Source organism: Capra hircus, unplaced genomic scaffold, assembly GCF_001704415.2.
Source record: "Capra hircus breed San Clemente unplaced genomic scaffold, ASM170441v1, whole genome shotgun sequence".
Lineage (NCBI taxonomy): Eukaryota > Metazoa > Chordata > Mammalia > Artiodactyla > Bovidae > Capra > Capra hircus.
In genome coordinates this window covers 277,818-519,723 of record NW_017189585.1, presented here as the reverse complement: position 1 = coordinate 519,723, position 241,906 = coordinate 277,818, and the positions used below count along the sequence as shown (strand labels likewise).

General features: G+C 38.3%; 1 protein-coding gene, 1 long non-coding RNA gene and 1 other non-coding gene across 6 annotated transcripts; 1 reads left to right on the top strand and 2 right to left on the bottom strand.

Moving 5' to 3' along the window:
- Positions 1-26,362: 26,362 nt before the first annotated feature.
- On the bottom strand, positions 26,363-32,688 carry LOC108634549. Its single transcript, XR_001917649.1, has 3 exons — positions 32,148-32,688; positions 27,932-28,068; positions 26,363-26,474 (listed from the first exon to the last, which is right to left on the bottom strand). It is a non-coding gene; the product is annotated as an uncharacterized LOC108634549 (long non-coding RNA).
- A 22,063-nt stretch (positions 32,689-54,751) lies between these two features.
- On the top strand, positions 54,752-197,457 carry LOC108634550 (probable ubiquitin carboxyl-terminal hydrolase FAF-X). Of its 4 annotated transcripts, none has more exons than XM_018044516.1 (45): positions 54,752-55,160; positions 80,056-80,307; positions 89,564-89,709; positions 93,217-93,296; positions 95,742-95,854; positions 97,309-97,527; positions 100,237-100,352; positions 100,552-100,803; positions 100,879-101,017; positions 104,292-104,444; positions 105,641-105,745; positions 113,701-113,907; positions 114,981-115,117; positions 116,887-117,020; positions 124,609-124,696; positions 132,252-132,594; positions 133,779-133,874; positions 134,308-134,519; positions 135,687-135,927; positions 136,246-136,395; positions 137,171-137,291; positions 146,598-146,728; positions 146,903-147,181; positions 150,544-150,669; positions 151,891-152,016; positions 153,284-153,453; positions 156,573-156,681; positions 157,015-157,161; positions 158,244-158,390; positions 160,305-160,527; positions 163,954-164,174; positions 165,902-166,092; positions 171,520-171,693; positions 174,116-174,257; positions 175,447-176,194; positions 176,479-176,602; positions 177,324-177,549; positions 178,047-178,176; positions 189,189-189,374; positions 189,780-190,000; positions 190,084-190,172; positions 193,364-193,520; positions 193,671-193,931; positions 194,267-194,362; positions 195,853-197,457. In XM_018044516.1, exons 2-45 carry the CDS (start codon positions 80,215-80,217, stop codon positions 195,988-195,990), a joined length of 7,707 nt encoding a protein of 2,568 aa, XP_017900005.1. In that variant the 5' UTR covers positions 54,752-55,160; positions 80,056-80,214; the 3' UTR covers positions 195,991-197,457. The 4 variants fall into 4 exon arrangements, with proteins under 4 accessions (XP_017900005.1, XP_017900004.1, XP_017900007.1 ...); XM_018044515.1 differs by having other exon boundaries at positions 116,872-117,020; XM_018044518.1 differs by having other exon boundaries at positions 54,753-55,160; positions 193,671-193,883.
- TRNAS-GGA lies at positions 70,491-70,562 on the bottom strand. The gene has a single exon. It is a non-coding gene; the product is annotated as a tRNA-Ser (tRNA).
- Positions 197,458-241,906: the final 44,449 nt, after the last annotated feature.

Genomic DNA, 241,906 nt, shown 5'->3' with positions numbered 1-241,906 from the left:
AAGAGAGAGATTTCATCCTCTCATGTTGTCCCCTTCTCCTCCTGCCCATCATCCCAGCAATGTATCTGAATTAAAGTTAATAAGTTCTTCCAGTGAGTCAGTTCTTCAATTCGAGGTGGCCAAAGTATTGGATTTAGCTTTAGCAATTCATTCCCTCCAAAGAAATCCCATGGCTGATCTTCAGAATGGACTGGTTGGATCTCCTTGCAGTCCAAGGACTCTCAAGAGTCCTCCCAGCACCACAGTTCAAAAGCATCATTCTTTGGTGCTCAGCCTTCTTCACAGTCCAACTCTCACATCCATACATGACCACAGGAAAAAACCATAGCCTTGACTAGACGGACCTTAGTCGGCAAAGTAATGTCTCTGCTTTTGAATATCCTGTCTAGGTTGGTCATAGCTTTTCTTTCAAGGAGTAAGCGTCTTTTAATTTCATGGCTGCAGTCACCCTCTGCAGTGATTTTGGAGCCCCCCAGAATAAAGTCTGACACTGTTTCCACTGTTTCCCCATCTATTTCCCATGAAGTGATGAGACCAAATGCCATGATCTTTGTTTTCTGAACGTTTAGCTTTAAGCCAACTTTTTCACTCTCCTCTTTCACTTTCATCAAGAGGCTTTTTAGTTCCTCTTCACTTTCTGCCATAAGGGTGGTGTCATCTGCAAATCTGAGGTTATTGATATTTCTCCCGGCAATCTTGATTCCAGCTTGTGTTTCTTCCAGCCCAGCGTTTTTCATGATGCACTCTGCATATAAGTTAAATAAGCAGGGTGATGATATACAGCCTTGACGTACTCCTTTTCCTGTTTGGAACCAGTCCGTTGTTCCATGTCCAGTTCTAACTGTTGCTTCCTGACCTGCATACAGATTTCTCAAGAGGTAGGTCAGGTGGTCTGGTATTCCCATTTCTCTCAGAATTTCCACAGTTTATTTTGATCCACACAGTCAAAGGCTTTGCATAGTCAATAAAGCAGAAGTAGGTGTTTTTCTGGAACTCTCTTCCTTTTTCCATGATCCAGTGGATGTTGGCAATTTGAGTTGTTTCCTCTACCTTTTCTAAAAACCAGCTTGAGCATCAGGAAGTTCACGGTTCATGTATTGCTGATGCCTGGCTTGGAGAAGTTTGAGCATTACTTTACTAGCATGTGAGATGAGTGCAATTGTGCAGTAGTTTGAGCATTCTTTGGCATTACCTTTCTTTGGGATTGGAATGAAAACTGACCTTTTTGAGTCCTGTGGCCACTGCTGAGTTTTTCAAATTTGCTGGCATATTGAGTGCAGCACTTTCACAGCATCATCTTTCAGGATTTGAAATAGCTCAAACTGGAATTCCATCACCTCCACTAGCTTTGTTCGTAGTGATGCTTTCTAAGGCCCACTTGACTTCACATTCCAGGATGTCTGGCTCTAGATAAGTGATCACACCATCATAATTATCCGGGAATGAGAAGTAATGTCATGTAATTGACAGTGGTGGAAGCAATTGTTGCTTTGGAGAGTGAGACTTTGTAACCCCAGTTGCCTAGGGCATTTCATACTCTCGCAGTGTGGAGTACACAGTTATGGCAAGAGGAACTACATAACAATAGATTATGTACATTTTGGAGTAAGGTAGTAGAGCCTAGGTCTAAAGTTTGTAGGTCTCTTTGAAGGGCTTGACCAAAAAATGAGGGCTATCTCTAAACCCTTGTGCTAAAACTGTCCAAGTTAATTGTGAGATTGATATGTGTCTGGATCTGTCCAGGTGAGGGCAGATAGGGGCGGTCAGGAGTGGTATAGAGGTATAGTAAACAAAGCATTTTTGAGGTCTAATATAGTGTGTCGGGGAATATGTGAGAGAAGGGTGTAGGGATTAGTAACCACAGGTTGTACAGGTATTATGGCCTCATTGATCTTGCAAAGATCTTGGACTAGACACCAGAAGTTGGGGTCCCTTTTTGAGTGCCAATATAGGGGTATTATAAAGAGAACAGATAGGCCGCAAAAGGCCAGCTTTGAGCAGTCTGGAGATTATTGGTTCAAGTCCTTGTCAGGATTCTGTGGTCAGGGTATACTGAGTTTGGGTTATTACTTGAGAGGGATTTTTAAGAAAGACCTGAATGGGGGAATGGGGTCTGGCTACTTATGGGGCTTCGGTATCCCAGAACTGAGGATCTATCGGGGGAAGGTCAGGGGGCAGGTTTTGGGAGTGAGGGCAGGCCAGGAGTTCAGGTGCCATTTGGGTGCAAAGAATTGATATGGGATCTAAGAATGAGAGGTTTATAAAAGTTTGTAGCTTAGCCAGAAGATCACACCCCATCAATGCCAGTGGGCATTGAGGAACTACTATAAAAGAATGTGTTAGTGTTGTTTTGCCAAAGGAACAAAGGAGAAGAGGGGTTATTTTGGGATGCCTGAGACCCCTTCAGTTGCCACTTCTGAAGGTTGTAGAGGACCGTTAAAGGAGGTTAAAAGTGGAAAGGCAGCTACAGTGTCTATTACGAACAAGACTTTGTGTTCAGCCACCATGCCAATTCCCCGAAACTCCAAATCTATCTGTATGGGGCAGACTTGGGGTCTGGAGCTTAGGCTCCATCCCGGGAATAACTCAGGCACAATTGGATCATCTCTCATCTCATCCAAGGAACCATGGTCTGGAATACCAGGGCCTCCCTGAATCTGGTTCTTGGCCCATTGTTGTTGGGCCTGGGGTGAGCCCCAAGATTTGGTGGGTAGTGTCTGAGGACAGTCCATTTCCCAGTGGCCCATTGTTTGCAGGTGGGCCAGGGTTTGGTGGGTGGCCGGGGGTTTGGGCAGGACTTAGTCCAGTGTCCTCTTTGGTTACATCTGAAGCAGGGGCCTGGAGGGTTAGCTCCCATATGGGTGGGCCAAGGTTGATGGGCCAAAGGGGTTGAAATTTTTCTGTTTCTTTTTGAATTATTTCTTTGGATAGCTGCAGCGAATAAAGCATATTTGGGCTTTCTTTCCTTTTCTTTTTCTTTTTTTCACTTCTTCCTCCCTATTGTTGAAAACTTTAAAGGCTATTTCTAGAAGATCTCTCTGAGGGGTTTCAGGGCACTTCTCTAACTGGTGTAGTTTTTGGCAAATATCAGGGGCTGACTGGCTTATGAACTGGACATGTAGGTACACAAGTCTGGTGGGGAATGGAAATATCTAGACTAGTTTATTTTTGGACTGCCTCAGTAAGCTGTGAAAGAAAAAGGGCAGGATTTTCATCTTTTTGTTGTCACTTCCCTAATCTTATCGTAGTTAACATGAATGTGAGAGCTTTATAGCATTCCTTCTAGTAAACAGTTGATCATCTGATGTAGGTACAGCATTGTCGGCATCTCCTGCTTGATATGTCCACCGTGGCTCACATCATCAGCCACCAGATTAGTCCTATCATGGTTATGGAGCTGATCAGCACGAGTCCGGGCTGCCTGCCCAGCATGAGACTGGGCAAAGAGAGAGAGAAAGACTCTGAAGGAGGGAGGGACATCCCTCAAGTACCTCCCTGGAGGGCCTTTTGGCCAGGGGTTTCCCCCAGAACCCAGAAAGGATGATAGTCTATGGCACACTAGAGATCACCTGAGCTTACTTGGGCTGCTGGGTCAGGCGAGAATTCGTGGTGGATGGATGGAGATCAAATGGCAAAAGGCCTCTGTCCTAGAGTTGGTCGGTCTTGAGGAAAAGAAACTGTAGAGAAAACAGGAAGAAATACAGAGAGACCAATATTCCTCGGGGTACATGGAAAACCAATAAAGCCCTTACACAGGACTTGTATCACTCACGAAGGCTCAGGGCATCCTCTCTAGGAAGTATTGAAAGTCTGGGTGGAAAAGTGAGCTTGACAGGCTTCCACGCTCTGAAGAGCTGGCTGTGGAGAAGAAGGAACCTCACCTTCCGTGGTTTCAGCACCAAAAAATGTAGGGTAACAGAGTTAGAGAAGCCAAGATTCGAAAGAAGAATGAGACCAGTGAAGGAGTCTTTTGGGCCTAGAAAAGAAAACAGTTTCAAAGGCCCTTGCTGAATCATCTGACTTCGGAGAAAACAAAACAGAGCTTTAGATCCTGCCATGATGCCCCAGGCCAGTTGGATCTATCTGGGACTTATCACCCCCTGTCCAGAAACCTTCAACCCCCTACACCTGCCCAGAAGACTTATCATCCCCTGCCCAACTACAAATGCCATCTCAACTAAAGAATACCCAAAACATCCTGCCTGATTAACATTTTCCTTATCACTTCCACAAACCTCCTTATAAATATGGAGCCTCCCTGATCCCTCTCTGTTGGGAGCCGTGTTAGGCATTACTGACAAAATGGAGGAACGGCCCCAGCCCCTTCTTGTTCCACAGGCATGGACCCGGGATAAAGGAGTTAGCTCTTGTGATTCTGACTTGTTTCCTCCTTTCTTCGGTTGAGTTGGCTGGAAAGAACGTTAAGGAGCTTATTGTTCTTGAGAGAAGCATGAGAAGGCCCAAAGCCTTCTGCAGTTGTGCCCAGAAAATAATCTATAAAGTAACCCTTGACATTTGTTCAAGGATTTTTACAAAGACTGTCCCAGGATGAGCACATAGGCCACAGCTTGAGGCATGGGAAGGATTGTTATCTGAGACCTGTTTGTGAGGGATATGTTTATGGCAAAGAAAGTTTGCTGAGCTTAGGGATGAGGAATAATTAAGAATAGCTAGAAGCCTTTTTAGGAGATAGTGAGCTTAAGACACTAGGGGCAAGCAGAATTTAGAAAGATAAGAAATAAACTGAGGAATGTGATATGCAGCACAGACATAAGCATGAGTTACAATGTAATCACAAGTAAACACGATTCTGAGAATATCTGAAGCAGAAACTCTGAAGGGCAACAATGAGACAATAATATGGGTGAGGGGGAACTGAAAATGTTAAACCTCTGACCTAATGTATTTGAAAAAGTATAAAAGAGAACCTGATGCTTGAAATAAACATGTAGTCCCATACCCTGAGTCAGAGGCTACATCATTCCCTGCCGACATCCCTCATCTTTCAGGCTGATCCCCTGGCTGCTGGACCTGGACCCCGACACCACTCTGCTGTCAGCGTGGTCATTAGGCTGACTGTCGCCCCTCCTTGCCTGAATAAAGGACTTGTGTTGAGGTCGTCTTTCCTCTTTCTGCCTCAGCCCGAACTATACCTTAACATTGCTCGAACATCCTCAGAGCTCACTTTTCTGCCAGGACTCAAGTTCCCCTCAGGGACGCCCAGTGGCTTCGTGAGCAGTGCAAGCCTTATGTTGAGGCTGTATTGATGCTTTGTGTACCCCCAGGCCTCGGCTCTACCCCCATTCCCTCTCTCTCTTTCTGACGACCTCCGAATAGATAACTCTTGCCATTTGACTGCTCTATATCCAGCACTCCACTCAAGCCCACCCCTAGATTACGGTAAGATCCAGATGGTATTCTAGAGGTGCCCTAGAACTTAGTCCTCTCTGGATCTTGGGGACCCCCTGCCCAGGGCCACTCTAGGCGGCAGTCGGGGGACAGTCCACCTCGACACAGAGCTCTCTTTTCATCAATCCTATTGCAACCACGGGTGATGACTCAAGCTCTCAAAGGGAGCCTCTGCTTGCCTTTCAATTATGGGGTCTGGCCAGTCTGTCCCAAAAGATTCCCCTCTGACCTGTGTTCTCAAAAATCTCAAACCACTGTCACTCACTGAACTCAAAGCTAACCGTTTAAAACAACTCTGTACACAGATTGGAGAAGGCAATGGCACCCCACTCCAGTACTCTTGCCTGGAAAATCCCATGGACATGAGAGCCTGGTGGGCTGCATCCATGGTGTTGCTAAGAGTCGGACACAACTGAGCAACTTCACTTTCACTTTTCACTTTCATGCATTGGAAAAGAAAATAGCAACCCACTCCAGTGTTCTTGCCTGGAGAATCCCAGGGATGGGGGAGCCTGGTGGGCTGCCATCTATGGGGTTGCACAGAGTTGGAAACGACTGAAGCAACTTAGCAGCAGCAGCACTACACAGATTTGGCCTCAATACCAATTAGACAGACAAGACTGCTGGCTTGAAGTCGGCACATTTGACTTTACCATTCTTCAAAATCTCACAGACTTCCTTAAATAGAATGGCAAGTGGTTGGAGGTCCCCTATTCCCAAGCCTTTTGGGCCCTTCGGAGCAGGCCCTCCCTATACAAGGCCTGCTCCACGCATGAGGTCCTTCTATGCACCATGCCTCCCAAGCAAAAGGGCTCCTCTTTCTCAGCCACAGACCGCAGCCTTCTGCACCCCCAGAGTTCGACCCCGCGGATGAGCCCCCTCCCTACCTGCCACCCTGCCACCCCTTTCTTTCCCCTTCATCCAACTGACCTATTGGCCTGGAAACTTCTCCTGACTCCCACTCAACCCTGCTATCCCATCTCCCCAACTCCCCCTCCCCACCTTCCTTCCCCCCCTGCCACGTATCCAATACGTTTCCCCTGAGAGAGGTGGCAGGACCAGAGGGCCCAACCCAAGTCCATGTGCCATTTTCATTGTCAGATATGAGCCAGATAGAAGAAAAGTTAGGATCATTTTCTGAAAATCCTACCAGATACAGAAAAGAATTCCTGAGATTCTCCCAGGTCTGTAACCTCACGTGGAGTGATGTATTTTATATCCTAAATGTGACTGCCATCCCTGATGAAAAAGACCATGTCTGGCAAGTGGCAAAAGCCCATGCTGATCATTTACATAACCAAGACTGGGATAGCCCAGTTGCTGATGAGGCAGTGCCTCAGTTAGATCTAGACTTAACCAGCCCAGTGACCCAGGTATCAGAAGACTCAATCATATGATATACCTATGCAGAAAAATACTCATACCCATGTCAATTATGATAAAGTCAGAGAAATCACCCAAGGGGCAAATGAAAATCCAGCCTTATTCTTGGCACGCCTCACAGAGGCAGTCCAGAAGTATACCAACCTAGATGCCACCCCTGCTGGGTTACTATACCTTCATGTTCAGTTCATTACCCAGTCTGCCCCTGACATCAGACGCAAGCTTGGACAACTAGAAAAGGGCCCTGAAACCCTCCAAAGAGACCTTCTAGAAGTAGCCTTTGAGGTGATCAATAATAGGGAGGAGGAGGCTAAGAGAGAAAAAAAACGTGAGAGAAAAGCTAAATATGCCTTTTTGGCAGCAGCAATTAAGGGAAGAGATCAGCCTGGCCCAAGCCATCCCAGAACGGGGCTTAAGACTCCACCCTGGACCCTGCTTCCAATGCAACCAGTCAGGACACTGGGCAAAGGCATGCCGAAACCTGCAGCCCCCCACAAAAGCATGCTCTACCTGTGGCCAGTGGGGACACTGTAAGATGGACTGTCCCCAGGGATGCCCTGGCACCCCTGGGGAGGTCCCCACCTCCCAGACCTGGAGAGTGGAATGTCCAGAGGGGCCCCCTGGTGCCTCTGGGGAAATCCCCACTTCTCCCAGAACCCCAGCCCAACCCTACGAGAGTTGTTCCAATGATGGGGCCCGGGTTCCAGTCCCCCGGCCCATGTCCTGAGCACGAGCTCGGAACTTAGGTAGATGGAGTAGTGGCTGGAAAAAAAGACCTCTTTTATAGTAGGCACGAACCACTTTCTCAAATTCCTACTCTGGCCCAACTCAAGACTCAGAACTCACAATCAAGGGCATCTCTGGAGTTCCCCTAAGGCCAAAAATCATCCCTCCATTACTCTGTCAATTTGGAAAATTGACCCTTACACACTCATTCTTCATAATGCCTCAGTGCCCGATGGCACTCCTAGGGAGAGACTTGTTATCCAAGTTGAGGGTCTTTATTACCATACCCACCCCCCCGCCCCCAATACAGTCTCTATATTCTGCATGCAGATGGCACCTGGAAGGTCCCTATCCCTCACACCTGACCTTCCCTCAAGTCTGGGACACTGATCACCCATCCATAGCCAAACATCATCCCTCAGTCCACATTACCCTAAAAGACCCCTCGACTATAATCACCCAACAACAGTACTCTCTCACCCCGGAGGCCCACAAGGGACTTAAGCCTATCATAGACAGGCTTCTTCAAGCCTCCATCCTAATTCCTACCCATTCACCACACAACACCCCTATTCTGGCAGTAAGGAAGGGACCAAAATCTTGCAGAGTGGTCCAGGATCTGCAAAAAGTCAATGAGGCCATCACAGCGACATTCCCAGTAGTCCCTAACCCTTACACCCTTCTGTCTACCATACCCCCGACTGCAACCCACTTCACTGTATTAGATTTCAAAGATGCCTTTTTCACTGTCCCTCTCCACGCCCTCTCCCAACCCCTTTTTGCAGGGGTTCAGAGACAGTCCTCACTTTTTTGGACAGGCTTTACAAAAGGACCTACAGACACTCGACCTAGCCCAAGTCATCTCCTTCAATATGTAGATGACCTTCTTTGTAGCCCAACCCAAAAACTCTGCCTCCAGCATACAGCCTATCTCCTTGGGGCCCTGAGATCTTGGGGTTATCGGGCATCCCAATCTAAGGCCCAAATAGCCCAGACAGATGTCACCTACCTGGGGCTCTCCATATCCCATCAACAAAGAACTATTTCCCCAGATAGAATCCAGGCCTTAATTAATGGTCCACTTCCAAAAACGAAAAGGGAGCTCTTGTCTATCCTCGACCTCCTAAACATTTTCTGTATCTGGGTTCCTAACTTCTCCCTCCTTGCAAAGCCTCTATGAGGCAACTAAAGGATGTCTGGGTGAGCCCCTCTTTAACCCCTCCTCACTGGCCAATCTTCTTTGCCAGCTCACTCAGAGCCTCATCCAAGTGCCAACTCTCCACCTGCCAGATCATGCCAGACCATTCTTTCTCTTTGCCCATTCCAACCAAAGACAGGCCCTGGGACTTCTGTGTCAGCGGGCCAGAGACACCTGGGCTCCCATAGCCTATCTATCAAAACAGCTGGACATGGTGACCAAGGGGTGGCCTCCCTGCATACAGGCCATGGCTGCTATTGCAGCCCTCATACCCGAAGCAAATCAACTCTTGGCATGCCCCTTTAACAGTCTGTTCTCCACACGCCTTCCGAGACTGACTATCACATCGGGCTTTCCTTTCTCTGTTTCCAGGCTACAGGTCCTACAATCCTTTCTCCTCGACCCTCACCTCTCATTCTCCCCCTGCTCTCCCCTTACACCCGCCACCTTATTACCCACGTCCTCTACCACAGACCCCCTCCTACATAGCTGCAGCCTGACAGTAGATCTTTCCCCAAACCCCTTCCAACATTTAACAGATCAGCCCATCCTAGACCCAGATGCCCCACACTGGTTCATTGATGGCAGCTCTCAAAAATCCCCACCCTTCGCAGCAGGATATGCCATCATCCAGGGGGACCTTTGTCATAGTCACGGGACCCAGAGAACTGAGGCTTCACCTCTGCCACCTCACACCACCTCCCAACTGGCAGAAATGATAGCTCTCACCAGAGCTTTAACTCTGGCTAAAATTCTAAGGGTTAACATCCACACAGACTCCAAATATGCCTCTAACATACTTCATTCAAACATCCTAATATGGAGAGAAAGAGGTTTCCTAACCCAAAAAGGATCCCCCATTATTAATTCAGACCTGATCCACAAACTTCTAGAGACAGCACTCTTACCAAACAAAGCCGCCATCCTCCACTGTAGGGGACATCAAAAGGGAAGTCTCCTATCAGCCTGCAACAATGCTGCAGACCAGAAGGCAAAGGAGACAGCCCTGTCCCATCCTTCCCTCCAGTCCCGTCATCTTAGCTGACTCCTCCAGACCCCCACCACCAGAGAAATCCTCTCTTATATACACTCACTTTTTCATCCCTTATCCTAGATACTCCAACAGTTCCTCTGTAACCACTTCCCCATATCCAATGCTGACCAACAGTATTCAGATAACTTTACTCACTCCTGTCAAACATGTCAACATACTAACCCCAATTCTAACCTTAAACCAACATCCTTTCCAACCCATCAAATGCTAGGCAGCCTCCCAACACAGGACTGGACAACAACTTGTCCAATTCTTACAGATACTCTGGAAATTTCACATTCCATACCATCCCCAGTCCTCAAAAAAGGTAGAAAGGATGAATAGAATAATCAAAGAAACCATTACCAAACTAACTCTTGAAGTATATCTGGATTGGACTAAACTTTTGCCAATTGTTCTCAGAATATGGGCTTTGCCCAGAAAGCCCCTGGGGCTGAGCCCCTTTGAGGTGATGTATGGAAGGCCCATGCTCCCTCCTGGACTACCCCCTTAAACTCCTTCCATACCAAGCTTCCTACACTCCCCTCTGCTGGCAGAACTCCATAATGCCCTCTGGAAATACGTCATCCACAACTTGCCTGCCCCTCACCGCCAAGCCTTCCTGCTCTCTTTAAAATCTGGTGACATGGTCTATCTGTCTGATAATCACCAGGGTGACCTAACCCCAGAATGGCAGGGACCATTCAAAATCATCCTCCTTACCCCAACTCCAGCTAAACTTGAGAAGGTCACCTTCTGGGTACACCTCTCTTGCCTAAAATGGGTCACCTCTGACCCTGCACTGCCGTCCTTAACTGACACCTCTCAGGTCTCCCTCACAGGACCTACCTCCTTAAAATTCACCCGGCGACAACCTCTGTCAACAATGCAAGAAGACACTGAATGATGTGGCCTCTCTTCAACCTGCAACTCTTCCTGACCCAACTACTACAAGACCTCTGGACCAGCGCCCCGACAGGAACCTCCTTCAAAGACCTGACTACACTAGTGTGTCAACTGTGGCTCCAGGGAACCTTCTACAACCTAACTCCAGTATGCTACTGTAGAAAGTTTTTTTAAGTGGCTTTTTGTTTGTTTTTGATTTGTCCATGGGATTCTCCAAGCAAGAACAGTGGAATTGGTAGTCATTCCCTTCTCCAGGGGATCTTCCTGACACGGGAAATGAACCCAAGTCACTTGAGTCTCCAACATTGCAGCCAGACTCTACCATTTGAGCCACCAGAAAGCCCTCAAATCACAGCAAACTATAAATTTTTAGAATCTTATGTTTAACTGTGTATGGAGATTACAGTGTTTAAAATAAGTGCTTTAGTTTTATAGTCTGTTTCATTCTTCAGAAAAGGCATTTCTTACTTCATTCTGGTATCTAAGATAAAATAATCTTAAATTTCTCACTTGATAGCCCTATTCAAATGCTTAATTAAAATGAGAACAGTAAGAATGGAAATAACTTATCTCCATAACATTGGGATTGGACGCTGGACATATTTTGGCAGTAAACTAGTTTGAGCATCTTTGAATTTTCCGTTTGATGTTAATTTGTTTAATCCAGACTTAAGTTTGAAGTCCAGACATAAACATGAATTATATAGTACTTCTCCATTCATAATAAAATACGATTCATGCTTCATTATAAAATACACATAGAACTTTTGGACTTCACTGGTGTATAAGAATCTGCTTGCTGATGCAGGAGGTTTGATCCATGATCTGTGATGATCCCACATACCTCAGGGCAACTAAGCCTGTGTGCCCCAGCTACTGAGTCCATATGATGAAAACACTGAAAGCCGGTGAGCCCTAGAGATGGAGCTCCACAACAAGAAAAGCCACCACAATAGAAGCCTGTGTACTGCAGTGAAGAGTAGCCTCTGCTTGCTGCAACTAGAGGAAGCCCATGCACAGTAACCAAGAATCAGCACAAGAAAAAGTAAATGCTGAAGAAAAATTTTAAGTGTATACTTTAAATAGCTTCAGTATATTATAAAGCCAAAATTTAACAAAGCATAAAATACAATAAACTGAAATATACTGAAACCATATTACCAAACTGTAACACATTACCAAAGCAGGAAAAAATATTTAGGTTTAAACTGATGAAGGTTTTTAATATTTAAAATGAGCATTAGCACTTCTAAAGGGTTACTTACTAAACAACAAATACTGTACAAAGTATTTTTCTTACATAGTTGTCACATCTTAAAGACACATTGATACTAGATATATAGCACAAACATGACTCAATAACAGACATTCATAATTCTTCAGTTCCTTAACTGTTCAACTTAAAGATTACATAATGGTACAAATTAATTTTACAAATACATTATCTCCACATACACTTTAGTGACAAAAGTAGGCTATTCATTACAACGTATATACAGAACATAATTATACTGTGTTTTAATTTTCTTGAATGTATCAACATTTGTAGACAAAATCACTTGGCTGATAACAACACTGCTTCTGCTAAGGCCTGATTTCAGCTTTATTTTCTTCAGTAAACATTTTAACTGCAGGTTTTATGCTTAATAAGATTTATCACACTTCATTGGTGATAAAATTAATGCTGCTGCTTCTTAAAAGATACATGTACTTAAGATGAAATATTGGTTCATAGGTCTAATTTTTTTTTTAAGTGGGAGGATTAAGCTATATCATCATGTATAGGACTCCCTTGATGGTCAACTGTAGGGAAGCAGATACCGTATGTGCTCTGGGAAGTGTGTCATGCCACAGGCGTGGCCAAAAATAATTCACACACAGAACAAAAATTGTTTATAGGATTAAAACTGCAGACTGGAAAATAAAAAACTGTAAGATTCCTGATTTTTCACCAAGCTGGGAAGTGTTTTGTGTGTGTGTGTGTTTTTAATAAATATGTCAGGTGTTTATTTTTTTCTATTATATGAGTTTCATAGTACTCAAGGACATTGAAGTATTCATAAAATGGAAATACTCTGAACTGATACAAAGATTTCTAAACATTTTGTTCACAGTGAAACAAAAAAAATTTCAGATTTCTTATAAGATTAAATATTCAGTTCAGTTCAGTTCAGTCACTCAGTCATGTCCGACTCTTTATGACCCCATAAATCTCAGCATGCCTGGCCTCCCTGTCCATCACCAACTCCCGGAGTTCACTCAGACTCACGTCCATCGAGTCAGTGATGCCATCCAGCCATCTCATCCTCTGTCATCCCCTTCTCCTCCTACCCCCAATCCCTCCCAGCATCAGAGTCTTTTCCAATGAGTCAACTCTTCACATGAGGTGGCCAAAGTATTGGAGTTTCAGCTTCAGCATCATTCCTTCCAAAGAAATCCCAGGGCAGATCTCCTTCAGAATGGACTGGTTGGATCTCCTTGCAGTCCAAGGGACCCTCAAGAGTCTTCTCCAACACCACAGTTCAAAAGCATCAATTCTTTGGCGCTCAGCTTTCTTCACAGTCCAACTCTCAAATCCATACATGACCACTGGGAAAACCATAGCCTTGACTAGACTGACCACTGTTGGCAAAGTAATGTCTCTGCTTTTGAATATACTATATAGGTTGGTCATAACTTTCCTTCCAAGGAGTAAGCGCTTTTTAATTTCATGGCTGCAATCATCATCTGCAGTGATTTTGGAGCCCCAAAAAATAAAGTCTGACACTGTTTCCACTGTTTCCTCATCTTTTTCCTATGAAGTGATGAGACCAAATGCCATGATCTTCGTTTTCTGAATGTTGAACTTTAAGCCAACTTTTTCACTCTCCTCTTTCACTTTGATAAAGAGGCTTTTTCATTCCTCTTCACTTTCTGCCATAAGGGTGGTGTCATCTGCATATCTGAGGTTATTGATATTTCTCTCAGCAATCTTGATTCCAGCTTGTGCTTCTTCCAGCCCAGGGTTTCTCATGATGTTCTCTGCATGTAAGGGAAATAACCAGGGTGACAATATACAGTCTTGACATACTCCTTTTCCTATTTGGAACCAGTCTGCTGTTCCATGTACAGTTCTAACTGTTGCTTCATGAACTGCATATAGGTTTCTCAAGAGGCAGGTCAGGTGGTCTGGTATTCCCATCTCTTTTCCACAGTTTATTTTGATCCACACCGTCAAAGGCTTTGGCATAGTCAGTAAAGCAGAAATGGATGTTTTTCTGGAACTCTTGCTTTTTCGATGATCCAGCGGATGTTGGCAATTTGAGCTCTGGTTCCTCTGCCTTTTCTAAAACCAGCTTGAACATCTGGAAGTTCATGGTTCACGTATTGCTGAAGCCTGGCTTGGAGAATTTTGAGCGTTATTTTGCTAGTGTGTGAGATGACTGCAATTGTGCGGTAGTTTAAGCATTTTCTGGCATTGCCTTTCTTTGGGATTGGAATGAAAACACCTTTTCCAGTCCTGTGGCCACTGCTGAGTTTTCCAAATTTGCTGGCATGTTGAGTGCAGCACTTTCACAGCACCATCTTTCAGGATTTGAAAGAGCTCAACTGGAATTCCACCACCTCCACTAGCTTTGTTCGTAGTGATGCTTTCTAAGGCCCACTTGACTTCACATGCCAGGATGTCTGGCTGTAGGTGAGTGATCACACCATCGTGATTATCTTGGTCATGAAGATCTTTTTTGTACAGTTCTGTGTATTCTTGCCACCTCTTCTTAATATCTTCTGCTTCTGTTAGGTCCATAGCATTTCTGTTCTTTATTGAGCCCATCTTTGCATGAAATGTTCCCTTGGTATCTCTAATTTTCTTGAAGAGATCTCTAGTCTTCCCATTCTGTTGTTTTCCTCTATTTCTTTGCATTGATTGCTGAAGAAGGCTTTCTTATCTTTTCTTGCTATTCTTTGGAACTCTGCATTCAGATGTTTATATTTTTCCTTCTCTCCTTTGCTTTTCACTTCTCTTCTTTTCACAGCTATTTGTAAGGCCTCTTCAGACAGCCATTTTGCTTTATTACATTTCTTTTCCATGGGGATGATCTTAAATATTACTTACCTTATAAGAGTGCCCAGGAGATGAGAGTCACCTCTTATAATTCTACTTTATTGTATGTAATGGTAACATTATTCTAAATGATAATTCTATATCCTATAAAATCCTAAAGGACTGTATTTATTAATACTGTGACAGATTTTCAGTATGAATTATCTGTTGAATAGAGTTTAACAGAAGCTTAAATGGAATAGTACATCCTGCCCATTCATAAGGATTAAACTCAGGACAATCTTAGTACAAGAATTAAGGAAATTCAGTCCCTTCATGAAAATTATTATAGCCTAAAGTAAATTAAAATCTTCCATTTACAGATCACAGAGGAAATCTCTCCCAAGAAAAAGTACAAAAGTAACCCCCTCAAAAAAGAAAAAGTGGAAAAAGAGAAAACAATTTTTAATGGGGAAAAAAAGGCCAAATAATGTCATTTGGCATTTTATATAGATAAGGAGATCAACCCTGGGATTTCTTTGGAAGGAATGATGCTAAAGCTGAAACTCCAGTACTTTGGCCACCTCATGCGAAGAGTTGACTCATTGTAAAACACTCTGATGCTGGAGGGATTGGTGGCAGGAGGAGAAGGTGACGACCAAGAATGGAATGGCTGGATGGCATCACTGACTCAAAGGACGTGAGTCTGAGTGAACTCTGGGAGTTAGTGATGGACAGGGAGGCCTGGCGTGCTGCGATTCATGGGGTTGCAAGGAGTCAGACACAGCTGAGCAACTGAACTGTACTGAACTGAACTGAAGAAATTTTGAATTATTTGTTGTTGCTGTTCAGACACTATGTTGTGTGTGATTCTGTGACACCATGGACTGCAGACAGGCTTTCCTGTCCTTCACTGTCTCCTGGCGTTTGCTCAAACACACATCCTTTGTCGATTATGCCATCCAACTATCTCACCCCTGTCAATCCCTTCACCTCCTGCCTTCAGTCTTCCCCAGCATCAGGGTCTTTCTAATTAGTTGTCTGTTCATATCAGGTGGCCAAAATAATTGGTGCTTCAACTTCACCATCTGTCCTTCCAATCAGTAGAAACTAAAATGAAGTTGCTCAGTTGTGTCTAACTCTTTGTGACCTATATACTGCAGTCTACCAGGCTCCTTTGTCCATGGATTCTCCAGGAAAGAATAATGGAGTTGGTTGCCATATCCTTCACCAGGCAATCTTTCCAACCAAGAGATTGAACCCAAGTCTCCCACTTTGCAGGCAGACTCTTTACCATCTGAGCCACCAGAGAAGCCCTCAGTATTCAAATATTCAGTATTCCAAACAGAATGTGGGGTTAATTTCCTTTAGGAGTGACTGGTTTGATCTTCTTGCTGTTCAGAGGACTCCAAGAGTCTTCTCCAACACCACAGTTTGAAAGAATCGATTCTGTACTCAGACTTTATTGTCCAGCTCTCACATCCCTTTATGACTAGTGGAAAAACCGTACTTTTGAATATACGGACATTTGTTGCCGAAGTGATATCTCCGCTTTTTAATATGCTGTCTAGGTTTGTCATAGCTTTTCTCTCAAGGAGCAAGTGTCTTTCAATTTCAGGACTGCAGTCACCATCCACAGTGATTTCAGACCCCAAGAATATAAAATCTGTCACTGTTTCACTTTTTTCTCAACTATTTGTCATGGATTGATGGGACCAGATGCCGTGATCTAAATTTTTTAAATATTGAGCTTGAAGGCAGCTTTTTCATTGTCCTCTTTTATCTTCACCAAGAGGCTCTTTGGTTCCTCTTTGCTTCCTGCCATTATAGTGGTGTCATCTGCACATCTGAGGTTATTGGTATTCTCCCAGCAATCTTGATTGCAGCTGCTATTTATCCACCCTGACATTTCCCACAATGTACTCTACATATAAGTTAAATAAGCAGAGTGACAATACACAGCCTTGAAGTACTCCTTTTCCAATTCTGAACCAGTCTCTTTTTCCATGTCCAGTTTTAAATGTTGCTTCTTGACCTGCATACAGATTTTCCAGGAGGCAGATTAGGTGTCTGGTATTCCCTTCTCTTAAAGAATTTCCCATAGTTTGTTGTGATTCACACAATCAAATGCTTTAGTGTAGTCAGAAAAGCAGATATTTTTCTGGAATTCCCTTGCTTTTTTTGAGTATACAATGGATGTTGAAAATTTGATCTCTGATTCTTCTGGCTTTTCTGAATTCAACTTGTACATCTGGAAGTTCTAAGTTCACATACTGTCAAAGCCTATCTTAAAGGATTTTGAGCATTATCTTGCTAACATAAAAATGAAAACAACTGTACAATAGTTTGAGCATTCTTTTACTTCAGTCGCTCCGTCGTGTCTGATCTTTGTGACCCCATGGACTGCAGCATGCCAGGCCTCCCTGTCTATCACCAGTTCCCAGAGTTTACCCAGACTCATGGCCATGGAGTTGGTGATGCCATCCAACCATCTTATCCTCTGTCATCCCCTTCTCCTCCCTCCTTCAATCTTTCCCAGCATCAGGGTCTTCTCCAATGAGTCAGTTCTTCCCATCAGGTGGCCAAAGAATTGGGAGTTTCAGCTTCAACATCAATCCTTCCAGTGAACACTCAGGACTGGTCTCCTTTAGGATGGACTGGTTGGATCTCCTTGCAGTCCAAGGGACTCTCAGTCTTCTTAAACACCACAGTTCAAAGCATCAGTTCTTCAGTGCTGAGCTTTCTTCACACTCCAACTCACATGACTACTGGAAAAATCATAGCCTTGACTAGATGGACCTTTGCTGGCAAAGTAATGTCTCTGCTTTTTAATATGATATCTAGATTCGTCATAACTTTCCTTCCAAGGAGCAAGCATCTTTAATTTCATGGCTGCGATCCCCATCTGCAGTGATTTTGGAGCCCCCAAAAATAAAGTCAGCCACCGTTTCCACTGTTTCCCCATGTATTTGCCATAAAGTGATGAGACCAGATGCCATGATCTTCATTTTCTGAATTTTGAGCTTTAAGCCGACTTTTTGACTCTCCTCTTTCACTTTCCTCACGAGGCTTTTTGGTTCTTCTTCACTTTCTGCCATAAGGGTGCTGTCATCTTCATATCTGAGATTATTGATATTTCTCCCAGCAATCTTGATTGCAGCTTGTGCTTCCTCCAGCCCAGCATTTCTCATGATGTACACTGCATAGAAGTTAAATAAGCAGGGTGACAATATGCAGCCTGGACGTATCCTTTTCCTATTTGGAAACAGTCTGTTCCATGTCCAGTTCTAGCTTTGATTCCTGACCTGCATACAGATTTCTGAGGAGGCAGGTCAGGCGGTCTGGTATTCCCATCTCTTTCAGAATTTTCCACAGTTTATTGTGATCCACACAGTCAAAGGCTTTGGCATAGTCAATAAAGCAGAAATAGATGTTTCTCTGGAATTTGCTTTTTTTTTTCCTATGATCCAGCAGATGTTGGCAATTTGATCTCTGGTTCCTCTGCCTTTTCTAAAACCAGCTTGAACATCTGGAAGTTCATGGGTCATGTATTGCTGAAGCCTGGCTTGGAGAATTTTGATCATCACTTTACTAGTTTGTGAGATGAGGGCAATTGTTGGTAGTTTCACATTCTTTGGGATTCCCTTTCTTTAGAATTGGAATGAGAATTCATGTTTTCCAGTCTGGCCACTGCTTAATTTTCTGAGTATATTGAGTATAGTACATTAAAAGCAGTATCTTTTACGATTTGAAATAGGTAAACTGGAATTCCACTAACCTTGTTCATACTAATGCTTCCTAAGGCCCATATGACTTCACACCCCAGAAAATCTGGCTATAGGGGAGAAACATACGATACTAATTATCAGATCATTAATGCTTTTCTTGAATAGTTATCCTATGTATTCTTGTCAGCTCTAGGAATCTCCTACTTCTGTTAGGTCCTTGTTGTTTCTGTACTTTATTGTGCTCATCTTTGCATGAAATATTCTCTTGCTATCTCTAAAGCTTCTTGAATAGACCTCTAGTCTTTCCTAGTCCATGATTTTTTTCTATTTCACTGTAGTGTTCATTTAAAACAGGCTTTCTTATCTCTCCTTGCTATTTTCTTGAAGTCTGCAATCAGTTATGTGTATCTTTCTGTTTCTTTCTTGCCTTTTGATTCTCTTTCCTCAGCTATTTGTAAGGCCTCCTCAGATGACCACGTTTCCTTCTTACATTTTTTTTTCCCTTCAGCATGGTTTTGTTCATTGCATTTTGTACAATATGTTGAACCTCTTTCCATAGTTCTTCAGGTGCCATGTTTACCAGATCTAACACTACAAATGTATTTGTCACTTCTACTGTATAATGATAATGGATTTGATTTAGTTCATATCTGAAGCTCCAGGTCTTGTTTTTTGTACATCTTTGGCTGCCAAGAATATAATCAATCTGATTTCAGTTTTAATTTTAGACAAAGGTTTATATCCAGTAATCTATCTTATTGTTTTTAAACAAGAAATTGACATTAATCAATTCTGAAGATCATTCTTAGAGAAAATCCCTCATCACTGGATTGTTGTTGCCATGTCCTGTCTTTGTAACCCGATGGACTGCAGCACTCCAGGCTTCTCTATTCCTCACCATCTCATTTCCACTGAAAGAGTGATGCCATCCAACCATCTCATCTTCTGTCCCACTCTTTTCCTTCTACCTTTAATCCTTCCCAGCATCAGGGTCTTTTCCAGTGAGTCAGCTGTTTGCATCAGATGGCCAAAGTATTGGAGCTTCAGCTTCAGCATCAATCCTTCCAAAGATTATTCTGGGTTTATTTCCTTTAAGATGACTGGTTTGATCTTCTTGCTGTGCAAGGGACTTTCAAGAGTCTTCTCCAACACCGCAGTTTGAAAGCATCAATTCTTTGGTGTTCTGCCTTCTTTGCTTTCCAGCACTCATATCTGCTTGACTATATGCACTATACTCATAGCCTTGACTATATGCACTGTTTTTGCTTTTTAAAACACTGTCTAGATTTGTCATAGCTTTTCTTTCAAGAAGCAGTTGTCTTCTAATGCCATGCCTGCAGTCACTGTCTTAGTGACATTAGAGCCTGAGAAGAGGAAATCTATCACAACTTCCACTTTTTCCCCTTTTATTTGCCATGAAGTGATGGGACCAGATACTGGATACCATGATCTTAATTTTCTGAATGTTGAATTTTAAGCCAGCTTTTTTACTTTCCCCCTTCACACTCTTCAAGAGACTGCTTAGTTCATCTTTGCTTTCTATCATTTGAGTTGTTTCATATTCATATGTGAAGCTGTTGATATTTCTCCCAGCAATCTTGATTCCAGTTTATAACTCATTGAGCCCCACATTTTGCATGATGTACTCTGCATATAATATAAATAAACAGGGTGACAATAAACAGCCTTCTCATAGTAATTTCTCAATTAGAAACCAGTCTGTTATGTCATGTTAGGTTTGAACCTTTGTGTCTTGACCCGCATATAGGTTTCTCAGGAGAAAGGTAAGATGGCCTGGTATTTCCATCTCTTTAAGCATTTTCCACTCTTTGTTATGACCCACACAGTCAACGGCATTAGCACAGTCAGTGAAACAGAGGTAGATATTTTTTAGAAATTCCCTTGCTTTCTCTGTGATCCAGAAAATGTTGGAAATTAGATCTCTGGTTCCCCTGCCTTTTCTAAACCCAGTTTGTACATCTGGACGTTCTCCATTAATATAATGCTGAAGCCTAACTTGAAGGATTTTGAGCATTATCTTACTAGTATAGGAAATGAGTGCAATTGTCTTGTGGTTTGAACATTCTTTAGTACTGCCCTTTTTGGGAACTGGAATGAGAACTGATCTTTTCCATTCCTCTGGCCATTGCTAGGTTTCCAGATTTGCTGACATATTGCATGCAGCACTTTAATAGCATCATCTTTTAGGATTTTAAATAGCTCTGCTAGATTCTATCACCTCCACTAGATTTATTGGTAGGAACACTTTCTAAGGCCCACTAAATGTCACACTCCAGAATGTCTGGCTCTGAATAAGAGACTATGCCATCATGGTTATCCAGGTCATTAAGATCTTTTTTATAGAGTTCTTCTGTGTATTCTTGCCGTCTCTTCTTGATCTCTTCTGCTTGTTCTAACATTCTAATGTTTTTCTCTGTTTCTTTGCATTGTTCACTTAGAAAGGCTTTCTTATCTCTTCTTGCTATTCTTTGGAACTCTGCATTCAGATGGATATATCTTTCCTTTCCTCGCTTGCCTTTCACTTTTCTTCTTTTCTGAGCTATTTGTAAAGCCTCCTCAGACAACCATTTTGCCTTTTTGTGTTTCTTTTTCTTGGGGATGCTTTTGATCACCGCCTCCTGCACAATGTTATGAACCTCTGTCCATAGTTCTTCAGGCACTCTGTCTGTCAGATCTAATCCCTTGAATCTGTTTGTCACTCCCTATATAATCATAAGGGATTTAATGCTTACTAAATGGCCTAGTGTTATTCCTACTTTCTTCAATTTAAGTCTGAATTTGGCAGTAAGGAGTTTATGATCTGAGCCACAGTCAGCCTCTGTTCTTGTTTTTGCTGACTGTATAGAACATCTCCATCTTCAGCTGCAAAGAATATAATCAATCTGGTTTCATTGTTGGCCATCTGATGATATCCCTGTGTAGAACTTTATGTTGTGTTGTTGAAAGAGGGTGTTTGCTATGACCAGTGAGTTCTCTTGAAGAAAACTTTGTTAGTCTTTGCCCTGCTTCACTTTGTTCTCCAAGGCCAAACTTGCCTGTTAACTCCTGATTTGGATGTCTCCTGACTTCCTCCTTCTGCATTCCAGTCCCCTATGATGAAAAGGACATCTTTTTTTAATTGTTACTTCTTGAAGATATTCATAGAACCGATCAGTTTTAGCTTCTTTGGCATTAGTGTTTAGGGTTAGACTTGGATTACTATGATTTTGAATGATTTGCCTTAGAAACAAACAGAGATCATTCTGTCATTTTTGAGACTGTGCCCAAGTATTACATTTCAGACTGTTGTTGACTGAGTGCCAGTCCATTTTTTTCTAAGGAATTCTTCCCCACAGTAGTAGATCTGAATTAAATTCACCCATTCCCATCCATTTTATTTCACTGATTCCTAAAATATCAATGTTTACTCTTGGCATTTCCTGCTTATATACATCTATTATACTGTATAGTATAGTATAGCTTGTATACAGCTAGTAGAGTGGCTTGCCATTTCCTTTGGTGGACCATGTTTTGTTAGAACTGTCCACTGCGATGCCTTCACGCAGCCCTACATGACCATGGCTCATAGCTCCACTGGATTATACAGCCCCTTTTCCAAGGCAGTGATCCACAAAGGGACTTTATTGGGGAAAATCTTAAAAAAGAGATCTGGAAATCTACCAAAATAAATATATTCTTTCACCAATTTTAAGCTGCTCCCCACATTTTGAATAATTAGATGACTCTAGTATGAAAGAGGCTATGAAAATATAGCTTAATGATATTTTATATTTTAGACTAGTGTTTGAAAGTTTCAGACTGATATTAATTACAGAAGCCCATAATAAATGATCTTACTTTGTTCTCTCAGAATTATAACAAATTGAATATGTATTCAGTATTCACAAAATCAGTACAACTTTTGAGTTACAAAGAATCAGGAAGTGATACAAGCAAAATGGCAGAGTAAACATCATCAAAGTCTCATTTATCCATAAAAACAACAAGAAGAACACAGAATTGTCAAAATCAATTCTGACAGGACTCTAGAAACCTGTTACACTCAGGAATTAAGAAAAATATATGAAGAAAGAGACAACTTGAAAATACTACAGAAGCTTTGTACTATCTTACATGCCCTTTACCCACCCATTCGATGGCACATTGGTAGTTTTAAGGTGGCAGCAGCTGAGTTCTTAGTGTAGGACCCTGATCTGATTCTGGAAGGAGGAATGCAGAACTTGTTTGTAAATTATTGTCTATATTTGTTGTAAATTGTAGGTTATCTGAGGAACTGATGGAGGGCAATCATCTTTGTTTCATGTGGGTTAATGGGGGAGGGCCCTAGGCAAAAACAATATAAAGCAAGTGCAGGTTACTTAGGAGAAAGTATGACCTATAGCTCACTACTAGGAAGGAAAACCTACAGAAGATTTCTTTGGAAATTAGGACTCTTGCAAAAATGGAAGAGAATAGAACATTTCTTAACTCACATTATGAAGCCAGCCTATTCTGATCCAAACCAGATAAAGACATCACAAGAGAAGGACAAAGATAAAAACAACAAAACTAAGTATTTGTTGTCCCATGAATACATCAATTACTACAGACCAGGTTAGCACTGAAACCTATAAAAACAGCAATTAGGAAGCTGGAACAACAAAGTAAACAAGAAAAAGCTGGATTCAAATGGTAGGGATAGGAAATTCCATGGTATCTTTGCTTACCCGTACCCAGCAAAACTAGAAACAGTAGGATGGAAGCCAACCAATTGCTGGCTCCTGCCTTGGAGAGAGAGAGAGAAAAAAAAAAAAAAAAAGAAAAAAAAGGATGAAACTTCCCTGCAACATCCTGACTTAAATAGGGCTGCCCAAGGGAATGGTATCTATTTCACAGCACTTGGAATGATGATGAGAATAATAAAACTTGGATATCAGGCTGGAAGTTACTGAAAGTAGTGCTAAGTGCCAGAGTTTGTGAAGGAGCTTCATGGGACACTGCAAATTCCATGAATGCCTGGAGACCAGAGGTTACATGCAAAAACAAACAAACAAAAGAAAACAACCAGAACTTCAATACAGAACTGCAGGTAAAACTTCCTGAGGAAACTAAAACAGTTAAAATCAGCAATGCATATGTGGTTTCAATAACTGTACCATTTATTTTGTTTATTTTTCCAACTTGCATGCCTCTCTGTAGTATTTCCTAAGGCGAGGTATAGTTAATGAACTCCCTTGCTTTTGGTATTCTGTGTTAATTTCTTCCTCATTTACAAAAATTGTGTTGTTAGATATGGAATTGATACTGAGCCATTACACCCATTAACTGGTTAAGAGTCAGTTCATGAAAAGTAAAGAGAGAAGGCTTTTCATCAGATGCCAAGTTTTGAACAAAAGATTACAAAGTATGTCAAGAGATAGGAAAACATGGCAAAGTCAAAGCAACAAAATACATTTCCAGAAACTGGCCAAAGGAAACAGAGTGCTTTGTCTTAAACGTGATAGACTTTAAAACAACTGTCTTAAATATGCTTGGAGACCTAAAAGAGAACACAGATGAGTAAAGAACTGATGAAATGATCTACAACAAAATGAGAATATCAACAGACACATAAAATTGATAGAAGAATATAAAAAATAAATATTGGGTCTGAAAATACAAGTGAGTTGAAAAATTTACTTCTCTGTTCAAGTGCAGCTTAAACAGCTGAAGAATCAGACCTGAGGACAACACATTTGAAGTTACATGGGCAATGTCATCAACCCAACCAACGTATCATAGGGGTCTCAAGAAAAAGAGAGAAAGAAAGCAGGAGAGAGTCTTTTTTAAGAATAGTGACCAAATTTCTCAAAATCTGAGAGCAGACATGGCTGTGCAAATAACAAGACAAACACATAACTATACTCAAAAACGAGGACAAAGAATATTATATTCAGTGAGGAAATGTGGCTTTTCCCATCAAGAAGTTTCTGTAAGATTACCAGTGGACTTTTTTCAGCAGAAATTGTGGATGAGAAGGCAATATGATGATATATTTAAAGGGTTCAAGAAAAATTTGTTCATCATGATTCCGTAACTAACAACACAGTTTTTGTAAATGAGGCAGAAATTAATACAGAACACCAAAAACAAGGGCATTCATTATGCTACACCTCACCTTAGGAAATACTACAGAGAAGCATACAAGTTGAAACAAACAAACGAAATAAATACTGAAGTCAGTAACTTGAAGTCATATGAAAATAGTGAGCTGTCCATTAGGGAAAATACGAAAATGAATGTATTTTGTAATATCTGTATTATAGTGAGTTTGTATAATTTTGATAACTTCATGATAACTGTTGGCGTTTTAATTGATTTTAAGTGTATAAATTCCACTTATAATGTATTTTAAAGAGATAAAACAAAACATTAAAAACAACTGAGAAATCTGTATTAATGGACAAACAGTGAATAGTCAACCAAACACATGAAACAGGAAAAATGAAGTGAGGAACAAAAATACTGTAAGGCATACAAAAATAAATAACAAAATGGCAACAATAAACAAGAGATACAGACTGGCAAAATAGACTGAAAAAACAAAACAGGCCTGACTTGTGCTGTCTACAAAAAACTCATCTTACATCTGACAATCTAAACAGGGTCAATGTGGAAGGACTGAAAAAGATATTCCATGCAAAGAATAACTGTAAGACAATAGGAATGGCTATAAGAATATAAGAAAAATAGACTCTAAGTAAAAAACTCTCACAAGGAGCAAAAAACAAACAAACAAACAAACAAAACCCAAAACCATTCAATATTTATATATATTGACATAATGAGAAAGGAAGATACAACAACTATAAGTATGTATGGACCAAACAGTGTGTTATGCCCGCAGTCCAAGTCCCCACAGCTGAGAGAACAAGACATCCACGGCAATGCAAATGCAAAAAGGGAATTTATTACTAGCTCAAGTCAGGGCCCTGGCTACATCCAACACAGTGGAATAAGGCCAGAGCCCCGAGCCCCATATTACAGTAGTATTTATAGGTTTAGGACAAAGACAGGGAATTGGTGAGACTGGATTGGTTACAAGGGTTTCTTTGCATCTACTAATTGGCTAGATTTTCACATGCGTGGGCTTTCTTAGGAGATTTCTATCCCCATTCTGACTGGCACAGACCAGGCTACAGGGAGCATACTGATTGGTCGAGTTCTGGTGCCAGCGGAGGATGATCTCAGCTCCTCCTTGGCAATAACTCAGCCCCTCTGTAAAGGAGACTTAGGCCTACCTTGGCCCCCTGAAGCCTGTCATGGCGCCTGTTTGGTCCTAACAAGTGCTCCTAAATACATGCAGCAAACACTGACAGAATGAAGAAAGAAACAGTCCTATTATGATGGGAGAACACTTCAAGATCCTGCATTCAACAATGGTTAAAGCAATCAGGTTAAAGATCAATTAGTAGATTCAAGGCTTAAAATAAACACTCTAGGCCATTAGGCTATTCTTCATTACAGAATATTATGTTAGATTACCAAAAAACCGTCTTATATTAAAATGTCAAAATCATGCAACATAATGTTTCCTATCAAAATGAATCAAAACTAAAATCAACAGCAGAAGAAAATAAAAATAATCCTAAAAATACAGGAATTAAGGGACAGCCTCTTAAACAGCTAGCAAATCAAATGGGAAATCACAAGTTTAGTAGTCTCTCAGTTGTGCCCAACTCTTTGTGACCCCATGAACCACAGCACGCCAGGCCACCATGTTCCTCACCAACTCCTGAAGTTTCCCCAAACTCATGTCTGTTGAGTTGGTGATGCCATCCAGCCATCTCATCCTCTGTCATCTCCTTCTCCTCCTGCCCTCAATGTTTCCCAGCATCAAGGTCTATTCAAATGAGTCAGCTGTTTGCATCAGGTGGCCAAAGTATTGGAGTTTCAGCTTCAACATCAGTCCTTCCAATGAACACTTAGGACTGATCTCCTTTAGAATGGACGGTTGGATCTTCTTGCAGTCCAGGGGGCTCTCAAGAGTCTCCTCCACCACCACAGATTACAGGAGAAACTAAAAAATATCTTGAAAAAGTAAAAATACAACATTAAGAAAACTTATGGGTTGTAATAAAAAGAATACCAACATTCAAATTAATAGCTGTAAATATTTTTATGAAAGAAAAATGGAAATTAAAAAACCTCCAATCTAAATATACTTTAAAGAACAAAGAAAAGAACAAACTTAAAGTCATAATTGAGTGTATGGAGAAAATATAAAAGGTAGACTCAGAGGAGAAAATACTTCCAAGTGTTCTGTTAGGTCAGTATTTTGCTAATTCCACAGCAAACAGAGAACAGAAAATCAATGAAATCAAGAGTTGGTTCTTTTACAAGATCAACACTGACAAATATTTGCCTATACTGATTAAGAAAAAATAAAAAAAGATTCAAATAACTAAAATCAGAATTGAAAAGGACATTACACAACTGTTAATCAGAAATGAAAAAGCACTGTAAAAGAACAGTATGAATAAATTGTCAACAAATTGGATAATGAAGTGAGATGGATATATTCCTTGAAACACACAATCTGTTAATACTGAATCCTAAAGAAAAAAAAATTGAACAGAGGTAGCTAGTAAGAAGACAAAATCAGTAGTCTAAACTTCCCAGCTGAGATAAGTCAAGTACCTGCTGTCTTCACTGGTAAGTTCAACTGAAAATTAAATAAAAGTATTCCTCAAACTCTTCAAAAAAATTGAGGAGGAGAAAATATTTCCAAAAGCAGTCTGTAGGTCAGTATTTCATTAATACCAAAGAGACAATACTATAAAAAATTACAGACCATTATCCTTGCAAATACTGACTTTGAAATCCTTGACAAATACTTTCAAACATAATTCAACAGCAAATTACAATAGTCCCTTTTCTGAAGCTTTGTTTTCTGCACCTTCAGTTACCTGTGGACAACCACAGTTCAAATATAATTAAATGAAAAATTCCCAAAATAAGTAATTCACAATTTTCTAATTACACGCAACTTTGAGCAGTGAGCCAATGAATTCTGGGGATATCCAATGTGGGACCTAATCATTCCTTTATTCAGTTTGGCCACATTCACACTTACTAGATAGTGAAAATATGAACTACTTTTAAGTGAAATGCCATTATTCCATGGTCAAAGTCTTCAGTATCTACACTAAGAAAAAAATATTTTTTCTTAAGTGAATATACAGCAATGGACACAGTTTTTGAAGTAGTCTGCCTACTATAATTTAAATTGTTATTGCTTTCTGGAGTGCTAAAAACAAGCAAAAGAATAGAAACTTACTGATACATCATCTTCAAAATATATAACCTATAGATAACTGTGTTGATGCGAATGAACATATATTACACTAAGTAAATAACCTGGACCTGAATACTCCATGGGAAGTATGCTTCTGTGTAGTATATGAAACTATGAGAATGATAACTATGACTTTTCTAAAAAGAGCAAAACATGTTAGTCCTGCTAATGAAAACCAATAGCAGCTTACCTCTTGCAGTAGATATGCCAGGTCAACTGCTTGTAGGACATTTTTCTTCGATTTCCTGAACTTCCTCTCTGCAAAAGAAACTCATCCAAAATAAAATAAGCCTCCTCAAAATTAGAGATGGCATCAAATTCACATACCTGAAAAGAATAATAATGATTATATTTATAATTATATTTAAACTAAAGGAGGCAAACAAATGGTTATCCAATATCAGGTGGTGAATAAAATCTAAGAAGGGTAAATCAACCTTAACTCTTTGTTAAAAATAGCATTACATTACTAATAAGTCATTGATTTAATACATTTCATTTTCAAAACAAGTACCTAAAAACACAATGCTTATAAAGTAAATGTCATGTCTGACTCTGTGACCCCATGTACTGTAGACCGCCAGACTGCTCTGTCCATGGGGATTCTCCAGGCAACAATGCTGGAGTGAGGATGCTAGAGTAGGGAAGAATGCTTTTCCAGGGGATCTTCCAAACCCAGAGATTGAACCTAGGGCTTCACATTGCAGGTGGATTCTTTACTGTCTGAGCCATCAGAGAAGCCCCAAATTGCAGGAGTGGGTAGCCTATCCCTTCTCCAGGGAGTCTTCCCAACTTAGGAATTGAATCAGGGTTTCCTCCATTGCAGCCAGATTCTATACCAGCTGAGTTACCAGGGAAGCCCATAAAAAAGAGGAATAAATCTTCCTAACAGGAAATTTTGAAAAGCATCAGTTCAGTTCAGTCTCTCAATCGTGTCTGACTCTTTGCAACCCCATGGACTGTGGCACACCAGGCCTCCCTGTCCATCACCAACTCCAAGAGTTTACTCAAACTCATGTCCATTGAATCAGTGATGCCATCTAAACATCTTACCTCTATCATCCCCTTCTCCTCCCACCTTCAATCTTTCCCAGCATCAGAGTCTTTTCCAGTGAATCAGCTCTTCACATCAGGTGGCCAGTGTATTGTAGTTTCAGCTTGAACATCAGTCCTTCTGATGAATATTCAGGACTGGTTTCTTTTAGGATGGACTGGTTGGATCTCCTTGCAGTCCAAGGGACTCCCAGAGTCTTCCCCAAGAAGTTCAAATGCATTAATTCTTCACCGCTCAGCTTTCTTTATGGTCCAACTCTCATATCCATACATGACTACTGGAAAAATCATAGCTTTGACTGGATGGACCTTTGTTGGCAAATTTTCTTTCTAGGTTGATCATAGCTTTTCTTCCAAGGAGCAAGTGTCTTTTAATTTCATGGCTACAGGCATCTTCTGCAGTGATTTGGAGCCCCTCAAAATAAAGTCTGTCACTGTTTCCACTGTTCCCCCATCTATTAGCCATGAAGTGGTGGGACCAGATGCCAGGATCTTCATTTTCTCCATGTTGAGTTTTAAGCCAGTTTTTTTTCACTCTCCTCTTACACTTTCATCAAGAGGCTGTTCAGTTCCTCTTCACTTCTGCAATAAGGGTGCTGTTTTCTGCCTATCTGAAGTTATTGATATTTTCTCTTGTCAGTCTTGATTCCAGCTTGTGCTTCATCCAGCTCAGCGTTTCTCATGATGTACTCTGTATATAAATTAAATAAGCAGGGTGACAACATACAGCCTTGATGTACTACTTTCCCAATTTGTTTCATGTCTGTTTCTAACTGTTGCTTCTTGCCCTGCATACTGATTTCTCAGGAGGCATATAAGGTGATCTGGTATTCCCATCTCTTTAAGAATTTTCCACAGTTTATTGTGATCCACAGAGTCAAAGGCTTTGGCATAGTCAATAAAGCAGAAATGGATGTTTATCTGGAGCTCTCTTGCTTTTTCAGTGATCTAGGGGATGTTGGCAATTTGATCTCTGATTCCTCTGCCTTTTCTAAATCCAGCTTATACATCTGGAAGTTCTTGGTTCATGTGCTGTTGAAGCCTGGCTTGGAGAAGTTTGAGTATTACTTTACTAGCATGTGAGATGAGTGCAATTGTGTGGTAGTTTGAACATTCTCTGGCATTGCCTTTCTTTGGGATTGGAATAAAAACTGACCTTTTCCAGTCCTGTGTCCACTGCTGAGTTTTCAAATTTGCTGGTATATTGAGTTGCAGCACATTAATATAATCTTTTAGGATCTGAAATAACTCAGCAGTAATTCCATCACCTCCACTAGCTTTGTTCCTAGTGATGCTTCCTAAGGCCTACTTGGCTTCTGACTCCAGGGTGTCTGGCTCTGTTAGCGGAAGCACACTGATTGAAACCGCCCACCCTGGCCAGGCACCATAGTAAACATTTGCATGAGTTTTTTATGACAGGAGATCCTGATAAGGAATATGGAACTAATATGCTACCACCAACTGGAAGAATTCAGGAAAGGTCAAAAGGAGACACTGGTTGTCTGTCTACTTCCCCGAATCCCTCTCGCTATTATCCATCTTGGCTGAGCAATGTGTGCGCCACCAGGAAAGACCCTGAATTAGAATGATTGGCCAAAGACCACCCGGAAACTAATCCCTTCACCAAGAAACCCGAGACTGCGACCCACGCAGCAGAGCAGTTCTGTTAGGTTCCCTTACCGTACTGCTCTCCACCCGGGTGCCCTTTCCCAATAAAATTTCTTGCTTTGTCAGCACATGTGTCTCCTCAGACAATTCATTTCCTAGTGTTAGACAAGAGCCCAGTTTCAGGCCCTGGAATGGGTCCTCCTTCTTGCAACAGCTCTAGGTGAGTGATCACACCATTGTGGTTATCTGGGTCATGAATGTCTTTTTTGTACAGGTCTTCCATGTATTCTTGCTATCTTTTAAAAATCTCTTCTTAATTACAATTTTAAATTTACAAATATTATTTAATGATAAAATTTAAGTATTCTTTTTAAAAAAAACTTAGGTTTCTCATAACTATATGCTGCTGCTAAGTTGCTTCAGTCGTGTTCGACTCTGTGTGACTCCATAGATAGCAGCCCATCCAGCTCCCCCACCCCTGGGATTCTCTAGGCAAGAACACTGGAGTGGGTTACCATTTCCTTCTCCAATGCATGAAAGTGAAAAGTGAAAGTGAAGTCACTCACTTCTCTCTGACTCTTAGTGACCTCATGGACCACAACCCACCAGGCTCCTCCATCCATGGGATTCTCCAGGCAAGAGTACTGGGGTGGGGTGCCATTGCCTTCTCTGTCATAACTATATAAAAGTTTCTTTAAATGTGGTATTGCCAGCAAACCTTTAGCCTAACATTTGTATTCATCAGATTACCTTATATTTGAACAAGGGGAGGAAAGATTTACAACTTACATAGACTGAAATGAGTCCTAAACCTGTAGAGTCACAAAGAAATTGCCGCAGTTATTAGAACAATCCAAAAATATTAACAGGATACTTGGAAATGTTATGATTTGACAATTTAGCTTTATTAAAATTGCCTTAAGGATGTTAATTGTATCTCACTTAAAACGATTAAGCGGCAGAAAATACGCTTTTTTTTTGGTTTGAAGTGCTGCACAGCATGTGTTTTGAAAGAGTTGGTAAAAAGTATAGGAGCCAAGATGCAAATGAAAGCAGTTAGCAGAATTTGGAAAAGAAGAGATTCCGAATTTCTAGATATTAAGATGCTGCAACCAGCAAGGTATCAAAAAAACCAGGAAAAGAGAAATGTGGAAGGGCATGGAGAGGGAAGAAGAATGAAGGGGGAAGGGAGAAAGGTGGTGTGTGTTAGTCACTCGGTAGTGTCCCATTCTTTGCCACCCTATGGACTTTAGCCCACCAGGCTCCTCTGTCTTGCCTATTCTCCAGGCAAGAATACTGGAGTGGGTTGCCCCAAGGGGTGTTCTCCGTGGAGGGATCGATCCTGTGTCTCCTGCATTGCAGGTGGATTCTTTACTGTCTGAGCCACCTGGGAGGAGATGGGAAAGGGGGAGGATTCAGATTTGCTTAGGCAAAGTAGGATATGGAACTAAGCACAGCAGAGTTCTGTATTCACCGAGACCCACAACAGACAAACTTTATAGGAGGAATAGTTTACTTTCTGTAACATAAATTTTTTACTTGCATGGAAGTTTCGCTACTGTAAGGAATATTTATCCCAACAATCCGATTTTGTTGCAAATGTCAACGCACCTCAATTCCTGGAGATTGGTATTAAAAATAACGGGCTCAGCCGCGCAGCGGCCAGGGTTCAGGGCCAGATTTCCTTGGTCAGACCTTGGCTGATGCCTGCCCGCCGCCCCATGGGGCCTCACTCCATCACTTACCTATGGAGCCTAATCGTCGTGGCAGGGAAATAGCGGGGCAGACAGTGGCCAAAAGTCCTCCCGCCCCCAAATGCCTGGTGAAACTTAAGGCGATTCTCAAACCACAGGTGCCACGGGGCTGTCGCACCCCGGGGTGCGGCGCAGAATGGAAAGGTGTGCGGACACGAAGAGAAGTGAGTTTCGGGCCGTGGTGCCCCAGTGGCGGGATGGCTGGCAGGCGTGGGGGGTGGGGTCGTCCCAGTGCTCGCGGGGCAGTGTCGGGCTAGGGCGACCGTCCCTCGTTGTTCTCCGTTCTCTGTGCTTCAGCTCTCTTCCCAGGACTTAACCGCTGTCTGAGGCTTGGGGACGGCAGGACTCGGCGGACAGAGGGTCTGAAGGGAAGCCCCTGTCTCGAGAGTGTTATGCACCGAGCCCGTATCTCCGAACCGACCGAGAGAAAGCAAGTCCTCCACAGTAATGCAAAAAGGCAGGAAGGGAGTTTATTTCTAGCGCGCTAGGGTCCGAGTCTCATCCGACACAGCGGAATCCGACAGGGACCCCTAATAAAGGGATATGGCGGTTTATATACAGTCAGTTCTTTGTCTCAGTTACAGGAGTAGCTGGCGTTACATGATTGGCTAGACAGGATGAGTGCATGTCCTGTCTCTTTCTGGTTGGTGTGTACGGGAAGTCTTCTAATTTGGTCAAGGATTGCTGTTTTTTCTTCCCAGCTAACAGGAAATATGACTCAGGTCCCTGGTGCTATGCACCTCACCGAGCTGTCCGGCCTGCCTGACAAGAGCTGAGGAAGACAAGCCGCGTTGTTGTGGTACAGGGACAGGGCTAGCCAAGGGAAGGCTTAATGCGGAGAGGGCAGGGGCACGGTGGGCGGCTTGCTAAAAGCCTCCTTCTAGTCCCAAGCCTGCAGCGGGATCAGTTCAGGTCTCCATTCACTGCAAGAACCTGATTGGCCTGCTGTCTATGCAAAGTGAAAGTGAAAGTAAAGTGAAGTCACTCTCCTTTCAACTGCTCGAGAGCCTGGAAGGATCCCTGGGTTGGGGAGACGCCCCTGAAGAAGGAAATGGCAACTCACTCCAGTATTCTTGCCTGGAGAATCCCCATGGACAGAAGAGCCTGAGGGGCTACAGTCCATGGGGTTGCAAAGAGTTGGACACGACTGAGTGACTAAAGAATTGATGCTTTTGAGCTGTGGTGTTGGAGAAGACTCTTGAGAGTCCCTTGGACTGTAAGGAGATCCAACCAGTCCATTCTGAGGGAGATCAGCCCTGGGATTTCTTTGGAAGGAATGATGCAAAGCTGAAAGTCTGATACTTTGGCCACCTCATGCAAAGAGTTGACTCATTGGAAGAGACTGATGCTGCGAGTGATTGGGGGCAGGAGGAGAACGGGATGACAGAGGATGAGATGGCTGGATGGTTATCACTGACTCGATGGAGGTGAGTCTGAGTGAACTCCGGGAGTCGGTGATGGACAGGCCTGGCTGCAATTCAAGGGGTAGCAGAGAGTCGGACACGACTGAGCAACTGAACTGAACTGAACTGAGTGACTAAAGATTAGACAAGACACAACTGTACTGAAAGTCACAGCGGTGAGAGCTGGAATCCAGACCACTTGAGCTGGAAATGGTTTCTTCCAACAATAGTGAGCCCTTAAGAGATCCCCTTTTAATGGTGAACTACATGGGGTAGAGTAGCCCTGGCTATTCTAATAGATACAGTATAAAACAAATATGAGTTGATTAACAAGTACTATAAAATTATAGTCTGATTAAACAATATGCCTATGCACCAAGTCACTTAGATTCTGTCTCACTGTTTGCCACCTAATGAATTGTAGACCATTAGGCTCCTCTGTTCCTTGGATTCTCTGGGCAAGAATACTGGAGTGGGCATTATCAGACAAATGTATATCAAAACCACAATGAGGTACCCTCTCATGCTGGTCAGAATGGCTGCTGTTGAAAAGTATATAAACGATAAACACTGGAGGGGAGAAAAGGGAAAGGAGTGGAGAAAAGGGAACTCTCGTACACTGTTGGTGGCAATGCGAACTAGTACAGCCACTGTGCAGAAAGAACAGTGTGGAGATTCCTTGAAAAACTGGAAATAAAACTGCCATGCAAGCCAGCAGTACCACTGCTGGTCATATACACTGAGGAAACCAGAACTGAAAGACACATGTGTACCCTGATGTTTATTGTAGCACTGTTTACAATAGCTAGGACATGGAAGCAATCTCTTGATGAAAGTGAAAGTGGAGAGTGAAAATTTGGCCTAAAGCTCAGCATTCAGAAATCAAAGATCATGGCATCCGGTCCCATCACTTCATGTCAAATAGATGGGGAAACAGTGGAAACAGTGTCAGACTTTATTTTGGGGGGCTCCAAAATCACTGCAGGTGGTGATTGCAGCCATGAAATTAAAAGACGCTTACTCCTTGGAAGGAAAGTTATGACCAAACTAGATAGCATATTCAAAAGCAGAGACATTACTTTGCTGACTAACGTCAAGGCTATGGTTTTTCCTGTGGTCATGTATGGATGTGAGAGTTGGACTGTGAAGAAGGCTGAGCGCCAAAGAATTGATGCTTTTGAACTGTGGTGTTGGAGGGGACTCTTGAGAGTCCCTTGGACTGCAAGGAGATCCAACCAGTCCATTTCTTTGGAAGAAATGATGCTAAAGCTGAAACTCTAGTATTTTGGCCACCTCATGCGAAGAGTTGACTCATTGGAAAAGACTCTGATGCTGGGAGGGATTGAGGGCAGGAGGAGAAGGGGACGACAGAGGATGAGATGGCTGGATGGCATCACTGAGTTGATGGACGTAAGTCTGAGAGAACTCCGGGAGTTGGTGATGGACAGGGAGGCCTGGTGTGCTGCAATTCATGGGGTTGCAAAGAGTCGGACACGACTGAGTGACTGAATTGAACTGAACTGAACTGGAAGCAACCTAGATGTCTATTGGCAGACAAATAGATAAGAAAGTTGTGGTACCTATACACAATGGACTATTACTCAGCTATTAAGAAAAATGCATTTCATCAGCTCTAATGGGATAGATAAAACTGGAGCCTATTATCGAAAGTGAAGCAAGTCAGAAAGAAAAACAGTATATTAACCAATATAGCATATTAATGCAAATATATGGAATTTAGAAAGAGTAATAACCCCTACATGTGAGATAGCAAAAGCGACACAGATATAAAGAACAGATGTTTGGATGCTGTGGGAGAAGGCAAGGGTGGGATGATTTGAGAGAATAGCATTGGAATGTGTTTTACCATATGTGAAGTAGATGACCGGTCCAAGTTTAATCCATGAAATAGGGCACTCAAAGCTGGTGTACTGGATGACCCTGAAGGATGGGATAGGGAGGGAGGTGGGTGGGGGTTTCAGGATGGGGAACACATGTACACCCATGGCTGATTCATGTCAATGTATGGCAAAAACCACCGCAACATTGTAAAGTAATTAGCCTCCAATTAAAAAAAGAAAAAAGAATACTGGACTGGGTTGCCATGCCTTCCTCCAGGGGATCTTCCCAACCCAGGGATTGAACCCCAGTCTGTTTTAAGTCTCCTGCATTGGCAGGTGGATTCTTTACCACTAGCGCCACCTGGGAAGCCCCAGTTAAAAGCTATAATGCTGAGCATAATGCCTAGAAAGGTCTTGTAGGTCTTCACAGAACTACTCAGCTTCAGCTTCTTCAGCATTACTGGTTGGGGCATAGACTTAGATTACTGTGATGTTCAATGGCTTACCTTGGAAACAAACAAAGATCATTCTGTTGTTTTTGAGATTGCATCCAAGTACTACATTTCAGACTCTCTTGTTGACTATAATGGCTACTCCGTTTCTCCTATGTGATTCCTGCCCACAGTAGTAGATATAATGGTCATCTGAGTTAAATTGAACCATTCCAGTCCATCTTAGTTCACGGATTCCTAGAATGTCGACGTTCACTCTTGCCATCTCCTGTTTGACCACTTTCAACTTGCCCTGATTCATGGACCTAACTTTCCAGGTTCCTATGAAATAGTGCCCATTATATCATTGGACCTTGCTTCTATCACCAGTCCCATCCACAACTGAGTGCTGTTTTTGCTTTGGCTCCATCCCTTCATTTTTTCTGGAGTTATTTCTCCACCAATCTTCAGTAGCATATTGGGCCCCTACCAACCTCGGGATTTCGTCTTTCAGTGTTCTATCTTTTTGCTTTTTCATACTGTTCATGGGGTTCTCAAGGCAGGAATACTGAAGTGGTTTGCCATTCCCTTCTCCAGTGGACAATATTTTGTCAGACCTCTCCATCATGACCCATCCATCTCGGATGGCCCCACACAGCATGGCTTAGTTCCATTGAGTTAGGCAAGACTGTGGTCGTGTGATCGGATTGGCTAGTTGTTTGTGATTGTGGTCTCAGTCTGTCTGCCCACTGATGCCCTCTCTCAGCACCTACCATCTTACTTGGGTTTCTCTTACCTTGGACGTGGGATGTCTTTTCATGACTGCTCCAGCAAAGCACAGCTGAGGTAGGAAGTCAAGAAACATCTGGAGTAACAGGCAAATTTGGGCTTGGAGTACAGAATGAAGCAGGACAAAGGCTAATATAGTTTTGCCAAGAGAACACACTCATCATAGCAAACACCCTCTTCCAACAACACAACAGAAAACTCTACACATGGATATCACCAGATAGCCAACACCTATTGGGAGCCGCGTTAGGCATTACAGAATGGAGTCTCGGCCCCAACTCCCTCTCCTCATCTAGCAGGCACGGCCCTGGGATGAGGGAATTAGGCCTTGTAACTCTGAGTTGTTCTTTCCTTTCTTTGGTTGAGTTGGCTGGAAAGAATATTAAGGTGCTTGAGAGAAGCATGAGAAAGCACAAAGCCTTCAGCAGTTGTGCCCAGAAAATAACCTATAAAGTAGCCATTGACATTTGTTCAAGGATCTTTACAAACAATGTCCCAGGATGAGCACATAGGCCGCAGCTTGAGGCCATGGGAAGGACTGTTTTCTGAGACCTGTTTGTGAGGTAAATATTTATGGCAAAAGAAGTTTGCTGAGTTTAGGGTTTAGGAATAATTAAGAATAGTTAGAAGCCTTTTTAGGAGATAGTGATCTTAAGATGCTAGGGGCAAACAGGATTTTTTTTTTTTTTTTTTTTTTAAATTTTAAAATCTTTAATTCTTACATGCGTTCCCAAACATGAACCCCCCTCCTACCTCCCTCCCCATAACATCTCTCTGGGTCAGAGAAGAACTAAACTGAGGAATGTGGCATGAGTTACAATGTAATCACAAGTTAAGTATAGGACACATACTGAGAGACAGTAGATAATAGATAGTAAAGCCGATCCTGAGAGAATCTCTGAGGCAGGAACTCTGTTTGTAGGGCAAGAATGATTTCTGGAGACAATAAATCTGGGTGGGGAAACTGAAAATGTCAAATTTCTGACCTAATGCTTTTGTCAAAGTATAAAAGATAACCTGAAGCTTGAAATAAACGTAGTTCCCTACTGTGTGTCAGAGGCTATATCATCATCCATCTACACTGCTCACCCCTTCTGGCTGATTCCTGGCTGCCAGAGCTGGACTCTGGCAAACACCAAAATCAGATTGATTATATCCTTTGCAGCCAAAGATGGAGAAGCTTGACACTGTCAGCAAAAACAATACCGGGAGCTGCCTGTGGCTCAGATCATGAATTCCTTATTGCCAAATTCAGACTTAAATTGAAGAAAGTGGGGTTTGAAACCACTATGCCATTCAGGTATGACCTAAATCAAATGCTTTATGATTATACAGTAGAAGTGAGAAATAGATTTAAGGGACTAGATCTGATAGACACAGTGCCTGATGAACTACGGATGGAGGTTCAGGACATTGTACAGGAGACAGGGATCAAGACTATCCCCAAGAAATAGAAATGCAAAAAGGCAAAATGACTGTCTGAGGAGGCCTTACAAATAGCTGTGAAAAGATGAGAAGCGAAAAGCAAAGGAGAAAAGAAAAGATATAAACATCTGAATGCAGAGTTCCAAAGAATAGTAAGGAGAGATAAGAAAGCCTTCCTCAGTGATCAATGCAAAGAAATAGGGGGAAACAATAGAATGGGAAAGACTAGTGATCTCTTCAAGAAAATGAAAAATACTAGGGGAATATTTCATGCAAAGATGGGCTCAATAAAGGACAGAAATGGTCTGGACCTAACAGAAGTAGAAAATATTAAGAAAAGGTGGCAAGTATACACAGAAGAGCTATACAAAAAAGATCTTCAGGACCCAGATAATCATGATGGTGTGATCACTCATCTAGAGCCAGACATCCTGGAATGTGAAGTCAAGTGGGCCTTAGGAAGCATCACTATGAACAAAGCTAGTGGAGGTGATAGAATTCCAGTAGAGCTATTTCAAATCCTTAAAGGTGATGCTGTGAAAGTGTTGCACTCAATATGCCAGCAAATTGGGAAAGCTCAGCAGTGGCCGCAGGACTGGAAAAGGTCAGTTTTCATTCCAATCCCAAAGAAAGGCAATGCAAAAGAATGCTCAAACTACCACACAATTGCACTCATCTCACGTGCTTGTAAAGTAATGCTCAAAATTCTCCAAGCCAGGCTTCAGCAATATGTAAACCATGAACTTCCTGATCAAGCTGGTTTTCGAAAAGGCAGAGGAACCAGAGATCAAATTGCCAACATCACTGGATCATTGAAAAAGCAAGAGTTCCAGAAAAATATCTATTTCTGCTTTATTGACTATGCCAAAGCCTCTGACTGCATGGATCACAATCAACTGTGGAAAATTCTGAAAGAGAAAGAGATGGGAATACCAGACTACCGACCTGCCTCTTGAGAAATCTGTGTGCAGGTCAGGAATCAACAATTAGAACTGGACATGGTACAACATACTGGCTCCAAATAAGAAAAGGAGTATGTCAAGGCTGTATGTTGTCACCCTAATTATTTAACTTTTATGCAGAGTACATCATGAGAAACGCTGGGCTGGAAGAAGCACAAGCTGGAATCAAGATTGCTGGGAGAAATATCAATAACCTCAGATATGCGGATGACACCACCTTTATGGCAGAAGGTGAAGAAGAGCTAAAAAGCCTCTTGATGAAAGTGAAAGAGGAGAGTGAAAAAATTAGCTTAAAGCTCAACATTTAGAAAACAAAGGTTAGGGCATCCAGTCCCATCACATTATGGCAAATAGATGGGGAAACAGTGGAAACAGGGGCTGACTTTATTTTTTGGGGCTCCAAATTCACTGCAGATGGTGATTGCAGCCATGAAATTGAAAGATGTTTACTCCTTGGGAAGAAAGTTATGACCAACCTAGACAGAAATTTAAAAAGCAGAGACATTACTTTGCCAACAAAGGTCCATCTAGTCAAGGCTATAGTTTTTCCAGTAGTCATTTATGGATGTGATAATTGAACTATAAAGAAAGCGAGTGCTGAAGAATTGATGGTTTTGAACTGTGGTATTGGGGCAAACACTTGAGAGTCCCTTGGACTGCAAGGAGATCCAACCAGTCCATCATAAAGAAGATCAGTTCTGGGTGTTCATTGGAAGGACTGATATTGAAGGTGAAACTCCTGTATGTTGGCCACCTGATGTGAAGAGCTGACTCACTGCAAAGGAACCTGATGCTGGGAAAGATTGGGGGCAGGGGGAAAAGGGGACAACAGAGGGTAAGATGGTTGGATGGCATCACCAACTCAATGGAAATGGGTTTGGGTGGACTCCAGGAGTTGATGATGGATAGGGAGGCCTTGTGTGCTGTGGTTCATGGAGTTGCAAAGAGTTGGACATGACTGAGCAACTGAACTGAACTGAACTGAATGCCTAGAATATAATTTTTTTTTGGATGGAAGAATGGATGAATTATGTTGTCCAAGTTGCAAAGAATAAGCTGGGGAAAGTTGCACCCCATGGCCTTTCAACAGTTGATAGTTTTCATGTCAGATGCTCTTATGCAGCCACTAAAGTTCCTACAAAGGACACAAAAAATGTGTTTGTATGTCATAGTGTTATTGTCAAAATCTTGGCTTTTTAACCCATCAAAGGAAATGAAAAATGAGAGAAAATGTTTGGAGGAAATAGAAAGATGGCTTTAATGCTCAACCAGCAGAGAGGAGAACACAGCAAGTTAGTGCATGAAGAAACATTTCCCCACTTCCCTTGCCAGGGGAACCAAGGGACTTTATAGATGGTGCTCCCAGACTAGGATATGTGATAAGGAACAGAGAAGTAAGAATCTTGCAGTCATCTTCTTGCATTGTTTCAAAACAGTCAAGAAGCAGAAGGTAGTTGGGCCCCCTAGTTCAGTTCAGTCGTTCAGTCCAACTCTTTGTGACCCCATGGACTGAAGCATGCCAGGCCTCCCTGACCATCACCAACTCCTGGAGTTTACTCAAACTCATGTCCATCGAGCTGGTGATGCCAGGAAACCATCTCATCCTTTGTTGTCCCCTTCTGCTCCTGCCTTCAATCTTTCCCAGCATTAGGGTCTTTTCCAGTGAGTCAGTTCTTTGCTTCAGGTGGACAAAGTATTGAAGCTTCATTTTCACCCTTGGTCCTTCTGATGAATATTCAGGGCTGATTTCTTTTAGGATGAACTGTTTGGATCTCTTTGCAGTTCAAGCGACTCTCAAGAGTCTTCTCCAATACTGCAGTTCAAATGCATCAGTTCTTCACTGCTCAGCTTTATTTATAGTTCAATTTTCACATCCATACATGACTACTGGAAAAGTTGGGGCACCCAGGGTAGAGCAATTGGAGATTCATTCTCTATTGCCCAGAAGTCCAAGCCACGAACAGCAGGGCAATTAAGAAAGGAGGCTGTTCCCTGCATAGACCACTTGACCGTGAAGTCAAAAGACCCCTTGACCAAAATGCACAGAAAATGCTCCTTGGAGGCCAAAGGAGAATCAAGGCAAGGGATATTCTACCCAGACACCTTTGTGGTAAAATCCATCTTGGCTAAGAGATGCCTGTACTTACATGGGAGGATCCTCAGATATAGCAAATGGGGACTGTGAACCAGGCAAATCATAATGTCTGGCCAAAGGAAAACCAAAAGAAATGCAACTTTTAAATGATTTAACCTGCCACACTGATGCAAATCAGGGACTCACCCTCTGAATCTGCCCATATGCTGCCTGTGTGCATGTGCTATACTCTTTTTCCTCCTAATAAATACTTTACTTGCTTCTTTACATTCTGTCTTAATGGAAATTCTTTTCTGTTAAGTGAAAGGGTCAGGACCCTTGTCACTGATGACTGATATACTGCTTAGGATCTGGTGCTTTTACTGCTATGACCCAACCTCAGTCTCTGGCTAGGAACCAAGCCCCACTGAAGACTTTGCTGGCCAAGGGCACTAGAGATCAGTCATAAGTAGCCCAGTAACTAGGTCCATTTGTGTTTGGTCTATTGTACTGCAGCCTTCTTTCTGAAATTAAAATAAATTACAAGGACTGGCTGCAAAGGCAACTTGGTAAAGGTAAATGCCAGGTATAGGAAGTAATTAGCATAGAGTTAAGAATAGTAGGTGTAGAGTATAGCTCATACAGAGTTAGAAGGTGAAAGATGCAGGATTTAAATTATCTAGTGTCAGATTAGTTTTGAGAAAAGTAAACTTAGTTATAGATGTTTTTAATTGCTAAGTTGTGTCTAACTCTGCAATCCCCTCCAGCATGCAGAGCCTCTTCTATTTTCTACAGTCTTCTGGAGTTTGCTCAAATTCATGTCCTTTGAGTCAGCGATGCTATCTAATTGATTTGTCCTCTGCCACCCTTTTATACCTCTTTTTTAAAAAATAATAAGCTTTAAAAATATGTTTATATATTAAATTTTAAAATTTATTTTAATTGGAAGATAATTGCTTCTCAATGTTGTGTTGGTTTTTCCATATATCCATATGAATCTGCCATGTTGATTGAATAAATCAGGCAGCAGTTATACATGCATCCTCTTCTTGAACCTCCCTTCCTCCTTTCACCTCCCCTCCCATCCCACTCTCTAGTTTGTCACAGAGCATGAAGTTTGAGCTCCCTGCATCATACAGCACATTCCCACTAGCTATCTCTTTTACACATGATACTGTATGTTTCAATATTTTTCTCTGCATTTATCCCACCCTCTGCTTCTCCTGTGTCCACAAGTGTGTTCTGTATGTCTGCATTTCCATTGCTGCCCTGCAGACAGGTTCATCAGTACTATCTGTTTAGATTTCGCATATATGTGCTAATATACGACATTTGTTTTTCTCCTTCTGACTTCTCTCTGTGTAATAGCCTCTAGGTTTGTCTACCTTATTAGAACTGAGTCAAATGTGTCCATTTTATGTTCTGTACCATAACTTCATTATCCATTCATCTGTCGATGGACATCTAGGTTACTTCCATGTCCTGGCTATTGTAAATAGTGCTGCAGTGAACACTGGGGTGCATGTGTCTTTTTCAATTTATAGTTTCCTTAGGTATATGGCCAGTAGTGGGACAACCCTCAGAATGGGAGAAAAGAATAGCAAACAAAATAACTGTTTAGGGATTAATCTCCAAAATATACAAGCAGCTCATTCAGCTCAATACCAGAAAAACAACAACCCAATCAAAAACTAGGCAGAAGATCCAAAGAGACATTTTCCCGAAGAAGACATACAGATGTATAATAAACACATGAAAAGATGCTCTCCATTGTTCATTATTAGTGAAATGCAAATCAAAAGTAGGGTATCAAAATCCATTATCAAAAAATCTACAAACAATAAATGCTGGGGAGCATGTACAGAAAAGGAAACCCTCTTGCGCTGATGGTGGGAATGCAAATTGATACAGCCACTATGGAGAAATTAAAACTAGGAATATAACTACCTCTTCTTTTGGGCTTCCCAGGTGGCACTAGTGGTAAAAAAACCCCTGCATTCCACTGCAGGAGACATCAGAGAGGTGGGTTCAAACCTCTGGGTTGGGAAGATCCTCTGGAGGAGGAAATGGCAAACTACTCTGGTGTCTTTGCCTGGAAAATCCCATGAACAGAGGCAGCTGGCAGGCTAGAGTCCACAGGGTTGCAGAGAGTCGGATATGATTGAAGCGACATAGCACTTCTCCTTTTGCCTTTAGTCTTTCCCAGCATCAGGATCTTTTTTGGTGAGTTGGCTCTTTGCATCTGTTGACAAAGCAAGAGACTTTATTGGGAAGGGGTATGGGCAGAGAGAAGGAAGGTAAGAGAACCCACGCAAAAGGCAAAAGAAGAAGGAGGTGACCAATGATGTGATGGTTGAATGGCATCACCAGCTCAATGGGCTCATGCCCATTGAGCAAACTCTGGGAGAAAGTGGAGGACAGAGGAGCCTGGCATGCTATAGTTCACAGGTCACTAAGAGTCAGATCTGACTTAGTTACCAAACAACAACAACAACAAATACTTTAAAAACTCTTTCCTTAAGGTCTGACTCCCAGACAGCCTGAAACTATGTGCTGGCTGAGATCTTCCCTTTTGGGATAGTGGCCTTGGCATACTCTCAGTTATGGGCAGCTATGAAAAATAAAATAGGCTACTTGAACATCACAAATGTCTGCGAGCCAAACAAGAGTTAGTGTAAGTTTAAACAATGAATTTTCAACTCCCATACAAGGACATTCTCTGTAGACCAGGAGTGGTAATTGATTTATCTAATGTATAAAAACTAACACAAAGAGTTAAGGAAAAGAAATGAAGGTACAGAGAAATATGTTCCAAACAAAGTGAGGCAAAAAATCCTTAGTGAAACAGAGACAAGAAATTTACCTGACAAAGACTTTGGGAAGATCATGTACAGATTTCTATATTTAAAATGGATAACTAACAAGGACCTACTGTATAGCACAGGGAACTCTGCTCAGTGTTATGTGGCAGCCTGAATGAGAGAAGAGTTTGGGGGAGAAGGGATGCATGTATATATATGGCTGAGTCCTTTCACTGTCTACCTGACATTATCATTTTTAACAATGAACATTGTTAATTGACTGTCAGTTCAATTCAGTTCATTTCATTTCAGTCGCTCAGTCATGTCCGACTCTGCGACCGACGCCAGGCCTCCCTGTCCATCACCAGCTCCCGGAGTTTATCCAAACTCATGTCCATCAAGTTGGTGATGCCATCCAACCATGTTATCCTCTGTTGTCCCCTTCTGTTCCTGCCCCCAATCCCTCCCAGCATCAGAGTCTTTTACAATGAGTCAACTCTTGGCATGAGGTGGCCAAAGTATTGGAGTTTCAGCTTCAGCATCAGTCCTTTCAATGAACACCCAGGACTGATCTCCTTTAGGAAATACTTAAAGCTCAACATTCAGAAAACGAAGATCATAGCATCCAGTCCCATCACTTCATGGCAAATAGATGGGGAAACAGTGGAAACAGTGTCACACTTTATTTTGGGGGGCTCTAAAATCACTGCAGATGATAATTGCAGCCATGAAATTAAAAGACGGTTACTCCTTGGAAGTTATGACCAACCTAGTTAGCATATTCAAAAGCAGAGACATAACTTTGCCAACAAAGGTCCATCTAGTCAAGGCTATGGTTTTCCAGTGGTCATGTATGGATGTGAGAGTTGGGCTATGAAGCTGAGCAGATAATGGTTTTGAACTGTGGTATTAGGGAAGACTCTTGAGAGTCCCTTGGACTGCAAGGAGAGCCAACCAGTACGCCAATACAAAATAAAAAGTTTAAAATTTGAAAAAAAGAAAAGCTATAATTTAAAAAAGCACTTCAAAATAATGATTATGAAGATGTTCAGTGAACTTAGGAGAAGAGTGGGAAAACACAATAAGAACTATAGTGGAGAGACAGATAATACAAAAAATAAAAGTACCAGTAGAGCTTCCCTGGTAGCTCAGTGATAAAGAGTCTGTCTGCTGATGCAGGAGACACAGGACTATCCCTAGTCCAGGAAGATTCAACATACCTCAGGGAGCAACTAAACAAGCGTACCACAGCTATCAAGCCAGTGTACCCAGAGCCCATTTCAGCAACAGGAGAAGCCCAATGGTATTAGGGAAAAGAATTATATAGTGCCTTCACTGTTTTACCTTTTACAAAAGTCTCCTAGAACCCTGTGAGTCTGCTTTATGAAAAACATGTTTATTTCAGCTTTGCATATAGTTGTCAAAAGTGCCTTGTTTCATTTTATAGTATGAAGTTACTAATTTTATTTTTTATTTCTACCGTTTTGCGTATTGCTGTTAATAAGCATTGTAATCATTCTAGTATTTTGAAATCCCAGCTGGTATATTGAACTGCATATGCTTTCTAAAAACTGAAGGAAACTTATTGGGGAATTAGAATAACAATCTCCATTTTTTCCCTTCTCTATCTAAAAGTTTATCAGCATATTAAGATACAGTTGTTTAAAATTCTACTTACATAGATATACAGATACAATGGCTGTTAGTCTTTGACCTAACAGAGTACCAAAGTACCCAAGTACCAAAACTTTTTTCAAGTTTTTCTCAAAATGGACAGGTATGCTTTATCTCAGAATATTTTCCACAAATTATATTAGAAATATGGTTGCTATCCTGGGAAACCGAAAGAGTATAGTAAAATGGTCCACTTGTTCATTTCAAAATGTTTAAAAAGGCTTAAAGAGAATAATCATTTAAATTAATATCATTTTTAGTCTACTAAAACATGATAATAAAAAAAGAGAAGCCTACACACAATTTGAGAGTAGCCCTCACCCACTGCAGCTAGAGAAACTCCACACATAGCAATGAATACCCAGCATAGTAAAAAATAAATAAATAAAAATTTATATAACAATAGAAATCACGGAGTTCAAGAATATAAGAATTGAACTAAAAAAATACACTTGACAGATTCAAAGCAGATAAGTGGAAGAAATAATCAATACCTCGAAGACAGTGTTATAGGAAAAAAGAATGTGAAGAGTGAGCTAGCTTATGAGACTTACGGCACAATATTAAGCAAGTATACCAATATTTAAATCACAGGAGTCTCATAGTAGAAGAAAAGAAGAATGGAACAGAAAGATTATCTGATGAAATAATAGCTAAAAACCTGAGGAAGAAGAAAATCACCCGGATTCAGGAGGCCCAGAGTTTCAAATGAAGTGAAAAAGTGAAGTGGCTCAGTCGTGTCCTGCCGGGGTCCAGCCCTGGTGGATCCAGGGAATTCGAACGGTGGACGGCCTTGGCGTGGAAAGACTTGTTTATTTATTAATATAAGATTAGATTAAGAAACTGTAGCATAGTAGGAAGATTAAGTGGAGGAAGAGGGCTGAATAGCTTGGTTTACGCGGAAGGCCAATAAAATTCCAGACAAGGAATTTGCACCATCTACGTTGGGCCACCGGCGCCCGCTTGAATATCTAAGGGTGCCTCGCCTTAAGCTCCCTTTCGTGTGGGTCTTAACAGCCAGGGCAAGTAAGTAGACCTGGTGAGCCTCAGCGCCCCAGGTGGAGATTCAGCCTAAAGTTAAAGTAAAGAGCAGAGAGAGGGAAGGGAGAGAAGAGAGAGAGAAAGACACGGGGGGAGCCAGAGTCCCAAGAAACCAGGCCGAGAGACTAGTTCAAGAAGCTGGCCTGAGAAACTGGCCCCCGGCCCCTGGCCCCTGGCCCCATCCTTTATTGTTCAGAAGGCCTTTTATACTTTTGATAAAACATGGAGATCAATGGATAACACAAAATTATGTAGCGTTCGCAGCCCAGACTCTTTCTATACATCATTTTGTATACAAAAGGTCTCAGGTGATTTACATTATCTTCTGGCCAAGAGGCTTGTTAACACTTTTTGGCTCTCTTCCTTAATGAATGTTAATTTTGTTTCCCCTGAAGTGTTTTTCTTTGATCTGCATCTCCTTAAAGCACTAAAGTTGCATCTCTATAGAACAAAGGTGCAGTGGGTTATAACAAAGAAGGTACTTAACTCAAAGATCTAATGTTGCTAATACCAGGTCTACTACTTGTTTTTCTATATACCAACTATATCTAAAAATAAAGGATATGAAAATTTGGCAGCAAGCATTGACTCAACAAATGAAACGTTTAATCAGTCCTATTCTAAAGATTTTGACTCCTCGGAAGCTCCTACATTCCTAGGATGTTTTAAGCTTCCTGTGCCTCCTGCGGTCAGGAGGCCTCAAACAATCACAAGCGCAGCTGTACGAGTCCTGCAGGCAGGCTAGAAAGCCATCGGAGGGGTTTTTGGATTGAAACACTCTTTCAAATGCAGAAGACTAAAGCCCTGAATTGACTTTTTCCAGAAAATGTCAGAAGAGTGGAAAAGCAGAGCACAAAAGCCGGCAGATTTTTGTTGGGGTACATGCTTAGGAATTTCCAGAGGGGTCCCTGAAGTCTGAGCACGCCTTGCGTATGTCAGCTTCCTTCCTCATGACCTTGTCACGGGCGGGATTCCTCACACTGGCTCCCGGCAGTGTCCGACTCTTTGCAACCCTATGGACTGTACCCTACCATGCTTCTCCGTCCATGGGATTTTCCAGGCAAGACTACTGGAGTGGGTTGCTGAAGTATATCTTTTTAATTTTTATTTCTTCAGTAACTTGTTTTTATTTAACTTTGTTTTATTGTTTAAGCTCCATATGTTTGAGATTTTACAGTGTTTTCTCTGTAATTGATATGTACTCTCATAGCATTCTGGTCAAAAAGGATACTTGACATGATTTCAATTTTCTTAAATGTACTGAGATTCTATCTGTAACCCAAGTTGTGGTCTGTTGTGCAGAATGTTCTGCATATACTTGGGAAGAAAGTGTATTCTTTTGCATTTGGACAGATTGTCCTGAAAATATCAGTTAGGTTCATTGGCCTAATGTGTCACTTTACACATTAAAACTTAAAAAAAAATTTATTATTTTTGGCTGTGCTTGGTCTTTATTGTGATTGGTTTTCTGTAGTTTTGGCAAGTACAGACTACTTTCTAGTTTCAGTGTATGGGCTTCTCATTGTGGTGGCTTCTTTTGTTGTGAAGCATAGGCTCTAGGTATGTCAGCTTCTGTAGTGGTGATTTCTCGACCCTAGATCACAGGGTGAGTTGTTATGGTGCACAGGTTTAGTTGCCTCCAAGTCATGTGGGATCCTGGGTTTCCTGCATTGGCAGACAGAATCTTAACTACTGGATCAGTAGGGAAGATGACTAGTCCATTTTTTGATGTTTGTATGTGTGTGTGTTAGTTGCACAGTCGTGTCCAGCTGTTTGTGACCCCACGGACGGTAGCCCACCAGGCTCGTCTGTACATGGGATTCTCCAGGCAAGAATCTTGGAGCAGGTAGCCATTTCTTGCTCCAGGGGATTTTCTTGACCCAGTGATCCAGCCCAGGTCTCCTGCACTGCATACAGATTGCTGACCATCTGAACCACCACAAAAGTCTTGCTGTGTTTTTGTTTTGCTTTTTTAAAATGTTTGCCTGCTGACAATTTATAGACTCATCTCTCCTTTGTGTCTCTTCTGGGTGTATTGAAGCAATTTACTACCTCCTTTGATATCAGCAAATCCCTACCATGCAAATCCCATCAGCCTCCCTCCCTAAACACAGTAAAACCCCAACGAGTGTCCTTTACTTGGGTCCTAGACATATTTTTAAACCAATTTCAGAAGGCTGCACCCCCAAAGTTTCACTATGCAAGTGTGAATCTTTTTATACCCTCTAGGTACTTGTGTGGTAACATCAGTCTCAAAATGTACTGCATTTTGGAATCCTGCCTCTTTCAGTGTGAAAAACCTTTTAGAAAGCTAATAAATCCTCTGGTGATAACAGTTTTGAAGGATGCTCCACTTTAATATTCATGAGACTTGGAAAACAAGAGAAAATACAAAGATTTTGTTGCCTGTTCTGATGTGAGTGGGCAAAAAAATATTTTTGAATAAGAAGTGCTCCATGTGTGTCTCATATCTTCATCTGAGATTCATGCAACAGTAATAAGTAAATTTCATGGGTTGCAAAAAGCATAAAATTGCAGTCTTGAGAGTTTTTGATAATTAATTATGATTGAACAAGGTTTCTGCTCTCATAGAGTTTACACTGTAGTACACTGTGGTGTAGGTGGAACCACTGGTGTAGGTGCTACAGGTGTACACTGTAGGGGGTAAAGGTGGTAAAGGTAATGTACATATAATAAATGGTGAAGAAATAAATCATTCAGGCAACTGTGGTTATGAAAAGGGATTGTGATTATGGGGCACTTTCGATTCTATTGTTAGAAATAAATCTCTTGAAACAGTGATGAATGAACAGATAATTCAGTTATAATAAGGATACAACCACCATTGGAAACACTGGTGGAAATACATCCACTATTGAGAGAATACTCGAATCAAAAGCCCTGAAATAGGAACTTGTGATCTTCGAGAAACTTAATGGAAGCAAACAAAGGTTGCTATAACTCGAGTCTGGTAACATGATCTTAAATGAGATAATAGATCATATGAGACATTGTAGGCCTCATTTGAGAGTTTGGATTTTATTATGGTGACAATAGAAATTTCCTGGAGAGTGCAGCTGTTCATGAGTATAACATCTGATTTACATTTTAAAAGTTAACAGAGTTTGCTTCATGAAAGATAAATACATAAAGTACTTTGAAAAACAAATAAACCTGTAATGGACTTTGATGTAGATGCAAACTTAGGTGAGGTTTTAGAGTTTAAGAGGACAGACACAACTGAAACATGAAGTTTATGATTTAGTTTCTGGAATAAAGTGGGAACAGGACAGAAAATAACTGAAGTACTACAAGCTTCATGCATGTTGCTTCACTGAAAAAAAATTTAAAGAAGATAAAGTTGAACTAATAGTAATCTGTATATTTCAACAATATAATTTATTTGCTGTGGAGAGAGTTTATGAAACTCCTCTTGCTATCAAATTCTCCTTGCATTTATTTTATAAGATTCAGTTCAGTTCAGTTTAGTTCAGTTCAGTTCAGTTCAGTAGAGTTGCTCAGTTGTATCTGACTCTTTGTGACCTCATGAATCACAGCATGCCAGGCCTCCCTGTCCATCACCAACTCCCGGAGTTCACTGAGATTCATGTCCTTCGAAGCAGTGATGCCATCCAGCCATCTCATCCTCTGTCATCCCCTTCTTCTGCCCCCAATCCCTCCCAGCATCAGAGTCTTTTCCAATGAGTCAACTCTTCTCATGAGGTGGCCAAAGTACTGGAGTTTCAGCTTCAGCATCATTCCCTCCAAAGAAATCCCAGGGCTGATCTCCTTCAGAATGGACTGGTTGTGATTAGATTGACTAGTTTTCTGTGATTCTGGTTTCAGTGTGTCTGCCCTCTGATGCCCTTTTGCAACACCTACCATCTTACTTGGGTTTCTCTTACCTTGGACATGGGGTATCTCTCCAGCAAATTGCAGCCCCTGCTCCTTACCGTGGACGAGGGGTATCTCCTCACCGCTGTCCCTCCTGACCTTGTATGTGGAATAGCTCCTCTAGGCCCTCCTGTGCCCGCAGCCACTGCTCCTTGGACGTGGGGTTGCTCCTCCCCGTTGCAGCCGCTGCCCTTGGACATTGGGTAGCTCCTCTCGGCTGCTCCTGCGCTGTTGCAGCGTGGCACTCTTGGCCACTGCCCCTGACCTCTGACGTGGGGTAGCTCCTCTCTGCTGCTCCTGCGCGGTCGCAGCTTATCACTCTCGGCTGCTGCCCCTGATCTTGGACGTGGGGTAAGATTAGTTTCATAATAAGTGTACTTATGAGTGTTTTGGGGGAAAAAAGTGCAATGGGTAGTTCTGATTAGAAATACAATGTAGTAACAGTTTTTCTCTAATAAGGGAGAACAAAGCGATAGGACTGTGTTGCTGCTGCTGCTGCTAAGTTGCTTCAGTCGTGTCTGACTCTGTGCGACCCCATAGATGGCACCCCACCAGGCTCCCCTGTCTCTGGGACTCTCCAGGCCAGAACTGGAGTGGGTTGCCATTTTCTTCTTCAATGCATGAAAGTGAAAAGTGAGAGTAAAGTTGCTCAGTCGTGTCTGACTCTTAGTGACTCCATGGACTGCAGCTCACCAGGCTCCCCTGTCCATGGGATTTTCCATGCAAGAGTACTGGAGTGGGGTGCCATTGCTTATTACTTTAATATAGAACTATTATTCTCCCATGGGATTAAGTGTATAGAAAATGTGAAAATTGGAAAGCTATATTTTCCAGACTCATTCTGAAGCCAAGATGCTTAATGGTGCCCTGGAGCATAGGAAGAAGGTTGTTTGTGATCTCATTTTGATTTGATACAAGTATAGGGGACTGCTAGTAGGTATATCATTTACAGATTCTACCACAGAAACTGTCAACCTGTGACATCATTTGGTTCCTTTTGACATACAGAAAATGGCAAGTTTATATTTGAATAAACACAATTATTTGATAAATTTTTGGCACTTTTTATTAAAGATAAACACAAAAATACTCAAAAAATCCCACTTACAGATTTGTAGCTAATAAAAACAATGAAATACATCCCCTAAAAGACAGGGCTTAAAACTTACTCATTCATAGCAAGTTTTTTTATGAAAGTTCCAACCCAGAGATGACTCACATGTATTAACAACTAATAAGAGACATTTGTATAAAGTTATATCACTGCAACACCAATTAAGCTGTTAGACACAATGTTAAGGAAAAAGCAAAAGATAAGTTTACATTTTGTATGATTCCATTTATATAAAGCTCTGCATCAGGTAAAACAGTTAGGTCAATAGAAGTCAGAATAGCTACTTTAGAGGATGGAGGGTGGACAATGAGGTGAAAAGTTTGTTTTTGGAGTACTGTCAGTATTTGTTGGGACAGATGATCTACCATCCGTTTTGCATTGTATGCCAAAATGCATCTATATTGTTTACCTATGCCCATGACCTAAGTAATTTCTGTTCAGTTCAGTTCAGTCGCTCGGTCGTGTCCAACTCTTTGCCACCCCATGAATCGCAGCACGCCAGGCCTCCCTGTCCTTCACCCAACTCCCGGAGCTCACTCAGTCTCACCTCCATCAAGTCAGTGATAACCATCCAGCCATCTCGTCCTCTGTTGTCCCCTTCTCCTCCTGCCCCCAATCCCTCGCAGCATCAGAGTCTTTTCCAATGAGTCAACTCTTCGCATGAGGTGGCCAAAGTACTGGAGTTTCAGCTTTAGCATCATTCCTTCCAAAGAAAGCCAGGGCTGATCTCCTTCAGAATGGACTGGTTGGATCTCCTTGCAGTCCAAGGGACTCTCAAGAGTTTTCTCCAACACCACAGTTCAAATGCATCCATTCTTTGGCGCTATCTATGTTGGTCATAACTTTTCTTCCAAAGAGTAAGTGTCTTTTAATTTCATGGCTGTAGTCACCATCTGCAGTGATTTTGGAGCCCCTCAAAATAAAGTCTGACACTGTTTCCACTGTTTCCCCATCTATTTCCCATGAAGTGATGGGACCGGATGCCATGATCTTCATTTTCTGAATGTTGAACTTTAAGCCAAATTTTTCACCCTCCTCTTTCACTTTCATCAAGAGGTTTTTTAGTTCCTCTTCACTTTTTGCCATAAGGGTGGTGTCATCTGCATATCTGAGGTTATTGATATTTCTCCCGGCAATCTTGATTCCAGCTTGTGCTTCTTCCAGCCCAGCGTTTCTCATGATGTACTCTGCATATAAGTTAAATAAGCAGGGATCTCCAAATCACAAGTGTTAACAATCACCATAATTGGCACACTTGCAATTGTATATAGATGGATGCTTGCAGACAGATCCAGAAGAGGAACAAATAATACTGAACTATATCAAAGCTAAGTGGGATAGTTAAAAACTATCCATAAAAACTTTTTTTAAAACATACAAAATTAATTAAGAAAATATATGCTATTAATAAAGGGCACAATTTACACGGTCACCTTAATACATTTCTCAAGAGATAACCAACAGGCTTTCATATTAGTCTCTCAAAGAGGTATTTCACTCAGGGGATCCTGCCAAATCGACAATTCTTTCTGACTCTGTGACACTGACTCTATAGTGGGTTTAGTTTAGCAGAGCTAGGAGGTCGAAACAAGTGGTGGCCAAAGTGAAGCCTCGGAGACTGTAGGCAAGGAATGCAAATCATTGAGCAGTCTCAGTATTTCATTAAAGTCCACAGTCTCTCTCGCATTTCGATTCTCGGGGAAAAAAACAAACAAACAAACGTGAGACTTAATAATGCATTCATCCGGGTTTGTTGGAAGAGGAGAAATTCACACTGCAACAAAACCTAGCGATGGAAGTGTGAATGTTACGGGTCACCACAGCCGGTTAAGCTCTGGAATTAACACCTTCTTCGAATTCTTTGGGAGTCACTGCCTTTCCTGTTCAGCCTACATACCTTGGGGTTTGACTCCCAATCTCAATACTGTATTTTTTTATTCTGGCCGCTTACCGATCCAGCTTTTCCGTTAAGACGCTCCAGAACGAAAGGGGTGGGATACTTGAGCCCCTCCGCGATGCCTGGAAGGGTAGGTCACACAGCCAGTCACCAGGCGGAGTGTGTTTAGTTAGTGAGTTTTACCACCACTTTTAACTTCAGCACAGGACGACTTCTTGCTGGGGCTAGAACTTCTTTCCAGTTCCAGTGGAATAAGGCCATTGCTGGAGGTCAGTTAGTTCAGTTGCTCAATCGTGTGCGACTGTTTGCGATCCCCTGGACTGCAGCACGTCAAGCCTCCCTATCCATCACTAACTCCCAGAGTTTACTCAAACTTATGTCCATTGAGTCAGTGATGCCATCCAGCCATCGCATCCTCTGTCGTCCCCTTCTCCTCCTGGCCCCAATCCCTTCCATCATCAGAGTCTTTTCCAATGAGTCAACTCTTGGCATGAGGTGGCCAAAGTATTGGTGTTTCAGCTTCAACAGCAGTCCTTCCAATGAACACGCAGGACTGATCTGCTTTAGAATGGACTGGTTGGATCTCCTTGCAGTCCAAAGGGCTCTCAAGGGTCTTCTCCAACACCATAGTTCAAAAGCATCCATCTTCAGCGCTCAGCTTTCTTTATAGTCCAACTCTCACTTCCATACATGAATACTGGAAAAACCATAGCCTTGACTAGACACACCTTTGTTGACAAAGTGATGTCTGCTTTTTAATATGCTGTCTATCCTGGTCATAACTTTTCTTCCAAGGAGCAAGAGTCTTTTAATTTCATCGGGGAGGGGAATGGGCTAAAGTAAGTTCCCGAGGATTGATCAGATATTAGGCAGGATTAGGCGGAGAAGGCAATGGCAACCCACTCCAGTACTCTTGCCTGGAAAATCCCATGGACGGAGAAGCCTGCTGGGCTGCAGTCCATGGGGTCGTGAAGAGTAGGGCACGACGGAGCGACTTCCCTTTCACTTTTCACTTTAACACATTGGAGAAGGAAATGGCAGCCCACTCCAGCGTTCTTGCCTGGAGGAGCCCAGGGACGGGGGAGCCTGGTGGGCTGCCGTCTATGGGGTCGCACAGAGTCGGACACGACTGAAGCGATTTAGCAGCAGCCGCAGGCAGGATAAGGAGGCGGAGTCGAGAGGGGGGACTTCGAGGGGGCGGAGCGGCGTGGCGCGGCGTCATATTGGAGGCTCCGACTGGCGCTGAGGCTGGTGGGAGTTTGCGCCGTCGCGGTTGCCGGTGGTTCGGCCGTTTTTTTTTGGCTTGCTGAATCCGCCATATTGAAGAGGGCCGGGGCAAGCGATTTCTGGAACTCCAGCGGCCTCGTATCCCGCCCTGAAGGGGTTTTGTGGAGCCCAGCCCCTTCAAGCGTCACTCAGCTCCCAGGCCTTTCAGGAGCTTGACTGCTTGTGTTGCCTTCTCCTTTACGGGAGACTACCGCGTTAGCGGCTCATTTTAGTATTGGTGTTGGCAGCTAGGACAGATTCGGGGTGAAGAGACCAGGCCCTAAAAGGTGAAACCGCAGCTGCGGGAGCACTAAGCGGACGTTAAACAGGAGAAACGGTCCACCTGGAGCCCATCTAACGACAGAGAAACGCCACCGCGCGGAAGAAAAGAGGTAAGAGGGCCGCAACGTGTGGAGTTGGGAGCAGGGCCTTTTTCCCTCAGGCTACAGGCCGGAGCTCGGCCGTGGCAGTTTTTTTTCCGGTACTGGGGGTTGAGCTTTGTATTTCCTTTCGCTGTCGCGTAGTTTGTTTTTGAGGTAAAAGGCCCTACATTAAACAGTGAGGAGCCACCCCTCCGCACCTCCTCAGGGATTCAGCGGCTGGAGCTTGTTAAGTATATCTTCGTCCTTTTGTTGGGGTGGGGGCTGTTAGGCCCTCTTTTGTCCACCACCACCCGGGTGGAGTGTCTCTAACCCGGCTAATGGGTGCGGATCCGGCGCTCTATAAAAGTGCCTGTGTTTTGAACTGTAAAGGAAAATGGCTCTTGTTTCTGTCTCCACCCCCCGTCCCCCCCCCGCCTTTTTTTTCCTCCGGTAAGCTTTTTTTTTTTTTCCTGTGCCGGGAGGCTAACCGCCCCACCTTCGGGAATTGTGGCACAATCCTCAGAGGAGATTGGTCTCCTCGTTGCACTTAACGGCAAACGCCGTCACTGAGACTGAGCGATTTGAAGTGGAGTTGGGCTCCAGCTCCGCATGTCTGTCAGATTTTGACGTTTGTGCACTTCCCGAATACTACACCAAAGTGATTATGGCTGAGGGTTAATGGAAGGTGTGGTGGTGAAGATAATCTGTTCCACATTTGCTTTTACCTTTTTCTTTCTTTGCTACAGAAGTAGTAGCTTCACTCAGTTTCTTAAGTAGTACAATTTCATTTTTGTTATGTGATCCATTACGTTTCAAATATTGAAAATTTTTCGTTATTATGAAATATTACAGTTCTGTAGCACATACTTACGAAATTCTGCTAAAATGTTACTTGAATATGCCACTGTGCACATTCTCCTACAGGTGTTTTAAGTAATGTAAGAGCTTTTTAAACCTTATTGAGCTTTAGCTTTTAGATGTGGATTAAATTTGCATTCTGTATTTTTTAAATGATATACGCCCTGTAACATTTTCTTACCAGGGAACGCAGGCATTCGTTCGTTAAAGCTGCATGACATTTGTGTACATAAAAAACAGTTTGGTGTGCTCTTAGGAAAGTTTTTTTTTTTTTCCCTAGTCTTATTAAAGATTATATCCTATAAGTAAGATTATATCCTGACAATAACTTTCGGTGCCTAGTTTAAATTTTCGTTCTGCTCATTCGGAAATTAAAGCGTGTAGCTTAAGTGTCTTACTATTTAGGAGCTATTTGCCGTAATTATTTCAAAGGACGCCTTTTTATATGTTATATTTGATAAATTTCAAGATACGTTACGTAGATTGTAACTATTTTTCTTAGATTTTTCCCATATATAAAATTTTAAGGTATATCATCTTGATATTTTAAATGTTATTCCTTTTTTTGGTTGGACTTAATCATATTGAATGTTTCTTATGAATTTAGAGAGAATTTCGGTGGCGACTGCATAACAGCAAAACATTAATTACATTTAAGACTAAGTTCTAAAGTAATTTTTTTAAGAGCAGATTTTACTGTAAATCATATTAGTGGGTAGAAGTGGGTCTTTTTTCTGGTTACCTTGAAATGCATTTTCAATATTAAAGTAAGATAAAGCAGTTTTCATGGATAATTTTTTTTTGATGCAGCTTACTGTGTTTGAAATTGGATATTTTTCAAGCGTTGGTGTGGGAACAATGTGGTTTTGGGTTGGCTAGTACCTAGGAGCAGAATTACTGGATTGTATTTAAATTTAAGATTAATTTAAACTGTACAATCTTGTTCCCCACAAGATTGCCCCATTTTACATTCTTACCAACAGTTTATGAGATTTCCAGTCCATTTTGACTAATTTTGATTTTCTGGTTATACTGATTCTAGTGGACTTGTGGTGGTATCTTACTGTGGTTAATTTGCATTTCCTACTGACTAGTCATATTGAGCATAATCTTACCTACTTGTTGGTTGTTTGTATATCTTTACTTGGAGAAATATCTATTTAAACTCTCATTAAAATTTTTTTTTTCTGTTTATATTGTATCTTTTTTCTGGTATGTGAATTGCAGTATTACTCTTAATCTGTGTTCTTTATGGTGTCTTTAGAAATACAGTAGTTTCTAATTGTCATTAAGTTCAGTTTATTAGTGTTTTTCTTTTTATCACTTTTCATGTCTAGCCACAGAATCTTTGCTTAGCTGAAGGTCATAAAGGTTCATATTTCTTATGGATTTTACAAAGTATTTATGTTTGGTCTGCTGTCCTTGTTAACTTTTGTGTATTGTGTGATTAAGGGATCCAAATTCATCTTTTGCATGTGGATATCCAGTTGATTTGTGGAAGGTTGTTCAAATATTTTTCTTTCACCCTCCGGTAGTCTTGGCACCTTTGTTGAAAATCATTTGACATATTAAAAAAGGTTTTATAAATAAGGGCTTATTTCTGAACTACACTTGATATGTTGATGTGTCTTGTGTATTCTCACAGTAGCATTGCATAAGTTATATTCTAATGACAGTGACAGTTAAATTGTTAAAAAAAATTGTGGTGGTGATGGTGGTTTAGTTGCTAAGTCATGTCATAAGAGTCATAAAACTCTTTTGTGACCCCATGGACTGTATCCCACCAGGTTCTTCTGTCTATGGGATTCCCCAGGGGCTCTTCCCAGCCCAGGAATTGAAGCTGCATTTCCTGCTTGACAGGCAGATTTTTACTCCTGGGCCATCTGAAAATCTCCAGTGGTATTAAGTACAGTTGTTGGGCAGCCATTGTGAGAGTGACACTTTAATATTGCCTTTGCATTTTACTTCTACCTTATGTTTACTGAATCTTGATGTATTTCCTTATTTCAGTACTCAAGAAATAAAACTTTAGCTTCCATTTTGCTCTGTTAGAAGTTGTGTCCTTAAAAACATTGATTATCAATATAGAGTCTGACAGTATTTGGGAAAGCTTTAACAGGGTTTTTGTGCTCTACCCTGATACCTTAAAAGCACTTGTGGAGCTTTTAAAATATCCTGGTAATTGTTTTTACACTCTGCTCCCAACTGCCTAGCAACAGCTCCCACTTAATTTGTCAACAGTTTGTTACTGTTTCTAAGCATGCAGTTTTAATTTTTTAGTGGGTTAGTTACTCAGTGTCTGACTCTTTGCAATCCCATGGACTGTACCTGCCAGGTTCCTCTGTCCGCTGGATTTTCCAGGCAAGAATACTGGAGTGGGTTGCCATTTTCTTCTCTTCTTATCCAGGGATTGAACCTGGCTCTTGTGCATTGCAAGAAGATTCTTTACCATTTGAAGCACAAACCATCATTTTTAAAGTTGTGTTTTGCATTTTAGGGCTTTACTTGTGGCTCAGTTGAAAGAATCCGTCTGCAGTGCAGGAGACCTGGGTTCGATTCCTGGGCTGGGAAGATCCCTTGGGGAAGGAAATGGGTACTCACTCCAGTATTGTGGCCTGGAGAATTCCATGGATTGTATATGGTCCATGGGGTCGCAAAGAGTCAGACAGGACTGAGCGACTTCACTTTTGCATTTTAATTATGTTAGTGCTATTTAACACTTAGTATGCATCATTTTATTAAGATTCTGTTCTTTCCACAGACCTGAAGATTAGTTCTGAGGTCAGCTAATGGTGATTCCATCTTTTGTACAAATTATTGTCATAGTATTCTATAATCATTGGTTTGTATTTTTCATGTTTAAACATTGAAACGTGACGATCAGAATAGACTCAGGTTTGATTAAAGTTTTTTTGGTAATATTGTTTTAAAGATTATTAGATTATTTCGGTACTGAGAAGTAGCCACAGAGATGTGTATTCAACAGAGTTTAAGTTCTCTTTTCCTGTGGCTCCCAACACATACAGAATATTTTAATTGGTGAGTTTATTTTAAAAAATGTTTGGATAACTTTATTTGTGAAGTCGCTCAGTCGTGGCCAGCTCTTTGCAACCCCATGGACTGTGGCCTACCCGGCTCCTCTGTCTGTGGGATTTTTCAGGCATAATATTGGAGTGGGTTGCCATTTCCTTCTCCAGGAGATCTTCCCGACCCAGGGATTGAACCCAGGTCTCCTGCATTGTAGGCAGACACTTCACTGTCTGAGCCACCAGGGAAGTCCCAATACATATATATATATATATATATATATATATATATATATATATATATATATATATACACTAGTATTTTATTTGTACGGCTGTGACAAGCCCTGGTTATGGCATGTGGGATGTAGTTCCCTGTCCAGGGATCAAGCCCAGGCTCCCTGTATTGAGAGCACAGTTTTAGCCACTGGATCACCAGGGAAGTCCAGAGTATGTTTTTTTAGTTATTTATTTTTTAATTTTTATTTTGTTAAATTTTTTATTTTTTTACTTTACAATACTGTACTAGTTTTGCCATACATTGACATGAATCCACCACAGGTGTACATGAGTTCCCAACCCTGAACCCCCCTCCCACCACCCTCCCCATATCATCTCTCTGGGTCATCCCAGTGCACCAGCCCCAAGCATCCTGTATCCTGTATCGAACCTAGACTAGTGATTCGTTTCTTACATGATAGTATACATGTTTCAATGCCATTCTGCCAATTCATCCCACCCTCTCTCTCTCCCACAGAGTCCAAAAGTCTGTTCTTTACATCTGTGTCTCTTTTGCAGTCTCGTATACAGTGTTATCATTACCATCTTTCTAAATTCCATATATATGTGTTAGTATACTGTATTGGTGTTTTTCTTTCTGGCTTACTTCACTCTGTATAATTGGCTCCAGTTTCATCCACCTCATTAGAACTGATTCAAATGTATTCTTTTTAATGGCTGAGTAATACTCCATTGTATATATGTACCACAGCTTCTTTACCCATTCGTCTGCTGATGGACAGATTATGTTTTTATTGTTGAGGAATTTTGTCGTTTTTGATGTAGTTTTTCAGGAACATTAAATAGTAGTCCTTTGTGTTCCAGGAAATGTATATAAAAATTTACTTGTAAAAATACATAGTTGTACACTGTCCTTAGATTTTTAGATGACAGCTCAGTTGTAAAGACTCCAAGGAAGACCCTGGTTTGATTCCTGGGTTGGGAAGATCCTCTGGAGAATGGATAGGCTGCCCACTCCACTGTTTTGGGTCTTCCCTTCTGGCTTAGCTGGTAAAGAATCCCCCTGCAGTGTGGAAAACCTGGGTTGGAAAGATACCCTGGAGAAGGGAAAGGCTACCCATTCCAGTTTTCTGGCCTGGAGAATTCCACAGTCCATAGAGTCTCAAAGAATTGGGCATGACTGAGTAACTCATTTTAGCCTAGAGTGGTACTCTTGAGATTCTGCATTTCTGATAAGTTCTCAGGTGGTGCTGAAGCTTCTGGTCTTAAAGGATACTCAGAGAGCCCTTGGCTTTGAGTATATTTCCAGTGTAGCCTACATTTTATTCTAAACACGCACAATGTGTATATTTGGGGTGCAAGTGTCTATTAAAGTTATGTTTATTGTTGACGATTGAAAAGTTTTGGACCCCATAAAAGAGAAGTAGAAGACAAAACAGTTGTGTGCAAATATTTTATCTCTGACAGCACCATGTAGAAACAATCATATAATTAGGTATTGTTTTGTGTTCACTTTTTAAAAATAAGTGAAAATACTGTAGTTAGTACTTACTTTGTCATTTAGAAAGTTATCTGTAAGTAGGATTATTCAGGCCTGTTAATAACTCCATTTTATAAATGTATTGTGATATAGTTAATCTTCCACTTGATGCCCTTTTTAGATTGTCTGCTGTTTCGGTTGCATATGCTGTGATCATTTTCGTTTTGGTAAAGACTTGAATATTACCTTGAATCAAAATTTTTGTTAGTTGCTGTGTATTTCAGTTTAATAAAATTTTCCTGTTTTTTCTCTATTTCGTTAAGGTTTTAGTGTTTAGGTATATACTATCTGCTCATTCCACCTGGAATATTCATAATCCTTGTCTCTATGTCAAATACTGCTGCTGCTTCCTCCCCCAAACTTCTCACTATACTGCTTAAAACACCCATGACGAAGTTAATTTTAACAGAACTTTCTGTTTCCAGCTCTTAAAAGCCTCACACATAACCAAAAAATTCTTTTGTATGCTCCATTTATTTTAACTCAGGTGTTTCCTTGTAAACTGGAGGTTTACAATTTTATAACTTCATTCTGTTCTTTTAGGGAGGATTTTTCTTGTTCTTAGAGCTAGTTATTTTTCATCTTCTGTGGCTGAGGTTTGCAGAATGGTTCACATATAACTAAAATAGCCTTTGATTCTTTCTCTTTTTTTCAATATTCACTTATTTGAGTCTTGTTAGTTTTTTGTTGCAGCGTGCGGAATTTTCAGTTTTGGCATGCCAACTCTCAGTTGTAACATGTAGGATCTATTTCCCTGACTAGGAATCAAACCAAGGATGTGTACATTGGGACCAATGAATCTTAGCCTTTGAACCACCATGGAAGTCCTCATCTCAGGTTTTTTAAAATATCTCTGTCCTTAATATTTTATTTCTCTGTCAGAGAGGTTTTCCCATTGTGAATTTAGTATCTGTTTCCACCTTTGATATGAGATTGATTTGAATCTAGTTTGAATGTAGTTTCCTCTTTTTACTTGAGGTAGTTGCCCAGACCTTTCTGTAAATAATTATAATCTGTATGTGATTGATATGTTTGTTATCCATAGCATATACAAGAATTGATTGAAACAGGATAAAAATAACTGATTATCTGAATGCTTTATGTAATTTAGGACTTAGTGGCTCAGATAGTAAAGTGTTGCCTATAAAGAGGGAGACCCAGGTTCAATCCCTGGGTTGGGCCGATCTCCTAGAGAAGGAAATGGCAACCCACTCCGGTATTCTTGCCTGGAAAATCCCATGGACGGAGAAGCCTGGTAGGCTACAGTCCATGAGGTCGCAAGAGTCAGACAGGACTGAGCGGCTTCACTTTCACTTTTCACTTTCATATAATTTAGTACAGCAGTAGTTTTCACTTTGGGCTAAGATGTTGAGTAATGTCTAGAAATACTTTAAAAAAATTTTTAGTTTATACTTTTTGACTGCCCTGAGTCTTTGTTGTATGTGGACATTCTCTGGTTGTGGTGAGCAGGGGACTACTCTGTAGTTGTGGTGCATGGGCTTTTCATTAAGGTGACTTCTCTTGTGGTGCTTGGGCTTAGTTGCTCAGCAGCTTGTGGGATCTTCCCAGACCAAGGATATAACTACTGTCCCCTGCATTACAAGGTGGATTCTTAACCACTGGGTCACCAGGGAAGTCCTCATAGTACTTTTGACTATAATGATCTGGGTGGTGAGAGGAATTGGCTTGGACTGGTTGGCAAGTTCAGTGGTTAGAGAACAGAGATGTTGCTAAGCATCTTGCAATTCACAAAATATTTCCAACCCCGAGAATTATTTGGTGTTTATAGTACTGAGATGCCTTGGTCTGCAGAGTTGTTTGGAATCATAGTTCTGTTAAGTTTGCATCCCCTTAGCTTGAGGGCTCTTGGTAGCTCAGATGGTAAAGCGTCTGCCTGCAATGCGGGAGACCCGGGTTCAATTCCTGGGTCGGGAATATCCCCTGGAGAAGGAAATGGCAACCCACTCCAGTACTCTTATCTGGAAAATTCCATGGACAGAGGACCCTTGTAGGCTACAGTCCATGGGGTTGCAAAGAGTCGGACACGACTGAGTGACTTTACTCACTCACTCATCTTGTGAGCTGGAGGTAGAGGGGCTCAGAGTTAGAGGAGACTAATGTAGTGGTGTCCACAGGTATATCCATTCCTTCTTAGGAGAGGGTGTTATCTGAGCCGTGGAAACTGCTTTAAATTGAATTGTTGTCGGCAAAGGATTAGTTTAGTAATCCTCAGTGCTGGCTTTGTGGAAATTATATTAGTGGAAAGAGAATCATGGGATGCTTTGCTGGCTTCCTTTCAGCTAATGGTGCTAGGCACCATTCAGTAGAACCCTGTTTTATCTTCCTTTTCTCTCCTGTGTTAACTCATCAAAGTAATATATTGACGGTTTACATTGGCAGCAAGGCAAGTAATGGGTTATTGTGACCTCTTACAGAATTGAGAAAGAAATATTATTTGCTACTAATTAGTTTACTGGTGCCAGGAATAAATTGCCTTTTCCCCCCTTTCTGGGTGTTCAAGCCATTCTGTGTCTTCTTAGGGAATCCAGTAAATGTGTAGTACAGATGCAGACTAGAGAGGAGGGAGGAGGTGGTGACTCATACAACACGGGGAGAATTTTGTGTTTAGAAATTTTCTTTGCTGCCTTTATCATTCAGTTGCTAAGTTGTATACAATTCTTTGCAATCTCTTGAACTGCAGCACACCAGGCTTCCTGTCTTTCACTATCTCCTGCAGTTTGCTTGAACTCATGTCTGTTAAGTCAGTGATGCCACCCAGCCACCTTATCCTGTCACTCCCTTCTCCTCTGGCCCTTAATGTTTCCAGCATCGAAGACTTTTCCAGTCAGCTGTTTGCATTACTTTTTGCAAAATATTCCAGTACTTTGAATTTTAGCATCAGTCCTTCCAGTGGATGTTCAGGGCTGATCCCCTTTAGAATTGACAGGTTTGATCTCCTTGCTGTCCTGCCTTAAAAGCGACTTTATTTCTTCAAATTTAAATCCATTTGTAGTAGCATGTTCTCTTACTTGCTAAATATTGTTGAATAACTGAATTTTTACTTATTAACATTTACACAGTGATTATTTAGACTCCCAGGGATTGTTGTTACATAATCTAAATTACTTTATCACATTGTTAATGAATTATCAATATATTATTGATTTAGTAAAAGTGAAGTCGCTTAGTCGTGTCTGACTCTTTGCAACCCCATGGACTGTAGCCTACCAGGCTCCTCTGTCCTTGGGATTTTCCAGGCAATAGTCCTGAAGTGGATTGCCTTTTCCTTCTCCAGGGGATCTTCCCAACCCAGGGATCGAACCCGGGTCTCCCACCTTGTAGACAGATGCTTTACCATCTGAGCCACCAGGGAAGTCCATATTATTGATTTACTGGTTAGTAAAGAATCTAAAGAAACAGTGCTATAGTATATGCCATTCAGAAATTTTTCTGTAATGTCTCTTGAGTGAAGTTCTTAGTGGTCTGGAGTGAAATTATATATTTTGAGATCAGCATATGTGACAAGTGGAGGGGGAGTTTGGTAGTTAATACAAGTATCCTTCTGTTTGTTAAGATATCTTGGGTTGCAGTACTAGTGGTTCAACCAGTTTGTGAGTTATTTAACCGTAAAATTAGAGACTTAAGAGACTTCCCTAGTGGTCCAGTGTTTAAGTTTCCGAGCTTCCACTGCAGGGAACATGGGTTTCGGTTCCTTATTTGGAAACTAAGATCCCAAATGCTTCAAGGTATGGGCAAGTAAAATAGACTCACTTTTTGCTATCTTGAAAGTGAAGTGACAGTCGGTCAGTTGTTTCTATCTTTTTGTGACCTCATGGACTGGAGTTCTCCAGGCCAGAATATTAGAATGGGATCTCCAGTAGATCTACCAGGAGATCTTCCCAACCCAGGGAAGTCCAGTAGATTTCCAGGAGATTTTCCCAACCCAAGGATTGAACCCAGGTCTCTTGCATTCCTGGCGATTCTTTACCAACTGAGCTATGATGGTTGCTATCTTATCTTACTATTACTCTCAAGTTGTATTTATTCCTTTAACATTATTGATAGTTCTGGCTCAGGCTATCTCTAGACATTGTACTCCGAGTGTCAGCAATGGTAGCAGTCTTCTACCTGAAGGCTTGACAGTTGGACCAATGACTTACTCATAGGACTGACTGTCGGTAGGGGCTATCAAATTCTTGCCTTGAGGATCTTTCTAGTGCTACTTCCTGTTCTGGAGCAAATAAAATGTTGGCTGCCTTGCTGAGAATACCTTTGCTGAGTGTGAAGAATATTAGTGGTGCTAAGAAGTAATCTGTTAAGAGAGATCTTAGTTTTTTCTCATTAAAAAGAGTAGAGACATACAGCGATTTGATTTTGTTGTACATCAGTTCAGTTTAGTTCAGTTGCTCAGTCGTGTCTGACTCTTTGTGGGTCATGAATTGCTGCACACCAGGCCTCCCAGTGCATCACTAACTCCCGGAGTTCACTCAGACTCACGTCCATCAAGTCAGTGATGCCATCCAGCCATCTCATCCTCTGTTGTCCCCTTCTCCTCCTGCTCCCAATCCCTCCCAGCATCAGAGTCTTTTCCAATGAGTCAACTCTTTGCATGAGGTGGCCAAAGTACTGGAGTTTCACCTTTAGCATCATTCCTTCCAAAGAACATCCAGGACTGATGATCTTCAGAATGGACTGGTTGGATCTGCTTGCAGTCCAAGGGACTCTCAAGAGTCTTCTCCAACACCACAGTTCAATTCTTCGGCGCTCAGCTTTCTTCACAGTCCAACTCTCACATCCATACATGACCACTGGAAAAACCATGGCCTTGACTAGACTTACCTTTGTTGGCAAATTAATGTCTCTGCTTTTGAATATGCTATCTAGATTGGTCATAACTTTCCTTAGAAGGAGTAAGCGTCTTTTAATTTCATGGCTGCAGTCACCATCTGCAGTGATTTTCGAGCCCCCAAAAATAAAGTCTGACACTTTGTTTTAGATAGTTGTGTGTAAAATTTTATGTTGATTCTTTGTTTTTTATCACTAAAAGAGAATTAGCAGAAGCTGCTTATTTTGAATGTTGGATTTCTTAACAGGTTAGCAGTTAACACTTTTTTGGTTTCATGCCCTTAACATTGTAAAAGGTTTTGAGAATCTTAGGAAGTTTTAGTTTCTCTGTGTTATCTCCTAATATTTACCATGTTTTAAAATTTAAGTTGTAGATTAAAATATTTTCAGTGTTCCATTTGAAACCCAGTTACATATTAATGAATATTATTGTGAAAGTGGAAATACATTATTTTCAAAGTGGAAAAATTTTAATAGCTATTTTGTAAGGGAGTATTACCTAGAGCCAGACATCCTGGAATGTGAAGTCAAGTGGACCTTAGAAAGCGTCACTATGAACAAAGCTAGTGGAAGTGATGGAATTCCAGTTGAGCTATTTCAGATCCTTAAAGATGATGCTATGAAAATGCTGCACGCAATATGCCAGCAAATTTGGAAAACTCAGCAGTGGCCGCAGGACTGGAAAAGGTCAGTTTACATTCCAATCCCAAAGAAAGGCAATGGCAAAGAATGCTCAAACTGCCGGACAATTGTAGTCATCTCACATGCTAATAAAGTAACGCTCAAAATTCTCCAAGCCAGGCTTCAGCAATACGTGAACCGTGAACTTCCAGATGTTCAAGCTGGTTTCAGAAAAGGCAGAGGAACCAGAGATCAAATTGCCAACATCCGCTGGATCATTGAAAAGGCAAGAGAGTTCCAGAAAAACACCCATTTCTGGTTTATTGACCATACCAAAGCCTCTGACTGTGTGGATTGCAATAAACTGTGGAAAATTCTGAAAGAGATGGGAATACCAGACCACCTGATCTGCCTCTTGAGTAACCTATATGCAGGTCAGGAAGCAACAGTTAGAACTGTACGTGGAACAACAGACTGGTTCCAAATAAGAAAAGGAGTAAGTCAAGGCTGTATATTGTCACCCTTTTTATTTAACTTACATGCAGAATACATCATGAGAAATCCTGGGCCAGAAGAAGCACAGCTGAAATCAAGATTGCCGGGAGAAATATCAGTAACCTCAGATAGGCAGATGACACTGCCCTTATGGCAGAAAGTGAAGAGGAACTAAAAAGCCTCTTGAGGAAAGTGAAAGTGGAAAGCGAAAGTTAGCTTAAAGAAAACAAAGATCATGATATCTAGTCCCATCACTTCATGGGAAATAGATGGGGAAACAGTTGAAACAGTGTCAGACTTTATTTTTCTGGGCTTCAAAATCACTGCAGGTGGTGATTGCAGCCATGAAATTAAAAGACGCTTTACTCCTCAAAGGAAAGTTGTGACCAACCTAGATAGCATATTGAAAAGCAGAGACATTACTTTGCCAACAAAGGTCTGTCTAGTCAAGGTTATGGTTTTTCTAGTGGTCATATATAGATGTGAGAGTTGGACTGTGAAGAAAGCTGAGCGCTGAAGAATTGATGCTTTAGAACTGTGGTGTTGGAGAATACTCTTGAGAGTCCGTTGGACTGCAAGGAAATCCAATCAGTCCATTCTAAATGAGATCAGTCCTGGATGTTCTTTGGAAGGACTGATGCTAAAGCTGAAACTCCAGTACTTTGGCCACCTCATGCTAAGAGTTGACTCATTGGAAAAGACTGATGCTGAGAAGGATTGGGGGGAGGAGGAGATGGGGACCACAGAGGATGAGATGGCTCGATGGCTTCAACTCGAAGGATATGAGTTTGAGTGAACTATGGGAGATGGTATGGACAGGGAAGCCTGGCATGCTGCAATTCATGAGGTTGCAAAGAGTTGGACACGACTGAGCGACTGAACTGAACTGAAGGGATTTTTAGGTTTGCAGGAAAATTACCTAGAAAACAGTTCTTAGTTGCCCTCTTCTGTTGTTTACAGCTTACTTTAGTATGTTTGTTCCAGTGCATATTTCTGTATTGATACATCATTAACACGGGGCCATAGTTTATGTAGAGTTCATTCTATATTGTAGAGCTCTATGGGTTAGGACAAATATATCATCATTATATCGTATGGGAATGTTCCAGTTCCTTAAAATGTGCTGTTCTCTACTCATTCATTTCTTCTTCCCTCTTACTGAATACTTAGCAGCCGCTGTCAATTCTGCTGTCTCTGTAGTATTGCATTTTTCAGAATGTTACTTAGAATGTTCCAGAATGTTGTCTCTTCAAACTGATTAAAGAAACCACTTAGAACAGCGTGGATTTGAGATTTTGCTATGTCTTTTTGTTGGTTAGTGTGCCATTTATCTATGAATAATATTCTACTGTTTTTTGTTGCCGCAGTCAACTTTTTGAAGGACATTTTGGTTGCTTCCAGTTTTTGGTAAATGTGAGTAGAGCTGCTCAAAATGTTTATGTGCAAGTTTTTGTTAGGAGGTAAGTTTTTGTTTGGCTGAATAACCAAGAGTATGATTGCTGGGTTGTATGGCAAACCTATTTTTACTTTAGTAAGAAAATGTAAAATTGTCTTTTAAAATGAAGGACTACCATTCTCCCCAGCAGTGTGTGATAAGTACTTCAGTAAGGAGAATAAAGCTATCATTTTGGTATTCTGTGTATGGGGACTAAATAAGGGTAATTGATTTAATGTTCAAGTTTGGTACCCATTACAGATTCCAAAGTTTCTAGATTTTGAAGGAAGAAATGAGTGAAAAATGAGTCAGAGATTGTTTTTAGTTTATATATGAGAATAAGATTCTGGATTTGTGGTGAGAAATTTCTTAGCATCAATTAATGCATACAGTTGCAAAAGATTTACAAAGATTGGGAGTCAGTGATTTTCAGCGTTTCTTTGTGAAATTTTGATAGTGGTTGCAAGATTGGTGGAACATTTGACATAGCTTATAGGCTTCTTGGGGTTCACGCTGAACAAAATAAAGCCACTGTCATCGTTACGTAGTTTGTCCTATCATTTTACAGAGGGATAGTCAGCTCAAAACAGGAAGTGCAACACAACAGGCTTTGAGAGCTGAATATAAGGGGATTTGATGACACTTGTGAAGGATACCTCTCACAAAGCAACCATTTGAGTTCAAAGGTGGAGAAAGAGAGAATGAGATGAATTGAGAGAGTAGCATTGCAATATATACACTGTCATTTGTAAAATAGGTAAGTGGTGGGAAGCTGCTGTAAACAGGGAGCTCAAGCAGTTGCACTGTGGTGACCTAGAGGAATAGTATGGTGGAAGGGGAGGAAGATTCATGAGGGAGGGGATATGTGTATAAAATCACCTTCTCAGTGGATATGAATTTAAGCAAACTCCAGAGATAGTGAAGGACAAGGAAGCCTGGCATGCTGTAGTTCATGAGGTTCCAGAGAGTCAGGCATGACTTAGTGGCTGAACAGCAACATGGCTGATTCACACTGTTGTAACCAGCACAATATTGTAAAAAATGAGTTAAAATAAAAGGGGTAAAAAAAATGAGTACAGATTAAAAGTCTCAGAAATAACATCGGGAGTAAAACTTAAACATGATGGGAAAAATGTTACTTAAAAGTTATATTCAAATTCTTTCTACTGAAAATAGGATTCTCATTCATATTTTTGTTTTTATGAGAGGAGGAAAAACTCTAAGTTCACTTCTAGGTGGTTAATTAATTGTCCACTGTTACCAGCTAGGCTTATAACCATCTTGAGAAACCATTCATTTGTATGTAATGTTCAATATAAACTTTTTGTAAAGGTTTGCATTTTAGCATTGCATCTCTATTACTATAGACATATGTTAGTAAGCCTGTACGTTGTATATGAGGCTTATCATACATGGCAGGAGGAAAAAAAACAGTTAACGAATTGCTGCTTTTGTTGACAATCTTCTTCCAGACTACAAGTCTTACAGATAAGCCTTTAATCTTATTGAATGTGCTGTAGCAATTCATTTTAATTTTAAATACCCTTATTAAAATTAAATACTAATTTAGAAATAAGTATTTTTGTACTTTCTTTTAATTTGCATAGGGCTTACAATGCCACTGAATTATAATACAGAATAAATACTTTTTTATATATGCTTAAACATTTAACTGACTTATGTTTTATATTAATATAAACTATTCAAAATAGTTGATATTAATGCTTACTGTTGCAAAATGTGTGCAAGAGGAGTAAGGTTTAGGTAGCATTATGAAGGATAAATATAGCTTGAGCTTTTCTGTTTCATACTGCTTGCATCTTCTAAGTCCAGATTATGTATCTACTATTTAAATTAAAATAAAACATGCAGAAGAAAAGTTTCCATTTTCCTGTTTCAGTTATGCAGTTTAGTAACATTATACCACAAAGCTACAATAATCAAGACAGTATGGTACTGACGCAAAAATAGAAATGCAGATGAATGGTACAGGATGGAACGCCCAGAGGTAAATCCTCGCACCTCTGCTTACCTAATCTATAACAAGGTGACAAGAATATACAGTGAAGACAAGATAGTCTCTTCAGTAAGTGGTGCTTAGGAAACTGGACAGCTACATGTAAAAGAATGAAATTAGAACGCTCCCCAGCCACACAAAAATAAACTGGATTAAAGACCTAAATGTAAAGTGAAGTTGCTCAGTCATGTCCAACTCTTTCTGACCCCATGCCCTCCTCCCTCCATGGGATTCTCCAGGCAAGAGTACTGGAGTGGGTTGCCATTGCCTTCTCCAGGGGACCTTCCCGACCCAGGGATTGAACCTGGGTCTCCTGCATTCCAGGCAGAGGCTTTAACCTCTGAGCCACCAGGGAAGTGCCTAGGCTGGTGTAAATTCTTAGAGGCAAACATAGGAAAAACACTCTTTGATACAAACCTCAGTCAGATCTTTTTTGACCTGTTTCCTGGAGTAATGAAGATAAAAACACAAACAAATGGGACCTAATTAAACTTAAAAGCTTCTACACAGAAAAGAAACCATAAACGATGTGAAAAGACAGCCTTCAGAATGAGAAAAAGATCCATTTACAAATACTTGAAAATATGTGCAAACAAAGCAACTGACAAAGGTTTCTTTCTAAAATACAAGCAGCTCATGCAGCTTAATATTAAAACAAACAACCCAATCAGAAAGTGGATGGAAGATCTAAATAGACATTTCTCCAGAGAAGACATTCAGATAGCCAAGAGACACATGGAAAGATACTCAACATCACCAGTTTTTAGGGAGATGCAAATCTAAAGTACAACGAGGACAGAATAAGTCCATTTACATTGTTATACAACTAACACCATTCATTTCCAGAACTTTATTCATCCTGTAAAACTGAAATGAAACTCATTAAACATTGCCCTTTTCTCCCAGCTGCTTGCAACTACTTTTCTACTTTCTATCTCTATGAATTTGATTACATAGTTCAAGTGGAATCCTACATTATTCATCCTTTTGTGATCGGCTTATTCCACTTGACATAGTGTCCTCAGGGCTTATCTGTGTTGCCACATATGCCAGAATTTACTTTTTCTTAGCTTGAATAGAATTCCATTGTGTGTAAATCAGTTCAGTTCCTCAGTGATGTTCAGCTCTTTGTGACCCTATGGACTGCAACATGCCAGGCTTCCCTGCTTGCTCAAACTCGGGTCCATTGAGTTGGTGATACCATACAACCATCTTATCCTCTGTTGTCTGCCTCCTGCCTTCAATCTTTCACAGCATTCAAGGTGTTTTCTTTTGAGTCAGTTCTTCCCATCAGGTGACCAAAGTTGGAGTTTCAGCTTCAGCATCTGTCTTTCCAATAAATATCCAGGACTGATTTCCTTGAGGATTGACTGGTTTGATCTCCTTGCAGTCCAAGGGACTCTCAAGAGTCTTTTCCAACACCACAGTTCAAAAGCATCAATTCTTCCGTTCTCCGCTTTTCTGTAGTCCAGCTCTCACATCTGTGCGTGACTACTGGAAAGACCATAGCTTTGTCTAGATGGACCTTTGTTGGCAAAGTAATGTCTCTGCTTTTTAAAATGCTATCTAGGATGGTCATAGCTCTTCTTCTAAGAAGCAGGTGTCTTTTAACCTCATGGCTGCAGTCACCATCTGCATTGATTTTGGAGCCCAAGGGAATAAAGTCTCTCACTGTTTCCATCTGTTTGCCATGAAATGATGAGACCAGATGCCATGATTTTCTTTTTTTGAATATTGAGTTTTAACTCAATGTTTTCACTCTCCTCTTACCCTTTTATCAAGAGGCTCTTTAGGTCTTTTTTGCTTTCTGCCATACGGGTGGTGTCATCTGCATGTACGTTATTGACATTTCTCTTCTTAATTTAAGCTTGTGTTTCATCCACCCCTGCATTTCGCATTATGTACTGTGCATGTAAGTTACATAAGCAGGATGAGAATACATGGCCTTGATGTACTCCTTTTCCAGTTTGAACCAGTCTGTTGTTCCATGTCTGGTTCTAACTGTTGCTGCTTACAGATTTCTCAGGAGGCAGGTAAGCTGGTTTGGTATTCCCATCTCTTTAAAAATGTTCCACAGTTTGTCTTGATCCACATAGTCAGAGGCTTTGGTGTAGTCAATAAAGCAGAAGTAGGTGTTTTTCTGGAACTCTTGATTTTTGATGATCCAGAGGATGTTGGCATTTTGATCTCTGATCCCTCTACCTTTTCTAAATCCATCTTGAACATCTGGGAAGTTCTTGGCTCACATACTGTTGAAGCCTGGCTTGAAGAATTTGGAGCATTTCTTTGCTAGCATGAGAGATGAATGCAGTTACGCGATAGTTTGAACATTCTTTGGCCTTGCTGTTCTTTGGGATTGGAACAAAAACTGACCTTTTCCAGTCCTGTGGCCCTGCTGAGTTTTCAAATTTGCTGGTATACTGAGTGCAGCACTTTTAACAGCATCATCTTTTAGGACCTGAAATAGCTCAACTGGAATTCCATCACCTCCACTAGCTCTGTTTGTAGTGATGCTTCCTATGGCCCACTTGACTTCACATTCCAGGATGTCTGGCTCTAAGTGAGTGATCATACATACCATCATGGTTATCTGGGTTGTTAAGATATTTTTTGTATAGTTCTCCTGTGTATTTGTGTCATCTGTCTTTAATATCTTCTGCTTCTGTTTAGGTGCATGCTGTTTCTGTCCTTTATTGTTCCCATCTTTGCATGAAATGTTCCTTTGATATCTCTCAGTTTCTTGGAGAAGAAGACTTTCCCATTCTCTTATTTTCGTCTTATTTCTTTGCACTGATCACTGAAGAAGGCTTTCTGATCTCTCTTTGCTCTGAATGCAGAGTCGGGACTCTGCATTCAGATGGGTATATCTTTCCTTTTCTTCTTCGGCTTTAGCTTCTCTTCTCTCAGCTGTTTGTAATGCCTTCTCCGACTAGCATTTTGCATTGTTGCATTTCTTTCTCTTGGGGATAGTCTTGATCACTGACTCCTCTACAGTGTCACGAACCTCAATCTGTAGTGCTTGTACACCCTTGAGCTATCAGATCTAATCTGTTGAATCTATTTGTCACTTCCAGTGTATAATCATAAGGAATTCGACTGAGGTAGGGCATACCTGATTGGTCTACTGAATTTGGTAGTAAGGAGTTCATGATCTGAGCCACAGTCAGCTCCTAGTCTTGTTTTTTCTGACTGTATACAGCTTCTTCATCTTCTGCTACAAAGAATATAATCAATATAATTTTGGTATTGACCATATCGTGATATCCATGTGTAGAGTTTTCTCTTGGTATGTTAGAAGAAGGTGTCAGTGAGTTCTCTTGGCTAATTCTGTTAACCTTTGCCCTGCTTCATTTTGTACTCCAAGGCTAAACATGCCTGTTACTCCAGCTATCTCTTGACTTCCTTTTGTGTTCCAGTCCCATGTGATGAAAAGGACATTTTTTGGGGGGGTGTTAGTTCTAGAAGATCTTGTAGGTGTTCCTAGAACTGTTCAGCTTCTTCAGCATTAATGCTTGGGGCATAGACTTGGATTACTGTGATATTGAATGTGAGTTGAATTACATTTAATTTGGAAATGAATAGATATCATTGTTTCATTTTTGAGATTGCACCGTAGTACTGCATTTCAAACTCATTTGTTGGCTATGAAGACTTTTCCATTTCTTCTACGGGATCCCTGCCCACATAATAGATGTAATGGTTATCTGAATTAAATTTTCCCATTCTGGTCCATTTTAGTTCACTGATGCCTAAATGAGAGGGACTGGTGGTGTGAAAATCTGGGTCTTCCTCTTGTGGGAGGGCCTTGCTCACCAAAGCCTCAGTCCAGTTATCTACTGATGAGTGAGGTTGCACTCCCTCCCTGCTAGTTGTTTGGCCTGAGGTGACCCAGCCCTGGGTACTCTGGGCTCTGTGGTAGGGTTAATGATGAACTCCAGGTGGGTTTATGCCAAGGGGAAGGTTCCTTCCTCGCCGTCCCTGTGTGAGCCCCTGCTGATCATGCCTTCTCCGGAATTTTTGGAACACTAGCAGGTGCTTTTGGTTCAGTCTCCTGTGGAGTCATTGCTCCTTTTCTCTGGGTCTTGGTGCACTCAAGATTTTGTTTGTATCCTCCAAGATTGGAGTTCTCTGGTTGCCCCAGTCTTGTGGAGTCTTTTAATCAAATCCCACCGGCATTAAAGGTCAGATTACCTGGGAATTCCCAGTCCTTTTGTCAGGTCCCAGGGTGGGAAGCCTGATGTGAGTTCAGAACCTTCATAACAGTGGGAGAACTTTTTTGGTATTATTGCTCTCCAGTTTGTGGGTCAGCCACCTGGTGGGATGATACTTGAATTTACCATTAATGTGCCCTTCCTGCTATCTCACTGTGGCTTCTTTGTCTTTGGACGTTATCTTTTTGTGGTGGGTTCCAGTGTCCTTCTGTCCATGTTGTTAAACAATTCATTGTGATTTTGTTGCTCTTGCAGGAGGAGTTGTGTGCACTTGGCTTCTGGTCCACCGTCTTGAACCATAAGCCCTGTAGTTTGTTTTGAATCAGGAAGTTTGACACCTTCAGCTTTATTCTTTTTCAAAATTGTTTTAACTGAGTTGACTTGAGATTACATTTGAATTTTATGATGAATGTTTATGTACAAAAAAGCTATTGGTATATTGATTGGGATTTCATTGATTCTACAGATTGACATCTTCTAAATTTTTAAAACAATTTAAAGTTATTTATTTAGTTGGCTGCATTGGCTCTTAGTTGCAGCATATTTTAGTTGTAGCCTGTAAACTCTTAGTTGGGGCATGTGGGATCTAGCACCCTGACCAGGGAAGGAACCTGGGACCTTGCGTTGGGAACAGAGTCTTGCCACTGGACCAGCAAGGATGTCCCTAGATTAACATTGTTTTTCATTATTTATTTATTTGTGGCTGCGCCGAGTCTCTGTTGCTGCACGCAAGCTTTCTCTAGTTGACTTGGACGGGGCTGCTCTTCACTGTGGTTGTGAGCATCTCATTGTGGTGGCTTTTCTTGTTTTGGAGCATGGGCTGTGGGTGCACAGGCTTCAGTAGTTGCAGCACGAAGACTGTAAAGCACAGACTCAGAAGATATGCACAGGCTTAGTGGCTCCGTAGCTGACATGTGCAATCTTCCTAGGCCAGGGATCAAACCCATGTCTTGTGCAGTGGTAGGCAGATTCTTATCTGCTGTTCCTAGATTTGATACTTTATTAATAAGTCCTCTAATCTGTGATGTGGGTTATCTTTCCATTTATTAATAGTTTCTTTGATTTCTTTCAGAAATGTAGTTTATCTGGGTATGTGGAACCTTTTTTCTTTAAGTTTATTCTTAAGTATTTTATTCTTTTTTTAATGTTCAAATAGAATTCTTTTCTTAATTTCCTTTCTGGATTCTTTTTTTATTTTTAGTGAACTGGTTTTTAGGGTGTTGACTTTTGTACCGGAAACTTTACTAAAACCATTAATTTTGTGGAAGCTTTAGTGTTATGCATATGGTTCAGCAGTAGCAGCATTTATGTATGAGATTATGTAATTTCTGGCAGGCATAATTGATCTTCTTTTTTTGATTGTGATGCCTTGTGTTTTTTCTTTCCTAAATGCCTTGACTGAGAGTTACAAATCTGTATTAAATAGGAGTGGTGAAATAGCATTGCCTATTCCTAATCTTAGAAAGCTTTCAGTATTATGGTTTTTGCTGTGCATTTTTCATATTTGGCTTCTTATGTTGGGTTTCCTTCTCTTTATTATTTATCATAAGAGGATGTTCAATTTTGTCTAGTCCTTTTTCTCCATCAGTTGAGATGATCATTGGTATTTCTCCCTTTACTCTTCTAGTGTAGAGTATTACATTGTTTGATTTGAAAATCCTCCTTGGTTGTAGTGTTTAAACCATAATGTGCTGTTGAATTTGATTTGATAGAGTATTTTAGTGAGGATTTTTGCAGCAGTATTCATTAGGAATTTTTGCATCAATATTCTCGTTCTTGTTGCTAAAATATATTTTAAAAAGATCTTAAATAACAGCCTTACTTGATGAGTTAAGGTACTAGAAAAAGAACTTACCCCACAGTTAGCAAGAAGAAGGAAATAATAAAGATTAGTTCAGAGATAAAGAATAGAACTAAAACAGAGAACATCAGTGAAACCAAACTGCTCTTTGAAGAAGTCAGTAAAATTGACAAATGAGAGTGATAGTAAACAGAAGACTGAAATTACTGAAACTAGAAATGAAACTGGAAATATAACACTTATAACACATAGGCCAAAATATGTTGATTTCTCTGTACTATTATATACATCACCAAATTAAGTAAACTAGAAGATGTGGAGAAATAGCTAGAAGGCATTAAAACTAATCAGGATCAAATCATTGCATAGACATAAAACTGCTAAGAAGACTTCACCAGTAATCAGAAATCTTCCAACAAAGAAAAGCACTGAACCCATTGATATTACTTGTGAATTCTTTCAAACATTCAAGTTATATATATTTGAATGTTAAATATTTAAATAATATCTTTATAGCGACATTCTGAAATATTTACACAAATTGAAGAGGAGGAAATGTTTGTTGAGTCCAGCATTAGGCTGCTTCAGCCAAAGACTGAAGAAACCTACAAACTAAAAGACACCTACAGACCAGTATCCCTTGTACACACTGATGCAAAGTAAACAACAAAATACAAACTGAGTTCAGCAACATACTAGAAGAATTATATACAATGATTAAGTGAGAGTTATTCCTGGAGTGTAGGTGTGGTTCAGTGTACAAAAATTAATCAATGTAAGCAAACTAATAGCATAAGGAGAAAAAGCACATAATAATCTCAATTTTTGGAGATAAACATTTAATAAAATTCTTCTCAGCATTTTGAGTTACCATTATTCTTGTAGCCTGCAAATTTTTGCTAGGGGAATTTTTAATAATCATATATAGGTGCCAAGTCATGTGACAAGTCATTTTTCTCTTACTCCTTTTGAGATTCTCTTTTAGCCTGACTTCTGATTGGTATCTAGGCATGAGTGTCTAGTGTGCATTTTGGAGTTCTTTGTTGAAATTCTCTCTTTGTGTATTTTCTGGTTTTGTTTATCTGTGTTCTCTTTCAGGTCATTCTGCTGTTTTAAGACATTTGAAAACATTCTACAGGGTTGGTTGTCTATTCCTTTGATAAGGCCTTATTTCCCTATTTTTTGGTATTCTTTATGATTTTTTGTTGAGTTAGGGTTCATTGGTGAAAACAGCCAGAGTTTCAGACTTTACTGATTGCCTTTGTGTAGAGGGAAACCTTCACCAGTCAGGCCACCTAGATGGAGGAGCTCTCAGACCTTCTTAGGCATTTTTGTTGTTGGCTTTGTGTGCTTTTCTCCTATGCCTCTGTCAGGGTACTTGGAAATCCCTAGGAAAGCCAGAAATCTGGGCCTAAATTCCACTTCATTACTTCTGTCCTGGGAGAGGCATCAGTTGGAGCCAAGAATTGGGTATTATTTCTCTCTTTTACTTTGAGCTACATTGGATTGGGAAATAACCAGTGTAAATAAAACTCAGTGTACTCTTAAGCTCCTCACAATTCTCTGTTCTATTAAATAACTCTCCTGAGTCTGAAAGCTCTGTATTAACCAGTTTCTAGCTGTATCAGAATTGTATTTTGATCCACATATTGCTGTTAACTTACTATTTATGTGGGAGAACCAGTGCCTGTAGCTGCCCTCTTGCTGATGTCGCTCTTCTAGTATGGACTTTTAACTAAAGTGATACTTTTCTAGTCCTGAAAATATGTTGAAATACTGAAGTTTGAATATGAGGAAAAATGCTGTGATCTAAAGGAAATCTAACATTGCTGAATTCATTTTAAGTGATTTGAATAATTTCTAAATTGCTCTTTAGTGTTTTAGGATACAGTGTCTTTATAGTGCTGAATTGCTGCTTGGACGAAACACTGAGACTTTGCAAGAAATAATAGTTATGATCTGGGAGAAAGATATTTATTTGAAGGGAGGGAAATTGCATTGCCGCTTTGTTTCCCTTTGCACTGATTGATTACTCTTTTGTTAACAATGACTTATTGAATGACTTACTCCTTTTGCTAGGTTACTTAAGATGTGTCTCTAGATAGAAGAATATGGGCAGATATAAAATGACAGTAATATAGTTTTAAGATGCTTTAGTTCAAATAACTTCAAATGTCAAAGAAAATACAAAGCAAGGGAAAAGTGTGTGAAGAAAACATTTTTAAAATTTATTTTTAAAATTTATTTTAATTGGAGGTTAATTAGTTTATAATATTGTATTGGTTTTGCCATACATTAACATGAATCACCACAGGTATACATGTGTTCCCCATCCTGAACCCCTCTCCCTCCTCCCTTCCTGTACCATCCCTCTGGGTCGTCCCAGTGCACTAGCCCCAAGCATCCAGTATCATGCATTGAACCTGGACTGGCGATTCATTTCATATATGATATTATACATGTTTCAGTGCCATTCTCCCAAATCATCCCACCCTTTCCCTCTCCCACAGAGTCCAAAAGCCTGTTCTACATATCTGTGTCTCTTTGGCTGTCTCGCATACAGGGTTATCATTACCATCTTTCTAAATGTAGGACCCCTCCCCATGTCAGGAAATAGTATTGTTTTAAAGAGAAATAGGATTAATTCTAGGATTGTATATTTTATTACCTGTGTTTTACCTGTGCTCTGTTATTTTCCACAAACTTCTTAGCTGTGCTTTGATTAAATTACTTAATTTCTTACACCTTTGTGTTTCTTTGGTATCACAAAGTCTGTGTAACCTGAAAAGAGTTATGGAAAGCTAAGTGGGGTCTTGGTTCTGGAACAGGTATCTCTATTGTCCTCCCCCAAACACTAACACATAAAATTTTGATTGCAGCTTTACACAAACTGGTTTCTTTTCAGAGCCAGCCACAACACTTCCTTAAGTGTATAGCCTTAAAAATAATTTTCAGCACAGACCGCATGATGAAAAACCAGAATCACACTACATCTTTTCAAGAATTTGTGCGAAAGGACAGATCTTTGTGATTTTCAGGAGGGGAGATTTAAGCATATTTTTTTGACCAAGAAAAATGGATCCAGAAAGAAATGGAAGATCTGAATCTTAGATCAAGGCCCTTTTACATGTGGTGCATATACAGTGGGATCAGAAGTCCACGTAAAGAAGGCTAGAAGAAAGAGAATGTTAGAATTAAACAGCTGTTTAAATGAGAATTCATTTTTTTTGAGATGTAAGAAAAAATTATTTAATTTTTGTTAGCAATAGTTTTCAAAAGATGATATAATTTCTCCCAAGTTTAAAAAATGATCCATATAATATAAAATTTGAATGAGAATGTCTGAGTATTAAAAGACATTAGGTGAAAGATTCTGATCTTCCAGTGACCTTGTGGAAATATGTATGTATCTGTTTGTTTATGTAATCTCTATGAGTACTTCTGGTGTTTTTAAAATTAATTTTCTTGCTCTACTACCTTTACATTCTCTGTTAACTTGGCTTTTTATTTTATTTACTCAAGAGCAGTATACCTTTAAGTATTTATATTTTTGCAGTATGTTTAAGGCAAAAACTGATCATTCTTTTGTAAGTAAAAAATATTAACTAAGAACTTTGCATTTTTCTGGAATATTATATATAAAGACTTTATGTAAATTTATTGAATAACAATGTTTATAAAAGTTTATGTTTTACTTTTGTCTCAATTTTACAGCCATCTGTTATTGATTGTAGAGGTTGGTGATGTTAACAATATGTATGTTAGACTTAGAATAATTCATTATTTATTTTTTTAATATTTTAAACAAATATACCCTTTGTTCCCTCTACTTTTAGGTAGTGAAATGGTCTCTGCAAGAATGGTCTGTCCTTGAATTGGAGATATTTAAGGCTGATATATCCTGGTGCTTCGTCTCCTATAAGTGAACTGTAATTTCTTCTCTTACAACAACTAAATAAACAGACAAAATAGCAAAAATCTTTTCTGTTTTGAGTATGACAGCCACTACTCGTGGCTCTCCGGTAGGAGGGAATGACAGCCAGGGCCAGGCTCCTGATGGACAGTCTCAGCCCCCCTTCCATAATCAGGTAGGACATGAAGGCTGTATTGTTTTGGGTGCTTCGAATTAGTAAACAATGACAGATATTCTGAGTAATTTGTTAAGTAATCATAAAAAACTATTTTCATTTTAAGTTATAGTTAAAGTAAGTCACTAAGGCTTTTAGTAGCAGGAAACCTACATATGCTTGAGAATGTACCTTTTTAACATAAGGCTTTGTATGATTGTGAGGCCAAAAGTGTGAAATCAGTCATTTCTCCTTTAGTTATCAACATTGACTCAAGTCAGCTGTTTATGTTCATGTCTCATCTTTGTACTCATGTTTACCTTATACCTCTGACTAAGTAATAGAATGTTTAATGTTCACATTCCATATTTTTAAAATAACCATAGAGGAAATAATATTAGTAAAGAGTTTAATACAGATTTTAGTATCAGAGTTTTGTGCTGGCTGACAAAATATTTTTTTTCCCTGTTTCTGGAAGAATTTGCATATGATGAATATATTAAAACATTCATTAACAGTAATTCTTTGATTCTGATAACTAATATTGGTAACTTGAATTTATTGTGTTAAGAGGGTAATGCATTTCATTGAAGTTTGCAAAAGAGTTTTGCAAAAGTATTGGCTTTCATTTTTCGCCTCCCATGTATCTGCTTTTAAATTTTCATAGTTATTCCTTTTGCTTTCTTAGGGTTTAATTTGTTGTTCATTTTCTAGTTTAGGTAAGTGAACTTTCTAGTTTAGATAAGGTGATTGTTCCACTTTTATTTCAGTTTTTCTGTTTTCTAAGACATGTATTTTATACTAAAACTTTTGCTACACCGTATCCAATGACTTTTGATGTCTGTTTGCATTTACTGTTATTTAGTTAATGTTTTAAAATTTGTGTGGTGATTTTTGTTTGTAAAGAATACTTCATAAATATGATGCTTCATTTGCAAGCAGTTAGAGATTTTCTGGGTAACTTCTTGTATTGGTTGTAAATTATTCCTTTGTGAGTAGAGAGTCTATTCTCTGGTGTCTCACATGGAAATTTCTTGAGGGTTGAAATGTTGCTAAAGATCCCCTAGAATAAGAAATAGCACCCATTCCAGTACTCTTGCCTGGAAAATCCCATGGACTGAGGAGCCTGACAGGCTACGGTCTGTGAGGTCACGAGAGACAGAACAGAGAGAGAGACAATGAGAGTGAGAGGCACATCCCTGTGGGGCCCTCCGCCCCAACGTGGGCAATTTCAATTTCTGCCTCTTAAAATTCATTGTACGTGTCAGTTAAATGCAATTTTCTCAGTATTTGTTTCATATATTCTGTTCAGTATATAATCTTATTTCTTTATATATATATGTATATATATATATGATTTTATTTTTGGCCATGTTGGATCTTCATTGGTGTGTGGGCTTGTGGGCTTTTCTCAACTTGCAGCAAGTGAAAGCTACCATCTAGTTGTAGTGGGTGGGTTTCTTATTGGGGTGTCTTCTGTTGTTACAGAGCACAGACTCTAGAGTGCTTCAGTAGTTGCAGCACATGGGCTCAGCAGTTGCATATTCTGGGTCTAAAAAGCAAAGGCTCAGTAGCTGTGATACACAGGCTTAGTTGCTCTGCCGCATGTGGAATCTTTCTGGATCAGGTATCAAACCTTGTCTCTTGCGTTGACAGGACTCTCTACCACTGAGCCACCAGGAAAGCCCTAACCTTGTTTCATTTAGTTTTAAATGTGCTGGGGTTTTTTTTTTTACTAGTTGAGACTGTTTGTCTACCTGGGATTGTGATTTGATCATTCACCTCTAATGTGTTATATCAGTTTTAGCTAGACGTATGTTGAACCAATAAGATGGATTCACATTGAAAATAGTGACTTGGAATGATAGGGGGTAATTGAGTCATTAATCTTTACATTTAGATCTCTTATGTGTGTAGAGATTTCCTTTTATCTCGAACAATTCTTCTACCTCTAGCTCTCACATATTAATATGGGTGTACCACTTTGCCAGGAGAAAGGAAGATTATTGTTAGGAAGGATATTGTATCCTTTTTAAAATAGCACTCATTGTTTTTGTTATTGTCTTTTGTTATTCCCCCGAGTACTACTATTTAAAATTGTTCTCGATTATACTTTTTAATGGGCTTTTAGAGTCAGGGAAGACTTGAGCAGAAATATCTTCATTTATAAAGGTGGTACATTTATTATAATCAGTGAAACTATATTGATGAATCATTATCACAAACTCTGTAGTTTACTTTATGGTTCACTTGGTCTTTTCTTTATTCTTTCAGTTTTGACAAAGATATCTTCAGTCACTCAGTCATGTCCGACTCTTTGCGACCCCATGAATCGCAGCATGCCAGGACTCCCTGTCCATCACCAACTCTTGGAGTTCACTCACACTCATGTCCATCAAGTCAGTGATGCCATCTAGCCATCTCATCCTCTGTCTTCCCCTTTTCCTCCTGCCCCCAATCCCTCCCAGCATCGGAGTCTTTCCCAGTGAGTCAACTCTTTGCATGAGGTGGCCAAAGTACTGGAGTTTCAGCTTTAGCATCATTCCTTTCAAAGAACATCCAGGACTGGTCTCCTTTAGAATGGACTGGTTGGATCGCCTTTCAGTCCAAGGGACTCTGAAAAGTCTTCTCCAACACTACAGTTCGAAGCATCAATTCTTCAGCGCTTAGCTTTCTTCATAGTCCAACTCTCACATCCATACATGACCACAGGAAAAACCATAGCCTTGACTATACAGACGTTTGTTGGCAAAGTAATATCTTTGCTTTTTAATATGCTGTCTAGGTTGGTCATAACTTTCCTTCCAAGGAGTAAGCGTCTTTTAATTTCATGGCTGTAGTCACCGTCTGCAGTGATTTTGAAGCCCAGAAGAATAAAGTCAGCCACTGTTTCCCCGTCTATTTGCCATGAAGTGATGGGACCGGATGCCATGATCTTTGTTTTCTAAATGTTGAGCTTTAAGCCAACTCTTTCACTCTCGTCTTTCACTTTTATCAAGAGGCTTTTTAGTTTCTCTTTACTTTCTGCCGTAAGGGTTGTATCATCTGCATATGTGAGGTTATTGATATTTCTCCCGGCAATCTTGATTCCAGCTTGTGTTTCTTCCAGCCCAGTGTTTCTCATGATGTGCTCTGCATATAAGTGAAATAAGCAGGGTGACATTATACAGGCTTGATGTACTCCTTTTCCCATTTGGAACCAGTCTGTTGTTCATGTCCAGTTCTAACTGTTGCTTCCTGACCTGCATACAGGTTTCTCAAGAGGCAGGTCAGGTGGTCTGGTGTGCCCATCTCCTCAGAATCTTCCACAGTTATTGTGATCCACACAGTCAGAGGCTTTGGCATAGTCGATAAAGCAGAAATAGATGTTTTTCTGGAACTCTCTTGCTTTTTCGATGATCCAGCGGATGTTGCCAATTTGATCTGGTTCCTCTGCCTTTTCTAAAACTAGCTTGAACATCTGGAAGTTCATGGTTCAGGTATTGCTGAAGCCTGGCTTGGAGAATTTTGAGCATCACTTTAGTAGAGTGTGAGATGAGTGCAATTTTGTGGTAGTTTGAGCATGCTTTGGCATTGCTTTTCTGTGGAATTGAAATGAAAACTGACCTTTTCCAGTCCAGTGGTCACTGCTGAGTTTTCCAAAGATACTTAGTATAATATAATAAAAAGTTTCACTGCACTAAAATCTTCTTGGCCTTTTCATCCTTCCCTTCTCTGAATCCCTGGTGACTACTTTGTCTTTTGATGGTGTTTATTTAATTGCTAAGTTGTGTCCAACTCTTTGTGATCCCATGAACTGTAGCCCACCAGGTTCTCTGTCCATGGGATTCTCCAGGCAAGAATACAGGAATGGGTAGTCATTCCCTCTCCAGGGAATCGTTTCAACCCAGGGACTGAACCCAAGTCTCCTTTATTGGCAGGAGAAATTTTTTTTTTTTTAAATCATTGAGCCTCAGGGGAAGCCCACTTGGTCTTTTACTTGCCTCTATAGTTTTGCCCCTTACAGAATGTGATGTAGTTGGAATCATGCAGTGTGTAATCTTTTCAGATTAACTTCTTTCCCTTTAATATGCATTTAAAGTTCTTTATCTTCTCATAGCTTAGTAGCTCTTTTTAATTTTTAATCAGTGTGAAACATTCCATTTTCTGGTTGTTCCACAGATTTTATCTGTTCACTTACTGAGGGACAGCTTGGTTGCTTCCAAGTTTTGGTAGTTACAAATAAAATTATGACTAAACAACAGTGGGACTTTTATATGGACATTCATTTTTCAGCTTGTTTGAATAAACACTAAAGAGTGTAATTGCTAGATTATATAATAAAAATATGCTTAGTTTTGTAAAAAGTAAAAGCATTTTATAAGAGGCTATACTGGCATTTGGTTTTGTCAAGATTGTAGATTTTGGTTATTCAAATGTGTATGTTTTGGTATCTCATTGTTTAAGTGTATAATTCCTTAATGATTTGTGATGTTAAACATCTTTCCAGTGGGTAGTTATTACTTGTTAGTCCTCTTTGATGAGCTGTTTCTTCAGGTCTTTTGCCAATTTTTTGCCTAAAGTTGTTTTCTTACTGTTGAATTTGAGGAGTCCCTGGTGGCTCAGATGATAAAGCGTCTGCCTACAATGTGGGACATATAATGTCAACCCACTCCATGCTGTTTCCTGGAAAATCCCATGAACGGAGGAGCTGCCTGGTATGCTATAGGCCATGGGGCTGCAGAGTCGGACACGACCAAGCGACTTCACTTTCAGTTTCTTTCACTTTTAAGCTTTGGATAGCTGTACTTTATTTTGCAAATACTTTCTCCCAGTCTCTGTCCTAGAAACTTGTCTTCTCATTCTCTTGACAGTTTCTTTCATGGAAAAAAAATAATTAATTTTAGTGAAGTCCAGCTTGTTTAACTGCCTTTGTTATTACATCTGAAGTTAGGATCAAACCCAAGGTCACCTAGATTTTCTGTTATTTTATCTTCTGAGAGGATTACAGTTTTGTGTTATATATTTAAGTCTGATCCATTTTTAGTTAATTGTGAGGGTTACAGTCTAGGCTCTGAATTCTTGCTTTCCCATGTGGCTGTTCATTTGCTACATTGTATGTTGTAAGCCTTTCTTTTACCATTGTTATTATCTTTGTGTCTTTGTCCCTTTGCCAGAGATCAGTTGATTCTCTTGCTATGGGTCTGTTTCCGTGTCTTTCTTTTTTCCTTGAACTTTATGTTTGTCTTTGGCAAATGCAGCGTAAAGTTGAATTTTCCTTTTTAAAATATTCATTTAGCTGCATTCAGTTCAGTTCAGTGACTCAGTTGTGTCTGATTCTGAATCGCAGCATGTCAGGCCTCCCTGTCCATCACCTTCTCCCGGAGTTCACTCAAACTCACGTCCATCGAGTTGGTGATGCCATCCAGCCATCTCATCCTCTGTTGTCCCCTTCTCCTCCTGCCTCCAGTCCCTCCCAGCATCAGTCTTTTCCAGTGAGTCAACTCTTCGCATGAGGTGGCCAAAGTACTGGAGTTTCAGCTTTAGCATCATTCCTTCCAAAGAAATCCCAGGGCTCATCTCCTTCAGAATGGACTGGCTGGATCTCGTTATAGTCCAAGGGACTCTCAAGAGTCTTCTCCAACACCACAGTTCAAAAGCATCAATTCTTCGGCTTCACAGTCCAACTCTCACATCCATACATGACCACAGGAAAAACCGTAGCTTTGACTAGACAGACCTTTGTTAGGTCTTAGTTACAGCACATGGATTGTTTGTTGCATTCTGTGGGATCTTTCTTTGCAGTGCACAGAGTCAGTAGTTTTTAGCTCATAGGGTTAATTGCCCTGCAGCATGTGGGATCTTCATTCCCTGACCAGGCATTGAACTTGAGTTCTAGATTCTTAACCACTGGCCCACCAGGGAAGTTCCTGAATTGCTTTTTGATCCACTCAATCTTTGCCCTTTATTTAGTGTATTTAGACCTTTGAGGTTTAATGTGATTATTGAAATAGTTGGGTAAATACCTTCCATATTTGTTACTATTTTGTATAATTTGCTCTTGTCCTTATATTTGTGTTCCATGTTGCTTCTACCTTTTGTGGTTTTAATGATTCCCATTTCTCTCCTGTTTTAACATACCATTCATATCTTTTTTTTTTTGAGCTCTTTTTTTAACTTTTATAGTGGTTGCCTTAGTGTTTGCAGTATACATATGTAACTGAATTGTACATTCACTGTTATATGGGTAGTTTTAAGTTCCTTGTAATAAATTATTCATAACTCCTCTTTGTGGTCCTTTATATCATTGATACTGTTTTTTTCATTTCCCCGAATATATAATTTTTAAATATGTTATTGCTTATATTGAACAAATTATGAGTTAGTGCAAGTAACAGCTAAGATAATTCTTCAGCACTCAACCTTTCTTTATTGTCTCACATAATATGTAACTGCTGCTGCTGCTGCTGCTAAGTTGCTTCAGTCATGTCCAACTCTGTGCAGCCCCATGGACGGCAGCCCACCGGGTTCCCCGTCCCTGGGATTCTCCAGGCAAGAACACTGGAGTGGGTTGCCATTTCGTTCTCCAGTGCATGAAAGTGAAAAGTGCAAGTGAAGTTGCTCAGTCGAGTCTGACTCTTTGTGACCCCATTGACTGTAGCCTCCCAGGCTCCTCCATCCATGGGATTTTCCAGGCAAGAGTACTGGAGTGGGTTGCCATTTCCTTCTCCACTATATGTAACTACTAGAGAAAGTTAAGTTGATTCAGGGGATCTTCTCTCCCACATTGCAGGATGTTCTTTACCTTCTGAGCCACCAGGGAAGCCCAAGAATACTGAAGTTGGGTGTCCTTTCCCCTCTCCAGGGGATCGTCCCAACCCAAGGATCAAACCCAGGTCTCCTGCATTGCAGGTGGATTCTTTACCAGCTGAGCCACAAGGGAAGCCCAAGAATACGGGAGTGGGTAGCCTATCCCTTCTCCAGGGGATCTTCCCAACCGAGAAATTGAACCGAGATCTCCTGCATTACAGCTGGATTCTTCGCCAGATGAGCTACCAGGGAAGCTGCAAGTTGGTTAGATTCTAATAAAAAAACTAGTAGGTTAGGCAATGGTTCCTGAGGATCAGCCCTATTAAGAATAGAAAGCTTGAAGAACATATTTCAGAATGGCTACCTTGTCCATCCTAGTGGGAACACCAGGGAATTTTTTTCCAGTCTTCATTTTGAAAGCTTGATAAGACTTTCTGGAAGTAAAGCTTAGAAATGTACTGAGTCCCCTTAAGTTTTGACCCCTTGGAGTTTTCAACTCTCAGACTTACCATATTGAGCTTCTAGCAATTAATCAATTACAATTTAGGTTTTCTTATCTCAATACAATAGTACCTCCCTCTGCCCCAGGCCACTTTATTCCCAATGAAAAGATTCCAGGACCCTTCAGTGAATGCTTGAAACTTGAAGGTAGCATTTCTATGTATATTGATAACTATATTTTTTCTTAAGCATTGACACCTGTGATCGAGTTTAGTTTAAAAGTTAGACACACTAAGAGATTAACAGTAATTGATAATAAAATAGAACTTTGCAGTAGTAGTATAATAGTATAAGTAATAGTAATAGTATAAGTCATATGAATGTGCCCTCAAAATATCTTGCACAATGTGATGTCTTTTCCATCTAAGTACTCATGTACTGTGGATTTAACTTTCAGTTTGAGGTGCAGCACCAGACTTCCGTTGAACTTCTTTTTCCTTCTTCCCAATTTCACATAAATAGAAAATTTATTCATACCATAGGTCCTAGTAATCTCAGCATATGGTTTTTCTTTTCCCTGTTAATTCAAGAACTTAAAACTTTTCACCTAAACCAAGTACTTTTCAGCATTCTTTGACATTTCTGAATTTTGCCAGAATCACTTACCTTGTGCTTGGTTGTCATAATTAAATAAAATAAGGGTTGCTTGAACAGAAGTACTGCATTATAAAAGCAGTCTCATAATTGGGAGAGACTCATGATACTCTTGTTGAGGGCACAGGCAGGTAGGGCAGGGTCAGCATGGCTTGAGATTTCATCTGTTTACTCAGAGTGGCTCACAGTCTAGAACTTCTGATTACTTATTTTTTGAATTTTTGATTTTATTGATTTAGTCTGCAGTTTGCTACAGCTAACTAAAACTTGGAAAATGAAACTGCAGCTAAGGCTATAACTGCTGGTTTGGTTTCCATGGAGGTTTATACTTGTGATTTTCTGCTCTGGCAGTTTTGATTTCTAGTGTTCCCCTGACTCATTTCTCATTTTGTGTTTGATCATTTTCGCTTTGACCTTAATTCTTTGCTAAATCTGAGAACTGTTGTTGGTTTTCATTTTATTCAGCTTTTATTTTTTAAATATTTCTCACTTTTTTGAAGTATAGTAAATCTGCAATAGTGTGTTAGTTTCAAATGTATAGCAGTGTTCAGCTCTTTTAGTTTAAGAAGAAATGACAGCTTACAAACTCCTTACTAGTTGTATTGTAAAGCAGAAGTCTTTTCCTATGCTTCTTTCTTTTTGGGTTCTTGCTTTTAAAGCATCTATATTTTATGTAGCCTTTTGGCTAAGTTCTGTCCTTTCTTCTTTTTTTGTAATTTGGAATAACAAACACCCATTTTGTCATAGTTTTGGTGCATGAAGATTTTGGTTCTGTCATATTATCTTGTGGTTTTGGTCAGTTTGTCACCTTGGATTACATTATTCTGAATATTTGACTGGGTTTGGGGACTTCCTTTCCACGTGGCTCTCTCAGATGTCTCTTGGCTGGAGGCCTCAGTTTCTTAACGCAGTCCTTTGCACCTGTGCACGGTGTCTTCAAGATGTGTGATTAAGAGTCTTTAGGACCTGGTGTGTAACTTTTAACAGAGAGATTGCCCTAAGAGAGGAGGAGGAAGAAGTCATGATAACTTCTGTCTTGTAGTCTCAGAAGTTTCTGTCTCTTCTCCAGTTTTGTATAAAGATTTGTAATTAAGGAGGCTCAGTGTGATTATACTGTTTGGCAGCAGATTATGTTCTGTAACTCTCATCAAGATAATTCATGTATTATATAGCCATTAATTCACTCTTATTATAAGATTGTTAATTATATGGAAAAATTCTCATAGATTGACAGGAAAAGAGAAGCAATGTGATCTTCATTTTATCAAGTATTTACAGATATATATCGACAATTAAAATGTATATATTTTTCATCTAACCTGTGTTGGCATCTGAACTGCTAAATATTGTACACATACTATAAAAATTTTAATCTATAATATTTCATTTTAAGACCTCATCACCTGATTCTTCCAATGAGAATTCCCCAGCAACTCCTCCAGATGAACAAGGTCAAGGTGATGCTCCACCTCAACATGAAGATGAGGAACCTGCATTTCCTCATGCTGACCTGGCAAAGTTGGATGACATGATCAACCGGTAAGGTCACTGTTTTGGGGGGGAGTTGCTTTTTGTTTTTTTTGAGGGTTTTTTGTTTGTTTAGGTTTTTTAAAATTTATTTTATTGAGGCATAATTGATTTACATTGTGTTAATTTCTTCTTTACTGCAGAACAAGTCCATTGTACATATATATTTTTCATCTTCTTTTCCATTATAGTTTGTTACAGGATATTGAATAAGTTTGCTTGAAAATGAGATCTTCTTGAGACGATTCAAGCATGTTGCATTTATTGGGCAGTTCTATTATTACATTGGAATATATAATGAAATAATTATACAACTCGCCATAATACAGTATCAGTGGGAACCCCGAGCTTGTTTTCCTGCAATTACACAGTACCATCTGGGGATGATGGGAGACGGTGACACCTAAAGTGTCTTGCTTATGTCCAGTTTACTCCATACTTTGTTTGTTTTCGTTGCGCTCACTGTAGAAAAAGAAAGGATGTTGGAAATGGAGGCAGGCTTTTTGGTACTTTTGTGAAAATCTCAGTATATTCCACCTTGACTTTAATTCAGAATGTATGGAGATTTGAAGTTGTCTCAAAAAGAATTTAAAGGCCGCTGTCATTTGTGATCTCAGGTTGTTGATCTGCCTCTAGCATGGACAAAGTTAATTCACCTGGCTTCTTCACAGATGGGTCTTGGTCCATTCCTTCCCAGCTGTGAGTCTTTTGTGGTTGGAAAGTAATACTCAGATTCCTTTGAAAGCTGAGATCAGGCACTGCTGCTGCTGCTGCTGCTAAGTCGTGTCAGTCGTGTCCGATTCTGTGTGACTCCATAGACAGCAGCCCACTGGCCTCCCCCATCCCTGGGATTCTCCAGGCAGGAACACTGGAGTGGGTTGTCATTTCCTTCTCCAGTGCATGAAAGTGAAAAGCGAAAGTGAAATCTCTCAGTTGTGTCCGACTCTTAGCGACCCCTTGGACTGCAGCCTACCAGGCTCTTCTGTCAATGGGATTTTCCAGGCAAGAGTACTGGAGTGGGGTGCCATTGCCTTCTCCAATCATGCACTAGCTGGGATAAAGAAGTCCCTGTCTCAATCTCTTTCAGAATCTCTGCTAATGTTAGAAATATGTCAAAACTTCCAGTGTTCACTCGTCGCCATGATTCTAGTCTGTTTTTAACACAGCTACTTTATCTGCCAACTTGAGCACAGCTGAAGTGACAGAATGAGTTCATTGAGCAGATTGAACATGTCACACAAGTGAACAGGTTTCATGACCCATTCTATGTCACAAAAATATGCTGCCAGGGGTGACAGTTTTCTAAAAAGAAATCACTGGAGTGGTGCTCATAACTGAAAAACACTAGCTAGTGACCTACCTTTAGAAAGCAATGTCATGTCTCTGTATAAGAGAGGAGATATGTGCTTTGCATTGATCTCCTCACATAGCTGTGTCAACAGGTTTGCGTTAGGGCATGTTGTTTAGTGCAGTTGATTATTTTAATCACATCATGTGTAACTTTATGTTCAAGTGACGTTTTTCACGTACCCAGCATTTCTCTACAATGACCCTGTGTAGACACAGTCAGAAGTGACCTCTTTGACACAAGTAGTGAAACCAGAAAGCAGACCAGTCATGGCAGCTGCTCTGTCTGTGCATATACCAATACAAAATGACCCATTCCATTTTCCTGATACATAGTCAAAAAAGCTGTACCGTTGGCCGGTAGCAAAAGTATACACAACATATCCTATTGTCTTGTTAACAAAGGAAGACTTGTCAACCTAGATTGTGTACCACAGTGACTCATTAATCCTAACTGTTGTACCTCAGTATCCTCTGCTATTTCATCAGTTTGTCTAGTTATGGTGCTACCCAAGAGAGGAACATTTGGCACATTTTGAACTGTAGCTTGTAAAAGTTCAAGGCCAGTGTCTTTAGCACCAGGTGGGATCAACTGCTCACCAACAGTAAAGGGCTTCTAAGCTTTAGCAATGCAGTTAGCCAATAAGAATGATGCTCTCAGTGCAGACACATTCAGTGAAGTGGTGGCCTTCAGTAGTTGCTTTTGTTCTTTGTTCACCTTTTTTTACTTCTGAAAAATTCTAGCAGCTTGTCTTCTAATGCAGGTTGCTTGGTCTCCATCTGGTGAAGCAGTTTTGAAGATCTCATTACTTTGATGGATAGCTGGTTGCCACATATTGTACATAGTGGGCTTGGAGAATGTGAATCACCTGTTGCAATGAACATGTAATATAAGAAGGACTCTTGCTATTTCCCCTGTTTTGGCAGTCTTAGAGTCTTCTGCTATCTCATCATTGTGTCTTCACTCCTTTCAAAGAAGCTCTCCAGAGACATTTATTTTTTACTCACTGTGGCTAAGTTAGCTTGTGGTCTTATGAAAAGTGCAACCGAGACAGGTGCGTGGTGCACAGGTGTCTCCAGAGAAAGAGGCAGGGCTGGAAGTGGTAGTTAAAATAAAGGGAGGTCACATGTGGACTAAAACAATTGTGGGATTCTAACTTAAAGCCTGCCACCCCATTGTTACTTGCCACTTGCTAATGGGGTTTTGATATGAGTCTACAAACAGTTGATGTATCATGATTTCTGTGCAGTCAAATCTCCCTGCTAATAATTAGTATTTGCAGCCATTCCCCAGCCCACCTCAGCTCAGACTCAGATCATCTGGCATTAGGTTCTCCTAAAGAGCTTGCAACCTTGATCCTTTGAATGTGCAATTCACAGTAGAGTTCAAGTTCCTATGAGAATTTCCTGCCAGTGCTGATATAATAGGAAGTGGAGCTCAGGCAGCAATGTGACTTATAGAGGGGGCCTTAAAGTATGAATGAAGCTTCATTCTCACCCACTGCTCACCTCTGTATGTAGTGGAGGGACCCCTGCTTTAGGAGTAGTGAGTTAGTAGTAGGTACATTCCTGGATGACTGAGCTTTTTTGATAGTTGAGAAACCTAGCTGGATACGATACTTACAGTATGAAGTCTTGGAGAAGATAAAATTCACATAATCTTCAGGAAGGGTTGATAAATTTTCTGTTGATGTGAATTGAGAAACCAGCCATATTTGTTTCTCCTCATTTCTTTTGCCTCATTTCTTTTGTTGTGAAGAAGGCACAAAAGAAAAAGACTGTCAAACTGTTTCTTCTTACTAGTAAACCTGAACCACAAAGCAACACTTTTTCTTATTTACTATAATAATGATTATATAATTAATTAAAAAGTATTTTTAGTTTTTGTCATCTGTGAAAGTTATTAAATGTATTCTTTCTTAATGTTATGTCTGAATTTTGATAGTGCTTTAAAAAATTGTATTTGTAGCACTAAGCATGTAACTTGCCAAACTCTTTAAAATTGTATGGTGACTATATAATACAGTCAGAGTTTTAAAACTTTTTGCTAGTAAAGCAGTTGCAGCAGATAAATTAAACTTATTTGTGATTTTAAATATCATTAAAGTTATTTATGATATTTTATTTGTGCTCAACAACTGCAGCATTTTAAAGTTCTGTATTAATTTTTAGACCTCGTTGGGTGGTTCCAGTTTTGCCAAAAGGGGAATTAGAAGTGCTTTTAGAAGCTGCTATTGATCTTAGTAAAAAAGGTGAGTTTGTATTTTATGGTATTTTTCATTATGCATGCTGTTATACATATTTTCACATTGTTCTTGATGGCTTTGCTTTTCTCAGTTATAAAATTCTAGATTACACTAGACTAAACTTTCCAGTAGAACTTACAGCTATTGAAGTTACAGCAATCATTCATGGAAACATTTGGACAAGCTATAAGGACCTTAAGACGTTTAGAATTGAATGCAGAATTTTGTGATTATTCATATTTTTAAAGATAGGATCTCCCCCCCCCCCCCCCCCATATTTTTAAAGTGGTTGTCACTCGAAAGTCAGAAACATTTTCTAGCACGTGGGTGTGCTGAGTTGCTCAGTCATGTCCAACTGTTTGCAGCCCTATGGACTGTAGCTCTCCAGGCTCGTTTGTCCATGGGGATTCTCCAGGAAAGAATACTGGAGTGGATTGGATTGCCATGCCATCTTCCAGGGAATCTTCCCAACCCAGGGATTTAACCCAGGTCTCCCACATTGCAGGTGGATTTTTTACCATCTGAGCCAGCAGGGAATCCCAAAAGTACTGGATTGGGTAGTCTATCCCTTCTCCAGGGGATTTTTCTGATCCAGGAATTGAAGCAGGGTCTCTTGCACTGCAGGCGGATTCTTTCCCAGTTTAGCAATCAGGGAAGCCTGTGGAAGAGCATAACGTTACAGTATATTTTATAATTTAAAAGTACTATAAGGCCATGTGACTTCAGTTACTTTTGTGGACTTTGTTTTGTACCTAAGCCATTAATGTTTGAGAAATACATTAAATTTGCAAATAAATTCAGTAAAGTTTATTTTACTTTGCATTTTGAGTCATTTAGTAAAAAAGCCTGTGAAAGCAATGGAAATGCTAATGGTAACCCCATCTGTTATCTTTGTAATAAACTGTCAAGATAATATATTTGACTTTTGTTTAAACACAAAGGTTTTTTCTGAGAAAGAAAAAAGGTCTTGAGAAATAAAGATTGCCTAAGTGTGTATGTGTTTGTTTTAAAGCAATTAACAAAATCTCTTAACCCAGATATAAAAATTTCCTGTTGCAATTCATTATTTTTCAATGACTTTGCTCAAAAACAATAACTGAGTTCTTGTAACAGATGAGTTCTTATATATTTTACTTAGTTACAGCCTTTAAGGCTAAAACAAAATATAGTAGCATTATGTTTTCTGGGTCATCCAATGAAGATTTGAAATCAACTATTCAGAGATATATTTACGAAGTATAATGTTTTTAGGCCTATTTTTAACATCTGTGGTACCTTGGGAAATCTTTCTGACTGCATGACAGAAGTGATAATTTTATCTTCATAGCAGCTATCCTAAACATTTAATGCATGTTTTTTTGTTTTAAGATTTTACAAACATACTCTAATGTCTGTGAAAATATATTACCGTATAAAAAATGTTTCTCATTTTTTCTCAACAGTGTGGTTAGTTTGCACTGTATTTATTTATTGAAGGGCTTATTTGTTCTAGATAATAGCAATATTAAATAAATAAAAACTGGAAATGCTATTTTGTTTAATAGCATTCATTTTTTTTCTTCTCTTTTTTTCTGGGATCATAGTTACTGTGAAGTGAAGTCTATGTTTTTGTGGGAAATCCTGGTTTAGGTGACATTAATTTATCAATAAGTAATCAAACCACAGTATACTTTATTGTGTTAATTCAATATTTCTGGGTTGTGAAGAATTACAAGTCTTATTTTGGTGATGGAAGCAAGTTTGTTCTATTAAATCACATGAAGATGCTTTAGATTTTAGAACGCAAAAGAACTAAATTAGAAGTACAAGACAGGATTCACCTTTTCAATTTGATTATAAACAGATAGTTTATAGCCAAATGAAAATTTTAAATAAGCATCTTTATTTTGGTGACAGAAGCTGTAAGTTTGTTCTGTTAAATCACGTGAAGATGCTTTAGATTTTAGAACGCAAAAGAACTAAATTAGAAGTACAAGACAGGATTCACCTTTTCAATTTGATTATAAACAGATAGTTTATAGCCAAATGAAAATTTTAAATTATTACTGTTTAAAAGTTCTGAGCTATATTTTCAGGGAGTGAATGGAGTGGTTTGTATACCTTATCTCCCTAGTAACTGTTCTTTGTTTTAACAAAGTATAGTATTGTATTTCAGAGCACTTTGATTAATTTGATGTAGTTTTACATTCATTAATTTGATGTAGTTTAATATAGCTCAGTGTTTCTGAAGTTTATTGAGTTTATTAATACTTTATTTTTCAGTTGCATGTTTTTAGTGTAAATAAGTTATCTTTTAACCTCTTTCAATAATTCAGTGTCTTATTTCAAAAGCTACAATACTGTTTTTCAGTTGAAACTAAAATAGTTTATAACAGTTTATTTTTAATGATGTATTGGCCGAGAAATTTTTACTTTGTGTCATGCTTAGTTTAATTTTTCACCTTTTCTTAGGTCTCGATGTTAAAAGTGAGGCATGTCAACGTTTTTTCCGAGATGGGCTAACAATATCTTTCACTAAAATTCTTATGGATGAAGCAGTGAGTGGCTGGAAGTTTGAAATTCATGTGAGTCTCATCCTTTACACTGGAGACTGAGATCTTATTTACATGGTGGTCCTTGTGGGTTTTTCTCTGGAAAACATAACTGTGAATAATGTATCAGGTCTACTGATAAATTTAATACCCTTAAAGGTCTTTAAGAATGAGCTTGACATATTGAGTTATGAAAACTTGGTTTCGTGTGTTACCTGGAACCCCTGTGCCTGTGACTTTATGCAAGTACTGTATTTCATCAAGTGTTTGTTGGTTGATTGGAAAAGAGTCCTTCAATTTTATGTACTAGTAAGAATGAAAAATACTCCAGATGGGGAATATAATAAGAGACCCCCCCCCCAGTATATACTTGGATAGCAAACGGTGTGTGAGATTTCATTGCATATGTAGCTGATAAACTATAGCAGAAGTGACAGTCCTGGTGTCTTGCACAATTTGACCTTTGCAGTTAGTAGAGAGAAAGAAAGTCTTCACTGGAAATTTGAATAACTAGTACCCACTCCAGTATTCTTGCCTGGAGAATCCCAGGGACAGGGGAGCCTGCTGGGCTGCTGTCTGTGGGGTCACACAGAGTCGGACACGACTGAAGTGACTTAGCAGCAGCAGCAGTACTCCTGTAAGTTTGTGATTTGAATTCAGATTCACTTTTAATAAAACAATTCAAAAGAAATTCGAATTATTTTCAGATTGGTCACGTGTTGAAGTGACTGGCATCAGGAAACACAAATTCTTAAGGCAGTATCTTCAGTCTAGAACAAAAGTAATTCTTGCTACTGTTAATTTTAAAGAACTTACCTTTGTATTTCACAGATTTTGAAAGTGTTAAAGGTTTGCATCTTAGTAGAAGCATTGAAGCACTGTAATTATAATTAGTCCAAACCTCTGTGCATTTTTGAAATGGAATTAATCAAAAGTTGTGAAGTAAACATAATTTTTGTGAACTTCAATGTAGAAAGCAGAACTTGGACAATTTTGCAGAAATGATTGTGGCATAATTATAAATCCTTACATTTTCTGATTTGACATGTGAATTTTTAGTTGTACAAGTATACATTTTGGAAATGATCTCTGACTTTTTAATTGAGACTTAGATTACATGTCTTTATATCTGTTAATTTACATGACTTAAAATATTTGGATTTTGGAATTACTGACTATAGAGTATGAACTCCAAAAAAAGAAAAGTATTAATTGTTTCCTGTGCACATGCAGCAGAAATAGACAACCTCTGGGGCATTTGTAACCCTTCTGAAATAGCTTTTGAAATGGGTAAAATACAATTATGAAGTAAATAACTATGAATTTAGTTTACTGATACGTCAGTTTGATCTCAGTATTTTTAAAATTGACTAAAATTCATATCATCTGTATAGAAAATGTGAGATCATTAACAAGATTTTAATCTTTCTGATTGAAATTTCTGTTTTCTCTTTATAAATCAATCCCTCCACACCCAATATAAACAGAGATGCATTATTAACAATACTCATCGCCTAGTGGAACTTTGTGTGGCCAAGTTGTCCCAAGACTGGTTTCCACTTCTAGAACTTCTCGCCATGGCCTTAAATCCTCATTGCAAATTTCATATCTACAATGGTACACGTCCTTGTGAATCAGTTTCCGCAAGTGCTCAGTCACCTGAAGATGAATTATTTGCTCATTGCTCAGATCCTCGATCACCAAAAGTGTGTTGGTTTGTTAATTTCAAAATTAAATATTAAAATTGTTCTGTTTTATCTTAGAACTCCAGTGGCATTAATCTCCTTAGTTTTGTTTTGTTATATGAGGTTTCTGATTAAAGACAAATTATTTAATGTGAATTATTGAGTTATTACTGTTGAACTCATAAGCATCATACTAAATGTAATTTTATGCTTGAGCAAAGCTTAATTTGTATTTATTTGTTGATGAAGATGCTCATAGGAATCTAATCTGTTTCCCCTCATAGCAGTGGTTCAGTGCTTTCTGCTTTAGAGAACATAAATAACTACTATAAATAATGAACATTAACCATTACCTTGTTTGTACTTACTGTATATATTTTGTACCTAATATATTTAGCAATAGAACAGATTCATGTAAAGACTGTTAACACTGATTTTCTGGGTTGTATTATTTTGCTTTCATACATTTTTTTTTTTAAACAATACATTCAGTTTCTTAGAAAATGTTGAGCATTGACTACTCAAAATATTGAATAGGCTTGTTACCAGTTTTTGAGAGATGAAGAAACTAAGTGTTCAAAAACTTTTGGAGCAATTTGTCATCGCTATGTAGCCTTTTTGATTTATTTGTAAAATAATCTAAGGCAGATTGCAAATACAATATTTACTGCTCTCCAAAGGTAATTGAAAAGTGTTTTCTCTCTTGTATTTTAGGAACATTTTCTGTATGTGAAAAAAGTAGATTTTCTGCTTTTATGTAATATAGTTTTTAATGAATTTACACTTTTAAGTTAAGTAAATAATTTTTTAATTTGTCCTTATTTTATAGGGAATATATCATTTCCTTTATATTAACCCAAATTATAACCAGTTTCAAGGAGACAGGTTGGGAAAAAACAGGAGTTAATTATATGTCAGTAGAGATAAGAAATGGAGAAGGCAATGGCAGCCCACTCCAGTACTCTTGCCTGGAAAATCCCATGGATGGAGGAGCCTGGTAGGCTGCAGTCTGTGGGGTTGCGAAGTTGGGCAAAACTGAGTGACTTCACTTTCACTTTTCACTTTCATGCATTGGAGAAGGAAATGGCAACCCGCTCCAGTGTTCTTGCCTGGAGATTCCCAGGGACGGGGGAGCCTGGTGGGCTGTGGTCTATGGGGTCGCACAGAGTCGGACACGACTGAAGCGACTTAGCAGCAGCAGCAGCAGAGATAAGAAAAACAGGCAAAAGCACAGAACCAGTAGACCTGGTGAGGGAAGTTGGCTCTTAGGGACTTTTATATAAGTCTGTTCTCATGTCTTGGTGGCTTAAGCATTACCTTAATGGCCTTTTACTGTCTCAAAGGCTATTTGACTATATTTATTTTAATTAATGTTTAAATATATGGAAGACATTAGTATTAGAAACTGCAGGACATACCTTTAGTGTGCATATGTGCACTGTCATGCTCATTAAAATAGAGTATCAAATTAATGCATAACGGTACAGAATCCCTATAAAATGACATGCAGTCTCTATGTAATAGAGTTAGTTTCACTGTTTTCTTAGTAACTTTGGATGTCCCTCATTTCTTTTTCTTGCTTAATGTCTATGGCTAGGACTTCAGTGATATGTTGAGCAGATTAATGAAAACAAACATCCTTGTTCGTTCCTGAACTTGGAGGAAAAGCTTTCAGTATTTCACCACTGAGTTTTGTTTTGTTTTTTTTTTTTAAATTTTAAAATCTTTAATTCTTACTTGTGTTCCCAAACATGAACCCCCCTCCCACTTCCCTCCCCATAACATCTCTCTGGGTCATCCCCATGCCCCAGCCCCAGGCATGCTGTATCCTGCGTCAGACATAGACTGGCGATTCAATTCTTACATGATAGTATACATGATAGAATGCCATTCTCCCAAATCATCCCACCCTCTCCCTCTCCCTTTGAGTCCAAAAGTCTGTTATACACATCTGTGTCTTTTTTCCTGTCTTGCATACAGGGTTGTCATTGACACCATTGAGTTTCATCTTTACTCTGGGTTTTTATTTGGCCCTTATTATGCTGAGGCAGTTTCCTTGTGTTTTTATTTTGTTGAGTGTTTTTGTCATGATGAGGTGTTGAATTTTGTCTAATTAACTTTCTGCATGATTGTGGATTTTTTGTTTGCATTGACCTGGTTTGTGTATGTCATACATTTAATATGATGATAAATTTGATTGCTAGTATATCATTGAGGGCAGTTTCCTTACAGTCTTTGTTTAGCTTTGGTGTCACACTAATGTTGGCCTCATACATTTAATATCCTTACTAATTGTAGATTTGATTCTGTTGAGCAAGCGTCTGATGACAGGATTTCTTAAAGCAATGAGGATCTCTTGTGTGTGAAGAGTTATAGTTTTCTCTTTTCTATCTCCTTTTCTTTGACTTCAGACAGTTTCATTAGTGTGTTTTGGCAGTCATAATTTCTCTTTACCAGACCTATGGGATGTGAACAAATATCAGCCATGAATTAGGAATTACTTTGTAAATTAACCCGTGCTGCTTCTGGCTCAAGCTATACACAAAACAGATCTCTGAAATATATCTGTGACTGTTTCACAGAAATATTTCACAGAAATAGTTTGTGTTCTTTTAAAATACAACTGTGTATTTATTTTATTGAAATGTCCTATTTATGACTTACTTCAAACAAAGCTATTTCTAATAGTAACGTTTAACATTTTTCTTAAACAAATCATTTGTATTGCAGGGTTGGCTAGTGGATCTCATCAATAAATTTGGCATACTAAATGGGTTCCAGATTTTGCATGATCGTTTTATTAATGGATCAGCATTAAATGTTCAGATAATTGCAGCTCTTATTAAGTAAGTTATTTTGAAAATTAATATTCATTGTACTATAGAAATGTAGTTTAGTACCTTGAAAATAATTGTTTCCAAATTCTGCTGTGCTTTTTTCTTATTTTAAAATGTTAAAAAATTTAAGTGTTGAAATTAGTTCTGGATTTAAGTTTTTGTAAAAGTCTGTGATATTTCAGAACTAATGTTTTTTTTCTTATTTCAGACCATTTGGACAATGCTATGAGTTTCTCAGTCAACATACAGTGAAAAAGTACTTTATTCCAATTATAGAAATAGTTCCACAATTTTTAGAAAATTTAACTGATGAAGAGCTGAAGAAAGAAGCAAAGAATGAAACTAAAAATGATGCCCTTTCAATGATTATTAAGTCTCTGAAGAATTTAGCTTCAAGGATTCCAGACCAAGAAGAAACTGTGAAAAATTTAGAAATTTTTAGGTTGAAAATGATACTCAGGTAAGATACCTTCCTCTGTAAATAATTACTTGCTTAGTTTTGTACAGTGATACTCAATCCAAATTTTTCTTGTAGATTGTTGCAAATTTCTTCTTTTAATGGGAAGATGAATGCCTTGAATGAAATTAACAAGGTGATTTCTAGTGTATCATATTATACTCATCGGCATGGTAATCCTGAAGAGGAAGAATGGCTGACAGCTGAAAGAATGGCAGTGAGTCCCTTTGCTTCTTTTGTGAATAAGTATCTGCTTATGGAAAACTACCACCTGTTACTGTTAGAAGTAACAACAACAAAATTAACTCTGATATTAGATCGACTTAATTATGGACTATTAAATACTAAAACTTGTTTATAGTAGTAATAGCAAATGATTCATTGTTAGGAGTCGTAGGCTAACTTATGATGCAAGTATATAGTTTGATGTGTTGGTTGAAATGATGTGAATAAAGGTGATCTTTAGAAGCGATTGGTAAATATGGAATCTAGATCTAGTAATGAATTGGTGTGGTGATAATTTGCCAGTTCAATTTAGAAGTTTTAAAAAGCAGATGATAATTAAAAGAATAAAATTTTGACAAGTAGCATGATTTTTATGAACTTTGTTTTTAAAATACTATTTCAGCATTGTCTTGACATTAATACACCATAGATACTTTTATACATTTTCAGGTTAAGTGAGTAGGATCTAGTAAGTTGTAATGATAAATTACTCAGTAATATTTTTTGAATGCACATTCTGTGCCAGCATTGGATGTGTATATCTGTAAAGAATAACCTCTACCTTAACAGGATCTTCATTTTTCTTGTGGAAATAATTAAAATTTGCTGATAGGTAATTTGAAGGCATTTGGTTATATTGAGAAGCGTATATAACCTAGAGCCAGGTTCAAATTCAGTGTTGGGGGGTCAGCGTTCCTATATGCAATTTGCTTGCCTTGGGATGTTGAGCATTGACTACTCAAAATATTGAGTAGGCTTGTTACCAGTTTTTGAGAGATGAAGAAACTAAGTGTTCAAAAACTTTTGGAGCAATTTGTCATTGCTGTGTAGCCTTTTTGATTTATTTGTAAAATAATCTAAGGCAGATTGTAAATACAACATTTACTGCTCTCCGAAGATAGTTGAAAAGTGTTTTCCGTCTTGTATTTTTAGGAACATTTTCTGTATGTGAAAAAAGTAGATTTTCTGCTTTGATGTAATATAGTTTTTAATGAATTTATATTAAAATAACAATAAACACATTACATTAATGAGATATAATTGTATATTTAGCACATATCTGGGAATGCTTATGTTTAAAATTGGATCCTGTAGAGTTATTGTAATATTAAATTACTGCTGTCATTTAGTCACTAAGTCATGTCCGACTCTTTCGACCACATGGACTGCAGCACCCCAGGCTCCCCTGTCCTTCACTGTTTTCCTAAGTTTGCTCAAATTCATATCCATTGAGTTGGTGATGCCATCCAGCCATCTTATCCTCTGTTGTCCCCTTCTCTTTTTGCCTTCAATCTTTTCCAGCATCAGTGTCTTTTCTAGTGTGTCAGCTCTTTGCATCAGGTGGCCAGGGTATTGGAGCTTCAGGTTCAGCATCAGTCCTTCCAAAGAGTATTCAGGTTGATTTATTTTAGAATTGACTGGTTTGATCTCTTTGGTGTTCCTAGTGACTCAAATTCTCTAACACCACAGTTTGAAATCATCAGTTCTTCAGCACTCAGGCTTCTGTATGGTCCCACTCTCATATCTGTACATGACTTGCTTGAAAAACCATAACTTTGTATGGATCTTTGTTGGCAAAGTGATGTTTTTGCTTTTTCATATGTTGTGTAGGTTTGTCATAGCTTTTCTTCCAAGGAACAAGTGTCTTTTAATTTTGCTGCTGTGGTCTCCATCGACAGTGATTTTTGGAGCCTAAGAAAATAAAATCGTCATTGTTTCCATTTTCCCCCCATCTATTTGCTATGAAGTGGGACTGGATACTATGATTATAGGTTTTTGAATGTTGTTTTAAGACAGCTTTTCCCCTTTCTGTTTCACCTTCATCAAGAGTTTCTTGAGTTACTCTTTACTTTTTGCCATTAGGGTGGTGTCATCTGTGTATCTGAGGTTGTTGATATTCCTCCCAGCAATCTTGATTTGAACTTGTGTTTCATCCAGCCCGGTATTTCTTATGATGTATTCTGCGTATAAGTTAAATAAGCAGGGTGACAGTATACAGCCTTGACCTACTCCTTTACCAGTTTTGAATCAGTCTGTTGTTTCATGTCTGGTTGTAACTGTTACTTCTTGCCCTGCATACAGGTTTCTCAGGAGATATGCAGGGTGTTCTGGTATTCCCATCTCTAAGAATTTTCCAGTTGGTAGTGTTCCATACAATCAAAAGATTTAATAAAGTCAGTGAAGCAAAAGTAGATATTTTCTTGGAATTCCCTTTTGTTTTCTGGGATTCAGTGGATGTTAGCAGTTTGATATGTGATTCTTCTTTTCCTTTTCGAAATCCAGCTTGTAAACCTTGAAGTTCTCAGTTCACATACTGATGAAGTGTAGCTTGAAGGATTTTGTTCATTACCTTGATAGTGTTGAATTGAGCACAGTTGTGTGGTAGTGTGTACATTCTTTGGCATTGCCTTTCTTTGGGATTGGAAACTGACCTTTTCCAGTCCTGTGATCACTGCTGAGTTTTCCAAATTTGCTGATGTATTGTGTGCAGCCCTTTAACAGCATGATCTTATAGGATTTGAAATAGCTCAGCTGATATTCCATCACCTCCACTAGCTTTGTTCATAGTAATGTTTCCTGAGGCCCACTTGACTTCACTCTAGGAAGTCTGACTCTAGGTGAATAACCACGTTATTGTGGTTATCTGGGTCATGACGATCTGTTTTGCATAGTTCTTCTGTGTATTCTTGCCACCTCTTTTTTGTTTTTTTAAACAGATAACAACTTTATTTGTCTAATCCAGAATCAAGTTACTTAATAGAGAGACATAGGGTGGTGGGAGGCTGGCATACATAGCCCCATTTACACTGGCAGCTTCAGGGTGCAGAGCATCACTCCTGTAAGGGTTACCATACCTTTTCTTAATCTCTTCTGCTTCTGTTAGGTCCTTGCTGTTTCTGTCCTTTAATAATGAACACACTCTTCTGACACATGGCACTGTATATAAGTTAACTGTATACTGTATAATGACTGTCTTAACATATTATCAAGTGGCTATAACAAATTTAGTTGGCATCCACTGTTGCTTAAAGAAAATTTTTCTGTCCTTTTGATGAGACATATGATCTGATTTCAACTTTAAAGTAAACTCTACAGTGGTGTTAACTCTAGTCATCATCACTGTTGTCCATTATATCCCCAGTAGTTATTTATCTAACAACTGTAAGTTTATACCTTTTGATCACCTTTTCCAATTCTCTTTCCCTATTTCGCTTTTTAAAAAATGCTTCTTCCTGTTTTGAAATAAAATTTTGTATTATATTTAGGAATGGATACAGCAGAACAATATCTTATCCATAGTCTTGCGAGATAGTCTTCATCAACCTCAGTATGTAGAAAAGCTAGAGAAGATTCTTCGTTTTGTGATTAAAGAAAAAGCTCTTACGTTACAAGATCTTGATAATATCTGGGCAGCACAGGTAAGGAATTTAAGATGCTGTTTTATTTTTTATAAACAGAATACTAAAAATTAAGTATTTTGTGGTACTCATTAATGGTATGTAAGTTTCTTGATATAAACAGAAATCTTGCCAAGAATATTTTTATTGAAAAGAATTGTTTTAGCCAATAATATTTAAAAAATAAATTTCTCCCATTATGACACCCTCTCATAAAGGGTGTAATTGTACATTATATAACAATTATGTATAATGTATAGATTTATAACAATTATATCTTCTATGAGGTTTATAAGTTACAGATTTCACATTTTTCTCTGAATTATGTAAAGAAAAAAATGTTACAAGAGTGGTATTACTATGTTACTTATAAAAACTTATGATTATAATAGAACATTAAAACGTTTTCTTTTTTTTTTGGCTGCACTGGGTCTTCTTTGCTGTGCAGACTTTCTCTAGTTTCTGAGATTGGAGGCTATTTTCTTGTTGCTGTGAGTGGGTTTCTCATTGCAGTGGCTTCTCTTCTTGTGGAGCACAGGCTCTAGGCACATGGGCTTCAGTAGTTGCAGCATGTGGGGCCACTAATTGTGGCCCCACAGGCTGCATTGCCCCATGGCATTGGGATCTTCCTGAATCAGGAATTGAATCTAAATTGATAAGTGGATTCTTAACCACTGAACCACCAGGAAATTCCTGGAACATTTAAACTTTCCATAAGGATAAATACATTTTTGGTTTCTGAATTATTAATGTATAATTCAGTTACCTCATGGCAAGTGTTCTTGATTGGTCATGTGGTAAGTACTAGTAAGCTCTGGATTACAAAGTTTATTTTAAAGAGAACCCAATGAAATGTTCATTTGCGATTGTTGAGCACTTAAGTTTCAATTTTGAAAGACTCCATTATTTTGCCTTATTTTTTCTTAATTTTATTTTGAAAAATTCTGTCATAAACTTGCCTATGAATTTCTGGAGCTTATTACTACCTATATCAAGAAATTGAGTACAAAATTTATTTATATAAATGGCATCTTTAAAGCATTTAGAGTATTTGGAATTTAATTTGTATCTCTAGATTAAGCAGGTAGAAATATTTTACCAACTAATAGAGGTTGACACAGTAGAGGTTATTTCCTGTTTCTGTTCAGATTTGTGTGATATGAGTTTGATTTTATTTATATCATAAATAAATACTGTTATTTTGCTTTTTTCACCAGGCAGGGAAACATGAAGCCATTGTAAAGAATGTACATGACCTTCTGGCAAAGTTGGCTTGGGATTTTTCTCCTGAACAACTTGATCATCTTTTTGATTGCTTTAAGGTAGAGATTCAAATAGTAAAGTTGTACCATTTTCAAATTAGATTTAATTAGTTAGATGTCTTTTATGTTGACCAGTATACTTACTAACAAATTTTATTCAGGAATCTCTGAGAAAGAATTAGTTTGTTATGTGTTCCAGTCAGAATTTAACAGTTTTTATTATAATAACTTTCTTCACAAATACACAAATAGTTATTTTTCTTTTAGATTTAGTTTCCTCTGCCAATTATTGATTTTGCCTTTTTTCTTTCAAAAATTTTTAATCTTCATCCACTGTGGGTTTGTTTGATTGTTGGCTTCACTGGGTCTTTGTTGCTTTACATGGACTTCTTATTGATGACTTCTCTTGTTGTGGAGCTTGGGCTCCAGGTCCGTAGCCTTCAGGCTTGTGGGTTCTAGTGTGTGTATTTGGGTAGTTGTGGCTTTTCGGTGTGGGGAATCGTCCCAGACCAAGGATTGAACCCATGTTCCCTGTGTTGGCAGGTAGATTCCCATTCCCTGAGCCTCCACAAAGTCCTGATTTTATTCCAGGTTTAATATAAATTACAGAAATGTAGGGAAATATTATCTGTTACAGTACAAAGTGAAACATGAACCAAATGTGGAGACAAATAAGACACTAAAGCAGTTTTGTTCTGGGCTGATGTATATAGGGAAATAGGAATAAGATTTAGAAAGAAGTTTTAAGAGACTCATATATCGGCATTGGTATATTTGGGCACTTGAAAATGACATTTATTTATAGTTGTTAAAATTGAGGATTTATGGGATCAAGAGCTTAAAATTAAAATCATATTTTGTCTTTCTTGAATGAAAATTCTAGTAACCATATCCCTTAGAATTATAGGATTTCTTAAAAATAACTGTTGCATTTAGGTGACACCTTAAGTTGGTACAACATCTTGAGAAAACAATTTGGCATTATCTGTTAAAATGTAGGTTCTTGTGTCCTACAACAGATCTTTTATATTCATGAATGTATTCTCTGGAGAAACTAATCATACATATGCCGCAATACATGTTTAATAATGTCTTTATTAGAATTATTTCTGTTTATTCCAAGTTGGAAGTTTCACATGTTATGAATAGTAAAAAGATAAATCAGATGTGGTCTAGCCTAATCGGTGAATGCTACGTCGGTGAAATTAATACATTCAGAGCTATTAGTGCATGAATCCACTAATGTGAAGAAATCTTTTGTACATATTTTTAAAAGATCCATTGAAGTGATTCACCATTGAACATAAAATAAGCGTTGGGAAGTTGTAAATACTCTAAAACTTAATTTCAGAGAAAACTTCTGAAATATTTATGTCAGAAATACTAGTCATGATGACATAGAATGGAACGGTATCAGGTCTCCTTTGAATTCGAAGATTTTCAAGATAGTCTGACTATAATTGTAGTAATTCCGTTATGTAGTATTCCATTATTCCATTAATGCACAATTCCAAAGTGCATTGCTACCTTGGCTTTCCAGGTGTTCATTGAACATCTGTTACTAAGTAAGAAGCATTAGTTTTTGAGGGGTTGATAAACAAACTGATAATTCATATAGTGATGCATTGTGTTTTTTTTTCTTCTTTAATATATTTATTTTAATTGGAGGGTAATTACTTTACAATATTGTATTGGTTTTGCCATACATTAACATGAATCTGCCACAGGTATACATATGTTCCTCATCCTGAGTCTCCCCTCCCACCTCCCTCCCCATCCTATCGCTCAGGGTCATCCCAGTCATCCGGTATCATGCATCAAACCTGGACTGGCGATTCATTTCATATATGATAATATACGTGTTTCAGTGCCATTCTCGCAAATCATACCACCCTTGCCCTCTCCCACAAAGTCCAGAAGACTGTTCTATACATATTGTCTCTGCTGTCTCGCATACAGGGTCTTAAAGGTGTTACTAAAAATGCCTTAAAGGAAGCATGGAGTATGGGTCTGTTAGCAGTTCTTTACAGTTGTTAACTAAATGATCCTGACATATCCTCAGTTAAAATAGTTACTCCTTACTGAAATTCTTAGTTTTTGTTTTCTGTGTGTTTGTACTGATTTACCGTCCTGTGGTAACATAATTGGTACTTTTTCACAGTCTCGTAAGTTTGAAATTCTTTCCCATTGAAGCACTAGTCTTCATAATTTTTCTTAGTCAGTAATAAGACTGAAGATATTTTTACATGACCTGTTTGCTTTTCCTGTTTGTTTTCCTTTTTTTTTTTGACTCCTAAGAATTTCTTTGTATATATGATGCTTGATTCTTGTCAGTGTTTTAACAGTATTTCTCGGTTTTATTAGCATTTTTTGCTAACTCAGTAGCCAAACACATGGACTGTATGGTTACCTCGTATGTCTTTATTATCTTTACCATACTAGTGGAGGTAAGTAATAACCCAGTGGTTCTGATTTGCATGTTTCTTGGTGTCTGATGTATTTATGTATTTAGTGGTCATTTTTATATCATCTTTAAGAAATTCCCTTTTAAATCATATATTTGTCTCTGATTTATGAGTTTCTTGTACATTGTATACAGAGTCGCTTATTATATTATGATTTGCAAATATTCTTTTTGATAGTATTCACTTTCTTGATGTCATTTTTGTGACACAAAGTTAATTTTTTTTTTTGGTCCTGGTGAATTTTATATTAAATGAAGTGTTCTCAAGACCCATTATAAAGTGTATCATTCAGTGAGATTTTGTACATTCATGGTGTTGTGCAATCACTGCCTTTGTCAGAATACAAAACATAGTCATCATTCCTATTGTTTCTCTTTCTGCCCTTCCTCACCCTGGAAACCAGCAGTCTACTTTCTTTCTCAAAAGATTTACCCATTTATGATAAGATTTATTAAATTTTGATGAAGTTCAGTTTGTTTATTTATTTATTGGAGGAAGGATTCAAAAAGTGCAAAGGGTCTGTAGTTTTGGTTTCATATTTAAGAAATTATTGTTTTATCTGCAGTCTCAATTTTTGAAAATGTTTTTAGCTTTTATCTTAAGCTTATAATAAGTTTTGAATAATATTTTGTGTGTAGTGTGAGGTGGAGTTCCAGGTTCATTCTTCTGCGTTATTTATTCTATTTTCCCAGCATTTGTTTAAAAGGCTTTTTTTTTTTTTAAATGGCAGTGTCCTGGCATTTGTTTAAAATCATGTGATCATAGTTGTAAGGATTTATTTTGGGCTTTGTTTTATTTTTCATGAATGCATATGTTATGCCACATTGATTAGTGCAACTTTCTAGGAAGTTTTTTTCAAACTTCAAAAAATTATAAAGTCATTTTGGCTATTCTCAGGTCTTTTGAAATGACTTAAAAATTTAGCATTAGTTTGTCAGCTTCCTAAAAGAAATTAGCTAGGATTATGTTAGGCAGTTGTAGTTCAGTTCAGTTCAGTTCATTTGCTCAGTCGTGTCTGACTCTTGGCTACCCCATGAATTACAGCACGCCAGGCCTCCCTGTCCATCACCAACTCCCAGAGTTTACCCAAACTCATGTCCATTGAATCGGTGATGCCATCCAGCCATCTCATCCTCTGTTGTCCCCTTCTCCTCCTGCCCCCAATCCCTCCCAGCATCAGAGACTTCTCCAATGAGTCAACACTTCACATGAGATGGCCAAAGTACTGGAGTTGCAGCTTTAGCATGATTCTTTCCAAAGAACACTACGAACAAAGCTAGTAGAGGTGATGGAATTCCAGTTGAGCTATTTCAAATCCTTAAAGATGATGCTGTGAAAGTGCTGCACTCAATATGCCAGCAAATTTGGAAAACTCAGCAGGGACCACAGGACTGGAAAAGGTCGGTTTACATTCCAATCCCAAAGAAAGGCAATGCCAAAGAATGCTCAAACTACTAAACAATTGCACTCATCTCACACACTAGTAAAGCGATGCTCAAAATTCTCCAAGCCAGGCTTCAGCACATGACCCATGAACTTCCAGATGTTCAAGCTGGTTTTAGAAAAGGGAGAGGAACCAGAGATCAAATTGCCAACATCCGCTGGATCATGGAAAAAGCGAGAGTTCCAGAAAAACATCTATTTCTGCCTTATTGACTATGCCGAAGCCTTTGACTGTGTGGATCACAATAAACTGTGGAAAATTCTGAAAGAGATGGGAATACCAGACCACCTGACCTGCCTCTTGAGAAACCTGTATCAGGTCCGGAAGGAACAATTAGAACTGGATATGGAACAACAGACTAGTTCTAAATAGGAAAAGGAGGACATCAAGCCTATATATTGTCACCCTGCTTATTTCACTTATATGCAGAGAGCATCATGAGAAGCGCAAGACTGGAAGAAGCACAGCTGGAATCAAGGCTGCCGGGAGAAATATCAATAACCTCAGGTATGCAGATAACACCTCCCTTATGGCAGAAAGTGAAGAGGAACTAAAAAGCCTTTTGGTGAAAGTGAAAGAGGAGAGTGAAAAAGTTGGCTTAAAGCTCAACATTCAGAAAACTAGGATCATGGCATCTGATCCCATCACTAGATGGGGAATAGATGGGGAAACAGTGAAAACATTGTCAGACTTTTATTTTTCTGGGCTCCAAAATCACTGCAGATGGTGACTGCAGCCATGAAATTAAAAGATGTTTACTCTTTGAAAGGAAAGTTATGAACAACTTAGATAACATATTCAAAAGCAGAGACATTAATTACCAACAAAGGTCCATCTAGTCAAGGCTATGGTTTTTTCAGTGGTCATGTATGGATGTGAGAGTTAGACTGTGAAGAAGGCTGAGTGCAGAAGAATTGATGCTTTTGAACTGTGGTGTTGGAGAAGACTCTTGAGAGTCCCTTGGACTGCAAGGAGATCCAACCAGTCCATTCTGAAGGAGATCGGTCCTGGGTGTTCTTTGGAAGGAATGATGCTAAAAGCTGAAATTCCAGTACTTTGGCCACCTCATGTGAAGAGTTGGAAAAGACTCTGATGCTGGAAGAGATGGGGGCAGGAGGAGAAGGGGATGACAGAGGATGAGATGGCTGGATGGCATCACTGACTTGAAGGACGTGAGTTTGAGTGAACTCTGGAGTTGGTGATGTACAGGGAGGCCTTGGTGTGCTGCAAATCATGGGGTCGCAAAGAGTTGGATACGACTGACTGACTGAACTGAACTGAACTGAGGATATTTTGATAGCAGAATTTGTTCTAATGAGGTTCAGTTAATTTCCTTTTAATGGATCACACTTTCAGCATCAGCCAGGTAGTTGTTTACTAGACATAAAGAATTTTTACTGCATTGTGTTTTGTGAAATTTCTGTAATTTTATAGTGAAGTCTAATTCATTTGCTCTAAATTCTGTGAGAGTTAGATGACAGGGATTTTGATTGTTGTGCAGATTCTTTTTGTGTTTGTTTTGGTTTTTGGTTTGCTATGTATGTTTAGCTCCTTTACCATACGAGAAAAGCTATCTTTCTTCTTGCCTGCATTAGATTACTTTTGCATCTTCGTCAAATATCAATTGGGTATATTTGTAGGGTACTGTTTCTAGGTTCTCTGTTTTGTGTCATTTTCTGTCCCTCTCAATATTACAGCTTTGCTTAGTGTTTACATATCAATTTTGCAGTCAGGGACAGAGATTCCTCTCATTATGTTTGTCTTTATTCAAAATTATGTATTCTATTTCCTTTGTCTTTACATGTAAAATTTTAGCACAGTTTTTATCTGATACAGTGAAAATATTGCTGGGATTTGTCAAATATATTAAACCTGTGTATCAATTTAGGGAGACTTAATATTTTTGCTATCTTCAGTCTTCTGTTCCATGAAAACCATATTGCTTTTTATTAGAATGCTGAGTTCCTTCTTCTGCTTCTGAACCCTGTAACAATGTTTTATACTTAAGAATATAAATATATTTTCTGAAGCAGTTATAGATGTTCCCAGTATTTCTGATATTCATAAATTGATCACTACTATATAGAAATAATCTGTTGTGTATACTTACATTCTGTGATCTTAAATACAGTAGTCTTTAAATTTTCTCCTCTGAACTTAAGATTTTTTTTACATATAAAATCATATGATCTTCATGTTTTTTTCTTCTTTTTTCCTAAATGAATGTTTTATTCTTCCCTTATATCTAGAATTTCTTATCCAGCATTGCCTTTGACAGATATTAAAGAGAAAAAACATTTGTGTTTCACTAATAATAATGATAACTGTGTTTTTTAAGATGTCTTTCATCAGAGTTGAGAAAGTTCTACTCCGTTTCTGTTTTCTCAGTATTTCTGTCATAAATAGATGTTAAATTTTGTCAGATTTTTTTCTATATTTATTAATATGGTTGGTTTTCGTTCTTATTGTTAATGTAGTGGGTTATAGTAATTATTTTTCCTGTCTTGAATCAGCAGTCCATCCCTCCCTTGCTGATGGTCATATCCTATTACTCTATTCTTTCTGAATTCCAGTTTCTGGTATTATGTTGAGGAAATACAAATCTGTATTCATGAGGGGTTGGTCTGTAGTGTGGTGTGTGTGTACATCAAGGTATTCTTCTGTAAAATAAATGGGAAATTGTGTTCTGCTCTTTACTGGAAGAAATTATGTACAGTAAGTGATAAAAGTGCTAGGTAGAAATCTTCCATGAAACTGTCTTGGTCTATTGGTTTTGTTTCTGGAAATTTGTAAATTATCAATTTAATTTTTCATGAATTCTGCTACAATTATTTTATGTTGTATGAGTTGTAGTAATTTGTGTTTTTTCAGTCGTGTAGTTCATATCATATAAATTGTCAAATTTATGTTTGTTGTGTTGTTTCTTATTCCCTATTATCCTTCCTGCAGCCTGGATAGTGATATATTTGTTATATTTTTTATTTTAGTAATCTGTGTATTTTTCTTTTTGCCTTGTTCAAATACTGGAAGTATGTTAGATTCTTCGAGACTGCCAGGTTTTTATTTCACTGTCTTCTCTGTTGTTTTTCTGATATACTATACCCAGAGTAAACAAGAACCACCCATTCTGAGCTGGAAACGACCCTGCTAATTTCATATGTATGATTTTTACTGCTCTAGGTACCTAATCCAAGTGGAATCATAAAATACTTGACTTTCAGTATCTGGTGTATTTCGCTGACTGTCATGTCCTCAAGATTCATGCATTTTGTAATATGTATCAGTTTTTTTACTTTTTAAGTGAATAATATTTCATAGTATGGATATGCCGCATTTGATTATGCATTCTTCCATAGATGGACGCTTGGATTGTTTCCACCTTTAGCTGTTGTGAATTAAAATGGGGTTGTGACTGTGGGTTTAGAAATGTCAGTTTGAAACCTTGCTTTCAGTTCTTTTGCATACATGCACAGAAGCAGAAGTGCTGGATCATGTGGTAGTTCTATTTTTAATTTTTTGAGAAACTAGTGTACTGTTTTCTGTAGCAGCTGTACCTATTTACATTTATACCAGCAATACACAAATGTTCCACATTCTTTTTGATAGTCGTTATTTTGTATATCTGAAAACAGCCATGCTTATACATATGAAGTAGTTCCCCATTGTAATTTTGATTTGTATTTCTCTAATCAGTGGTGTTGAGCATCTTTCGTGTGCTCGTGGTGCATTTATATCTTCTTTGGAGAAATATCTCTTAAGTTCTTTGCCCATATTTGAACTAGGGTGTTTTGTTGTTGAGTTTTAGAATCTCTTAATGTATTTTGTATCTTTTTCCTTAATGTATTAGGTATCTTTTTCCATCTTTTTATTATATAATTTAAAAGTCTGCAGTGGTAGAAGTCAAGTATAAACAGAGATTTTGCTTCTTCTGCTATTTGATCTTCTTTTTGAATACTGTTTCCTCAAATGGGAAGTAAATTGTGTTCTTGGTGTGTATATGTGGGTGTAGTGAATTGACCGTAATTTATTAGAGTCATGTATAAAGCTATTATGACCTAATAATACATGTCTAAACTGATATTGATGTGATTTTGTTTTTTTCCTAGGCAAGTTGGACAAACGCAAGTAAAAAGCAACGTGAAAAGCTGCTAGAGTTGATACGACGTCTTGCAGAAGATGATAAAGATGGTGTGATGGCGCACAAAGTGTTGAACCTTCTTTGGAATCTGGCTCATAGTGACGATGTGCCTGTAGACATCATGGACCTAGCTCTCAGTGCCCACATAAAAATACTAGATTATAGTTGTTCCCAGGTATGTGAGTGCTTCTTTGCTCTTTTTTTCTGACTTTTCCCCACAAATAGGATATCTTTGTTACAGAATAATTCCATTATTTAATCATTCCAAGAGTAATATTTAAGGATTGTCTTAACTTACATTGTCATATAAGTCGTTTCCTCCTCTGACATTTTTCCCAACAAATTCTTATATCATTCACTGAACATTTTCACACATTGTTAGAGGGTTTATACAGATGAAACTCATTATAATAAATATTATTAACTCATTATAATAATATTGATGATGCTCAAATGAAATTGTGATTCACTAAAACCAATTATTACTTTGAAAGTAAGGATAATTAGATTGTTTTGCTCAAAACAGGTTTTGCTTGTTTTTACAAGTTTGCTCAAAAACAGAGGTTTTTCTTGTTAGCAAGTCATAACAGCTTCCCTGCATTTCTCTTATGAATGTAAGTTTACTAAAGTCATAGATAAAAGGACTAACCCGTAAATTATACCAGATTTTTAGAAACAAACTTACCATACTACATTGTTCAGCATTTAAAAGTTTCCTTTCTGTGAAAACATGTGCCTGTTTTCCATTCATGTAGTTATTTTCCTCTTCCATTCTGTTTGTGTGTTGATTTCTTTTTATTCTTATGAAAAAGTGGTGTTTGTTGACCTTTTTAGAAAAAAATACACCAACATTACATGCACATATAGTAATACTTGAGATCGTATGTTTTGCCTTTTATAATTAAGAACTTTATAAAATAGTTAAAATTCAATGCTCACATATAAGTGTGTGTTTTAAAAGTCAGATTTTTTGTTAATGTTCATGGGCTTAGAATATACCATATTGCAGATATGTCTGGATCCATGGAACACTAACTCCATAGTAGTTCTTTACAGTTTAGAATTCATGTGATAAGTTCAAATGAAAAACATAGTGAAAGTGTTTTATTTCATTAGATTATTAAAATTACATCATCATTTTTATGAGGCTTAGCTTAAAAGTTTTTCTACTTTTTATTCTCAAAGTAATTTGGAGGTAAATTTATTTTGAACATTGGTCTTTAAACCATAATTTTGTGTGTGTATAAGGATCGAGACACACAAAAGATCCAGTGGATAGATCGCTTTATTGAAGAACTTCGCACAAATGACAAATGGGTAATTCCTGCGCTGAAACAAATAAGAGAAATTTGTAGTTTGTTTGGGGAAGCACCTCAGAATTTAAGGTAAGGCTTTTACTTCAGAAAATTATTTTATTTTTATTTACCTTATGTTGAAAACAGTGTATCAGTAATAGCAGATTTTAACAAAAATGAGAGTGGGAAAACAGTAAACTTAATGAAGTTAAGATTTCTTGATTGTATTTTCCTTTATATTTAGTGACAATTAATTTATCCAGTTTTATGTAGCAATTAAGTATGAATTAAGATATTGCCTTTGCACTTAGTTCAGAATTATCCCAATTCCAGCAGGTATTCCAGATAGTATCATGGGCTGGGCTTTCTTTATCTCCCTTCTTATTTCATCTTAACCTTGTCTGCCAATTCCCCCTTCCTTGGCTTTATACACATTCTTAGTTCCATATGATTGTGTTTCATGCAGTCTTTAATATATTCTTAACTGGTCTATTCTGATATATTCTCAGTATTTTTTAAAAATTAATTTTAACTTTCATACTAGTGAATAGTATTTTCTAAATTAGTGTGGCAGGGTTTTACATTTTCTTGAATTTTTAATAGTTAATTCTCAAAGATAAAACTAAATGAGATATAAATTATAGAAGATGATCAGTCTTTATTTTTTGATTAGTCTTTATTAAAAGATATTTTTTAGCCTATTTTGGCTGGATTTTCTTAAATAGCTAATTTTTTGCGTTTGTACTTAATGCTAAATTATTATATGATGCTAAGTTATCATATGTGAATATTGATACTAAGTTACTTGATGCAAAGTTATTATAATAATTTATCCTTTTATATTCTTGCAGTATATGTTGAGTTAATGAGAGGAGAGAAGAAGTAGCATGTAGAAAGCTCATTGCAGTGGCAGGAATACTCACAGTACAATCAGAACTCCTGTTAGTGAACTCCAGTGTTGACTGAGTTGTGTGATTACTCCAGCTGTGTGATCTAAGAATGCTTCTCCAACATTTAAAAAGATTTTTCCTGTATTGTGATTGCCAAGATCCTTTATAACTTAAGACTTGTTGTGATTATGTATATAAACAGGGTTTCTGTTTAAAAGACTTATTTGATGCTGCTTTTATATTTTTCAAGTTGTATTTTTAGTCTTTTTTGCCCCCCTAATGGTGAAATAATTACATGAAATTAGGAAATTCTATGGAGATAAATAACTGTAGGAATTGCTGAAATAGTGTAATAATACTTATTTGTGAGGCTGTATCTTTATTATGTTTGATCTCTTTTGTCTTTTATCAGACATACCCTTTTTTATATTGCTTATATATGCAGTACTATACTCTGCTGACTTATCATTTGATCAGTAGATGTATAACGATGTGACAGTTGGTTGATTTTGTTGAAAATGCAAAACCAGAAGGGAACTAGGTATCTTTCTGGTGGTATCCACAAGCAAGTCTGGCTACAAATACAGTGTACTAGAGTGAACCTTCATGGCTAATATCCTTGATAATGTAAATTTGCACCTAACTCCACAGTAGTTGTGCTTTGACATCAGTATCATGTAAGATTAGTATCTTGGGTGAAATTGGAGAATACTGATAGGTAGTTTTCAAGTAAAAGCATTAGAATAAATATTTATGTTTTGAGGCCATAGATATTCTCAGATTCCTTAATGTTTTGTACTTATAAAGGAGACTGTTGACTAAGTTTATAACAACTTAGGTTAAATATAATTTAACTTAGGTTGAATTATAAAATATTTTAACCTTTTAAAAGTAATAGTTAGAAATTAATATCTATAAACTTATAGCGTTCATTTGCCTGATTATACTGTTAAGTTCTTCTCGTTTTAGTCAATCTCAGCGAAGTCCCCATGTATTTTATCGTCATGATTTAATCAGTCAGCTTCAGCACAATCATGCCTTAGTTACTTTGGTAGCAGAAAACCTTGCAACTTACATGGATAGCACACGACTATATGCTAGAGGTATGTATTACGGACTGAAATTAGTTTTGGGGGTCAACATGGCCTTCTTTCTCTATATTTTGTTTGTCCTCATGTTAATTTAATTAGATATGACAAATTTTTAAAAGGATGAAGAAATGGAAGTGAATAGGTTTACAAGCTTTACAGGGTTCTTTAACAGGTGCTTGTCTGTCTTCCTGCTCATCTTTGTTAAATTGATTTCTTTCCTTTTATACTTTGGAACTTTATCTTGTACTTACAGATAAAGTTGTTAATTTTATAAGTTGTTACCTGTAAGTTGTTGTGGTTATTACATTCTGGGTGTACTCCTTTTAAACTTTTTCTTTCTTAACTGCTTTCACTTGTAACTGCTTTATAAGAAAAACTAAGTTTCCTATTGCCCATTTTGTCCAAGCTGATTGTTTATATGTATAAGTTGTTTTTAGTTAAATTGATGTTTTCAGTTCTTTAAACACCTTGATTAAAATGTTACTAGATTAGTGATCTCTATGTTTCACTGGTTCTCATAATAACAAATTATTTAAATTTTCTGTGGATAAAATTTTCTGTGGTTTTCACAAAACTTTTCAGTGTTTGGTCTATGTGAGGCTGCCTTTTTAATGCTTTAGACACTAATTCTACTGTTAATTTGTTATTTCACAATTTATCAGAAACTCTCTGCTGGAGCACAGAACACTCTGTTAACTTCTGCCTCTATAGTATAATACCAGATTTTTAGGATAAATAAAACCTCAGCCACATTGTAGATGCAGTTTTTTATATTTGAATATGAAGGAGAAAAACTTGCCCTTGTTCATTGTTGAAGATAGGATTAGCTTGGTGTTGAAATGAAAGTCCTGCTCAATTAACAAGATGCATTAGGGTGTGTAAAATTCAGTCACACATTTAGTTTTTCACACAAAAGTGTGGATATTTGTAATAACTCATCATTGGAGTAGAATGATAGACTGTGTATGTATCTAACTTTAATGGTTGTGGAGTGTAGCGTAGTTAAGTAATTCAGTGTTTATAGACAAGTGTTGCTAATACATACTCATCCATATAAGGTACATAAACCTGTTGGAAAAATTCAGTCACTCTTGAAATAACCTGAATGATCACACTGAATTATATTTTACTTATCTGTCTATTCTAGCCTTAGTGCTAGAAAAGCAATCAAAGAATCAGGTACTAAAATGGTCCTACTCAATGTATTTATTAGATACCAAACTTAATTATTAGCAGAATGTTAGGATGGGAAAGACGCTGTAGGCATAAAACTATATTGTTCTTTTTCTCTACAAAAGTATCCCAAATCAGCAACATACATATGAAATTTGCATGTAGTTCTCTTCACCTGTTCTTCAGTTAGAGTCCTCCTACATGCTGCTACTGCTTCTGAGTCACTTCAGTCGTGTCCACCTCTGTGCGACCCTGTAGATGGCAGCCCACCAGGCTCCCTCGTCCCTGGGATTCTCCAGGCAAGAACATTGAAGTGGGTTGCCCTTTCCTTCTCTAGTGCATGAAAGTGAAAAGTGAAAGTGAAGTCTCTCAGTCGTGTCTGACTCTTAGCGATCCCGTGGACTGCAGCCTACGAGGCTCCTCCGTCCATGGGATTTTCCAGGCAAGAGTACTGGAGTGGGGTGCCATTGCCTTTTCCAATATGCTAGTTAAGACCTTTTCTAAAAGTCCAGTCAGCTATATATTTTTATTCATTTTTGTGAGAATTACTGTGTTATTTTAATGTCAGTGACATTAATTGAAGCCAGAATTGCTAGTACAGTGAGGTGGAGCAGGTGTGCATTTCAGCCTCACTAGTATTATATATATTCTGTTTAGTCACATTACACTTGTGCTCTTGAGTTAACTCACTTTCATGATCTCAAGAATGTCAGCATTCTTCCTTAAATCATATTTATGTTGCCTCTTTACAAGTTTTATCAACTGACTAGATTTAAAACCTAACATCACTTCATAGCTGTATAACTTGTAAGTTAAGTGGTGAGGATTTATCATATCTGTAAAATGAGGATAACAATAGTTACAATTTAATGGCTATTCTAGAAGTAAGAGTTAATGCTTGTTATTAGATTGGTGCAAATGTAATTTCAGTTTCAGACCATGAATTTTAAGTCATAACTAGGCTCAAACACATCTTTATTAATAGTAGCCATTATAGTCAGCACATTTTGCCAACAAGAAATAAGTTTATTCCTATAGCTTAAAAATCTGTACCTCAGGATTTGATACACACTTGAAAAGCATTTTCTACCTACTGTTGTTTGTGGAAGCATTTTCCCTTTAAAAAGTTGTCAAGATGCTTGAAGAATTGGTAGTTGGTTGGCAGGAGGTCAGGTGAATATTGCAGATGAAGCAAAACTTTGTTGCCCACTATCAGATGCTATGGAGAAGAATTGGGTGCTTTCTGTTGCCCATTACCAGCTGCAGTTTTTGCAGCTATAGGTTCATCTCATCAGTTTGTTGAGCATACTTATCAGATATGATGGTTTTGCCAAGATTCAGAAAGCTGAGCAGATCAGACTGACAGTAGTAGATCACCAAACATTGACCTTGACCTTTTTTTTGTGTGTGCAAATTTGGCTTTGGAAATTGCTCTGGAGCTTCTTGGTCCAACTACTGAGCTGGTTGTCATATAAAATCCACTTTTCATCTCATGTCACAATCCAGTTAAGATATGGTTTTTTATTGTTGCCTGGAAAAAAGATGACACTTCACAACTGATTTTTTGAATTTTTGGTCAGCTCAGAGACACATGCTTATGGAGCTTTTTTACGTTTCCAGTTTGCCTCAGATGCTGAATGACCATACAGTGGTTGATGTTGAGTTCTTTGGCACTTTGTTCTGTAGCTGTAAGAGGATCAGCTTCAATGATGACTGTCAGTTTGTCATTGTTAACTTCCAGTAGCTAGCCACTGCGTTGCTCATCCTCAAGGCTCTAGGGCCCTTTGCAAAACTTCTTGAATCACCTCTGCACTGTATGTTTATTAGCAGTTCCTGGGCCAAATGTGTTGTTGACATTACAAGTTTTCTCCACTGCTCTATGACCTATTTTGAACTCCAGTAAGAAAATCACTCATTTGCTTTTTTTTGTCTGACATCATTTCCATGTCTAAAATAGATACAAAATGAACAGCAAGTAATGTCACTAGCAAAAAATCATAAGAAGTATGCATTTAAAGAATGTATAACATCCTTTAAACTTGTCAGTGGATTCCAGTATCAAATGACAAAGTTCAGCAATTCAGAACTTTAGTTACTTTTGCACCAAACTACTAGAATTTAGGCTAGCACATAGCAAGCTCTTGAAACTTCATTGTATTAATGAGTTTCTGTGAGTTAATTGATTATCATTTGCTTCTAACCTTTTCCACCTTAATATACTATTTGTGTTTCTTACTAGTGCTCTTTAGCAGTTGATCTTTAACTGTAGGGACAAAATTATTTATTAAGTTCTATGATTATGATGTACAACTAAAAACATGACAAACCTTTGTGATAGCTTCTGTCTAAGAAGCCTATTGCATGGATCTAAAGCATATGACAGTGGTAAGCCACTCCAGTACTCTTGCCTAGAAAATCTCATGGACGGAGGAGCCTGGTAGGCTGCAGTCCATGGGGTTGCTACTAGTTGGACACGACTGAGCGACTTCACTTTCACTTTTCACTTCCATGCATTGGAGAAGGAAATGGCAACCCACTCCAGTGTTCTTGCCTGGAAAATCCCAGGGATGGCGGAGCCTATTGGGCTGCCGTCTATGAGGTCGCAGAGTCGGACACAACTGAAGCGACTTAGCAGCAGCAGCAGCAAAGCATATGACAAGATATGCAACAGGATATTGTGAGATTCTTTGCAGTTGATGGATTTTTTTCTGAGTTTCATTCCAAGAGTGGTTTGCATTTGCCATGACTACCACATCTACTAGGGATTTTTGGTTTTGGAAAAATAATTTCTGTTAGGGCATGGTCTTATGACTTTCACATGTGAAAGGTAAAAATGAGCTCCTTTTTAGGTGAAATTATGCACGAGTACTCCCATGAATCACAGTTGAAGAAAAATTTCTAATGTTCATCAGCAATATATAATATCTCATGTAGTTCATTAGAAGAAATATCCTTTGTGTTGATTTAAACTTAATGAGAATTTTATGGGTCATTTTTCCCATTTCTGAGCAAAGTTTATAGGATTTATGCTTAATCATAAGACCAATGGAATTCAGTTATGCTCTTGTTTTCTAAGGATTGTCACTTTGCATTACCTCTTTTTTTTTCCTTTGTTTTTATCATGATTGGCTATTTTCAAGATCACCTACCAAAAAAAGCAGCCTCTTTATAAGTCATTTCATAACCATGCTTTGATAAAATGTATATTCTATGGTTTTTGATCATTAATGATTCTTACTTGTTTCTACCTGTGGGGCATTAAGTACTGTTAAATATTTGTATGTTCTTACGAAGTTATTTCTTTGGAGAAATAACTGTTTCTAGGACTACCACAGGAAAGAATGGATAACTCTTCAACAGGATAAGTGTTTTTAGAGAATCATATTGCAGTGTTAAAATGAGTCCCTTCTCAAATTAAAATAATGATACTGTGAATGATAGCCTGAATTTTCAATATATGAGTCCATTGGTTCACAGTGATACAAATAAATGTCAGATTATAAATGTAGGAAAACATTGTCAATAATTAAATAAGTGAAAGTTTACTGAGGATTAGAATACTGACACAGAATCAAACTATTCTCCCACAAATTATTCATTACAGAAAGAAAAGTTGTTAAGTGTTTACTGGAGCAGCTTGGTAGAAACGCCTTAACTTAAATTAATATTATTAATGGTATAAATTGACATCTTGACTTATGTTTAAGGAGATACAGAAAAAGATACTGAACTGGGAAAAGGAAAACAATAAAGAATGTTACTCAGATAGTTAATGAAATTTAATATATGCAATAGTTAGATAATAGTCTTTAATTAATCTTAAAATCAGGTAAGTACTATGGCTATGTGCTTGTTATCAGGAAATAAACCTAATTTTAGGGAGTCCCTTTAGATGGTTCAAAAAGTGATTCAAAAGTATAAAAAAAGGAGGTCCTGATAAAACGAGTAGATTATGAACAAGTGGATTATGTGGGCAGAAAATAATTGTATTATTTGACACTTGGAATTATATTTTATTTGACACTTGGAATTACATTTTTCAAAACACAAAGTTATACCATGCTTTCTACTCCTGTGTCTATTTGTGTGACCCCCTCTGCTTCCTCCTGCCCCAATCCTGCCAAGTAAGCACACACAAAGAAGTTTTCAGACAGAAGTCTCTCAAGGATGAAAAGCAGCTGAAGTGGTGGTATAGAGTTTAGTCACATACTTCAGGATCAGTGCTCTTTGAATACCAAAAAAAACTCATGTATATAATAGAGAGTAATTTTTTACAGTTTTGAAGGCTGAAGCCTTGATGTCCCAGCAATTGATGAGTTGATGGGGCTACTAAGATTTTATAACCGTTGATAGATGTTCATGTGTCTAGAAGTGCAAAGCAGTCTTTATATGTGGCCTTCTTTCCCAAATCTGGGCTTCCCTGATAGCTTAGTTGGTAAAGAATACCCCTGCAATGCAGGAGACCGTGGTTCAATTCCTGGTAGGCAAGATCGACTGGAGAAGGGATAGGCTACCCACTCAAGTATTCTTGGGCTTCTCTGGTGGCTTTACCAGCTGGTAAAGAATCCGCCTGCAATGTGGGAGACCTGGGTTTGATCCCTGGGCTGTGAAGATCCCCTGGAGGAGAAAGGAAAGGCTACCCACTCCAGTGTTCTGGCCTGGAGAATTCCATGGACTGTGTAGTCCATGGGGTTGCAAAGAGTCAGACACAGCTGAGTGACTTTCACTTCAGTTCCCAAATCTAGTCCTAAATATACCTCTAAACATTCCCTTTGTTCTTCTATAACAAGTCACCATTGTACTTCTGAATCAGGTTTTTCTGATACGTAAAATGTTGATGTTTTGGTGATCTTGGTTGCCTTTTTCAATTCCAGAGTTAGCTCAAACAATTAGAATTCTTTGCATTTATTACTGACCATCAGACTTCCCTGGTCCAGTGGTTGAGCACATGCCTGTCAGTGAGGAGATGCGGGTTTGATCCGTGGTGTGGAAGATCCCACATGCCATGAAGCAACAAAGCTGGAATGCCACAACTACTGAAGCCTATGCACCCTTGAGTCCGAGGTCTGCAACAGGAGAAGACACCACAATGAGAAACCCACTCATGCAACTAGAGAGTAGCCCCCACTTACCGCAACTAGAGAAAGCTTGCATACAGCAGTGAAAACCCAGTGTAGCCAAAAATAAAATTTTTGAAGTAATAATAAGTTCCAAGAGGTGCATAATTGAGAAATACCAGTACTTGCGAATTTTAAAATAAGTACCTTTGATTCCTGACTGGTTGACAGCACTGTCTGAGGCATTTATTAATTCCACTGTCCTCTGTTCCATTCAGACCAGTTAGCTCATTTTCAGGCAGAGGGTTTATTCAGTCTTAGTTCATTTGTGATTTTTGTTTGGCTTAATACTGGGTTAAACAACCTGATGAGTAGTTCTTAAGACAGGCTTATAAAACTCATGGTTTAGTTGGGTTCTACATTTTTTTGAGGAAGCATCTTACACACAAAAACATTATAGTATTTTTAGAAAAGTGTGTGTTTTGTTTTTTTTCCTTTGACTTCTTATGGACAGATACTGAGAATGTTTCCCATAGTATATAGTATAAGTACTTAACAGTTCTGTATTTAAGAAACCAAGAATTTTCAGCCTGAACCTTACCAACATACATATTTGTGGTCAGAATGAGAGACTAGGTTTATTTTGATTTGTTTTATTTTATCCTAATATTCTAGGCATTCATAGTCTGATGATTAAATAATTGTTAACTTTATCAGATGCAATTAGCAACTGTTTCTTTGTTTGGTTAATGCTCTTATTGATGTTGTGTATGCTAAAATATGGAGAAGGAAATGGTAACCCACTCCAATTCTCTTGCCTGGAAAATTCCATGGATGTGGGAGCCTGGTAGGCTACAGTCCATGGGGTTGCAAAGAATTGGACGCGACTGAGTGACTTCACTTTTTTTCTTTCTATAGTTGTTTTGGAGAATGAGATGGCAACCCACTCTAGTGTTCTTGCCTAGAGAATCCCATAAACTGGGGTGCCTGGTAGGCTGCAGTCTGTGAGGTTCCAAAGAGTCAGATGTGAGCAACTAACACATACACACACACATGATAATTACAGTTGTTATATAACAGAAGGGAAAGTTAAGGGGATAAAATCATTGAATTTTCTTACAGAATTGCTTTGAAAAATAGAGGACTGCTGTGCTGGAAAATTATTTTTGATATCACATTGAACAGATCACACTTTGCTTTTGGCTATGTAAAAAGCTGCAGTGTATTTTTGTGGGGAAAACAGATACTTTTAAATATATCTGAAACGTATTGCCTATTAACAAGTGATTACTGGATTCTAAACTCTTTTGATTAAAGTCAACAGTGATACAGATATGCATGTATAATACAAAATTTTTGTTAATTTGCAGACCACGAAGACTATGACCCACAAACTGTGAGGCTTGGAAGTAGATACAGTCATGTTCAAGAAGTTCAAGAACGGCTTAACTTCCTTAGGTTAGTTTTATGCGATTAGTGATGTTTTCTTATAAGGCGCATATAAGGAATGCAATGATAGTATTCTTCACAGCTGAGTCTTTTTTTTAGGTAGCTGTTTCATTCTCTGATTATTTTCCCACATAAGAACCATGGCCAATAATAGGTAATGTAACATTTCCTATGTGTTCATTACTAAATAACTTATTTATTGGCTTAGCTTTAACTTTATCCTTTTATTGGATTTTGAAGAAAATACATTTTAAATTTCAGAGTGGTGCTTATTTATGTTATTAATTAGATTTTATTCTTCATATATTATCATACTTTAACCTATTGGACAGGAAAACAATCAGCCAGGGAATATTTTCATTAATGCTGTCATGGGTAGTAATAAGAACAGGGTGGTTGGTATATGTGTGTGCTTTGTTTATACTAATAGTAACTGATAAAGGTGAGGTAAGCTTGTATATAATAACATTATTCAAGATGGGAATAAGGAAAAATAGCCTGTTTTTTAAGTCAAGCTAATATTAAATTTGCTCAGTAATGTTTGGCTTTTAATACTATGTGTACACAGGTTCTTGGTTTTTCATAAAAGTTTGTATTTTTTATTTTAATATATATTTACTCTTGGTAGTTTTCTCTTTAGATTTATAATGTTATATGCTATATTTCTTTTGCCAAGCCATGTAGTTATTTGTGGGAAAATATTTCTATTTGCATACCTACTTTCTAGGTCAGTCTGTAGCTACTGCTGACTGAAAAAATTAATCACAGTCTGAAAGTAGTTAGTTTATTTGGTGGGAAGGTTAAGGACTCTGTAGCTCAAAGTAGGCCTGAGACAGCTGCTCTGAGGAAGCCTGAAATGGGATAAGGCTATATATATGTGGGCAGTCTGAACATCAGTGATTATTGCTAAGTAGTAAGGAAAGCCAGATATCAGTCTATACAAACCTCTGAACTCATTTAATTCATTCCTTTCATACACGCCTCAGCTATCTGGGGCCGAATCCTATTTCTTGTCACATTAAGGGGTGGCAGGTATGGAAGATGGCTGCTTTTGATATATTGTAGACATTATGTTCCCTTTCGGGAACCCTCATTCAAATTTGTGGTTCATTCACTCAGTCATGTCCAAATCTTTGCAACCCCATGGACTGCAGCACACTGGGCTTCCCTGGCCTTCACCGTCTGCCAGAGGTTGCTCAAATTCACGTCTGTTGGTGTTAGTGATGCCATCCAACCATCTCATCTTCTGTTGTCCCTTTTACATCCTGCCTTTACTCTTTCCCAGCATCAAGGTCTTTTCTAGGAAGTTGGCTCCAGGCATCAGGTAGCCAAAATATCAGTTTCAGCTTCAGTTGTCAGTTCTTCCAAGGAATACTAAGGGTTGATTCTCTTAGGATGGACTGGTTGGATCTCCTTGCAGTCCTAGGGACTCTCAAGAGTCTTCAGCACCGCGGTTCAAAAGCATCAATTCTGCAGCCTCTTTTAGGGTCCAGCACTCAAATCCATGCATCACTGCTGGAAAAGCCATAACTTTTGACTGTCTAGATTTCTGTTGGCAAAGTGATGTCTCTGCTTTTTAATATGTTCAGTCTCTAGCTTTGTCATAGCTTTTCTTCCAAGGAGCAAGTGTCTTTTAAAATTTTATGGCATCAGTCACCATCCACAGTGATTTTGGAGCCCAAGAAGATGAAGTCTTATCACTTTTTCCAGTTTTTTCTTACCTGTTTGCTATGAAGTGATAGGACCAGAGGCCATGGTCTTACTAGTTTCTTGAATGTTGAGTTTTAAGCCAGCCTCTTCATGCTCCTCTTTCACATTCATCAAGAGTCTCTTTAGTTCCTCTTTGCTTTCTGCCATTAGTATGGTGGTATCTGCATGTATGAGGTTGTTGATGTTTCTGTCAGCAATCTCGATTGCAACTTCTGCTTCATCCAGCCTGGCATTTCACATGATATACTCTGTATATAAGTTAAATAAACAGGGTGATAAAATACATACTTTTCATACTCCTTTCCCAATTTTGAACTAATCCTTTGTTTCATATCTGGTTCTACCTGTTGCTTCTTAACCTGCATACAGGTTTCTCAGGATGCAGGTAAGGTAGTCTGGTATTCCCATCTCTTTAAGAATTCTTCACAGCTCGTTGTGATCCACAAAGTTAAAGGCTTTAGCATAGTCACTGAAGCAGAAGTAGATGTTTTTCCGGAGTTCCTTTACTTTTCATGTCATCCAGTAGATGTTGGTAATTTGATCTCTAGTTCCTCTGTCTTTTCTAAATCAGTCTTGTCCATTTGGAAATTTTTGGTTCATGTACTGTTGAAGCCTAAATCCTTCAAGTTTTTTTTAATCTCTCCTTACTGTTCTCTTAACTCTGAATTCAGTTGGATATATCTTTCCCTTTTTCCTTTGCCTTTCACTTCTCTTCTTTTTTCAGCTATTTGTAAGGCCTCTTCAAACAACTACTTTGCCTTGTTGCATTTCTCTTTTGGGGGGATGATATAATCACCAACTCCTATGTGATGTTATGAACCTCTGTCAGTAGTTCTTCAGGCTCTGTGTCTACCAGATCTAACCCCTTGAATCTATTTGTCATAAGAGATAATCATAAGAGATTTGATTTAGGTCATACCTGAATGGCCTAGTGGATTTCCCTGCTTTCTTCAATGTGAGCCTGAATTTTGCAGTAAGGAGCTGATGATCTGAGCCATAGTCAGCTCCAGCTTTTGTTTTTGCTGGTTGTGTGAAACTTCGCCATCTTTGACCGTGAAGAATATAATCAGTCTGATTTTGAAATTGACCATCTGGTGGTGTCTGGTATTTACTATGAGCAGTGCATTCTCTTGAGAAAACTGTTAGCCTTTTCCCAGCTTCATTTTGTACTCAGAGGCCAAACTTGCTTGTTACCTCCAGGTGTCTCTTGACTTGCTGCTTTTGCATTCCAATCCCATATGATGAAAAGGACATCTATTTTTTCCTGTTAGTTCTAGGAGGTCGTGAACTTCAGCTTCATCAGCATTGGTAGTTGGGGCATAGACTTGGATTACTGTGATGTTGAATGGTTTGCCTTGAAAACAAAGCAAAATCATTCTGTCAATTTTGAGATTGCAACCAAGTACTACATTTCAGACTCTTGATGACTGTGAGGGCTATTCCATTCCTTCTAAGGGACTCTTGCCCACAGTAGTAAACATATGGTTACCTGAATTAAATTCACCCGTTCCCATTCATTTTATTTCACTGTTTCCTAAAATGTCAGTCTTCACTGGTGAAATCTCGTTTTTTCACCACATCAAATTCACCTTGATTCATGGAGCTAACAATCCAGGATCCTATACAATATTGTTTTTTACAGCATTGGACTTTACTTTCACCACCAGATGCACCCACAAGTGAGTCTCATTTCTGCTTTGGGCCAGCCTCTTTCTGGAGCTGTTTCTCAACTCTTGTCCAGTAGCATATTGGAGACCTTTGTTCTTTCTGGAGCTGTTTTTGCACTCTTGTCCAATACCATATTGGAGACCTACCAACCTGGGGGAGTGCTCATCTTCCCATTTCATCTTTTTGCCTTCTCATACTGTTTTTGGTTCTCAGGGAAAGCATACTGAAATGGTTTGCCATTGTCTTCTTCAGTGGATCACAGTTTTTCAGAACTCTCCATCATGACTCATCTGTCTTGAGTGGTTCTGAATTTGATGAGTCATAGTTAACATTAAGTTACACAAGACTTTTCTTGGTGGCCCAGCTGGTAGATCACTCACCTAGAGCCAGACATCCCATCTAGAATGCAAAGTGAAGTGGAGCAGAGGAAGCATCACTATGAACAAAGCTAATGGAGGTGATAAAATTCCAGTTGAGGTATTTCAAGTTCTAAAAGATAATGCTGTGAAACTTCTGGACTCAATATGCCAGCAAATTTGGAAAACTCAGCAGTGGCCACAGGACTGGAAAAGGTCAGTTTTCATTCCAATCCCAAAGAAAGGCAATGCCAACGAACACTCAAATGACCACACAATTACATTCATCTCACATGCTAGTAAAGTAATGCTCAGAATTTTCCAAGCCAGGCTTTAAAAGTATGTGAACTATGAATTTTAAAATGTTCAAGCTGGGTTTAGAAAAGGCAGAGGAACCAGAGATCAAATTGCCAACATCTGCTGAGTCATCAAAAAAGAGAGAGCGTTCCAGAAAAACATCTGTTTCTGCTGTATTGACTATGCCACAGTCCTTTGACTGTTTGGATCACAATAAACTGTAAAATTCTGAAATAGATGGGCATACCAGACTTCCTGACCTGCCTCTTGAGAAATCTGTATGCAGGTCAGGAAGCAACAGTTAGAACTGGACATGGAACAACAGACTGGTTCCAAATAGGAAAAGGAGTGCATCAAGGCTGTATATGTCACCCTGCTTATTTAACTTATATATAGAGTATATCATGAAAAACGCTGGGCTGGACGAAGCACAAGCTGGAATCAAGATTGCTGGAAGAAATATCAATAACCTCAGATATGCAGGTAACACCACCTTTATGGCAGAAAGTAAAGAAGAACTACAAAGCCTCTTGATGAAAGTGAAAGTGGAGAGTGAAACAGTTGGCCTAAAGCTCAACATTCAGAAAACAATGGGCATCTGGTCCCATCATTTCATGGCAAATAGATGGAGAAACAGTGTCAGACTTTATATTTGGGGGCTCCAAAATCACTGCAGATGGTTTTTGCACCCATTGAATTAAAAGATGCTTACTCCTTGGAAGGAAAGTTATGGCCAACCTAGATAGCATATTAAAAAGCAGAGATATTACTTTGTCAACAGAGGTCCATCTTGTCAAGGCTATGGTTTTTCCAGTGGTCATTTGTGGATGTGAGAGTTGAACTGTGAAAAAAGCTGAGTGCTGAAGAATTGGTGCTTTTGAACTGTGGTGTTGGAGAAGACTCTTGAGAGTCCGTTGGACTGCAAGGAGATCCAACAAGTCCATGCTAAAGGAGGTCGATCCTGGGTGTTCATTGGAAGGACTGATGTTCTGAAACTCCAGTGCTTTGGCCACCGGATGCAAAGAGCTGACTCATTTGAAAAGACCCTGATGCTGGGGAGGATTGAAGATGTAACCAGAAGGGGACGACAGAGGATGACACAGTTGGATGGCATCACCAACTCTATGGATATGAGTTTGAATAAACTCTGGGAGTTGGTGATAGACAGGGGGGCCTGGCTGCCTGCAGTCCATGGGATTGCAAAGAGTCAGACATAACTGTGACTGAACTGAACTGAACTGAACAGCTGGTAGAGAGACCGCTTGCAATGTGGGAGGGCTTCCATGGTGGCTCAGCTGGTAATGTGGGAGACCTCCTGGGTTGGGAAGATCTCCTGGATCAGGCAAAGGCTACTCACTCCAGTATTCTGGCCTGGAGAATTCCATGGACTATATAGTCCATGGAGTTGTAAAGAGTCAGGCATGACTGAGCAACACTCATTTTCTTTCACACAGGACTTTGATCTGTGTGATTCATTTGGTTAGCTTTCTGTTATTTCGGTTTTCGTTCTGGAAATGGAGATTTTCATTCTTTCTTCTTTTGTCTATCTTCTGATACATAAGATAAAAAGCTTGTATAAGCTTCCTGATGGGAGGGACTGGTTGTAGCTCAGTAATGAGGGACTGAGTAGCTCAGTAAAAGGTAATCCAGTGTTCTGCTTATGGGTGGGGCTGTGCTGGAGTTTAGCCTGAGACAGTCCAGTCCTAGAGTTTGCAGCTATGGTAGTTGTAAAGGAGGCCTCCTCTCCAAGGACTTAGGCCTACATGCTGCATCTCTGAGGACTCTTGCCTGCTAGTGCCCCTGACCCTGCAGTAAACCACTGTTGAGCTATGCTTCTGAAGGAGATTCCCTAATGCCACAGGCGAGTCTGGCTCAGTCTCATGTTGGGGTCACTGCTCCTTTACCCTGGAGCACAAAGTTTTGTTTGTGTCTTCCAAGAGTTTCTTTTCCCTCAATCCTATGGAAGTTCTGCTGACCTTCATATTTGGAGACCAAAAATCACTGATGACTCTATATTTCTTGCCTCCCAATGTGGCTGCAAATACTTCCTTTCACTCTACCTTTAAGAATATTATATAATCTGTTGGATTGAGCTCATCTCCCCAGATGCGAGTGATTACATATCCCATCTTAGGAAAAATTGTAGTCATCAGATCTGATAATATTTATTTAAAGTGATTCTCAATCCACTGTCACCCCCACCCCCTGGCAACATCCAAGGAAAAAAATTGCCGCTTCATCGAGATTGTCTCCTGTATTGGGCTAAAATTATTGATGTTTGTGTACTGTATCCCTTAGGTTTACTGGAATAGAAAGGTGTTTTAAGAGGGATTAGGTAGCATTAAAAATTTATGGAAACCTAGAATTACTGATATTTTGAAGACCTGATTAAGACACAAAAGAAGAAACACCCCAACATTAAAACGAATCACCATGTTGTGTAATATGAAGCCATTATAGCCATCATTTGTTAATTAAGAATGACATGTAAACTATTCAGATTAAATTCAGATTCTGTTTCTTTTCACTGCCATTTAGAGAAGTAAGACATAGTAAGTAGAGAAGTTCTAAAAGAAACTAAGAAAAAAAAAAAAATAAAAGAAACTAAGAGTCTCAAATGACAAGAGACGCTGTCTGAGAATTACCAATTTCATTGTCATTTAATGGAAACTAACAGTCACAAAACCGAAAAGCATCAGAGGACATCTTGAATTGTCACAAACATGTTAATGATTACTGACCTAGAAGTAAGGTTGAATTATGTAGGTAGTTTTGTTTATTGTGTGCAGGTATTGAGTATAATATTTTAAGAAATTAAAAAGCTCTGAGTTTTCTTTTTTATAACATTTAGGGGTCACTAAGAGTCGGACATAACTGAGTCACTTCACTTTCACTTTTCACTTTCATACATTGTAGAAGGAAATGGCAGCCCACTCCAGTGTTCTTGCCTGGAGAATCCCAGAGACAAGGCGCTTGGTGGGCTGCTGTCTATGGCGTTGCATAGAGTTGGACATAACTGAGTCACTTCACTTTCACTTTTCACTTTCATGCATTGTAGAAGGAAATGGCAGCCCACTCCAGTGTTCTTGCCTGGAGAATCCCAGAGACAGGGAGCTTGGTGGGCTGCCGTCTGTGGGGTTGCACGGAGTTGGACATGACTGAAGAGGCTTAGCAACAGCAGTTGGCATAAAGTCCTTATGTGTAATACCTCCTTTTGCACTGAAACCACCATATAAGCTAAATTAGGATGTGGCTTCAAAGTCTGAGCTTCTTGATAACAAGGAATAAGCTTCTATACTTAGATGAAATCATATAGCGTAGTTCCTGGAGCTTTGTAGTTGGCCAATAGATGTTTCTTAAATAATAACTGCCAGAGATGTGGTTAAAAAATAAGTGTTTTTGAAAAGATGCCTTTTAAAGCTGTAATTAAAATGTGTTTATTCTAAATGGATTATTTAAAATACATTGCAGTAAACTGTATTTGAGGGTAAAATTTTATAAACTAATTACTGATTTCTTATATTTTTTCCAAGGTTTTTATTAAAGGATGGCCAGCTGTGGCTTTGTGCGCCTCAGGCAAAACAAATATGGAAATGCTTAGCAGAGAATGCAGTTTATGTTTGTGATCGTGAAGCCTGTTTTAAGTGGTATTCCAAGTTAATGGGGGATGAACCAGACTTAGATCCTGATATTAATAAGGAATTCTTTGAAAGTAATGTACTTCAACTTGATCCTTTCCTGTTAACTGAAAATGGAATGAAATGTTTTGAACGATTCTTCAAAGCTGTTAATTGTCGAGAAGGGAAACTAGTAACAAAAAGAAGAGCCTATATGATGGATGATTTGGAACTAATAGGATTAGAATACCTTTGGAGAGTAAGTAAAGGAGTAGGAAACCCTGTTTACAAACATTGTACATGAGGTGGCTCCTATAAAATGTAATTAAGGAATCATAATTTTGCTTTTAATTTATGTATATTTATCTTCTTTGGTGTTTGTGCTAGGAATTGAGGGGTAGTAGGGAGGTGCTGGGTGGGAGTTGTTCACCCTTAAGTTCTTGTTCTGTCATTTTTATTTGCCAATATTTTTGAGTTCATATTCCCTCCCCCTTCCCTCTCACTCCCCCTATCCGCTGTCACCACCAATGCATCTTTGTGTTTGGAATTATTTGAGATGTGTGCAAGTAGAGTAACCATTGCCTACCTGTACATCTTTCACATTCCCTTTGAAAAGGTCATTGGCTACCTTTCTTAATAGTAATATCTTGGGGCTTATTGTACATTCAATGCCAAAACAAATAAAGGACAGAAAAGAGAACTGTTAGTTGGAAGAAGTCATTAGTACCTTTATGATATTGTTTGATTTGTGATATAGTTAAATACTTAGGAGAAAATGCTATGTTGTGCTTAAGGTTTTTCCATCTTGATAATTAAATCTTAATTACCATCTCAAAATCTAAGCTATTATACTTCAGCTTATATTGTGTTTTGTATGTGGGGTTTTTTTGTTTCGTTTCGCATCCCTGGGCAAAATAAGATGTTTGGTCTTTCATTAATATTAGTGGTTTTCTTAGAGGGTTAGTCTCCCTTTATTCCTTTCCTTTTGCCTTCCTGAACCTCTCAAAGGGTCAGCCCTGAAACACCCAAATAACCAAAAATTAAACATGTTGTGAAAATCTCTAATACAGTTGGATAAGTGACAAAGATGTTCAAAAGTTTCTTGAGTTGACAGAATTCTTTCCTGTGATATATGATTTGTTGTGGAAAATTTTTAGCTTCGTTGGATTGCTCCTTGAAAATCTCATAGCCTGGCTGCCAAATTGCAGAATTATACAATACTGATTAAAGTATACACTTTTCATTTTAGAGCAAATTACTTGAGAAAATTTGTTTATATTATTAATATTCTACTTAATTTTGTCACTTAATTTGATTTGGCTTGCATATCAAAAACAATTTAGTCTTAGATTATGCACTGTTACAGAATTATAGCATTTGAATTTAAGTACCAAATGAAAATATATCTTGAATGTTACTAATTGCTTCAATTTTTGGATCTAGGTCGTAATTCAGAGTAATGATGATATTGCCAGCAGAGCTATAGATCTTCTTAAAGAAATATATACAAATCTTGGCCCCAGATTACAGGTCAATCAGGTGAGGATTGAGATGCATAAAAACTTCCATTACAGTTAAATTGAAAAGTAACTTTGTGTTAAGTAGAGTCTTTTAAATGTAAGTACTTAATGCACATTTGTCCCTTACAAAATGCCAACTCTTGATAATTATCTTTAGGTGGCTAGGATTATTTTGACTATGATGATTTATTATTGTTTGCTGAGAGAATCAAAATACTTGCTTTGATATTTAATCCACATTTTTTTATAGTTGGTTTATACTTGTTTATTATCTTATAGTTGGTTTATACTTGTTTATTATCAACTTCCTTTTGTGTTTTATTGCTAATTAATACACGATGTGATTAGGAATTACCTAAAGGCTGAAATTTTATTGTCTTTAATTGGATTAATGTCATTTGGTTTTAAATTTTGAAGCAGTTTAACATCTTTATTTGGCTCATTATTTGCAGGTGGTTATCCATGAAGACTTCATTCAGTCTTGCTTTGATCGTTTGAAAGCTTCATATGATACATTGTATGTTTTGGATGGTGACAAAGACAGCATTAACTGTGCAAGACAGGAAGCTGTTAGAATGGTTCGAGTATTGACTGTTTTAAGGGAATACATAAATGAATGTGATAGTGATTATCATGAGGAAAGAACAATTCTACCTATGTCAAGGTTTGTAAATGATCTTTTATTTGTATTCATTAGCTAGCTAATTGGGAAAGTTATGACACATAGATTAAAAAGACTATAAACAAAAATTTTATTTCTGTTGGTCAGTGTCCTGCCTTTTAAAAACATTATTTGGATCTTATAGACACTTTTTTTTTAAGTAGAAAATTGTAAGTTATATTTTGGAGAGGTGCTGTTTTCCAGGCTATTATCATCTGTTAAGTGTGGCCTTGGTTTTGACAGCTGATGTTTTTATTTTGATATTATTTATTTATAGTGTTAATAATATAGTTTTTTAGAGGCATCACTGGCAATCCAATGGTTAAACCTCTACTTTCAGTGCGCAGAGCTCTGTTTCACGCCCTTGTTGGTAAACTAAGATTCTATATTGTGCACAGCCAGACCAAAAAGAAAAATGTTTAAAGCTGCTTTAAATGTGATAAAGAATATTTTAAAATCATCTTTACCAAACTTTCCTAAATTTAGAAACTCATAAAATAATTCACTAAATCATTTCAGTATAATTATGAATAATATATTACAAATTACAGGATATAAATTATATGTTGTAAATTAAATAAACATACTAAAGTATTTACTAATGTTTTAAATGGCATTTCTAGTTTTGGGGAAGTTTGTGGGATAAGTATCATTAGATTTTTTACAACTGTGAACATTTTTCAAATAAAAAATGTAAAATAGCTACTTTAATGTGATTTTTATTTTTTATCTTACCTGTGGGAAGAGAATATACTAAAAAATATTTTGGGGTGAATTTTTAACAATTAAAATTTTTTTTTAGTGGAAACCTCCATTTTAATGTTTTTGTTTACACTCTCAAGCTGAAGCGTATCTCTTCCACACTTAAAAATATTCCTGGTGAAGTGAGCTTTTATAGCTTAAAATAAACTGATATGTGATTTGTGTCTGTATTATAGTTTAAGTAGATATCTTTTTCTGCAGCGGTAGAGACAAAGGTTAATAGCAATGAAGGATAGTCACATTGTGCTTTCAAGATTAGTTATAGTGTTAATAATTAAAGAAACATAAAATTGTTGTTTTCTGTATTCTAAAAGCAAAATCAGTCTACCTTCCTCTTAGTAAGGAAATGTTAAATTCTCAAATTTTTGTCTTGACCATTTAAATATTACTGTGTTTTGTTTCCCGCAGAGCATTCCGTGGTAAACATCTCTCTCTCATAGTTCGGTTTCCAAACCATGGCAGACAGGTTGATGATTTGGATATATGGTCTCATACAAATGATACTGTTGGTTCAGTACGACGATGTATTCTCAATCGTATTAAGGCAAATGTAGCCCATACAAAAATTGAACTCTTTTTGGGTGGTGAATTAATAGATTCTGAAGATGACAGAAAGCTAATTGGACAGCTAAACATAAAAGACAAATCAGTAAGTACATATAATTTTCAAATACTCTCCCAAAATTAAACATGGAGGCTGTTTTTCACTTGTTTGTAAATATTTATTTAGCATCAAATTGTTGTGTGTAGTCTTCTCTGTTAGGTGTTTGGGTTATAACCTCATGTAAGATGGATGTCTTGACAGTAGTGTTGTAGAGTAGGTAACTACTAAGTATTTATTTTAACTTTTTAATTGTTTGTCTAAAGTTGAAGCAGGAAATATTTTTTAGCTTCATGGTATATAGTTTATATTTTGTGCAAGTATTTTCTGTTTTCTTTTGTACTTATATATACGGTCATTTTTCAGATAATTACGGCCAAACTTACACAAGTAAGTTGCAATATGCCTTCCAGCCCTGACAGTTCTTCTGATTCCTCAACTGGATCTCCTGGGAACCATAGTAATCGTTACAGTGATGGCCCTAAACAAGAAGTGGAAAGTTGTTTGCCTGGGGTGGTGAGTAGATATTGTATGCAAAGCATTATATTCTTCTTTGATAATGCAGAGAAATGTATAGAATGGCTGCTTTCTTAACATGTTTTTCTTAACATGTTTTTTAGATTGGGCAAATGTCTAGTAAATATACAGTTAAATATTTACTTCATGTAGAATTTTTTGGCATTGGATTTTAAAATAAAATTTCCTCATGGATGTAGAATTATATTTGGAAAGAATTAATTGATTACAGTTGTATAATACTGAACATATATTCTAGAAAATATTAGCCTTTCCTTTGAATAATTTTTACAGAAACATATATTCTGCTATTATTTTCAGATTCTTAGTAATATTACATCTGAAGGAATAGCCCTTTCTCACTCTTTGTCTGCCCCTCTTTCAAAAGAATTATTCCTAGGATAGCACCACTTCTGTGTAAGAGGAATTTGACTCCTTGCAACATTTAGATTAGGAATTTAGTCTGTAGTAGTTACCCCTGAATGGTGAAGTGTCTTTCCTATAAATAGCTTTGAGAACTGTATAGAATTCAAAGAAGCTTTGAAGACTTATTTAAAAAAATGATTGCTTTTTCATTATGAAGAATCAGTGGATTTGTAAAATTGAGAAGATAAGGAAGGCCAGCAGTTTCAGATAGTAAAGATGGCATTTGCAAAAGGTGATATTTACCCTAAGTAGAAAATTTATTTAGGAAAAGTTAATGTTAGGTTAATTTTGAATAACAACATTTTTGACCTAATTTATAGGTATATACTTTTCATATTCTGTATTCCAGATAATGTCACAACATCCCAGGTACATCTCTTTCCTTTGGCAAGTTGCTGACTTAGGTAGCAATCTGAATATACCACCTCTTAGAGATGGAGCCAGAATACTTATGAAACTTATGCCAATGGGTAAGAAAAATGTCTCCCCACTTCTCTCCATACCCTGTTGCTAATGCTGACAAGTAATTAATAAACAATACTGTTCTTTTTAATGTGTATCTTGTGGTATAGTCCATAGTGTTGATCATGTATCAATCATACCATTGCTGATGAGGAATTTTCTGTGAACCATTTAAAAATATTTAAGGGCATATAGTTAAAAAATATTTTTTTCAACTCACTCCCTATTACTTGCTTGATTTTCTCTTCTGTTTATTATTAGAGTTACTAAATTTTCCACATTCCCTTCAGTAATTTTTTGAAACAATTTTCAACATGGTTAGATGTCTTGTTTCTTAGTTTTTCTTTTGCTCTAGTCTATTTCTCTCTGGATATCATTGTTCTCAGACTTCTTTATACAACTTCTGTATAATAGACCCTCTGGTATACACCTTTGTCTTCACACTTAGTTCTCATTTTGCTGAAGCATAACCTTCTGAAACAAATGAACAAAAGGTATATGGGAAGCAAATTTTTTAACATAAAAAAATTATTTTTCTCACTTCAACTGAACTCTCATATATTATAGTGTTTTTGTTCATTTTACTTGTAATAGTTTGAGCATAGAATTAAAAGTTGAAACTTTGTTCCATAGTTAATTTCATGCAGTATTGACCATCGGGAATACTGAGGCAGTATTATGTCAGTTTTTTTTCTGTGAAGTTTTTATTTCTTTTGCCTTTTAGTTGAGATCTGATGGCTTGTCTTTATATGAATTTTTAAACATTCTGATATTTTATATATTTATATTCAGATTTTTTTATAGTTTGATATTGTGTTATTCTCTGAAATGATATTGTGATTTATTTCAAATAAGGACAGTCTGTTGTCTAATAGAAAATTAAAAATGTAAAGCAGAAAATTAATAGCCAGGAACAGTTGTTTTATTTTCATTGGTGGTGACTGCTTAGTGGACTTGGTCATTCAGATGATTTAGCTACTTACTTCACACATGAGAGAGCTGGAAATTTTTAATATTTTTGGCATTGTTTTATTTATGGTTTTGAAAATGTTTTCTGCATCAGAAGGTCCTGTGGGATTTACTGAATCCATTTTCATGTTTTGACTAATTACAGTTTTCTTTTGAAAGTTAAAGAGTGGATAACAAATATGTTAGGTTTTGTGGACCAAAGGAAAACAAATTATCACAAGTTTTTCTTAGCACAGTTCAAGCTAAAAATCATATAGTGCAGTTATGATATGGGTCTACTAATGAGAGTCATAGAACATTTTAGGGCATTATAATATTTTGTTGAAGTTCAAAGTCTGTGTTCCATTTTATCCGATCAGTTGCAAATGTTCATTTGCTTGCCTCTAAAATACATGTGGTTTTATCTTTAGCATGGTTTTCACACAAACAGGTACTACTGGTCATTATTCCATGGGCATATATAAAAGACATTTATATTTCCTTAATTTTTATCTTAATATTCAATTTTTATTATGTCATTGCACTGCAGTTTAGTCATTCAAATTTTAGGCTAGATTGGAAGCTTTTCAATTGCATTGTTGTTGCAATTTGAAATAATGGAGCTTCCTTTGCACTTATTTCAAGATTTGAAATGCAGCAGGAACTGTAATTTGAGTTGTAATTTAAATCATCTCTACCTTACTTATAATACCTAACAAGCTGTAAATCGTTGTTATCTTGTTTTGTTTAGTGAATAATGACAAGAAAAGTTTGTGATTGTTCGTTACAGATAGTAGGTCTAACTGCATAGTAAACAGAGGCAGTAACATAACTAACTGTAAGGCGAGCGCAGAGAAAAAAGGAGTGAGCTGGTCATTCAGGCAAAGAAAGATTTATTACAGAAAGAGAGAAACTGACTGGCTTTAGTGAGAAACCAGTGCTTACCCTACAGCCAACTCTTCTTATACCATGTGTGTGTGTATGTGTCAGTGTCACCCTGTACAGCCAACCCTTCTTATACTCTGTGTGTGTGTTTGTGTGTATGTGACCCTTTACAGCCAACCCTTCTTACAGCCAACTCTTATATTCTCTGTGTGTGTGTGTCACCCTTTACAGCCAACCCTTCTTATACTCTGTGTGTGTGTGTGTGTGTCCGTGTCCCTTTACAGCCAACTGAGTGTGTGTGTGTGTGTCCCTTTACAGCCAACTCTTCTTATACTGTGTGTGTGTGTGTGTGTGTGTGTGTGTGTGTCCCTTTACAGGTAACTCTTCTTATACTCTGTGTGTGTGTGTGTGTTTTCCATCGCTTCAGTTGTGTCCGACTCTTTGTGACTTTGTGTGTGTGTGTTTTCCATTGCTTCAGTAGTGTCTGACCCTTTGTGACCCCATGAACTTTAGCCTGCCATTAGATTTTCCTGGAAGAATACTGGATTGGGTTTCTATTTCCTTCTCCATCTTATACCCTGTCAGTGGGAAACTGTGCCCTGAAAGTAGTTTATCCTTCACCCGTTGAAAGTGTCTCATGGTTGGTCATGTAGTCTTGATAAACTGGCACCAGCAGAGAAAAACAGGCTATTGTTTAAGGGAAAAAACAAGGTGCCCACTAGGGCACTGTGGCCACTGTAACTTCATCCATTTTTTGTCAGGTTACCACAATGGGCCATTTAAAAATAATACACAGTGAGCCCCTTTTAGACCTTAGCAATAAACTTTCTTAAACTTATAAATTGCTATTAGTGAGCTAAAAGAAAACTAGTTGAATAAAACAGTATTTAAAGCAAAAGTATAGAAAATTTAAGTATAAGAAAATTACAAACTTATACCCACCATTATGATACAAACATATGCTGTGTTAACATTCTCAAAATTTTTTTCTTTTTAAAATCTCTTGTAATGATAATGATGACAGTGTTCATGACAGTACATGCCTGCAGACCTGATGTTGTGGGCAGTAAGGTGTATGACACTGTAGTTAAGGGGTTCAACACCAGGGTAACTCCAATCACTGATACATACTAAAGGATCATATAGTGGAAGGACTGGGTTGAGATTCTAGACTCTGAGATTTTGAAGACGATCAGATACACTATTGTCAGGATCAGCGATAGTTAAAGACCAAGAATCTTTAAGAGTAAAAGGTTGAGGCTTCATAACTATAGATGCTTTAGTTACAAACATTGACATAAGAAGCTCTTTCTTTTCATCTTTATTTGGGTCATCAAACAAATTATCAGTAGTTGTAAGTCATATTGTTATACTTTGGGTGACACAGAGGCTTCCTTAACCTCTAGGGAAGGATTATATTTGAGGACTGTATTTTTTTAAACAGTTGGTGCCTGAGATTTCCCTTGTTTTCCAGTGCTTAAGACTTTGAACTGTGCAGTGAGTAAAACAAAGCAAGGTAGGATAAACTGTTGTTGCCTCCTGAAAACCTGCTGCAGTTTTCAAGTGTCCAGGTTGATATTTCTGTTTCTGCTAAATCTTATGCCTCATTATCATTATCATCTGTAGAAGACGTTAGCAGATTTTTGAGTTCCTTTTTGATAGAAACGAGAGATCTCCAATTAGAAAATTAGAGATACCAAGGGATATTTCATGCAGAGATGAGCACAATAAAGGAGAGTAATGATATGGACCTAATAGAAGCAGAAGATATTAAAAAGAGGTGGCAAGAATATACAGAACTATAGAAAAAAGATTTTCATGACTCAGATAGCCACGAGAACTAGAACCGGATCATGGAATGCAAAGTCAGGTGAGCTTTAGGAAGCATCACCATGCACAAAGCTAGTGGAGGTGGTGGAATTCCATTTGTGCCTTTTGAAATACTAAAAGATGACACTGTTAAGGTGCTACACAGAATATGCTAGCAAATTTAGAAAACTCAGCAGTGGCCACAGGACTGGAAAAGGTTAGTTTTCATTCCAGTTCCAAAGAAAGGCAATGCCAAGGAATGTTCAAACTATTGCACAGTTGCATTCATCTCACACACTAGCAAAGTAATGCTCAAAATTCTCCAAGCCAGGCTTCAATAGTATGTGAACCAAGAACTTCCAGAGGTTCAAGCTAGGTTCAGAAGACACTGAGAAACCAGAGATAAATTGCCAACATCTTTTGGATCTTCAAAAAAGAGAGTTCTAGAAAAACATCTACTTCTTTATTGATTATGCCAAAGCCTTTGACTGTGATCACAACAATCTGTAGACATGGAAATACCAGACCACCTTACCTGCCTTCTGAGAAATCTGTATGCAGGTCAAAAAGCGACAGCTAGAACCAGACATGGAACAATAGACTGGTTCCAAATTGGGAAAGGAATATGTTAAGGCTGTGTATTGTCACAGTGCTTGTTTAACTTATATGCAGAGTACATCATGAGAAATGCTGGACTGGATGAAGCACAAGCTAGAATCAAGATTGCTGGGAGAAATATCAATAGCTTCAGATACATCCTTAAGGCAGAAAGCGAAGAGACTCTTGAAAGTGAAAGAGGAGAGTGAAAAAATTGACTTAAAACTCAGCATTCATACAGTGAAGATACTGGCATCCAGTCCAGTCACTTCATGGCAAGTAGATGGAGAAACAATGGAAACAAGTGACAGACTTTTATTTCGGGGGGCTCCAAAATCACTGCAGATGGTGGCTGCAGCCATGAAATTAAAAGATGCTTGCTCCTTGAAAGAAAAGTTATGCCCAGCCTAGATAGCATGTTAAAAAGCAGGGATATTACTTTGCCAACAAAGTTCATCTAGTCAAAGCTACGGTTTTTCTGGTAGTCATGTATGGATGTGAGAGTTAGACTTTAAAGAGAGCTGAGTGCTGAAGATTTTGATACTTTTGAGCTGGTGGAGAAGACTGTTGAGAATCCCTTGGACTGCAAGATCAGTCCAGTCAATCTTAAAGGAAATCAATCCTGAATATATATTGGAAGGACTGAAGCTGAAACTCCAATACTTTGGAACCTGATTGGAAAAGCCCCTGATGCTGGCAGAGACTGAAGGCTGTATGAGATGTTTGAATGACCATCACTGACTTGATGGATGTGAGTTTGAGTAAGCTCCAAGAGCTGGTGATGGACAGAGAATCCTTCCTGGTGTGCTGTAGTCCATGGGGTTGCAAGGAGTTAGACAGGACTGAGCAGTTGAACCTGGCTTATTGGTAGAAATTTGTCTGTGCTCTTTAATCTGTTCCCCAGAGTTATCCTGTGTCATCCTAGAAGAACCTCCCAGCTTATTGATACATTGGAACATTCAAGGTATTCTTTATTATTATTATTATTATTTTCCGTTATTATTTATCATGGGATGTTGAATAAAGGCCCTTCTGGTATATAGTAGGACTTTGTTGTTGCAAGAAGTTCTTGACTTCTGCATTACGAGTGAGGAAGCCCCTGAAATAATTGACTTTCTTCATCCTGTAATGATTTCTGAGGTCCACTGATTGTCTTGGTCTGTAAAGCGTCAATAGTCTGCAACTTAGTAAGCACAGTTGCATCTGCATTTGAAGCTTTTTACATTCATGATGTTGCAGGGAAATTTAGCCTGAAGGGTGGCATGAATCTCCTGAAGATGTAGTATAAATCACCTTGATATATTTGATGAATTGCTCAATCTGTTGGTTGCAGCAGTGACACAGAGTTAGGAGTCAGGAACACCATTTTCACATGATGCAGAGAGATTAGATTAGGGGTGGTTGTAAACATTGTCTGTTAGGAGGACCATGAAGGATGGCTCCTCCTTATGATATATTTCTTCACCTCAGTATGAAGCACTTGTGAAGTCATTTTGAGGACAAGATAGCTAAGCCCCAGGCCCTCTTTTTTTTTTTAACTTTAATTGGAAGTGAATTGCTTTATAATATTGTGATGGTTTTTGCCGTACATTGACATGAATCAGTCAAGGGTGTATATGTGCTCCCCATCCTGAACCCCTCTCTGGCCTCCCTCCCCATCCCATCCCTCAGGGTTGTCCCAGTGCATTAGCCCTGAACACCCTGTCACATGCATCAAACCTGGACTGGTGATCTATTTCACATATGGTAATATACATGTTTCAATGCTATTCTTGCAGGTCATCCCACCCTTGCCTTCTCCCACAGCGTCCAAAAGTCTTTTCTTTATATCTGTGTCTCTTTTGCTGTCTCGCATATAGAATCATTGTTAACCATCTCTGTTGGTGTTTTTCTTTCTGACTTGATTCTGTATAATAGGCTCCAGCTTCATCCACCTTGTTAGAACTGATTCAAATGTGTTCTTTTTAATAAATGAGTAATATTTCATTGTGTATATGTACCACATATACACATATGTCTTATCCATTCTTCTGGTGATGGACATCTAGGCTGCTTCCATGTCCTAGCTATTGTAAACAGTGCTGCGATGAACATTGGGGTACATGTGTCTCTTTCATTTCTGGTTTCCTTGGTGTGTATGCCCAGCAGTGGGATTGCTAGCCGTAGACATTCTTGAATTTGTGTTTGAGTGCTGGGTATTGTTTCCTCAAGCAAAGGAAGCTTGGCTTGATCATGTGACCTGCTGCATAGCCACACACAAACAAGTAATGTGATCTTTCCAGGCCTTGAACTTTAGCTTGGTATTCTGAGGAATAGAAGTTCAGTTGAACATGTTTTTTTTGAAACAAAGTTGTTTCATCACAAAGAAACTTGCTCTAAATGTAGCCATTTTCTTCCATGAATTCCTTAACCCCTTCTGCAAATGATGATGCTCTTGTCAGCATCAACCATGCCTGTTATCACATGATGTTTAAGTTCCTGAGGCTTTAGTGCCTTGCATAGATTACCTGATGTTCCTTACTAGCCTTGAACTCTTTCCTCTTGTTCCTCAGAACCTGCTTAGTTCTTCTGGAGTGCTAAATTCTTTTTTGTGTATAGTTTTCCTTTGGTCAGGTCTAACATATCTAACCACATGCTTAATGTTTTGCCAGTGGTTGCAAGAAGATAACCATGAAATAGACCAGATTAGCCACTGTAGGTGGAGTGCTAACAGAGATTTCAGCTTCTTTCTGCTTTATTGTGTGAATGCTTAGTTTGTTTGTAACAACTTTATAGCCCTTAGATCAAAAGGGCTAAATTTTTGATTTTCTTGTTGGCAGCACTTTGTGCTTCTTTGCCTTTGACAGTTTTCTTGATAAGTTAATTACTTGAGAGCCATTTTTTCACAGAAACAAACTATGCCCAACACAAACAGCAAACAAAGATGTGAGGTGAGATTTGAGGCAGTGTTCAGACAATAGAGACTGAGAGTCTTTGAAGTAGTGGTAGACTATGGAAGAGTATGTTTACACAGCACTTAATTTGTTTGGTTTTAGTGTAGTGCTCATTGCTTGGTCAATTCACATTTTGCTTTTTGGAACCATGGAGAATCCCAGGGACGGGGGAGCCTCATGGGCTGCGGTCTGTGGGGTCGCACAGAGTCAAGACACGACTGAAGTGACTTAGCAGCAGCAGCAGCAGCAGCGGGTTTTTATTTTGCTTGCATTTTTAGCCATGCAGCGTCCACGTTGGATCTTATTAGCTCCTTGACTAGGTATCAACTATAGAAGCTTTGAGTCTTAACAGTGAAGTCTTAGGTTGTTTTTAATTTTGTTTTCTGTTTTTGTGTTGTTGAATCACATTTCTTGAAACACTTGAATGCTAAAACCTACAGGTGTGGAAGGTGAACACATAGTTGGTATCTTAATGACTTTACTGCAATATTTTTAGCACTGTTTTGTAACTGTAGGTTAAATTCATTAAGAAACGTCAGGTCTGTAGCATAAACTAAATTTCTAAACCAGTCTGTGGTTTTGTTTATACTATTTGAGAATATTTGTTTGTTCAAAAAATTTTTATTTTTTACCCTGAGCTTTAACAAAATCACTTTACTAATAAAACAGTAAAAACAGTACTATTTTGCTGAAACACTGAACTGCTATATGGTAGGGCAAATTAGAATACCCATATTATGTTTCCAGTAAAAGTTTATAAAGATTGTTAGGCCCATGAAAGTAAATGAAGTTCATCATTGACACTACTGCTTAATTGGTACATTCGTGTTTTTTCCACAGACTATTTGCTGACGAGCAATGCAGTGAATGAATGACCTAGGTTTTAAACATCATCCATTTTCGCAAGCTGTTTTAGTCTTTCCACAAGCTTTTAAAGACTTTTCTTCCTAAATATTATTCTGTGATTGTTTTATAGATTTTATTCTGATTGTATTATTAACATTTTTATTTATAATGCAAACAACCTAATAAGTAGTTTTTTTAATCACTGCAAACTTGACATGGCCTTTCCCTGAACTACTGAGCAGCATTGTTAATATCAACTCATTATATGCCTCCTCCCCAATCACTTATTCAAAATCATTTGCTTAGTTTTGTTTTGGTTTTCTTGTGGTAAAATATGTGATACATCTTCTATTCCCAGAATAAGGTATGAGGGTTCCAATTTGTCCACATTTTCACCAACATGTGAAGGTGGTGTCTTTATGTGATTCTGATTCTGATTCTGATTTGATGCCTAATAATTTACTTACAAACAGTTGGCCTATCTTTGGGGAAATGTCTGTTCACAACCTTTGCTTATTTTTATTTGGATTATTTGTCTTTTTATTATTGTTTCATAAGTGTTTTGATATATTCTGATAAAAGTCTTTATTAAATCATATAATTTAAAGTCTGTATTCTTTTCACTGTCTAAATAGTGTCCTTTCGTGTAGTCCAGTTTATCTGTTTTTTTCCTCTTGTCACTTGTCCTAATCTAAGGTCATACAGATTTGCTGCTAAGCTTTTTTCAAAGAGGGCACCGTCTTTTTAGTGTGGGCACTGTCTTTTTAGTGTATCTTTCATTGTGTATATTGTTTTTAAGCTTCATACCTCTATATATGACAAAAGAAAATGAACAGCTTTTCTTACTGCAGCTTACATTAGAAAATAATTGTTTCTTTTGCCATTTTCTTTTCAATGTACACCTTCCCTTGAAGCTAAAAGTTTTTGTGTAATGTACTGAGACAAGTAATTTAGACCTTGGTGAGTGGAGCTTGCATTGTTTATATTTCAAGCAGAGCTAATTCCTTTTCAGTGTTGTGGTTTTTTGTTTTTTTTTTTTCTGTTTCCAGTGGATGAAGGAGGAGATGTTCATTTGAGGTCTCTCAATAGCAGCTGTTCACATCATGTATTGAGGTGACAAAGAGCCCTGGTTGATCATTAACCAGTCCAGATCTGATTATGTCTTGTAACATTTGAACTTACAGTTCAAGTTTGTTGAATTTATAGATGTTTTAGTTTAATACTCCAGTATATTGGATATGAAATATTAACAGCATAATTATATTTTACTTTAGTGTATATCTGTTTTTTTTACAGATAGTACAACAGTAGAAAAACTAAGAGCTGTTTGTCTGGACCAGGCAAAACTTGGAGAAAATAACCTTGGACCATCTCTTGATTCACTTTTCTTTGGTCCTTCTGCTTCCCGAGTCCTGTATCTAACAGAGGTTGGTTTTATACTTTTCAAAATTAGAATTTTTCATCATGTAGTGACACCATCATTTGTAATTTTTTGAAATGGTTATGAATTTCTTAACAATAATAAGGGAAATAGAAATTACGAATTATTTAAAACATATTTAATGCAGTTTCTGTCCCTCCCCACCCCTTCTTTTTTTCAGGTCATTTATGCCCTGTTAATGCCTGCTGATACGCCTCTGGCAGATGATTCTTGTGACTTTCAGGTTCACTTCTTGAAAAGTGGTGGCTTATCCCTTGTGCTGAGTATGCTAACAAAAAATAACTTCCTGCCAAATACAGATATGGAAACACGAAGGGGTGCATACTTCAGTGGTCTTAAAATAGCCAAACTCTTGTTAACTGCAGTAGGCTATGGCCATATTAGAGCTGTAGCAGAAGCTTGTCAGCCAGTTGTAGATGGTGCAGATCCTATAACACCGGTAATAATTTTTTGAAATGTTTTGTGTTTAGGATTTAATTTTTAAAATTAGACCCTTCAGTGAGTCTTAAGTACAGAATGCAAGTTCAGTTCAATCTATTGTTTTATTTATACTGAAATGTAAATTTTATTTTGGCTATGAGGTACAACGTTTGGGATCTTAGTTCCTAGACCAGTGACCAAACCTGTGCCTCCTGCATTGGAGGCATATACCCTGACCACTGGACTGCCAGGGAAGTCCCAAAATGTGAATGACATGTACCGATTACACCAAAGAGGATATTTCATTACTGTTAAGTATTGTTTTGACTTTTCCTTTGTCTCTTAAAAACTTCACACTGATCTATTGTTACCTTGTACCTGAAAGGCATATACAGACAAGTGGTTATAAAAGAAAAGATTTACTTTGCAAATTGCCCAGCTCTCTTCCCACCAACCAGCTTAACCACAATGACTGCCAAAGACTCTTAATGCTGGTACCATCCTTAAAGCCAATCAAGACATGAGATTTGGTGCAGAGGTTGAAACTGCCAACCTTTCTCTTGAGTTTATTCACATTACAAGTGATGACTTGATTAAATTGCTCAAGAAAAAGTGGCTTAGAGATAGATTTTTTTCTCTAGAAATGACTTAGTTCTTAACCAGGGAAATTTAAATAATCTCTAGATTTTTGATGTTGAAGTTGTTTATTATTTAGGTGAGATATTAGTATTTTGGGTTTGTTTAAAAGAGGAGTTATTAGGAATTACCTTATTGTCCAGTGGTAAGGACTCAGCCCTTTCATTTCAGGGCTCAGGTTCAGCCCCACGTTAGGGAATTGAAGTTTTTCAAACTGCACAGGGCAACTAAAAAAATAATAAGTAATTAAAATAAACATGAGGTTTTTAAAAAATAGGCATCATATGCTGAGTCATTTCTTTTGAAATAGAATGTCTAGAATTTTCTCAGATAATTCTGGGGTGATGTGGGCAGCAGTATTGGCTTTTTATTTATAATTACTGAAGCTGCATAGTTGGCACTTGAAAATTTTTTATATTCTTTCTGTTTTTATATAATTTTGAAAGTTTCATTTAAAAGGTGAAAATTTGTGTAAGTAAATTAAAAAAAAGTTACAGTGCCATGTTTTCACTGTAAGTTAGATTGCTTTATACTGTTGCTTTTGTGTATATTTACATAAAAACTCATAGGTTTTGGTCATGATCCTACTTTGGGGCCTTACTGAAGTAGATAAAAGACATGTCTTGTCTTTTTCCCTAAGACTTACTATTTAGAAAATGTTATGAAGATCCAAAGGTACATGTGTGCTGCTAAGTCACTTTCACGTCCGATGTTTTGTGGCCCCATGCACTGTAGCCCACCAGGCTCCTCTGTCCATGGCATTCTCCAGGCAGAAATACTGGAGTGGGTTGCCATGCCCTTCAGTGGATCTTTCTGACCCAGGAGATCTTCCTGACCCAGGGGATCCAGCCCATGTCTCTTATGTCTCCTGCATTGGTAGGCAGGTTCTTTACCACTAGTGCCACTTGGGAAGGTGCATTTCAAGTTTCCCACATTCAATTAAGGAGCTAAGTGAAAAATTAGTATTTAAAAAATGTTTATTATAGGACCACAAATAATATAGAAGTGGGTTACAATTTGATGACTACTATAACTGATAAAACTAATTCCATGTATTTCTTCATGGATTTAAGAATTTATACTCTTAAGTAAAACTTCATAGTGTTTTTTTCACATTTATACTTTAAAAATTTTTTGTTTACCTTAATTCTTCAGTGAACAATTTGAGACTTTGTTTTTTTAAAGAGAATATTTAGTTCTGTCAATATGATAAGTGAAAGGAAATAGTTAAACTTGCTTAATCCACATCTCAATTTAATGAGTTGAACTAGAAATCAGCATATCAGTGATGATCTTAATTAACAAGAACAGTTTCAGTGTAAAAGTGTCATAAGACTTTGACTTAAAAATAAACCCTAATAATTAGTAAGATTGAATTAACAGTTTGAAAACAGGGTTTTATTCATTAAGTAAACAATTATGCCTTTGTTATATGTCTTATATAGCTTAAGGTACAGTATGATGAAAGTTAACAGAAGTTTACATGATTCATGTAGGAGTTCAGGCTAGTTCATTTGAAATTTGTAATCATCTAAATACATTGTCTCTTAATGTTAGTCATTATACTTCATCTTATTTAATCAGTATATTTGTTCAGTCTGTTTTATTTCTCTTTTTAAAAAATTATTTATTTATTTATTTGTTTTATTTACTTTACAATACTGTATTGGTTTTGCCATACATTGGCATGAATCTGCCACGGGTGTACCCATGTTCCCCATCATGATATTTCTGTCTTATTTTAAAGTGAAACAGTCTAAGCAGATAAAGTAGCTTGGCTCTAATATTCAAAATGACCCAAGAGTTTAACTGATTGAAGATGCAGTGGAATCTGAAGTTGTACTAAAACTCTGCTCCATGCGATTTTTATTTGAAATCTCATTTAGTAGCACCTAGCAAGTAGATCTTTAAATAATATGTACATGATAATTATAATAATAATATAAATAACAGTAAGTTAAACAGAAGGTTAAACTTCTTTGATTTGCAATTAATAGGGAAGAGCTGGAAGCCTTAAAGAGCTGTAAATTTTCACTGTCTACCTAGACATTATGGTAACACCTCCACAAACTCTTGGATTTCTTAAATATCTATTTCTGGAAAGATTTGCTTACCAAAACTTAAGTGTAGAAGGTTGATACGGAAAACAGGGAAGATTAAGTTGTGGGGACTTACTCATGTTTCTTGGGTGATGAAGTTTAAAACATGGAGAGAGAAAATGCTTTTGAACAAAACATAAAAAAAAAAAAACATTTTAAAGACTGAAAGGAAAGGAAGTGAGAGAAATGAATTTAGAGTTTAGGTGGTAAAAAATCAAAAGTCTGTTTATCTGGTACCCCCACTTTTCTTAGTCATATCATGCATGGCAAGTATGGTCATTTGCTGAGTCGGAGGGCTAGCAAAGGATTTAACTGGAGGCAAGTAGATTTGTTCAGAACCCTGTCAGTATGTTATGCAAGTGAAAGAGAATGCAGTTGTAGAAACATTATTGCATTCATATGAAATTGGAATTTGCAGAGGAAAGTTGTGACTTTAAAAGGCAGCCAACTAGAGAAGTCTACTGGTTGACAATCTGAAATACTTTTTGTACTGAAGACTTTACATTCTACTGTAGATAAGTGAAAGGGTGATAGAGATGATGGATAAGGAGTGTACGGATGAATTTTTGTGTGTACAAATTTTTGAAGTTTAGTTATATACAAGCTTTTACTCCAAGTAAAAAGGTTTATTTTCTTTTTTTTTCAGATTAACCAAGTTACTCATGATCAAGCAGTGGTGCTACAAAATGCTCTTCAGAGCATTCCTAACCCATCATCTGAGTGTATTCTTAGAAATGTATCAATACGTCTTGCTCAACAAATATCTGAAGAGGTTAGTATCAAACTTTGAAAGTTCTGGGATCTTGGATGGCTTACTTTTTTATTGTTCTTGACACAGTTTCTACTTAACTCAAAAATATTACCACAGTTTGAGGTTGAATACTCCGAGATTTTTCACGTTAGATTCTCTTACATTAGCTAGAATTCAGTAAAATTTGATACGTATTAATATTAATACTTTAGAAAGTACTCTTAAAAAGCCCTTGAATAGGGTTTTTGAGCTATAATTTGTATTGAATAAACTAGATCAAAATAAAACATATACTAAGTTTTGACATAATGTTTAATTATGCTGTCAAGAAACAGAGTATTTTCGTTAGTCCCAACAGTTCTTTCTTATGAACCTAGACATACATTGTTGCTTTTTGTCACTGTAAAATTGTCATGTTTTAAAAGTTTACATGAATCATATAATATACTCTTGTGTCTGGCTTATTTTAATCAGCATGATTGTGAAATTAGGTGTCAGTAGTGAATTCATTTTGAGTAAAACCACATTGTATTGTCATTCTATGTGTTCTGCAGTTTGTGTTATTCCTAGTTTTCTTTACTATTGAAATGAATGTCACAAGTGCTTCTTGGGCATATGTTTTCTCATTTCTGGGTAAACTTACAGGATTGGAATGGCTGGGTAATTTGGTTTCTGTATTTGTAAAAGTCTTGTGAACAATGTTTCAGCTAGATTAGATCTTAACCTGAAGCCTGTTTGTTGCTATAGCTGAGAAGCATATTTTTGCTTCATCAGCATGCATACTCAGACTTCATTTGAGGATATAGAAAAATGAGACCAAAACTTTGTTTTTATTTATTCATTTTTTAAGTTCTTAAACGTCATTGAAGTATAGTTGATCTACAGTGTTGTGTTAATTTTTGCCATACAGCAAAATGATTCAGTTATGCATGTGTGTGTGTGTGTGTGTATCCTTTTTCACGTTTTTTTCCATTATGGTTTATCACAGGATATTAAACAATCCTTGTGAATGATTATTCATCTTATATGTAATAAAATTTGCATCTGCCAGACTTTATCTACTTTGGACCTTAAAGAAAACATAGACTAGACTATCAGAAGAAGGAGGCATAGTTACTTTATATAGAGCTTTTTATCCTACTTTCACAATAAAGAAATTTTTGTTTTCTGAAGGCAAATTTTTATTTTCTGATTATTTCACTCTGCTGGTGTCAGCACTACCAATTATTTGTTTTCTTTCAGGCTTCAAGATACATGCCTGATATTTGTGTAATTAGAGCTATACAGAAAATCACCTGGGCATCAGGATGTGGAACATTAGAGCTAGTATTTAGCCCAAATGAAGAAATTACTAAAACTTACGAGATGGTAAGAGTCATTACGGAAATGTATTCCTTTATGTGAATGTTAATTTTGCACATGACTAAATTTTCATCTTGTCTGCCCTCTTTGAACACAAAGTCACTTGTGTATCTAATGGTTTAAAATAAAATTCTGTAGTTAGGATGAGAATATGAAAATTTTTACTTTGAGAATAAACTACTTATGGATCTCACTGTAAGGTTTCCTAACGTCTCATTGAGTTGAATATAGTTAAGCTGTAAAGAATTTGCTTTTTCCAATTTCGTATAATTATTGTGCTTTCTATGACTTTGTGCAATCATAACATTCAGATATTTTACTTGATTATTTTATAGGATTCAGGTGTAGCAACAGTTTTTACTGTTTCAGTATTATCCCTCTTCCTCATTTGATAAAACAAATTATTTGCACAAATGAGGCTGTTTTGCTCCTAGATTTTCTATTTACTTGTCTGAATTAGTCACTTATATATAGTTCAGAGGAGAGAGTGGATATTAGAATTGTAAGGCTCCTCTTTTTGGATATTTAAATGACTGGTCCATTTTAGGCATATATTATATTGATTTTATTTTTTGATAAGTGGAAACATATAAAATTATTAACTACAGGCAAATATGGAGAAGGTAGTGGCACCCACTCCAGTACTCTTGCCTGGAAAATCCCATAGATGGAGGAGCCTGATAGGCTGTAGTCCATGGGGTTGCCAAGTCGGGCACTACTGAGCGACTTCACTTTTTACTTTCATGCATTGGAGGAGGAAATGGCAACCCACTCCAATATTCTTGCCTGGAGAATCCCAGGGACAGAGGAGTCTGGTGGGGTGCCATCTATGGGGTCACACAGAGTTGGACATGACTAAAGTGACTTAGCAGCAACAGGCAAATATATTTTACATTAGGAAAGTTTTCTATAGTCTTCCTCAACATTTGTGTAAGCTAATTGCTTGTTTAATAAAATGGCATTGTAGATAAAGCTATAAAATAAATCTAATCAACATTTCAAGTACAGTGCCAGAGTTACTGTTTAGAAAGACATCATGATAAGTGCAGAAATACACCACTCATATCCAGAAGGACAAGGAAGCAGTACTTAGCTTTTATTAAACATGTTCCTTTAATCCATTTTGGGATATATTCTAAAGAGTCTCAAAAGCTACAGGTAAAGAGACTAAAGACAAATGGTCTTTAATGGGTATAGTTTTAAATGCTAACTAGAAGAATTTGAAAGTTTTCTTCAGTGTGTCACCAGTAGTTTACTCCTCATCATTTTACAGACCAGCAGTCCAAGCCATAAGCCAGATGTGGAAGATGAACAGGTTTGCTGTGAAGCATTGGAAGTGATGACTTTATGTTTTGCTCTAGTTCCAACAGCCCTGGATGCACTTAATAAAGAAAAAGCTTGGCAGACATTTATCATTGACTTATTATTGCATTGTCCCAGCAAGTAAGTGATTGTTTTTGTTGATTTGAAAGAAGGCTGACCTTATTCTTTAAGCAGACATGAGTTATTTTGATCAAAATCTCAGAAGTCAAATAAGGAAGCATTTTTCTTGTGTTTGTAGCATTTTGATATTTTGGAAACTTTTTTTATGTATTTTATGTAAGCTGAATATGTTTTCATGTCTGGAAAATGCCTGTGTTGATTTTTTCTTTCATAGTTTTTCAGTTGCAGTCAAGTATTAACATATAGTTACATCTCTGGTAGCTCAGTGGTGAAGATTCTGTGGGTAGTGTAGGAGATAAAGGAGATGCAGGTTTGATCCCTGGGTTGGGAAGATCCCGTGGAGGAGAAAATGGCTACCTATTTCAGTGTTCTTACCTGGGAAATCTCATGGACAGAAGAGCCTGGCAGGCTACAACCCATGGGCTTGCAAAGAAGTGGACACTATTGAGCTACTGAATACAAACATATAGTTATTTATAACTAAAAATTAGAGATTTTAACAACTTCTATGTGAATAATAATAGCATTAAGAGTATTTACAGTGTTGGGCAATTCCTGAATTTTTCAGTATCCCAAACATATTTTTTAAACAGTACTTAACTCCCATTCCCAAATCCCTTTACCCCTGTTTATCTCTAATTTGCATTCTGTGTCTTTGTATTGCCCTATTGTCAGCACTTCATATAAATGGAATTACATATTACTGATCCTTTTGGGTTTTCACTTGTTTGACTTAGTATAATCTCAAGGTTCAAACATGTAGCATGTTAAGGAATTTTCTTTATTTTTAATGCTGAATAATATTTCATTCTTTATATGTATTGTATTTTTGTTTTTGCATTCACCTTTTGGTGAACACTTCAGTTGTTTCTATTTTTGGCTGTTGTGAATAGTGCTGCTGTGACTGTTGTTGTGAAGTAGAAACTGGTTTGAGTTCCCATTTTCAGTTCTTTTGAGTTTGTAATTCGGAGTGGATCTCTTAGGTCATGTAGTAATTCTTTAGCTTCTTTAGGCTCCACCAGGAGTTACAGTGTAGGCTTACCAGGAATGTACAGAGTTTTCAATTTTTGCATGTCCTCTTCTGTGCCTATTTTTTAGTGATCTTGAGCAATGCATTGTGAAACACCTTTGAAAATTTGTTAAAAGTATTTAGTCATCTGTGCAGAAAATTGTGAAGAAATCTGTACATGTACAACATTTTAAGTACTATTTGGAAGTTTTTTAACTCCTGTTTCTGTTTTTTGTAAATCAAAGGGACTTTTAAAGGTTCAGAAATTGCCTCAGCTTATATTAAGGCAAGTTTATGCGAATTGAAGTCAGGCCAGTAACCTGACTTCAGATACACTTAATTTGAACCATTTGTTATTTTTCTTTCTCTTCCTCCTCCATTACTTGTTTATACTTGTCAGTGAATGAAACATCATACAACTTTCTAGAGTAATGAAGAGAGGAAGAGGAGAACTGGACTTTTGGCATTGCTTCTCCTAACACAGTAGTTCTCCAGACACAAACCAGAGAGTGGTTTCTTCAGGATTATGGTCGGTTTTCGCAGAAGTTTTGCACTTAAATTGTTAAATAGTATTAGTGGGCAGTCCTCTTCCTTGGTGGCTCAGTGGTAAAGCACCTGTCCACCTGTAGGAAATAAACATTTCAGAGCTTTAGCAGCTAGCAGTTACAGAAATATGGTATTTTTCTACATTATAATGTTCACTCACTAACATCCAGCATGTGTTTGGCTATGTTCTGATGTCAAGACTCATCAACAAAGCTTGAAAGAACCTGCTTTGGTCAAAATTTAGAGAGATTACTATTCTATGAAATAACAAAACATAATTGGGTTTATTATTTACGCTACTAAGGGAAGGCTGTGCTATTTGAACACATTCTCAGAGCAAAACAGACCATAGTTTTAAGCATTACCAGTTTTACACAACTGTCTGTGAATTGATGTTATTTGTAGATTTGGATTATTCAGGTAAGTTTGAGTTGTTAATACTTCTCAAATAGATTAATATTGATGTTATACAATATAATGTTTTAATGGTTCTCAAACTTCTATCAGAATCTTTGGGATTGGTATTTAAAGTGTAAATTACCGGGCCTCTCTTCCAGAATTTGTCATTTAGTAAGACATAGAGTGAAGGTGAAAGTCAGTCAGTTGCATCTGACTCTTTGCTACCCCATGGACTATAGCCTGCTAGGCTCGTCTGTATATGGGATTCTCCAGGCAAAAATACTGGAGTGGTTAGCTGTTCCCTTCTCTGAGGGATCTTGCCAGCCCCGGAATTGAACTCTGGTATCCTGCATTGCAGGTGGAGAAGCATGGGGTAGGTCCCCATGTTTGTTTTTCTCCACAGTTTGACAATGCTAGTAGTCTCACAATTACCAGGTTGTTTGCCTGAAAGCACTGTTCATTGGAAAGATGTCCATGGTGTCACACAGAGTCAGACATGACTTAGTGACTAAGCTATAGGGAGGGATTTGGGGCAGGAGGAGAAGGGGACAACAGAGGATGAGATGGCTAGATGGCATCACTGACTCGATGGACGTGAGTTTGAGTGAACTCTGGGAGTTGGTGATGGACAGGAAGACCTGGCATGCTGCAGTGCATGGGGTCTCAAAGAGTTGGACACGACTGAGAGACTGAACTGAACTGAACATGGCATCTTGTATCTGTTAGGGTAAATGTGTTCTTCCAAGAGAGGTTTGAAAAATATCCTGTAAATTTAGATATATGTTGTTTCATCTATTCGTTCTTTACAAAGATTCTGAAAGTCACATATTAAGAGATATTAGTTATCCATTGTGCAGTACAGCAGAAACTAACAACATTGAAAGCAACTGTAGTCTGATAAAAATTAATTTAAAATATAAAACATGAGAATAATAAAAAATAGAAGTGAAAAAGATAAATTTTAACTCAATAATTTCCAGCCTATTTGGGTATAATGTGAGGTTTTACTTCATGAAAAATAACTTTTTTTTTTTAGTGCTAATGATGAATTATCTTGTAATATTACTATTAATTTATTTTCCTTGTTAAAGATAAACCAGTGTTGAAATAATTAGTGTCAATTTTATTCATGAAAGCAACACATTAAATAGACTTTTTATTTCAGAATTGTTCGTCAGTTGGCACAGGAACAGTTTTTTTTAATGTGCACCAGGTGTTGCATGGGACACAGACCTCTGCTTTTCCTCATTACTTTGCTCTTTACCATTTTGGGGGTAAGACATTTTTTAATAGACTTATTAGTATGGTTTATTCTTTAAGGAACATTAAGGAAATAGTGGTTTTAGATTTTTTTAAAAATTGTGTTTAATAAATCTTCCTTGTTATTTCCTTTACTGGTTATACATTGGTTTTTATTTGCTTTTTATAAATACTTAACGGAAAAATACTCGATCTTATTTGAAAAATAGAAATCAGAGATCTTTTTTATGCCATTAATACTAGATTTTGTCCCTTAACTTACAAGTTCTCTGGACTTTTTAAAAAAGTTACAATTAATTTTGAGCATGGACTTCTTAATTCATGTTGTTTCAATTACTGTATTTCAGAGCACAGCAAGAGAGAGAGGTAAACATTCAGGTGACTATTTCACTCTTCTTCGGCACCTTCTAAATTATGCTTTCAACAATAATATTAATGTGCCCAATGCTGAAGTTCTTCTCAACAATGAAATTGACTGGCTCAAAAGAATTAGGGTAAGTTGTTCCATTTACTGTTGTTGCTTAGCTGCTAAGTTGTGTCTGACTCTTGGGACCCCATGGACTGTGTAGCCCTCCAGGCTCCTCTGTCCTTGGGATTTCTCAGCCAGAATACTGGATTCAATTGCCATTTTTTCCTCTAGCGGGTCTTCCCAACCCAGGGACTGAGTGCACAGCTTATGCATTGCAGGCAGATTCTTTACCACTGAGCCACCTGGGAAGCCTGTTCAGTTTATTACTTACTATTAAATCTTTTTTCTTTTTAAAGAAGGGTTTATAGTTTTGAGTAATGTTAAGCCAAAAAAAGAGAAAAACCCTGCAAGGTAATAAAACAAAATATGTACTTTCATTGATAAACTAATAACTCATGACTGATAGAAGCAACATACAGATATATTTGTATAAATGTTTTACTTCATAGTTGGGGCTTAGAGTGCTGATATTCACCTTCCTCCAATTTGTTATTAAAAATTTTTTTTTTCTCCAAATTATCATTATAACTAATAAAAGTTCTTTAAAATTTTTTTTAAAAAAATGTCTGATTAATACTTATATTTCATCATTTGCTACTTTTTTATCATCATAGTTAATAAAAGTTAAAAAATTTTAAATAAATGTTAATACTTACATTTCATCATTTCCTACTTTATATATATATAGAGTTCTATGAGAATATATTTCTGAAATTTGTTAAGTGTTTTTCTCTGAAAACTTTTCTAGCTTCTTCACCTTGGTACCATTAAAATTTTAGATGAAGTATTCTTGTTTTGAGGAGCTGTGTTATGTATTGTAATATAATGAGCAGTATTCCTGGGTTCTAATCAGTAGATAGTTTTTTAGTAATTCCCGTTTCATCCCAGAAAACCAGAAATATCTCAAGACCGTGTCTGTCCTGTTGGGGCAAAATTGCCTTCATTTACTGTTTAAGATACAGTTGTATGGAAGAAATAAATTACTTGAATGAACAGGTTTGGGAGCATTATTATCTGAGATACCACTCTCCTCCAATTCTCTTTTATACTTATCTTTTTTGTCCTTCTTTTCTTTAAGTCAGATCTGTTATATTTTACCTTTGACAGGATAATGTTAAAAGTAGAGGTGAAACAGGTGTTGAAGAACCTATCTTGGAAGGCCACCTTGGGGTAACAAAAGAGTTATTGGCGTTTCAAACACCTGAGAAAAAGTATCATATTGGTTGTGAAAAAGGAGGTGCTAATCTTGTTAAAGTAAGTTCTACATTTTAGTAGTAAGTAGTTATCTTGAACTTTTGAATGTTGTTAGCAGATCTGGTGATTTCTACACTGTTTCATCTCTAAGGTATCTTGACCTTTTTTGTTAATTATTTACTTTAGAAAAACTTTTATCTCTGTAAAGGTTACAGTAATTTTTAAGTGTTGAGTCAGCCAAAATATCCTTTTTTAAAAGTAAAAATAAGGTGTATTTTTCATTTTCATGAAGAACTTTATCAAACAGTGTATCCACCTTTCTGTTCCATTAACTTCTGCCATTTTTCAGGCACCTCCATAAATCCATCTTCCCCAAACTGTTTTATCTTTTTGAGCAAAGAACTCTTCCAGGGGCCTTTTCCAGTCTTCCAGGGAATTGAAATTTTCTCCATTAAGAGATTTGTAAAGATTGAAATAAATGGAAATCCAAAGATGCAGTATCTGGTGATTACAATGGATGAATTAGAACTTCCCAATCAAGCTGGAAAAGTTTTTGCCTGATGATCAAAGAAACATACAGTCTTATATTATTCTGATGAAAGATTATACATTTTCTGTTCACTAATTCAGGACACTTTTCATTGAGTGCTGCTTCCAGTTGGTCTGATCGGAAGCAGTACTTGTTGGAATTAATCATTTGATTTTTTTCTGAAAGGAGCTGATAATAGAAGACTCCTTTCCAATCCCATCATATACACAACATCACCTTTGGTTGAAGACCAGCCTTTGGTGGGATTGGTGGTAATTCATTTCACTTGCTCCACAATCTTTGGTTCCACATTATTGTACTGTGTATCCCCTTTTCATCACTGTCACAATTTGTTTTAAAAACAAAATGTTTTTAAGAAACAAATGGAAATGGATCAAGAAGGGATTTTTTTTTTTCTTAACTTATGTGAAATTAAAACATCAAAGCAGTTAACATAAACATACTGGTGCAAATGATTTTCAGCACTTGATTTGGACATTTTAAGTATGTCAGTTATCTATTGGGTGGTAGGATGTTGTTCCCAGTGTCTTGATTTGATCACCATCAACTTCACCTGGTTTACCCGATGGTAGAGCATCACCCAGTGAGAAATCTCCACATAACTTAACCACTTTTAACTTGTTTGATCAGTCACAGCATCTTCTGTATACACTGCATGAATCATTTTTTGCAGTTCAGTTGTGTTTTTACCTTTCTTGAAAGAATAAAGTATAATATGATGAAAATGTTTTCCTCCATCTTTAGCGTTAATATGAGTACATTAAAAATCACTAATTTGATTTTTTTTTCAATACATGCTATATGATAGCTGCCACAGTATAGTCTAACAGTTGTTTCAAATGAACTTAAGGACAGCTGAGAGCTATTAGAGCCAGCTTATGGGAAGCAGTGAACAAACTATTTGGTCAACCCAGTAATTTTGAGTTCAGAAAAAGCTCAGATACAGTGTTTTAGAAAGTTAACAAGCAGTATTAATTGACTCTGCTATTTAGTAAATCTGAGTTTCTAACTTTGAAAGTGAAACCTTTTATTTTACAAGACTTTATTTTTTACATCATATTTATTTCATGAGTTTTTTCACTTATCCCTTACAATTTAAGGAAAAGAGTGTCATTTGATGTATTTCATTTTTATTCAAAGTGCTCTAATTTCAGTTCATATTTAATTAAAGTAGATTTATTTAGAGTATTTTTTTAATAGTCAAGGTTTTTAAAAAAGCTTAATATCAAAAAAAGTGAGTTTATTACACTCTGTTTTTAAAATAGAATTTTATTTTATTTGAAACTCCAAAGTTGTATTTGAGATGAGACATTTGATTGTCTCAAATAATTAGAAGACTCTTTTTCCTTCCAGGGGACACTTTTTCATAAAGCAAATATTACAAACAAACAGTTTATAATCTGTTTTTTTTTTCAACCCTTTAGGAATTAATAGATGATTTCATCTTTCCTGCCTCCAAAGTTTACCTGCAGTGTATGAGAAATGGAGAACTACCAGCTGAACAGGCTATCCCGGTCTGTAGTTCACCAGTTACCATCAATGCTGGGTTTGAGCTACTTGTAGCATTAGCTGTTGGCTGTGTAAAGAATCTCAAACAGATAGTAGACTGTTTGACTGAAATGTATTACATAGGAACAGCAATAACTAGTAAGTATTTTAACTTCAAAAACTGTTTTGGTTAGTAATATTTCCATGTTTAAAATACTGGGTTTTTTCTTTTAGGAAACATTTACCTTAGGTTTGTGTTTTTAGCAACTTTTAGATTGGTTTAGCTGTCATTTTAGTATAATGATTTCAATAATCATACACAGACCATTATGAGCACAGAGCCTTTATACAGAAAAATTTCCAAATGTACTTTAGATGTCTTCTGGTAATTTATCAGGTAACTTGAAAGAATGCTTTCTTTCATCATAGATGAAATTAAATCCAAAGGCCAGACTAATAAGCCAGATTTGATGTCCCAGACTTGTACTTAAAACCTAAAATAAATTCATTGGAAAGATTTTTTTTTTTAAGCTTCAGTTATTTTGATCTGAGTTTTAAGAAAGTTGCCAGATGTAAGATTTTATTTTAGTGTATATTATTTTGTTCTCAGTTAATGTGGGTATCTGTCTCATAAAGGAGGACATTTTCTTTAGACCTGTTAAGAACTGAAATTCAGAAAGTGGAGAGTAAGTTAAAATAACAGAAAATGTGGTCATAAAATCTGATGTTAAGAAAATCAGTTCAGTTGAGCTGTGTCTGACTCTTTGTGACACCATGGACTGCAGCATGCCAGGCCTCCCAGTCCATTATCAACTCCCAGAGCCTACTCAAACTCATACCCATCGAGTCGGTGATGCCATCCAACCATCTCATCTTCTGTCATCCTCGTCTTCTCCTGCCTTCAATATTTCATAGCATCAGGGAGTCAGTTTGTTGGATCTGATGGCCAAAGTATTGGAGCTTCAGCTTTAACATCAGTCCTTCCAGTGAATTTTAAGGACTGATTTTCTTTAGGGTTGAGTAGTTTGAGCTCCTTGTGGTCCAAAGAACTCTCACTAGTCTTCTCCAACACCATAGTTCAAAATCATCAATTCTTCGGTGCTCAGCTTTCTTTATATTTCAACTCTCACATCCATAAAATGACCACTACAAAACCATAGCTTTGACTATATTGACCTTTGTCAGCAAAATAATGTCTCTGCTTTTTAATATGCTGTCTCAGTTGGTCATAACTTTTCTTCCAAGGAGCAAGCGTCTTTTAATTTCATGGCTGCAGTCACCATCTGCAGTGATTTTGGAGTCTAAGAAAATAAAGTCTCTCACTGTTTCCACTTATTCCCCATCTATTTGCCATGAAGTGATGGGACCAGATGCCATAATCTTGGTTTTCTGAATGTTGATTTTTAAGGCAGTGTTTTCACTTTCCTCTTTGCACTTTGATCAAAAGTTTCTTTGTTCTTGAATTAGAGAAAGTCAAGACATGGCGGTAATATACAGCATCTCTTAACTGCATCTGAAATTATTTTTCTTATACTTTTTCAGAATATAAATAAGTTTTCAGTCACATTTTGGGAGTTTCTTACTGAACTTATTATGCTGTAGAATCTAAAGAGGTGCTTCTTGAAAACTTACTTAGCTTAAGAATTTAATGACTATATTATTCATTATATGCACTAAACATTAACTTCATACACAATCCTGCTTCAGATATTGTCTGTATATCTAGGTTGCAGATATTGTCTGTATATCTAGGTTGTAACTATGGATAGCCTTTTTGTTAATTTGTTTCATTTTGTCATAAAAGTCAATAAATATACTGTACACACATCCTTTGTTTTATTTAAATTTTGCACTTGGAATAATATGCCATATTAAAAGTATATGTAATTCAATTATTGGCCATATTGTTTGCAGTTCAGTGTAAATTATGTATAACTGAGAAAAAATGTAAATTGAAAGGCAAAGGAGAAAAGGAAAGATATACCTGTCTGAATGCAGGGTTCCAAAAAATAGCAACAAGGTAGTAAAGCCTATTTAAGTGAACAGTGTGAAGTAATAAAGGGAAGCAATAGACTGAGAAAGACTAGAGATTTCTTCAAGAAAATTAGGCAAACAGCAAAGAGGAACTAAAGAAACTCTTGATGGTGAAAGAGGAGGGTGGAAAAATTGGGTCAAAACTCAATATTCAAAAAACTAACATCATAGCATCTGATCTCCCATCACTTTCTGGCAAATAGATGGGAGAAAAAAAAGTGACAGACTTTCGTTTTCTTGGGGTCTGAAATCACTGCACGTGGTATGAAATTAAAAGACCCAACTGATACAAAGAGCAGACTCATTTGGAAAAGACCCTGTTTCAGGGAAAGATTGAGGGCAGGAGGAGAAAGGTGCAGCAGAGGATGAGATGGTTAGGTAGCGTCACCGCACCAATGGACGTGACTTTGAGCAAACTTTGGGAGATAGTGAAGGATAGAGAAGCTTTGTGTGTTACAGTTCATGGAGTTGCAGAACTGGACACAACTGAGCAGCTGAACAACAACAACAATAATTTATATAATCCATCTCCAGGTTACTGATTAATGGTTGTTTTTGGTTATATGAGAAGTGGCAAGGGTTATAAAGTATTTTACATTTCTCACAGACCTTTCAAGTATACTCTTGCTTACTTCTCAAAATAAAACTTGACTGTAGCCAAAGCAATTTTTGCTTCTCCTTCATCACTGTGTAAGGAAGGAAGCATTCACTTGAAGTTTAAAGTTTTTGTGATGTGGAACTATGACTTGAAACTCACATGATCTTAAGTCACTAACATGTAATTAATTTAATTATAAAATAGGGAATTAAAATTGAAAATTTAAATATATGTATGTATAAAGTCACATGGTTTTTGTTGTTTTGAATGACTTTATTGGGATATAATTTCAATTGCATTGATTTTTTTCATTTATTTTTAGTGTTTTGCAACCATAACCTAATCTGATTTCATGACATTCTCCCATTATCCCCCAAAGAATTTTTATGACCTTCTGTAGTCATTCATCATCTTCAGCTTCTCTGTCCTTCCCACCACAGCCTTAGGCGATACTAATCTAATGTAATTGTGACGTGTAGATACTTTTAATCCAGTTTTTGGCTGTCATGAAGAATGCTGATATGAACATCCTTGTGCATTTTTATGTGGATATGTATTTTCATTTCTTTTGAATAGACATCTTAGAGTAAAATTACAGAATCATTTGTAACTCCATAGAGAGCTGCCAGACTTTTTGCATGGTGGCTTTCTCATTTTCATTTTAAAGTCCACTAGGAGTGTTGAAAATTGTAGTACTTTTTATTGACTATTGTTTTTTTAATTTTTGTAATTACTATTCTTGGTATGAAATTGTAATATTTCTCAATTTAAGAACTTGAAGGCAACTCAGCACTGTATAGTGGCACGTATTACTAAAATCATGTAGTCTCTTAATATACTTTTGTAACGATGCAAATAGAATTCTTGCTAATTTTAATTTGTAGCGCAACAAAGCTACCAGTGGACAGAATCATTATTTTCATATTATGTGCATCTTTTTTTTTTTCTTTTAGCTTGTGAAGCACTTACTGAGTGGGAATATCTACCACCTGTTGGACCCCGCCCACCAAAAGGATTTGTGGGACTCAAAAATGCTGGTGCTACTTGTTATATGAATTCTGTGATCCAGCAGTTATACATGATTCCTTCCATCAGGAATAGTATTCTTGCAATTGAAGGCACAGGTAGTGATATAGATGATGATATGTTTGGTGATGAGAAGCAGGACAGTGAAGTAAGTTTTAATTACAGTTTTTTTCCTTTGTTGTTAACATCTTCATACTAGATACTGTTTTTCTCTCTTAGAATGTTATACCTAGGACTATTTTAAACTTCATTTGATAGAACAAGAATATCTGATCTACTGTCTTTGGCACATTATAGTGCTCATTTATGTAATAGACTTTAAGCTGCAGTTGATAATCTTTATTACACATTTTCTGTGTTTTTTTTAAAGCAGCAGTTAATGTAATCATGTCTGTGGGCCTTGGTAAGTATAAATTGTAAAGTGATCGATATCTTCATTTAAAATAATGAGATTATGTTTTCATCCTATAACTTTTAAAATATATTATTTCATTTAGTTGATTTCACTTATTTTATAATCTGATTATTCTTAAGATAGTTTAAATATTTTTGTCAGATAACGGCTTTTTCTCATAAAGAAACAAATTGATCTGCTACTTTAAATTAAGCTAAGGGTTAGGTAACAGATAATAAGGCTACATATCAAGAGTATCCAATACAGAATGAAGTAATAGAAAAGTTAGGTTTTAGTGGCTGATCAGAGTAAATGAAACTAAGATACAGCTCATAAGAACATAAGTAAAGGAGTTTTGGTGATATTTATGTAGAAACAGTGGGTCTTTTGTTTTTGTTTTTTAAGTCTTTCACTTTTTCCTTAAATAAGTTTCTAGAAATAGAATATTCTAAATGTAGTGAATGCGCTTTTCCTCATTCCCGTGTTTCTAGCCTTTTTTTGCCAAGAGTAGTTTGGCTCTCAAGTAGTGGTCCATCACTTAGAGATATTCTGAAACATAACTTACGTTACTCTTCTCAGATCTGGCTAATCATTAGGATCTGGTTAGGTTTACATTTCTTAGACTCACCATTTGGGGTGCACAGACCAATACTTGCTTAATAACCACTCTGAAAGAAAATTGGAATTTTAAATATCTAGTTCTATAGCCCATGTTAACTGCTAGGATGCCAAGTTGAGCATAAGAGATAGCTAGTCATATACCCAAGAAGGAAATAAAGCAGAAAAAGCAGTAGAATCTCAAATGAGATATCTACCTTTGCTACTTGATCCCTGTACTTTATGTGTCTCAGCCTTGCAGAATGGTTAGCTATCTGCTTACTAGTTTCTTTTCCTAGGCTGTGAGCTATTCAAAGGCAGAAACTGGGTATTTACTTCTATGTCATAAGCCTCAAACTTGGAGCAAAGAGTATAAAAAAATACTCAGCTCTGTAAAACAACTGAATTCTTTGTAGAATGATAAAGACCTTTAGAACTCCATCTCTGTTTTGGCCAAAGGTACTCTTAATTACTATATTAAGTATTAATAATTCAGACCATATCACATAATTTATCTCATATAATCTGTGAAGAACATATTATCTCACAAGAAAAAATGGAATCTTAGAAAGACTAAGTAACACATATCGCCAAAGGTTTTTACATAAAGCACTCACAAATCGCCAGTCCGGTTTACTCAGATTTTTGTCTCTTATACTATCTCTGGTGGATATTATGGTTTTTAATGTGTGTTTTTTTAAAAATGTTAGTCCATCTGTGAGTTTGGGGGAGAAGCACTAATATTACAAAATGAATGTTATGTGCTTTAGATACTCAGTATAAAATAATACAGATCGTTACTCATTTATTTGTATTTGTCTCAACTTATTTCACTATACTTTTAAAGTTAAATTAGGTCATCAGTGATATTTTTTGACCTTCAGAGTAATGTTGATCCCCGAGATGATGTATTTGGATACCCTCATCAATTTGAAGACAAACCAGCATTAAATAAAACAGAAGATAGGAAAGAGTACAATATTGGTGTTCTGAGACACCTTCAGGTTATCTTTGGTCATTTAGCTGCTTCCCGGCTACAATACTATGTCCCCAGAGGATTTTGGAAACAGTTCAGGTAAATCATGGGTGAATGATGATTTTAGTTTTATTAAAATCTCAGTATACTAAGAGTAGGGGTGGGGGTTACTTTGTGTTGTTTGTTTGTTTTTTTGTTTGTTTGCAGTTAAGAATAAAGAATCTAGGGACTTTGCCCAGTGTGAATTTTATTAATTGCATTTTGGTTCTGACTTTGGTTTGTTGTTTTCTTTTCCTTTTTTTTAGTTTTTTTTTTTTTTTTTTTTGCCCCTGTATTTTTTAGATTTCCAGGTCATAATGGTCTGTCACACCTACTCAACTCTACTTTTATAACAGGAAAGCAACTGTAAACAATACCTAAATGAGTAAGGTGTGGCTCTGTTAAACTCCTTTTTTATGGACACTGAAATCTCAAATTGATATTATTTTCAGTTGTTATGAAATATTACTGATTTTTTTCCCCCAGCCATTTAGTATGTATAAAACCATTCTTAGTTCAGCGATGGTATGTAGGCAATCGAATTGACTTCACTCATGAGCTATTCTTAACTAGGATTACAAGGCTTCAGTTGATTCAAGTATATTATTCCCTGTTTGTGAATGGACAGTCCTACTTCAAACATGATTTTATATTCCTGGTGAAGATAGAGACTGTATATGTTTATGGTAGGAAAGAATCACTCAGTATAAAGAAAAGTGTCCTTCATCAGTTAAATAACCTTAAAATAATACCTACATCAGAACTGGGACAGATAACAATTTCATTTTTTCTTACATTTATGTTTATAAAGTAATCATGTAGTAGTTTCTTAGCATCCTACTCAAGTGACCAATAAAATGTATTCTGCTGTTTTATTTTAAAAGCTCAATTACATTGTGATCTGGTTTCTTTTTCATTAATTTTATCAAGGCTTTGTATCATGCCCAGCTATGGCTGTAACTAAATAGCACTAATATCCAAATAGAGGAAGGCTATAGTCCTTTACAAGTGTTAAGAACTTATTTCAGCACAGGACCTCCTGAGTGGTTGGAGGTGGGTAAGCAGAGGACTCCTATAACTTCTGGGTCACCTTGTGTTTCAGTCAGGACAGTATTTTTTATATAGGATATAGATTTTTTTTTTTAACTCATGAATTTGTAGTACCCCCATTATTTTTCAGTATAACTTCTATGTATTCTCCTCGAAAAGGAAATCCTCATGCCTATTAAAGAGTCAGATTAAGAGTGTATTCTCCAGATTAAAACTCTCAACCTAGGTCAAAAGACTTATTTGCCTTTGTAATATTTCCTACCAAATATGCACATTTCCTCTTTCGGTTCTCTCACCTGGCAAATATGTCTATCTTCTCTTAACATGTTACTGTACAAATTTTTATTAAAATCTTACTCTCTTTGTGATTGAAGATTTTATTAGTATTCTGGTTAGCATTTCTGTTCTTATTCTTTTAGATTACTATATGATGAGTTTTTATCTTAAAATGTTTCATTCCATTATTTGTATATGTAATTATAGTTAGATAGCAAAACTGTATTACATGGATGTATGTATCTGTGTATTTCTACCTATAGGTATAGCTAGATCCATAGATGTGTCAAGTTTTTTTCATTGTAATACAGAATTAAAATGTTTGTACTTTAATGTTCTAAACTGTAATGTGTGTTTAAATATGATGTTTCTGATTTTTGCCTTTATGGTTATTCCCACCATATAATGGTGGAAAGCTTACAATTTAAAAAGCACTTTGTACTACCTACAGTCTAAACACATTATGTTCTCAGTGTGTTTTTTCTTTTCTGGCAAAGTTGATTAACATAAAATTAACCTTCGTAACAACCATTTGAAAGTTCACTGGCACTTAACACATTGAAAATGTACTATCACTAGTGTTATTATTGAGCAGTCTTATTCCACAATATTCTTATCACCCAAAAGGAAATCCTCATGCCTGTTAAAGAAGCATTCCTCATTTCCCCTTCTTAAAACCCAACATTCTTTATATGAATTTGCCTGTGTTGAATATATATATTCAGTCACAGTATGGCATTTGGGGACTAGTTTCTTTCTAAGCATATTTTAATGTATACCACTGTTTTAGCATGTATTGGAACTTCATTTCATAGCTAAATGATGATCCATTTTTATGAATAATCCATATTCTTTGTTATTCACTCATTAGTGGATGGATCTTTGGATGGTTTCTATCTATTCCCTGTTGTGGACAGTACTGCTGTGAACAGTCATATCCTATAACTTTTTGTATTTACATAAGTTTTTATTTCTTTTAGTATGTATCTAAGATGTGTATTTGGTGAATCATGTGGTAATTCTCTGTTTACTCTTGCAAGGAACCATCGGACTCTTCCTCATCGTTTGTACCGTTTTATTTTTCCACCATCAGACTGTGAGGAGTACACATTTTCACTATTCATACTAATATATGTAGGGAGTTTGTGTTGTTTTGGTTTTCTTGTTTTTAATGATTGCTTCTCTGTGCATGTGAAGTGATATATCATTTATGTTTCACTTTCATTTCTCTAATTAATAACACTGAGCATCTTTTTGTTTTTGACAGTTTTTTTTTTTCAGGGTACTTGATATTCTGGTACACACTGTCTTTTTGTTGTTCTTTTACAAGAGTTCTTTATATAGTCATCATACTAAGTTTTTAGATAAATTACCTGTAAACATTTCCCCCCCACATTGTCTTTTTCCTTTTTTTAGTAGTGTCTTTTGATGCACAAAAATTTTTAATTTTAATGAAATTCTTTTGACTCCAATTTACTGTTTATTGTGGTAAAATTTGTAAAACATTAATATTTACCATTTTAAATGTCTTCTAGTATATAGTTCAGTGACACCAGTTATGTCCGTTCACATTTGTGTACCATTATCTTTTTTCACCTTCCTAAAGTTGAAATTCTATATACATTAATGATAATTCTTCATACTGATTTTTAGGTAATCATTTTAAGGATTTTAAAACTACTTATGGCTATGTCAGATCTTAGTTATGGCGTTTGAGGTCTTTCATTATAGTACACAGGCTTCAGTCTAGTTATGGCATCCAAGCTTCTGTAGTTGTAGCATGTAGACTTTGTTGCCCCATGGCATGTGTTACCTTAGTTTTCCCACTAAGGTTTGAATTCTCATTGCAAGGTGGAATCTTAACCGCTGGACCACCCAGGAAGTCCCAGTGTTGGTTTCATAATGCTGCAACTTTGCTAAATTAACTTAATTCAACAGATTTTTGGTTGAATCTTTTGAATTTTCCACTCTGGATGTTTTATTTCTTATGCTTGGTTAATTGGTCTGACTAGAACTTCTAGTGCTGTGCATCACAACTGCAGATACTTAAGCACCCTAGAGCCTGGGCTTCAATGAGAGAAGCCGGCACTCAGCAACTTGGAGAGTATCCCCTGCTCTTGGCAACTCAAGAAAGCCTGTGTGTGGCAATGAAGACCCAGTACAGCAAGAGATAAATAAATATTTCAAAATAAACTTAATGCTGTAAATTAAAAGTAAAGGAATGGGAAGGAATTCCCTGGCTATCTAATGGTTAGGATTTGAGCTCTACTGTCAAGGACCTGGGTTCAGTCCCTGGTTAAGGGACTGAAAACCCCCAAACTGCATGGCACAGCCAAGAAAAGTAAGAGGATGAAGGTATTCTTTGCTGGCTAGGATGCAGAGAGTCTGGGTCACCTGTTGCTGGTATGAATGTAAATTAGTCAAACAGATAATTCTCCAGTTACCTCAAAGTAAAATTAATTAAAAAACTTAAATGGTAGAAAAAGGTAAACCATAATCACTAATATGAAGAAAGTTAAAAGAAAAAATTCAGGTAACTTCAAAAAATAGTAACTTCATTGGATTCCTGTAAAGCTTTAAAAAGTTGATTTCAAAAGGAAAAAGAATCCAGAAGTGTGACTACTGACATAGTAGCATTGAGAAATTTGGTGTGAGAATTGGTATGGTTTAGGAGATCCAACCAGTCTGTCCTAAAGGAGACCAGTCCTCCGTGTTCATTGGAAGGACTGATGCTGAGGCTGAAATTCCAATACTTTGGCCTCCTGATGCGAAGAGTTGACTCACTGGAAAAGAGTGTGATGCTGGGAGGGATTAGGGGCAGGAGGAGAAGGGGACAACAGAAGATGAGATGGCTGGATGGCATCACCAACTCAATGCACATGAGTTTGAGTGAACTCCGGGAGTTGGTGATGGACAGGGAGGCCTGGCGTGCTATGATTCATGGGGTTGCACAGTCAGACACAACTGAGCGACTGAATTGACTGACTGAGTATCTTAGTGGTGGTATTAATAATTGTTAAACCATTGCCTGTGTTTGGTAAAGATCATATAGTTTGCTCCTAAAAGATCGGATGTTACTGTATATAAATTTAAAATTATTTTAAAATAAGCAGCCAGTTTTTTAAATTCCAAAAGCACACCACACACATAAAATAAACCTACTTTACAGGTTTAATTTTTTGCCTTGTCTTTGCCTTGTCTTTTGGTAAAAATAAGTATGTTTCTATTCTTTTACATTTGTGTGAGTGTGTACTAGCTGGTAAAAATTAGTATGTTTCTCTTTTATGTATGTGTGTGCATGCAAGCTAAGTCACTTCAGTCATGTCTAGCTCTTTGAGACCCTATGGACTATAGCTGACCAGGCTCCTCTGTGTATGCGACTTTTCCAGGCAAGAATATTGGGGTGGGTTGCCATGCCCTTCTCTAGGGGATCTTCCCAACCCAGGTATTGAACCTGCTTCTCTTTCTACTCCTGTGTGGGCAGGTAGGCCTTTACTTACAAGCGCCACCTGAGAAGCCCTTTCTTTTATGTAGGTTATTCTTTAAATGTTAAATTAGATGTTTTAGGTTTTCCAGGATAGCTTGGCTTTTCATAACAGGAGTTCTCATTTTGTGTACACACAGCTGTTATTTGTTTTCTCTGACTTGGTTTGCTTAGGTTTTAAATCCATTCATCTTACAGAAAATGCATTCACTGTAAAATAGAGCAAATCTTAGTCTTTTCATCTAGAACAGTCACTTTAGGAATAAATGGCTATGGACTTTGCAGTATAGCACCCAAAATTTAAGCAGATTTAAATAACAAAGTAGTCATTACAAATTCTATATAACTTATATTCCACATAAATTCCATATAACATGAGACTTTTCCTTTTCATGTTAATGGTCTTTTGAATTGAGAACGTATGATTATACTGTTTCGTAAAGCAGATACCATTATAAGTGCTTGCTGCTGTAAAAATAGTTATAGTATGAGATTCTTTTATATTGCCACCCAATACATAATAATGTGCTGGTTTATTCATACTTCCTATATAAAGGGATGAACCCTCAACTCACATGTCTAATGTCATTGTTATTCTTGCTGTATAGAAAAAAAAAAAAACAACAGGTAGTCTGGAAATAGAGAATACCTTTTGTTCTATTCTATTTTTCTCTTAGACTTTGGGGTGAACCTGTCAATCTTCGTGAACAACATGATGCCTTAGAGTTTTTTAATTCTTTGGTGGATAGTTTAGATGAAGCTTTAAAAGCTTTAGGACATCCAGCTATGCTAAGTCAAGTCCTGGGAGGGTCCTTTGCTGATCAGAAGATTTGCCAGGGCTGCCCACATAGGTAAGTACTAGTTAACATTTTTAACATGAACTTTATATTGGTCTTCCTTTTTTGAGTAGTATCAATACAAATAAAATTTCCGCCAGTGTTTATGTATGGAAGCAGAGAGTACCAACTAAAATGTTTATGCTATACCCAACTGTTAGGTGGGTACTTTGTTTTCAGGGTTACTCAGTATCATTACCTTTCTCTTAACGTTATTTTGTCATATCTGAGGAAATGACATTTTTTCATTTTCATACTTATGTGGTGGTTATAGTGAAAATAATAATTGAAATACAGTAACTTTAGGGAATTCCCTTGTGGCCCAGTGTAGTGAAGACTTTGCTGCCACTACAGGGGGTTACAGGATGAGTCCCTGTCAGGGAGTTAAGATCCCTCAAGCCATATAGCACAGCAGAAAAACTTTTACAAACTGAATTTTTGCAAATGGCATGTGGCATATAGTAAACACTCATTAACTATTAGTAGTTAATCTCCAGCATGCATCCCTGGCTGTTTGGAGTTTGTTTAGTTACCCAACAAAACTTTTTAAATAAGTAAGTAATTAAAAATACAGTAAGTTTTGAGGTTAATGGTGGATCTAGAGTAGTATAGTTCATGTAGCAATTTTAAATTTACTGTTGATTCTTACCATTCTTAAGATATGTTAGATATATTTGCACATCACATCAGTAGCAGAAATTGACAAGGTATTTTTCTGTGTTTTGTAGCAGTTTGGGAGAGATTAACTTACTACAGGTTCCTGATGAAAATAAATAACTTACGTTAATGTTAATAATAATTCAGAAGGTTTAATGATGAACACTCATTTATGCCTGTTGTGGGAGTTTTATTACACATTCGCAAGATACAGATACACAAAATGATAGTATTTCTAAAATTATTATTTTCTATAATTAGTTTGGTGTGAGTGAATAAAGCAGATATTTTTGAAACTAAGAAAATAAAGGTAAAATCACATAAATGAGAACTTCTTTTTACAGTGCTATTCATTTGGAATATGGAGAGAGATTTATTCACCTAGCATGGCCAATTTGGATTCTTAAGTAAGATACTTCACATTAGGGGACCAGTAAAAATCTAGCTCTTTGTCACCTATCAGTCCTCAATTTTTTTTTACACATTTTTCAGAATACTTGTAAATTTTTTTTCTCTGACACACGTATCGTGCAAAAGCAGTACACATTTCCGACAAGACTAGTTTTTATATTTTAGATGTTTTAAGAGTATGTAAGCATCCCGAATCTTTCTAGTATTATAGAACATGGGTTTTTTTGAGTGTACCAAACTGTAGATGAAGTCTGTCTTGTCCCCTAAGACCATTTTTCTCCTCCATGGACAGGTTTCTATCACACTATGAACATGTGTAGTAAATACTTCTGTAGTGTACTTCCATTGTTTTGTCTTTCTGTACCATAAGCTTCTAAATATGGACTGTCTGAATCATAGTATCCTCTATGCTTTACACATAGTGGGCTTTCTTTGTTTGTTTTTTTGCCACACCCATGGCTGGTGGAGTCTATTTCCTGACCAGGGATTAAACCCAGGCCCTTGACAGTGAACGCACAGGGTCTTAACCACTGGACCAATAGGGAATTCCCAGGCACTCTTGATAGATGTGTTGGATCAGTTGATTTATTGGTTGAGAATCTATTTTCAGAATTTATTAGTATATCATTAGAAGTTTCTGAAAGCTGCTCCTTTACAATGTGGGTTGCTGACTCTTACCACATTACTTAACCCACACTGTAAATTTTTTGACAGTTCTGTAGTTGTAAAAGTATGTTGGATAGTTTAACTTGTATCATACCTTAGGCTGGAACTTGGCCTCTAAGTGCCTTAAACATTAGTTGCTATTTTACATGACATAAATAGAGGAACATTTAAAAATTCAGTTCATAAGTAGCCTTTTATTCTAAATCTGATGAATATATACCTTTTCCTTCCTGTAAATCAGTACTACTTAACATAGGTAGCAGTATTTATAAAATGTCAGCAGGCCTCATGGCCAGAAGATGATGTAAAACCCCTAAGATCTTTTTTTATGTAAAGCACCTGATTTTGATAAAGGTCAGGACTGCTGACCCCTGCAAGACTCTGTATTCATCCCTATGTGTAACAAAAAGTATATAAGCAAACCCCAAAATAAAGAAATCAGGATCAGTTTCCGGAAAAAAAAAAAAATTATAATAATAATAAAAAATAAAAAATGGAAAGAGTGAGGTCAGAAAAACCTGGCTTTAAATCATATTCTACCTAGTAAATTGAACTATGTTCATCTCTTCAGTCTCCTGCTTCACCATCACTACCACCCCGCCCACTTCTATATCTGTAAAATAGTGATAGATATGTAGCAGCTTTTTTCTGAAAGTAAGCAACAGAATAAATCCTTTTAATGTTTCTTAAATGATTTCTTCAGATATGAGTGTGAAGAATCTTTTACAACTCTGAATGTAGATATTAGAAATCACCAAAACCTTCTCGATTCTTTGGAACAGTATATCAAAGGTGATTTACTGGAAGGTGCAAATGCTTATCGTTGTGAAAAATGTGATAAAAAGGTATGTTTTCCTTATTTTTAAGTAAATATGATGACATTTAACATATGGGAGATGGGAAACATCAAAGCTGTTTTTAACCTCAAAGTTTACCTATGCTGTGATGTAATAGTACTCAACATGATAACTGATTAAGAAAGATTTGTTAGGGAAATGATATTAAAAGAAAGCAATAATAAATTGAGAAAAGTCCTTTAAATTGGGTGAATGATTTTAGAAGTCATGACAAGTTAACATCACTGTTTCTTATAGATTACGAAAACGATTTTTTTCTTGTAGTTTACAAAGGTCAGTAACTTTTCATTTCTTTCCTGAATCCCATAAGCATTGAATTCCTCGAACTTGAAGAGTTGCTAACAGAAAATATTTTTCCCCTTTCATACTCAGGCTTATTTTTCAACTTTAGAACAACTGTGTTAATTTTATTTGGTTATCAGATTTTTAGAACAGCTTGCAGTTTTAAAGATCAGGTCTGATTGTAAAATCCCACCAACTAATTTTATTTGTGGCCACCTAAACAGCCTGTGGGGTGGAATTATTACGTTTTTGAAAATACATACTATTTTAAAAATAGTTGATGTTTTTCTGGACTCACTGTACCCTCTCATCTCCAAGTTACTTGCATTGTTTGAATTTTAGCAACATTAAAATTGTGGCCTCTAAAGCCACCCATGTTATCTTTGATACAGTTTTTGCTAGGGCAGTTTCTTCTTCCACAAGCTGCTCTTAATCCATATATTTTAAAGAAAGGAATTTGGTAGCAGTGTTCCAGAAGATGATGTGAATTAAATGCAGCGTGGTAGTATGTTATCTGGGACTGCACTCTGTATGTATTAGTATATTATTACTTGTATTATTTCTCCTGTTTGCTCATAGCAGATTCTACTTATTAACATAAAAGTAAAGTTAAGAAGTGTAACATGATCAGATAGCAGTGACAGTGGGAACCAGGTAGTCATTAGTTTTGTCTGTCACTATTTTTTTTTTTGGTATCACTTTGCAACAGATGAATGATTATATCTTTTGGTTTGCTGTAAATATTTTGAAAAAGTCAGTGATAGTGAATAATTATGTTTATTATCATTTGTAAATTTAGCTGATCATAAAGTTTTACATTATACTATTATAAAGTCTTTTGTTTTATTATTTGTTTTGTAGAAGAACATTCAATTATATTTAAAATTTATTGTAGGTTGATACAGTAAAACGGTTGCTAATTAAAAAATTGCCTCCTGTTCTTGCTATTCAATTGAAACGTTTTGACTATGACTGGGAAAGAGAATGTGCAATTAAATTCAATGATTATTTTGAATTTCCACGAGAGCTGGACATGGAACCTTACACAGTACCAGGTGTTGCAAAGCTGGAAGGAGCTAATGTAAACTCAGAGAGTCAGTTGATGGAACAGAATGAACAGTCTGGAAGTGACAGAACTGGAAACACGAAATACAGACTTGTGGGGGTGCTTGTACACAGTGGTCAAGCAAGTGGTGGACATTATTACTCCTACATCATTCAGAGGAATGGCAAAGATGGTGAGAGAAATCGCTGGTATAAATTTGATGATGGAGATGTAACAGAGTGTAAAATGGATGATGATGAAGAAATGAAAAATCAGTGTTTTGGTGGAGAGTACATGGGAGAAGTATTTGATCATATGATGAAACGCATGTCGTACAGAAGGCAGAAAAGATGGTGGAATGCTTATATTCTGTTTTATGAACGAATGGACACAATAGACCAAGAAGATGAAATGATAAGATACATATCAGAGCTAACTGTCACAAAACCCCATCAGATTATGTCACCAGCCATTGAGAGAAGTGTGCGAAAACAAAATGTGCAATTCATGCATAACCGAATGCAGTACAGTTTAGAATATTTTCAGTTTGTGAAAAAATTGCTTACATGTAATGGTGTTTACTTAAGCCCTGCTCCAGGTAAGTTTTTTTTATAAAATTATTTACACTCATTTCAGTTTAAATGCGTCAGCATATTCAGTGCCAGTTATTTAAGTTACCCATACTTTTGAATAGTGGCAGTCAGTATCTGGAGACAGAAGAACCTGAACTTAGGAGAGTTTTGACTAAGCATTAGTTTGAAATGTAGATTGGTTAAGTGCCGAGATAAGTGCTGAAGATTACTTTTCGCTAAAAAAAGAGCATTTATTTAAGCACTTTTAGGCAAAAATTGTGTTTGATTGTTAATGTGCTTTTTATTGAAGGACAAGATCACTTATTGCCTGAAGCTGAAGAAATTACTATGATTAGCATTCAGCTTGCAGCTAGGTTCCTCTTCACCACTGGATTTCACACAAAGAAAATAGTCCGTGGCCCTGCCAGTGATTGGTACATAGCTTTCATTTTATTTACTTTGTACTTACAATTGGTAAAGTTTATGATAAGATTGCTTAGATTAGATTGCTTTGTTTTCTCCTGACTATGGGAGTCATTTCAAATTTTAAATAAAAGATAAAAGTCTTGGTAGCAGTGTTGTGAGAAACTATGTATTTAAAATGCTTGTTAAGTCTTCGGTATATGGATTCTGGCTTATGTTTAAATAGATAGAGGAGTTTTAAATGATTGTTTATATTTATAAAGGTATGGAAGACACTAATACCTTGAGATGATAACTGTTCATAGCATCTCAGATTAGAAAATGTTAAGGAGATATCACTAGGTCAAAAAGAGATTATCAAATAGATTTGTATTCCCCTGCATACACAGTTCTCATTAAATTCATTTTGTGACTGTGGGAGTAGAAAAGTCAGAGGGCTGGTATTTGTATTAAAACCTACTGTGACTGTGTATTCCTTGAGAGTCCAGTGGACTCTGTGTTTGCATTGCGAAGTGCACTTTGCATTGCGAAGTGCCAGGATTCAGTGTCTAGTCAGAGAGCTAAAGTCCCATAAGCTGCATGGTGTGCCCCCCTTTCTCTCCCCAGCCCCCAAAACCTCTAAGATTATTAATTATAGAGATCTTTCCTCTTTATTTGGTTCATACAAAGCTGTTTATTGTAGTAGTCAGAATGGGGCCCCATGTTGAAAATTCATTTATTTTCCTTTTTCAGGTATGATGCATTGTGCATTCTACTCCGTCACAGCAAGAATGTACGTTTTTGGTTTGCTCATAATGTGCTTTTCAGTGTTTCAAATCGTTTCTCTGAATACCTTCTGGAGTGCCCTAGTGCTGAAGTGAGGGGTGTATTTGCAAAACTTATAGTATTTGTTGCACATTTTTCTTTGCAAGATGGGCCTTGTCCTTCATCTTTCACATCTCCAGGACCTTCTAGTCAGGTAATTGAAAGGTTTGGTTTAATTATGAAATGCTTAAGTGTAAATTATATTTTCTTCCAGTTGAAATTAATAAACATGCATTGTTTGTGATATGTACTGTATATGAAGGTTCATACACATTATTGGGTTTATTAAAATTGTTTCCCAGTAAGGTATGGTTATTGGGCAGTTTAAAATATAAGGAAAATTTCTTTTATTCAGTTATTTGAGGCTCTGTACTAAGTTTTCATGTAATGTTAATTTTATAAAGGCTGAGTTTTTTGTTGACTACATTTTTAGCATAAAGCAACACATGGTTTTTATTTTATTGTTCTCTAACACTTTAAACAACATATAAAACATCTGATATGAAATCTCTCCAGCTCTTCCTCTCTAAAAAAGCAAATGTATTTAATAAGTTTGTATGTGATACTTCTGTAAACATACCCTTTTAATGCAAATAGAAGTACACTGTTGTGTATCTTGTTGCTGATAAAACAGTAAATTATGCTTCACAGGCATGTGACAATTTAAGTTTGAGTGATCATCTACTAAGAGCAGTGTTAAATCTCCTGAGAAGGGAAGTGTCTGAACATGGTCGTCATTTACAGCAATATTTCAATCTGTTTGTCATGTATGCCAATTTAGGTAAGAATTTCATGATTCTTTTTAATGCGTTATTTTGTATTTACATAGTAAATGATGAAATTATTCATTTCAGTGTTGAGAACTAATCTTATCTAAAATACAAGCAGTATTCTAGGTTTATCCTTGAAATCCTTTGCAGATTTTTTTGTATAATTTTTTTTTCCTTAAGATTTGGTTCTTTATTTTTTGCTGTACTGGGTTTTCTTTGCTGCATGGGCTTTCTCTAGTTGCTGTGAGCAGAGGCTATTATCTAGTTGTGGTATGCAGGCTTCTCATTGTGGTGGCTTCTGTTGTTGTAGAACAGGGGATCTAGGGTGCACAGGCTTCAGTAGTTTCAGCATATGGGCTCAGTAGTTGTAGTTCCTGGGCTCTAAAGCACAGGTTCAATAGTTGTGGTGTATGGGCTTAGCTGCTCTGTGGAACGTGGGATTCTTCCAGAGCAGAAATTGAACCTGTGTCTCCTGCATTACGAGGAGGACTCTTTACCACTGAGCAATCTGGGAAGCCCATGTATAACTTTTTAATGGTATTTCTCAGGTTGTGTTCTAAGGTAATTTATGCACTTACTATTTCAGTAGTCTTTAAGGTCATAGATTATGTTCATGTTTTATCTTAAATCTGGCTTTAAGAAAACTACTCATTCCCAAACCACATCTCATGCTATCTGAATCAGAATTCCTAGGACTAGGAAAAGAAATCTATATTTTCTGAAGGATTGCAAGCAGTTGTACCTTTCAGGTTTAAGAATCATTTCCCAAAGAAATTGGCCTTTTGTGCATGTTTTGGTTAAAAGAAATTGAAGTCCATGACAGTGTATGTAGTTGTTTACTTATAAGTTCTTCTGTTTAAATCAATACTAGTTAGTAACTATCATTTTCAATATATCCTTTTTAGAGTAGCCTACATTTTTCCTGAACGGCCTAGTGGTTTTCCCTACTTTCTTCAATTTAAGTCTGAATTTGGCAAAGAGGAGTTCATGATCTGAGCCATAGTCAGCTCCCAGTCTTGTTTTTGCTGACTGTATAGAGCTTCTTCATCTTTGGCTGCAAAGAATATAATCAATATGATTTCTGTGTTGACTATCTGGTGCTGTCCATGTGTAGAATCTTCTCGTGTGTTGTTGGAAGAGGGTGTTTGCTATGACGAGTGCGTTCTCTTGGCAGAACTCTTTTAGCCTTTGCCCTGCTTCATTCTGTACTCCCCAATGCCAAACTTGCCTGTTACTCCAGGTGTGTCTTGACTTCCTACTTTTCCATTCCAGTCCCCTATAATGAAAAGGACATCTTTTAGAAAAGGACATCTTTTGGGGGTGTTAATTCTAGAAGGTCTTGTAGGTCCTCATAGAACCGTTTACCTTCAGCTTCTTCAGCATTACTGGTCAAGGCATAGACTTTGAAAATGGTGGTATTGAATGGTTTGCCTTGGAAATGAACAAAGATCATTCTGTCATTTTTGAGACTTCATCCAAGTGCTGGATTTCGGACTCTTGTTGACTGTGATGGCTACTCCATTTCTTCTAAGGGATTTTTGCCCACAGTAGTAGATACAATGGTCACCTGAGGTAAATTCACCCATTCCAGTCTGTCTTAGTTTGCTGATTCCTAAAATCTCGACGTTCACTCTTGCCATCTCCTGTTTGATCTCTTCCAATTTGCCTGGATTCATGGACCTAACTTTCCAGGTTCCTATGCAATATTTCTCTTTACAGCATTGAACCTTGCTTCTATCACCAGTCACATCCACACCTATGTGTTGTGGCCAAAGTACTGCAGTATTCTTGCCTTGAGAATCCTATGAATTGTGGCCAAAGTACTGCAGTATTCTTGCCTTGAGAATCCTATGAATGGTATGGAAATGGCAAAAAGATAGGTCACTGAAAGATGAACTTTTCAGAGATTCCTTTGAAAAGACCCTGGTGCTGGGAAAGATAGAATTGAGGGGAGCAGGAAATGACAGAAGATGAGATGGTTGGATGGCATCACTGACTCAGTGGACATGAGTTTGACTAAAACTGTGGGAGTTGGTGATGGACAGTGAGGCCTGGCATGCTGCAGTCCATGGGGTCACAAAGAATCGGACACTACTGAGCAACTGAACTGAACTGAACTTTTTCCCTAACACTAATTCACTTAGTTTTGGTGGTTACAGCATGCTTACCTAAAGAGTGTGGGAGGGAGAGGATATAGATATACATAACAACTGATTCACATTATTCACAGCAGAAATTAACAGAACGTTATAATCTATTATATTCCAATAGATTTTCTTATCTGGCTGCCTAGGAGACTGGAAAACTCTTTTGATGGGGACTTTGCCTGGAGAAGGAAATGACAACCCACTCCAGTATTCTTGCGTGGAGAACCCCATGGAGGGAGAAGCCTGGTAGTCTACAGTCAAAGGGGTTGCAAAGAGTCGGACAGGACTGAGCTACTTCACTCTCACTTTCACTTTGCATGGTAGCAGTGAATCAGTTTTGAGGATATGTTGAGCCAAGAACACATAAATATTTTCTGTGACATTTTCATTATTATTTTAGGTTATTTATTAGAGAGGAAAGAGAACCAATTTTTATTAAAGTATAATTGAGTATAAGTTACAGGCGAGTTACAAGGAGAGTAATCCACTTTTTTTTTACTTTACAATATTAAATTGGTTTTTCCATACATTGACATGAATCCACCATGGGTGTACATGTGTTCCCCATCCTGAACCCCCCTCCCACCTCCCATCCCATCCCATCCCTCTGGGTTATCCCAGTGTACCACCCTTGAGCACCCTGTATCATACATTGAACCTGGACTGGCGATCTGTTTTACATATGATAATATTCATGTTTCAGTGACATTCTCCTATATCATCCCACTCTCGCCCTCTCCCACAGAGTCCAAGGGACTGTTAGATACATCTGTGTCTGTTTCGCTGTCTTGCATACAGGGTTATTGTTATCTTCTTTCTAAATTCCATATATATGCATTCGTATACTGTATTGGTGTTTTTCATTCTGGCTTGCTTCACTATATAATAGGCTCCAGTTTCATCCACCTCATTAGAACTGATTCAAATGTATTCTTTTTAATGGCTGAGTAATATTCTAGTGTGTATATGTGTACCACAGCTTCCTTATCCATTCATCTGCTGATGGACATCTAGGTTGCTTCCATGTCCTAGCTACTATAAACAGTGCTGTGATGAACGTTAGGGTACATGTGTCTCTTTCAATTCTGGTTTCCTCGCTGTGTATTCCCCTGCAGTGGGATTGCTGGGTTATAAAGCAGTTCTATTTCCAGTTTTTTTAGGAATCTCCACACTGTTCTCCATAGTGGCCATACTAGTTTGCATTCCCACCAACAGTGTAAGAGGGTTCCCTTTTCTTCACACCATCTCCAGCATTTATTGCTTGTAGACTTTTGGATAGCAGCCGTTCTAACTGGCATGAGATGGTACCCCATTGTGGTTTTGATTTGCATTTTTCTGATAATGAGTGATGTTGAGCATCTTTTCATGTGTTTGTTAGCCATCTATATGTCTTCTTTGGAGAAACGTCTGTCTAGTTATTTGGCCCTCTTTCTGATTGGGTCTTTTATTTTTCTGGAATTGAGCTGCAGGAGTTGCTTTTATGTTTTTGAGATTAATTCTTTGTCTGTTGCTTTGGTTGCTATTATTTTCACCCATTCTGAAGGCTGTCTTTTCACCTTGCTTATAGTTTCCTTTGTTGTGAGGAAGCTTTTCATTTTAATTAGGCCCCATTAGTTTATTTTTGCTTTTATTTCCAGTATTCTGGAAGGTAGATCATAGAGGATCCTGCTGTGGTTTGTGTCGGAGAGTGTTTTGCCTGTGTTTTCCTCTGGGAGTTTTATAGTTTCTGGTCTTAAGTTTAGATCTTTAATCAACTTGAGTTTATTCTTGTTGGTGTTAGAAAGTGTTCTAGTTTCATCCTTTTACAAGTGGTTGACCAGTTTACTGGGGCACCACTTATTCAAGACATTATCTTTTCTCCATCGTATATTCTTGCCTCCTTTGTCAAAGATAAGGTGTCCATAGGTATGTGGATTGATCTCTGGGCTTTCTATTTTGTTCCATTGATCTATATTTCTGTCTTTGTGCCAGTACCATACTGTCTAGTTGATTGTGGCTTTGTAGTAGAGCCTGAAGTCAAGCAGGTTGATTGCTCCAGTTCCATTCTTCTTTCTCAAGATTGCTTTGCCTATTTGAGGTTTTTTTGTATTTCCATACAAATTGTGAAATTATTTGTTCTAATTCTGTGAAAAATACTGTTGGTAGCTTGATAGGGATTGCATTGAATCTATAGATTGCTTAGGTTAGTACCCTTATTTTCACTATATTGATTCTTCCACTCCATGAACAGGATATATTTCTACATCTATTTGTGTCCTCTCTGTTTTCTTCAGTGTTTCATAGTTTTCTATATACAGGTCTTTTGTTTCTTTAGGTAGATAATTCTTAAGCATTTTATCATATTCATTGCAATGGTGAATGGAATTGTTTCCTTAATTTCTCTTTCTGTTTTCTCATTGTTAACATATAGGAATGCAAGAGATTTCTGTGTATTAATTGTATATCCTGCAGCTTCATTAATTAGCTCTAGTAATTTTCTGATGGTGTCTTTAGGGTTTTCTATGTAGAATATCATGTTTTCTGGAAATGGTGAGAGTATTACTTCTTTTCCAATCTGGATTGCTTTTATTTCTTTTTCTTCTCTGATTGCTGTGGCTAAAACTTCCAAAACTATGTTGAAGAGTAGTGATGAGAGTGGGCACCCTTGTTTTCTCCCTGACTTTAAGGAAAATGCTTTCAATTTTTCACCATTGAGGAGAATGTTTGCTGTGGTTGTCATATATGGCTTTTATTATGTTGAGGTATATTCCTTCTATTCCTGCTTTCTGGAGGTTTTTTATCATAAATGTATGTTGAATTTTGTGAAAGGCTTTCTTTGCATCTATTGAGATAGTCCTATGATTTTTATTTTTCAATTTGTTGATGTGGTATGAGTAATTCACAATTTTTAAAGGTTATACTTCATTTATAGTTAATATAAAATATTGACTATATTTCCTGTATTGTACAATATATCCTTATACAGTAGGTTATCCCTCTTACTTTCCTAACCCTGTATTGCCCCTCCTCCTTTCCATCTCTGCAGCGATATGCACTAGTTTATTCTTTATATCTGTGAATCAGATTCTTTTTGTTACATTCACAAGTTTCTTTTGGATTCCAAAATGAATGAGATCATACACTATTTGTCTTTCTCTGGCTTATTTCATTTAGCATAATGCTCTCCAAGTTGATATATATATATTGTTGTAGAAGACATTATTTCATTCTCTTTTATAGCTGAGAAATGTTCATTGTAGAGATATACCTCGTCATCTTTATCCATCTATCCATGCACATTTTGGTTGTATCCATGTCCTGGCAACTGTAAATAGTGCTTCAATGAACTTGACCCGTCTTTTCCAGTTACACTGTGTAGATGCCCAGGAGTGGGATTGCTGGATAATATGGTCATTCTGTTTGTCAAAGTTTTTAAGAACATTCATGGTGTTCTCCATAGTGGCTGCATCACATTACATTCCCAGTGATAGTACAGGAGGGTTTTATTTATTTATTCTGTTTCACTTAGTTGATTTTTAATTGTATCCTAGTTGTGTCAAATGGGACCTTTGTTGTAGCACACACGGTCTGTAGTTGTAATGAATAGGCTCAGTAGTTGTGTCTCACAGGCTTAGTTGCTCCACAGCATGTGGGAGTCTTAATTCCCCAATCAGGGATGGAACCTGCATTCCCTGTATAGTATGTTGATCCTTAACCACCGAATCACAAGGGACGTCCAAGCCCATTTTTTAATTGGGTTGTGTTTTTTGATGTTGAGTTGTATGAACTATGTTGAGTTGTATGAACCCCTTACTGGCCATATCATTTGTAAGTTTTCTCCCATTCAATAGGTTGTCTTTGTGTTGGTGGATTATTTCCTTTGTTATGTGTTTAATTATGTCCCCTCATTTGTTTTTGCTTTTGTTTCATTTCTTTTAGGAGATGGATCCAAAAACATGGTGGTATGATTTGTGTCGGTTTTCTACCTTTGTATTCCTTTGGTTTTGTAGCATTTGGTCTTATATCTAGGCCTTAAAAATAATTTTGAGTTTATTTTTGTATAATGGTTTTAGAGAATGTTCTGCTGTCATGCTTCTACATGTAATTGTCTAGTTTTCGCAGCACCTCTATTGAAGAGACTGTTTTAAAGAGAGTAAATTTGTTATTGTTCCAGTTAGAAAACTTTAATGATTTAGACATTGGTGCACCAGCAGCTTAGAATTACACATTTTTTATTACATTTTTGAGATTTAGTCTGGTTAAAAATTTTATAGTGTTAATATGTATTCTTGTATGTGTTGTTTATGAGGAATTGATTCAAGTAATTAGCAGAGCATTTTCAGTAACTTCTTTTTAATCTCAGTTACCTTCTGTCCCGAAAATAAGTTTTATAACGAGGCTTTCTCCTTTAGTGTTACCTGTTTGGATTTGTTACTCAACTCTTAATTTGTGATCCTTTATTTTTTTTATTTTTATTTTTTTTCATTTTACACACTAGGAGATTTTATTTATTTATTTATTTTTTCCTTCAAATGAAATTGATTTAGTAGCACACACTTTTTGGAATAGTTCATGAAAGAGAGTATTACAGAAGAAGGCTATAATGATATAAGTTTTGAACTCAGAGAAATAATCATCAGTTATCAAACTCAGTAGAGTAAGAGATCTTGTTTTTCCATAAAAAGTTGTTTGGGAACACATGCAAGAATCAAAGACCTTATAATTTAAAAAATAAAAAAAATAACAATAATAATAAAAAAAAGAAAGGAAGGAACTAATTGAGAATGAAATGAAATAATATACTTAATGGCATTTTTTAAATTGTCTCACAACTGTTTGATGCTATTATTTATAATTATAACAGTTATTCATTTCTGCACATGTGGCAGTCACAGATGGGAGAATTTTACCTTCAACTCATTTAGTTCTTATATCAAAACCTTATAAAGCAAAACTTTCACAAGGTTACAAAGGACCTTGGTGACAGAGCAATGGTATAGTCACAACTCTCTTTGGAGTAGGCATACTTATTCATTACCCCATACATAGGAATAAAACTGCTTTATCTTAATAGTCAATTAAGTGAAACATGGATTAAAATGGAAAAATCATAAAAATATATTTAGCATTTTTCTTTTTTTTTCTTTTTTTTTTAAAATTTTATTTATTTTTTTATTTTTTAAATTCCAAAATCTCCAATTCTTACATGCGTTCCCAAACATGAACCCCCCTCCCACCTCCCTCCCCATAACATCTCTCTGGGTCATCCCCATGCACCAGCTCCAAGCATGCTGTATCCTGCATCAGACATAGACTGGCGATTCAATTCTTACATGATAGTATACATGTTAGAATGTCATTCTCCCAAATCATCCCACCCTCTCCCTCCCTCTGAGTCCAAAAGTCCATTATACACATCTGTGTCTCTTTCCCTGTCTTGCTGACAGGGTCGTCATTGCCATCTTCCTAAATTCCATATATATGTGTTAGTATACTGTATTGGTGTTTTTCTTTCTGGCTTACTTCACTCTGTATAATCGGCTCCAGTTTCATCCATCTCATCAGAACTGATTCAAATGAATTCTTTTTTACGGCTGAGTAATACAATAGGAAGAATATTTTTCTTTTAATTCTCTTTTCTCTTACTATCTTACACAGTTTATTTTAGTTTGCAGTGTCTGTCAGTAACTAAGATTGTTATATCTTACAGTTGAGAAGGAGGGAAATTACAGCACAAACAAGCATAAATGAAATTCCATTTTCTAGTCCTGTTTTTTAAATGCAAAATACCAGATTTAAGAACTCACTAAAAGTCTGTTTTATTTCCATTTTAGATATTGCTTGTTCAGAAACCACTAATCATTGGTCCATATTGTAGTTGCCATTTTCATTGCCACAAATAAATATATAGATTGATCATTTCATCTTGATTCAAATAAAATTTTACCAAAAAGATAATCATAATACCCAACTTATGAAAAAGCTTTTTTTTTTTTTTTACAGTTTTTTGGTTTTCTGATAAAACACTGTAAACCTTTCTTCACTGTGGTTTAGTCCAGCAATGAATAAAGAATGTTAATAGTAAAAGGTGCACATTTGAGCAAGTATCTAATCTACATTTATAGAGTAAGAAATGAGTTGCTGGAGAAAATGATACAGAAAATTTGTAAACAGAGTGCAGAGTAAGTGCAAACTTTTCGCGTGACATAACGGTTCATTAGACAATATGAAATTTTTTCTCAGGTATCTTGATACAGTGAAAGACATGAGTAAATACCAGACTTCTATTCTTTTGGCAAGTCTTTTTTTAAAAACTTATTTTAATTGGAGACTAACTTTACAGCGTTGTAGTGGTTTTGCTATACATTGACATGAATCGGCCATGGATGTACATATGTCCCACATCCTGAACCCCTTTCCCATCTCCCTCCCCATCCCATCCCTCTGGGTTGTCTCAGTGCACTGGCTTTGAGTGCCCTGTTTCATGCATCAAGCTTGCACTGCTCATCTATTTCTCAAATGGTAATATACAGGTTTCAATGCTGTTCTCTCATATCATCCCACCCTTGCCTTCTCCCACAGAGTCCAAAAGTTTGTTTTTTATATCTTTGTCTCTTTTGCTGTCAGTGCATACGGGGTTGTTGTTACTGTCTGTCTAAATTCCACATATATGTATTAATATACTGTATTGGTGTTTTTCTTTCTGTCTTACTTCACTCTGTATAATAGGCTCCAGTTTCATCCACCTATTAGAACTGATCCAAATGCGTTCTTTTTAAAAGCTGAGTAATATTCCATTTTGTATATGTACCACAACTTTCTTATCCATTTGTCTGCCGATGGACATCTAGTTGCTTCATGTCCTAGCTATTGTAAATAGCGCTACAGTGAACATTGTGGGTACACGTATATCTTTCAGTTCTGGTTTCCTTGGTGTGTATGCCCAGCAGTAGGATTGCTGGGTCATATGGCAGATTTCTATACAGTTTTTTAAAGAATCTCCACACTGTTCTCCACAGTGGCTATACTAGTTTGCATTCCCACTAACAGTGTAAGAGGGACACACACTTTTTTCCACACACTCTGTAGCATTTATTGTTTGTAGACTTTTTGATAGCAGCCATTTTGACCACCTGTTTGTGGTTTTAATTTGCATTTCTCTGATAATGAGTGATGTTGAGCATCTTTTTATATGTTTGTTAGCCATCTGTATGTCTTCTTTGGAGAAATGTTTGTTAGCTCTTTGGCCCACTTTTTGATTGGGTCATTTATTTTTCTGGTGTTGAACTGCATGAGGTGTTTGTATACTTTTGAGATTGTCAGTTCCTTTGTTTGCTATTATTTTCTCCTGCTCCGCAGGCTGTCTTTTCACCTTGCTTATAGTTTCCTTTGTTGTGAGGAAGCTTTTAAGTTTCGATAGGTCCCATTCGTTTATTTTTGCTTTTGTTTCTGTTACTCTGGTAGGTGGGTTATAGAGGACCTTGCTGTGATTTATGTCAAGAGTGTTTTACCTATGTTTTCCTCTAGGAGTTTTATAGTTTCTGGTCTTAATGTTGAGATCTTTAATCCATTTTGAGTTTATTTTTGTGTATGGTGTTAGAAAGTGTTCTAGTTTCATTCTTTTAGAGGTGGTTGACCAGTTTTCCCAGCACCAGTTGTTAAAGAGATTGTCCATTGTATATTTTGTTTTGGCAGGTCTTGTAACAGGAGTCTGTGAGGGCACTGAGACTCATCATAACATTATTAATGAGGTTTACTTTAGAAAAATTGTACTGGCTGTAGACTAGAATGGATTGTAATGGTACAAGACTAGAGATTGTAATATAATGATGTGTAGCTAGAAATCATTATTGCCCTTATATTATGGAATTGGCAATAGGAAAGATAACACTTGAAATATTCAGGAGTTTTTAATGAGGGCAGAGCTTAGTGATTACATATTTGAGTGAATGGATCTGGGGAAAGACATTAGTGCAAAGTATGTCTTCAGGAACTAAGAGAACACTTGCCATTTACTGAGAGGAAACCTAGATGGAGGAATTTATCTGAGCTGACAAATTTTAAAGGCATGTTGGACACCTTACTGAAGAAGTCCAATAAACATTGAGATACATACCTCCAAAATTTAGAATCATCTTTATGTATGCAAAGTTATAGATTGAGTTACAAAAAAATAAGTAGTATTAGAAGATGGTGTAGAATGAGAAGAAAACCAACTTCTAAACCTAGTCGGGGAAAAGAATCCACAATTAATAGTAAGAAATAGAAAGGGGGGAAAATAAGAAGAAAAAACCATGGAAGGTGAGAGGAAGTAAAAAATGAAGGTGAGACAATCCAGGTAAAAGATTCAAGAACGAAGAAACAGTTGAGTTTGAGAACTGTTTTTTACCTTCAAACCTGAATGAGATTCAAACGTAATTCAAACCTGAATTAGGAGAGAAACTGAATGGAAAAATTAGGGGGAAAAGCAATAGGAAATAGGCCTTTTTCCCCAAAAAAGATTTTTCTAGAATGGGAAAATATAGATTACAAAAGAGATGTTATTTCTCATTTAGCAGTTTCTGTCTTTGTCATCCTACCTTATTGTCATGAGAAATACTATTCAGTCTCTTCTGGTCACTTTAGGTCCTATGAAGTGTACTTTTCTTTAGTTGAGTATAATTGTAATACCAGAGACACATTACTATATCATAGTAAGGATAGTTGAGTTTAAGTAAATCAATGTATTTTCTGTTCCTTCTGCATTCTGTATGTATTTTTGCAATCTAATCAAAAGAGATGAACTTTAGTCATAAAAATTACAGGCAGCCATATTATATATTTATTTATTAAAGCAGCAGTTGCTGTTTTTAGTATTTTTGTTTTTGATAAACTTTCTTCTTCTCCCTTTTTAATAGGTATGGCAGAAAAGACACAGCTTCTGAAATTGAGTGTACCTGCTACCTTTATGCTTGTGTCTTTAGATGAAGGACCAGGTCCTCCAATCAAATATCAGTATGCTGAATTAGGCAAGTTGTACTCAGTAGTGTCTCAACTGATCCGGTGTTGCAATGTCTCATCAAGAATGCAGTCTTCAATCAATGGTAAAGTAATATGTCCCATTATTTATAATAGTTTAAAAATAATGGTAGGCTTCTCTAGTACTTAATTAAAATTCTGAAATTAATGAAATCAGATTATTACTTTAGTGTATTCAGTCTTTAGTATATTCATTTATAACTAGCTTTTTTATGAGTTTGAGACCTTTTACAAAATTCACCACCTGCTGTGGTAAAATTAGTAGGCTTGAAATGATTTAAGAATTTTAACTTTTTTTTTTACTTCAGTTACAGCATTTATATTTTTGTATCTTATCAGCTTAGTATACCCTACCATTCTGAGCATTTTTGTTTAGAACACTTCATTCACATTTTTTAAATAAAAAATTTGGCATTATGGTTTTATAAAGGCATCTAATAGGCTGTTCATTGATGACAAATCTGTTCTAGGTAATCCGCCTCTTCCCAATCCTTTTGGTGACCCTAATATATCACAGCCTATAATGCCAATTCAGCAGAATGTGGCAGACATTTTATTTGTGAGAACAAGCTATGTGAAGAAAATTATTGAAGACTGCAGTAACTCAGAGGAAACCATCAAATTACTTCGTTTTTGCTGCTGGGAGAATCCTCAGTTCTCATCTACAGTCCTCAGTGAACTACTCTGGCAGGTTAAAGAAAAATAAACATTCATATGCCTATAATTTGATTAGTCTTTTAAATAAGAAATTCAATATGTCCCATCTGTTTTTAGGTTGCATATTCATATACCTATGAACTTCGGCCATATTTGGATCTACTTCTGCAGATTTTACTGATAGAGGATTCCTGGCAGGCTCACAGGTAGATACACTTTTTGCTACCAAAATAATATTTTTGCAGGTTCTAAAAAAAACTGAAATTGTTAGTAACCAAATATATTTTTACTTCTTAAATCTCTTAAAAATACATAGTAGCATAATGCATGAAATATTTCCCCATCATAGTTTTATTTCATTGTTATTATTTTCTCTTAAAAACAAAAGTTTTATGCTATTACTAGTTTTTCCTTCCACTTAATGCTTTTTACTGTTTTTAACAAAGAGTAATTAATAGAATCTTTTCATGAATTTTTAAATTCTGTTAATAATGTAGAAAAATAATCATTTAGAATTACATGTTTTTAAACTCATTACACTAAGTAACATTTAGTTATCTAACAATAATCCTTGCCTGTTGGAAGTTTCATTACTGTATTTGGGGTCAAGAGTAATGTTTGGAACTAATGTTTCCCAAAATTCTGCTATGTTCTTTGAAGTAAAATTGAGCCTACAAATGCTGATACAAAATTAGTTGCCAAACTCTGCCAACTTATCCTCACTTTGCTCTTCACAGGGATTGATTATAGTTGATTTTAGAAATAAGCATGTGTACATATTGCCAGCTATTAGTCATTCTAATGACCAAAATAATTTTTGTGTACTCTGTAACATCTTTGCTCCTTGTAATCTGATTTTCTAATAACTTTGTTGATATAATGTGAATGATTGACAGTTTGAGTTTGTGTTGTATACAATATTAAATTGTGAATTAGTGGGACTTATGATGTAATACTATGTCAGTATTTGAAGATGCTGGTACTTGATAATCCTGTCAAGGAAAATTTGGCTCGAGATTTTAAGCTGGGAATTCCCTTGTATAACTTGATTAACAAGTAAATGAGTTTTTACATTTTTGGTATGTGTGCTAAGAATTGTGTTTGGATTGAAATGTTGGTGTACTGATCCTCAAAGTGACCTATAGAATCTCAATTATGAAAGAAAAACTAAAATTTAGAAGTGAAATGACCTTACAATGACATAGTTCAGTTCAGTCTCTCAGTTGTGTCTGACTCTGCGACCCCATGAATCAGAGCACGCCAGGCCCCCCTGTCCATCACCAACTCCCAGAGTTTACCCAGACTCATGTCCATCGAATGACTATGACCTGTTTTTGGTGCAGTTTTGCCTTTAGGAAGAGCTTTGAAACTTCTTCTCAGTCCAGCCGCTGGAGCTGGTCATTGCTGGTTGTCATATAAAACCCACTTTTTGTCTCATGTCAAAATCTCATTGAGAAATTGTTTGTTGTTGTTGCTTAGATTAAGAGAATATGACACCTCAAAATGACAGCTTTTTTTGATTTTTGGTCAGCTTCTGAGGCACCCATGTACTGAGGTTTTTCACCTTTCCAGTTTTAAATATCAATGGCCAAGTTGAGTTCTTTGGCAACTTCTCATGTAGTTAGTTGTATGAGGGTAAGCTTCAGTGATGCGCTCATTTGGTCATTGTCAACTTCCAATGGCCAATCCATATACTCCTCATCTTCAAGGCTTTCATATCTTTTGCAGAACTTCTTGAACCACTACTGCACTGTACAATCATTAGCATTTCCTAGGCCAAATTTGTTGTTGATGAGATGAGCTCTCTCTGCTGCTTTATGGTCCATTTTGACCCATTTGGAACTCAAATAAGAAAATCGCCTGAATTTGCTTTTTGTCTGACATCATTTCCTAGTCCCTACTAATAAGTCATTAGGAAAAAACAAAGTGAGAAAGGGCATTTTTTAAAAGGATGTGTAACATAACCATATTTAGTTATTTTAAAATTTAATTGGAGGCTAATTACAGTATTATGATGATTTTTGCCATCCATCAACATGAATTAGCCACAAAGGCACATGTGTCCCCCCATCCTGAAACCCCCCTCACCTCCCTCTCTACCTCATCCCTCTGGGTTGTCCCAGAGTACCTTGCTTCATGTATTGAACTCACACTGATCATCTGTTTTACATATGGTATTATATAGGTTTCAGTGCTACTCTGTCAAATCATCTGACCTTTCCCTTCTCCCACAAAGTCCAAAAGTCTGTTCTTTACATCTGTGTCTCTTTTGCTGCCTTGTATATACGATCATCATTACCAGCTTTCTTAATCCCATATATATGCATTAATGTACAGATTGGTGTTTGTTTCTGACTTAACTTCAGTCTGTATAATAGGCTTCAGTTTTACCCATTTCATGAAAACTGACTCAAATGTGTTTCTTTTTATAACCACATCATAGTCCACTCTGTATGTGTGCTACAACTTCCTCATACATTCATCTGCCAGCAGACATCTAGATTGCTTCCAAGTCCTAGCTATTGTAAACAGTGCTGCCATGAACGTTGGGGTACCTGTTTCTCTTTCTCTAGTTTCTTTGGTGTGTGCCTGAACCCAGTGGAATTGCTGGGTCATATGCCAGTGCTATTCCCAGTTTTTTAGGGGATCTCCACACTTCTCCATCATGTCTGTACTAGTTTGCATTCCCGCCAGCAGTGTAAGAGGGTTGGTTTCCTTTTTTCCACACCCTCTGCAGGATTCATTGAAGAGTTTTTGGTGGCAGCCATTCTGACTGACATGAGATGATACCTTCTTGTGGCTTTTACACATAATAACCACATTTATCTGTAAAGGTATTTCAGTATCAAATAGCAAAATTCAACAATATAAAATAAAGCAGCAATAATTTTTGCACCAAACTAATAGCATAGTTTTAACCCACCATATGTGTTCTAATGATTAGAATTCAGGTTAATTTTGTACTGCTGAATTGTATCACTTCCACGGAAACTAGACTACACTCTGAAATGCTATCTTGAAGTAGTGATCTAAGTAAGTCTGTTCTCAGCTGAAGCAGTCATGAAGACATACTTCATGGTAATTTTAATGAGTACAGTTTAGTATTGGTATCTTTAATTGTTTTAGTAATTCATTTAAATTACTGTAAAGCAAAGTCATTTTGGATTAATAATAATTTGGTGGAACTTCAGACTTGAGTCAGACTTAGACAGCTCCCCATATTGCTAGCTGTGTGACAGTAGTTCGACTTACGTGTTTATTTTCTCATCAGTGAATTGACTTTACTAATGGGACTTTTAAGTACATTGAATATATAAGTACAGTGAAAGTATAAGCAGTGGGCTTCAAAATATTAGCTAAGAGACACTATAAATTTATATATCTGGTTCTTTTTTAGAATTCATAATGCACTTAAAGGAATCCCAGATGATCGAGATGGATTGTTTGATACTATCCAGCGCTCTAAGAATCACTATCAAAAAAGAGCATACCAGTGTATAAAATGTATGGTGGCTCTCTTTAGCAATTGTCCTGTTGCTTACCAAATATTACAGGTGAGGATTTCTTTTTAATTTTGTGATCTGGATCATAATTAACGGATACTTTCTAAGGAAAGAATCATGAAAATTTGGAATCAGCATTTTAAGTTAACATTTAAATTTTTTATTTATTCTTTTATATAATTATTTTATTTTCTTTCAAAGGGCAATGGAGATCTGAAAAGAAAGTGGACTTGGGCAGTAGAATGGCTTGGAGATGAACTTGAAAGAAGACCATACACTGGCAATCCACAATACGCTTATAATAATTGGTCTCCTCCAGTTCAGAGCAATGAAACATCAAATGGTTATTTCTTAGAGAGATCACATAGTGCTAGGATGACACTGGCAAAAGCTTGTGAACTCTGTCCAGAGGAGGTAAAAAAAGTCACCCATGGGCAGCAAATAGAAATGGAAGAAAGAAAAGTAATTTTTTCCTTTATAGGCCGGTGTTTATTGTATAAAAAAAATTGTTGTGCAATTTTATTGTCTTTAATGTCTAGTATTAATTTTTCTTAAGTAATCAAGGGAACTTCCTGACACCTTTGTTGAAATTAGTTTGGAGAAATTTCAGTGAAATTGTTCTAAACATGTTTAGGTGAATCAAAACTTTTTTCTCTGAATAATTTTATTGGCTGTAAATGAAAAATTGTTTTTAAAAAGATGAGCTTTGTGGATTTAAATTTTTAAAAAAGATTAAAAGTGAATTTAAAGTTGCTTTGTGATCACATTATTAATCTTTTTAAACATCTTAATAATAGGAGCCAGATGACCAAGAAGCCCCAGATGAGCATGAATCATCTCCACCAGAAGATGCTCCATTATATCCTCATTCATCTGGATCTCACTATCAACAGGTAAATATGAGTCTATCTTCATTTTAACCCCCTGATTTCTGTGATTATTAGCTTATTTTTCTTAAATATTTTGTACCTTTTAGTTGTGACTATAAAGTAATAAACTATTTAGAATAACTTTGACAAGATGATCAGAAGAGTGGATGGAGTGGAATGACATTACAACATATTTTGACCAGTCTTACAGTGTTTTCTTTGCCCACTAGGCACTTCTCTTGTACCAAAAACTGCACTTAATCAGGATGTATATTTCATATTAACATAAAAATAGCAATATGAAAGTGTCTTGGTTATTTTGGTGCAATGTTTAGTTGCAATAGGGATGTCTTTTAAATGATAGTTGGGGTTTAAGCCTCAGGTCTGTCAAATTACTCTCCAGTGAACAGAAAGGACCTGGGAATATGATCACAGTACTAGTCAAATTACATCCAGCTAACACAGCACATTTTAGTCCATAGTTCATTCTCAAAGAACCACCAGGACTAGAGATTAGAAGTTTCTTATGTTTTTCATTGGATAAAATAGTCAATGTTCTCCACTGGAAAAAGTATTCAATAGTGCTATGTTTCCCGATGGACAGTACAGGCCAGTCTGATATATGTGATTGCTGATGTGGAAAAGTAAAAATAAATGTAAATGTCTTCCAAGTTTAAAAAAGATTATAATAGTATTGACAATTTTGAACACTTAAATGTATCTTCTCTGAAACATCATGAGTGGAAAGACTACAAGAAGACTGAAAATGGCAGAGATCCCAGTTAAGATTCTTGAAACTGTAGACTGAGCTTGATGTGTGTGCCCTAGCCAAGTTCTGTAGGAATCAGAGAGGAACACACACACACAAAAGCAACAAAAAACATATACACAAGTAATCATAGATACCACTGTAGCTTCATGAACAAAGCATCATATTAAATAAATTCCCTTCCTCCTGTTAACATTTGATTCATTTTAATAGATAGTTCATTGCAGGAAGCAGAATAACTGATGAAAATTTTATTTGAAGAAACTTTGATTTGTAAACAAGAACTGGGTGAGAAAGTTTCTAGAAAAGTTGTTCTGAATTATAAACTATAAATGTGACTAATTCAGCTATTTAGGCAGTGGTCTTTAATGTTCCTTAAATCATCTAAAGGTTAAAATCACAGGTTGCTGAGGACCACCCCAAGGAAAATGGACTCATTGCTGCCTTTAAACTTGGTGGGCTCAGTTTGCTTAGTCTTGGCTAATTGTTTTACAACACGCTGGACTGTAGTTTTTCAGGCTCCTCTGTGGGATTTTCCAGGCAAGAATACTGGAATGGATTGTCATTTCCTCCTCCAGGAGACCTTCTTGACCCGGGAATCAAACCCTCATCCGTTTTTTCTGCTGCATTGCAGGCAGATTGTTAATCACTAAGCCACCAGGGAAGCCTTTAGACATACTTTACCGTGTGAGTTTTTAATTTTCATTTGAAAAGTTTGACATGCCAATCTGTTCCACCTTCTCAGAATAATCACATACATGGACAGCCATATACAGGACCAGCTGCACATCACTTGAACAACCATCAGAAAACTGCCCAGCAGCAACAAGAAAACTGTGAAGGCAATGAAGAAGTATCCTCATCTGAAATAAAGAATCAGTGAAATGTCCATAATTAATTGGTTCTTTAAGACCAGGCTATTAGACCTTACAGTCCAAACTTTTATATACTTGGCTAGTATTTAACAAAATAGAGAAATTGTTTAACATGGAGCGGAGAGTTTATTCATTGTCTCATTTGCAGAAGTTTGGTGTTAACAGGTGAGCCACCTGCAGGAGAGTGTATAGTGTTTTGTAATAAATGGGTGATACCGATATGTAAATGGGAAAGTTGTATATAATGTATTGTTTGACAGTTAATTCTTAAGCAACAAAACACTTTTGGTGACTATGAGAAATCTACCAAAAAAAGTTGGTTTTGGGGTTTCTTTTTTGTTATGTCTGCTGCACCTGGCAACCAGTATTGTCGGCTTCATGGCAATTGGATCAACACCTTTATGGAAAAAAAAAGATGGGGAGAAGAAAGTTAACATTGAAAGAGGCCATTCATATCAGTCAACACCAGTAGCTGCTTACTAACTCTTAGTTACTGGAGCCACTGTAAGGCTTTGAATAACATGGTGATGTTGAAAATTGGTGTGTAATAACACTGTTTATGCATATTTTTCATTACCTTTTTATTCTGGTAGTACATGATCACTTTAAACCTATAGTAATGCTGTATTGTATTTAGCTTGGCTTCACACTGTGTTGGTGTAGCCAGCGAGAACACACACTAAGTTTGTATAGCCAGTGGGAACAAAGCTACATGAATGATAGCAGTTTCCTCAAAGTGACAGATATGTTGCCAAGAGCTTTTATTTCTTATACCAGGAATAAATACAAAATGAGAAATGTAACAAATAAGCAGTTTTTGGTTATATGTATGTTCCTCATATTTAATATTTGACAGTTGAGTCTCTTGATGAGACACAGAAATGTGAAAGTATTGATAATAGAAATATTAAATATGCAAAATTTTGCTGTACCACAATGTGGAGCACATAAGAGGAGACTGTACTTGATGTCCTTGGTTTTTTTTTTTTTTTTTTCTTTTTTTTTAAAAATAGTTTAGTAGATGAAGGCTCTAAAATTTTGCTTCAACTGGAAGCCAGTGAGGTGGACATCATCAGAGTCCCATAGTACTTTGAAATACCATTGTACCAAGATACCTGGCTGATAGTCTAGTCAGTCAGAATTTTACTTGGTAGCAAGATTGTCCCAGGTTCTTTTCCATTCTAAAACTTAATCTGCTGGGGTTTAATTAAAACATAAATTTATGGTTAGTTGTTATAATTCTGAAGTACTATTTTAGAATAAGCATTTGTTTCAGGATTTCAGGAAACTTGGGAGTAAATACTATATTTAAAAAATTGGTAACTTTTAAATGTGTGTAATATTTTGGAGCCTGTGTAAAAACCAAATATACCTGCAAACAAATACAGCCCATCTTATACTATTTAAATATTTTGCTGTTTTGTTTTATAGAAATTATTTTGCTGAATTCACAAATAGAGTTTGATTTAAGAAGACTTTGTCGTCTGTTGTTTTTGTTTCCTGTCATTTTTATTTCTTCTTAAACTGCATGTACATTGAAATTTATTTGCATAGCATACCTTGACATGACACTGAAGTCAGCATTTCAGACACGTTGGGATTTTATGTTTAAAATAATTTACCTTTTGTTCTTTACCATGAGAGAATTGCAGAGGGAAAAAAAGAACTTAAAATTTTCCTAACATAACTGATCTTGTGCTTTCTTTTCTTACGAGAAGTCTGTAACTGTAATTGTACTTCATAAAAAAGTATTGTGACTAACAGAGAAGGTATGGATTTCCACTACTTCATATATGGTAGATATATAATGAATCTATTCTAGGTTTTCTGTAACAAAAGAAATTTAAAATCAAAGCCAGAGATTCTACTTTTTAACTTTTAATTATGTTTTTTATTTTATGATTACATTCCTCAACAGTAGTGAACTTAGTAGGTTATAAGGCTACCTCAGAGACATTGCAGGTTTAGTTTTAACCACTGCAGTCAAACAAGTTTCACAGTAAAGTGAGTCACATGAATTTTTGGTATTCTGTTACATAAAAAGTTATATAGTGTGCAGTAACAGCATTGTATGTCGAAAAAATATGGTGGTGTTTTTATTTTGGCCATACCATGTAGCATGTGGGATCTAGTTCCCTTGCTGCTGCTGCTGCTAAGTCGCTTCAGTTGTGTCCAACTCTGAACGACCCCATAGATGGCAGCCCACCAGGCTCCCCTGTCCTTGGGATTCTCCAGGCAAGGACACTGGAGTGGGTTGCCATTTCCTTCTCCATAGCATGAAAGTGAAAAGTGAAAATGAAGTCGTTCAGTCGTGCCCAACCCTAGCAACCCCATGGACTGCAGCCCTCCAGGCTCCTCCATCCATGGGATTTTCCAGGCAAGAGTACTGGAATGGGGTGCCATCGCCTTCTTCACCTTATGAGGGATCAAACCTTTTCCTTCTCCATTGGAAATGTGCAGTCTGGACCACCAGGGAAGTCCGTGTCCTAATGTTTGAATGTTTTATTCCTACAGGAAAAAAAAGCTAACCATCATCTGAGTCTTCGGTGAGTTGTGATCTCTGCAGGCAGAAGATCTTCCCCTTGACAGCATTATGTTTGCTGAAAGTTAGAGTGGCTGTGGCAGTTTCTTAACAGTGGCATTTGCTACATTGATTCTTCCTTAGACTGCTTTGCCATTTAATAATGTTTTAGTTACAACTTCTTTCAAATTGGAGTTAATCCTCCCAAGCCATGCTGCTGCTTTATGAACTACATTTATGTAATACTGTAAATCATCTTTTGTTTTGTTTTTTTATATATAAATTTACTTATTTTAATTGGAGGCTAATTACTTGACAATATTGTAGTGGTTTTAAAATACATTGACATGAATCCACCACAGAGGTACATGTGTTCCCCATTCTGAACCCCCCTCCCACCTCCCTCCCCATCCCATCCCTCTGGGTCATCCCAGTGCACCAGCCCCAAGCACCCTGTCTCATGCAAACAACCTGGACTGGCAGTCTACTTCACGTATGATAATATACGTGTTTCAGTGCCATTATCCCAAGTCATCCCACCCTCGCCCTCTCCCCCTGAGTCCAAAAGACTGTTCAATACATCTGTGTCTCTTTTGCTGTCTTGCATACAGGGTTATCGTTACCGTCTTTCTAAATTCTGTATATATGCCTTCAGTTCAGTTCAGTTCAGTTCAGTTCAGTCACTCAGTTGTGTCTGACTCTTGGTAACCCCATGAATCACACCACGCCAGGCCTCCCTGTCCATCACCAGCTCCAGAGTTCACTCAGACTCATGCCCATCAAGTCAGTGTTGCCATCCAGCCATCTCATCCTCTGTCATCCCCTTCTTCTCCTGCCCCCAATCCCTCACAGCATCAAAGCCTTTTCCAGTGAGCCAACTCTTCGCATGAGGTGGTCAAAGTACTGGAGTTTCAGCTTCAGCATCATTCCTTCCAAAGAAATCCCAGGGTTGATCTCCTTCAGAATAGACTGGTTGGCTCTCCCTGCAGTATACTGTATTGGTATTTTTCTTTCTGGCTTACTTCACTCTGTATAATAGGCTCCAGTTTCATCACCTTATTAGAACTGACTCAAATATATTCTTTTTAATGGCTGAGTAATACTCCATAGTGTATATATGTACCACAGGTTTCTTATCCATTTGTCTGCTGATGGACATCTAGGTTGCTTCCATGTCCTGGCTGTTGTAAATGTGCTGCTGTGAACATTGGGGTACACATGTCTCTTTCAATTCTGGTTTCTTCGATATGTATGCTCAGCAGTGGGTTGTATTGCAGTTCTATTTCCAGTTTTTTAAGGACTCTCCACACTGTTCTCCATAGTGGCTGTATTAGTTTGCATTCCCACCAATAGTGTAAGAGGGTTCCCTTTTCTCTACATCCTCTCCAGCATTTATTGTTTGTGGGCTTTTGGATAGCAGCCGTTCTGACTGGTGTGAAATGGTACCTCATTGTGGGTTTGATTTGCATTTCTCTGATAATGAGTGATGTTGAGCATCTTTTCATGTGTTTCATGGGTAGCCACTGCAGTCAAACAAGTTTCACAGTGAAGTGAGTCACATGAATTGGTTACACATACAGATAGTCATCTGTATGTCTTTGGAGAAATGTCTGTTTAGTTCTTTGACCCTCTTTTTGAGTGGGTCATTTATTTTTCTGGAATTGAGCTGCAGGTGTTGCTTGTGTATTTTTGAGATTAATTCTTTGTTTTTTGCTTTGGTTGCTATTATTTTCACCCATTTTGAAGGCTGTCTTTTCACTTTGCTTATAGTTTCCTTTGTTGTGAGGAAGCTTTTCATTTTAATTAGGTCCCATTAGTTTATTTTTGCTTTTATTTCCAGTATTCTGGGAGGTGGGTCATTGAGGATCCTGCTGTGGTTTGTGTTGGAGAGTGTTTTCCTGTTTTCCTCTAGTTTTATAGTTTCTGTTAAGTTTAGATCTTTAATCCATTTGAGTTTATTTTTGTTGTTGCTGTTAGAAAGTGTTCTAGTTTCATTCTTTTACAAGTGGTTGACCAGTTTTCCCAGCACCACTTGTTTAAGAGATTGTCTTTTCTCCATTGTATTGTATATTTTTCCCTCCTTTGTCACAGATAAGATGTCCATAGGTGCGTGGATTTATCTCTGGGCTTTCTATTTTGTTCCATTGATCTGTATTTCTGTCTTTGTGCCAGTACTACACTGTATGGATTACTGTAGCTTTGTAGCAGAGCCTGGAGTCAGGCAGGGTGACACCTCCAGTTCCATTCTTCTTTCTCAAGATTGCTTTGCCTATTGGAGGTTTTTTGTATTTCCATACAAATTGTGAGATTATTTGTTCTAGTTCTGTGAAAAATACTGTTGGTAGCTTGATAGGGATTGCATTGAATCTATAGATTGCTTATGGTAGTATACTCATTTTCACTGTATTGATTCTTGAATCCATGAACACGGTTTATTTCTCCATCTATTTGTGTACTTGATTTCTTATATCAGTATTTTATACTTCTCTATATATGAGTCTTTTGTTTCTTTAGATAGATGTATTCCTAAGTATTTTATTCTTTTTGTTGTTACAGTGAATGGAATTCTTTGCTTAATTTCTGTTTTCTTATTGTTATTGTATAAGAATGCAGGGGATTTCTCTGTGTTAATTTTATAGCCTGCAACTTTACTATATTCAGTGATTAACTCTAGTAATCTTCTGGTGGAGTCTTTAGGGTTTTCTGTGTAGAGTGTCATGTCATCTGTAAACAGAGGTTTAATTCTTTTCCAGTCTGGATTCATTTTATTTATTTTTGTGCTCTGATTGCTGTGGCCAAGACTTCCAAAACTATGTTGAATAGTTGAGAGTGGGCATCCGTGTCTTGTTCCTGACTTCAGGGGAAATGCTTTGAGATTTTCACCATTGAGGATGTTTGCTGTGGGTTTGTCATGTATACCTTTTATTATATTGAGGCACGTTCCTTCTATTCCTGCTTTCTGGAGGGTTTTTTTTTTTTTTAATCGGATGTGGAATTTCATGAAAGTCTTTTCTCTGCATCTGTTGAGATAATCATATGTTCATGATTAAAGATAATCATATGATTAAAAAGCTGTCTGACCTTTTTAATGTGTATTATGTTGATTGATTTGTGGATATTGAAGAATCCTTGCATCCTTGGGATAAAGCCCATTTGGTCATGATGTATGATCTTTTTAATATGTTGCTGGATTCTTTTCACTAGAATTTTGTTAAGGATTTTTTCATTTATGTTCATCAATGATACTGGCCTATAGTTTTCTTATTTTGTGACATTTTTGTCTGGTTTTGGTATAGGGTGATGGTGGCCTCATAGAATGAGTTTGGAAGTTTACCTTCCTCTTCAGTTTTCTGGAAGAGATTGAGTGGGATAGATGTTCAGTTCAGTCGCTCAGTCATGTCCAACTCTGCGACCCCATGAATCGCAGTACACCAGGCCTCTCTGTCCATCACCAACTCCCAGAGTTCACTCAGACTCGTGCCCATTGAGTCAGTGATCCATCCACCCATCTCATCCTCTGTCGTCCCCTTCTCCTTCTGCCCCTAATCCCTCCCAACATCAGAGTCTTTTCCATTGAGTCAACTCTTCGCATGAGGTGGCCAGAGTACTGGAGTTTCAGCTTTAGCATCATTCCTTCCAAAGAAATCCCAGGGCTAATCTTCAGAATGGACTGGTTGGGTCTTCTTGCAGTCCAAGGAACCCTCAAGAGTCTTCTCCAACACCACACTCCAAAAGCATCAAATCTTCGGTCCTCAGCTTTCTTTATAGTCCAACTCTCACATCCATACATGACTACTGGAAAAATCATAATCTTGACTAGATGGACCTTTGGTGACAAAGTAATGTCTCTGCTTTTTAATACACTGTCTAGCTTGGTCATAACTTTCCTTCCAAGGAGTAAGGGTCTTTTAATTTCATGGATGCAGTCACCGTCTGCAATGATTTTGGAGCCCCAAAAAATAAGTCTGCCACTGTTTACACTGTTTTCCCATCTATTTCCCATGAAGTGGGACCGGATGCCATGATCTTCGTTTTCTGAATGTTGAGCTTTAAGCCAACTTTTTCACTTTCCACTTTCACTTTTCTCAAGAGGCTTTTTAGTTCCTCTTCACTTTCTGCCATAAGGGTGGTGTCATCTGCATATCTGAGGTTACTGATATTTCTCCCAGCAGTCTTGATTCCAGCTTGTGCTTCTTCCAGGCCAGAGTTTCTCATGATGTACTCTGCATACAAGTTAAATAAGCAGAGTGACAGTATATAGCCTTGACGTACTCCTCTTCCTATTTGGAACCCAGTGTGTTGTTCCTTGTCCAGTTCTAAGTGTTGCTTCCTGACCTGCATAGGATAGGTGTTGCTGCTGCTAAGTCACTTCAGCCGTATCCGACTCTGTGTGACCCCATAGACGGCAGCCCACCAGGCTTCCGTGTCCCTGAGATTCTCCAGGCAAGAACACTGGAGTGGGTTGCCATTTACTTCTCCAGTGCATGAAAGTGAAAAGTGAAAGTGAAGTTGCTCAGTCTTGTCCGACTCTTAGCAACCCCATGGACTGCAGCCCACCAGGCTGCTCCTTCCAAGGGATTTTCCAGGCAAGAATACTGTAGTGGGGTGCCATTGCCTTCTCCAAGGATAGGTGTTAGCTCTTGTCTAAATTTTTGGTAGAATTCAGCTGTGTAGCGTCTGGTCCTGGGCTTTTGTTTGCTGAAAGATTTCTGATTACATTTTCAATTTCCGTGTTTGTCATGGCTCTGTTAAGATTTTCTGTTTCTTCCTGGATCAGTTTTGGAAAGTTGTACTTTTCTAAGAATTTGTCCATTTCTTCTCCAAGTTATCCATTTTGTTGGTATACATTTGCTGATAGTATCTTATGAGCTTTTGTATTTCTGTTGTCAGTTATGCTTTCTCCATTTTCATATCTAATTTTGTTGATTTGATTCTTCTCCTTTTGTTTCTTGATGAGTCTGACTAATGTTTTGTAAATTTTATCTTCTTAAAGATCCAGCTTTTAGCTTTGTTGATTTTTGCTATGGTCTCTTTTTCTTTTGCATTTATTTCTGCCTGAATTTTTTAAGGTTTCTTTCCTTCAACTAACAGTGGGGTTCTTAATTTCTTCCTTTTCTAATTGTCTTAGGTTTAGAGTTAGATTATTTGACTTTTTTCCTGTTTCTTGATGTAAGCCTGTATTGCTATGAATCTTGGTCTTAGCACTGCTTTTACAGTGTTGCATAGGTTTGAGTTGTGTTTTCATTTTCATTTTTTTCTATGCATATTTTGATTTCTTTTTCGATTTCTTCTGTGATTTGTTGGTTATTCAGCAGCATATTGTTCAGCCTCCGTATGTTGGAATTTTTAATTGTTTTTCTCCTGTAGTTTTCATCTAATCTTATTGCATTGTGGTCTGAAAAGATGCTTGGAATGATTTCACTTTTTTTGAATTAAAGACTAGATTTATGGCCCAGGATGTGATCTGTCCTGGAGAAGGTTCTGTGTGCATTTGAGAAAAAGGTGGAATCATTGTTTTTGGGGTGAAAAGTCATATAAATATCAGTTAGGATGCTGTGAAAGTGCTGCACTCAATATGCCAACAAATTTGGAAAACTCAGCAGTGGCCACAGGACTGGAAAAGGTCAGTTTTCATTGCAATCCCAAAGAGAGGCAATTCCAAAGAATGCTCAAACTGTAACACAATTGCACTCATCTCGCATGCTAGTAAAGTAATGCTCAAAATTCTTCAAGCCAGGCTTCAGCAATACATGAACCATGAATTTCCACATGTTCAAACTGGTTTTAAAAAAAGCAGAGGAACCAGAGATCAAATTGCCAACATCAGCTGGATCATGGAAAAAGCAAGAGCGTTCCAGAAAAACATCTACTTCTGCTTTATTGACTATGCTAAAGCCTTTGACTGTGTGGATCACAATAAACTGTGGAAAATTCTGAAAGAAATGGGAATACCAGACCACCTGACCTGCCTCTTGCGAAATCTGTATGCAGGTCAGGAAGCAACAGTTAGAACTGGACATGGAACAACAGACTGGTTCCAAATAGGAAAAGGTGTACATCAAGGCTGTATATGGTCTCCCTGCTTATATAACTTCTATTACATCATGAGAAATGCTGGGCTGGAAGAAGCACAAGCTGGAATCAAGATTGCTGGGAGAAATACCAATAACGTCAGATATGCAGATGACACCACCCTTATGGCAGAAAGTGAAGAGGAACTAAAAAGCCTCTTGAAGAAAGTGAAAGAGGAGTGCGAAAAAGTTGGCTTAAAGCTCAAGATTCAGAAAACAAAGATCATGGCATCCAGTCCCATCACGTCATGGGAAATAGATGGGGAAACAGTGGAAACAGTGTCAGACTTTATTTTTTGGGGCTCCAAAATCATTGCAGATGGTGACTGCATCCATGGGAAATAGATGGGGAAACAGTGGAAACAGTGTCAGACTTTATTTTTTGGGGCTCCAAAATCATTGCAGATGGTGACTGCATCCATGAAATTAAAAGACCCTTACTCCTTGGAAGGAAAGTTATGACTAACCTAGATAGCATATTCAAAAGTAGAGAGGTTACTTTGTCAACAAAAGTCCGTCTAGTCAAGGCTATGATTTTTCCAGTGGTCATGTATGGATGTGAGAGTTGGACTCTGAAGAAGGCTGAGCGCCGAAGATGCTTTTGAACTGCGGTGTTGAAGAAGACTCTGAGATTCCCCTGGACTGCAAGTAGATCCAACCAGTCCATTCTGAAGGAGATCAGCCCTGGGATTTCTTTGGAAGGACTGATGCTGAAGCTGAAACTCAGTACTTTGGCCACCTCATGTGAAGAGTTGACTCATTGGAAAAGACTCTGATGCTGGGAGGGATTGGTGGCAGGAGGACAAAGGGATGACAGAGGATGAGATGACTGGATGGCATCACTGACTTAATGGATGTGAGTCTGAGTAAACCCCAGGAGTTGGTGCTGGATAGGGAGGCTTGGCGTGCTGCAATTCATGGGGTTGCAAAGAGTCAGACATGCCTGAGAGACTGAACTGAACTGGTCTATTTTATCATTTAAAGTTTGTGTTCTCTTGTTAATTTTCTGTTTAGTTGATATATCCATAGGTGTGAGTGGGCATTTATCGTGTTCTTTACCTGCTGAGTATTTCTCAGCATTTTCATCTTGTCTATATATTCCTGTGTTTGGCATGGCCTTTATGTACGGTGGTAGTTTGTGGTTCCTCTTTATTGTGGAAGTTCATTGCTATGGGGTGGGGTTGGAGTCATTTGTCAAGGTTTCTTGATTAGGGAAGCTTGTGTCAGTGTTCTTGTAGGTAGAGCTGAATTTCTTCTCTCTGGATTGTAACAAAGTGTCCAGTAGAGAGTTTTGAGATGTCAATAGGTTGGTGTAACTTAGGGCAGCCTCTATATTGAAGCTCTGGGCTATGTTCTTGTGTTGCTGGAGATTTTGCATGGTATGTCTTTCTCTGGAACTTGTTGGCTCTTGTGTGGTGCTTGGTTTTAGTTTGGTATCAAGGCATTTGGATGAGCTCTTGTTGATTAATGTTTGCTGGAGTCAGAAGTTCTCTGGTGTTCTCAGGATTTGGACTTAAGCCGCCTGTCTTTGGTTTTTAGACTTTTCTTACAGTGGCCTCAAGCCTTTATCTCCATCTGTACTGCTCTGATGATAACACATCTAGGTTAAAGATGAAAAGTTTCTCTGCAGTGAGGGACACCCAGAGAGGTTCACAGATTTACATGGAGAAAGAAGAGGGAGGAGGGAGAAGAGGTGACCAGGAGGAGAAGTAGGGGAATCAAAAGAGGAGAGAGCAAGTTAGTCATCACTTCTCTATGTATTCTCCACAGTCTGGACTGCTCAGATGTTCATGGAGTAATACAGAGAACAAAAGAGGGAGGAATGAGACAGAGGTGGCCAGGAGGATAAAGAGGGGAATCAAAAGGAGAGAGAGAGATCCAGCCAGTAACAAACAGTTCCCTAAGTGTTCTCCACAGTCCGGAATACACTGGTGATTCACAGAGTTCTGTAAAGAAGAAAGGGGGGAGGGAGGAGGTAGAGGCGACCTGGTGGAGAGAAAGGAGAGTCCAAAGGAGGAGAGGGCAGTCAAGTCAGTAATATCAATCCCAAGTAAAAATGTGTACTGAAGACTGGGGTCTTAAAGGTACAAAATTGCTAGCAAATACCAAAAAGCAAAGATTAAAAATCTAGAAGTTAGACTCAAAAATACAATATTAAGGAAACAAAGTCACAAAGATTATAAAATATATATATGAAATTTACTTTAAAAACTGTCTTTTTTTCCCCAAGATAATAGGTTATAAAAATGAAAATTAGAGGAGTAATAGAGGACTTAAATTTTTTAAATTAAAAATATTAATAATAGTAAAAATAGGAATTTCTCTGGAGCTGTTGCTGACAGTAGGGTCAGTTCATTTTCAGATAGTTCCTTGATGTGGCTTATACTTCTCAAGATCAATAGGCCCCTTCCCTTGTAGTTGGTGCTAAATACAGGGTTTTAATCTGTTGCACCTGCACTTTCAAAGCTCCTGCTGCTGCTGCTAAGTCGCTTCAGTAGTGTCCTACTCTGTGCGACCTCAGACAGCAGCCCACCAGGCTCCCCCATCCCTGGGATTCTCCAGACAAGAACATTGGAGTGGGTTGCCATTTCCTTCTCCAGTGCATGAAAGTGAAAAGTGAAAGTGAAGTCACTCAGTCATGTCCGACTCTTCACAACCTGATGGACTGCAGCCCACCATGCTCCTCTGTCCATGGGATTTTCCAGGCAAGAGTACTGGAGTGAAGTGCCATTGCCTTCGGTTCCCTCTATTTTAGGTGCTTCTGTTTGCTGGTCTCTTCAGTGCCTAATTGCTGCCCTGACACAAGGGGGCAATGGTGGTCACTTTTTTTAGGCTCACTTGTTCAGTCATGCTCTGGGGCAGGAGGAACACTGCAAGCAAATATCACTGGCGTGTGTAGGGAGTGCTCACAGTGTTTCAGCTGCACTGGGTTTGCTCCTGCTCACGGCATGTATGCCTTCATAGTCTACTCTGCTCAGGCTCTAGGTCGCTCTGCTGGGAACTGTCTGATGCGGGTCCTGGGTTGGGTATACCTCCCAGGTCTAAGCCGTTCAGGTTCTGGGGTACTCCACGAATGTGCAGACTTGGTTGGGCCTGTGTTTTGTGCCCTTCCCAGGTTTGAGCAGCTCAGGTGACCAGGTGCTTGGTTAGCGCAGTCACCCCAAGTTGGGGTTGCATCTTAATGCCTTCCCCATCCCAGCCGCTAGGTTTTCTAGGTGTACAACAGGCTCACCTTCTCAGGGATGCCTTGTGTTTCTTCTAGGGAGCTGATCTCTGGCTGCAACCCTCCAGGCAGATGTCAACCGTACAAAACCCCAAGAAGCCTTGGTTAGCAATTAAGCCTGCTTGCAGTTTGGTAGAGGATGCTTCTCTGGGGCCAAGTTTGCCCCTTTCTGTCTCTGGCTGCCCCCCGCCTGCTTGTGTCTGGCTGTGGATAGGCTGGTCCACAGCCTACTAGCTGTCCTGTGGTATTTGCTTAGTCTTTTGTTCTGTGAGCAGGCCTGGCAGTGTCTTAGGTTAGGGCTTTTTGTAGGATAGTTCTCTCTCTCTCTTTTCACCCCCCACCCCCTCTCTGGCTACCCCACAGTCTGTGTTGCTATCCCAGGTTTGTTCCCTCAGATTGCACTCAGGGCATTTGGGCCAGGTCCTTACCCTAAGCAATGCAGTCCCTGCCTCCCTGTTCAGCCCCAGCTTGCTGGTGGTGGCTGGGAGCACTGGGAATTGCCTTTAGGCATGTAATCTGTGGGTTTTAATTATTAATTTATTTTCCTTCCCAGTTATGTTGCTCTCTGAGATTCTAAGACTCCCCACAGGCCCACCGATGAGAGGATTTCCTGGTGTTTGGAAACTTCTCTTTTTTAAGACTCCCTTCCTGGGATGGATCTCTATCCCTGCCTCTTTTTTCTCTCTTTTTATCTTCTATATTTTTGTCCTACCTCCTTTTGAAGACAATGGGCTGCCTTTCTGGGTGCCTGATGTCCTCTGTCAGCATTCAGAAGTTTTTGCTCAGCATTCAAATGTTCTTTCGAAGAATTTGTGTGGGAGAAAGTGGCCTCCCCTTCCTCTTCCTCCACCATCTTAGGACTGCCCCTCTAAATTATTTCATACTCTTCATAGAATCTTCATCAGAGGTAGGCCATGAGAAACCACTTTTTGAAAAATTGCTTTTTTTTAATTGAAGTATCATATGGTAAAGACTTAGCCTGCAGTGTGGGAGACCATCGTTCAATCGCTGGACTGGAAAGGTCCTCTGGAGAAGAGAATGGCTACCTGCGCCGTAATTTTGCCTGGAGAATTCCATGGACAGAGGCGCCTGGCAGGTCCATGGTCCATGGGGTCCATATGGTCCATGGAATCCATGGGGTTGCAAAGCGTTGGATACAATGGAGTGATTCCCACTCTTTGTAATGTGTCCATGTCTGCTGTACAGCATAGAAATCCAGTCATATATATATGTATATATACACATATAAGGCATTCTTGTAATTTTTCCATTATGCTTTTTCACAGGATATTAAATATGTTCTCTGTCAGTGCAGTAGGACTTTGTAATTTATCCATCCTGTATACAATAGTTTCTATCTGCTAACCCCAAACTTATAGTCCTTCGTTCCCACACCTCCCTTCTAGTTGGCCACCACAAATCTCTTGGCTGTGTTAGTCTGAAGAAACCAGTTTCTTTGTTTATCCCTAAGAAGCAAACTTACCTGCTACAAGTTTTAACATGTTCAGTTCAGTTCGGTCTCTCAGTCGAGTCTGACTTTTTGAGACTGCATGAACCACAGCACACCAGGCCACCCTCCATCACCAAATGCTGGAGTCTACCCAAGCCTGTGTCCATTGAATCAATGATGCCATCAAACCATCTCATCTGTCATCCACTTCTCCTCCTACCTTCAATCTTTCCCAACATCAGTATCTTTTAAAATGAGTCAGCTCTTCGCATCAGGTGGCCAAAATTGGAATTTCACTTCAACATCATTCCTTCCAATAAACACCCAGGACTGATCTCCTTTAGGATGGGCTAGTTGGATCTCCTTTCAGTCCAAGAGACTCTCAAGGGTCTTCTCCAGCACCACAGTTGAAAAGCATCAATTCTTCTGCGCTCAGCTTTCTTTATAGTCTAACTTTCATATCCACACGTGACTATGGGGAAAACCATAGCCTTGAGTAGACAAACCTTTGTTGACAAACTAAAGTCTCTGCTTTTTAATATGCTGTCTAGGTTGGTCATAATTTTCCTTCCAAGGAGTAAGAGTTTCTAATGTAATGGCTGCAATCACCATCTGCAGTGATTTTGGAATCCGCCCCCCCCCCCACCCCCCCAAATAAAGTCAACCATGGTTTCCACTGTTTTGGCATCTATTTGCCATGAAGTCATGGGACCAGATGCCATGATCTTAGTTTTCTGAATGTTGAGCTTTAAGCCAACATTTTCACTTTCCTCTTTCACTTTCATCGAGAGGGCTCTTTAGTTCTTCACTTTATGCCATAAGGGTGGTGTCATCTGCATATGAGGTTATTGATATTTCTTCCAGCAATATTGATTCCAGCTTGTGCTTCATCCAACCCAGCATTTCTAATGATGTACTCTGCATATACTTTAATTAAGCAGGATGACAATATACAGACTTGAGGTACTCCTTTTCCTATTTGGAACCAGTCTGTTGTTCCATGTCCACTTCTAACTGTTGCTTCCTGACCTGCTTGCAAGTTTGTCAAAAGGCAGGTCAAGTGGCCTGGTGTTCCCATCTCTTTCAGAATTTTCCACAGCTTTATTGTGGAAAACTTATTGGAGTTTTCCAATTAGTTATTTATTTATTCCACAATTTTATTGTGATCCACACAGTCAACAGCTTTCGAATAATCAGTAAACCAGACAGATGTTTTTCTGGAATTCTTGCTTTTTCAGTGATCCATTGGATATTGGCAGTTTTCTCTGGTTCCTCTGCCTTTTCTAAAACCATCTTGAACATCTGGAAGTTCACGGTTCATTTATTGCTGAAGCCTGACTTGGATGATTTTGAGCATTACTTTACTTGCATGTGAGATGAGTGCTATTGTGTAGTAGTTTAAGCATTGTTTGACATTGCCTTTCTTTGGGACAGGAATGAAAACTGACATTTTCCAGTCCTGTGGCCACTGCAGAGTTTTCCAAATTTGCTGAAATATTGAGTGCAGCACTTTTACAGTATCATCTTTAGAGTTTGAAATAGCTGAACTGGAATTCCATCACCTTCACTAGCTTTGTTCGTAGTACTGCTTTCTAAGGCCCACTTGACTTCACATTCCAGGATGTCTGGCTGTAGGTGAGTATCAGAGCATCGTGACTAGCTGGGTCATGAAGATCTTTTTAGTACAGTTCTTTTGTGTATTCTTGTCACGTCTTAATATCTTCTGGTTCTGTTAGGTCCTTACCATTTCTGTCCTTTATGGAGCCCAACTTTGCATGAAACATTCCCTTGGTATCTCTGATTTTCTTGAAGAGATCTCTAGTCTTTCCCATCCTATTGTTTTCCTCTATTTCTTTGCATTGATCACTGAGGAAGGCTTTTTTATCTCTCCTTGCTATTCTTTGGAACTCTGCATTCAAATGAGTATATCTTTCCTTTTCACCTTTGCTTTTCGCTTACCTTCTTTTCACAGCTAATTGTAAGGCCTCTTCACACAGCCTGTTTGCCTTTTTGCATTTCTTCTTTTTGGGATAGTCTTGTCCCTGTCTCCTGTACAAATCGTGAACCTCCATCTATAGTTCATCAGGCACTCTATCAGATCTATTCCCTCAAATCTATTTCTCACTTCCACTGTATAATCATAAGGGATTTGATTTTGGTCATACCTGAATCGTCGAGTGGCTTCCCCCACTTTCTTCAATTTAAATCTGAATTTGGCAATAAGGAGTTCATGATCTGAGCCACAGTCTGTTCCCAGTCTTGTTTTTGCTGAGTTTTTAGAGCTTCTCCATCTTTGGCTGCAAAGAATATAATCAGTCTGATTTTGGTGTCCATCAGGTAATGTCCCTGTGTAGAGTCGTCTGTTGTGTTGTTGGAAGAGGGTGTTTGCTATGATGAGTGTGTTCTCTTGGCAAAATTCTATTTTAGCCTTGGCCCTGCTTCATTCTGTACTCTTAAGGCCAAACTTGCCTGTTACTGCAGGTGTTTCTTGGCTTCCTTTTGCAGTCCATTCCCCTGTAATGAAAAGGAGATCTTTTTGGGGTGTTAGTCCTAAAAGATCTTGTAGGTCTACATAGAACTGTTCAGCTTCAGCTTCTTCAGTGTTACTGGTTGGGGCATAGACTTGGATTATGGTGATATTGAATGGTTTTTGTCTTGGAAACGAACAGAGATCATTCTGTCATTTTCAAGATTGTATCCAAGTACTGCATTTCAGAATCTTTTGTTGACTATAATGGCTACTCCATTTCTTCTGAGGGATTCCTACCCACAGTACTAGATATAATGGTCATCTGAGTTAAATTCACCCATTCCAGTCCATCTTAGTTCGCTGATTACTAGAGTGTAGACTCTCACCCTTGCCGTCTCTTGTTTGACCACTTCAAATTTGCCTTTATTCATGTACCTTACATTTCAGGTTCCTACACAACATTGCTCTTTGTAACATTGGACCTTGCTTCTGTAACCACTCACACTCACAACTGGGTGGTGTTTTTGCTTTTGTTCTGTCCCTTCACTCTTTCTGGAGTTATTTCTCCACTGGTCTCCAGTAGCATATTGGGTACCTACTGACCTGGGGAGTTCACCTTTCAGTGTCCTATCTTTTTGCCCTTTCATACTCTTCATGGGGTTCACATGGCAAGAATACTGAAGTGGTTGGCCATTCCCTTCTCCGGTAGACCACATTCTGTCAGACCACTCCACCATGACCTGGCCGTCTTGGATGGCCCCACATGACATGGCTTAATTTCATTGAGTTAGACAAGCTGTGGAGTGTGTGATCAGATTGGCTAGTTGTCTGTTGTTGTGATTTCAGTCTGTCTGTCCTCTGATGGGTTTCTCTTACGTCGAACATCTAGTTTCTCTTCATGGCTGCTCCAGCAAAGCACAGCCGGTGTTCCTTACCATGGACGTTGAGTAGTTCCTCTTGGTGGCTCTTGTGCGGCCCCTGTTTTAACATTAGGCTGCCACAATTCAGTCACTTTAGCACTGTGTGTCGTAGTCATGTTGAAGTGTTTGTGACTCTGTGGACTGTAGCCTGCCAGGCTCCTTTGTCCAAGGAATTTTCTAGGCAACAGTGCTGAAGTGGATTACTTTTTTTCTGCCCCAAGAATCAAATCTGTATCATTTGCATTCAGTTCAGTTCAGTTGCTCAGTCATGCCCAACTCTTTGTGACCCCATGAATCTCAGCACGCCGGGCTCCCTGTCCATCACCAACTCCCAGAGTCTATCCAAACCCATATCCATCGAGTTGGTGATGCTATCCAGCGATCTCTTCCTGTGTCATCCCCTTCTCCTGCCTTCAATCTTTCCCAGCATCAGGGTCTTTTCAAATGAGTCAGCTCTTCACAGCAGGTGGCCAAAGTACTCGAGTTTCAACTTCCCCAACAGTGCTTCCAATTGAACATCCAGGACTGATCTTTAGGATGAACTGGTTGGATCTCCTTGAAGTCCAAGGGACTCTGAAGAATCTTCTCCAGCACCACAGTTCAAAAGTATTAGTTCTTTAGCTTTCAGCCTTTTTTATTGTCCAACTCCCATATCTGTACATGACTACTGGAAAACCATAGCTTTGACTAGATGGACTTGTGTATTGGTATTCATTTCGTATTATTGCAGAAGCTTTGGAATGGTGTAATTTTGGGGGTTTGACTTCTTTAATCTCATCTTTTCATGAGGTATATTTAGGTACATATATTCCTAAGTATTTTTTTATTTTGTTGTAGTGGTGAATGGAATTGTTTCCTTAATTTCTCTTTCTGTTTTCTCATTGTTAGTGTATAGGAATGCAAGGGATTTCTGTGTGTTAATTTTGTATCCTATAACTTTACTGTATTCATTGATTAGCTCTAGTAATTTTCTGGTGGAGTCTTTAGGGTTTTCTATGTAGAGGATCATGTCATCTGCAAACATTGAGAGTTTTACTTCTTTTTCAATCTGGATTCTTTTTATTTCTTTTTGCTGTGGCTAAAACTTCCAAAACTATGTTGAATAGCAGTGGTGATAGTGGGCATCCTTTTCTTGTTCCTGACTTTATGGGAAATGCTTTCATTTTATCACCATTTAGGATAATGTTTGATGTGGGTTTATCATATATGGCTTTTATTATGTTGAGGTATGTTTTTTCTGTGCCTTCTTTCTGGAGGGTTTTTATCATAAATGAATGTTGAATTTTGTCAAAGACTATCTCTGCATCTATTGAGATAACCATATGGTTTTTATCTTTCAATTTGTTAATGTGGCATATCACATGGGTTGATTTGTGAATATTGAGGAATTCTTGCATCCCTGGGATAAAGCCCACTTGGTCATGATGTGTGATCTTTATTATTAATATGTTGTTGAATTTTGTTTGCTAAGATTTTGTTAAGGATTTTTGCACCATGTTAATAAGTGATATTGATCTGTAGTTTTCTTTTTATGTGGCATCTTTGTCTGGTTTTGGTATTAGGGTGATTGTGGCTTCATAGTATGAGTTTGGAAGTTTACCTTCCTCTGCAATTTACTGGATGAGTTGGAGTCATCTAGTTCTGGGCTTTTGTTTGTTGGATGACTTCTGAGTATGGCTTTGATTTCTGTGCTTGTGATGGGTCTGTTAAGATTTTCTATTACTTCCTGGCTCAGTTTGAAAGTTACACTTTTCTAAGAATTTGTCCATTTCTTCCAAGTTGTCCATTTTATTGGCATATAGTTGCTGATAGTAGTCTCTTATGATCCTTTGTATTTCCGTGTGGTCTGTTGTGATTTCTCCACAACAGTATTTCCTTTTTAATTTTGTTGATTTGATTCTTCTCCCTTTGTTTTTTGATGAGTCTGGCTAATGGCTTGTCAGTTTTGTTTATCTTCTCAAAGAACCAGCTTTTAGCTTTGTTGATCTTTGCTATGGTCTCTTTTATTTTTGGCATTTATTTCTGCCCTAATTTGTGATTTCTTTCCTTCTCCTAACCCTGGGGTTCTTCATTTCTTCATTTCCTCTTGCTTTAGGTGTAGAGTTAGGTTATTTGATTTCACTCCTGTTCCTTGAGGCGAGCCTGTATTGCTATGAATCTTTCCCTTAGCACTGCTTTTACTGAATCCCATAGGTTTTGGGTTTTTGTGTTTTCATTTTCATTTGTTTCTAAGCATATTTTGATTAAAAAAATTTTTTCTTCTGTGATTTGTTGGTTATTCAGAAGCATGTTGTTTAACGTCCATATGCTTGTATTTTTCACAGGTGTTTTTCTTGTAGTTAACATGTAGTCTTACCACATTGTGGTCAGCAAACATGTTTGAGATTATTTCAATTTTTAAAAAATTTACCAAGTCTAGATTTATGGCCCAGGATGTGATCTGTCCTGGAGAAATTCTCATGTGCACTTGAGAAAAAGGTGAAATTCATTGTTTTAGGGTAAAATATCCTATAGATATCAATTAGGTCTAACTGGTCCATTGTATCATTTAAAGTTTGTGTTTCCTTTCTCCTTTTCTGCTTAGTTGATCTATCCATAAGTGTGAGTGGGGTATGAAAGTCTCCCACTATTATTGTGTTACTGGTAATTTCCCCTTTTATATTTGTTAGCATTTGCCTTACATATTGCAGTGCTCCTATGCTGGGTGCATATATATTTATAATTGTTGTATCATCTTCTTGGATTGATCCTTCAGTCATTATGTAGTGTCCTTATTTGTCTCTTTTCATGGCCTTTATTTCAAAGTCTATTTTTTCTGATATGAGTATTACTACTCCTGCTTTTTTTTTTTGGTCTCCATTTGTGTGAAATACCCCAACCCTTCACTTTCAGTCTGTATGTATTGCTACATTTGAGGTGGCTCTCTTGTAGACAGCATATATAGGGATCTTGTTTTTGTATCCATTCAGCCAGTCTTTGTCTTTTGGTTGGAGCATTAAACTCATTTACATTTAAGGTAATTATTGATAAGTGTGATCCCGTTGCCATTTATTTTCTTGTTTTGCGTTCGAGTTTATAAGCCTCTTCTGCGTTTCCTGCCTAGAGAAGATCCTTTAGCATTTATTGGAGAGCTGGCTTGCTGGTGCTGAACTTTATGAGCTTTTGCTTGTCTGTAAAGCTTTTGATTTCTTCTTCATTTTTGAATGTGATCCCTGCTGGGTACAGTAATCTGGATTGTAGGTTTTTCTCTTTCATCACCTTAAGTATGTCCTGTCATTCCCTTCTGGCTTGAAGAGTTTCTGTTGACAAATCAGCTGGTATCCTTATGGAGATTCCCTTGTGTATTATTTGTTGTTTTTTTCCCCTTACTGCTTTTAATATTTGCTCGGTCGATCTTCACTGATTTGATTAATATGTGTCATGGGGTATTTTGCCTTGGGTTTATCCTCTTTGGGACTCTGGGCTTCTTGGACTTGGGTGACTATTTTTTTCCCCATTTTAGGGAGGTTTTCAACTGTTATTGGGTGACTATTTCTTTCCCCATTTTAGGGAGGTTTTCAACTGTTATTTCCTCAAATGTTTTCTCATGGCCTTTCTTTTTGTCTTCTGGACTCCTGTGATGGGTGTTCGGGTGTTTAACATTGTCCTGGAGGTCTCTGAAGTTGTCCTCATTTCTTTTAATTCTGTTTTCCTCTCTACTTCATTTATTTCCACAGTTCTGTCTTCCACCTCACTTATCTTGTCTTCTGCCTCAATTATTCTACTGTTGATTCCCTCCAAAATGGTTTTGATCTCATTTATTGCATTATTTCTGATATTATTTCTCCACTCCAGTACTCTTGCCTGGAGAATCCCATGGACGGAGGAGCCTGGTAGGCTGCAGTCCATGGGGTCGCTCAGAGTCAGACATGGCTGAGCAACTTCACTTTCTCCAGTGTTCTTGCCTGGAGAATCCCAGGGACAAGGGAGGCTGGTGGGCTGCCGTCTATGGGGTTGCACAGAGTCGGGCATGACTGAAGTGACTTAGCAGCAGCATTGCATTATTTACTATTGATTGACTCTATTTTGTTTCTTCTAGGTCTTTGCTAAACATTTCTTGCATCTTCTCAACTCCTGTCTCCAGACTATTTATCTGTAACTCCATTTTGTTTTCAGAATTTGGATCATTTTTACTGTCATTATTCTAAATTCTTTTTCAGATAGACTCCGTATCTCCTCCTCTTTTGTTTGATTTGGTGGGCTTTTATCCTGTTCCTTTACCTGCTGAATATTTCTCTGCCTTTTCATTTTGTTTAGGTTGCTGTGTTTGGGGTGGCCTCTGTATGCTGGACGTTTATGATGCTCTTGACTGTGGAAGTTCCTCCTTGTTGGGTGGGTTAGACGAATGGGTTGTCAAGGGTTCCTGGTTAGAGAAGCTTGCATCGGTGTTCTGGTGGATGGAGCTGGATCTCTTCTTTTTGGAGTGCAATGAAGTGTCCAGTAGTGAGTTTGGAGGTGTCTGTTGGTTTGGTGTGACTTTTGGCTGCCTGTATTTTTGTGCTCAGTGTTATGTTCCTGATTTGTTTGAGAATTAGCTTGGTTTGGCTTGCTCTTAAACTTATTGACTCTTGAGTGAAGGTTAGTTTCAGTGTGGGTATGGAGGCTTTTGGATGACATTTTGTCGATCAATGTTCCCTGGAGTCAGGAGTTTTCTGGTGTTCTCAAGTTTTGGATTTAGGCCTCCTGCCTCTGGCTTTCAGTTTTATTCTTACAGTAGCCTCAAGGCTTCTCCATCCATACAGCACTGATGATAAAATATCTAGGTTAATGGCGAAAAGATTCTCCAAAGTGAGGGACACCCAGAGAGGTTAACATGAAGTTACATTAATTTACATGAAGAGAAAATTGAGAAGGGATGTGGAAGTGACCAGGAACAGAGAAGGCAATGGCACCCCCTCTCCAGTACTCTTGCCTGGAAAATCACATGGATGGAGGAGCCTGGAAGGCTGCAGTCCATGGGGTCGCTGAGGGTTGGGCACGACTGAGCGACTTCACTTTCACTTTTCACTTTCCTGCATTGGAAAAGGAAATGGCAACCCACTCCAGTGTACTTGTCTGGATAATCCCAGGGACAGGGAAGCCTGGTGGGCTGCCGTCTATGGGGTCACACAGAGTTGGACACGACTGTAGTGACTTAGTAGCAGCAGCAGTAGCAGGAAAAGAAAAGGGGGAGTGAAAAAGAGACAAGTCTATCCTGTGATCAGTTCCCTAAGTTTTCTCCACAGCCTGGAACACCAAAAGAGATTCACAGAGTTAAGTAGAGAAGAGATGGGGGAGGGAGGAGATAGAAGTAATCTGGGGAAAAAAAGGAGAGTCAAATGAGGAGGGAGCAATCAAGCCAAATGGATAGTGAAGTTTGCAATCTTAAAGATATAGAATTGATATCAAATACCAAAAAGCAAAGATTAAGAATCTAGAGTAGATTGTACTCTCAAAAATACAATATTAAAAACAAAATCTCAAAAGTTATATTTTAAAAATGTGAAATTTGCTTTAACAATAAGGTCTTTCTTTAAGGTAATAGTAGGTTTTTAAAATGAAAATTAAAGGGTTAATAAAGAACTTAAAAATAATTTAAAATATGATAATGGTAAAATATATTTAGGAATTTCTCTGGAGTTGTTGAGGGCAGTGTGTGGTCAGTTCAGTTTCAGATAGTTCTTTGTTCTACCTTGTATTTCTTCTCAAGGTCTATAGTGAAAGTGAAAGTGAAGTCACTCAGTCATGTCCGACTGTTTGTGACCCATGGACTGTGGCCCACCAAGCCGCTCCATCCATGGGATTCTCTAGGCAAGAATACTGGAGTGGGTTGCCATTTCCTTCTCCAGGGGATCTTCTTGACCCAGGGATTGAACGCAGGTCTCCCACATTGCAGGCAGACGCTATAACCTCGGCTCCACCAGGAAAGCTTAAATACAAGAATACAGTCTCTCAGAAAACCTCCTATAGAGACACAGAACTTCAGATCTAAGTACTAGCATCAAAGATTTCAAGGGAGGAAAGGAAGCCAGGTTGAAAGAAGGGGGAGGAGGCAGGAGAGGGGGGCAAAAGGGGTGGTCTTACAGACGTCTCCTGCCACCTACAGATACCCAGGCATTATGGAACTTTTACCTGGGCCTCTGGAGAAAGGAGGACTGGAACTCATTCTCCTGGGTTCCCTTACCCTACTGCTCTTTGGGTGCCCTTCCCCAATAAAATCTCTTGCTTTGTCAGCACGTGTGTCTCCTCAGACAATTCATTTCTGAGTGTTAGACAAGAGCCCAGTTTTGGGACCTGGAAGGGGTCCCCCTTCCTACAACAAATGGTGACTCTGGCGGGGACTCTTCTTCGCTGAGACTGACATCCTGACCACTCGGGGTACTCAGGGGCCAGCTTGCCTGCCAATGGACCAGACCTAGCAGCCGCAACTGGGACCCTTTTGTTCCTGGTCTCCTCCTGATGCGGACAACTGGCCAGAGTGCCCCGACTGGTAAGGAACAAGAGACTTTATTGACCTCTCTCCCCTTCCCTCTCTTTTTCCTCTTCTTAACATTTCCTATCCTTCCCTGTTTTTCTGGTCCCCTGGTCCTGGACGCAGGAATCTGGTCGAAGGGCCCTCAGCCTGAGCTGAAGATTGGAGACTGATCATCTCCTCTTGGCAGAGAACTCAAGGTCTATAGGTCCCTCCAGTGTAGCCAGTGCTAACTACAGTGTTTTAATCTGTTGTACTTGTCAGTTCCAAAGCTGTTCCCTCCTCTTGGTTTATTTTGGCTTCTTCTGTTTGCAAGTCTCTTCAATATCTAATTTCTGCCCTGACATAACAGGTTGAAGGTGGTCATTTATTTAGGCTCACTTGTTCAGTTGTGCTATGAGACTGCTACTTGTTCAGTTGTGCACCGCAAACAAATATCACTGGAATGTGTGGGGAGTGCTTGCAGTGTCTCAGCCATACTGGGTTTGCCCCCAGTCACGCCGTGTGTGCTTTCTCAGTCTACACTGCTCAGGTTCTAGCTTGCTCAGCTGGGGAACTAAGGCTGGCCCTGGGTTGCATGCACCTCCCAGATCTATGCCGCTCAGGTTCAGGTTCCCAGGTATTCCACAAAGCCATAGACTCAGTTGGGTCTGCGTTTTGTGCCCTTCCCAGGTCCGAGCAGATCAGGCCACTCTCCCCTGGTACAGTGTGTCTTATCACCTCCCCAGTCCCAGCCACTTGGTTTCCCAGGTGTGCAGGGCCGTCTCAGGTGTGCCGTGTGTCTCTGGAGAGCTGATCTCTGGCTGCGACCCTCTAGGGGGATGTCAGCTGGCCAGGATCCCAGGAAGACTTGGTTAGCAATGGAAGCCTGCTTGCAGTTTGGTAAGGGATGCCATCTCTGGGGCCGAGTTTGCCCCTTTCCGGTTCTGGCTGGCACCCGCCTGCCTCCCTGGCTCCCACAGGGGATAGGCTGGTCCGCAGTCAACTAATTGCACTTTGGTATTTGTTCAGTCCTTTGTTCTGTGAGCGAGCCAGCAGTGCCTTAAGCTAGAGTTTTTTGCGCGAAATTTCTCTCTCTCTTTCCTCTTTTGTTTTCCCCCTCCCTGTCTGACTATCCTATGGTTTGGGTTGCTGTCTCACATTAGCTCCCTCAGATTGCCCTCAGGGCATTCAGGCCCATTCCTTACTCTAAGCAATGCTGCCTGTGTCTCCCTGTTCAGCCCCTGCTTGCTGGTGATGGACACGAGTGTCTGGGATACTTCGCCGCTGGGAGTTGCCGTTAAGCTCCTAATCTGTGGGTTTTATTTATTTATTTATTTTTTCCTCCCGGTATGTTGCCCTCTGAGATTCCAACACTCCCCCACACACCCACTGGTGAGAGGGTTTCCTGGTGTTTGGAAACTTCTCCTCTTTTAAGACTCCCTCCTCAGGATGGGTATCTGTCCCTAACTCTTTTGTCTCTCTTTTTATCTTTTGTATTTTGTCTTACCTCCTTTTGAAGACAATGGGCTGCCTTTCTGGGTGCCTGGTGTCCTCCGCCAGCGTTCAGAAGTTGTTTTGTGGTATTTGCTCAGCGTTCAAATGTTCTTTTGATGAATTTGTCGGGGAGAAAGTGGTCTCCCTGTCCTTTACCTCTGCCATCTTAAGACCTCTGCCTAGTTTCATTCTTTTAGAGGTGGTTGACCAGTTTATTCAGCACCACTTATTAAAGGGATTGTCTTTTCTCCATTGCATATTCTTGCCTCCTTTGTCAAATATAAGGTGCCCATAGGTGCATGGATTTATCTCTGGGCTTTCTGTTGTATTCCACTGACCTAATTTTCTGTTTGGTTGATCTACCCATAAGTGTGACCAGGGTATTAAAGTCTCCCACTGTTATTGTGATACTGTTAATTTCCCCATTCATATTTGTTAGCATTTGCCTTACATATTATGATGCTCCTGTGTTGGGTGCATATATTTTTATACTTGTTATCATCTTCTTGGATTGATCAGTTGATCATTATGTATCCTCCTTTGTCTCTTTTCACAGCCGTTATTTCAAAGTCTATCTGATATGAATATCACTATTTCTGCTTTTTTGGACTCTATTTATGTGAAATATCCTTTTCCAGCCCTTCACTTTCAGTCTATATGTGTCCCTTGGTTTGAGGTGGGTTTCTTGTAGATAGTATATATAGGGGTCTTGTTTTTGTATCCATTCAACCAGTCTTTGTCTGCTGGTTGGGGCATTCAACCCATTTACATTTAAGGTAATTATTGATAAGTATGACTCCGTTGCCATTTACTTTGTTGTTTTTGGTTCGAGTATATAAACCATTTCTATGTTTCCTGTCTAGGAAAGATCCTTTAGCATTTGCTGAAGAGCTGGTTTGGTGATGCTGAATTCCCTCAGCTTTTGCTTGTCTGTAAAGTTTTTTATTTTACCTTCATATCTGGATGAGATCCTTGTTGGGTAGAGTAATCTTGGTTGTAGGTTTTTCTCTTTCATCACTTTATGTACTGCCATTCCCTTTGGCCTGAAAGGTTTCCATTGAAAGATAAGCTGTTATCCTTATGGGGATCCCCTTGCATGTTTTTGTTGCTTTCATTTGCTGCTTTTATTATTTGCTCTTTGTGTTTTATCTTCATTATTTTGATTAACGTGTCTTGGGTTTAGCTGTTTGGGACTCATGTCCATTGAGTCAGTGATGCCATCCAGCCATCTCATCCGCTGTCATCCCCTTCTCCTCCTGCCTCCAATCCCTCTCAGCATCAGAGTCTGTTTCAATGAGTCAACTCTTTGCATGAGGTGGCCAAAGTACTGGAGTTTCAGCTTTAGCATCATTCCTTCCAAAGAACACCCACGACTGATCTCCTTTAGAATGGACTGGTTGGATCTCCTTGCAGTCCAAGGGACTCTCAAGAGTCTTCTCCAACACCACAGTTCAAAAGCATCAATTCTTCATGCATAGTACAAAAGAAAATCATTAGTAGTACAAAAGAAAATCACTAGTCCAAATGAAATAAGCAAAATAAAACTACAAAAATGACTGGAAAACAAGGAATAAAATGACAATAAATATGCTTATTAATAGTTACTTTAAATGTTAATAAACTAAAGACTTCAATAAAAGACACAGGATCGCTCAGCAGATTAAAAGAAGACCATTCAATACACTACCTATAAGAGATTCACTTCAGGGTAAAAGACGCATACAAAATGAAGGTAAAACAATGGAAAACATTATATAAATGAAAAGAATAAGGGAGTAGCAGCATACATATCAGAAGAATTAGACTTTAAGACAAATAAGAGGCAAAGAAGGGCATTATATTAGGGTCAGGAGATCAATAAAAAAGAGGGTGTAACACTCAACACATACGGACCCAACAAGAGAGCACCTAAACATATAAATCAAATACTAACAGAGGTAAAAGAATAAATAATAGTAGGAGAATTTAACCCCTACCCTTGACAGCAATGGGGAGATAATTTGGACCTAAAATCAATAAACAGATGACATAGTAGACCATTCTAATTCAATTTATATCTACAGGATGCTACATTTAAAAAATGCAAATCTGGATTCTTTTCAAGGGTGCGTGGAATGTTATCCCACTTTAATCACATACCTGGTCACAGAGCAAGCCTTAACAAATTTCAGTTTAGTCGCTCAGTCGTGTCCAAATATTTGCGACCCCACGAACCAAAGCATGCCAGGCCTCCCTGTCCTTCACCAACTCCTGGAGTCTACCCAACCCATGTCCATTGAGTCGGTGATGCCATCGAACCACCTCATCCTCTGTCATCCCCTTCTCCTCCTGCCATCAGTATTTCCCAGCATCAGGGTCTTTTCAAATGAGTCAGCTCTTAGCATCAGGTGGCTAAAGTATTGGAGTTTCAGCTTCAACAACAATCCTTCCCATGAACACCCAGGACTGATCTCCTTTAGGATAGACTTGACAAACTTAGGAGGATATAAATTATATCAATCATCTTTTACATCATCTCTGGTGATTCAGCAACAAAGAAGATGCCTGCCGAGAAGGAGACACAGGCTCAATCCCTGGGTCAGGAAGATTCCCTGGAGAAAGAAGCAGCAACCCACTCCAGCATTCTTACCTGGGAAAGCCCACAGACAGAGGAACCTGGTGGGCTACAGTCCATGGAGTTGCAAAAGAATCAGACACAGCTTAGTGACTAAAAATCAATAAAACATCTTTTCCAACCACAACAGGATGAAACTAGGAGTCAACTACTGGGAAAAAAGAAACAACAACAATGGGAAACAACAACAAAAATGTTTAGATGAAACAGCAGGTTACTAGAAAGTCAACTGATCAACGAAAATAAATAAAAATAAAGAGGAAATAAGAAAGTGAGAGAGAGAAAACTGAAAACACAACTTTACAAAAAACTATGTAACAAAGACAATTCCAAGAGGAAATCTCAAGCAGTCTAACCTAAAAGAGTTATAAAAACAAGCATAGTCCAAACTCAGCAGAAGAAAAGAAATAGTAAAAATTAGAGGAGAAATTACACATCAACAAAACCAAGAGCTTTTCTTCTTTATCTGAGTTAAGAAAAAAAAAGACAAATCTTTAATATCGATAAGCAAGTAAAAGAAAAGGAAGGGGACCCAAACAAATGATAAGAAATTATTGAATATTGAAAGAAGAAATAAAAACAATACCAGAGATATCAAAAAAATTGTGAGAGAATACTATAAAGAGTTATATTCTAACAACTGTCCAACATAGAAGAAATGGAAAAATTTGTAGATACCTACAGTCTATCAAGACTGAGTCAAGAAGAAACAGACAATTTGAGTAAGACTGATTACTAGAAATGAAATGTATGTTAGTTGCTCTGTTGCATCTGACTCTTTGCCACCCCATGGACTGTAGCCCATCAGGCTCCTCTGTCTATGGGGATTCTCCAGGTAAGAATACTGGAGAGGGTTGCAGTGCCATCCTCCAGGGGATCTTCTTGATCCAGAGATCAAAGCCAGATCTCTTGCACTGCAGACAGATTCTTTGCACCTGAGCTATCAAGTGAAATATAATTTGTGATTAAAACACTCCTGCAAACAAAAGTCCAGGGCTGTGGGACTTCACCAGGGAATTCTGCTAACCATAAAAAGGAATAATTACCTATCTTTCTCAATCTAATTTTTAAAAATTGAGGAGGAGGGAAAATTTCCAAATTTATTTCATGAGATTAGCATTATGCTAACAAAATGTGACACAGGCATTACAAAGCAGAGAATTGTAGGTTGATATCTTTGATGAATGTATAAAATTCCTTAACAAAATATTAGCAAACGGAATCTAACAATACATTAAAAGGATCATACTTCATGATCAAGTGGGATTCATTCCAGAATCATAAGAATGGCATTCAATATACACAAGTCAGCCAATCAGATGCATCACATTAACAAAAGGAAAGACAAAAACCATATAATCTTTGCAACAGACCCCAAAAAGCATTTGTCAAAACTATTCATAATTAAAAATTTACTAAAGTGGGAAGGTACAAAGGGCATTTATGATGAGCCCACAGTCAGTATAATACTCAATGGTGAAAAGCTGAAAGCCACCCCAGTAAAATCAGCTACAAGACAAAAATAGTTACTCTAACCAGTTCAATACAGGGCTGGAAGTCCTTGTCATCTAAGTAAGACAACAAAAAGAAAAGATACCCAAACTGGGAACAGAAGAGGTAAAATTGTTTCTACTTGGAGATTACATGATACTTTCTAAAGTGAAAGTGAAAGTGAAGTTGCTCAGTTGTGTCCCACTCTTTGTGACCTGTGGACTGTAGCCCACCAGGCTCCTCTGTCCATGGAATTCTCCAGGCAAGAATACTGGAGTGGGTTGCCATTTCCTTCTCCAGGGGATCTTCCGAGCCAGGGATCAAACCCAGGTCTCTTGCATTGCAGGCAGATGCTTTAACCTCTGAGCCACCAGGGAAGCCCGGTACTTTCTATAGAGAGCCCAAAAGTAGTCACACAAAAAATATAGAATAAATGAATTCAGCAAGGTAACAGGATTCAGCTAGGTTGAACAATACAAGGACTTCTCTGGTAGTCCAGGGGCTAAGATTCCATGCTCTGCAGTTAAAACTGGACATGGAACAACAGACTGGTTCCAAATTGGATCAATGATTACATCAAGGCTGTATATTTTCACCCTGTTTATTTAACTTATATGCAAAGTACATCATGAGAAATGCTGGGCTGGAGGAAGCACAAGCTGGCATCTAGGTTGCTGGGAGAAATATCAATAACCTGAGATATGAAGACACCACCCTATGGCAGAAAGTGAAAGACACTTAAAGAGCCTCTTGATGAAAGTGAAAGAAGAGAGTGAAAAAGCTGGCTTAAAGCTCAACATTCAGAACATGAAGATTGTGGCATCTGGTCCCATCACGTCATGGCAAATAGATGGGGAAAACAGTGGCGGACTTTATTTTGGGGGGCTCCAAAATCACCGCAGATGGTGACTGCAGCCATGAAATTAAAAGACGCTTATTCCTTGGAAGAAAAGTTATGACCAACCTAGATAGCATATTAAAGAGCAGAGACAATGCTTTGCCAACAAAAGTCCATCTAGTCAAGGCTATGGTTTTTCCAGTGGTTATGTAAGGATGTGAGAGTTGGACTATGAAGAAAGCTGAGTGCCGAAGAATTGATGCTTTTGAACTGTGGTGCTGGAGAAGACTCTTGCAAGTCCCTTGGACTGCAAGGAGATCCAACCAGTTCATCCTAAAGGAAATCAGTCCTGGGTGTTCAATGGAAATACTGATGTTAAAGCTGAAACTTCAATATTTTGGCTACCGATGCGAAGAGCTGACTCATTTGAAAAGACCCTGATGCTGGGAAAGATTGAAAGCAAGAGGAGAAGGGGATGACAGAGGATGAAATGGTTGGAAGGCATCACCGACTTAATGAACATGAGTTTGAGTAAACTCTGGGAGTTCGTGATGGACAGGGAGGCCTTGTGGGCTGCAGTCCATTGGGTCGCAAAGAGTCAGGCATGACTGAGCGACTGAACTGAACTGAACTCGACTGATGGATACTTAAAATCTTAATCAGGCAATTGTACACTGACAACAAGCACAACATGGTCGATGGACAATAATCCAACATAGCATATTGTTAGGGAAATGAAATAGAAGTGATCTCAATCAGGTTTCAGAGACAAAGGGGCAGCCTAGGCCTCTGACCTTGCTTCTGACCTACTTGGACACTAATCTGACTACTGCTGTGGGTGTCAGCCACACCTGCTGTGAGGTTTGGAAGAGAAACACAATAGTTAGCTAGGAAGAGGATCTTGGAATTTGTTAAGTCTGTGGAGGTCTGGCCAACCACTCCCCAGACTAAGCACCATTCCAAGATTTGCAGAACAAAGCCAACGGCATTGTAAAAAATTAACATAATACCAGAGCTGAAGTTTAGCTCACAAACTAATGATACTAATTTGTAACATAGGAACTATAAGTGGTTGCCTGAGAAACAGCAGTCCAACATTTCACCCATGGTGTGGACATATTTCCTGGGACCTTTTTCCAATTAGGACTTCAGATGTGCTGTGGAAAGGGATTTCCCAGCACTGTTTGGGTCTGGATGTTGATCAGAACCCAATTTGGTGATATATTCTTTGCTTTTTCTATGTTACTTTTCTTTTAATATTCAGTTCAGTTCAGTTCAGTTCAGTTGCTCAGTCGTGTCCGACTCTGCAACCCCATGAATTGCAGCACGCCAGGCCTCCTTGTTCATCACCATCTCCCGGAGTTCACTCAGACTCACGTCCATCGAGTCCGTGATGCCATCCAGCCATCTCATCCTCTGTCATCCCCTTCTCCTCCTGCCCCCAATCCCTCCCAGCATCAGAGTCTTTTCCAATGAGTCAACTCTTCGCAGGAGGTGTCCAAAGTACTGGAGCTTCAGCTTTAGCATCATTCCTTCCAAAGAAATCCCAGGGTTGATCTTCAGAATGAACTGGTTGGATCTCCCTGCAGTCCAAGGGACTCTCAGGAGTCTTCTCCAACACCACAGTTCAAACGCATCAATTCTTTGCCACTCAGCCTTCTTCACAGTCCAAATCTTACATCCATACATGACCACAGGAAAAACCATAGCCTTAACTAGACGGACCTGAGTTGGCAAAGTAATGTCTCTGCTTTTGAATATACTATCTAGGTTGGTCATAACTTTGTTCCAAGGAGTAAGCGTCTTTTAATTTCAAGGCTGCAGTCACCATCTGCAGTGATTTTGGAGCCCCAAAAAATAAAGTCTGACACTGTTTCTACTGTTTCCCCATCTATTTCCCATGAAGTGATGGGACCAGATGCCATGATCTTGGTTTTCTGAATCTTGAGCTTTAAGCCAACTTTTTCACTCTCCTCTTTCACTTTCCTCAAGAGGCTTTTTAGTTCCTATTCACTTTCTGCCATAAGGGTGGTGTCATCTGCATATCTGACGTTATTATTATTTCTCCCAGCAATCTTGATTCCAGCTTGTGTTTCTTCCAGTCCAGCGTTTCTCATGATGTACTCTGCATAGAAGTTAAATAAGCTGGGTGACAATATACAGCCTTGATGTACTCCTTTTCCTATTTGGAACCAGTCTGTTATTCCATGTCCAGTTCTAACTGTTGCTTCTTGACCTGCCTACCGGTTTCTCAAGAGGCAGGTCAGGTGGTCTGGTATTCCCATCTCTTTCAGAATTTTCCACAGTTTATTGTGATCCACACAGTCAAAGGCTTTGGCATAGTCAATGAAGCAGAAATAGATGTTTTTCTGGAACTCTCTTGCTTTTTCCATGATCCAGCTGATGTTGGCAATATGATCTCTGGTTCCTCTAACTTTTCTAAAGCCAGCTTGAATGCAGGGAGTTCACAGTTCATGTATTGCTGAAGCCTGGCTTGGAGAATTTTGAGCATTACTTTACTAGCATGTGAGATGAGTGGAATTGTGTGGCAGTTTAAGTATTCTTTGGCATTGCCTTTCTTTGGGGTTGGAATGAAAACTGACCTTTTCCAGTCCTGTGGCCACTGCTGAGTTTTCCAAACTTGCTGGCATATTGAGTGCAGCACTTTCACAGCATCATCTTTCAGGATTTGAAATAGCTCAACTGGAATTCCATCACCTCCACTAGCTTTGTTCGTAGTAATGCTTTGTAAGGCCCACTTGACTTCACATTCCAAGATGTCTGGCTCTAGATCAGTGACCACACCATCGTGATTATCTGGGTCGTGAAGATCTTTTTTGTACAGTTCTGTGTATTCTTGCCACCTCTTCTTAATATCTTCTGCTTCTGTTAGGTCCATACCATTTCTGTCCTTTATTGAGCCCATCTTTGCATGAAATGTTCCCTTGATATTGCTAATTTTCTTGAAGAGATCTCTAGTCTTTCCCATTCTGTTGTTTTCCTCTATTTCTTTGCATTGATCACTGAAGAAGGCTTTCTTATCTCTTCTTGCTCTTCTTTGGAACTCTGCATTCAGATGCTTTTATCTTTCTTTTTCTCCTTTGCTTTTCGTTTCTCTACTTTTCACAGCTATGTGTAAGGGCTCCCCAGACAGCCATTTTGCTTTTTTGCATTTCTTTTCGATGGCGATGGTCTTGATCCTTGTCTCCTGTACAATGTCATGAACCTCATTCCATAGTTCATCAGGCACTCTATCTACCAGATCTATGCCCTTAAATCTATTTCTCACTTCCACTGTATAATCATAAGGGATTTGATTTAGGTCATACCTGAATGGTCTAGCGTTTTTCCCTACTTTCTTCAATTTGAGTCTGAATTTGGTAATAAGGAGTTCATGATCTGAGCCACAGTCAGCTCCTGGTCTTGTTTTTGTTGACTGTATCGAGCTTCTCCATCTTTGGCTGCATAGAATATAATCTATCTGATTTTGGTGTTGACCATCTGGTGATGTCCATGTGTAGAGTCTTCTCTTGTGTTGTTGGAAGAGGGTGTTTGCTATGACCAGTGCATTTTCTTGATAAAACTCTATTAGGCTTTGTCCTGCTTCATTCCGCATTCCAAAGCCAAATTTGCCTGTTACTCCAGATGTTTCTTGACTTCCTACTTTTGCATTCCAGTCCCCTTTAATGAGGCAGGTCAGGTGGTCAGATATTCCCATCTCTTTCAGAATATTCCACAGTTTATCTGGCACTCTAATTCACAAGGTCTTGGGGTCTGTTAATGATAATTGTTGTTCCCAGGTCATGTCCTAGAGCTGGTATTGGAGAAGTGAAACCAAACATCATGGACTTTCAGGAAGCCAATTGCCACAAGTAAGTTTTCCTTATACTCTTTGATGAAAAGAAAACAAAAAACAAATCCTCTACCACAGAACAAGATGCTCAGCATTTATAATTCTGCAGGAATGCTCACCAGAAAGACAATGAGCAATCAAATCCCACCAGTCAGGTCTGGCATCTTCACAAGGAGACAGACAATAAATGTGGGAGACATTTTAGAGAAAAGGCACCCCACACCTGACTCCTACACTATTGCTGGGTATACACTGTGGAAACAACCACTATAATGACCAGTCACAGAAGGCCTGCCAAAAGAATATCAAGAGAGGTGAAGCCTCTGATTTGACATTTGCACAAAACATGGCCTAGATGCTAACAAATCCATCATTCAGAAAGACACACACACCCAAATTACATTGCAGCACTACTGACAATAGCCAAGGCAGAGAAACAATAAAATCTCTACTGACAGATTAAAACTTAAACAAGATGTTTTACATATATAAATGTATTATTGCTCAGCCATTAAGGACTGAATTTGCATTTCTAATGGATGATCTTGGAGACAGTGGTGCTGGGGTCCTAGCTCAAGCCTCCTTACTGATAGTATGGCCTCCTAGACACCTTTGCATCTATAGCTGGATGCCGTGGCCCCCTAGGATTAGATAGGGGTCAGGTTTTTGAAGATTTAGGGAGAGAAAGTAGGGGAAAACAAGCCCATAGGTGCATGCTCATGCATTCAGTTGGAAGCATAGCTCAAGAAGCCTCTGGGTGCCTCCATAAGTCTCTGGATGCCTAAGGAACCAATGGTGGGCATGAAAAAGTGTTGTTGCCTTGTAGACACTTTCAATAAATGCTGGGTTGCTAGTTTTTGCTGGCACCTGGAATTCACAAGTTTGAGAAGCTCAATAGACTGCTCTTAGGATATGTCCTCAAGTGAGTATTTCAGAAAGAAATTCCAAACACAACAGATTTTCAGGAAGTCAGTGGACACAAGGAAATGTTTCTGACACACTTTTGTGGGAAAAAAACAGAAATTCAAACCTAAACCACATAACAAAATCCTCTACACTCGTAATTACTTCAACGATGACAATCAAACAGATGAAAAATCATATCCCATTAGTCAGTTTAGGCATCCTCAGAGGCTACAAGCAATACATGTGGGAGAGGGGCTAGAAAAAGGGAATCCCCTACAAAGTCAGTATGAATGTATGCTGGAAACATCCAGTAAAATGGACAGTCTTCTAATCCTCCCAAAAAACTTTCAAGAGAGGCTAAACCTAGGACCTGACATTCTCACACCTGGGCCTATATCCCTAGAAATTCATCATTCAGTAAGACACCTGTACCCCAACATTCACTGTGGCACTAACTACAATAGCCAAGACAGAGTAACAGCTCAATTTTAACTGACAGATTAAGCTTAAACAGATGCACTACATATACACAATGGATTCAGTTCAGTTCAGTTCATTTCAGTCACTCAGTTGTGTCCGCCTCTTTGTGACCCTGTGAACTATAGCACACCAGGCCTGCCTGAAAGTCAAAGTGAAAGTCAAGTTGCTCAGTCATGTCCAACTCTTTGCGACCCCATAGACTGTAGCCTACTAGGCTCCTCTGTCCATGGGATTTTCCAGGCAATAGTACTGGAGTGGGTTGCCGTTTCCTTCTCCAGGGGATCTTCCCAACCCAGGGCTTGAACCCGGGTCTCCTGCATTGTAAACAGACGCTTTACCATCTGAGCTACCGGGGAGGTCCACAAGCTCCTTAGACATTGCTAAGTCTGGTCTTGGACCGTATTTTCTATCACATTCAGCCGAGATGAATTCATGTGATATAAGGTGCACACAGCTCATCAAGAAATGGCTAGAAAAAGGTGAAACTGTTTTCATGTTCCCATCAGTAAAAAGCTCTGTAACACAACAAGCACTGTACTTAAAAGTTTTGACTCAGTCGAAAACTAATACACAGTTTTGATGTTGTATAATTGTAGTGTAATAATTGATTCAGTTTTCTTTTTATTCTGAAAAAATTAAAAGAAGAAAAAAAAATCACTGCTTTTCCTTAATTAAGCAGATACTTTGTGCTAAAGAGCATATTCCCTGTCCATCAGCAACTCCCGGAGTTTACCCTAACTCATGTCCATTGACTTGGTGATGCCATCCAACCATCTCATCCTCTGTCATCTCCTTCTCTTCTTCCCTTCAATCTTTCCCAGCATCAGGGTCTTTTCCAATGAGTCAGTTCTTCACAGGTGGCCAAAGTATTGGAGTTCAGCTTCAACATCAGTCCTTCCAATAAACACTCAGGACTGATCATTCTCATTGCTCAGCATAGGAAACCGCCACTGAAATTAGAAAATTGTGTCACTGATTGACACAGGGATGATGATGGAGGATTGTACAATAAGGGAACTCAGCCAGACAAAGACAAAAGCATATCATGGCCCTTCTTAGCAAAATAAAAAAGAGAAATATCAGATCAAGTTTGCAATGCAGAGACCCTGAGAATTCAAACTGATGCCCAGGTGAAGTAGAAATTGTTAGTTAGTGTAGGACTCTGAGCCCTCAGTCCTTTTTTCAAAATTTAATTTTCCTTCTCAAGTAAACATTTTACTCCATTAACCTAAAACTATACTCTTTGTTCCAATTTCCTGGCATTCAGAGGAATGCATCCCTGGTCTGGTAGGTCATAAAACATCCAGACCCAGGATAGGACACTTATTAACTCTTGCCTAACTTATATATATAAAAAAATACCTGATGTGCCATCAATTCTTAGCTCATTTTCAACCTGGTCCTTAAACAATAGCCTGAAGTCATGAGAAAGGGTCACAGGATGGTGAGTCAATGTCTATGTCTAAAAAAACTTAAAAACTGGGGATCAAAGGAAGTCATAAAGATATCAAACTGGACATGGTGGTCTTTAAGCTAATTGGTTAAAAATTACACATGTTAACATGGGAGGCAATAAGAAATGTACACATCAATACTAGTAAAGATATAACCTGCTGTAATTCCCACCTTTTGGGGAACTCTCTCTCAGTGTCTATGTGGAGAACTTTACTTCTCTCTTCTTTAAAATAAATTCTGCCTGCTTGCAGTGGTGAGTGTTTGCATGTTTGTGAAGTTTATTCTTTGGCCCTGCAGTCTAGAACTCAGATTCCCTTTCATAGGGATCTAGAAAATATTAAGGACCAGGGATGAATTAAGTTGTTGGGGACTAACATACAGACAGAAATCTGTATCTGTAATTGCTATTTCACATGGTTTATCAACTTCCTCCCTTTCTTTCTTGCTTCCTTCCATGTACACACATAAATCTCTGTCTCACCTATTCACAGAAATGTGTACCTCTAAGAGATAATCCATAAGGATTATCTTCTTTCTACTTTTCTCATATACACAAGAACTGCATGTGAAATAGATAATTCACAAGAATCTGATGCTCAGTATGATGCTTGACTTTCTGTAATAAGATCTATGGTAAAATAATCCAAAAGGGAAAGTTATATTGCATGGATTCAACAAACCTGAATTGTGGATCCACACTGACAACAAACAAGCATGGCCAGTCTTCTAAATACTAAAATAACATCATCTTGATGTTAAAGGAAAGGAAAGAAAATGTCTACTTTATTCCCTCAGACTTCCTGACTTGGACTTCAATCTTATGACTGGAGCCTGAGTAGGCTTGGGTGCAAAGACTGGACTGGGTTCATGTCAATAAAGCCTGCCAGTTGAACCCCTTTTAAAACCTCTTCTACCTACTGGCTCTAGCTGGAACCAGAATCCCAAGTGGTGTAAAGGCCTGGAAGATCTTGGAGACAATAGTCATCTATTATCCACCTCTTCAGGGGCTGGAATTCCCAGATCAAGCCTCCATTCTGACAGTGTAGACACCTAGGTACCATAGCACCCTCCGGTGGGTGCTGTGGTCCTGGCTTGGTTTCAGTCAAGGTTTAGCGGTGTGAAGATTTAATGAGACAAAACAGTGAGACACAACCCTGTCAGTTCAGTTCAGTCACTCAGTAGTGTCTGACTCTTTGTGATCCCATGGATTGTAGCACACTAGGCCTCCTCATCTATCACCAACTCCCGGAGTTGCTCAAACTCATGTCTATTGAGTCTGTGATGCCATCCAACCATCTCATCGTCTGTTGTTCCCTTCTCCTCCTGCCCTCCATCTTTCCTAGCATCAGGGTCTTTTCAAAAGAAACAGCTCTTCGCATTAGGTAGCCAGAATTCTAGAGTTTCAGCTTCAGCATCAGTCCTTCCAATGAACACCCAGGACTGATCTCCTTTAGGATGGGCTGGTTGGATCTCCTTGCAGTCCAAGGGACTCTCAAGAGTCTTCTCCAACACCACAGTTCAAAAGCATGATTATACAGTGATCAGTTTTCTTTATAGTCCAACTCTCACATCTATACATGATTACTGGAAAAACCATAGCCTTGACTAGATGGACCTTTATTGGCAAAGTAATGTCTCTGCTTTTTAACATGCTGCCTAGTTTGGTCATAGCTTTTCTTCCAAGGAGTAAGCGTCTTTTAATTTCATGGCTGCAGTCACCATCTGCAGTGACAGTGACATTGGAGCCCCCCAAAATAAAGCTTGCCACTGTTTCCCCATCTTTTCCATGAAGTGATGGGGCCAGATGCCATGATCTTAGTTTTCTGAATGTTGAGCTTAAACACAAAGTTTTCACTCTCCTCTTTCACTTTCATCAAGAGGCTCTTTAAGTTCTTCTTCACTTTCTGCCATAAGGGTAGTATCATCTGCATATCTGAGGTTATTTATATTTCTCCTGGCAATCTTGATTCCAGCTTGTGCTTCATCAAGCCCAGTGTTTCTCACTATGTACTCTGTACTCTGCATCTTCCACTTAAAAGCACAGCTCAATAAGCTGACATTCTTAAGGTTGTAGTTGTCCCAGGAATCAGTCATTGGCCTGAAAAAGTGCTACCACCCTGTGGACTTTTTACTATCTTCTTGTAACTACAACTGGATAACCAGTGCTTACTGACATCTTAAATTCAGACTTGAGGGTTGTTAATGATAACAGCTACCTTCAGGACATGTCTGGCAGCAAATATTGCAAAAATGAATTCCAAACACAGTGGAATTTCAGAAGGCCAAATGCTACAGGTAAATTTTCCTCACAACTTTTAAGGGAAAAAGGAAATAAGCAAAGAACAAAACAAAAAACCCATATCTCCACCACAAAGTATGAGACTCTGCATTCCTAGTTATGATAGGAGTGTCAATCAGAGGGACACCAGAAATCAAATCCCAAAATGCTACCAACAACAATTGCAAAATGGATCATGGAGGAAAGAGAACCCAACTACACTGTCAGTGGTAATATACACTGGCAAACCCAGTAGAATGGATAATCTCCAAATGCTGGCAAAAACCTATCAAGAGAGGCTAAACTTTGGATTTGACATTCCCACACCTCATCTACTCAGTGGGTAGGAGAGTCTAAGTCTCCACAGAAGAAGTTTTGAGAGGACACCCAGCAACTAGAGGAAGCTGAGGCTCCACAGAAGAGTTGACTAGGTACAAAGCAGGTAGAGGAACCTGAAGTTGCACAGAAAAGTCAGTTGGATACATAGTGGTTAGAGAAGCCCAAGGCTCCACAGAAGAAGAGTCAGCTGGATACTCAGCAGGTAGAGGAACAAGAATCTCCACAGATAAAGAGGAGGCAGGATACCCAGAGAGTCAGGAGAAGAGACCCTGGAGACTCAATTGATGAGTTCCTGTAGATTAAACCCTGTAGGCTGAGGAGATGATACCCTGGAGACTCAGAAGAATAGACCCAGAAACTCCAGAGACATGGGTCTGGAGACTCAGGAAATGAAACCTTAGGATACTCTGGAGACTGGATAGACTTAGGAGAGTAGACTTTCGAAACTCAACATAGAAGAGGAGAATTAGGCTACTCAGGAAAGGAGACTCCAGAGACTTGGGAGATGAGACGGTGGACACTCAGGATACCAGACAGCAGAATCTCAGAAGAAAAGACCCCAGAGTTTCAGGAGAAGGACTCTTGAGAAACAGAAGATGAGACCTTGGAGACTCAGAAAGTGAAACCCAGGAGTCTTAGGAGATGAAACCCAGGAGTCACAGGTGATGAGAGATTAGAGTCTCAGAGATGCACCCTGGAAATAAGACCCTGGAAATTCAGAAGAGACTCTGGAGGCTCAGTACACAAGACCCAGGCATCTCAGGAGATGAGATCCAGGGGTCTTAGGAGAAGAGACCCTAGAGTCTCAGGAGCACCCAGGAAATGAGACCCTGGAGACTCAGAGGATGGGACCCCAGATATTCAGAAGATGAGATCTCAGAGGCTCAGAGGATGAAACCCTGGAAATGAGATACTAGTGAGTCCTTGTAGATGAGACCCTGGATACTGAGGAGACCAGAACTTGGAGACTCAGAAGACTAGACCCTGGACTCAGGAGAGTAGGCTCTGGAGACTCAGGAGATGAAACCTTGTAAAGCATACTCTGGAAACTCGGATAGACTTAGTAGAGGACAGTTAGCAAACTCAGAGGAGGAGATGAGACTAGGCTACTCAGGAGTGGAGAGCCTGGAGAGTCTGGAGGCTCAGGAGTCAAGATGGGGACTCTCAGGATATGAGACCCTGGAGTTTCAGGATGTCAGACTCCAGAGTCTCAGGAGACTAGATCTGGAGCTTCTATGGAGCCAGTCTCAGGAAACAAGACCCAAGAGATGAGACCAAAACCCAGAAGATGAGACCCTGAGGACTCAAAGTCAAGATCCAAGAATCTTTGGAGATAAAACTGTGGGAAGGAGACTCATGAAAGCAGATCCTTGAGACTCAGCAGAGGAGATAAAACTAAGGTTACTCAAGATAGGAATGTCAGAAGACTCAGAAGAGGAGACCATGGAGACTGAAAAGATGAGACAATAGAGACTTAAAAAATGAGACTCAGGTTATAAGATCCAGGTTTGAGGAAACGAGACCCCAAAGGCTCAGGACCTGAAACCTTGGGGTTTCTGGAGACCAAGCCTCAGAGTCTGAGGAGATAAAAAGCTCTGAGCTTGAGGAGACCAAACCCCAGAATCTCAGGAGACCAGACCATGGAACCTCAGGAGATGAGACGCCAGAGACTCAGGAGATGACACCATGAACCCACAGGAGGGAAGACTGGACTTTCTGGAGGTGAGACCCCAGAGACACAGGTGCCAATACCTAAGAGTCTAAGAAGATGAGACCCTGGAGTTTCGGCCAATGATACCTTTGAGATGAGACCCTGGAGACTCAGGATATGAAATCCTGGAGACTCTGAGACAGGAATCTGGAGCATCAGAGATGATACCCAGGAGGTTCTGGCAAAGAGATGCTGGACTCTCTGGAGATGAGTATAGAGGCTCAAAATGAGACCTTGAAAAGGAGAGTCAGAGACTCAGGATAGTAGAGTCAGGACAGGAGACTTAGGCTACTTAGAAGAGGAGACCACTTAGGCTACTCAGGAGATAAGACCTGGAAGTTTCAAGAGACAAGACCCCTGAGTCTCAGGAGTTGAGACTCTAGAAATGAGACCCTGGAGACTCAGGAAAGAGACCCTTGAGAATCAGAAGACCAGAACTCAGAGATTCAGGAAATGAGGCCCAGGGATCTTAGGAGACCAAACCCAGGAATCCCAGGAGATGAGATCTCTGAGACTCAGGAAATGATACCCTGGAAATGATATTCTGGAGGTACAGGAGAAGAGACCCTGGAGACTCAGGACATGAGCCCCAGTAGAAGAGACCACAGAGTCTAATGAGACCATACCCAGGAAATAAGATCCTGGAGACTCAGGAAATGTGACCATGTACATGAGACCCTCACACTCAGGAAACAAGACCTTAGAGATTCAGTAGGCAAGACCCAAGAGCCTCAGTGTATGAGACCTGTAAATGAGACCCTAGAGACTCCGGAGAAGAGACTCTGGAGACTCAGTAGATGCATGCTTGTAGATGAGACCCTGAAGACTCAGGAGACTAGACCCTGAAGACTCAGGGGATAAAACCCTGAAAATGATACTCTGGAGACTTGGGATATGAGATTTAGGAGAGACCTCGGTAAGGAGATGCAACATAGTTTGCTCAGAAAAGGAGAGTGCAGAGACTCAGGTATGAGATGATGGACACTCAAGATACAAAACCCCAATGTCTCAGAAAACAAGAATATAAAGTTTCCCTGGAGATGAGATGTTGGAGACTCAGGAGCCCTACCTTCTGCATATCCAGCTGCCTCTTCTTTTCTGTAGCTTCAGGCTCCTCTGCCTACTGGCTATTCTCTTGACTCAGCTTTTGTGGATTCTCAGGATATTCTACTTAGTGGATATCCTGTTCCTTCTTCTCTGTGAAGCCACTGGGTATTTTGACAAGTCGTCTTCTGTGGTGCCTCCTGTACTTGCTGGGTATCCTGTTGACTCCTTTTGTGTAGCCTCAGGCTCCTCATCTGTTGAGTATTCAGTCAACTCTGCTTCTGTGGAGTCTTAGTCTCAAGCTGCTGGATATTGAGCTGACTACTTCCATGAAGCTTCAAGCTCCCCTACCTGCTGAGTACCCTGACAAATCTTATGGAGCTTCAGGCTCCCCTACCTCTAGGTATACTGTCCCTTTTCTTCTGTGAAGCCTCAGGCTCTTCAACCTGCTAGATATCCTGTACACTCTTCTTCTGTAGAGCCTCATGCTACCATACTAGGTTAGTGTTCTCCTCCTCTTCTGTGGTGCTTCATTCTTCCCTACTTTCTCATAATCTGTCACCTCTTAATCAAAGCCTGTGGAGCTTCAGGCTTTCCTATGCCTCTTTTTGTAGTTCCTGATAATCCCCTACCTGCTAATTATTCTATCTCCTCATCTACTGAGGAACTTCAGACTGTGCAGCCTACAAGGTATCCAGCCACCGTTTCTGGGTTCTCTAAGGGAAGTAGACCTCCTGGGTACTCTGCCACATCTTCTTCAGTGGAGGCTCAGATTTGTCTGTTAGGTATCCTATAGCCTGTTCCTTGTGGAGCCTTACCTGAGGGTACTGGTTGGTATCCTGTCAACTGTGCTTCTCTGTAGCCTCAGGCTCCTCTACCTGCAAGATATCTTGCCACTCTTCTGTGGAGCCTCAAGCACTTCTCAGTTCAGTTCAGTAGCTCAGTCATGTCCAACTCTTTGCAATCCAATGGACAGCCAGGTGCCAGACTTCCCTGTCCATCATCAACTCCTGGAGCTTACTCAAACTCATCTCCACCAAGCCAGTGATTCCACTGAACCATCGCACCCACTGTCATCCCCTTCTTCAGCCTTCAATCTTTCCCAGTATCAGGGTCTTTTCCAATGAGCCAGTTCTTTGCATAAGATGGCCAAAGTATTTGAGTTTAAGCTTCAGCATCAGTCCCACCAATGAATATTCAGGGCCAGTTTCCATTATGATTGACTGGTTTGATCTCCCTGAAGTCCAAGGGACTCTCAAGAGTCTTCTCCATCACCACAGTTTAAAAGCATCAGTTCTTAAATGCTCAGCTTTCTTTATAGTCCAACACTCACATCCATACATTCCTACTGGAAAAATCATAGTGTTGACTAGATGGGCCCTTGTTGGCAAAGTAATGTCTCTGCTTTTTAATATGCTGTCTAGGTTGGTTATAGCTTTTCTTCCAAAGAGCAAGAGTTTTTTAATTTCATGGCTGCAGTCACAATCTGCAGTGATTTTGGAGACCCTGCAAATAAAGTCTGTCACCATTTCCACCGTTTGCCCATCTATTTCCCATAAACTGATGGGACCAGATGTCATGATCTTAGTTTTCTGAATGTTGAGCTTTAAGCCTACTTTTTCACTCTCCTCTTTTACTTTCTTTTTTTTTTTTAATTTTAAAATCTTTAATTCTTACATGCGTTCCCAAACATGAACCCCCCTCCCACCTCCCTCCCCATAACATCTCTCTGGGTCATCCCCATGCACCAGCTCCAAGCATGCTGTATCCTGCATCAGACATAGACTGGCGATTCAATTCTTACATGATAGTATACATGTTAGAATGTCATTCTCCCAAATCATCCCACCCTCTCCCTCTCCCTCTGAGTCCAAAAGTCCATTATACACATCTGTGTCTCTTTCCCTGTCTTGCATACAGGGTCGTCATTGCCATCTTCCTAAATTCCATATATATGTGTTAGTATACTGTACTGGTGTTTTTCTTTCTGGCTTACTTCACTCTGTATAATCGGCTCCAGTTTCATCCATCTCATCAGAACTGATTCAAATGAATTCTTTTTAACGGCTGAGTAATACTCCATTGTGTATATGTACCACAGCTTTCTTATCCATTCATCTGCTGATGGACATCTAGGTTGTTTCCATGTCCTGGCTATTATAAACAGTGCTGCGATGAACATTGGGGTACATGTGTCTCTTTCAATTCTGGTTTCCTCCGTGTGTATGCCCAGCAGTGGGATTGCTGGGTCATAAGGTAGTTCTATTTGCAATTTTTTAAGGAATCTCCACACTGTTCTCCATAGTGGTTGTACTAGTTTGCATTCCCACCAACAGTGTAGGAGGGTTCCCTTTTCTCCACACCCTCTCCAGCATTTATTGCTTGCAGATTTTTGGATCGCAGCCATTCTGACTGGTGTGAAGTGGTACCTCATTGTGGTTTTGATTTGCATTTCTCTAATAATGAGTGATGTTGAGTATCTTTTCATGTGTTTGTTAGCCATCCGTATGTCTTCTTTGGAGAAATGTCTATTTAGTTCTTTGGCCCATTTTTTGATTGGGTCATTTATTTTTCTGGAATTGAGCTGCAGAAGTTGTTTGTATATTTTTGAGATTAGTTGTTTGTCAGTTGCTTCATCTGCTATTATTCTCTCCCATTCAGAAGGCTGTCTTTTCACCTTGCTTATATTTTCCTTTGTTGTGCAGAAGCTTTTAATTTTAATTAGATCCCATTTGTTTATTTTTGCTTTTATTTCCAGAATTCTGGGAGGTGGATCATAGAGGATCCTGCCGTGATTTATGTCTGAGAGTGTTTTGCCTATGTTCTCCTCGAGGAGTTTTATAGTTTCTGGTCTTACATTTAGATCTTTAATCCATTTTGAGTTTATTTTTGTGTGGGGTGTTAGAAAGTGATCTAGTTTCATTCTTTTACAAGTGGTTGACCAGTTTCCCCCGCACCACTTGTTAAAGAGATTGTCTTTACTCCATTGTATATTCTTGCCTCCTTTGTCAAAGATAAGGTGTCCATATGTGTGTGGATTTATCTCTGGGCTTTCTATTTTGTTCCATTGATCTATATGTCTGTCTTTGTGCCAGTACCATACTGTCTTGATGACTGTGGCTTTGTAGTAGAGCCTGAAGTCAGGCAAGTTGATTCCTCCAGTTCCATTCTTCTTTCTCAAGATTGCTTTAAATTACTAGAGCTAATCAATGAATATAGTAAAGTTGCAGGATATAAAATCAACACACAGAAATCCCTTGCATTCCTATACACGAATAATGAGAAAGTAGAAAAAGAAATTAAGGAAACAATTCCATTCACCATTGCAACGAAAAGAATAAAATACTTAGGAATATATCTACCTAAAGAAACTAAAGACCTATATATAGAAAACTATAAAACACTGATGAAAGAAATCAAAGAGGACACTAATAGATGGAGAAAGATACCATGTTCATGGATTGGAAGAATCAATATAGTGAAAATGAGTATACTACCCAAAGCAATTTACAAATTCAGTGCAATCCCTATCAAGCTACAAGCAACATTTTTCACAGAACTAGAACAAATAATTTCAAGATTTGTATGGAAATACAAAAAATCCTCTTTTACTTTCATCAAGAGGCTCCTTTGTTCTTCATTTTCTGCCATAAGTGTGGTGTCATCTGTATATCTGAGGTTATTGATATTTCTCCTGGCAATCTTGATTCCAGCTTGTGCTTCATCCAACCCAGCATTTCACATTATGTACTCTGCATAGAAGTTAAATAAGTAGGGTGACAATAAACTGCCTTTGGACTGGGAAGAAGGCTGAATGCTGAAAAATTGATGCTTTTGAACTGTGGTGTTGGAGAAGACTCTTGAGAGTCCCATGGATTGCAAAGAGATCCAACCAGTCCATTCTGAAGGAGATCAACCCTGGGATTTCTGTGGAAGGAATGATGCTAAAGCTGAAACTCTAGTACTTTGGCCACTTCATACGAAGAGCTGACTCATTGAAAAAGACTCTGACGCTGGGAGGGATTGGGGGCAGGAGGAGAAGGGGACGACAGAGGATGAGATGGCTGGATGGCAACACGGACTCGATGGATGCGAGTCTGAGTGAACTCCAGGAGATGGTGATGGACAGGGAGGCCTGGCATGCTGCAATTCATGGGGTCGCAAGGAGTTGGGCATGACTGGGCGACTGAACTGAAATGAACTGAATTGAATTGAACTGACAGGAGACTCAGAAGAGATGAGATTAAGGTGAGTCAATATAAGAGACTCAGGATATGAGACCATGGAAACTCAA

Bases quoted from the DNA above. Each gene is read 5' to 3' on its own strand.
- LOC108634550 (XM_018044515.1), top strand. From the start codon at position 80,215: ATGACAGCCACTACTCGTGGCTCTCCGGTAGGAGGGAATGACAGCCAG. The intron at 97,528-100,236 runs GTGTGTTGGTTT...TTTGTATTGCAG, and splicing joins CAGATCCTCGATCACCAAAA to GGTTGGCTAGTGGATCTCAT. The intron at 105,746-113,700 runs GTAGAGATTCAA...TTTTTTTCCTAG, and splicing joins ATCTTTTTGATTGCTTTAAG to GCAAGTTGGACAAACGCAAG.